The following is a 288358-nucleotide window of genomic DNA, read 5'->3' as shown; positions in this document are numbered from 1 at the left end:
GCAATATCTGATTAAATACAATACTCAAGATAGCATTTAGAATAGTACTTTAGCACTGTCATAGACAGAAGTAGCTTCCATGAAACCATACATAGGCATCCACCTTGCGCCATACAGCTCTCGTATTTCAATTTGTATTACACATTTAGACTTTTTGGGACATTAGAAAATGTCGCCCTGGAACTCGGCGCTTCCCCACAGCCGCTGTTGTACTTGTTGTGTCAATAAACGGTGCGGCTCATCAGCGGCACCTTCACGTTTATCATTTGTTTACAACTTGTAGAAAATACAAAGGCTGATGTGCCTGCCATTCGGGCAGCTCTCGCAGTCACACGTCGAAACATTTTGAACGATTCGAAACAATTTGAACTTGGAACGATTGAACCAAGCCACTACAAAACGAATGAGACTTCAAAAACATTTTTGCTTTGTTTTTTCAAGTCAACATTCGCTCAACCACCAGTTCTTTACTTTTCTGTTCTTGATGACTTTAACGTGGTGGTTGCCGACCATCCACGCAAGTGCCCACGTGGTACAAATGTCGCCATCACTTTTACCGCCGAACAAGAGCGATCAGTCAAACCACGGCAGGCAGATACAAATGAAACAAAAATTAACGGCAAAACAAACAAATACCCATAAATTTGGAAGCAAACAACGCGAGGTCCACGTACAGACGCCGTGTGATCGCCCGTAGCCAGATTACTTTTTTATTTTCTTTCAATTTCTTCAAATTTTAAACTTGTCCACAAAGACCAGATTGATGGCCGCGCGGCTCGCCTCAGTAAACGTTTAAAGCGGGGACGATTCGGCGACAATTTTTCTCGAGAACGCGAGCGCCAACGCTGTAATTCCGGAGAAGGCGGGAGGAGTGGGCAAAGCGGGGGATTGAAAGGGGAGGGGGGTGCAAGAGAGGTAACGGTTTGCTTGTGACCGTCATAAAGGAGGGGTATGAATGGACGTCACATCGGTTGGAGGATGCGCGGCCTTTTACTCGTCCCCCGCACATCGAGCGCGTGGAGATCTGAAGTCATTGCCGGTCGGTGGATCGCTGCTTTGGCGGTCAATCCGGGATCTATGAAGGCTTTCCTAAGGAGAGGCGTCATGCGCGTCGCGTCAGAGACGATTTCCATCTTCGGCGATAACAATTGTGAGTGGAGAAAGAGAACGCAATGCAAAAAAATCCTGAATCTACCAAAGATCAATGCTTCCATGCTGCGCTGTATACTGATCATTCGAAACACAAATATCTAAAGAAAAGGGGGGGAAATGGGAAAGCGGTGCCGGGGGCTTAGTTCTTCGACACTCTTGAACATGAAAATTTCGTAACCCGCCAAGAAAAGTATACTTTAGTTTGATCGGTTTCATCTCTTAAATGTACAAAGGGACACAGTTTTCAGTATGCAAACTCAACTTGACACACATTTACACAAAACGCTATTTCTGTTCCATTTCGCTATTATTCTTCCACGCCCCATTCTACACTCTGAGAGCAGGTGCTAGTAATCGAGGCATTGAACAAATTATTGTAAACCTGAATAACTCAATGTAAAGAGTTTCAAAGGCGCAGCTCTCACCTCGCAGCAAGAGCTCCATGGACACGAAAGCTCTGCACGCAGAAAGCGTGGTGCTGCCGCTCCGATCAGTGCATCGAAAGCTCGGCATAACGCGCACTTTACAACAGCAGAGAGCGGCTGAAGGGCGCGCGCACTTTTAGTGCCTGGCCGAACACACGCCGGCGGGCTCCTCTCATTGTGGCCAGCTGAATGAGTGATGGCGTCGGCGATTTGCGCGGCGCCGAAGACGTCCTTTTGAGCACCACTTGCGCCCATCCGCGCCTTCCGGAAAAAAGCACCTCCCAAGTAGCATTCCGCGTAGTCGCTGCTGCGCTATCCACACCGCAATCAGCTGCTTTTTACCCTGGCTTCTTTTATCCCCCAAGTATTTTGCTTATCTGTATTGGATGTATATACTTGTGTGGCGTTCCCTAGTCCACGCGGAGGCGAGAGCTGCGAAGGAAGTGAGTAGGAAGTGAAGAAAAGCTTACTTGGAGGGGGTTAAGACGTGGTAGCTCCGGCTAACACTGAATAGCGGCAGTACTTCGTCACTAAAACTGGCCTCAGGACAGTCAGACGGGCTAGAAAAGCCGTTGCGGTCCGAGTCGACCGATCGCATACATAAGGGCTGCGAGATGCGTTCGGCCGTAAAAGAGGGAGGCAGTCAAATATGGCTCTGCAAAGCGTGTCGTTGCCGGTACTTGACAAACGCGCCCGCAGATATATCGCTCAGTTTCGGCTGTTGCCCCTAAACCTATCCCCACGCACGCACACACAAACACACGTCCCCTTACTTCCTACTATCCGGGACGCTTGTTCATATCGGCACTCCACGCGCGCATACAGAGTCGACGTTCCTTTCAAAAGCTGCACTTTTCGTGCCGACCGATGTCGTCTCGATGCCTCGTTTGCCGGCGTACGTCTTTCCTGCCCGTCTAAACACCAGCCCCCATGCACAACCCCTCCACACAACATCTATGATCCTAAAAGACTTCCGTTCCTGGTATATACGTGGCTATTTGGCGCAGCCCCGTACATTTATGTGGTTCGTTGTGGTTGCTTACAGACGGATGAATTGATGCGTAAAGGTTCCGAGTAAGTGAGCCATATTCCCACCTCGAATCTCGAGTGGTGTGAATCACAGGTTGTAATGTGAGTGGAGGTTGGTTCGAACATGGTAGCAGAGAAATTTTCAAACACATGAAGGCGCATTAATAAATCATTGGTGGCTTCAGAAAGTGAATTACAGTAAATAATAGTTTACAACTACACCTAACCAGCAATATGTGCTATTAATAAAAAATTACATACATATCACCTTCAGTTTGTACAATGTTCTCCTTTGCGTTAACCTGTTCTCATTCATGACCAAAAATGTCAATTAGCATGTGTCAAAAAAGAAGGAATAATAATTGTAATCAGTGGTCCCGAGATTCCTTAAATCGGCACAAGATAGAGCAGGTTTGAAACTGTAATATTGAGCATCGTGTTGAATGTGCCTGAATGATTTGTACACAATCTTGTTCGACATATGAAAGCACCTTTCTGACAAAGCGAATACACCAAAGTTTGCTACATCGCAGAAAGTTTTGAATCAGCAAATAAATGGAGCTTGAAATAAGGTATCGTTCATTCGCTCGGACGCTTGATACGATCAGCGCAGTATTGAAAACCATTTGTTAGTTTTTTTTTCTCTTTAGTAAGCCGCGTAACATTTAAGTGAAAAGAACTGTAAGCATGATGTCCTTTTTCAATAAAGGACTAAAAAGCCACCTTATAAATGCGTTTTGGTTGCCACTCTTCCTAGCCGCAGAGTAAGAAGGTTGGGTCAATTGGTTATCTATTGTAAAATAGTTTTCAATGTATATTACTGTGTGTGTCAGCATCGATTGTCCGTCTAGTAAAGAGAAATCACAAAAGCAAAGTACCTCGCAATTTAAAGTGATAACGTCTCTGTCAGTCTGGACGCTAAAAGAGCGTTTAGGAAAGACTTCAGTAGGCCGTCCTAAAGCCGCCGCCTCGCCTCAAACCTACACAAGTGTCAAGAAGCGTGCAGTACGGAGAAGCGAATGCTGGCGCCATCCCAAGACAGCTGTTCCGGGCCGACCAGAGGCGATCAGCAAAGCGTCCCGTATGTAACGTCGGCAGCGGGAACCACAACATCTCACGCACAACAGCGGGCAACAGCCGCAGTCTCCGCATAAAACGCTCTGCTACGACGCAAAACGCCCGAGGAACAGCGGACAGCCCAAAGCGAACGATGGAGAGGGAATAAAAACGGAACGAAAACATGGCGGAAGGAGTGTGCAAACGCCGCGGGTGGCTCTACGGCATAAACAAACGGAGCACCAAGCGATGGTAGTGCACCCTGGCGTTTCGCCGCCGCTGCCTCCCCGTGGCGGCACTGATTTAATAACGACCCCGGCTGACAAACGCGAGGCAATTTGCGACCCCCTCCTCCCTCATCCACCACTCGGTCGCGGCCACTTTCAACGCCTCTCTCCCTTCATTCGTTCTCGCAAGTTCGCGTGCCAGACGAACGACCATCTCAGACCGCCCGCCCGCGTGCCCGGCTGTTTCCTGATGTTGCCGCCAGAGAGCGCGAAGTGAGCGTCTTTTTGGCGCTCCGTACCCTCTCCTCCCGTTCGAGCGCCGCAGCTAGATTTTTTTATTCTCGAGAGTCAGATTTGATGCGCGTTGATTTGTTTGGACTCCTCCACAGTTCTGCTTCCTCTGCTGCTTCCCTTTCCTTTTATTTGATCTCTTACCATTGCCCTCGCGACCCCTTGCACACTCCCTCTCTCACATACATCGGGACAAAGCATAAGCGTCGGTAATGCGGCCCCCATGCTATTTGCCACACTGCGGCGTGACCCGAATGCGACGGAGCCGTCTAGTGGTTTGCGGAGCCGCGCTCCTTGGTGAGCTTGCGTCATCGTGGCCTGTAGCAGTGGTGCGACGTTAAGCGAGAAGCAGCGGTGATTGTTTAAGAAACGCGCACGCAAAAGTTGACTTGGTTAATTTGTCAATATAGCGAAGCTTTGGTTTTAATACGTACGAGGACGATAAAGGACTTCATTGCTTATCCGTGTTCTTTCAACAGATGAGACTGTGATTGCCTAGACTGTAACAGTCACTGTTCGAGATCCGTGTGTTCGAAAATTTCAACGCGAATATCGCAAAAGGAACAACACTCCTAAAGACGCAAGAAAATCTAAACTTTGAATAAAATTCCGGCACCGTGGTACCGTGCTTAACATCTGAAGGCGAGACTTGCTCCACACGCGGTAATTACTTCAGTTATAGAAGCGTGATCAAAACTTGAGCAAGACGTTACGAGCCGCGCTGTGAGAGGCACGCAATACAACACCTTGACGTTCTCATTCCATTGCCTTGATCCTCCTCCCCTCCCAACCCCGCAACTATGTCTTGGCTTTCTGCACTCCACATACAGTAGCGCTGCGTCCGGCCGGGAGCGGCCCATATTTCACCAAGCGACAATGGCATGTGATGGCATCACTATGTTACGTTGCGATGACGTCACAGTTTTCAGCGATCTGAAACGTCATTAGTTGACATTACAGGGCCATGTTTTTTTTTTCCTTCCAGTTCACTATGACTTCCGAAACTACGACTTCCGCAATCTTGTCGCAACAGCGCAAGTATGTGAATTCAGCAAAAATGCGGCACCTATTTTTTTAACAATGAGGCAGCCTTTCAGAAATTTTGGCGAATTGTTCGCTCAACACGCTCGTTTGGGACGTTCGTGAGACCTGATGTTGTGCCGCTAACCAAAGTTAACGCGTGAAATTACATTAGATAAATTACGGTGTTCTACGTAGTTGTCTCTTCAGGATAGCAAGACCACGCACTTCCATTGCGACATTAGAACTAATCAGTGGATTCCCTTTTTTATACGAGACTGACGCTCAATTATTACTATGAAAAGGGACGTTTTGGTCTCGCTGCGTAGCTGTCTAATGAAAACAACCAGTCACGCGGCACTTCCATCTCGAAAGCCAGCGGAGATTTTGTTGTCCCTCGGAAGAAGTGGAACGCAGAACCGGCAACGTAAACGTGAGGCGGCGACTCCAGGGGGCGAGCCGCCGGACGACGCTGGATCGTGCGACGCGATGCGTAAGTGGACGGACGCGCTAAAGGGGGCCGAGTTGCATTATTCATGGAGAGACCAGCGACGGGAACCACGCCGCCCGCCAAACAAGATTTCTTATTCCTCTCTCTCCTCCCTCCTCTCTCCCTCAGGGACCTCGCGTCCCCTCTTCCCCACTCCTCGCTCTCTTCGCGAGCGTCTCGTTCCCTTCGACTCGGCGTCTTGAGGGGGAGGGCCCGTCGTCGACGGTGGCAGCGGTCAGCCGGCGACCGCGGCAATTGCGATGCCATCTCCCGTCACCAGAGAGCGCCTAATGGGCCGCGAACTCGATCTACTCCTTCTCTCCCTACGCTCCCTTCGCTCTCTCTATTGCAGTTGCGCCATTTTGTGCAATCGCGCACCGCAGACTTGGTACGAAGATGAGGCACACCTCTTCTCCCGACGTCTTCTTCGGTGCGCAGTTACTCCTAAGCTATAATGCTAATTGTATTGGTTTCTACTGGGGCTGTTTAACAGGTCGCCTGCGGATTTTTTAGCCCGAGACGAAGCCAAAAATTAAGACATACGACACTCCAGTGTTTCCCGCACGTAACACTTGACGCCGAAGCTCTGACGTTGCCAGATGAAGCCTGTCGCGGAACACCGGCCTTCGATAGGTGAAGGGCCGCCAGAAAGACGGGGCCCCCTTACAAGTAAACGAATGCCTTTAATGGCGACAGACAAATGCCACTGTCCATGATGATAATGATGGTTCAGCACGCCCTTCTTGGCGATATCTGTGGAGACAGCAGCCCACCATCACTGCTTCTTCGTTGTCTGCTGATCTTTGACACTGCCAAGCTAAGAAACGATAATGATTCCAAAAAGAAGCCCCCCCCCCCTCTTTAAAAAAACAAACAAAGCTGATTATATTTATGAAGAAGCCCGAAAGAAGCGGGAGTTCAATAAGTTTCCTTATTCTTGAAAATATTTTTTGTGTATGTGAAAGGGATGACAGAACACGTAAAGAAGGTAAAAGTAGCCTTAATTATTTTTTACAACAGAGATGCGTGCGTCAGTAGGGGCAACTGTGAACGAAATTACACACTTACTTTTCGACTTGGCCTCCAGGGTGGTGTCCGTTCTGTTCTGTCCACGTGTTTAGAATAAATTGCTTTAGAGCACAGTAGGCACTGTACTATGGGAGAGCCATAAGCTCTTTGCTATGGACAAATCGGAGTGGTTCCCTGTCAAGCGTCGTCGGGCAGTGCGTTTAGAAAAAAAGTTAAACAATTTCGAGTACTTCGTAATCAACTATGGGAGAGCAGTCAATCATTCCGGAATCATCAAATCATGACGAAGCAACACTACGTTAAGACTCGTTAAAAAAAGCTGATTCAGACTATGTACAAAAAACAAAGAATATCATAACCTTCTATTAATAAGGGCAAAATAGACATCGGCAGATCTATGTGTCACAACAAAAATAACCAAGTTGTTGTGAACAACACATCATTACTCGAATGTACAAGTCAGACGGGGAATGCAAGTACAATGTAACACAATGGATATCATGATGCAACGACCACAATAGCATAATAATACAATGGATGCAATTAAACAGATTTGGTTACAAAACTAAGCACAGATACTCTACGGGCGCTGCTTAGCACCACGTGTGTTTATAAAAAGTGTTTAGTGATGTTGAGTACTTGCATGGTAATGTCCTATGGGAGAGCAGAAAGCCGTCCCGCTGAACACACACTTGATGAGGCCGTGTTCACGAGAGTTCCCCCAAAGTGTTTGCCACAGACTAAAGCCTATGTGTTTAGAGAAAGTGTTTCACGATTTAGAGTACTTTTTAATCTACTATGGTAGAGCATAAAGCCATTCAGTGGGTAAGAAAAGGAAATTTCAGAAGCAACTTGGCTTAGAAAAAACTTGTTAACGATTCCAAGAACTAGATACTCTACTAAAGGAGAGCCTCAAACAGCAAAGAAAGTTTCACCGTGGGTACACGCCTATGTTTAGAAACAATGTTTAACAATTTAGAGTACTTGGTACTCTACTACGGCAGAGCTTAAAGCCGTCCCGTGGGCTTTCGAGATCGCTAACGTTAACCGAGATTTCACGTGAACAACTGTCGACGGAGCCTATAGCGATTAAAAAAGGGAAGTTTATTGTATACTTAACTTGTACGTACACAAAGGAAACATCAAAAACAAGTAAAGACAGTGTATACATTTCACAATTGAGCACCAAAATCTAATTAATCACTGGGTATCGAAATGTTACAAGTCAAAGGAAAATTAAAATGAATCAAGTTATTCACATTTCACAGGATAGCACTTATGCATGCGCACTAGAGTGGACGCATGGCTAGTACGGGACAACTGGAAGCCTCAGCTGCATGCACGTCCCTCTCTGACTTTGAGGAAACGTGTGTGCTATCGTCGAAGGAAGACCTCTTCGCCGTGCGTTTCCAGCTGCTGATCAAGGTAATCCCACACAATGAGCCGTATTTTCTGTAGTGCGGGATAGGCGCCTCTGTGGGGCCTGTGCCGTACTTCCGCTAAACAGCGTTGCCGTCACAGTACGTACAAGGTTACTGTAAAGACCAGTCTGGCACACAGCCCGTGCACGTTCTGTTCCCATGTTTAAGAGAATTTTACTTCTGAAAAAAATTATACATACACAGAAGACATCTATGTGTTTTGTTGTTGGTTCGCACGACACGCTAATATATCCTTATATACATTCAAATGCACAACAGGAATTGTTTCTACCTGTAAACAGAAATCCTTTCGTGCCTAAAGAAAACTATGCTCAGGGGTACGTACAATTCATGAAAAAGAACATTGCCGACGCACACGTTCAACGCACATCTACGAAATCAGTGCTAGCAAAGCAGCGTGCATTGAATCATGTATCGCGGCCCTTTACTTTGTCCTAATCAACATCTTAATATTTTGTTCTCATTAACATTTTGTCCTGTCATATTCTGTGATTGACGGGTAGTGGAATGCCACTGTCTTCCCGGCGTTATGGACTTTTATTCTGTTTGTTCTGGTTAACAGCCCTTCAATAATCTTTTTGTAGTTCATAGATATTTCAGCTTCTACATCTATTGCAGATGTCGAGCGACAGTTTATGAGCAAAGGGAGATTATGCGGTTTTAAGGAGCTTTGCCCCTAAACTGTAGACAAAAATAATCCGAGATGGCAGTAAACGACTTGTCTTCTAGCGCATGCATGCTCCGATAGAAGTTTGATAAACACCGTCCAGAAGGAGTAAAAAACTTACTCCCCAACAGGAGGGGTTTTTCGGATAGATTTAGGGGAGCTTTAATTGCGAAGCGTTTCTTGGCGAACTTCGGCGAGTTAAAGCATATCTATCTATCTATCTATCTATCTATCTATCTATCTATCTATCTATCTATCTATCTATCTATCTACGACTTTTATCTCTCCTGGCCGTTTCGATAATGGCATCAACACCAAACTTTGTATGGCATAACAGGATTGTATGAAGAACATATTTGACTAGTCATGACATGAAAATTATGACATGTTTGTCGTAAATGTCATGATTTACATATCCAGGTCCTGCAGCTCTTGCAGAAGTTTCGTTCACATGGCATGTTGCAAAACTGGTATGGTATAACATGATTGCACGGCGAACACAAGCGACAGACCCTAACATGAAATTCATGACATGCGTGTCATGACATGGGTGTCATGTAACAACATGACTACATGCCACGCTCATGATGCTCTTGCGGCCGTTTGGCCAGCGTCACATATACCAAATTTGGTAATGCGGTACAGGAATGGATGACGAAGGTATGTTCCTGGTGCAAGCATGATAATCACTATATGCGTGTCATGTAATATAATGACTACATGCTACGCTCATGATGCGCTCACGGCCGTTTCGCTAGTTTCACATGTACAAACTAGAAATTACGCGACGCGGATAGACGACATAGGTAAATGACACATCCAAACATGATAATCACGACATGCCTGTCATGTAACAACATGACAACATACCACACTCATGATGCGCTCGCGGCCGTTTCGCTAGCTTCACATAGGAAAAATTTGGTATTACGTGATGTCAATGGATGACGAAGGTATGTGACTGGTGCAAACAAGATAATCATGAGATGCGTGTCATGTGAGAACATGACTACATGCCACAGTCAAGGCGCCAATACGTTTCGACGTGACGTGGTGCGCGTGCTCGCCGGCGTTCATTTCGTCGCGTCACTCCCGCGTTGCGACGCCAGGCGCCGGTCTTACCAAATAGGCGTGCGCCGCGCTGCGTTCCTTTGATGCATGCGCGTTTCAGCGGGTCCGGCGTCCCTCCGTCACGAAAAGAGGGAGACACAGTGTTGTCTGGGTAACGAATCGGCGCGAATGTCGTGCTGGTCCGCCGGGCCGCGCCGACGGACGCTGGTCGCGTCGGTCGCGCCTGGCGTCAGGCTATAGAGTTCTCGCGTTTTTCTAACGTAGCGTCGCTGTGCCCTGCATGTGCGCGCGTCAACGCTACATCGGAGTACATTGGGCCATTCATGATGCGCTTGCCACCGTTTTCCTAGCTCCACATATACCAAATTTGATGTTACGTGACGTCAATGGATGACAAAATATATGACTGGTGCAAACATGATAATCCTGACTCGCGTGTCATGTAAGAACGTGACAAAATATTACGCTAATTGCGCGCTCGCGACCATTTCGCTGGCTCCACATATACTAAATTTGGTATCACGTGACGTGAATAGATGACGAAGGTAAACGACACATTCCGACATGATAATCATGACACGGAATTCATGTACGGCATCATTTATCTCTACCTCGTAACGTTGTGCTGATTTTAAAATGACATATCAACCTTTCTACTTCGTGCTTCACATATCATCGATTCCCACTGTACGTGGGATCTCAGCCAACATTCATTTTACAACCATCGGGGATTTTTTTCGGGTCAGTAGGGCGGTAAATGTTTACATCCGCTGAGAAAATAAAAAAAAAATGACAGAAATGATGGAGAGTGGGGCGAAGAATTCATCCGTCCATTCGTTCTTGTTTCCGTGGCACTGCGGCTCAACGCTCGCTAAACCTTTCTAAAGCTAAGGAGGTTCCACCCAGCAAGTATAACGTAGCAACCTTTTCTTGTCAGATAGTGCTCAATGTACATGCCAATGGCTGTCAATGGTGATCGCAGCCTGCGCGTTAACTAAAAGCCGAATGCTCCCTTCTCTCATTCCCCATTAGCAGCCATTGGCATGTACATTGAGCACTATTTTTTATTGTTCAACAACGCACAGAAGAAGTCTCTCACCGGCACCACCTTGGAGGTCAAAATATTATACTTGTTACATACTATGGGGGACGAAAGGGTGCCGCTATAAGGAGCTTCGCCCCTAAAAAAAATCCCGTCCGCAGCCGTATTATGCGCAATGTAACTTTAATTCCATTACCTTCGGAGCACACAATATTGATCACAGCACACAAACATGCACACAGTGTTCACGCAATATTAAAACACTTACACGCACCACAACTTCTCGCTCGCGCTTCACACCCCCGCTTCTGTTGCCGGGTATTTATAGGCACCACATTATGACTACCTTTATAGCTCTGGAGGGACCCTTCTTCTACTAATAATGAAGAAATAAACATGCGCAGCGTAGATATACAATTGCGATGGTCTGATGTGAGCACTTGAACACACACGCCTTTCATCCCAAACCTGCACAATATTCATTACTTTTTTAACTGTAGTGAAAGTATTTATCAGTTGGTGCTTCATAATGTGACTTATGGCGAATGAATAAATAAGCCTGATGACGTTAGCCTCTTTCATGCCTTGGTGTTTGTTGGTGACTCTGTTGATTAGCCGTATTGCATTGGTGACTTTGGTTTTATTCATTCGCCATAAGTCACATTATATACGTAGCGGCATATCTAAACTGGTATACAGGCGAAAAACTCAAAATCAACACACTCATACGAAAGGCGTACAAACAAGCTTTCGGCCTTCCAGATAGCACCAGCAACAAAAAACTGTTTCAACTGGGCTTACATAACACTTTAGAGGAGCTGATAGAAGCGCAACAGATTGCCCAGTTGGAGAGACTAGCCAGCACTCGCACAGGACGGAGTACCCTTTACAAGTTGGGGATAAATTACCATAGGAAACAAAGTGCCGGTTCTAAAGGTGATCAGGTAAAAGATCCAGGTCTCCAATCTGCCCAAAAACATGCACCCCGAATTTAATCAGGGCAGAAGAGAAAGCCGCGCTAGAACTCTACTTAATGCCTACGGCAGAAACAAGGAGGCGTTATTCGTAGACGCAGCGGAGTACCCTAGTCACAAATCCTACGTTGCGGCAGTAATAAACACCGACCGCAAATGCGTAAACGCGTGCTCCATACGTTCGAATAATTCAGAAATCACGGAAGAGGTGGCTATTGCACAGGCCATCATTTCCCCAAAATGTAGGTGTTTTTCTTTATTGATATCATATATAAGGAGATGTTGGCGCACCATTATGGCGCCGGCTACTCCGTAGCCGTTGATTGAAACTTGAACACGTGTCTTGAAGCAATACATACAAAGCAGTGCATGAAAAATAGAAAACTCGGGCACAGATATGAAAAGACACAGGTATGTCATCAGCGACTCGCAGTCGGCAATCCGTAACTATGCACAAGGAAGAATATCTCCCGAGGCAGCCAACATACTCCTCCGCAAGGCAAATCTCATATCATTCGAGGAATTCGAAGAAAGGTATATTATATGGTTCCCAGCCCAAACCCCGTGTGCGTCCCTCATTCCCAACCTCAACGAAGAGGCTCACCGCGTAGCGCGAGGTCTCACTTACCGCACTCGCAATGGAGCTTCACATGAGGTACTGGGAGGAGATAAGTGGTGGGAGAGGGACAGGATGTTTAGGTTCTGCGACATTATCCAATTCTACGAAAAGTCGAGGCACAGATTTCCACCACCTAGCTCCACATTAGACAGATCTCAGGAGGTTGACTGGAGGCGACTTCAAACTAGAACATTTCCCAATCCGAAGCACCTAAATCGCATCTACCCTGAACTATACCCAGATGAGTCGTGTAAACTATGTAGCATGAGACGCGCCTCCCTAGAGCATATGTTATGGGAATGCACACAGATACAGGGCGCCAATGCAGTCTCCCCAGTACAGCTTGGGGCGCTGATAAGCTCAGATCGGACAGATCAAATATGGGCCGTCCAGCGAGCACGGGAGGCGGCTGAGAGACAGGGTCTCTCCACCACCCCTGGCGCGGCTTAGGCCCACGCCTCAATCCGCTGGTTAAATAAAGTTTGCTCACTCACTTGGTGCTTTATCGCACGGGCTGCATTTGCATTAGCAGTACTCGGTGGGAATCCGTAAAATGCACTAAATCGAACGACAAAGCCCGAACGTCCGTGCATGAACACTTCAACGACGCACATTCAGCCGCTCCATTGATGAACCGAGAATGCGCGATACACCGCCGTTAGCGCGTTCCACGACTGGGCCTCACTTAGGAGTACGGCACGTTTACAGGATGAATGACAGCTGGCGATCACAAAATTCTTGCTGCTTAGCAGTTTTCGACTCGTAATTTTTACCATACACCAAAATAGGTGCACGACTATCGACGCAGTTTAAGCTACGGAGCGATGGATTTGAACAAACGAGCCAGTTGGCAGTCGTGGATCATGTTGCTCGCATGTATTACATGCGCATGGATGTGGTATATACGCCATTTCTGTGTGTCTCCGCCTCATTCGGTGCTCGACTTCATGTTAGTCCCTTGACAGCTGTGGTCACACGGCGCAGAAGACTGTTATTCATACCAGCAGCCTTTATTTTTTTGTGAAACATGATCTTTGCCTCACCGGTGGTCGGTGCTCGCTTGTAGAGCTCGCCACGGCGGCCGGCGCGCAGTGCGAGTTCGCTACGACGCTGGCTTGATACCGACAGCATAGCGAGGCCTTCTTACCGCTTAGATGCGGCAGCCGGCGAAATACCGGTGACACTCTGAGAAGCCATCATCGGCGGAGTCGGGGTGAGTGCGTCGCCGGAGCAACTCTCACACCGGTTGCCGGCCAGCCTGCCGTGGCCGAGCGAAGCCTACTTCGGACCGCTTCGAAGTCTTCGAGCTGTCGCTGACGATCGTAACAGCTTACTTTTGCTACCATTAAATTATTCTGCGAAATTTGTTTGTAACTCGGTCCTTTGAAGCGTGGCATTCGCGGCGTTTCTTTGAGGAATCGGACCGATGTCCAGCGTGGTTCAACGGTGCGAAATGTCTTAAAATGTTCGCACTTAACACCAACCGGTAGTTGCAAATATTCACTGCACTGATAATTTCGTTGCCTGTCGACAGATGCTCACACGGTCAGCACACAAAACGCTGGTGTTTCACACCGATGTGCAAACAGATGGCCACACACGCACACGTACATACGCACGTCACGACCAAAAAGGGTTTTTAAAACTCCCATAGGGTATTTTAAACATGTGACCTGAAACTCCGGGGGGGGGGGGGGTGTAACAAGGTCGTTTCGTTTATAAACTACTTCATTAAGCAGGGGGCGTTTTACGACGGCATTTGCCGTCTTCCCTCCGTACCAGGGAGTAAATAATTGGGGCAGGGGAGTTTTGGGGGCTCACATGGTGGAGAAACTCTCGTCTCGGCTAATTTTTGCTTACAGTGTAATGACATTACTTGTTGACTCTCCCAGCAAAGGTTTGATTTCAACGCTCAACTATACATGGTTTCCAGATTTCGAGCGTTGTGCCCGAAAAAAAGAAAATCTTCCGGTCACCTTACTTACGGGCTCACAACGTCGAAACTGAAAAGGCACTTTAACAGTTTTTTCGGGGTAATTAAAGTCTCCTATTAGCTCTTCAGATAAAAATAACGTGCGTGTTGCTCAAGAAAATATTTTCTAGTTTTTGTGTAGCTTAAAAGAACATTTGTTTGAATATTTTTTGCCAAATAAGGGAAGGAAAGTGTAGAAAATCAGCGGGCTATTTTCTAACGCTCTTCTTTCTCACCGATGCTACTGGGGAACGTCTGTGGACGAAATCTGAAGTCATCAAGGGCCTGTGTTTGTAAACAGTGAAAGGGTCCATAATCAGTCTACGAGAAGCATGCTTTGTGTTACGAGAACTAAAATCCTTCTTCTTGAAGGGAAAACGTGAGGAATTCACCGCGAAAAATTCATCATGTAATCAACAAATCCTACGTGCCAATCGGTGGAAACAAAAGCCGAAGTCCACTTATTATCAGCGGAACTGCAACCCTGCCCCCAGTAATGACGCTGTAGAAGACTGCCGATAGCTTCTTTCAATTGCATTTCATTCCCCGAGGAGTCAAGAACGCAGCAAAAAGCTACATAAACAGAGTTTTGATCAGTGAAGCGTTATCTAGATAACATATCATCATTCATTTATTAGACACAATATTGATGAGAACTAATGGACTCATTATTATTGTGTTCATAAAAAAACAGAACGCTTAATTTCCACTTTTTCCACATTCATTTAGAAATAATTAAAAATTAGTAATTTACTTATCGGAAAGGCAACATGACCTCGCACGTTTCAACGTCACGCCATAAAAGAAGGTAAATTTACCAGCGCAAAAAAACGGAACACTATGGTGTAAACAGGAACGTTGTGTGTGTTTTTCTTCTTAAGTGTTTCCTCTCTTTGCGCAGGTGAATCTATCTTAGTCATGAATCATCTCACTCAAGCGACAGAACTGGCATCGAAGAAGCTCCGGTAACGAGAGCATGATGTTTCTGGATATCACTTGTTGCATCGTTAAATACTGTTCAAATAAGGCGACGTTTAGGACGACCGCGGCTTAATGCACATTTCTTCTCGAGTGCTAGCTGCCTCACGTTTTTCCGATCTGCGTAATATGACGCGAAAAAAAATGATCAAAATTTACTAAATCGAATGGAAACCACGTGACAATCTGAAACCGTATACCTCCACCCATCTTCCGTTTTATGCCCCGGACCAGTTCCCTTCTCCTGAGGTGAGTTGACCATCACCGGATTCACCTGAGTCACCATATAGCTGCCGAGCATACAGCTGACAGCCCCATCAACGTAAATCAACATGACTATGGACTCCCAGCCTCAGACCGTCTTCTATAGCAGGGCGGACGAAAAGAGGTGTCACGGCTATTTTTGAAGCTTTCAAACGTTCCAGATATCGCGTGTGACTGGTGATCTGGGACATATGATTGATTAATATGTGAGGTTTAACGTCCCAAAACCACTGATGATTATGAGAGACGCCCTAGTGGAGGGCTCCGGAAATTTAGACCACCTGGGGTTCTTTACCGTGCACCCAAACCTGAGTACACGGGCCTACAACATTTCCACCTCCATCGGAAATGCAGCCGCCGCAGCCGGGATTTGAACCCGCGACCGGTGGGTCAGCAGCCGAGTACCTTAGCCACTAGACCACCGCTGCGGTGCATGATCTGGGACAGTTACTTCGGTGTGTGATGTGGTGTTGATACTAGACAGTTATAGTTTACGGTTAACGTGATAGCGGAGGTGAAGTAATTGGCGCTACCATGCAGCAAACGTGTGTTGTGGACAGCGTTTTATAGTTTAGCGGGATAGCGTTTACGTGGTTTACGTGCCCCAGGTGGGACGGTGGCACCACCTATCGAATGGTGATTACGTTAGAGACAGTGTAAAGGAAAAGAAAACGAGAATGTTTGCCTACGCAACCGCGCGAATCATTGTTACGAGTTTATATTACTACTAATAAAAGCAAATAAATATGAACCACGCACCAAACGCGAAAAAAAATTGTGTTGCCGATTTGTTTACATCGGTCTTGTAGTTAGGCTTAGACGCTTTCGAAATAGGAAGCTGTCTCAAAAATTACGCCAACTTATCCGTAATACTCGGTCACCGAAGCTAACTGAAGGCAAGCGAAGCCACTATGAACAGTTGTTTGCGGCGAACAAGGTGAATCGTTCAACAACTGCGCCAAAATCACTTCGAAGTGGGCGTCCGACATAGCGCCGCCATGTTTACGTACGCTACGTATACTTACACTACCACGGTTACCTTAAATCTGAAAAATACCGCGCCCAGAGGGGGTCTTAACATCGCTAGGGTTGGCCCAACGACAATCGCTGAAGCCATTTCGACTTCGGCAGGTATCAGCCCATCGGAACAGCAAGCAGACACGCTCTGCCCCAACATTAAACAGAATATCTTAGTAGCAAGCCCGCCGAAGAGAGAAAATGATAATCACTACGTGCGTGTTAAAGAAATCCGCATCGCTGACAAGACCTATGAAGTTAGTGCCTACGAAGCGGCACCACATTCTACATGCAAAGGTGTCATTCGAGAGATTCCCGTGCAAGACGGTTCGGCGGACATTGACACGAAGATTGTCAACGACCGAAATCCACTAACTTTGGCTGCCAAGCGCATCGAAAGTACCACTGCAGTGATCGTGGCCTTCGATGGACATCGTGTGCCCAATTTTGTGCGATACGGATCGGTGCTACTTCAATGCACACTATACCGTAGACAGATAGATATTTGCTACACCTGTGGTCGGCTAGGCCATCGAGCGGACGTGTGCCCGAACCCTGGAGACGTTATCTGCAGAGGCTGCAGCGTGCCGAACCCCGAAAAAGAACACCGCTGCACACCAACATGCAAGCTTTGCGGAGGAACCCACCTCACTGCCGACAGGGAATGTAAAGAACGCTACCACATTCCATACGTGGTGCGCCGACGACGATGGGAGCGAGCACATTCGACGCGACACAACAGTTACGATGCAATGAACGAGTTCAACGCAACCGCTGACGACGACCAGGCCTCGAAGCTTTCTACAGATGGTCGATCTGATGGCAGCCAATCCCGGTCCCGATCCCGCAGTCGTCCCAGGAACCGCACCATGCGTGTATCGAGGTCCCGGAGCCACCCTCGGACCCACTCCCGCCGCGCGCGAAGTGGGACCCCAACCAGATCTATATGGCGAGGCTACTCCAGGTCTCGTTCTGGTTCCCGTCACGGTTCCCGTTCAGGTTCCCGGCCCGGGTCACGCTCCGGCTCCCACTCTGGTTCCGGGCCTTATGCTGGTTCCAGGCCTCACCCCAGTCTCACCGGGGTCTCGCGTCAACGATCGTCTAGCCCATCGGCACCACCATCGCCAGGCAACGTCAGCAAGAATAAGCGGGGACCTCTCACTTGGGCGGACGCCGTCCGGAGAGAAGGAAACACTACATCACAGGTAGGGTCGGGTTCACTCCCAGAGCATGATACACACAACACCTCTGAGATAGCGATCTTAAAGCACGAAAATGCGATGGTGAAAGAAACAATACGCAAACTCACAGTCGCAATTGCCGAAGTAAAAACTGACAGACACGCAGGCGCTGCTATGCCCGCAACCGACAACGACGACAATGCAGTCACTCCGTTGCAGCCGCAACCCGTAGGCGCTGGTAACGACGACGGCGAGAGCGCACCCAAGAAATGCGCGGTCGCCCACGAGCAGCCAGCTTTAAAGACAGAGTTAGAAGACATTAAGAGCACGCTATCAGCGATTAAGGAAAGCCTTCGCTTTCTTGGCGAAAGCATGGCTCTCGTGAAGTGTACTCTCGCGGTACACGGTAATCGTTTGGGCCAAGTGGAGCAATATCTTGATCACGTCGTCGCCCCTGCCGTTGCCGCGGATAAGCCGTTGTCGCAACGTACAGCCGTGCCCAGTCCACCGCATCACGCGGCCCTTATGCACCCGCCGGGTGCTCAGGCCAACTCCTAAATGCTTCAAGATGGCCAGGCCAATTGACGAGTTGCGAATCTGGCAATGGAACTGCAGGAGCTTCCCCCACAAGAAAGCTTTCCTGCAGCAATACCTCCGTAGCCACGAAGCCAAACCTCACATAATGCTATTACAAGAGACTGTAGTACCAACCGCCACGTTTTCCGGATACCAGTGGTTGCCCGGCCCCTCGGGAAGACGCGGTATCGCCACCCTGGTCGCTAACAAGATTACCTGCACAGCGCACAGCCTAAATGTGCCCGAAATTGAGCACGTTATGGTCAAAATTCTCCCTGGCAACATATCACAACAAAGCGTATACATGCTCAATGTATACAGTAGTCCCAGCCACCATAGACAAAGATTCACACGCTTGTTCCAGAAAGCTGTCCGTCTCGCAGGGCCTAACCCGCTAGTGAGTGCAGGCGATTTTAACGCTGCGCATAGCGCCTGGGGCTACACGTACGATACACCCAAAGGTAACGAGCTTTGGAAAAGTGCGAATGACATGGGCCTTATTCTCATTACGGACAAAGCCTTCCCCACTCGCACTGGTACGTCCACGCAAAGAGATACTACACCGGATCTATGCTTCGTCAAGAATATCTCCGACGCCCGCTGGTCCAACCTCGCGGTAGATCTCGGTAGTGACCACTTCATATTGGCTGTACACCTCCCCACAGTAAGCAGGAAAACCAAGTCGTACACGTGGGTCGACTGGGACCTCCTTCGTAAGACCCGCGCAGAATGACCTCCTCCCGATACCCCACCGAGCCTCGAGACGTGGATGGCCCAGCTCAAAGCTGATGTAAACAAGGCAACAAAAACTATCAGCACAGACCTTCCAACCGAAAGGATGGACAGTCGTCTCTCCCACCTACTAGAGGCCAAACAGTCTCTATTGGCCTGGTGGAAGGGCCAGCGCCTTAATCGGAGGTTACGCAAACGCATATCTCAACTGAACAAGACAATGATGGATCACTGCCGTATCCTTTCAAAACAGCAGTGGGACGAAATTTGTAATTCGATTGATGGTCAGGTTCGAAATGGCAAAACGTGGAACTTACTCAAACACCTCCTCAATGAAACCAACACTCGCACAAATCAGCGTCATTCAATCGTGAATATACTTCATCAAGCTAAACGAACAGTGTCACCGGAAGATGTTGTCAAGAACCTCGTGGAAAAATATATCCCGCTCCCCACGGGCCCTGTGACCCCTCACCCTGATTACTCTGGCAGCGACAACACTAACTTAGACGCCGACTTCTCTATTGAAGATGTGCGCCGAGCTCTCCATGAGCTCAATGGCTGCTCAGCCCCTGGCCCCGATGGCATCACCAACAAGCTCCTACGCAACCTGGACGATTCTTCCGTCACTTACCTCACTGACACTATCAACGAGATATGGAAAAAGGGGGAGATACCCTATGCTTGGAAACTAGCTCACACGGTTCTCATACCCAAACCGGGAAAGGCGCTGAGCCTAGATAACCTACGCCCCATATCTCTCACGTCGTGCGTGGGCAAAGTGGCTGAGCACGTCGTCCTCAACAGGGTTGGTCGATACCTCGAAGATAACGACTACATCCCGCACCACATGATTGGCTTCCGACCAGGGTTATCCACTCAAGACGCCATGTTACTTCTAAAGCATCAAATTCTAGATGGCGGTAACACTCGGGACACTCGTGCAATACTCAGTCTCGATTTAGAAAAGGCATTCGATACAATAACGCACTCGTCAATCTTGAAAGCGATCGCAGCCCTCGGCCTAGGTCATCGATTTTACTACTTTATCCCCTCTTTTCTCACTCGACGCAGACCCGTCCTCCGCGTAGGAGACCTAGTGTCGGAAGAAGTGGAGGTCGGACAGCGGGGCACTCCTCAGGGATCCGTCCTCTCACCCGCGCTCTTCAACCTCGTGATGATCGGGCTTTCCGAACGACTTTCAAAAATAGACGGGCTAAATCACACTATCTATGCGGATGATGTAACCATATGGTGCTCCACAGGGTCGGATGGCTTCATTGAGTCCGCCCTGCAAGAGGCTATCGATATCACCGAGTCTTACCTCAACCACACCGGTCTCAGGTGCTCACCTGCGAAGTCGGAGCTGTTGATATATTTGCCCAAACGCCGGGGTGCCAAGCCCAAAGGGTGGAAACCTCCGGCGGAACGCAATATCACCCTCCACACCAGAGATGGTCGTACTATACCCAGGGTAGACACCATCAAGGTTCTCGGCATGATCATCGAGTCCCGCGGAACCAACACCCAAACAGTACACAAGCTCAGGACTAAGACTGAGAATGCCATACGACTCGTACGTAGAGTAGCCAACAGGCACCATGGCCTCAAAGAAGACAACGTGCTGCGTCTCGTACACGCGTTTGTTTTGTGCCATTTTACCTACGTTGCCGCTATACACAAGTGGCTACGTGCTGAGCGCGATCAACTCAATGCGCTTATTCGCAAGGTGGTCAAACGAGCCCTTGGCCTCCCTATCAGCACTCCAACGTACAAACTCCTCGAGCTTGGTGTACATAACACGCTAGAAGAGATCGCCGAAGCTCAGGAACGTGTGCAATTGACCCGACTCACTACCACCAAGGCGGGCCGCCATATTCTGCGCGAGCTCGGCTTCTTCTCCTCGAGGGCCAGGGACCCCCCAGAGTTGACTCTAATTCCTCGTGAAATCCGCGACCTTATCACGATCGCTCCCATACCACAAAATGTACACCCCGAATACAACAGAGGCAGGCGCCTTGCGCGGGCGACCGCCATTCTCAAGCGCATAGACATGGAAGCGGACAACGTCTCGTTCGTGGACGCCACTGCCTATCGCAACAACCAAGCCTTCGCCGCGGTCGCGGTATCATCCGCGCAGCAAACTGTTAACTCAGCCACAATCCTCACCCGAAACCCCGAAGTAGCGGAGCAAGTAGCTATAGCTATAGCTATGCTCGACAGCAAACGGGAATTCATCTACAGCGACTCCAGGCCGGCCAACAAAGCCTTCGAACGCGGAGTCATCTCCGACCAGGCGTTACGCATCCTGCGCACTGCGGACGCAAGTGCCCTTAAGCACCACACTGTCATCTGGTTCACCGCCCATCTCGGCCAGGTGCCGGGTGCCCTATCCAACCTCAAAGAGATCGCCCATGATGCAGCGCGCGCACTTACCGACCGCGCTGCCACAGGGCAACCTCATCTTGCTGGGTTGGATACCAATCGGGATGCACCAATCACGTACAATGAAATTACAAAGCACTTTTACTTGGAACGCCGCATTTTTCCACCCCCACATTCGAAACTTAACCGACCGCAGGCATTAACCCTACGCCTATTACAGACACACACGTACCCATACCTTGCCACGCTTCACATTTATTATCCCGATGCATACCCCAGCGACACATGCCCATCATGTGGACACACAGCGACACTCGAGCACATGCTCTGGGAGTGTAGAACAACTCCTCCCGACTCTACCTCAAGCAAGTGGGAGAGATCCCTCAGGAGCTCACTTCTCGCCGACCAGCAATGGGCTGTCCAGCAGGCCCACGAAGTGGGCGCCAGGTACTCCCTGTCGGTCCCTACGTGGGAGACGCCCGCTACGCGCTAAGCGCGTCCTGCGGGACCGAAATAAAGTTTTTTTCATTCCATTCCATTACTTTCAGCTTTAGGCACGTTCCTTTTATCAGAAAACAAAAAAAAACTTTACTTTCCCTTGAAAAAAAAAGAACTTCAGAACATGCCTTCAGTTTCGAACTTAAAAGCTGGTAAATGAGGTCACCGGATGTTTTGCGGTGTACAACGCTTGCATTCTTGAAACCGTCTATAGTTCAATGCAGAATTAAACAGTTGAAAGCAGTACAGCATATACAAGCACACTCCCGCCCCCCTTACATATACGCCCTTTTTTTCGACCATTTCCACTTCCACCTACCACGTCAACGGTGATCCTTGAGCGGAGAGATAGTTGCTCGATAAGGTGTGTACTCGTCACAGCACTTCGGAAGTGCTCATCTTTTTCAGATGACCAATTCGCTGGCGTTTCCGACGCTGTTGCCGAGAGAAGGCTGAGCACGAAGCATGAAAACAGACATTCGCCGTTCAAGAGTCGCAACCAACTTTGTGTATACAACCGGATGTCGTCCCCGAAGCTCCCTTTAAAAAAATAAGTAACGTCCCAGCGAGAGCAATGCTTCCACTTCTTGTCGCCATCGTTTGCAAGCAAGAGGGTCCGGCACTGCAGTGAAGCCTAACGCCGAAAATATCTACACGATCCGCCGCCTTATGCGGGGGGCCTCGTCTGGCGGACGAAAATTGGTCTCGGCATGCGCCCGATCGCGTTTCATTCGATGTCGACACAATTTCATCCAGTCTTTCTTTTAGGTACATTTTATTTTTTTCTTATGTGCGTAAGATAATAAAAGAAACGAAAATAATTGAAGATAGAGTAAACAAATCTGGAAAAAAAAAGAAATCGTTGTTTGTTTGCCCGGTAGGAGGGAGGCATTGTTTTTCTTGAGGATTTCGCTTCAAGCCGAGACCAGCAGAAACAGTGGAAGGAAGCGTCGCTGTTCGCAGAACAAACAGCCATGGATTTCAGGAAAGTGGTGCCCGAGCGACAGTCCCCGTATTCGAGTTTCCGAGCTCTGCGCGTGTTCTATTTATTTTTTTACCAGTTCAGCCATGGCTTAGAGTTTCCCCTTACGTCGTTTTAGGCTGCCCGCCACACGCTGCTTTTATTCTAACTGCCAACAGATAATGTGGCGCGCCTGAGCACGTTCGATGTTGCATTCAAGTCGAGTACGATGCCTGGCGACATACAGAAGCCGCAATGTTTTCATCCTATTTTCTTTTTTAGTTCTGTTCTTGAACGAACCATACATGTCACGGTGCGTGTACAACATTCAGATCCAAACTAGATGGGACGACTTCTGAAGACGGAATGGGGGAGAGGGGGAACACTTACACGTCAGCTGGTGGTGCATGCTGATGGCAGGAAAACCGGGGAATTTCGAAGGTTCTTTTTTTCTTTTTCGTTTTCGCATGGTCTCATTCTTTTCACGTAAACGTGAATCAAATGCATATTTATTTTTCTGAGTTACGTCACTGTTGCTTGGAAAACTGCCAAGATTGATAGGTGGCGCTTTAAAAGTACAACGTGCATGTGATCACACGCTTGTATACGGTATGCCGGGTATGCATGTCCTATGTCGCGACGATTCCGACTATGTTTTTTTTGTTTTCGATGTAGCAAATGAGCCCTCTACACCCAAAAATACCTCGTTCTACTGCATGGAAGTTGGTCAGGCACTTCATATTGTTACGTGGAAAATAACAGTGCTCAGTCCGCAGCCACAACGCAGCTCACCGACAACGTCCACTTCTTCACTCTAAGTCTGAGGCACCTTTCATGGGTATGCCCCACTATGCCCTCTTTCAGTCAGATGAAATCACGTAACACGACCCCCGGCGGCCAAAGCGCCGACCCGGCGAGTTTACTGGGCCACAGCAGAAGCAGTGCGGTAACGCTTGAGCCTTGATACGTGGACGATGTCCCTTGACAGCAGAGCGGAAGAGGTTGATGGATTATCAGGGACAATTTCATATGTATTGTCGGTCACTCGTCTAAGCACGCGGTATGGGCCCGTGAAACGACACAGAAGTTTTTCTGAAAGGCCTGCATGTCGCGTTGGGGACCACAGAAGAACGAGGGAACCTGTCGGAAAGTGTTCGTCGCGATGCCACTCGTCGTAACGATGCTTCTGCGAGGCTTGGGACGCCATTAATCTGCTGCGGGCAAGCTGACGAGCGTGGTCAGCTCGGGTAATAGCGTCGCGTGCATATTCAGAAGTAGACTGCGCAGCGGCTGGCAGGAAGGTATCCAACGGCAAGTTGGTTCGCGTCCAAACAGAAGGTAAAATGGCGAGTACCCAGCAGTGTCATGCCGGGAGGAATTGTATGCGAACGTCACGTAGGGTAGTGCAAGGTCCCAATCACGGTGGTCGGCCGAGACGTATTTCGATAGCATGTCTGTCAGGGTGCGGTTTAAACGTTCTGTAAGCCCGTTTGTCGGGGGGTGGTACGATGTCGTGAGCTTATGGTGGGTAGAGCAGGAACGCAGGATATCGTCAACCACTTTCGAAAGGAACGTACGGACTCGGTCTGTCAGCAGTTTACGAGGGGCTCCATGCACTAAAATCAGATCGCGTGGTAGAAAATCAGCGACGTCTGTAGCGCAGCTTGTTGGCATGGCTCGCGTAACTGCATAACGGGTCGCGTAATCCGTAGCCACCGCGACCCAGTTGTTTCTGAAGGCGGATGTTGGGAAGGGACCGAGAAGGTCCGAAACAACACGGAAGAATGGCTCCGATGGGATGTCGATGGGCTGAAGATATCTGGAAGGTAGTCCCGACGGCTTTTTGCGACGCTGGCAAATTTCACAAGCGTTGACATAGCGACGTACAGAGCGTGAAAGGTCAGGCCAGTAGAAGCGGCGGCGCACACGGTCATATGTGCGAGAGACACCAAGGTGACCCGCGGTTGGCGCATCGTGGAGCTAGAGTAGGACTGTGGAACGCAGGTGCTTTGGTATCACCAGAAGTAGGTCGTGACCATTGGGCGATGAATTACGCCGATATATTGTGCGGTCCTTTAAGGTAAACATGCGAACAGAAGCGTCTTGCGGTGATGATTCGAGCTGTTGTATTAGGCGGCTGATATCCGGATCGCGACGTTGCTCATCCCCGAGATGAAGCAGCTGGGAGATGGAAAGGACGGAGCCCACAGAGTCAGTGCTCGTAGGATCGCAGTCGGCCACAGGGTAGCGTGACAGACAATCCACATTTTTGTGCAGTTTTCTTGATTTATACACTACGGTGTAAGAATATATACTCCTGGACGCGGAGTGCCCAGCGGGCGAGACGACCTGTGGGATCTTTGAGGGAGGCGAGCCAGCAGAGAGCGTAGTGGTCGGTGAGAGCTATAAATGGTCGGCCGTATAAGTAAGGGCGAAATTTCGCGACTGCCCACACCAGCGCTAGACATTCGCGCTCTGTGATGGAATAATTACGCTCCGAGGTGGACAGCAGCCTGCTGGCCTAAGCTATCACGCGATGCTGCCCACGTTGTTACTGAGCCAACGCAGCGCCTATTCCGTAACCACTGGCATCGGTGTGCACTTCGGTCGGTGCCGTAGGGTCGAAGTGAGCCAGCACAGAGAAGAAGTGAGCAAAGTGGTCAGGTCGGAAAATGCTGCTGCTTGCGACGGACCCCAGGTAAACGTCTCGTCTGGTTTGAGTAAATCTGTTAGGGGCCGAGCGATTTCCGCGAAGTTCTTGATGAACCGCCGAAAATATGAGCAGAGCCCCACAAAGCTGCGGACATCTTTGGCGGTTTTTGGCACAGGAAAGTCCTTCACAGCTCGAACTTTTTCTGGGTCAGGCTGTACGCTGTAAGCGTCAAGAATATGTCCAAGTATTGTAATGCGACGGCGACCAAACCGGCACTTGGATGAATTCAGCTGAATGCCGGCGAGACAAAATACATCAAGAATTTTCGACAGTCTCTCAAGGTGCGCTTTAAAAGTGGGAGCAAACGCAATCACGTCATCCAGATAACAAAGACACGTAGACCACTTGAATCCACGGAGCAGGGAGTCCATCATTCGTTCAAAGGTGGCGGGGGCATTACATAAGCCGAAACGCATGACTTTGAATTCGTAGACGCCATCGGTTGTTACAAAAGCCGTCCTCTCGGTCCATGGGGTCCACGGCAATCTGCCAATAACCAGAACGAAGATCGATGGAAGAAAAGTAGGCGGCACCATGGAGGCAATCAAGGGCGTCGTCAATGCGGAGCAGAGAGTATGCGTCTTTCTTGGTGATGTTGTTAAGGTGGCGATAGTACACGCAAAATTGCCACGATCCGTCCTTCTTTTTAACTAATACCACCGAGGATGCCCAGGGACTGGAGGATAGTTCAATAATGTCCTTCGCTAGCATCTTGTTCACCTCCTTGTGAATTATGCTCCGCTCAAAAGCAGACACACTGTAGGGACAGCGGTGAACAGGGTTGGTATCACCTGTGTGTATGCGATGCTGGACAAAGGACGTCTGCCCAAGAGGTCAGTCGCCAAAATCGAAAATATCCTGGTAGGCCTCGAGGAGATGTTGTAGGGCTTCAACTTGCGGAGGCGGAAGATCAGTGGCGATCATGTCTACAATTTGACGGCTACCCGAATGTGTTGCGAGTGATGTGCGTTGCGGTGAAACAAGTGTGTCTAAGGCAAGCACTTAAATTTGTGAATCGAGCAACGGACACAGACGGGCCACAGAAATGCCTTGTGGAAGCACATGATTCATGTAGCCGAAGTTGACAAGAGGTAGACAAGTTTTGTTATCTGTGATGCTGAGCACCGTATAGGGCACTGCAACATTGTGCGCAAGGAGTACGTCGGTGAGAGGCGTAGCCTAATAGTCACCGTCGGGCACAACTGGTGAGCACAGAAAATCGACGTACGTCACAGTTTTTAAGGGCAGGCGAACAAAGTCGCTGCATTGTAATCGGCATGTAGGTTGGTACGGGGCGGCACTGATTTGTGGCAGTTCAAGGCAGAGCACACCAGCGGAGCAATCAATCAGAGCAGAATTGGCGGCAAGAAAATCGAGGCCGAGTATGAGGTCGTGGGGACATGTTGCAAGCACGGTAAAAAGGACGACCACTTGATGACCGGCTACGGTAAGTTGAGCTGTGCACATACCGACGACAGGGACTGGTGCACGATCTGCAACTTGGACGACACTGGTCAAGGGGGGCGTGAGGACCTTCTTCATGCGACGACGAAAACGCGAACTCATAATACAGATGTGAGCGCCCGTATCTATCAAAGCTTCAACAAGTGTGCCATTATCGGTTTCATGGGTATGCCCCATTATGCCCTCTTTCAGTGAGACGAAATCACGTAACAATATTACACAGAGCTGAATAGGGCAAAAAAAAAACTTTTCCGGTTCACAACATACGTTTTTTAACGTATGACAACGAATCACGAACATTTATTTCTTTTAAACGCAGTCTCTCAACTTCGTCAGTGCAGCTGTTCGGGCACCATGGAATCACCATAAGTGCAACTACTTTTTGTTGCACAAAAGTTGAGCGGGTATATCGAGCACTGGTCTTGCGGCAGCGTATACACTCCAACAAAGGTCCACGCTGGTTCTTCGACCGTTCCAATGCTTTCGTATACAGATGTCACGCATTTATATGAGCGTTCTATGAGACTGTGCATTGATTGTGTCGTCACCGCTCCACTCACAATAGAGTGCGCGGACATTTTCTGCTCGAAATGCGAAGCAGCATCGCTCTGCTTACGCGCATTGTCGAATCGACAGCTTTTGTGCCGGCGACGTCGAAAGTTACAAGGACTTTCAAAACCGTTTCTGTCGTTGAGTGCGCGGATATGCAGAGGCGCTCGGACAAGGCACAGAACGTGGTGTATGCGCTCGTTCCTAAAGCCAAATGCTTTCACGCTTCTCGTGTGTACAAAGGAGTGTGCTTTTCCGTTCCTTTCACGCGGCTGACGCCCAGCCCACACAGCGAGTGAGAGAGACAGAGAAAGAGCAGCACAAACCTTGGCATTGTTCAGCAACCTCTAAGCGCAACGCACTCCCGGTGTACCCGCGTATAACACTAAGGGCCAGCTTGTTCGGTTGAGCGGCTTGTGGCAAAGCACTCGTTTAACACTTGACTTCACCGCGTCAATCCCCCACTTGCGTTTCATACAAGACGGGGATCGACGAGAGAGACGCTTCTCCCTTGAGTCCCACGGTGGCGACCGCTCGTGAAGAGGCGTCTCTTCGCTTCTTTGCCGTCTTTGACACCGCGTGGCGCGTTTATGCTGTCGCATAAGCGGGCTCAAATAGAATTTCCACTACGACCTCCTCTACCCGCCCCTTTTGCTTAAGTGGACGTCCGATACGAGTAGAACAACTTCAGTCTAGGTGAGTGAAAGACTTCGCCAAGAGTAGCAACATTGTACACCAAGATACACGCGGGAAAGATGCACAAGATCTCACGGAAACCACATCACTACGGTCGGCACTGAATCGGGCAAACCTAATAATGTATAGAACTAATTAGTATCAATGTTGCTGGCAATCTTCCCACAGTTCCGAAAATACTGGCTGACATTATACGATGCACTTGTACACGGGTGTGGCCCGTGTATCACGAGTGTAGAATCGGGTTCACACGTGAATAATGATTGATACGAATCTGCAGCCGCTAATAGTCCCCCGAATGTATACATAGCGGTGCGAAGACAACAACAGAGACGATGAGAGTGCATAAACTGCTTGTCAATTGTCATTATGATTACTTCTGGACATGGTGTAAATATATATGCTTCACCAATGCTTCACCTTCACCAATGCCACCTGCACGCAAGGTGACATTGGTAAAAGTAAAAAGCCCGCGAGGCACTGCGCCGACTAAAGTGAGAACTAAAACACACAGAAAGAGGCGCTTCAACTCCCAAAGGGGCGCCTTGTTGTTCACAAGTGAACTGAAAACATGCGTCAAGCAGCTTGCCTTAAGTAAACACTTGAATGCATCACGCGGGCAGCGCTCATGCACAAACGGTAGATTACAATCACTCCTGTTGAGAGTGCGTGGAGTGGCCTGTATCTCGAGTGTCTCAAGATAAAGACGCCGTGACAGTCCTTCTTCTTTAGCGAGAACACGTGCCTTCATCCAGTCGATTGTGCGTCGACTCGAAGCAGGCTCAGTCAAAGCAGTGTATTTCTCATTTTCTACCTTCACGTCTTAATTGCGCTACTTGAGACGCCGTTCAAGGTCACCAGTTCCACCAATATACACGTCGTTACAATCCGCGCCTGAGACAGCGTACATCACACCGGGGAACTACAATTTATGTATGTCCTCCAAATCTTCGGGTGATTGTCGCAGTTTCTGGTATAGAACATGTTCCACTTGGGCATTGTAGGACACATATCATAGTATAAATTAAATCAAATCAATTCAAATCAAGTTTTATTTCAACATTTGTACAATGTTGAGGATCATGGACGAAAAGTCAGCAAGGCTTGACGAGGTTCATGGCCCCAATTTTCTAGGCAGAAACAAACAACTAATGAGAGAAACAATTCAACACTGAAACAAAACTTATAAATTATATACTAGTGACACAACTCATAATAACATGGCATAGCACGGGTTTCGATTATTAAGGAAGCAATATACGGCATCCTCGCCCACTCTTGACCAGAGGCCGCTGGGGGCCGTTGCGGACGGGCCATTGGCTGCTCGACGGCGTTCAAGAAAGAGTATATAGGTTGCCTCAGGCTAACGATTTCCGCCGCACCAAGCTTACTTCGGCTGTGTAGTTTTCGTGTCTTGTGCAGCTTTTCTGGGCGCGTCGAAGAAGCGTAAAAACAATGTCCCTTTTGTGACAACGCAGGTTGCATGCCATCAAAATGCATTTATAACGAACGCCCTGTGTGGGTCATCTTCCTGAACACGCCAATCGACAAAGGGCGCCCTTTCCTTTTAATGAGCATATCGAGGAATGGGAGCATGCCTTCGACACCTTCCCCCATCTGGTCGGAGTCCTGTTCAATTTAGTTCATACGTCGATTCTAGTTCACGCAGTTTTTTGTAGCTCGCATAAGATTTCGCGAAGAATCATTGATGCACGGTAACGCAGCCGTAATATAACCTTTCACGCCACGGCAAATACTTAAGAGGCGAGCACACAGCACATTCCGTGGTTTGCAAAAGTATCAGGAGCGAAGCGCCTCGATACGCCTGTCACACGGACACCCGCGAATTCCGTTTAACACCCTCGTCTTTATAGGTCAAGGGAGACGTCTCCGTTCATCAAGGAAGTTGAACAGATCGTTTCAGAAGGGGCGTTCGACAATATCCATTATATAGCGTCGGAGTCGAGTACTCTCGTTCCCGCTAATACGGAAAATATAAAGAAAACACAAAGCGACCGCAGTCAACATAAGAAGTTTTATCCACAGTAATTTTTTTTCATTTTGTAACCTATTCTCAAAGAACTTTTGCCGAGGAAAAAAAAACGAGTGTGTCTACACATATCCTCCGCACCATGCCTTGCGAAAATCAGTCGTGCCGCCATTTTGACAAGCGCATCCGAGTTCGTGTGCCCCACTGAGTTAACGTCTGTGCATCTCTTTTTGTTCTTGTTGCGGTGCTCGCCATTCTACTTCAACACTGCCACAAGTCATAGCAGCGGGTGATGGGGGTTCTCTCGCTTCTTCGTCGACCCCGGCAGTCGTATCGGCAATACATGTGAACAGAACAGTGGTGGAATCCATTCACAGCAAGGGTTTCCTGGAGCGCACATATATTACAACGTGTCAAATCGGAAAAAAAGCACTCGTATTTCTTATTCGAAACCAGAGACAGAAATGTGAATCTCTGCAGTAATGTCGTCTATTTTAAACGCTCTTTGTGACATAGCTGCAAAATAATTGTGCCTTATTCGCCGCCAGCCAGGGGCAAAACTTAGCCCAACAAGTACGAGACGAGCTTCGTGAAGCCAAAATACCTTGAATTACTTCCATACATACGTAACTGGGCTAGGCTTCATGGACAAAACCTATCACGAAACAATGCGACAAATTTCCTCGGTCCGGCCTTACTCCTCTCTCTCATAGCCCAATAGCAGCGATTTTGCTTTGGGAAACAACGCTTCACCCCACCTTCGTTTTTTTTTAGCACTACGCCAACTATTACTAGAGAATACTGCGCAGATAATGCTGCTGCAATAATAATATTAATGATAGTGGTCGAGGGCTATTATGGCCTCCCAAAAAGCGATATGAATGTGACAGCCTCAGCCGGGATTTCAATCCGCAACCTTCGGATCCGCAGTTTAGAGCCCCGTAACCGCTAGATCCCCGCGGCGGGTGAAGGACACTGTATTAGCCGCTGTCGTCGTCACAGTGATATTACAACACGTATTGAGGAACACGCGCCGCTAAAATGTCTCGCATCGTCAATCGCCAGTGCCGTATAGCGTGTGCTGCACGGTACAATTGGCACTAATACCAAAGACACTCTAATGAAGGTCGTGGTGGACGACAAACTGATAACATGATGCCACGAAACGTTTCACGGCACGTGTCATCCGCGTAGTATACGCTTTCTATCATGTGCCACCTAAAGTGCACCAAGAAACTAACCTCCTTTCGCCCGGTTTCCTGGCTATAGCCAGTACTTTACCCAGCATCTGATTGAGAGGGTGTGAGCGTCGTTGCTCACATTCAACTATATACGTGTAATCGCGCACCGTCAAATACGACCATGACCTGGCCATGGCCATTACCTGTGGGCTTACTGAAAAAAATATAGGCATCCCTTCCTCTCTGCCCTCTTTTTCGTAAAAGGGAGCTCAACGTCCTTCTCACCCTTCAAATCTTCATTGAGGTCGCTAATGGAGTTTTACATTGATTGAGTTCAACGGAGTTCGATGGCCGCTGTGTGACAGGGGTATTAGACCTTATAATGGAAGTTCTTCAACCACCGTTGTCCACAGTAGGTGTAGCGCAGGCACAGGCGAACAAACCGAAACATCTGTGAACAACAACAAAAAAATGGCAGCATATCCACGGGGTGAATGATGGAGAGGGGGGCGAAGCATACGTCCGTCCATTCATTCTTGCTTCCATACGTCTATACGTCCGTCTGTGTGACGGTCCGTGCGTCCATCCGCCCGTCTGTGCGTGCGTCTGTTCGCGCGTCTGCACGTCCATTCAGGTGTCCGTCCTTACGTTCGTCTAGGCATCCGCCCCTGCGTCCGCTCATGCGTTCATGCGTCCGTACAGCCATCCGTGCGTCCATCCATGCATCTGTCTGCGTGTCCGTTCGTCCATCTAGTCAACACTTCAAGTACCACCATCTCACATCTTGTCATCATATATTGCGCATATAGAAGCACCGCCATCCAGCGGACATTCCAAGGACTAAACGAGAAGTGGCACACGCACACCTTCTTACCGCTTGCGCTTCTTGTCTACTTCCCAACTTTAACCACCTCGAGTTCATGGCAGTACACTGTATTCATGACACTGCGGCCCAACGCTTGCTAAACCTTTCTAAAACCAAGGAGGTTACGCCCAGCGAGTATAACCAAGCAACGCTTGTCTGATAGTGCACAATGTACATGCCAATGGCTGCTAATTGGCAATAAGAAACAGGAGAATTTGGCTTTAAGCTAACGCGCACGCTGCGAATTTCTTATTGTTCAACAACGCACAGGAGAAATCTCCCACCGGCACCACTTTGCAGGTCAAAGCGTAAGACTAGTTATGCCCTACGACTACGACGAGGGACTAATGGCTGCCACTTTAAGGATCTTCGCCTCTAAAAGAATCCGATGGAAGTGGCATGGGCTGCATACGTCCGTGCGTTTTACCTGTTCCTGTGATAACAAACGGGTGGACCCCCCTCTGGGCGCCGCCTTGAGTCGCACCGCGCACCACCAAAAGTTCGCAGGCATTGCAGATATGGCTATACATTAGCCCATGTCGACTCGACTCAACAGATACGTAAAGCATGCACCTCTCTATACGCGAGAACACGTCACAAAATGCTGTCGTAAATGAATGTCTGCTTCCTGTAGGCATCACGACTTGTACGAAGTCTTAGCTGCTACTGTTATCTCGCTATTCTATGCAAAGTTGGCGACATAGGTGTCTTTTCGTACATACTGGGGATATCCAAAGCCTTAATACACACCCGAAGATAAAGAAATCTGCCGAGCTTAGCCTTTACTCACAGACGTCTACATTTCGTCCTTCTACAGTGGAATCCGACGGATGACCACAAACTCTCAGAAAAAGCAATGTCCTAGAGGTATTTTGCAATATTATTTTACATATTTTTTTCTTTTTTCATTTCTTTCCCTCGCCAAGTAACAAATGGGAAGTTGATATTGCTTCTTCTTGCAGAAGTTAACAGGCATTACTTCTTTCTCCTGTGACGAAGTTCATGCCTTGCGACGAGTAAGTCGAAATATACACGCAAAGCCAGCCCGCTCTCATGAACATCGCGGCGAGACTCTCAAACACCCGAAACGCTAGACAGCTCGGATCTCAATGGTCCATTCGATTCGGTACGAGGATCCAAGACGAGGTTATGCTGGCTAAGGACATCTGCTTCTGTCCATCTCTCTCATCTGTCTTTGTCATCTGTCTGTCATCTCTCTTTAGCGTACATGCCATGATTATAATTTCTAGTCACGCCGTAGCAGAGAGTTCTGGAAATATCAGCCATCTGTCTTGTTTTAGCTTTTTTAAGCATGCGCCTAAATCTAACTACTCGGGCCGCTAGCATTTCGTCATTATTGAAGAAATGCGACAGCAGCGGCCGGAAATCAAACCCGCGTCTTCCGGGAAAGCAGCCGAGAGCCGTAACCAGGGTTCCAGCGCGATTTTAAGCGTTCAAGCTGCGTATCCGTCACTCTTTCGTCGTGTGCCTCTTTGACGCGGTATTGGCGTACGCATCATCATCAATCCTCCGATTCGCTGAAGCCTACCTGCTGACAAGGTTGAGACTTCATTGGCTGTATATGCAAACCTGAAAAAATAAATAGCTAAACAGTGGAACCGGTCTATTAATCGATGCTTCCCATCTGCAAAAACGCGAAAAAAGAAATAAACAGGGTGGATCTACGTACGCACGTACAGAGATCGGTGCTGTTTTGATTCCCATCGTGGACGTCTTTTATTCTGTCACAAGAACAGCCGCACAAAGTGTCTCGACACAACATCGCGGGATGCCATTCACGAAACCGCGGTTCCGTACATTCTCTCCCTTTTTACCACAAGCATTTTTTTCTATACGGCGTATAGATACTCGTACTTGATAACGCCAGCGACTTTTCCTTCTCTCTCTCTTTTACAGCTATATAACCGTGTGGCCACGACGGCAGCAGCAGCTGTTGTGTTGCGGCGCGGTTCACGCCAAGGGTTCCGCCGCCGGTGGTGGTGGTGAAAAACATTTATTTACAAAAGAGAGGTGTAGGACCTCTGTAGAGGCCCCTACAGACTAGGTGGAGTCTCTATTCCGGGACCCCATTGGTTAAAGCCGCCGTCTTGGCTCTCTGGACCAAGGCCTGCTGGGCCTGAAGGTCTGAGCAGCCGAGCAGGGCCGCCTCCCAGTCCTCTCGCCTAGGGTTTGGGTTAGGAGTAATGGCTGCGTTAGCTTGGCAGGCCCACACCATGTGGTAGGTGTCTGCCACCTCCCCACAGTGCTGGCACTGTCCTGTGACCGTAGGGTCGAAATGTTTGACTATGGCAGGACATAGCAATGTATTCGTCTGGAGGCGAAGCAAAATGCGCTCCTCTGCTTTCTTCAACCCCCGTGCGGGGGGAGGGTAGCGGCGATGACTTTCCCGATAATAATAAAGAATTTCCTTATATCGGAGGAGAGGGTAACCCTCCTCATCGGTCTCCATCGGCATTGACGAAGGTAGCCCGGAAATGAGCGCTCGGGCAGCCGCATCTGCAGCCTCATTTCCCCGCAATCCCTGATGGCCCGGTGTCCATATAATGCGTTTCGGATGAGGGTCCGTGTCTCTTATGCAGTTGCGCAGTATTGTCTCGGCTAACGGTGATATGTACCCGGCTGTATAATTACGACACGCTCGGCGCGAATCCGTGATAATATACCGGGAATTACTGTGAGAGGCCGCAAGGGCAATGGCGACCTCCTCAGCCTGTGTTACAGAATACGCCCTAAAGGTTAGCCCATCCACCTGTGTGCCCTCGTGAATAGCAGCCGCCGTGTACCACCCCTTGGAGGTGGGGCCAGCAACGTCCACGTAGTACACACCTGGCTTCTGTCCAAATTGTCGTTCCAGCGCCCGAGCGCGTGCGTCACGTCGCGCTGTGTGTTCATCTCTGTCCATTTTAGTGGGTAGAGGTCGGACCAGAAGGGCTGTGCGCCACAGTTCTGGCACTTTGACCCGTTCCTGTTGTTCGAAATCATGTCTTATGTGCAGACGTGCAAGCAGGCGTTGGCCAGAGTTGGTTTGGGCTAGCCGTGTGTACTGGTTTAAAAGATGGGCTTCCTTCAGCTCTTGGTATGAATTAATCACACCCAATGCCTTGAGACGGCTGTTGGATGTAGAGATCGGAAGATCAAGAGCCCGCTTTATTGTCTTTTTAATGATTGCCTCGATTCGTTCTTCCTCATGTTTGCGGAGGGAGAGGTAAGGGACGGAGTACATGACCCTGCTGGTGACAAAAGCGTGCGCTAGCCGCAACGCATCTGTGCACCGAAGTCCCCCCCTCTTGTTGGAGACCCTGCGGATCATGCGACCCACCTGGTCTCCTATCTTCCTTAATTTCGTCAATGTTGTGTCAATCCGGAGCTGCTGGTGAATGTATAGGCCCAGGACCCTGATCTCCTCCGCTCGTCTGATTGGGCCCGCAGGAAGAGTGATGGAGATATCTGTGTTGTCTTTAGGCATGCCTCTAATGTGAAGGAATTCGGATTTGTTGGGTGCGCATTCGAGTCCGCAACGCGCCGCGTAGGTGTGTACAATTTCGGCAGCCTGTTGCAGACTGGTCTCAATGGCACCTAAGTTCCCTTGAGTTGCCCATACCGTAATGTCATCGGCATAGAGGGCATGATGAATGCCCTCTATGGCCGCCAGCTGACGTGGCAGGTGCATCATTGCGACGTTAAATAGAATGGGGGAGAGAACAGCCCCTTGCGGTGTCCCTCTGGTACCCATTTGATACGGCCCGAATTCGGAGTCTTCAATGCGGAGCAGGGCGGCTCTGTCCGATAAAAAGTCCTTGACGTAATTAAATGTGTTCTGACCACAGTTAGTGAGGCTTAGGTGTTCGAGTATGACGCTGTGTTTAACATTGTCAAAGGCCCCCTTCAGATCTAAGGCGAGGATGACCCTGTCGTTATGTTTCATCGCCACCGGTTGGATGACCTCTCGGTGTAGTTGCAGGAGTACATCCTGTGCCGATTTGTGAGGACGGAATCCGAACATGGTAGGGGCGAAAGCCCCTTTCTGTTCAAGATATTCCGAAAGTCTGTCCCGCACCATCGTCTCCATCAACTTGCCAACGCAAGACGTTAGAGAGATGGGGCGAAGGTTGTCTATGTTTACTGGCTTCCCCGGTTTGGGAATGAATGTGACCAGTGATGTCTTCCACTCTGAAGGGACCGATATCCGACCACTCCAGATGGCGTTGATGTATTCCAAGAGGTGTGCCAGCGCAGGATCGGCCAAATTTGCCAGCGTCTTGACCGTGATTTTATCCTTACCAGGGGCTGTTCCTCTACGCATTTTAGCCATTGCCGCCTTCATATCATGTAGAAGAAAAGGGGCATCTAGGGTCTCGTTTTCTTTTCCCGAATATATATACTCCGAACCTCTCGGATCGTGCACCTGGCAGAGATACCTGTCGCGAAGAGTTTCCGCGAGTTGCGTTGAAGTACCCTGAAATCCGTGAAGGGCTCTTCGCAGGTGTCGTTGTGTTTCTCCTCGCGTTTGCGTGGGGTCAATGAGGCTGCGAAACAGCCCCCATGTGCTTTTGCTTGACATCTGATGAGCGATATCATTACATTTGTCTGTCCAGTTTGCATCTGCTAAGTGCGTAGCGTATTCAGCTGCCTGTGTAGTTAGCTCCTGAATACGTTTTCGAAGGGGTCTATTATGCTTCTGACGTTTCCAGCGTCGCGTGAGGCTCCGACGGGCCTCCCACAAATGCAGAAGGTGGTTGTCAACGGCTGGGTGTTCATCCGATGTTCGCACTACGGTTTCGTATTTCTTCTGAGTAAGCATGATGTGTGCAGCCCAGTCTGCGTAATTGCCGGAACGGAGGATAGGCGGTATAGTTTCCGTGCGCATTTTGTCCCAGTTAACTAGTCGCGCTTGTGTGTCCTTCCGTTTGAAAGGATGTGTGGAGAGTGTGACGTTTAGGAGGCAGTGGTCACTGCCCAGGGTCTCCTCTAGGTTAGTCCATGTAACGTGTCGTGTGTTCTTAACCAAAGTGAGGTCAGGACAGGTGTCCCTGGTCACCGAGTTGCCAAGGCGCGTGGGGGTGGCCGGGTCGGTGAGAAGGGTGAGGCTTAAGGTGGAGATAAGCTCCGCAAGCCGCCTTCCCCTGGCCTCCTCGCGTGTGTACCCCCAGAGTCGGCAAGGGGCATTGAAGTCCCCAAGAATTATCAGAGGTGCTCTGTCGGCACATTTCAGTGCACGGCAGAAGATCTCTGCATAGGTGACGTGGAGTGTTTTAGGCGGAGTGTAAATGTTCAGTATATAAACCGCGTGATTTATCCTACGGAGAGGCAGTATCTGCACCATTGTGTAGGAATGCTCCGATTTAAGCTCGAGATCAATCTCCTGCGCAGTGTAAGATTTATGCACCAGAACACAGGTGGATGGGTCCCTTTGAAACGTGTTATAGCCTGAAAGTTTAGCCTGCAAACCTGGCTCTTGAAGGGCCAGCACTGCGGGCATCACGTCCAAATTTTGAATATAGAGGTGTAAATGAGACCTTTTGCGCCGGTCTCGGAAACCTCTGCAATTCCACTGTATTATCGAGAGCGATTCTCCTTTTATCCGTGCTCTGGAAGGAGTACCTGCCATATTTATTGTATTTGTTGAGGTGGGCTAGTGAGCGGTTCAGCGACGAGAGCTGCACCGCCACTTTGCGCATTCTCTATGGAGTCGGTAGATTCCTGCTGTTTTTCGCCCTCCGCTGCACGGAGGATTTTACTGGGGCGCCCTACCTCACGGATAGGCCCTGCACGCCGTGCAGATCTCGGGTTACTGCTGAGCCATGTCTGAATGGATTGCGTTACTTGCTGCGTTACGGTGGCTATAATGAGCTGCGTCTGCATCTGGATAGCCGTCTGCACAGCTTGACTAATCATATTCGGGAGCTGGGCCATCTGTTCAGGGAAATGTACTAGCTGTTCTTCGATATTAGAGACCCGGGACTCCAGATTTTCAATCAAGGCCGAGTGAGACGTTACTGTATTGCCCGAGCACACAGAGGCCGAGTCACACTCGTCATCCATGTGCGGTAGAGGTTTCTCCGCCCTAGCTTTTTCAAGTGCCTGAATTTTGGATGCAAGCTGCGCATTTTGCTTCTTTAAGGACTCCAACTGATTACTCATCTCGAGCGTGAGAGGGTTTGAGGAAGGAGATGACTGTGAGGCGGCCACTGCCCAGCCACTCACCTGTTGGTTTGGAGCACTGCTGAGTGGAGGGAAAACCCCGGCCGGGAGTGTCGGGGCCTGTTTCCCTATTCCTGGCTTGACTTCTTGAGACACGTGCTTGTTTCCGGCTTTCTGTTGCGGTGGTTGCCGCTGTTGCTGGCCTTGCTTCCCCTTCTTCGAAGGTCGGGGCGACCGCTTGTGCCGTGTTGTGGCGGGTCCTGCCTTGTTCGTTGCCTCCGGACGTTGCAGCTTACGGAACTTTCCAGTGCAGTCCGCGGACCCTGTGAGGTGGGCCCCATCGCAGATTATGCAGGAAGGCTGACACTCGTGTTCTCTTAGGCCGTCTGTAGTGGCCCCAACTTGTTTGCCGCAGTATCCGCAGCGCCCGTCTTCGGGGTGAGGGCAGTTGTCCACCCGGTGGCCAACCGTACCACATCTGTAGCACGCCGGGATTGTTTTCTTATAGGTGTGTACTGGGACACATTCATAGTTGTACTGAATGTAACGGGGAAGTCTTCGGCCCACGAAAGTCACCACCGCTATATTTGAGGAGCCAAGTTTTCGGATGAAAGCGATGTCGCCCTCCCTCCAGCGAAGTTTCGGCTTGAGTGAAGCAGAGGTTTCGTCCTCGCGGACACGGATGACCCCTTTGCAACAGTCGCCATTGAGTTTGAGATGGCCACGGAAGGGATATGTCTGTTCCCCAACCTTGAGGTCGAATTCCTTGATAAGCTTGTCCACCACGGATGGGGTCTGAGTGCCACAGACAATGACGTTCTGTTCCCAGACGGGCCAGACGCTGAGGTCGTCGGCTGCCAGGTCACCAACGTAGCGAGCTACTGCAGAACCCACTTCTCCGTGCTTGAAAACCATCTTCAAATCGAGGGTTCCTCGAGGTTTCAGGACCACGATGAGGTCTTCCGAGCGTAAGCGTGGCGTCTGTTTCGGGCGCCACTGCTGTGCTGTCTTCTTACTTCCTTTTGGCGAAGCAGCGCGAGCACCGCCGGGAGTCACTGAGCGGGGAATCCCCGCCTGGGTCAGCGACGCTGTGCTGGCGTCTCCCTTGGTTGTCGGATTTGCCTGTGTCCTGCGTTGCCGTAGACGCATCAGGGCTTGCAAACACTCATCTTCGGTGGGTGGAACATCTTCATCTTCATCTCGTTTTGTGGCGTCGATTTCAGTCCATTGCATGGTTACCGGGTCATACCCGGTGATCTTAGTTGCCGCCATACCCGGGAATCCGAGACGCCAGCTGCGTCGAGCCTAGCCCTTGAAAGGGCCAGCTCAACCGCGGCGTTGCAGGACGCGGTCGGCGTGAAAGTCTCGAAAATTGGCCCACCTGTGGAGAATCGGTGTCCACAGACTCCTTGTGGTGTTAGGCGTCCAATGGCATCAGTTTCGTTGAGGTTCAGCTTAGAAACCGACGGTTCCAGCCGAAAAACGACGGAGCCGATGCGCTGCACGTCCGATCACTTCGCGCGCTTGCAGCGCCCCCCCGCCGCCGGCGCGTGTTCGGTCGGGCGGACATCGGCAAAGGACTCATTTGGCGCTCCACTGAGCACGCGCAGGCAGCTCCCGCCGCCGTCAAAGGAGCGCCGACGCGCGTTTTGATACGAGCTCGTTGACGGCGACCCTTGAGGCAAAGCCACACGGCACCCTCCTTCCCTTTTTCCCGCAAGAAGGTGCGCCATTCCCGAGAGTGCGCGGGAACGCGGATTGATGGCACCATTGTGATTGCGTCCAAAAAGGAAGACGTGGCGAGGGAGAGGGAACAAACTCTAACTATACACCAGGGAGAACGCGCGAGAGAGAGAGTGGTGATGGCGGGGGAAAAGAGGGAGCGGAACGCCGGGGCGGCAAAGAGGCGCGCGGCCGCGGGCGAGGGAACAAAAGCGCGGGAAATCTAAGCGCACGCTCACCGGCCGCTTCGTGATGAGCAGTTCGCACGCGAGCGATTCAACGAACGCGGAGACGCTGCTCGCGTTCTCGTCAGCGACGCGCTGCGAACGTTATCATCACATGCACGCGCGACAGTCTCTTACAGCGAGAGGTGAGGCTGTGTGTCGGTAATGTTCTTGTTACCGCCACACTTTTTTTTGCACGGGTCTGGTTCATCGAGAAGCCAAGTGCGGAAAGGACCGAACGGGAAAGAAGTCGGTTTTGAGAATTCTATGCACCAAAGCACAGATGACTGCGCGAAAGGGAGGGGGGGGGGAGCTCGAGAGAGTGAAAAAGAACCCACACCTTTTGTAGAGGAATATGTCCATACATCTAGATCGGTGGTGCGGAAAAGTGGTTCATTGCCGCCATGGCGTTGCTGTCGATTCGCGGTTTCGGCGAGGAGATTTCGGCTGACTAATCGCTGGAGGGAATGAATGCGAGAGTCCACACAGAGAAACGAGTTCCGCTTACAGAGTCAACCAGTCCTCGGAAGTTTGTCAAGGCCTCAAAAGACTCGTACAGGAAACGCGTCATGAAGTATCCCGACGCTACCGCCACCTCCGAATTTTCGCTGGTTCCCTCTCCGCGTTCTTCACTAAGTGAAATAGGAAAAGTGCGCCACTACACCTGTCTAACTGCTGTTCATTCGCAAAAGCTTTCTCTCCCCGACTAGCCGTCTGGCGACAATGATTTCCAGCATCTTCAAGGGTGTCGCGTTGTCTTAAGACCTGTATACCCCTACTTATATGAAAGTTAAATACTTACAACATCGAGTGCAAAGTGCACAGGAGATTCGCAGAGGTTGCAAACTGTGAGTCAACTCTGACCATTTACGCGCGTTTTGTGACATCTGGCTCCAGAGGATTGACAGCGACAACAATGAAAGCTATTTCCGGACAGTTTCCTAAATATACACTAAGGGAAACAATGACACTAGTGCCAATGGAAGCTACAAAACACGGCGCTTCATTCAGCATGCGAATGATCAGTAGTACACGTATTTGCCTAATCTTTGCTATTTCGTATTTGTTTGGCTTGGTGGGGCCTGAATTCGCTTTCCCGCAAGACAAAGTCTACCAAATGTTCGGCAGTTACGCTTCCCCACATTAACATTTTAGGCTAACCTATTCTAATCGGCTCACGAAGTTCACAACAATGGGTTCTTATATTAAAAATAAGACCAAAACTCATCCATAAACAAACTTATAGGTATACGCTTGAAGTCCGCAAGCGGAAGGGCTAAGCAAATCCGTCATTCCCGTGGTGGCTGAGCGATCGCAGTGCTATAGCGTCCTTTCTCGATAATTTTATGAAACACTGTCATTACGGCTACAACCTGCAGTATTCATGAACTAAAGCGCGCAAATTCAGGGCTAAGTCATGGATGTACTTTTGTTTGCAGCATGAACAGTTGCTTCCATAGCATCGTTACCTTCCACAGGAACACTTACATCAGAGAAGCCGGATTTAGAGAGACGTGATTCGGTTAGCACGAGCAATTGCCGTCACGGTCATTATATCAGAAAACGAAACGTCACGTGTAAATCTGTGAGTACTGTTTCCTTTTTTGTAATGTCTCAAAAGATGAAAAGTTCGCTTGCCCTCATAAATACATTGATCGTATTTGTCTACGAATAAAGCTTGTTGCATAGGGCTGAATGAAACCAGATGCTCTGCCAACTGCAACTTCCTCGAAATACGTATTTTGTAATATTATGCGGAAAGTGTCAGCCCATAAAATGCGTAATTTACTGCATGTAAAAGATACCACAAGCTGTCTAGTTCCCCGTTGTTACGGCCATTTTTGGTGCCTTGGTTTTCAGGGCAACTACATGCCACAACAATCTGTCAAAGCATGATTGACGACGACACGTCGAGCACGAGGTGGCTACACTTGCGCCAACTCCCGTCTCATAGACCATTGCTTACCAAAAACAGGCATATTTAGTTGAGCGTCCACAACAGCTCTCCGTATACAGCCTACCAATAGAAATGGCTGGCAGGCTGCGTTCGCAGAGCTGTGGAGGACGCCCAACAAAATCCGTCTAATGAAACATGTGGACACCAGGCACCGTCGTTTACCAGCAGCCATGATGCTTCGCGTATAAGGGGCCACCAAGTCGATACCGTACGCATTCGGGGGAGCAGAGTTCAACCCAGTGAGCCTCTGCCAACCGTACTTTCTCGCGTGTAACCCTCATCTTAATAACCATGAATTCCGCTTTCTTGTATTTTCGTAAAGTAGTGCCCGGAAACCATTTTACGCACTGATAGTACGGCTTTGCGTTTCGAAGATAAAAACTAAATTCATTATGAATGGTTGATTGCTTGAAGATCGGCAAAGTCCGCTGAACCAGGCAGGGTCCCCGGCGTTGGCCAACGCGTTCATGGACGGAGAAAGCCGCCCATCTCGGTTGTAGAAGGAACACTTCCTCGTTGTTACGTACGACAAACCTTTATAACTCATCGTCCTCGTTGAATCCACGCGCCGTGCCTTTTCGGGCCATCTAGATTCGCGCGTGATTCACACGAGTATTGAGGACCTGGCGATCCTCAGGTACTCTGCGTGTTACACGGCAGCGCAACGCCCATTTACGGCGCTTATTTGCGTGCACCAAGAAAAACCTGTTGTTGGAGAACCCGAACTGCCAACGCTCCTTCCTCTAACGGGTCCCGCTTGCACTTTTCGGCAGACGCCGCCTCCTTTACTTCGAACTCTAACGCACAGCACTTTCTTATTCCGGTTACAATAGGCCCACCTCCGCGTGTCGTATATTACACGCTTTATGTCATAGAGCATCAAGCGCTCGCTAGAAAACACGTCCAACTACGAAAGAGAGACGGTGAGACTGCGTGGAGCACCAGAGATGCTATTCCGAGGATTAAAAGAAGAAAGAAAAACACGGTAAGTACCATTCTCCTCCGGCTTCCCCCTTTTTTTTAAACGTCGCAAAAAGGAGCGTTAAAACGAGAACGGCGGAGAAAAGGGCGACAGTCGACAACTGTCAACGCGCCGTGGCTAATCCCAACTTAACTCCTCGGGGATTTTCGAAGGCCGCCTCTTCTTCATAGATCCTTTCTCTTCCCTACACGTTGAACCTTTTTACTCTCCCCCCCCCCCCCCCTGCCCTCCCTCCCTGCTCTGTCCCCCGCACCCACACACACGCCATCGAAGTTAGCCCCCGCCGAACCACCACCCCACCTCGGGCTTTTTAAAAACGCCCCTGAGGGTCGGCCTGCTCTGTATATACCGTTCCGTTGTCGCTCTCAGTGGAGTCCTTCTGTGCGGCTAGTAGTTGCCCGGCCCGAACTTGCACGCCGTAGTTCTCGAACAGTGTGTGTCAAGCTTTTCTCGCTGCCATGAACACGCTGTGGCAAGAAGCGTGGTATAGACACACTCCCGAGCCTATTCCTTCCATTATTGCCCTCTCTCTCTCTTTTTTTTTCAACTTCACGCTCTTCAATGTGGCCGGCCGTGGCTCTGCCCCACCTGCTTTCTTTAGGGCGTCGCAATCTGGCCTTTTCAAAAGCCGGCGGCGGCTCGCTTTGCGAAAACTCCGCATCGAGAGAACAAAAAAAAAGAAACATGCGATGTTATTTTAGTTCAGTTTGCGATGTGTCGCCCGGACTCTGTATACTTCGTGTATATTTCTCTGGTTCTCTCTTTGACGGCGATATGCGGGGTCCCGTGCGAGGCAGCAGCCGTCGACTGTCGGTATACGGGGTGTACACGGACACATCGGCGTTTAGTGGTTGCTGAACGGAAAAATTGACCTTTTCAGCCGAACCCGAAAGAGGGGGAGTGGGTGAGGCCAGGTTTAAGCGCGCTTGGATGGTCACTAATGGCGAGCCACGGCGTTGAGCCCGCGGTTCAACGACAGATGCGAGTAGTCCAGCGGCCGTGTAATTTGTCGGCTCCGACCCACGTTGTGGAGAGAGTGAGGGAGCGAGTTGTAGCGGCTTTACGAGCGAGGGTTAGCGGTGAGCTTCGGCTAACTGGCGATATAGTTTAGTTACGAAATACCACTCGAATCGGAAGTCGCAAGACTGGGATAATGGGCAACAATAAAAGAGGTACTTCCAGAGTGCACACACAAGGAGACTGATGGGGACGACCACGACTGATTAGGGGGGGGGGGGGGGGTAAACAACAAGATGGAAGGCAGGGAGGTTATCCAGGCACATGCCCGGTTTGCTACCCTACGCTGTGGAAAAGGAAGGGGCATAAAGATGAGAGAGAGAGAGGAAAGAGAAGAAAGAGAGAGAGAGAGAAAAAAGGAGGATTGTCAGTCAATCGACTGGCGCGTATGCAGCAATGGCACTACACAAAAGTTAAAGGTGGTCACATAGGCCCGTTAGTCCTCAAAAAGCACAAGACAGCTTTGACTGCTTTTTGAGCCGACGAAAGGCGATGACGGTGTTCCAGTAGCATCTGCACAGAGAGTGGCCGATCGCCCAATTGTCGCAATGCGTCCGAAAGCTTCTGTCTTTCAGAGGCAAATCGAGGGCAATGGCATATCAAATGGTCGATGTCTTCTTTGGTGCAGCAGACGTCGCATTCCGCATTGTCGGTCAATCCGATGAGGGTTCTATATGCTTTTGTGAAGGCAACCCCCGAACAAAGGCGACAAAAAAAGTGAAGCTTCACGTCGACGAAGTCCGGTTGGAGGTCGAAGTTCCAGTCGAGGGTTTATTTGGTATAGTCTCGTATGTCTTATGCTTGGGGTGTTCCACTCCTGCAGACTCAGACTACGTGCCAGGTGACGAAGTTGATTTGCAGCGTCAGTCTTTGACAAAGGAATTGGAAGGGTGTGTTCTTCTTGGTGCGATGTGCGAGCCGCGTTGTCTGCGGAATCACTGCCCCTGATCCCACAATGGCCAGGAAGCCACTGAAACTTGATCTCGTGGCCTGTTTCTGTGACGTGGTGCACGAGCTTGACAACTTCGTAAGTTAATTGTTCATGGCAACCTCGTCGAAGGACTGACTGCATGCTCTGTAGGGCTGGTTTTGAGTCGAAAAACACAGCCCATTCACTAGGTCTTTATGATTTCATGTACTTTATGGCGCCACGCAAAGCCGCAAGTTCTGCCGCTGTGGACGTAGTGACATGTGACAGTCTGATTCACAGAGTGACTCCTCTAGCTGGAATCACCACCTCACCACCAGAACCAGACGCTGTGGTTGAACCTTCGGTGTATATGCGCACGTGGTTGTTGCACATTTCGTGCAGATGGCTCAAGCTCAATTGTTTTAGGGCTGATGAAGGCAAATTTGATTTTTTTCTGTATTCCTGGAATTGAAACACGTACTTGTGGAAGTGTCAGACACCACGGAGGATACACCAGTTTCTCAGCAGGCGTAAAAGCTGACGTAAACGACACACCATGAGCGCAGACAATTGCACTAAATTTCGTGTGGGGCCTCTCAACAGCGAGGTTCGCCAAGTGGTGGGAAGGATTCCTAGCATGTTGCCTGAGGTACGTACGCATCGTTTCAATGGTGATGTCCGTCATGATCGAGTAGTGCTGTGCAATGGCAATTGTTTCAGCTGTCGATGCGCAGCGGGGTAAACCAAGGCATATCCTAAGCGCTTGGGCTTGAATATTTTGGATTGTGCGCAGGTTCGTTTTGCACGTGTTAGATATAGCAGGTAGGCTATACCGCAGGAATCCAGTAAATAATACCTTGTACAGCTGTAACATAGACTCGACAGACATTTCCCAAGTTTTCCCAGCAAGAAACCTGAATAAGTGACAAATGGCAGTCAGCCGTTTTTTCACGTAGTTTACGTGGGGTGTCCAAGACAGGTTTCGGTCGATTACGACTCCCAAAAACCTGTCACTTCGGCTGCATGACACAAACTCCCCGTTCATTGATATGCCGTAAGCGGACATTGGTTTTCTGGTGAAGGCCATGACTGCTGTTGTGCCACAGACATGTTCCTCGTTCGGGAGCACGTCTCACAAGATCGAGCCCTGTTTCGACAAACTGTCTCCCCCCCCTCCCAGCGCCGCCTTCCGTGCAGAAGAACCATGCAGTTCCGGGGATAACGTCGCTTCCTCCGCCGAACCATTTTGCAGTTCTGGATATGGCTACGTCTCCCCCTCCGAGCCCGAGAACAGGTCTGAGAGAATGGACCAAAGACGCTATTTAAGGCCGAGCCGGCCCCATGTTAGAGGATTTTGCCCCAGCCGACGTTGTCGTGCTGGCCGGCTCTGTACAAACGACAGCCTGCTACAGTAAACGCTACTTTTGTTGCTGTTTTCAAAACGGATTGCCTCCGTGCTTCGCCTTCGGGCAACGGCTTCAGCGAAGTCCGCTCTACGGCTCACCGCTCTTCGCCACCGCTACCATCGCGACAGAGCAAAATTCATAACAGTGGTTGGCAGCTACGGGATACGATATCCTACGTTTGGCAAGTCTGATCGGATCTCTGAGCACGAGGACGACCGCCGTGATAGCGGTTGACAGCTTCGGGATACGATATCCTACGTTTGGCACGCCGGATCAGACCCCTGGAAGCTCGAGCTCGACCGACCTGATATCAGCGTTTGGATACGCTGTGATACGCTACCCTGTTTTCATCGTTCGGCAAACTGGGACAAGCAACCCCGGATCTCAACATTGGCAAGTTGGATCGGATCCCTGAAGGCCTGATACTGTTCGACAGCAGCCACGAGTTGGACCATCGTCGGCTACTTTGATTGGGTGAGAGCCTAACGTTTACTGTTCATTTCGCCAGACCTCTCTAGCACAGGCAGATGTTAGGAGAGCGTTTCGTGTTTTGTTAGTTGTAATTTATTATTCACGTGCGCTAGACCATGAGATTAGTTTTAGAGTACGGTGAATATCAGTAGCAGAGCATCATGAGGGACGAGATCGCGATGGAGCAGTACCTGGTGCAAGACCTCCTTGAAATTTGTGGAGCCATGGGGATTTCCGCCGGGTCCGCTAAAACAAAGGAAGCGATTCTCGAGGTGATGCGTGCAGAAAATGTGACTGCCGATGAGGCTGACGAGTTTTGGGAGCCCATTTGTGTGCAAAAGCAGAAGGCCGAGCAAAGCCGCGAAGAGCTCAAAGCTCAAAGGCACGAAAAATGGAAGGCCGAGGAAAGTCGCAAAAGGAGAGAGCATGCTCTCAAAATGACAGAGCTTGATCTTAAAATTCAAGCACTTAAGTGGGAGCGAGCGAAACACCAGCTCCACAACTTTCAGACAGGCGAAAACATCGCGCATTTTCTTGATGATTTTGTTTGCAGTAATGTGGGTGTTAACCGTGACCTTTTAGTGGAGGAGCTCGCCACGTTGTTGCCGCGCAAGATCGCGCATGTATTAAATTGTTTACCCTCCGAGGAAGCAGGAGATTTTAGTCAGGCTAGATATGCTTTGATAAAATACTTTTTCATATCAAGTCCTGCTGGAAGTCAGAGCGATAGCAACAACGCTGAAGCACGTGGTAAGGCGCTAAAGGTAGACGCCGACCGAAAAGGGCGAGAGGACGATGCGCGCAGTAAAGCGATGGGAGCCCGTCGCTCAGCGCTTCAGGAAGAGGAAAATCGCGAGGCATCTGACGTTGAGGCCCGTCACAAGGTGCAAGACACCGAAGTGCGTCGGAGAGAGCCAGACGGTGAGGTGCATCGCGAGGAGTTAGGAGCCGAGGCCCATCGCATAGCTAAGGACGTGGAGGTGCACCGTAAAGTGCGGGAGGCGGAGCCCCTTCGCGGCGCACATGATCATGATGAATCGCGTCAAATAGAGCAGGAGGCAAACTACGAAGGCCTGGGAGCATGGGTTATCCTGGAAAGGGAGAGAGAACCCTCACGAACTAAAGAGACACCTTCAGGCGAAGTGGTTAGCCTTAAAGGCATCGGGAATCCTGTTCTGTCGCAAGCAGAGACAGCTAGCAATGGGCCCGAGGAAAAACTAGCTAACCAGTCTGGAGTTTTGACTCCACAAAGTGAAGGCAGTGTACTTGCGAGTATGAATACCAGTGCTCTGAGCACGGCGATCAGTTTCATTAGGCAGAATCGCCGGCGAAAACATGAGGCAAAATCGAATAACGCCAAGCCTGTCAAAGCAGCTAAACGCGATGGCTCTCTAGAGGCCATACTCAATATCAGGGCTGGGGTTGGGACAAAGCTCAGTAAGAAACAGTTGAAATTGAGGTCACTGCTTAGATATAGATTAAACGCGAAGCGCGTCACGAAGAAAGGAACTTCAAGAAAAAGCCGACGCCGAAATCTTCGCTTGGTCTCATCCTTTTCACTGCCACGTAGATGCAAGCATGGGGGGAAACGTTGCAAGCGCTTGAGCTGTAATACAAGCGGTTGTTCCCCACCGTGGCGAATGGGTCGCTGGTCGAACGGGCGGGCTAAACGATGCAGTGCAGATGCCCTCTGGTTCGAGTTAAGCAGTTGTACGTCAAAAGTTGCTGCTACCGAGTTCGGCAAACAGCTTTGTTCGTTGTGCCTTTGTCGAAACCGGATCCCTCGAAAGCTATGGAATGCGCGACTCCCCAGAGTTCGTCTGAGAAGGGCCCTGTCTTGCCATTACTATGAATGGACAATGTAATTAGCTTTGGAAATTGTTTTTCTAGTTGTGTTGCTCGCCGATGAGGAAGTAATGCGTTTGAATTTTTGTAAGTTTTACTTTCCTTCTCATCGAAAAAAAAAACTGACATTGCTATGTTTGTTTCATTATTTTGTTTTCATAATATTTCAAAGGTAACAGTTGGTGTGCTTTATTTTAACTAAATTGTAGTTTCGGTGCTAAATTGAACAATCCTCAGAAGCTTCGATCATCCAGATTCTGCCTAAATTACAATTGAGAATCGCTTTAAAACAAAAAATTCTGTTTGGTTTAGCGGTGTCATGCACTGACACTTAGCTAAAGAAGTGTCGTGTATTCCTCCCGAGATTCGTTGCTCGTGATGCTACTTGTTAGCCCAGCGTAATCTCGAGGAAACATTTGGTTCCTGCTGGTCTGGCGATTTGATCAGCATTTGGAGGGTGCTTGCTTTGGCCGGAGTGGTTCGCCTTTGTGTTCGACTCCATCGTTCCAGTGAACCTCTGCAGGCCTATGGAAGTCTCAACGGGCGGAGAGAGCGGAACGGCTACCGATGGTCAACCAGCATCCCTCCTTCCGAGCCGCGCTGACGGCTCAAAGCTCTGGATGCATTGTCTGGTGGCGGGGGTGCTGTTGTGCCACAGACATGAGACATGTTCCTCGTTCGGGAGCACGTCTCACAAGATCGAGCCCTGTTTCGACGAACTGTCTCCCCCCCCCCTCCCAGCGCCGCCTTCCGTGCTGAAGAACCGTGCAGTTCCGGGGATAACGTCGCTTCCTCCGCCGAACCACTTTGCAGTTCTGGGTATGGCTACGTCTCCCCCTCCGAGCCTGAGAACTGGTCTGAGAGAATGGACCAAAGACGCTATTTAAGGCCGAGCCGGCCCCATGTTAGAGGATTTTGCCCCAGCCGATGTTGTCGTGCTGGCCGGCTCTGTACAAACGACAACCTGCTACAGTAAACGCTACTTTTGTTGCTGTTTTCAAAACGGATTGCCTCCCTGCTTCGCCTTCGGGCAACGGCTTCAGCGAAGTCCGCTCGACGGCTCACCGCTCTTCGCCACCGCTACCATCGCGACAGAGCAAAATTCATAACACTGCACACTTCTCACTTGCGATTTCAAGCCCTTGTTTGCGTAAGTGGTACGATGTCACTGATGCTGCCTTCTGAAGTCGAGCGCGAAGTTGAAGTCGAGTCACACCTGATGTCCACACACAGATGTCATCAGTATAAATGGAAAGTCGTACACTGCTTGGTTGCTTGCCAACTAGTTCAACGAGTGTTAGGTTGAACAGCGTCGAGCTTAGCACTCCGCCTCGCGGGACTCCTCGGCTGCAGTAATACTCGGGTGTCGGGCCATTCTCTGTCCGCACGTGAAATGATCTATTCTGTAGGTAGCTGTGAACCCACGTATATATCCTGCCACCGAGTCCCACTCCTTCTAGTGCGCGGAGAATGGCTTCGTGGGTGACATTGTCGTAGGCCCCTTTAACGTCAAGAAATATAGCAGCAGATAACCACTTGCAGGCCTTCTGGTGTTCTACATATGTCACCAAGTCAACTACATTGTCAATGGACGAGCGGCCTCGTCTGAAGCTGGACAAGGCATCTGGATATATTTCGTAGAACTCTAAGTACCATTCAAGACGCGTTAAAATCATCCTTTCCATAACTTTTTCCACACAGCTCGCGAGGGCAATCGGGCGGTAAGAGGAAATGTCCAAGGGTGACTTGCCGGCTTTGAGAAGTGCAATCAGGCGACTTGACTTCCATTCCTTCGGAACCATGCCAGTTTGGCAGGAGTCGTTGTACAGCTGCAAGAGTTCCTGCCAAGCTTGATCTCCTAGATGACACAGAGCGCGATAAGTAATGCCGTCAGGTCCTGGCGCTGAAGACCGTCTACACAAAGCAAGCGCAGCCTTTAGTTCGTCCATTGAAAACGAAATCTTCATTCGGGGATCACGTGAGGATACAGAAAAGTCTGGCGTCTTTGTCCCAGTTGAATTTGAGCCGCAGGCAATCCTTCGACAGAAGGAATCTGCGACATCAATCTCTTCGCAGCGTAAGTGAAGTGCCAGAGATTTTAATGGGAGCCCTGAGTAATTGTTGTACGAAGACCCCGGACAGCTCTCCAGATTAGTGACAGAGGCTTTCTGGGATCCAAAGACTCGCAAAAAGATACCCATCGTTGCTCGGCCAACTTGCCCATGTGACGCTGTATCATTTTTTGTGTGCGTCTGGCCACTCTCAGATCATCAAGTGACCTCGTGCGTCTATAACGTCATTCTGCACGACGACGAATCGCTCGGAGTTTCTCGAGATCAAGGCAAGCAGCCAACGACTTCGCTGCTGTGCGTTTGCTTTTTGCCGCTGCCCACGTCTCTGCAGCTCTGAAGCGGTTCCCAGGCAGCCGCCCCTGTTGGGGCCATAGCTGTCCAGGCGTGTTTTTCCTACCATGAGCCAAGAACGCCCATCCACCTGCTCGTCCAAGGTACGTTTTCTCAACCTGAGCGCCAAGGGCGTTCGGCCTATTACCCGCTCTGTTTCGATGAAGCATTTGACTGCCTCCACGACAGTTTCCAACGAACATGAAACGCCGTGGTCGACGGCGAACGCCGACGCGCGTCCCTCGGTAGCAGCGCAGACACCCGAGGCGAATACTGTGAGGCCGGCAACTGATCCTGCTGTCTCCAATTCTTTCTCCCAACAACCTGAAGTCGACACTCCACCCGGAGAAAGGATGGAGGAGGACACTACTCTTTGCGACAACACGGACAACGACGCGGGAGGTTGTTGGAAGACGGTCCAACACAGGCGACGCGCCCGCCATATGCACGCCGAGGCGCAACCCCGGGAAGATACATCGGGCATTCCTTATGCCCCTCAGTAAACCACATGCAAGCGGAGCCAGAATCAGAATCCGCCTCCGCTTCCTTTACACGATGAAAAGATAATTCTGCGACCCCACGGCGGACTTTGCCTCGATAGTTGGACGCGCCCAGAACTCGCCAATGCTTTATGAAGCGCGGCAGGCTTGAGCACCGAAGATCGTCAGAACATCATATTCCGCCTGCGGCCCCGGCAGAACTTGGCAGTCATAAGCACACCCAAGTCACATGTTGCCGACGCATTATACAAGGTGCGGGAACTGAGGCTTGGTCAGCGAGTGTATCCTATCACAACGTATTTTGCTGCCCCAGACAACTCATGCAAGGACATTGTTCCCGGTCTTGTACCTGGCACGCCGTCGTCCACGCTAGTAGACGAGATTTTGACACCGGGAACCCAGATTCTTCAAGCACGTATGATGGCGCAGACCAACGTTGCGTTAGTCACCTTTGAAGGATTGAAAGTGCCTCGCTATGTGCGATTCTACGGCGCCGAACTCCGCTGCTACCCTCATCACCCTCGCCAACTGGTTTGCAAGTAATGTCACCGGCTCGGTCATTGGGCTGACCACTGTCCCACGCCACACGTGCTTATTTGTGCAACATGCGGGACTGACAACCCAGCCCCGTCGCATCCGTGCACCCCTCACTGCAGGTCCTGTGACGGAAGCCATCCTACATCCGACCCAAACTGCCCACGGCGCGCTCACCAGACACCGAACAAGGCGTGGGTGCGTAAATCTCTGAAGAAAGAGCAGCGTGAACTGCAGCCCCCAAGCACATCTACTGCTTCCAAAGATATGGCAACGACTGGACACACACAAGTCTCGACTCAGGGGACACTGCGAGCGCGTTCGAAGTCTCGCTCGACATCCCGTCGCAATTCCCAGACCCGTTCCAAGTCTCGGTCCAGATCCCGCGAAGCATCAATGTGACCGCCCGAGAAACGCCCTCCTGACCAAACTGCACCACCCTCACAACACCCCTACAAGAAGGCCCTGCTTACCAACGCCCCTGCCAAGATGGGCCAGGCCCCCACGGAGACGCAGAGAATCTCGGCGCAAAAAACATCCACACAGGCACCTCGGGAGGTAAGTCGAGCAGCGGATCTCCCACAGCTCGTTATAGCCCATACTTCACTTTCTATTCTGTTTCCTCTCACTACCTCATCCTCTGCTCCCGATCCCCTGGTAGAAATCGCCCGTTTACGCCGTGACATGGAGGCACGCTGTGAGCACTTGCAAAAACAAATGGACGCGCTGGTGGCAGACATGGCTACAAGTATGCAGGCGGCCCTCGACTGAATTGAACGGCAGATGGAAGAACTTCGTATAGGAATTACGGAGCAAGTGAAATTATGTATAGAACGTACTCTCGCACGAGATAATAACATACAAACTCCTGAACCTAGCAGTTACAGCGCCAGCCTGCCACCCGACCACATCTCTCGGCCGCAACATTCAAACGTGGGTAACTCTAACGGGGGTAACCGACGCGCGCATCCCTATACACGCCCCTCTTCTTCCTCTCGTGATGATGATGGCGCCGCGTGACCCGCCACAGCTAGTGGTGTGGCAGTGGAATTGTAGGGGATTCCGTCAAAAACCAGGTTCCTTGCAACAGTACGTTGCCACATCCACAAACCCTCCGGATGTCATCCTCTTACAGAAACCCAATTGCACCCCTTCATTATCTGGTTACAGCCCGCTCTCGGGTGTCTCACCTCTTGTGGGAGCCCTAGTCTCGAAACGCGTTACATGTCGCATGCATACGACGTGTAGCGACATTCCTCATCAAATATTGGAAGTTATTACGCAGGGAAAACGTGGCGCCAGTTTGTTTATCCTCAATGTATACAGTTCCCCTCGTTCACGTACACACTGTTTTTACCGTCTTTTAAAAGAATTTGGCAGCCTTGGACGGGTTTGTGTGGTATGTGGTGACTTCAACGCTCCACATGTCGCATGGTGTTACGATAAATCGCAAGCCAAGGGAACCCGCTTACGGAATTCCATCTGTAACATGCGATACACACTGCTCACCGACCCAGAGCACGCCACTCGTATAGGCAATAGTGTTTCTCGCGACACCTGTCTTGCCCTTACGTTTGTCCGCAATACTGGCCCAGTCGTAGCGCACGGGCCTTTAGAAGAGCACCTTGGCAGTGATCACTATATTGTCGCAACCATCCTGTCATTACGAGGCGCTCGCAGGCCAGAGCGAAATGTGCGCATTACAGACTGGACAAAATTCAGGGAATGCCGCCAAGACCCGCCTGAGGGCCAGGGCTACTAACGATGGCTTGAGTCTCTCGCTGATGATCTTGAGGCCACCACGCGTACAGTGCGTACCACAACTGAGACACCAGACATAGATCCGCATTTACTTCATCTTTGGAACGCGCGGAGAGGGTTGACGCGGCGATGGAAGCGACAACGTCTCAACAGAAAACTTCGGAAACGTATAGAAGAAACTACACGGGAATCCGAGGAGTACGCAGCGTCCCTCACCAGTAATAACTGGCGACAATTTTGCAACCGCCTCTCAGGCACATCAAGCACAGCTAAAACGTGGTCGATTCTACGTTCGCTCACAGACCCCAACACATAAAAGAGAAAAACATTTCAGCAGCTGCACATCTTAATGCACGAGTACCGGGATGATCCTGACTTGCTTCTCACGGAACTAGAACATCAATTCAATCCCATAGGTACGCCACCACAATACCCTGATTACCCGTATGTGGGTGAGAAGAATGAATTGCCAGATGCCGACATAACCCAAGACGAGGTGCGGGTGGTCCTACAAGACCTACGACGAAACACGGCTCCAGGAGCGGATCAAATCCGATTTTCCACCCTTCGTAACTTGAGCGACGCGGATATCAACCACATTACCCATATCTTTAATGAATACTGGCGCGAAGGCACACTTCCCCAAGCATGGCGACATGCTGACATTACACTTATCCCTAAACCGGGTAAACCTATAAAAGTTGAAAATTTACGGCCCATCTCTCTAACATCATGCATTGGTAAGCTAATGGAGCACGTACTCTTGCGGCGCCTGCAACCTTTCCTGGAAGAACACTCTTTCTTTGCTAACACTCAATTCGGATATCGAGCTCATCTGTCTGCCCAAGATGTCCTTTTACAATTACGGGAGGAAGTCTTAAGACCACCGTCGCGCGCCCAAACGAGAGCACTTGTCACCTTAGATCTCAAAGGGGCGTTCGATAATGTTGCACATGAACTTATCCTTCGCAATGTTGCAGAGTAACATTGTGGGGCTCGTATGTACAACTATATCCGCGCATTTCTTCGAGATCGCACAGCTACCATCGGAATCGGGCCGCATCGATCAGGTACAATCCGCCTTGTAGGGCGCGGGACACCACAGGGCTCTGTTCTTTCCCCCAGCCTATTCAATATCGCGCTTGCAGGGCTCCCCCGGCTTCTCGATCAGATCCCCGATGTCGCTCACGCTATTTATGCGGACGACATCACTATCTGGTGTACACGCGGTTGCGACGGTGCTATCCAAGAGCGACTGCAGCAAGCAGTCGACACTGTCCCTGAGTATGCGAGAAAAGGGGGCTTAAATTGTGCTCCGCAAAAGTCGGAGCTCATAATCATTCGTTCCCGCAGCCCCTCACCTATGCCGCCCATCACTGTACACGTGGATGGTATACCTATACCACAGGTCAGCCGTGCTCGCATCCTAGGCCTACACGTCCAGGCGGATGGCAGGTCTAACTATACTGTTTCCCTTCTATCCCGACAAACTGAGCAAATTCTGGCCATGATCAGGCGGGTCTCTAACAGGCGCTCGGGTCTTCGAGAAGAGGACCTGCTGCGCTTGGTGGAGGCATGCATCATCAGCCTTCTTACATACCATCTTCCCTTTCAGCGGTTGACCCAAGCGCAACAACTTCGCGTTGATGCCCTCGTTCGTAAAGCGACGAAGCTAGCCCATGGCCTACCGCACTATACTTCCACATACCGTCTCCTTAATTTAGGAACGAATAACACACTAGGAGAACTACTAGAGGCGCATTGGGTCAGTCACCGCCAGCGCCTCTTGCTCACACGTACTGGCCGCTATCTCCTTGCACGGTTAGGGCACTCTGTCCCACCACTTGAACCTGAAGCCCGCCCAACGACCTTATCACCCGCCCTACGTAAGGTACTGAATATTCATCCCTTGCCGCGTAATATGCACCCAGTGCATGACACAGGACGGCGTAAAGCTCGTGTGCGATACCTTAAGCGCATGCTTGAAAACATCCCACAATCCCTGGCTCTATACACAGACACGGCGCGCACTCAAGAGGGCTATACATCCGTAGTGTTGGATGGCACTGAATCCCCGAAGGACTCTGCTGCAATGCGCGGCACTAATGTCACGTACGGAGAAATTCTCGGCGTTGCTCTCGCCATTCGACACGCCGTTCGTGTCCCAGGGGAAGTGTATATACTGACGGACTCGCAACAACCATGCCGGGCCTTCCTATCAGGACATGGCATTCCGAGAGCGGCACAACAAATTCTCAAACAGATCCCTAAAAATGATTCAGTCACACCTTCCCGCATCCACTTAATGTGGACCCTGGTCATGCCTCGCTGCTGGGCAATGAACGCGCACATGCAGTAGCCCATGTATTTCCCTCCGGGCGGCCCGGCGTAGTGAAATGACCAGTTCAGGGTGGGGGGATGCCTTGCTGCGTTACGGAGAGATTCTCCGTCATTATAGAAGCGTTCGCTGCACTCACCGTGCGCCACCACCATCCTTCTCGAGAGAGGAAGTAGTGGCACTACGCCAGTTGCAAACCGACACTTTTCCTAATCTTGTCTCCCTGAACAAATTCTGGCCACACTGTTATACCGACAATTGCCCGGGCTGCGGCGGGTCACCCTCTATCTTCCACATCACTATCGAGTGCAGGCAAACCTTTTCCCTCTATTACCACCCCTCCTCCGCCCGCTGCGCAAAAAAGAGCTGTGGGACGACGCCCTCCGCGACGGACCTCCTGAGGTTCTGCGAGCCATCATACAACGGGATCGACACGTCGCCGGAGTCGTCCTAGGGACCCCGGACTAGGGGTCCCTCCCATGCTTTTTGTTTTACCTACATAATAAAGATGTTTTGTCTCTCTCGAGATCAATGTCCATATCAGTGCGAGATGAGCTCACCGGAAGCGAACGCGTCGTTGACTGTAGGGCACTCTTTATTGTGTCCTCTAGGTTGAAAGGTGAGGCGCCAACATAGTCTTCCATGATTAACTTGTGTTTTTGCCAATCGGTGCACTGGACGGCTCTGGAGGACTTGAGACTTGGAAAGCCGTCAATCTTCAGGTATATTGGGATGTGGTCACTATCCCTTGTTTCCAAATCCGAAACCAGTGCACTCTGCGTGTGAACGAGCGTGAGACGAAAGTGAGGTCCAGGCAACTGCTATAGGCCGATCCGCACAGATAAGTAGGGCTGCCATCATTCACGAGGATAAGTTCACATTCAGAAGCGAAAGACACTAACTGTCTACCTCTAGTGTTGACCCTGGAGCTTCGCCATAAGTAGTGGTAGGCATTGAAGTCACCAGTTATCACCCATAGCTGGAGAGTTGAATTCAAAATTCCGCGCAAGCGCTCTCGGTCTAGACGACTTGATGGATGTAAGTAGGCTCCGATGATGGTGAATGTGGTCTTCTTGTTTTTTACTGTTAGGCAAACGTACTGGTTTTCTTCTTCAGGGGGTACATGGTGATGAACATAAGTTAAGCCGCGCCGTATGAACACAACGACCTTGTTGCGCTCTCCATGGGTAGAAGACATAAAGCACTCATATCTAGACAGTCTCATCTGGGCTGACAAGTTCGGTTCACAAATCACAATTATCGAGAACTGGTTCGTGAATAAATATTGCCGGAACTCGGACATACGCGCCCTAAGTCCTCTGGCATTCCACTGAAGGACAGATGCGTTCTTGACCTCCTCGCGAAAGGATAACATGTTGCGGGCCATCGTTTTACCTTAGAGCTGCAAGCACTGGACTCAAAGTGTCCAGCATTTGGAGTGCGCTCTGTGCTGATGGGGTGTTCATGTTGCTTAGGAGCATGCGCATTGCGCTCATAAGGGTCTGCAACATGTTCATGACCTGGCGATCCTCAGTTGTCTTTTCATCAGTGGTTCGTGATGGCATTGAGGTTGGCGGGGATCGATGCACCTCTGAAACAGGCTGTGTTCGTGGAAGTGATGACCACTCTTCACGATGTGGGAGTCTTCACCCTGATTCTGTTTTCGGTGTATCCGTCTTCGCAGAGCATGACGATGGGGGGCGAGTTCTTCTTGCTTGAGATAACAGGTCTCTATGGGCAGATGCCACGTTGCGTGATGATCTTCTGTGGTGATGCCGACGTTGCCTGGCAGTAGCAGCGGCTTCCCTGTGCGTTGAATTGTCGCGCACCATGCGTTTCAGCACCGCGCGTTCATTTCTCACTCGTGGGCAATCTTTAGACGACGCCTTATGAGCGCCGTGGCAATTGGAGCATTTGAACGCAGTTGCGTGGCAGGTGTCTTCTGAATGAGGTTCGGCACACCGCGGGCACACGACATTGCTGGTACATACTCCTTTAACATGTCCCATCTTGAAGCATCTGAAGCATTGTAGGGGCGTCGGTATGTATGGACAGACCTGATGGCGAACGTGGCCAACTTTGACGTGTAGGGCAAGACTGTCTCCCTCAAAAACAATCTTCAGGCATCGTGACTGACCAAGCCGTGTGATGTGCTTGTTGAGGATGTCGTCTGTAGTTGGCTTTATCAATATTGGGAAATCGTCAGCGGGAATGGAAATCTCCACGTCATAAATGACGCCAACACTGCCCTTACAGTCAATGGGGATCACTGATTTAACTGTGACTCTGTCGATTTCCGAGATGTTCTGTAGGCTTTGCAGCGCACTATGGTGTAGAACATCAACTGCCAGAATATTCTTCCGTGAGTTGATCCTGACGTCTTTAATTTCGTTTGGAGCGAGTCCATCGAGGTATGCAGAGAGGACTTGCCTGTTAAGCCGCCGTAGGTTGGCTGAAGGGTCCACAGCCATGAAGAGTATAGTGTGTGGCCAACGCTGCGCGGTAGCCTGCACGGTGGATATACTCGTCGTCGACGATGTTCGTAGCAGTCTTCTTTTTGCATTGCGGCTCATGACGACTGTGTAGTCGTCATCCGATGACTCGAAACCGTCGGAATAGAGCTCCGTTGCCTCGCTGTCTGTGCCACTTGAGGTGGTCCCACGTTTTCTAGCCGCTGCCAGACGTAGCGGTTGACCAGCTCGAAAATCCTGAGAGGCTTCTTCATCCATTCTCGCAAGGAGGAAGCAGCAGCTCCCAGAATTTGCGGTAAAACAAACAGAAAATTTGACACAAGAGTAGAAGCGTTCTATGAAAAAGACACTTCGTCGTCGTCGTCCACGACTGATTAAGATAACAAAGACAATGTATCATAACAGTATACCGGAACCTATATCATTCCTAACACAAATTTAAATTTGCTGGCAGGTTGATTCATAATGTGCCGTTCATAAGTATCCCACCACTTGCACGCAAAAGGGAAAGCGTACAAGTACTGGTTTCTATCTCTTTTCTCTGCTGTTTGAAGCTGTCCCTATCACGTTTTGAACCCTTTTACTTAAGAGGTAATGAAGTAAGCCTATTCTTTTTTATAGCCCGCTTTTAGCGACAACAAAATACACGCAGTAAGAAGGCTCCCGAGTTTAACCCTTGCAGTGTCTAAATTCTGTAATGGTCCAGCCAGTATAAGCCATCGAGCAATTTTCTCAGCAGAAAAAAAACGTGTTGGAGCACATTAGAAGCAGAAGGAAGAATGTTTCTGAGCTTCTTTGGAGCAGACGAAAGCGAGCTTGCTTTCACATAGTATAAAAATGGCAGGAATACGCGAAAGGCACGGCACGGTCACAGCGAAAGCTAGAAGAGTGGCCTATCAGAGCCTTTTCTGAACAATCGTTAGGTAACTGCTGCAAGCACACTTGCTTGATACCCACTACGGCACTGATAATAAAAAAAATTTTGGGTTGTAGGTTGGCATTCGCTGTGCTATTTTTTGTCCTTCTTCTGAGAAGCGTGGTATCCGCTAAACACATGCGAGGAATTTTTTGCCAGTTGTTCATGCAGTGGCTCATGACAATGAGGAATTATGCCAGGAGTGGCTATGTGCCACAGTTAATAGGGAAACAATATCAAGCTTCTGTAATGGGTTGGAGCATTGGACGACCCACTCGTTACGCTATTCACATAGTGCGACGACTGGTTTTCTTTCAGTGTTTTAAAACGCTTTATAAGTCGTATTAACGCGACTGCTTTCCCGACACCAAGCATGCCTAAGGCACGTTTGCCAAAAAGTCCCAAGCACCGGCGTAGCTCAGTGGTCGAATGCTGCGCTGGCACTCGGCGGACCCAGGCTCGAGCCCCACGGTGTTATTGTTACCAGGCTTTCTTTTTTTGTATTTCGCGCGCTGGGGTTACAGACACCAGCGACGGCGGTGGACAAGTAAACTACAGCGCGGCGCGTGACCTGAGTTTTGATCTCATAACAGCTTTCGCTATAAAATTACGTCTGGAACATTTTGGTGCGTATTCTATAGTGTCTACGCAAACAGGAAATGCTGCTCGAATGACGAGACAATATAAACACTCTAAGTGTAGCCATCAGTCAGGCTGTTTATACGGACCAACGTCATGCGGAGACCACAGGAACACGGGGGTGCATTGTGGGGAAGCACTAGCAACAAAGTCAGCATGACAGGTGACAGGCTTGGCATCCGACTTTTGATTTAACGAAGGCCGTGCAAGCCGCATCCGCAGATCCATTAGAATTTGAGCAGCGAGAAACTCACGCGGCAGCAGCGCTCCAGATTTGTCGTTGCGCGATTAGTGGATACACAGTGGCCATGCAAAGCATATTTTCTAGCGTAGTTCATAACTGCGTGTCTGAGAATAGGGAGTTCGTGAATAGTAGCCCCCAAAACTTAGCGTCAAGGCCATTACGTATGCGCAAAACCCAAACCGTGTTTAGGTTTTGGGTTGGAGACGCTATTTCTCGAATTTAGCGGGAGCACCCAAAGCCTGCCCCAAAGATTTTAGGTCAGACAAACGTAACAGCACCCACTGAATTGACATGACCGAGAATAGAAGAAGTAAAAAAAAAGCGCCGCAGACCCTTTTCGAAAACTCTTCGCGCCAGCTTGACCCAAACCATTCATACGGAAAGAACTTTGGGGCCCCTATTCGAGAACTCCCTGATAAGTTGGGAGGTTCTGCGGACTGAGAGTGACTTGATTGACCGGCTTTGTTCGGCAATCGACAGCATACTACGTCCAACAGCGCTTTATAACGCACACATCAGTGCCGTGAGTGACAGCTTGCCGCTACGGTTTCCTTCCATGCTAGTTTGCCACCAAATTATGCCAGTTTCACAGTAAAGAAACACAGCGCGCTTTCTTATGCGCCGAGTGGCACCGATACCAGTACGTGCTTGGTAAGTTCTCGCACATTCGAGCTTTGTGTTACGATTGGTATAGAACACTTCTTATTTGCCAAATATAAAGCTATCAAAGATGTCGTGTGGTTCTGGCACGTAACATCCCACAAATCATTAGTATACGTGCAGACAAGTGCTGTTTATACAACACGAGGTCCCTCAAGCGGCCGTGGTCAGGAGTTCTCGCAACCACAGATGCATATGGCCAGGCGCTTCGGTTAGCCGGTGGGGACCCGGCGATGGGCTTCGAACCAACCAACCCGCAGCATAGCCGGACGCCTCCGTCAACACCACCACCACCTCTCTGCTTTCTTTGCCAACCCCTTCCTTTACCTAACACTGAACAGCTGGTCAGAAAGTTGATTCAGGCCGACCTGCCAGCTTTTCGCTCATAATAGACATCTTGCTCTCTCTCAAGTGAAAGCTGCATGGCCGTCGTGTGCTAAATTACGATAAGGTTGAAATTTCTCTGTAAAAAAAAAAATACTTTACACCTTACTGCCAGTTTCTTCTAAAGAGCGATCAGCTTCAAGACTGAATACAACGTGCCTCACCGTCGATGACGGAGTTCGCACGCAGCGATTACAAAAAATAATGCATTGGTGCAAAGTAGGGCAATTGGTTGCGCGGTAATATGAAAGAGGCGTGTGTATCAGGTGACATATCCAACAATATTTCATGCCATCAATACGGGGAAGCAGTGACCTTTGGCGCAGTTGGCGCAAGACGCACTTGAATGAGCGCAGTTTGGCGCACAGACGTCGAAACGCAGAAAAACAGCGCGAATTGCGTAGTTGGACCTCCACTGAACGTTCTGGCCAATGGTGATATCTAAACACACGCACCTCAGGGAAAAGTTAAAGGCTGCGCTAGTTTCCAATGATGCATTGGTGAAAACCTAAGCAACTTTCGCGGACACAGTAAGTCGTTTCGTTGAGTGCAATATAATTCAGGGCAAGTAGATTCGTTACGGTATCTTCGATGTCAGGAGGCCAATACATGCCTGCCACAGCCACTCTTCCCTTAATGTCTTTGAAAGTAAACGCGTGCATTCTATAGAGAGTTACTTTATCCCTTTCGCATGCTTGTATCCTTATCATGAGCCGTAATAGTAACACGACCCACTTCGCAAATACGCTATTGCCAACGGATAGTACTTCGCTATAGCGGAAAATATCTGCGTTCGGCTTCCAGGGCAAAAACAAATGGCAGATCCCACGTACAGTGGGAATTGATGACATGCGAAGCACAAATGACAAAAGTTTATATGTTTTTTAATCAGCACAACGTTACGAAGTGGAGCAAAATGATGCCGTACATGACTTCTGTGTCATGATTATCATGTTTGGATATGTCGTTTGGATATGCCGTTACGTGATACCAAATTTAGTATATGTGGAGCTAGCGAATCAGCCGTGAGCACTCTATGAGCGCGGTATTCTGTCATATCCTTAGATGATACGCGTGTCAGGATTATCATGTGTCAGCAGTCATATATTTCGTCGTTCATTGACGTCCCTTAATACCAAATTCGGTATATGTGGAGCTAGCAAGATGGCCGCTAGCACATCATGAAAGGCCCAATATACTCCAATGTAGCGTTGACGCGCGCCCACGCAGGGCACAGTGACGCTACGTTAGCAAAACGTGAGCACTCTACAGTCTGCACGCCAGGCACGACCGGCGCGACCGGCGTACAGCGTACGTCGGCGTGGCCCGACGGCAACCATCGCAAAAGGCGACATGCTGCATTTCGTGCCGATGTGTTACCCAGACAACACTGCGTCTCCCTCTTTTTGTGACGGAAGGAAGCCGGACGCACTGAAACACGCATGCGTCAAAGCAACGCCGCACGGCGCGCCCCTGCGAGTATATGACTGGACCGGCGCCTGGCGTGGCAACGGCGGCGTGAAGCAACGAAATGAACGCCGGCAAGCACGCGCACCGCGTCACGTCGAAACGTATTGGCGCCTTGACCGTGGCATGTAGTCATGTTCTCTCATGACACGCATCTCCTGATTATCATGTTTGCGCCAATCACATGCCTTCGTCATCCATTGACGTCACGTAATACAAAATTTGCCATATGTGAAGCTAGCGAAACGGCCGCGAGCGCATCATTAGTGTGGCATGGTCATGTTGTTACATGATACGCATGCCGTGAATATCATGTTTGGGCGTGTCATTTACCTATGTCGTCCGTTCGCGTCACGTACTACTGAGTTTGGCACATGCGAAGCTAGCGGAATGGCCACAAGCGCGCCATGAGTGTCATGTAGTCAAGGTGTTACATGACACGCATTTCATCATTATTATGTTTGCACCAAACACATACCTTCACCCTCTATTCACTAAAGTCACACCAAGTTTGGTATAAGTGAAGCTATAGCGAAACTGCCACAAGCGCATCATGAGCATGGCATGTAGTCATGTTGTTACATGCACGCATATCATGATTTTCATGCTAGGGTCTGTCGCTTGTTATCGCCATGCAATCATGTCGTAGCATACCAGTTTTGCAACATGCCAAGTGAACAAAACCACCGCGAGAGGTGCAGTACCATGAAATGTAAATTATAAAATTCATGACATACACGTCATGATTTCTATGTCATGACTAGTCAAATATGTTCTTCATACAATTACGTTATGCCATACCAAGTTTAGTATTGATGCCATTATTGAATCGGCCAGGAGAGCTATAAGTCGTAGGCGGCTAGATAGATAGATACGCTCAAAGTCGCTGAAGTTCACTAAGAAATGCTTCGCATAAAAAAAAAAAAAACACGGAAGATCCCACGTACCTGGAAATCGACGTTATGCGAAGCATGCGGAGGGAAGGCCACCATGCTGCGTTTTTTTTATTGAGCAACACGTCATAAAATGACGCTAAATATATGCAAAAATGTTGCACGTGCAGAAATATGTCGAAGAGTTGCAGGCGTTTTTATAACCAGTTGTTTGCACTTGCGCAACGATGCCAACTGAAACATGCGTATTAGCAACACCAGAAGCTGATATGAAGCGCTGATGCTCGCGAGTATGCTCGCCCAGGACACTGCTACATAAATCAACTTCAACGGATGACAACTAACTACAATAGACGTTAACCGGACGTGACGGCTGTATCAAAGGAGTACATATGTAATGTTTATAAAATTGGGTAGGCAGCACTGCAACCATGCACTAGTGACGATTCACGAAAATTATCATCTATTTGAAAAGTAGTTACGAGACCTGGCGTAGCTCTGTGGTACAATGCTTAATTGCCATGCAGAATGCTTGGATTCGATTTCAGCTTAGATTCTGACATTTATTATCTGCATTCGTCGGGTCGACGCTACGATGTCGGGCATTTCTTAACGCTAGCGCGTTAAAATTGCCCATGCGTGTTCTATGTGTCAATCACCTGTGGCACATACCCGCATACCAGCGGCACATACCCGCCCCTGGGTATGTGCCACTGTCGGGCGGGAAGTGTTTGACGACGTACGCAACGGTATTGGGACATTAATGATGTCTTGACCAGCGCGTCATAGTCGTCAAACCATATTACGCTCCCATGCTAATTTTGGTTCACGCCAAGGTAAGGGGGTGCCCATGAGAGCACCCAAACGTAAGCGGCTAAATAGATAGATAGATAGATAGATAGATAGATAGATAGATAGATAGATAGATAGATAGATAGATAGATAGATAGATAGATAGATAGATAGATAGATAGATAGATAGATAGATAGATAGATAGATAGATAGAACCGCTCAAAGTCGCCGAAGTTCGCAAAGAAATGCTTATTCTCGACTAAGCATATCAAACTTATCTCAAACACGGAAGACGCATCACATCATTACTAAGGTGTTCTATACAAATTCAAGTGGGTATCTCAGATGCAGGAAATTGTTAATATCTCAAACACTTCACCTAACCCTCAGTTGTGCTTTATCCTATATGAGTGAGTCATATTCTGGCAGCGCTCACGTTAACACGAATGGTTACTACATTTTCAAAAGCTTTACCTTACACTCTTTAAAACAAGGCGTGTTTAGATAAAGCGGGTAACGATTTAGAGTACTCTACTATGGGAGGGTTTATAACCATCCCGTTCTGCGAGCTTCTACACTCTTTAAAGGTACACTCTTTAAAACACTTGCTAGATTTGGAGTAGTAATGGCCTGCCACATATGTTACAACCCTGGTAGTAAGTGCAGTTAGTAACAGCGAAGAAGGTGAGAGTTGCTACCTATGCTGTTACTACCAGTACTTATAACTGCTACTACCCTAGCGTTACCAACCATGGATAGTACTTTTTAAAGGTTTCAAAAAAAGTACTAACCGATACTGTCTTGTTTATTTTGCCACATTATTTCTCCAATTCTAATGTTTGTCAATAATGCCTCATTATTACACAAATTCGGGTGAATAATGCTTGGTTAGTCTAGAAAATTTGAATGATTTAGATTTGGTATACTCTACTATGAGAGAGCAAACAGCCGTCCCTGCACACACAGTGAAATACTCATGACAAGAACACGGAGAATAAATCGACCCAACAAGTTTACAATAAGCGTGGAGTATATGTTTTGAAGATGCGTGTCTGGCACAGGGGAGCACTTGTGTTTCAAGATGAATTATAACAAATGCGAGCCTAGAGAACTATATCATACTACCTGATTAAGTGCGTTAGGGGATGCAGCTCGAGATTTCTAAGTAGCCTTACTTACAAAACATTATGTGTCAAAGAGGCTTCGACGAATTCCCGTCTGGTCGGAAAAAAAATCATTGAATAGAAAGGCAAAAATGCCGAACTCAACTAAATAAGAAATCTAATGACGTTCCGGCGCTCAGAGCGGGAGTCTTGTTGACAATAGTGAACAAGACTCCCGTTCTCATTTCTCATTTCTCGAATCTTCGATTGTGTAACACAGCTGAGTTATGCCCTCTACACAGACGACATTACTCTGTAGGCCACACGGGGGTCCCTGGCCAGCAAAGAGCAGACTCTGCAAGAGGCGGAACTAGCCATATAAAACTTTGTCAGAACAAGTGGTCTCAGCTGTGCACACGAAAAATCAGAGGCGATCGGAATACACAGCAAACACTACAAAAGTAACGGAAGAGTAGAAATCTAAATCAAGAAGCAGAAACCTAAAGAAATCACCGTTGCCCAGATCTTAGGCTTCTGGGTTCAAAGCAATGGTAGGGCAAATCACACTATCGTTCTCTTTCAAACGTCAACCAAACAAGTGACTATATAGGATGATTCGGAGTATCACCTTCCACAAAAAGGGCATCAAGGAAAATGATACTGTGCGTTTATTGCAGGCGCTCGTGATGAGCAAATGGACATACAGCTTGCCTTTCCACACAGTCAACAAGAGAGAGGAAGAGCCAGTAGATCTTACTATCACAAGGGTTTACAGGGCAGCATTAGGCTTACAGATACACAGAGGCTTCTCGAGATCGGCGTGCATAACACGTATACGCCGCGCTGAAAGCAGCAACGTTGATCTCTCAGCGCAACTGCCTCAGCCAGACGAAGTCGGGAAGGGAGATATTGATAAGTGCGGGTATATCACCATGATCCCAAAACTTGAACGAGGAGCTGGTAGACTTACCGAACCCAGTCCGACGGCATATTTCAAGCGCCCCTATTCGTAGAAACATGAGCAAAAAGCCGCATAACGAAAGGCGAGAGGAGCGCGTAAAATGGATCAAAAAAGTTGTCAGAGGCAATGAGAACATGCTATACGTTGACGCTTCCAGGTATACAATCGGAAGTGCTGCGTCGTCACAATAGCAAGCAGCGACACGAAAAGCATGGTGTTCAGTGCATCACTTTACACTACATTGATCACCATGCAAGGCCAAGTGTTTCACCATCAAGGCCAAGTGCTTCACCATCGCATTGGCGATTAAAAGAGGAGAGCGCAACGACGTCAGGTGTACTGTACTGTCAGATCCGCAAGAGGCGAGCCGGCTATTTACGAAAGGCCACCTGCCATTAAACATTGATTGATTGATTGATTGATTCATTGATTGATTGATATGTGGGGTTTAACGTCCCAAAACCACTATATGATTATGAGAGACGCCACCTGTCATTAAACATATGCAATCTTTTAGGCAGCGAATGTAGCAACACTTATAAGTTGGTCCAGGACATGCAGGCCTGGAGGGAGAGAGCGGACGCTCTAGCTCGAGCGCTCACGAACCGAGTGCAGCCGCAGCCTTTCTCACTGTTACCACCGCCCATCAGTACACGCAGGGTGCCTTTCGCGAGAAAGAAGACAACAACCCTGCGCAGATGGTTCCGCGAGAGATTCTTGCTCACCAGCGATGCACGCGGCAGAAATATGGCGCCCCCGACCAATCTTTGCCGAAACGGCATTATATATGTTTTATTCCTTAGGGATCTGCGTTTTTGCCTTTTTTATTCAGCACCGTTATATGTCATATCTATTTATTACAGAAGAACCACAAAGAGGCATTATGTAGAGTAGCGATAACAAGACACCGAACTCATTAACATAGGCTCACTGCATTTGAATATTTCACACTGCTAATATATCAGCGGGTAAAAGGTAATAATCATTTTTGACGTTTTACGCGCTAAAACAACGACATTTTTGGAAGACACACCGTAGTCAGAGACTCTGGAATAATTGTGACCGTCTTGTTTATCTTGATTCTCTTGTCTTGTTAATTTGCTGTAATTTACTGAGTTAGCTGTAATTGGCTATTACAACTCATGCAGCACTTGCTTATGGTTCGGTCACTTGTACTTCTTCGTTTCGACAATATCCAAACGACGCTTACTATCTCGGTTGCAGAATTAAAAAAAAATTCTTGATTCATGGATATCTTCTGCGTCCTTTTTTCTATTTAAAAACAATAAGCCACGACGATTCTCCTCATAAATTATCTCCGTAGGTATCACTTACATTTTTTTTTAGATTAAACAGTCATCAGCCGGGCGGCAAAAAGGTAGCTATGGTGCATGCAAGAATGTTAGTAATGGCTGCAGTCTCTATACCTCTTTCTGTCTACTAACTGTTTACTAACGTAGGTTGTAAACAAGTAGCAAAAAGTTAGTAACAGTGGCAGCTAGTAAATATTTACAAACGTAGATAGTAAACAGGTAGCAGACGGTTAGTAATGGTCAAGACAGGTAGTAAGCACTGCAGTTACAACCTTGCAGTTGCTACCTTTTTACAAACTTTTTTAAGAGTGCAGTTGTTTCATTCAACGTGGTGCGATGTCTATGCTACGCCTGCTAGATGAATAGCAAAATCATGGCTCTTGCAAAGAATTGCGGGCTACGACGCCCACCTGCATCGACTTCTGGTTCGAGGTTCCATGCCACCGTACGGCGATCCAGTGCCGTCGATTTCTGCGTGTTCCGCCCAGCACTCACAATGCCGTTTTTTCACAAATTGCTGCACAGTATTTTGGAGTGCAATGCAGCTTAGTCCAATAACAAATCCCGTCACTCTAAGATAGTTAGGGCCAAACCTCATAAGCGCGAAAATGCACGCGACAGCGACGAGTGACGCTATGAGCGACGAAACAGGGCATTCGCGCGACGAGTCACGTGCTCATTTTCGCGCGATCGCTCGGTTCTCCAGATTTGGAAACCGTCGCTCATCGCCCGGAAGTGGTGGGCTCAAGCACCCAATAGCGAAAAACCGGAAAAGACAAAGACTACATAGGTGCACGTGATCCTGCCTTAGTCACGTATGCGCAACAAGAAATAACGCAATGTTTGCACGTGTGCATATAAAAAAAGTGCTGAAAGTCATTCATAAACACTTTCCCTTCCATTACACAACAATATATCTTATTTTTAAATTGCATACCGCTCGCTACGCGGTTTTCCTGGTGCGAGTAGACGGCCTCATGCCAGCAACAGTGGGATTCGCTCGCCGAAGCCGTCGCGTGAATGAGGTTTGCCTGCGCTAGCAACTGATCGCGCGAAGACGATCTACGTCGCATCGCATCGTCGCTGTCGCGTGCATTTTCGCGCTTATGGAGTTTGGCCCTTATAATTGTGCGAGCGGTCTTTTTTTTTTTTTTCATTCAAGAGGCAGGGCCCTCCAGACAATTGCATGCTTGTCGTTTTGCAGCAAGAAGTGTTACAGCGCTTGTTTTGGAGGGCGAAGCTCCCTATGCCGCGGGTCGTGTGTTCGCGATGTATGTGAGGAGGAGGAGGGATACACAACAAAAGAGAAGGCAGGGAGGTTAACCAGACACATGCCCGGTTCGCTACCCTACGCTGGGGGAATGGGAAGGGGGTAGAATAGTCGTCGTAGTAGTACAGGTAGCCACCTTTACAGCCGGACTAGAGGAGCAGCACGCATGCACCCTTTTCAATTGAGGAAACCCGCACTCATTAATCATAAATAAAAAGATAGTTGTTTCAGATGAAATAGCATACAGAGGCGGGGTATTGTTGACTTAATCTCCAATAAAATTTGCCTTGAGGTTGATGCTTACTGAAAAAAAAACGAGTATCAGAAGGACGCACTTTGATCCCCATCTGACCAGAAAGAATTGCCACGCTAAATCATGGGTGTAACCTCCTTGATTTTAGCAAGGTTCAGCGAGGAATTGGGCCGTGGTGCCATGAACTATATAGGCGGTGAAAAGTGGGAAGTGGACACGAAGCGCAGGCCGCAAGAAAGTGTGCGAGCGCCACCTATCGTTTGGTTCTTAGAATGTCTGCTGGACGGCGGTACTTCTATATGCTATGTATATGATGAAAAATGCGAGATGGTGGTACTTGGAGTGGTGACTAGATGGACGCACACATAGACGGATTGACAGACAGACAGATGCACGAACGGACGCACGGATGAATGCACGGACGGATGGATGGACACATGGACGGTCGCACAGGCGGACGCATGGACGGATGGAAGCAAGAACGAACGGACGGAAGGACACTTCGCCCCACTTATTCTCGTGCACTCCGTGGATATGATGAGGTTATTTTACGTACAGGTATTTTTGTGCACATCAAAGCATCAGAAATATCCGCCTATTTGTATTCACGTTGCTCGCGTTTAAAGTTGTTTGACTTTTATTTCGTTAAGATACCATCTCGTGTTCAATATAGTGAGTGGCAACTCTAACCTGTTTCTTACTCTAAAAATAAAATGCGTGCTTGTATTTTCTAGTTTATTCTACGCCTTTTTATCTATACTTTACGTGAGATGTTCCCTCACGCACTCGAAAATTCCGTTTTAATGCATGCGAAATTCTCCGCACTCAACACACATAACACAGCCTATCAGCACTTCATGCTTCCAAACTTGACCAAGAGACGCCAACGCCATACAGCGCTACTCGATGCTTCGAAAGTGACTTCGATAGTTACTTGAGCGGCCTTTTACACGCTCAGCTGCTTGCATAAATTGGAGAGGCAGTTGGCGATTCAGGATGTGCAATGAAAATACACTATATCGTCGTACTTGATCGGACAGAGTACGCTTATTTTGTAATCATCATACATGCGTTGACATTCGACAGCTTGTGCCCATGTGTGTGAGTGATTTTGAAGTTGTCACCACCAAAATCGAGGTATAGTTTTGCAAAAGATTGCCACCTGTTTCAAAGCATAATCGTATGCTGCACTCAAAACCTGCCTCTTACCGTTCTTCCGTGTTTGCATGCACTTCTATTTCTCGCTTCGTTCTCAGATATGCGTGAAATGTCGTTTATTCATTCACAAAAACAATGAAAAAACACAAAAATGGAACAAGCGGCTACAAATGTGTCAGAAAATTGCACTTGTTTTCTCCCCCATTACCCCGTGCAGCAGCAGGCACTGTGAAGCAGCGAAGCGGTAGTCTTCGAACCGGAAGTAGCATAGCAGACGACGCGTCGTTTTGCTATCCATCTAATACTTTTTAGAGAGCAGCAGAAGTTACGACTTTTCTAGGTGCCGCCAACTACGTGCTCCAGAAGTCACACAATCTTTAGGCTTTCATTTATTTGTTTGTTTCACATGAGCAGTTATCGCATACGAAGTGGGCACCATTAGACTGATCATGATAATTATATAACGATATCATAATTATTATAATGATTCCTTGTCTTCTCCCTGATCTTGGTGCAAAACTTCGGGCATGTTGAAATGTCATAATAGGTCTCACTGGTCTTTTTCTGTGTGCACACTACAAAGCAACTTGGTCGTAATGAGGGCGTATTCCTCCGCATTAGCATCCTTAAGTTAACTGCGTTATGTGATCTCACTCGCGATTTTACCAACTACCTGGACTTTCTCAGCATGAAACAACTTTAATGAACAAATTTTATAAGATCTACCCCGCTGAGGAAAGAAGGTGCTACACAAGTACTATAAGTCAACACACCAGAATAAAAATCGAGTGCGAAATGTGGATTACGTTAGCACGGGAGTGTATAGTAGTCAAACATGTATATACAAGAGAGGTAGCAACGTATGCCTATCGAAAAACCGAACTCACGTGCTCTATACGCAAACGAAAGTTGCCCGGCGCAGGTACATCCCAAGACCTGGCTTAAGTCACTCCGTAACCAATACAATGCATCGGCCAGCGAGAACACGCCCGGCCGGCCAAAGCGTGTCGTTGAGCGTGACGAAAAGAACGAGCGATCCTCCTGGCACAAGACTGCGGCAACCACCCAGGGCAGTTCACTACAAGTCCTGCCATGGGCGCTCGAACCCAGGACGGTCTATACCGGTCGGCTCATTCGCTCGGGTCTCTAATCCGGGCTTTGTCGACTCTTACCTCGACGCGTCGACGGGCCCAGTATACTTTGGCAGCGACAAATAATGGTTCAGCCCCGCAGACCTCCCTGACGGCCTAAGCCGGCATGTGGTCCAAAGTGTCGCGCCCGGTTTAGACTTCTTTTCATCATCGTTATCCCGCGTTTCTTTTTTTTTTTTGCTCTTTAACGCATCAGATCCGCTTGATCCCCGTTGATCCGGTAGGCCATGGAGCAGCGTGACGCGAGCGGAGGTTCAGAGTCCGAGAAAAAGAAACCACGCGTAATAAAGAGAAGTGATGGCCCGAAATGTCCTTCCTTTCTTCTTTGGGAACTAAACAATGCCCCCCCCCCTTCCTTTCTCAACCTCAGCCTGACACTCAGTGAGGCCACTCCCCTTTTACTCAATCTTATATGTCTGGTGAAGATCTTCCGTATACCAGGCTTTTTCAGTTTTTTTTTTTCATTGAAAAACACAGCTCCCCACTTGCGCACGGCAGACAGATTTTCGAGTCTTGGGCCACATCGTCTTTTATTTTCCTAGCCCCTGTCCTCCACTGCTGCCCCTCTCATTTCTCTGATCTCTTATATTCGATCAATGTTTGCGTTATCTGCTCTCAGTACTGAACAAACAAGGCGCGGCCTGCCACTCGAAGGCCGCCAGGAAATTCTTTTCGTTTCCTTTTTCTTCCATGGGTTCGGGAGGAGCGTGTCGTCTAGCTCCCTCTTTGTCTTTATCGCACCCTCTCTCTCTCTCTCTCTTACACACACGCAAGCACGCACGCGCGCTTCACCATCGACGATGTGGTAAGTGAGAAAAAGAGCACAGATCACAGACGAAGCCCCGGAGTAGCGGACGGATTTGGAGGGGAAAAGAGGGGCGTTAGAATTAACACGTTAATTGCTGACGCGCGTGGCCAGCTAGGGGCGCTCGGGAAACAAAAGCCAGATAAATAACCGGAACAAGTACGGCATCAGCCTCGGAAGAAAAACAGCTGAAAGCGCGCTCAATGTTTCGCTTGCGCACCCATTAAGAAAGAGCGCTGCCTGACGGGCCAGAAGCGAAACAGCTTGACTCTGTAGGGCGGATTAGAACAATAGAGGGACGACGACGGACGGCTACCGGAACGTCTCCCCTTGCGCTCCGCTTTCGAGAAAGAAACAGCGGACACGCAAGACAGAATGATTTCAGAAGTGGTAGCACGGAGAGAGAGAGAGAGAGCAGGGGCAAAGAGCCAGCTCGTAATCGGATGATGCCCGCCAATTAGGGATCCTCCCTAAAGCAGAGATGACTCCTCGTGCGGCTTCGGCTGGCCCGTCGGCAGTCTGCTCCCCATTTCGGCTCCCTTCCCGAAATCTCCGCCGTCGAGCTGTGTACGTACTCGCTCGGTGCCGCGAATGGCCGAAAGGAGAAGTGAGGAGGAAGGGGTGTTGCAGATTACGCAAATGAGCCGCACCGCTGGCCTTTCCGCTTATCGCCTTGCGGGAGCGCGCGCCCAATTAAGACGCTTACGGGCCTCCCTGTAGCCGTGTTGCGCTGTTGCCTCTGGCTCCCTGTGTTTCTTTTCCCCGACGCGTCCCTATTATCCCTCTCTCTATCCCTCGCTCGCTTTAGGAGGGAAGGGAAGAAAGTGCCCCCCTCTCCCGCAGTGGGTACCTCCTATACAGTGTAAGAGACGTGACAGCGAGCTCACATTGTAGAGAAAGAGAGAAAACGGGAACGGGTGAGTTGTATTGCTGAAGTCACGCACCCTCCCTTCGGGGAATCAAGTGGAATAGATAGATGACAGGAGTTAAGGATGGGCATACGACGCTTCGTTAGGGGAGATCACTGCCACGCCACAGTGGCTGCACGTGTGTACCCTATTATATGAGTGCTTCGTTGAATCTGCTCCCCGAACTCTGGACATGCTGAACGGGCGTGCGGACACGTATACATAAGCATGTCGGTGCGTGCGCACCTCTGCGTGCAGTAGAACCTACACGAAGCCGGAACCGGCCAAACTTCGACTAACTGCAGACGTTACACCAAAAGATGAACGGTTGGTCCAATGGGGAGCAAATATGTAGCGAAGTGCCTTTGCAAAGGAAAAGGAAGAGAAAACGCAGCGCCGTAACTGTCTGCAGTACATGCCGTGTATAAACGGCAAGCAAGAAAGAGACCAACGGGGAAGGGAAACGCGCGCCTATCGTACTCTGCCTCGCTGCCAAGATACTCAGTACTGGCCCTAAATCCGCCTTGCAACTGATACACGTGGCTAAACTCCTGGATGCCTTACAGAACTGGAAGGCGGTGCCAGTTTGCGATTCGTCATGTCCAAAAACCCGAACAACTGCCACGGGAGCTTCGGTCGGTCAGGAAACAAAAGAAAAAGAGAACGAGGCAGCGGAGCCATTAGGGTATAGTCAGGCGATTAGGCGTCCCGAAAGAAAGCCGCGGATTTCCCCTCCGATGGTTTTGTAGAACGAAAGGGGTTTCCGAGCGACGTATGTCAGCCTCGTTAGATAATGCCCCTCTGTCTGCCAGGCGCTAAATAGGATCCACGTTGATGGGCTCTTCGTGAGGAGCAGGCGGCAAACGACCGACAGACTCGTATAGAGCGGCGCTGTTTTTAGACCACATATGCACGAGAGCGAAACGATTTAATCGCCTCCGTCGGACCCGTCTCCATTGTTTGAAGCCTGCCCTGTTCCATCGGAGCTTAAAGGGTTGACGCGTGCCTCGACTCTGCGAATTAGAGCGGCCTTTCGCGGCCCTTCCCGTCTTCAATGGGTAGTCCGTCGGGCGGCACAGCTGATCGTTGTCTGTCGCATCGTTAGCCGATCTCCATTCAGATCCCAGTCGATTGCCGGATTTTCACACGAAGTTTGCTGCGCTGGCCATGAAGTGAGCAGGGGGACGTAACGAGTGAGTGATTGCAAGAAAGGCGATCGCGCGAAAGTATTTGCATGACTGCAAAAGGAACGCATGGGATGACGATTGTGTGTGTGTGTGTGTGTGTGTGTGTGTGTGTGTGTGTGTGTGTGTGTGTGTGTGTGTGTGTGTGTGTGTGTGGCAATTGAAGGACGTGCCTGGCAATCATAGAAAAGCAATTAAGAAAAAAAATCATAGAAAACAAGCCAAACAAGTCACAAATGTTCAATAAATCGTGTGCCGCAGCGACCATGGGCACGCAGAAACTCATAGGCCGAAAATGCATACAAGAACTGCAGTCTAAATTCACGAAGAGCACATTGCTTAGTTTCGAAGGACGGTCAGTGTCACAGGTGATTAACTGCATCACCAAAACAGCAGTGATTTCTGCAAAGGAGCAAGTAAATCAGGGAATATAGGCTGGACAAAAATTTTACGTTCAGTGTACAGATTTCTGTCTTTCTTTCAAAACAGGAAAACTTGCAAGGGGTATTTGGGTAGCCCGAGGCGTTTATGGGCCAAATACAGTCACGGTTTTTGCGTGGGTCTATTATTCTGCTACAAACGTCGAGGCAATACAATCATGTGGCATTGTGGGTATATAATAAGTTATCATTGCGTTTGTGATAAGAGTCAACAGTAGGAGATACTTTTATAATAATTAAGTCAATGGATTTCAGGTAGTTCAACCAATAACTGCACTGTTCATTAGCGGATGAAAAACTTGAAGGGAGTTTCAGCTTTACCTTTGAAAGCAGAACGCGATAGCGTAATCGTTCCTCGTGCGCATCGTCTTCTCAACTGCTGAGCGTGGCTTCGATTCGGGATAGATGCCTCAACCGCGCTGCAAGAAAACCCAAGTCTGTGGGCACAGCGTTGGCCGTTTCAAATGATCCTCGATCGCCTAATACAAGTACAGTCATGAGGTACCTGCTAGGCCATCATTCCCTCTTTTTTTTCACAAATCAGTGAAGGCTTGTGTTTGTGGATGTCCAGAAGTTTACATGCGAACCTTCGCAGCTGCTCGCTTTTCCAGTGCTGTAGGGCTGGTGATGTTTAAATACGTGTGATAACTTTGTCACTAGTGGCCCTTTAAAACACCTAGACGTTGAGCGATGCGCGTGTATTGACTCCTGGCGCGATTATATATTTTGCCGTGCAATAATACTTGTGTTAAGAGAACTCCTTTTATGATAGGATACATTTATGTAGTATTTTTTTTCAATGCTGCTTCAAGCAACGTTGTCGCTCTGTGATGAAACACATGTTTGCCACGCGAAATGACTGGATGGAACTCCCACTCGAACAAATTCTTTTATTATTCATTTTATTTTCATCTTTCTCGATTTTTTTTTTGTCACAGACAACGCTGATTTTTTCTTCATGACTGACCACGGCAACACCGACGTCTACACCCACATTTCTGCGAAACAAGCTCTTTAACACTATCGCATTCAAACAACATTTCGTTTACCATGCATAGTTAAACAGAACAGCTCGGTAACAGTACAGGTCATCTTGCAATACATAAAACTGATCGAGGAGTGCCAATTATGCAACACGTAAATGAATTAGAGCCCGATAAGTCGCGGTGGTAACGTAGTGTATTTGCGTCTAGTTGCTTCCGACAGGCTTCATAATCAAATTTTTACTGAACGCATGTGGTGTATGTGTACGTTATAATTTTAGGCGTCATCTTTTTTTTTTCTTGAAAACGGGCAGAGTGCAGAGGTCAACGCACTTGTCTGTATAGAACACTAGAACAACGCGCTTCGGACTGCACTGACGGCATTTGCCGATTCCGATTGGTTTAAAATGGCCCACGCTTCTTCGTCTTACGTTATCATTTTTTTGCGTACCACCTTTTTAGGCTTAATTATTAACTCGCCCAGCAGTCCGTCCTTCCAAACTTGTAGAATAGCACGCATGGTCACAGCGCCCGTACTGTCATGTTCTTCTCAGTCTTCTACCCGTCAAATGTATACCGCCACGATATTTTAGGTAAGAATGGGTATATTGATATGCACGCACACACGCAAACATGTACATTAGCACACACAAAAATGGCCTAACGCCCCCTCTCCCAATTCGCAAAAATTTCTTGCCACGTCCCTGATTGTTTTATTTACCATAACTGTAATTTCGATAGGTTGTGTTTTGATAATTGCATTTTCATCGCGCAAACGATTCTTCCGTTGTTCGATGTGCTATAGTTATCAATTCACGGATGAACAGGCACCTCGCACACTTCGCCCAACCTAATTTTTCATGCCGGTCATGGCCACTCAAAGTTGCAGAAGTGCACCCTGCAAACGGAAGCCCGATACAGGTACCTATTAAAAAGAGCTTTACTGACACGACACGGGGGCCAATAAATATACGGCCGCTATGTGAAACCCAGCGCAGCCGATTTAGCACGAGACGAAGAATGGCACTGCGACAAGTCGGAGACAGCCGAGACTGCACCGGCTTCTCGCATATCCATTCGTTCAACGCCATTACGCCTGCGGTTCTATTTCCTGGTTACATATATTTCTTTGCTTGTTTTCAAATTCTCACAGTAACGCTCTCCCATCGCAAGTATACGGCTCTTTGTCCATCTCTCTCAAAGAGGCAGCTAATAAATCGCACAGGATCACGAGCGCTCGTTTAATTAAATTTTATGGCCCGCATTCTTGGCCGGAGTAAAGTGCGGCGACCGTGCGTGCGGCCCCAGTCGGCACGCAGGGAGGGACTCGCCGTGGGCGCGCGTACGCGAGCGTTTTAGAAACGTGCCTATCCCGAGGTACACGTGCTTGAAAAAGTAATGAAGGGTTTCTCGCCGAGAGCGTTATGCAGTCAGTTTTCACGTGATGCGTTATCCAATTCGTCATTACACTTTGCGCTATTGTTCTAAATGATATACAGTGTAGGCTTGGGCATATCGATAATACACTGCACTATTTTAGCACGTCGACCTCATCATCATCTCGCCTTCATCATTTCGCATAATGATATGAGTTATGCAAAATCAAGTGTCATCATTCTGTACACCAGTTTGTATACGTGTTTTCGAAAAAAAAAACACGTATGTTTTCCTTTTTTGTTACTTACAAATTCGCCTGCGCGCGCTTGTTTACCACCTATTTATTGGCGTGAAAGCTAGTGAAATAAACCACACGTCAGACGTTAGCACTGTATCCGAGTTGTTATTTTGTCTACCATCTTGTTCCTACAGTGCGCTAAAAAAGTAAAATCCTACAGGGGCTGTGACATCCTAGTTTAAATCATAAGCTGTGTTTAGTCTGGTAAGCAGCCTTCTGCCTTCACAAAGGTGTCAGCGAAATTTTGGCACATTTTGTCAAGCCCTTAGTTTATGATTGAATCATTTTTTTACAAACATGTAAGCGGACTATGTAAATCGGGCTGCACTGGCGCATTCGCGAGCCGTGAGGTAACAAGCGGCCAACTGTGCGAGCGTCAGCGTCACGATGAAGGATTTTGCGTCATGCACCACCATGCCATCGAGGCATCCGATATTCGTTCAGCTTCAGATTGATATTGAAGGATTTGCAATGGCTGAAGCTTTGATTGTAGGAGGAGGAGGTAAGTTTATTTACAGAAAGGCAGAGAGGTCGGCCTGAGCCATAGCTTGCTCTAGCCTGCTACCCTACACTGGGGGAAGAGAAAGGGGAAAAGAAAGATTAATGGATGACGATGGTGAGATAGAGAGTTGAGTATGTAGTGTTCTTTCTAGCTGAGACACATTTTATAGCCGCGCACATAGTCCAGTTGTTTCTAAAAAGGTAATAACTGCTCTTGTGACCACAGTTGCACTGTTGGTGTCTGGCCAAGGGCCCAACATGTTCTCATCAGTTAATGACCTACTGTGATATAGTTCAGTAGAATAAATCAGTGTTTGTCGTTCACGTGCGTATGCTGGGCAGACTCAAAATATGTGCTCAAGTGTTTCTGGCACATCACAATGTTCACAATTAGGACCGGTGTCACTGCGACCGATGATATGTGCGTAACGTCTGGTGTACGCTACACCAAGACGAATGCAGTGGATCATACTTGTGAGTCGCTATTTTAATTTAGGAGGCTTGGGGAACCTCATTTCCGGGTCCCATTTGTGAAGTCGCTGGTGTCGCCGTTCTGGTTTGGTCCAGTGCTGAAGTGTGTAGCTGCGCATCACGCAGCGAAGCAGGACGTTCGTGTCAGCTCGTGAAAACGCAATACGTACTTCAGGGGCACTGCTTAAGGCATTTTTAGCTTCAGCGTCTGCCTCTTCGTTTCCCATCACGCCCCAATGAGCGGGAATTCATTGGAAAGTTATATGATGACTATTTGTTGAAGCAACCTGAATAAGTTCTGTGATTTCTATTGCCAAGCTGTAATACGGACCTTGCTTCATGATGTAATTAATGGTTTGCAAAGCGGGTTTTGCATCACAGAAAATCATCCAGGCTCGAGGTCGCTCTTGTTATGCCTGCGAGTCCACAGCGGACGTCCGTGCCTCTGAAAAAGGCAATCTGTGTCAAGGCCAGCCCGCCTGACGCGAGCAACTCAACGGCGTAAACACGCGCGGCGCCTTTCTGTCGCCCACGTGGAGTGAGTCAGCGCCGCCAGCGAGCCCGTCGAGTAAACAACCGGCGTCTTCCTGTCTGGGGGGGGGGGGGGGGGTGACGCAATGCGCGGCGACGTCACTCGTCCTTGGGTGCAGCCACCTGCAGCGCAGCCTCTCCAGATTCGATGAGAAAGAAGGACGCGGCCCAGCGGTGACCTCATTGGAGGATTCTGACCTCGCGACCAGCGGCGCTTCGTGTAGGACATTTGGCTTGGACCCGGGGCATATAAAAGAAGCCCTGCGGCGCGTCGAGAGAGACCTCGGAAACTCTCAAGTTCAAGTGCTCACCTGTAGGGGGCGAAAAAATCAACCGCGGCGCGTTTCTGCTTCAAACACCCAGAGTGGATCTACTAACCTCTCTCCCCACTCGCGCTATTGCACTTTCTTGTAGAGGCGCCTTCGTCGGGGCCAAGTTTTATTTTAAAATGATCAAATACTACATGTTTGCGTACCGCTACACATGAAAAACATTTTAACCTTCTAGCAAAGGGTTTTTCTTAAACATGTGCTGCATCATCAACTTTCTGTAATAGTTTTTGCTCCAGCTGACTCGATGTCAGTGGCAGCCTATCGACATCATTATCCTCATTTTAAAGTTTGCGGCGGCCAACGGTTGCGACGGCAGGTGACGGCTCGCGGTACGCTCGCAGGTGTCTCAAACTGTTTCGTTTCGCTGTAAATACATCGATATTCTGCCGACCGACACATTCTTTCTCATTCTGTTTATTTTGACTCGTTCAAATGCTTTCGCGAAGAAAATTCGAGTGACTTTCGGGGAACGAAGCGACCGTTGAAGCTTTCATCGGATGAACACCCGTTGCAAGCCCGGGCCGATGAGTAGAAACCCACTTCAGTTTTTTAAGGATGGCTGCTTGTGGGGCTAGTTGGTTCATTTCAACATATGTAGTTTTTTTTGCCAATGACTGCGTAGGCGTCACATGGTGACAGCGCATTGCAGTATTAAATTTTAAAATTGTTGAACGTCTCAATCTGTAACAGGAAAAACGTGCGTTACTTGCGGCGAGCATGGCTTCACGTGGCAACGAGTCGCTGACTCAATAGCTAATTCTGAAATTCTATCACCAGGTCACACCAACCAGGCCGTTGCGGTAAAAGAAGGCAAATAAATCACTGTCGCCTCGCATGTGTCTTCTTAACCAGCCCATATAATAGTGCAAAAAACCTACTAGGTAAAGTATAGTTTACTGCAGTCGCGTTTGAAAAACATCACATAGTTATTGGTCTGGTTTTGCTATAGTGTGACAAAGGAAGCGTCACATAAATGAGAAATACTTCTTTTTCTGCCACAGCCTCCTGGCCCACCTGACATGGAAGCAAATGTGTGCAATGGGCAAGGAACCTGCTACATGACATGCCTTGTGAAGAAGCAGCCCTGAGTGATATACGTGTTATGAGGTACCACTACATATATGTATAAAATACTGCTGTTTACTAATTAACTGAGTTTATTTGTTTACTTTGGAAAATTTCTTGCATTGATATCTGGAGATGTTACTTGTTTTTCCAGACTGCCATGCAGAGACAGGATGACTACCCCCGAATGTCCACTCTGCAAGCACGTTGAAACATCTGAATGTCCACTACAACAGGTCATCTCTAACCTCACACATGTAATGCTGTTTTTGTGAATGTTTTACCGCGCATATCGTGGAGAAGTGCTCTAGATTGACTACAAGCATTGCCTGCCTACCGTGGCACGGAATCTACACTTCAATAATGTTGAAACTGTAACACTATTAGTTAGATTGTGTGACAATGCTGAGCTCAACAACACACTGTTTGATCCCAGCCACTGTAGCCATATTTCGATGGGGGTGAAACGCTAAGACGTTTGTGTGCTTAAGGGTTTGTTCGATTCGCCTGCACCACATAATCCAATTTACCAAGTGCTGCACCTCGCCATTCGTTTCAGTGGCGCAGCAGTGGCATCTTCTAAATCTTGCCATTCATTTCAAAAAGCGCAGGAGAAGTAAAGCACTAAAACTATTTCATGACTTTCCTGTACCTTCTGCTCTGACGGCGCTGGTTAGGTGCAGCCGCTCGCACAGCCAAACAACATAGCATTAGACGTAGGTGCTGTACCCACCTCTATAAATGCGGCGTGTTTTGCCAAGATATTTGCACCTCATTAAATTAAGCGAACAAAAAATTAGGGATTCCACCTTGTCAGCACCTTGTCATTCACTTGTGATGCCGCACCGCTGAACTCCTGCCGCACAAGTTCTAAATTTTTTGTGCACAGCTGTGAACCAGTTCGGATTGGTGCAGGGGAACTAAACTGACCCTTAAAAGATGGAAGCTTGAAAATATGAAAAATATGTTAACATAAGGGGTCAAATCAAATGTTTCGACAAGCAATCTTGTCTCCTGTGAGGCTACAATGTCATTTGTTTGAACCCCTGGAAGCCAGAATCAATCTAAATTTGCCCACTACTGTACGACTCACGATCACTTCATAGTTGGCATGTGAATCGTCGGAAGTTATTATTTGCACTACATAATGAACACACCCACAGTGATGGGCATAAACAAGCTTTCCGACATTTAGTTGCGCCGTGTGACAGTTTACCAACAACACCCAGAACTGTTTTGTCTTAATTAACTGTGTTTAGCTCATACAAGTTTACAAAAAGATGCACCAAAGCTCATAAGACTGCATTCAATTGCTTTAGCTCTGCACATCTGTTCAATGGGCTCCTAAAATAATAAATCATAAAGGTGATGAGCAGTTGCAGCACAGCTTCTTGAAAGACGTGAATGCTGTCATGAAGAGCAAGATTGTGTTCATTGCATGTGTTACTGTTTTTTTTTTTTGGCAGAAAAACGTTCCAGATTTCTTTGTGCACATCTGCTTCTGTTTAAATTAAGTTGTCATAACTATAGTGTCTACCACTACGAAGTGAAATTCTGTGCACTACGGTCATGAAAAAAAAATCTTGGAAATCGCACAGGTTGTTGAAACATACATGATCTTCACTTATCTACAGCCACACTGCAAGATAGTTCGTATTTCAAGTCCTAACCTCTAAAAGTAGCAGGGAGAAAACAACTTCATTTTCAAGCACAAGTATACTGAAAAAGTAAACATAATAACAAGTGTGTAATAAATGTGACCTTTATTGAACCAGTATTCGGACAGATTCACATCATGTACCACCAATTGATTTCAGGAGTGCTTGCTTGCAAGAGAGTACTCAAGTTCTATGGATATGTCTATGCAAAAAAAGAGCTTGTGCTCGGGGCTGAGCAGATAGTGTGATGTAAGAGTACCAACAAAGATGTACAGACAACAAAATTGTACAATGCATACCTGAAGCTTATTTTTTTAGAATCGGGCCTTTTCGATCTGTAAGCACACACCTCATAAGTGTCCCTTTAGCATGCATGTTCGCTGCATACTCAGCAGACTGGTCATTACCTGCGACGAGAAATTCTAGCTGTGGTAACTGTGTAACTTAACTCTAACAATAAATGTAGCAAGCCTGAAATATTTTTAAGCCCAGCCCCTAAATACATACTACCTATGATATGGGCTCACGGCTGAGTATTAAAACTAGTGCCTACTCTCTCGACACGACGCAACATTACAGAATTATGAAGTACTCATTGTAGCATTGCAGAGCGAGAATGATTCGGAAATGCACGCATACGCAATTGCTTATTTAACAAATTTAGCAAAGCTACCTTGCTCTAACTGCGCGAGCTATCTATCGGCAATGTACAAGTTTCCTTCCCGATTCCACATCATGCATTCGGTCTAAGATCAACCCTACGGGGCAAGCGCAGCATCTGACGGCAGAATCGGACCCTTGCCCTAAAGCCACGCTATTAAACTCGAGCGCCATAACACAATGAGAGCGACGTTCATTCAGCGATTTAGATGTTCAGTTATATGCATATGCTTGTTAACTTTCAAGAGTCTTTACACATGGGTTGAAAGCTTTCGATATGTATGAGTGACTTGTTTTGTTCCGACCAGACCGTATACATTGATTGTACCGGCTTGCACACTCGTAATAAACGATGCAAACCTTACTTGATTTACGTTGTTTTTGCCAGTCGAGGCCAGCTAGGTCCCCTGGCGATAATTACAGACGCGAAACGCGATTTGGCAACGAAAAAAAACCCAGAGGAAGGGAGCAGCGCGAACCAGCCGCGAGCCTCCTCCCTCTCCACCTGCAACAAAAAAATGCGTCTGTTTATTGATGATGATAGAACTACTAGCGCCACCTCGCCTCGCGGTATTGCAGTTCAGCACGCCGCCGCTACGAATTTGCATGTTATTTTGATACAACAGCCCAAAGGTACAGTTTCCGTTCTCTAAACTGGTAGGTGGAGAGACCCCTTGGACTGCAGACCCATTTTAGAGCAGACCTATGTGTTAGAGAGGAGAGCTCGGCTCTTCGAGTCTCTGTCGGCCCCAGTGCCGAATTTGTAACGCCTCTGTATATATGCTGTACATAAACCTTGTTTAACTCACCGTCGTCTCGTCCGCTCGTCTATCAGCTCTGCGCAGAAGCAGTCGCGAGCTGAGAAACCTACGCTACCAAACGGCTGGTGACCTTCCCCCGGCGGAGTTCGAAGCAGTGGCGCCTTCGGGACCGTGTTGGCGTCGCCGTCTTTCGAAACAGTGGTTGCAGCGGTGAGATTCGTAGCGCCCTTCGTAACGTCGTCGGAGGTGCGCGTCGCAACAGTGGTGGCAGCGTCGTAACAGTGGTGGCAGCGGTGGGTTCGGCCGGCGTCAGCTACATCGATGCGGTGAGTGCCTGATGTTTTCCCCTCAGTTCACCAGACTACTCTAGCTCGGGTTGTAGTAGTTTAGAGAAGGGCTGTGTGAAGCATTGAAGTGAGCTTTGATTGTTTCAAGCCAAGTCGAAGCGCTTTGAAACCAAAGTTAATGCGCAGGGTGTAAACGGGAGTGTTTAAAATTGCTTGCGCGTATTGCTAGTAGGCTTATAGTGGGTACGGCAAGTAGATTCTTAACAGGGGCAAACAGCAAGAGGCTAGTGTGTACGATGGAGAACCTTAAAGTGAAGGAACTCATTGAAATTTGTGAGGAACTCGGCATTACTTTGGGCCGTGCGAAACGAATGCAAGCGATCCTTGAGATCATGAAGGATGAGGGAGTCTCAGCTGAGGAAGTCGATGAGGCCTGGGTGGATATCAAAGCACGCCGCGAGGAGGCTGAAAGGCGAGAAGCTCGCGAACGTGAAGAAGCTGAAAGGCGAGAACGTCGCGAGCGCGAGGAGGCCGAGAGACAGGAGCGCCTCGAGTTGAAACGAATAGAATTGGCAATCTTACAGTGTTCGCAGGCACCTAGCGTAGCTTCTCTGACGATTCAGGTCAGCGGTTTTAGAATTCGGGACCAACTGCCACCGTTCGTAATAGGCGAGGACATGGCGAAGTATCCGTCAAGTTTGAACACGTCTGTGAGCGAAACGCTTTGGAGCGGTCTCTTTGGGCGCATAACCTGTTAGCTCTTCTTCCCGGCGAAGTGTCCGACGTGATAACTTGCTTGTCGAGGGAAGCGTTTGAGAGCTATGAAGAGGTTAAGGAAGTGCTCTTGAGACGTTATAAGTTGTCACCCGAGGCTTTCAGGCAAAGGTTTCGGTATGCTAAAAAGGGGAATGAGTCACACGTTGACTTCGCGTTTCGTCTTAAAGCCGATTTAATTGAATGGCTCAAGGGCGAAGGTGTTTAAGACGACCGCGATAAAGTGGTGGAATGCGTTGCATTTAAGCAATTCTACCGCTGCATCGAGGAGGATGTCAAACTTTGGCTGCAGGACAGACTTGGTGAAGTACAGCTAAACAAGGCAGCAGAGTTAGCTGAGGAGTATTATACTCGCCGAAAGTTGCATAGCAGGGCAGTGCGCGTTGAAAATGATGAAAGGAAAGAGGGCTTTTCAAGGAAACATGATCAACGAAAACCCGTTCCGCACCGTAATTTCAAGAAGGACCCGTCTCTTACGAAGGACACTGTAGGGGAAGGGCAAACGGAAGCGAAGAAATCGAGTGAGGTTTCTACCACACGGGCGTTTGAATCACGGAAGCCACTAATCTGCTACAACTGCAAAAAGGAAGGGCACATCGCGATAAACTGTAAGCAAAAGTTTGCTTTCGCAACAATTCGAGAATCGAAAAAGTACATGCGGTTGTTAGAGCCGTATATCCAAGAATTTAGTTTGAATGGGAAAACGTGCCGAGCACTTAGAGACTCAGCGGCACCCATGGACGTTGTCCATCCTTCATTGGTGTCTCCGGATGACTTTACGGGAGAATGCGCGTGGATCAGGCAAGTCGCCGAGGAGCAGAGTGCTTGCTTACCGATCGCTACGGTTGTCATTGAAGGCCCGTTCGGTAAGCTTCGCACCGAAGCGGCTGTGTCTGCCGCGCTTCCCGATCGTTTTCCTTATCTTTTCTCTAACAACTCAGAGCAGCTTCTCAAAGAACAGGGTAAATCATTTTTTCCCAACTTAGCGTACATGGCCCTCACGCGATCGCAAGCGCGGAAGCTTTCGCGGGAGCTTGATCTTGTTCTGTGTGGTAAAACAAGTTCAAAAGTAGCAGATCTGTGTGACCTTGGCGGTGAGTCGACGGAACCTTAGACACATTCTCTGTGTGAGTCGTTTGAGCAGTCACTCAAGCGGCCCGTCGCCGAAGCGACCGGCGCGGTATGCGTAGGGGGAGACGACATGGCGCCATTGAGTCAGAGCGAGAGGGGCGCAACGCTCTCGCCTGTAGCGGAAAGTTGGAGTGAGCTGTCGAGGGTGTATCGGGAGACGCTCATTCGAGAGCAGCGTGAGGACCTCTCGATGAAAGCGCTAGAGGAAAGCCACATGAAAGCTTCACAAATGTTGTCAAAGGATTACTACGACAAATCGGCGAAGAAGCGTGCTTTTGAGGTAGGAAGTCAGGTAATGCTGCTGCAGCCGTCCAAAAGGAAAAAGCTTGAGGTGGATTGGGAAATGCCTGCCAATGTAATATCGAAGCTTCCCGGTACGAATTATAAAGTGAAATTAGGAAGGCGGCAGAACAAAATTTACAACTTGATGAAACCCTACGTTCAACATCAAGCGGTCGTAAATCTCCTTTTGAATGCTGAAGAGGAAGAGGGAGCAGAAATTTTTAGTTCTAGTGAGGTAATCGAAAGGAAATCGGAGGTAATCTTGGAGCAGTTGAACCTAGAGACTTGGTTAAGTGAAGTCCAGAAGGAGTACCTGAAAAGGATTGTTTCCGAGTTCGGATACGCGTTTTCGGACCGTCCCGGAGACACGACGGTGATCGAACACGATATCGAGCTAACTTGTGAGGAGCCAATCCCTAGCAAACAGTATCGTTGTTCCCCTCTGCAACGTCACAAGTATGATCAGCTCTTGGTACCGCATAGGTATCGTCGCCTAAAAGTGGCCGGTTATTGAGATGGAGCATGATGCTCCAACAGCACAACTTTGACGTTCGCTCCAAAAAAAAAAAAGGAGAGCGATACGCTAATGCAGGTACATTGAGCAGTGCGTTCTAGCTAGTACCTTCTCAACCTTTCGGTTTCTCGCTGGCAATTCGGGGCAAAATTTTGACCTCATCACGACCTGGGCTGAGCGCTCTCGTTCAGAGTGATCTCAAGGGGCCAACTATATGTGGTATTCTAATTCGTTACACTGTTGTACGTGTAAAAAAATGAGCTCTCATTTTAGGAGTCTTGTGTCCCACATGTGCCTCTTGATGCAGAGGGAACGAAATTCCGATAGACACGTAGCTAGGTATATGTTGAACTATACGTTGTCTGGTGTTCTGTCGGGTGACCGAGGGCACTTGCTTGTGTCGTGTGTTGTCTGTTGTCGAACCGTTCTTGACAAGTTGCAGAACCATCGACAAGTGCTGAAACCAAGGATCGTCAGAGACGAGTGAAGCTGGCCGGCAAGTTGTGGCGACAAGCCAGTGGAGCTGGGATCCGTCCTCAAGAATGGGATGTGTTCCCGGAACAGAGTCTGGAGCTGCATTCTCCCCATGGCTTGGAGACGAACCTGGTGGGACCTGGCGAACGAGCGTGCCTGTCATGCGAGCCACGTGGAAGCAGCTTGTCTTTTTGGCGCATTGTCTGGCGGCAGGGGTGCTGTTATGCCTGCGAGTCCACAGCAGACGTTCGTGCCTCTGAAAAAGGCAATCTGTGTCAAGGCCAGCCCGCCTGACGCGAACAACTCAACGGCGTAAACACGCGCGGCGCCTTTCTGTCGCCCACGTGCAGTGAGTCAGCGCAGCCGCGAGCCCGTCGAGTAAACAACCGGCGTCTTCCTGTCTGGCGGCTGACGCAATGCGCGGCGACGTCACTCGTCCTTGGGTGCAGCCACCTGCAGCGCAGCCTCTCCAGATTCGATGAGAAAGAAGGACGCAGCCCAGCGGCGCCCTCATTGGAGGATTCTGACCTTGCGACCAGTGGCGCTTCGGGTTGGACATTTAGGTTGGACCCGGGGCATATAAAAGAAGCCCTGCGGCGCGTCGAGAGAGACCCCTTGGACAGCAGACCCATTTTAGAGCAGACCTATGTGTTAGAGAGGAGAGCTCGGCTCTTCGAATCTCTGTCAGCCCCAGTGCCGAATTTGTAACGCCTCTGTATATATGCTGTACATAAACCTTGTTTAACTCACCGTCATCTCGTTCGCTCGTCTATCAGCTCTGCGCAGAAGCAGTGGCGAGCTGAGAAACCTACGCTACCAAACGGCTGGTGACCTTCCCGGCGGAGTTCGAAGCAGCGGCGCCTTCGGGACCATGTTGGCGTCGCCGTCTTTCGAAACAGTGGTTGCAGCGGTGAGATTCGTAGCGCCCTTCGTAACGTCGTCGGAGGTGCGCGTCGCAACAGTGGTGGCAGCGTCGCAACACTCTCCGGAAATAAACCTTATTGTCTCCCGGACAGCGACAAGCTCTGCGGCAGTTGATGTGGTTTTATGGTCCACTTTGAATCATCGAGCGATATCCATGTCTTGGATGACAAAGGCTGCGGCGGAGGTGATTAGCGTGGTGGATCCGTCAGTGTACACCTGCATAGAATCACTGTACGTTGTATAAATGTGATGTAGGGTCAGTTGTCCGAGGCCAACAGAATAAATGAGCAACTTCTTCGTAATTCCAGGTATCGTAAAAGAGGCAGGTGGTTTAGGCAGGACCCATGGTGGCACTGCAGGGGCATTTGGCGGAGAAAACCTTGATGGTGTATTATTTTCATGCCACAATATTATTCTTGAGAAACTGCAATCTGGGTGAGTGGCGGGTAGTACTGACAGTGGGTGCTGTCTGTGTCTGCTCAGTAGTCGGAGGTGAACTCTTAGTGACTCGCAGAGCATGTATACACTGATCGGACAAGCCCGAGCCTCTGCGATTGTCCCATTTGTTGAAGTACAGCGCGGTAGGCCCAAGCATCTTCGTAAGCATTGAGCTTGAACACTCTCTAGTGTCTTCACACAAATAGGTCTCATATTGGAGAGCACTGGCATGCTGTATCGATTGTATCCCACAGATAGAGCATTGTACAATTAAAGTAGCGATGATTCTGATGGGCCCCATCTTGCTCCTGCTACGTGGCGAAGAATGAGAGAAAAGCTCTTCAATTTAGATTTAAGTACTGCGACATGCCTCGTCCGCGATACATCTATGCGTACGACAACCCCAAGGAACTTGTGGTGCGTTACAGCAGGTATCGCTGTCCCATTAATAAATATCGGGTATTGTGACATATGCTTGCGCGTGAACGCAAGCACTGCGCGTTTGTCGATTGAAAGAGTGAGCCCCTGACGTCGTAGATATTTGTATGTGATCGTCACTGCACGCTGTAGTCGAGCTCGCAATCGCGGACCAGTAGTTCCGGATGCCCATATGCATATGTCATCAGCGTATGCAGTGATCTTCACCGTGCTGGGAAGTTCTGCTGCTAGGCCGATCATTGGGACATTGAATAGGATCGGGCTGAGAACTCCTCCTTGGGGAACACCACGATGAACCTAATATCGATCGGTGTCTCCGTTACTTGTCGTCATGTAAATGGTGTGGTTCCTAAGGTAGCTAAAAATCCAAGCGTACAGTCGTCCACCGATGTCGAAATCTTCCAGTTCGTCAAGGATCACATAATGCAGCACATTATCGTAGGCACCCTTAATGTCTAAGAAGACCGCTGCCACTAGTCTGCGTCGACTTCTTTCCCCTTCAGCGCTGTTGATCAAGTCGACCACACCATCAATGGCAGATCGGCCTCTTCTGAAGCCGTTCATAAATGCAGGAAAGGAGTTGTGGCTCTCTAGAAGCCACTCTAATCCTGCCAGTACCATTCTTTCCATCACTTTTCCGACGCAGCTGGCTAACGCGATTGGTCTGTAGGAGAAAAGTGCATAAGGACACTTCCCCGGCTTAAGCAATACAATAATGCGACTGCATTTCAATTAGCTGGGACTTCTCCTCACTCCCATGAGGTGTTATAATGAGATAACAGAATACGTCGTGCTTCTGTATCAAGATGGTTGAGTGCAGCATACGTTATTCTGTCAGGTCCTAGTGCCGATGATCGGCGGGAGGCAGAAATCGCAGCGTCAAACTCATGTATTGTAAAACGTACATCAAGGCGCTCGTCAGACGATGGAGGCGCAATGGTAGTAAGAGGCTCATTAGTAGCAAGACCATCAGTGGTGTCCACGATGAGGCTACAGTAGTCACTGGCTATCTCAACTTCTGTCCGTCCGTGATGTAGAGCAACAGCTTGAAATGGTTGACGTTGTTGGGGAGTTGTCTGCAAACTTCGTACCACCCGCCATATCTTAGATAGAGGTTGCCTGGGGTCCAGAGATTCACATAAATTTCTTCAACGTTGCCTGTCAATCTTGTTAAGATGCCGAAGAACATGTCGTTGAGCTAGATGACAGGCGGAAAGGTCTGAAGGCGACTTCGTTCGTCTGTATCGGCGTTTGGCATGGCGACAGATTGCACGAAGGGCCTCGTATTGTTAGTCAACTGCTGATCTCTGCATCGGTAGGTTAACCTGTTTGATTGTGTCACGCAGTGAAGAAGCAATGATGTTCTCTACCTCGGATGGATCAGTCGTGTGCTCACAGCCAGACTTGACAGATGCCTTGAACAGTGTCCAGTCGGTTTGACGGATGTAGCGTGTGTGCGTGCGGTGAAACCACCTGAAATGAACATAGGTTGGAAGGTGGTCACTGCCGCGAGTGTCCAAATCTGTGCATCAACATGCGGAAGACAGGAGGCTTCTGGAAACCAAACAGAGGTCGAGGCAGCTGCTGTAGGACGTGCCACGAACAAATGTAGGTGATCCGTCGTTGAGTACGCTTAGTTCATAGTTGTATATAAAATTGGCTAAATCCTTTCCGCGATAATTTGTTGTAGTGCTACACCAGAGAGGATGATGTGCATTAAAATCGCCGATCACAATGTGTGGCCTTTGTGCTGCTTGAAGAATGGTCCCCAGGTGGAAGCAGTCCATCTGTGCGCTTGGGTGTATGTATCCTCCTATTACGGAGAATGTCCGCTTTTTATGTGTTATAGTCAGGCTCACGTAATCATTGCTGGTATGCGACGCGACTTCATGTCTCAAGAACGTCAAATCACGGCGTATACAAACAAGAACTTTGCTCGTACGTTGGTCACTGCGGGACCAAATCTGGATATATCCAGATATACGAAAAGTTGAAACCATATTCGGTTCACATATAACGATAACAGGAAATCGATATTTAAAAACCCACTGTCTGAAGTCTGACAGGCGGCACGTAGGCCACGAGCATTCCATTGCATAACAAGCCACTGTCGCATGCGTTCTTCGAACATCAGTGCCATGTTCACTTACTGAAGAACCAATAGAAGGGGCTCCAAAACCTCAAGTAGCTGCACAGCCGCCTTAGCAGCGGGAGTGTTTAGGCTGCTGAGAATCTTAGGCATCGAACCCATCAAATTTTTAAGCATAGCCTTGGCATCTGCGTTGTCCATCTTCTTGTTTTCTTAATTGGGGGTAGGGGCACTGTGATGTGATGATGGCGCTACCGTAGCTCTTGACGGTTGATTTGTGGGGTTTAACGTCCCAAAACCACCATTTGATTATGAGAGACGCCGTAGTGGAGGGCTACGGAAATTTTGACCACCTGGGGTTCTTTAACGTGCACCCAAATCTGAGTACACGGGCCTACAACATTTTCGCCTCTATCGGAAATGCAGCCGCTACAGCCGGGATTTGATCCCGCGACTTGCGGGTCAGCAGCCGAGTACCTTAGCCACTAGACCACCGTGGCGGGGCAGCTCTTGACGGTAGTGAAGGCCACTGAGTCTCCGACGTGGGGAGAGCCAATGACTGGTTACATTGTACTTGCGTGGACTGTATTGGCATTTGAGCGTCTGTATTCTCCTTTCTGGCCGACAAAAGTAGGCTAGGAGGTAGTGAGGGCACTGTTTTGTGTGTCGAATTCGATAAGCTATGAGTACTGCTGCTTCGTTTGCGTCGGTGTCGCGAACGATGATTACGGCGCCGTACAGCCCTTGCAGCTTCTCTGTGAGTGGAGTGGTCTCGAACCATCTTCTTCAGGATACTAATTTCATTCCTAATTTTGGGACATTCCTTTGATGTTGCGTCGTGGGCGCCTGAGCAGTTTGGGCATTTGGCCGCAGCATTGCTGTTATCACCATCATGAAGGCCACCGCAATGCTTGCAGGTTACTGCACCCTTGCAAACTGCACTAACGTGCCCAAATTTCATGCATTTATGACATTGCAGAGGTTTTGGTACGTAAGGACGTACCGAGTGCCTCACGTACCCAACTTTTACATGTGTGGGTAACGTCTTCGACTGAAACACTACTTTAACACATCGCGTGCGTCCAAAGCAGTGGAAGCCAAGCCCGGGAGCCGACGATGACAACAGTTTCTAGAGACTTGAGTCTATTATCTCCTCATCCACATCGTATATAACTCCTGTTGTCGTTTCTTCGTCGTACGCGGAGAATTAATGCGCGAACCGGAATGTTTCCTAATCGAACCATCACTTTCAGCGTGTATAATAAGGCCTTCGTAATGACCTCCACGGACAGTATGTTCTTTCGGGTATTTATGCGTATTTCTACGACTTTCCCTGGAGCGATGAGCTCAAAGTACTCTGACAGCCTCTGCCTATTTAGAAAGTTCAAGATGTCTGCCGTCGATGTCGGCACATACGAAGTGGTGTACGACCGCATGCTACTCGCCTTTGTCTGTGCTTGCCGGCCAGTCGGCGATGTCCGGCTGATTTTCCTCTTCAGGCGTTGGCTTTGTACGACAACGTAGTCACTGTCCGAAGCCATATCTTCAACGGAGGAGTCATCAGAATTGTCAACGAGGGCCACGCTTGGGCCGGGGTGAGAACTTGCGTCAGGCGCAATATGATGTGGTCGGCCTGGTCCCAGTTGCTGGATGGGGTTTTGATCCCCCATTCTAAGAGGGAACGCCCCTTCGAGGTGTGTCGATTATTGAAAAATCTTGGCAAAAGAATTAGAAAACTCACAGAGCTCGAAGAGAGGCTGTTCTCTGTGACAACTTCTTTAAAAAAAGAAAAATGGAAGACAAGCGCTATGCCCCATGCAGTGCATGACGTCATGCACGCAATGGCAAAATGCGGTAACCGGTGGCAGGAAGGGTTTGTGCATAGCCGGCTACTTCTAGGACTTATTTTGCACTGTTTGTGCAACGTTTCTCATATATGTATCAATAGACCTATCACTTCTATTTTCCGCTGAAAACCGGCAATTATCATGTCATGGTCATTTTAAGGCGTGCCATTACCCGCACGATGAGCATTGTCTACGAACTTCAACAACCATCTCCATCAGCCGGACTGCGTCCACAGCAGGGCAAAGACCTCTCGCATGATCTGCCAGTCAACCCAGTCCTGTATTTTCCACTGCCACGTTACACCTGCAAACTTTTTAATCTAATCGATTCACTTAACTTTCTGTCTCCCCTTCGTGCGTTTGCCTTCTCCGGGGATCCAGTCAGTTACCCTTAATGACCAGCGGCTATCCTGCATACGATCTACGTGCCCGGCCTATGTAAGGGAGGGGGTGGGGTAAAAGAAAAGAAGAGAAAAGTGAGCCCCGTAACTGTCTCTCAGGAGAAGGACACCTCAACAGTAGCTCACGAGGGATAGGGGTAGAGAAGGGATTAAAAGGATAGGATTCAAAGGTAGAGAGAGAGAGAGAGAGAGAGAGGAGAGAGAGCAAGGGGAAGTAAGGAGAAGACAGGAAAGATGGACACGGTTGCACGAGTCCGAGGCCGGGTACCACTGGCGAGAGCTTTTGTCGGCGACAGGAGATGGCGTAGGGCTAATCCAGTCGGCCAAAGCTACGCTGTCGTCGTCGTCGGGAACCGGCGTCAGTAGGTGACGTAGGACCAACCCAGTCGGCCAAAGCTGCACTGTCATCGGAGATCGCGAGGGCACAACCGGTCGGCATGGAATCCAGCAAGACATTTCTTCTTCTTGGTTTCAACTACGATATCCTTAACCACGGTTTGTTTCTTGGCCCACTCTGCTCTCTTCTTGTCCCTTAAGGTTACGCCTATATGACTCTACTTCCGTCGCTCGTTCCATCGCTCGCTGCGACGACGCAGCAAACTTTAACAATAAACGTATGCAACTTTACTCGTGCAATCTTGGGTTACTATAGATAAGGCATCTACGAGCTTCCAAATCAACAACATCGACAAATGCGTTAATGTTTTAGTGAAGAAGGCGGAATGCCGGAGGCCTGTGTACTGTGTGATGTGAGTGACAGTTGAAGAACATCGGATGGTCGGAATTCCCTTAGCCCTCCCCTACGTCATAATCACATCAAGGTTTTGGGACGTCAAACTCCAGATAGTACTAATAATTCAACAACAACCATTATATTTATTAATTATTGTGAGACACCGCTCCTGCCACGAGACTCTTATTTATTGTCCATCGAGCATGCACCCCGCTTCTCAGACTCAAGCCGTCGTTTTGAGTAACTACAGGTGAGTAGATGAAGCGTTTGAAAAAAAAATTGGGGGATCCTTAAGCTCCGTCTTCAAGAGTTGAACGCGATAGCGATATCTCGTCGCGTACTTCAAGCACTTAGTGCATGAATTATTGTAGAACTTGCTTTGCAACCACTATGTGGCTTTAAGGGGAAAGGCGCAGCAACGTAAGTGTCTTATGTAATGGGTGACCTGCTTTACAATAGAACTACTACCGCCTGAAAATTTAACGAAGAGTGTTTAATAAACAGCAGTGACACAACGTATCCGAAAGACTTGCACAACATAGAAATGTGTTAGCCTAACGAAAGAAACGGCCCAGTTTTGCTGTTTCATCCGTGTGCCCTAAGTGGAGCTGGTTGATTTTTTTTTTTGGGCCGAAGCTCCTTGTCCTCCGTGCGGCGTAACCGAGAGAGAGAAAAAAATTCGAGGGACTGAGAGAAGAAGAAGCGAGAAAAAAATGAAGGCAGTGTCTCTCGATTAGTATTATGACGACGTTTTCACATAGAAGTAAACACAAACTGCAGTTGAGTGAGGATACTATAAGTTGCGCTGTACCGCTACTCTCCGATTGGCTGCTGAGAGGGTTGTGTCTGGGTGCACTAGGAAGGAGTGCCCCTCTCAGTCTCCCGGATAGTCGCCGTACGTGGCGGATCTTTGGTGGGGCATGGACGAAGCAGAGCGGCAGGCACGTTGAAGACGCTTGCGCTCGGCTTCCTTGACTCGCGTCTCGTCGGTTTTACCCACGCACCGTCTGCAGTCTCGAAGGCGATCGGACGCATGGACGCATGGACGCACGCACAGACAGACAGAAAGGCACACAGACGGATAGACATATCGACAAGCAGACGGGCGCACAGACAGACAGACAGACGGACGGACGGACAGACGCACAGGCCAACACATGGACGGATGCACGGATGGATGGAACCACGACGGACAGACAGAAGCACGGATGGACGTATGGACGCTTCGCCCCACTAATCAACATTCACTTCATGGGTATGCTGCGATTTTTTCAGGGGCGCAGCTCCTTGTGGCGTGGCTTGTGCGCGTCCCATTGCCGTATGTAACCACCGGTGGCCCGAGAGAGTGGTCCTTGAAATGTTCGCTGGGTGGCAGTACTTGTATATGATGAATACATGATGAAAAGATGTGAGATAGCGGTACTAGGAGTGTTCACAAGATAGACGGATGGACATACCTAAAAGAGCGGTCCTTAGTATGTCTGCTGGATGGCGGTACTTGTATACGATGAATGCACGATGAAAAGATGTGAGATATCGGCATTTCGAGTGTTCACTATATTGTCGCGGGTTATTTATATTACAGGGGGTTTATTTAAAAACACGGACAGTGGAACTTGTAGAGACGCTCTCAGAGAAGGCCGCTAAGATTGTCTTCTTCACTCGCCTGCGCTGCGCCTCTCGAGCAAATCCGCGTTCTTCGTTGTCGTTGCTATCTCTCCGCTAAATGCAGCTATGCACGCGGCAATATGGACAGACAGACAGACAGACAGACAGACAGACAGACAGACAGACAGACAGACAGACAGACAGACAGACAAACGAACGAACGGACGCGTGGACGGACGCAACGACAGTCACACGAATGGACGGACCCACGGACGGACAGAAGCACGGACAGACTGACGAACGCTTCGGCCCACCAATCATCATTCACACCGTGAATATGCGGTGATCTTTTTGTTTTTCATTTTAAACTCATGTATGCAATGTACAGAAGTGCTTGTTGTAAAATCCAGCAGATAAGCGAAACTAATCGCCAGGCAATGAACAAGACAAACATAACCGTCGGGCGATATCCTCCCTTCCAACATTTCTCGGACTGCTCGCCTGTTGGCGCACATGAGCGCGCACACTTTTCCATTTAGAGCATACGCGCGTATACAACACGACGAGCCGGCGTCTCCTGACGTTTCCTGTCTGAGGCACTCGATTCGACCCGAGCGCTCTCCTCTGTAACCCGCCACTCATGCGAATTAATGCTACGCCCGCATGCAAGCCTCGAAAGCCCTGCATTACAGCGCGTGGCGTTAGAGAAGCTCACCACGTATACCTATACAAACCGACAGGGCAAAGGTTCCCGAAAATTTGCATGTGCACTCCTCCGTCGACGACGTCCTGACCGTGACGTTTTGATTTGGGCGAACGTGAAAGAAATACAAGAAAAAAAATACTTCGAGTTATAATTCTCCCGTATTGAAGTGGTCGCGTAGTTGTAATCACAGTGCGAATGCACGAAGATAAAGCTTCAAACGTCGAAATTCAAAGCAGTGATAAAAAATCTAAATTTCGAAATCAGACCGGTGGTTGTGGGAGCTTTCCAGTATGCATAGCTGCAGTCTCGAGTATGCAGCGACAACGGGGAATAAAAAAAAGCCAAGTGGTGCATGAAATGGCGTTACCTCAACTCCGGGTTCGCGGTCCGTCGTTTTCTCGCAAAGAATTCTTTCTTCTTTTTTTTTGGACCTATTGTTCTCGAATTCAGAGTGTAGAGACGAAATTACTATACGCGTGTTTCTAGAAGCATGAAATTGGCAAAAATATAAATTTTTCAAAAGGCGGTGCGGGAGATTTCTTCGTACACGCGTTGGTATACCTCGGAAAGCTGCACGGAGAACAGGTTCGGCGGAAATGGCGGGTTTTTATTTTTTCGCGCTCAATGTCAGGTTCGTGGCTAATGCATGTGGCGTATTCACGGCTTTCTTTTCTGTTTATTTTTTTTTTGCTTCTTCTTCTGCTTTCTTCTCTACGCACGACTTTCTGAGGCTTTGAGTATAGCATTTCCCTTTCATACAAACATAAAAAAGACAAAAGTATTTTCGGCCTGACTTGGGCAATCATTGCGGCAGCATAGCGATTCCATGTCTTGTACGACAATTTGGCTGTCACTTCCTTTCCGCGTAAAAACGATGGAATTAGCCGAGGACGATGTAACGCAGACACTCCCCATAGAATAAGTAATACGCGCGTGCATTTGTGCGTTCCCTTTCCCTTCTTTTGCGTCCAATCATAGAATTAGCCGAGCCACGCATATTTATAAGAGCTTCACCTGAAAATCTACGTATGACTATGTCTTACTTTTTTTCGTTTATTCTATAGCACCAAATGAAAACTTCACTCGTCTTCCAGTTTTCCCATTTTGCATTCTAAACCTTGCATGCTGCTCACTGAGCTACTCTTAATGGGGCAGTGCTATCGATTATCGCTTTGCTAAAATTATTTCTTAAAGCACTGATTTTCTGAGCCACGCGTTGTTATTGATGAGCCGAGAGCGATATCAAGGATTTTATTTCCGCCTGCAGCGGCTCGCTGTGTTGCCAGTGTGGCGGCGTGCAAAAATCAGTGACGGGCCGTGGTTCCGAAACCCGGTCAACGTACTGCCAGAAAGTGTCATGGAATCTGACATCTCGCGTCGCACGTGACACAGTGAACAGCTCAGTCAGAGAAGGAACAACATCAGCAGTAAGCAACACGCACAGACGCAGCGCTATGCACATGTGACGTATGACGTTGCGGAGTATATATACTAGGAGATTTGCGTGTAATAAACTGTTGTTGAAAGTTAGCGCTGTGTTGTCTCTAATGTGCCTTTTCTTGTCCATGTCCTTTGTGTGCGCCACCATATATTATCGTGCTACACATCGTGTCATGAACGATGCTCATCAGTCCGTGTTATCCATGGTGTTATCCGATATCCATGGTTATTGTATGACGCAATTAGCGCTGAAGGCACAACACGGGGAAGAAACGCGTTGCACGTGGACAGAATTACGTTTCTCTCTTACGCGGAGATTAAAATAGAGAAGGCGAATAAATCAAGAGTCCGCTTCTCATCGATAGACACAACGTAATTAAATGAACAGACATTTGATTTGACTTGATTGAGTGGTTTATTAACAACAAATATGTTGTGGGAGACCAGGGGAACAGCTGATCAAACAGCTTGAGGGTGTCCTAGCCACCCTACACGAATGTCAGCGTACACGATGGCCACAAGGGACGACCAAAAATGCACACGTAATATATTGCACACATATAATCTGTGCGTCTGAAAAAGTGCCGCCATATCCGCGAAGTGAATGAGGATGAGTGGGCGAAGCTCCGGAGGTAAACCTGGTAAACCATGAATCCTCCGTACATTTTGCCCACTCGATTTTATTACAACGCTCCCCCTAGCGTACGTCGCCGCACTACATCGAACGATTGCCTTCCACCAATGACACGTGCCATAGGTGACATCATTCCTATTTTATAACATTTCGCATCTTTCATCATCCGCACCATCGCATCTTTCAACAAGTACCGCCGTCTAGTTTATAACATCTTGCATCTTTTCATCGATGATGATGATGATGATGACGGGTTGTGGGCCTGGCCTTCGTAACGGTAGGCAGCTCTCAACTGCCTTAACCAGAAAAAAGAGAGGAAAGACAGAAAAGGAGGGAGACGTAGAGTAAAGAGAGAGACAGAGAAAAACAAAACGTGACACGCACACACATACACGCACAAACACGCACACAAAACGAGTTATCACATTTTCAACAGCCAGCTGGTCTCCTTGCAGACCAGCTGCATCATCAGCTACAAGTACCACCATCCAGTGAACACTGCAAGAACTAAACGAGAGGTGGCTACATACAGGGTACGCACAGCCCACGCCTTAAGGATCTCCCGCAAAAGGGAACCTTGTGTAGGCGCAACGCAGCGGGCGCCAACGCTTACACTGGCGGTGAGGTTGACGCTAGCGCTCATCATGGCGTTGCGCAGGTGTGATATCTGAGGAGGTGCAAAGCACGCAGTGATGAACCAGTGTTTTCTACTGGAACATGCCAGTCGCTGCTAATTGGCAATGAGAGTGAGAAGACGCCAATTGGACATGCAGACCCACAGCCCCGTCTTAGTTAATGCACACGTTGTAAATTTTCATTGTTCAACAACGCACAGAAGTCTCCCACTGGCACAACCTTAGAGCTCAAAATCCAGTGCCTATTTATACGGGGTGGCCAGTGAATGGTTGTGCGCAGCGTGAGCTGTCGGTGTTTTCAATCAAGAAACTCGCTAGCAGACACTGCCTGAGTCGGCGTTGTGATGCAAGATATCAGTGGAGTGAGGGAGAGAACGGGGAGGAGCGCGCTTGCGCAATGGGTGTGTAAACTCCGCGGGAAGGGGTGCTTAGAGGAGAGCGAGTAGAAGGAAGGCACATGAGTAGTAAGGGTTAGAGATGCGAAAAGAGGGAAAATTCTGCAGAATACCTTTTTTTTTACGCAGTTGGAGAAACTGGCCAAAATTTCGATGTAGAGAACGTATATAAATAAAGCTTAGGAAACACCCATCTTTGAAAGTTAAGTCAAAACATTGCACTTGATACCAAAACATCAAGCGATGGCTGACGACTCGCCATCGACATCACTTAAAGTCAGCCCCATCGTCAGCTTTACTTGAGTCTGTGGCGTAGCTTCGTCGTTCGGGTGTGGTCATGTTGGGAGTGATTTCTGATATTTTGGTACCACTTATTGTTCAGTTTCGTCTTTTCCTCGTGCACTTCTGTGACCTGTTGTGGAAGTCTGCTTACAAAGCCGTGTGCAATCGAATTCTGCAATGGTTGGGCTGATTTCTGACGTGTGGATGCACTTCATGGTCGAGGAGATAGGTGGCGGGAAACGGTGACTTACTGTCTATAAGCACTGCAACAGCATCTACACAGTTTTCAATGCGACATTTTAACATGATGAAGAAAGCTGCGGATGAAACCAGTGATACTCACTCTAAATAAGCGTTACTTCTGTACACGCAAACATGGCAGTACTCATCGACGCTGCTTGTAGCCATGACGGCGAGAATGAAACACCCTCTTTTAAGTGTGAATACACTCTATAAGCGACCCCAAACCATCCACCACCGTCGGCGGCGTCCGCAGTCTTCTCTATATTTTTAAAAGAAAGAGGACTTGGCGGGCCGCAGCGCGACGCTCTACCGAATAAGCCACGGAAGCGACGCTGATATCGGTGTCAGTAACGCGCCTTATACCCCCTCCCCCTTCGCTCGCTCCTCCGCTCTCGCGCTCGCTGCAGCTGCGCGCGCACCCCTCTCTCTCGTGCGCCCGCCTTCTCTCTCAGTCTCCCGTCGAGAGCGGGTCGTGCGATGGATGTCCCTGAGGCAACGCTACCATCAACAACGAATGCAGTACAACCGAATGCCAGCACTGCACCCGTCGTTAGAGGTGACGGCACCGCGGTGGTTTCGCCGATGTTGGAAGACAAGGCGGCGCTGCGAAGGGCTCGTGAGACCGAACTTAAGCGGGCGAAGCGTGCAGCGGATGCCGAACTGCGTGCTCGCGAGGCCGAGTGAAAGCGGGCGAAGCGTGCAGCGGATGCCGAACTGCGCGCTCGCGAGGCCGAGGACAAGCGGGCGAAGCGTGCAGAGGATGGTGAACTGCGCGCTCGCGAGGCCGAGATGAGGCGTCAGCATCGAGCCGCGAACGTGGCCCAAGAAGCGGAATGACAACGCAAGCGTCAGGCGGAGAAGGGCGATGAAGGCCGGCGTCAAGACGCCGCTCGCAATCGTCAACGGCGAGTGGACGTTCCCGCATTCGCCAGTGAGTTAACGTAAACTCCCCCGTGTGATCAAATTGCCATTCCCAGGAACCATTACACCATAAAGGCACCATAGTGAGATTAATAAATATAATAGTGCGAATTAATAAATACCCCTCAAAGCATCACCCCGTGCATTTGCACTTAACCATGTTCACACTAGGGGAAATGCTTGGTTTTTTCCACCTGACGTCACACGGCACGACATAATTTGGCATGTCATACAGCAAGTATACCAACTTTACGCCACTGTAAAGAGGGTGAACCAAATGGGCAGGTGGAAGATTCGAGATAGCGACAGCACGAGGAAGATGGAGCAGCTCGAGCACCGATCTCGTGGTGCCTTACTCTGCGATGATGCTTGTTGTTCCCTGGTGTTGCCATCATTCCTTCATTATAATTGCCCACATCGAGAAAGATTAAGCCATCCTGGCAATCTAACAGGTGGGAATGAGCGGGTCGAAGTACGGCTTCAAGTAGTCCACGTGAACAATATCGTGTCCACGCCGACGATGGTCACCGAGCGGCATAAGCGGTTCAATGGCATAATTGACGGCGATGTGCGCTCTACCACGCGGTAAGGACCGTGGTAATTTGAAAGTAGCTTGGTAGACAAACCATGTGCACGGGGTGGTACATACAGCCATACAAGGGTTCCAGGGGCGAACTTTGCGGCAAGAGGGTGGTTGTCATCACGGGCCTTTTTCTGGCGTTGCTGTTCGGCCATGGTAAACTGCTTCGCTAGTTGGCGGCATTCTTTGGCGTGACGGGCGGCTTCGGACACAGTAGTGCACTCAGATACATCTGGTGCGTATGGCAGTAAAGTGTCAATTGTGTGCACATGGTTGACGTTCGTATAGAAGCAAGAATGGGGAATAGCCGGTGGTGACTTGGGTAACGGTGTTGTACACGTAGGTCGCAAACGAAAGAACCACGTCCCAGTTCGTTTGGTCAGATGCCACAAGCGCCACGGGCATGTCACCCAGTGTCCGATTAAACCGCTAAGTCAGGCCATTCGTCTGAGGGTGGTAAGCAGTACTCATCCGGCGTGCAATATGGCACTGACGGAGAAGTGCTTGGATTACGTCGGATAGAAATACACGGCTCCGGTCACTGAGGAGCTCGCGAGAAGGGCCGTGACGCAACACAAACCGATGGAGGATGAAAGATGCGACGTCCTGAGTGGTCGCCGTAGGAAGAGAAGCGGTTTCGGCTTATCGTGTCAGGGGACCTACAGCAACGATAGCCCACCGTTTACCTGCTGTGGCCAATGGCAGTGGTCCATAAAGGTCGATTCCGACGTGATCGAATGGGTGGTCGGGGCACGCAAGCGGCCGTAGTGGAGCTGCTCCTGGATTCGATGGCTGTTTTCGTCGCTGACACTCGTGGCAGCCACGAATAAACTGTCGAACAAAAGTAAACATCCCACGCCAGTAGCACCGCTTCCGTAAACGTTCGTAGGCCTTGAAGCCACCGGTGTGAGTGCATTGCTGGTCGGGGTGAAATGAGACACAGATTGTAGAGCGCAGCTTTCGGGGAATAACGAACAGCCACTTCTTGCCGTCTGGTGAGTAATTGCCCGGGTACAAAAGGTCACTTCGAATGGTGAAGTGCAAAGCCTGGCATCGCATTGCTCGAGTGGTTGCAAGTTTTGGTACCCCAGATAAAACGTCCAGAAGCAAAGTTCTCCATGGATCGTCACGCTGTGCGGAGGACATTGTGTCGATGTCAAGAGCTGACAGCACGTGTATAGAGACAGCCTTAATGGACAGTGGTGATCGCGAGAGCGCATCCGCATCGGCATGTTGGCGGCCGTAATGGTACATGACGCGGATGTCATACTCTTGAAGTCGCAGAGCCCAACGAGCAAGGCGACCTGATAAATCCTTCAGCGACGACAACCACCATAAGGCATGATGGTCTGTAAATACCGCAAAGGTGCAGCCTTCTATGTATGGGCGAAACCTCACAATCGCATAAAGTATGGCTAAGCACTCTTTTTCGGTGACGCTGTAGTTTACCTCAGCCTTGTTGAGCGTTCTGCTGGCGCAGGCGACGACATACTCAGTTGCTCCAGCTTTCCGTTGAGCGAGAACTGCACCGAGACCGATACCGCTGGCGTCTGTATGGATCTCAGTTGCAGCCGTGGCATTATAGTGGCGCAAAATAGGCGGTTATGTCTGGAGACGGCGAAGAGTGGTAAATGCGTGATCACTCTCGGAAGACCATGACGAGATGTGATTGACACTGCTTAAAAGTTCGGTCAAAGGGGCAATTATGGAGGCAAAGTTGCGCACGAACCGACGAAAGTAGGAGCACTATCTTACGAAGCTGCGTAACTGTTTTACAGTAGTTGGTTTGGGGAATTCAGTGACAGCGCGTAGTTTAGCTGGGTTGGGAAGAACGTCATCCTTTGATACGACGTGACCGAGAATGGTGAGCTTCCGAGCAGCGAAGTGGTATTTGTTGAGATTCAGTTGGAGCAGCGCATTCTTCAGACACGTGAGTACATGTTTCAAGCGTACAAGATGTGTTGCCAAATCGGGTGCAAAGGCGATTATATCGTCGATGTAGCAGAGGCATGTCTTCCATTTCAAACCCCGCAGAACCGAGTCCATCATGCGCTCGAATGTGACCAGCGCATCGCAGAGGCCGAAGGGCATGACATTAAACTCATATAGCCCGTCCGGTGTCACGAAGGCTGTTTTCGAACGATCGGCATCTTCTAAGGGCACCTGTCAATACCCCGAACGCAAATCTAACGAGGAAAAAAACTCGGCACCTTGTAATCAATCAAGGGCGTCATCAATTCTGGGCAAAGGGTATACATCTTTGCGAGTGATCTTATTTAAGCGCCTGTAATCAACGCAGAAGCGAATTGTACCATCTTTCTTCTTAACAAGAATGACAGGTGATGCCCAAGGACTTTGGGAAGGTCGGATAACGTCGCACTTGAGCATATCGTCAACCTGTTCGGTGATAACCTGACGTTCCGTAGCGGAAACACGGTATGGTCGCTGTCGTACTGGTGCGTTGGAACCTGTGTCGATGCAGTGAAAAAACTGGGAGCCTGGGAGCTCAGACAATGGTAGGTTGAGCAACGTCAAAGGATTCATGAAGCTGGTAGAGCAGCTGAAGAAGCTCAGAGCGTTCAGATGGCGATAGTTCGTCGGCGATCGATGAATCAAAAAGCTCGGAAGGTGGTACATTGGAAGGGTTGAGGGCACTGATGGCGTCGTAGTCACCGGAACAATCTGGCGGCATGGTAAAAATGTTCTTTATCAATGGCATGCACGTGTCCAAGAGATTCACCTTGAATCAGTTCGACGGGATACGGAAGGGGATTGATGAGGCAAAGAGAACTGTTTCCTTCAGAAATGGAGAGGGTTGAATAAGGCAGAAGGAGTGATCTTCGACTAAGGAGGAGGCTTTAAGGTTCAAAGAATGCAGCTTCGTTTCTATTGCCGTCATAAAACACAGGGAGCAACACAGCTGCTGTCGGAGGAATTTCAGTGCCTTCTTTGACGACGAGTTTGTGTATGGTGGGCTGAATGCGGCTGGATGGTTGGTCGTAAAACGGGAAGAGTCAAGTTCTAATCTTGCACAACCAATAACGGCATGGTTACGCGATAAAAAATCTCATCCAAGTGTGAGGTCGTGTGAGCATGACGAAAGAACAATAAACTCAACAGTGTAGTGGTCCTTCGCGATCATCAGTCGGACAGTACAGGTGGCTACAGGCTTAACCGGGTCCCCATTCGCTGTTTGCAAAGGCATCATGTCAAAAGGCGTCGTCACTTTTCGAAGCTTGCGGCAAAGGTTAGCGTATATTACGGAAACGGCAGCACTGGTATCCACTAGAGCATATGCTCGAGTACCTTCTACAAAAACTTCGACAATATTTGACGGCAATGTCCGAGGACTTGAGCATTTTGACAGCGCAATTCTTGCCTCCTGAACTGCGGCGGTTAGTTTCCCTCGTGTTCAAGAGCTGGCCGTTGACGCACGGGTGAAGGGGAGCGACGACGGGGTGAAGGTGAGCGACCAGACATAGTACGTGAACATTCCCGTGAAGACGAGTTTGACTGAGGATCCGAATTTTCCAGACGAGATGGAGGAAGGTTCATGAAGCTGTTCTGTGTCCGGGCGTCTGTGTATCCCGGCACGCGACGACGGCAGTATCGGGCGATATGGCAGCCGCACGTAAAACAGATGGGCCTGTTATCACGTGCTCTTCAAGTATTGGCGACGAGGGGAGCAGCCCATGCGGCAGACGGGTGAGTTGAGGCTGTGGTAGCAATGGGAGGAACCCAGGCGGTGGACGGCTGAGTCGGGGATGAGGTATACCGCAGTCACTGGAACGGCGGGGGGTGATGTAGCTGCTGCCGCTTTAGTGCCTCAGCGTAAGTAAGAGGCGCGGTGACGGGGGCGTGCTGCAAGGGCACCGGCATAGCCTCGGAAAACTGCTCCTGGACCACATGTCGGAGCATGGGAGCCAATGGTGGTGGGTGTCACTGTGGCTGTTGCTGCGAGAGATCTTGGCGTTGAGCAATAGGCAGTAGAGAAAGCTGCCGAGCCACTTCCTCTCACACGAAATCTTTCATATGTGCGAGAAGGTTTGTCTGGTCAGTAATGACGTCCAGTGCGGTCACTTTTTGGATCGTCTGGGATGAACATCGTGTCTGAGCTCGTTGCCTCCACAATTCATTATAGCTTTGACACAAAGTCACTACTTCTGCCACAGTGCTAAGAGGCTTCGCGAGAAGCATCTGGAAAACGTCATCGTCGACGCCCTTCATAATGTGCTGTATCTTCGCACTCTGGCTCATGGAAGCATCGACGCACCGGCAGAGATCGATCACATTTTCTATATGTGAAGTGAAAGTTTCATCTGGCTCCTGTGCACGTGTGCGGAGATGTTGTTCGGCGCATAGCTTCCGTAAGGCAGGGCGACCAAAAACGGCACATATCGCCTCCTTGAAGGCGGACCAATTCGCGAACTCGGTTTTGTGGTTCACATACCACAGCTTGGTAACGTCGGTGAGATAAAAATTGACAGTGCCCAACTTAGCAGCGTCTTCCCACCTGTTGGGTCCACTGACTTTCTCCTATGACAATAGCCAGTCCTCCACGTCCTTGTCTTCAGTGCCTGCAAATATCGGAGGGTCTCGCTGGTGAACCGGGCCGGGGCAAGTAGCGGCCGCGAGAGATAATGTTTGTTGGGCAGCGTCAACTCGCATGGTCGACGGCAGGGTGGGGGGTTGGAGTTCCAGGGTGTAGGCGATGGGGTTACCCAGCGCGATTCACCAAATGTAAAGAGGTTTATTGGGCGAACCAAACGGGAAGGTGGAAGATTCGAGATAGCGACAGGACGAGGAGGATGGACGAGCTCGAGCGCCGATCACGTGGTGCCTTACTAAGCGATGATGCTTGTTGTTCCCTGCTGTTGTCATCATTCCTTCATTATACCACGAACGAACTCTCTTGGCGCATACCTTCGATAAACCCCGCGTACACGATGTGCGATACCAGTTTATGCTCCAAAAAGAGCCTTATTGTAAAATTGATATTAAATGCTGGATTACCACGCGTCCAAATCCATACACCATTATGATTGATTGATTGATTGATTGATTGATTGATTGATTGATTGATTGATGAATGAATGAAATAATGAAGGAATGTTATGTGGGGTTTAACATCTCGAAATCACCATATGATTATGCGAGACGCCGTAGCGGAGACCACCTGGAGTTCTTTAACGTGCACCCAAATCTGAGCGCACAGGCCTACATCATTTTCGCCTCAATCGAAGATATTTACGTGATTATGAGACATGCTGAAGCAGAAGATTGTGGATTAATTTTTATCAGTTCTGGTTATCTAGTGTGCGCGTAAATCGATATATGCTTGTGTTCGTGCATCTGGTCATCAATCGATATGCGGCCACCACGGCAAGGGACCGAATTCACATCCTCAAGCTCACTGAAGCAATGCTTCACCTGCAAAACTAACAAATAAAGTTTGAAATGAAGGTGGGGAATGAGCAATATAGGAGAGGCAGTGAAATAATAGTTATGGCCCGTCACACTGATAGTCACAGTCCGTCTTAACGATAGTCATGGCCCATCGCAATGACAGCATGGCCCATCGCAATGGCAGTCATGGCCAGTCGCAATATTAGTCACGGCTCGTCGCGATAATAGTCATGGCCCATCGCAATAATAGTCATGACCAGTCACAATGATAGCCAAGGCTCATTGCAATGATAGTCATGGCCCCCTGCATTGATAGTCACGGCTCTTCGCAATGAGAGTCACGGCACATCGCAACGATAGTCACGGCTCGTCGCGATAATAGTCATGGCCAATCGCAATAGTAGTCACGACCGGTCGCACTGATTGCCACGGCTCATTGAAATGATAGTCATGGCCCCTTGCAATGATAGTCACGGCTCTTCGCCATGAAAGTCAAGGCCCATCGCAATGATAGTCACGGCGATCGCAACGATATTCACGGCCAGTCGCAATAATAGTCACGGCTCGTCGCGATAATAGCCACGGCCCATCGCATATAATAGTCATAACCGGTCGCAATGATAGCCATCGCTCATTGTAATGATAGTCATGGCCCCTTGCAATGATAGTCACGGCTCTTCGCAATGAGAGTCAAGGCCCATCGCAATGATAGTCACGGCAATCGCAACGATAGTCACGGCCAGTCGCAATAATAGTCACAGCTCATCGCGATAATAGTCACGGCCCATCGCAATAATAGTCATGACCAGTCGCAATGATAGCCATGGCTCATTGTAATGATAGTCATGGCTCCTTGCAATGATAGTCTCGGCTCTTCGCAATGAGAGTCATGACTCATCGCTATGATTGTCACGGCCAGTCGCAATAATGGTCACGGCTCGTCGCGGTAATAGTCACGGCCCATCGCATTAATAGTCACGACAGGTCGCAATGATAGCCACGACTCATCGCAATGATAGTCACGGCCCGTCGCAACGAGAGTTACGGTCGATCGCAATGACAGTCATAGGCCGTTGGTTTTCACAGTGTAGCCTCGCCAGAGTCAACCTTTATGTGGCTGTCATACGTTAGTGTTCGTCAAGTTTAGAGTCGTGCTGGGCTATCTCAGCAGGTTCTTAGAGCACGTGGGAGCGACACATATGAGAGGCACAGTGTGTCAAGCAACTGCTTCTGCAGCGCAGCAGAAAATGGCGTCGTGACAGCTGCCGGCGAGGTGAGGTGCTTTGACTTTCGGAGACCTGTTCAAGAAATGCAAGCTAAGGAAGCACAAATGATGAGTTAACGTTTGGTGTACAACGCTTTTTTCATACGTGAATTGAGAGAGTGTGTTGTGGTATCTGTTATTATGTGTGAATGAGCGTTATGACCTGGTGGTGTTTGTGTTTGATGCGGTAAGCAAAAAATAAGAACCTTGCTAACTAATGGCGTATTCGGTTGGCCGCTCTGGTACTGTGGCCCGGAATCGCCAGATGAGAGGCAGCTCGCAGTCGAAGCGCGAGAGGCAGTGTACCAACCGAATACATCGGTGATCTCAAAGCATTTATAGCAGAGCAGCGCGCCAGTAGCGCCACCGTGCAGCCTTCGCGGGAAGCTGCCGGGTAAACATTGCTGCACCGCGTCGATAAATGGTACCGATCACTTCAGTGGACTTCTCTGACATGTCTGACCTTTGTTATGTTCCTTCTCTCTGACTTGTCTGGGTGTAGCGAAAGCCTCCTGGGCTCAGCACATAAATCTGGCGATCGTCCTCATCCGAAATGCTATCTTCAAGGTGAATCACGAAGCTGTCTGCGAGCTGCTTTAGTGGCAACATTGACGTTTATTCCACCTTAGCTAGCCGCCTCGTTTTTTTACATGGGGTGTATTCATGGCTTCGTAGATGTGAACTCACCCACACAGGTGCAAAAACGCCATTAACAATGCACGTGCACAAAATATTGAACGCCCGGCGATACCCCCATCCGCACCCCTCACCTCGTTCTCCTGCCAGCAGCCACCTAATTGGCTGGCTTTTGTCACGTGATCCATCCTGCAGGTCATATCGCGCCACGCTTTCACTTCGAAGTCAGAGCGATCGGGAGCGTTCTGAGTCAGAGGTTAACGCTTTAAAAGAACCTACCAAAAGCAGTCCAAGCGCTTGAATTCTACCAACCGAAGGCGCGGCCACTTTTCAGAGCGCTCCAGAGGGCTCGAAAACGGCCAACCGAATACGCCATAAGGCGCTGTGCGGTAAGTCTCTCACAAACGAGCAATAAATGACGTGGTGAAAACTTTTCGTTACTCTTTATATTGAATCCCCCATTTCGTTCGCAGGAAACGCACTTTGGCGCAGCTCGTGCGAACGCCAATGGTATACGCGGTGCCGACAACAGCAAGAAGTATGCGTTGTGTCACAACGTAGACGAGTTTCAGACACAGAAAGTGGCGTATATAGTCCGGCGAAAATGTTTAAACTGGGTACACAGTAAACGCCGGACACAATGTAAGGAAGATGTCAGTATGGTATGCCGAAGACCATTCATCTGCCTTTTCAGTGGTCAACGCGGGCTGCAACGTCGTACATCTTCCTTTAACACCAAGCGCGCACAGAGACGATCCGATCTGTCGACTGTGCCGACCATGCCTTGCGACGACACTGGCACGCGTGGCTACAACCCTTCCCCTTCCCTCCAAAAGGCGTCCCACAGCGATTCCACAGCCGCCTGCATCCAACCGAAGAGGAACGCTAACAGACATACGCGCACGGCTAGCTGCAGAGACAAGAGGCCCCTTTTAAACCTCGGCCCCGCACTGTCCCCTTTGAACCCGCGGCTGCAACGGGGTCGCGATAGGGAATCGTTCCACACTTTGGGCACTGGTTGACCGGGCCGCTTCATCCATCTCCGTGACCGCGCGTCGGGACCTTTCACCCTCCCCAGCTGCGACTAATCGAATTGGCGTTTTAAAGCGCACGCCGACGCCGGGGCGCCAAGATCCCTACTCCCTACGAAACTCTATACCTTCTTCCTCCCCAACGTTCGGGAGAGCGCATTTGTCGCCGCCTGCGTTGAGACATCTATCGTCGCCCTGCTAGATCAGGGCGGCCGCGGCGTGCACTCGGAGCCGACGACACCGCTAACTGCGTTAGCACCCCTTTTCTTCGACGCGGCTCTGCGCTCCTTCACCCTCCGTTTTCTTCGATGCAGTCACGGAGCTTCTCCACTTTATCCCTACACTTCCCGCAACCCATCCCTCCTTCCAGCGTTCAGAAACTTAAACGCTGTATCCTCGGGGCATAGTGTTAATGGCGGTTCTCCTTTGACGGAGAATGGGGAAGAGGAGCGTTAAGCGAATCAATGCTTCCGCCGACGACCCAGTGTCGTCACTGTGTATAGACAAAAGGCCGATGAGGGCCGCAGCGTTCCGCTGTGCGAGCCGCAAGTAGCGGCTCTTTCGCAAAATGCGCCGCCACTGTCATATCTACTTTGGCGGCGGCCTTAGAAAAATGGGGGTCGCGGGAAGCGGCCCGTAGAAGAGAAGCTAAACTTCGGGAAGATGTCGGGTCGCCGTGGCAGAGAGTGTTTCTTAATCGACGCTGCTTGCGGGAGGCATTGGAAAAAGGCCACTGGACTGAGTTGAGGGTGAAGGGGGGATAGAATCGACTTGCAATGGAAGTGGTGCTGATGGTGGTGTTGGCAGTGGTGGTGACAGTCTTGCGTATAAACCATGACCCTCCGCAAGAGATTTCAAACATGCAGTACCCTTCCCGGGCGCCCTCTGTAGAGGTCCCGACCCGCGGCACGACAAACCCACTCCCACGAAAATGCGAGGTTGGAAATCCCTTTCCCCCTTTGGCGGGTTCGAAACCCCGCTGCTCCGACCCACTTTACGTGTGCAGAGAAGCGTGTCCTCGCGACGACAGGCGTTTTCATCATCCCCCTTTCGACTACTTCACTTGTATCCGTTCCTATACCGAGTCATGTTGGTACGCACAGAATCATTACACACACACACACACACACACACACACACACACACACACACACACACACACACACACACACACACACACACACACACACACACGCGCGCGCGCGCGCGCGCGTAGTTTTAAAGGTCGCAGCAGCCGTTCCGGAACTAAGCACAACAAGACGGGGTTTAGAAAAAAAAACAAGGAAAGGTGGTAAAAGCACTTCGAACGAACGCACTGCGCGTGGTGATATCGTTGGCCAGGGTTGAAATGGAATCCTTTGGGTCGAGCACACGCGGGTACACTATACACAGCAAGTGACGCGTGCACGGGTGAATTATTCATTGTTTGTTTGCACCCGAACGGCGACGAAAACGATTTGTTGTTTCCCTCATTTCTCTTTGCATGACTTAAACTCATGTATCGACTCGTATTCAACGAATGCAAGCGCTGAATGCAACAAAACAGAAATCAGAACAGAAATCGCAGAGAACACGGGGTGAGACCAAGATTTATAAATGTTGTCCGCGATTATGCTGAAAGCAGTCATTCATTGCTTGTCTCTTTCTTTTTTATGAATCGGAGGTTGTGAATTGAATTTAGTGCACCATCACGATGCAAAAACCATTCGACGCGTTCAGATCGGGTGCCCAGCCTCGTCTACGGGACAAACTACAAGCATCTATCGTAAATCGAATGGTGTAGCCTACATTCTCCTGGTCTTTCAGGGGAAGCGAGATTGTCATTTATAAAGCTATAGATGCGCTACGTATCAGTCTGGATGTCCTTTTAAGTAGTGCATATCCTTGTAGTGTTGCGTCTGTTGTTCCCGGCACTCACAGCTTTCCTTGTGAATCAACTCGCAAATCTCTTTGAAAGTCATTCTTTCATTTACGATTTCCAATCACTGTGGTTGCTACAAGAACGTCACAGCCGCTTCAGAAATCACATTTCTTTGAATATTTACCTCAGGGAAACTCTCTTGGACGTCGCCCAGGCATCCAAAAACAAATATTTACCAAAAAGAAAAAAAACTGGTCATAGTCTGCTTAATTTTCCTACCTTTCTTGTATTCCTTCTATGTCCCTCTACTAACAAAAAAGGGGACGGGGCCCTTGTGTATTCGTGCGAGGCAAGTTACCATGCAAGGTGTGCCAGAAAATTCGCAAGGAAAAATTTCAACGCTTCATGCAAACACCTGACCGCCTATACCCGTCATGTGATGCTGCATGAACACTGCGAACGCACGAATATTTTGAGGAAGTATACAATGATGAAAGTGTGAGCCAATTGGAAGCAACTAAGACCGTTTTGTCTGCAGTGACTGGTCCTTTGCGAAAATTTCGGATCTTCACTGTGCCACGACAAAAAAAGGCAGAAAATGGCAAATGCGATGCAAAAGTCCTGAATGGCAGCCCACGGCTACCAGACCCATGATGGCGTCATACTCGACAACTCACATAAAGATGCATATAAACCCTGAGCATTGGCTGTGGCTCCTTAAAGAGGACGCATACACCGCAAAGCAACCGCCACTTCACGGTGTCGCGAGAACGCCAATGTGCTGAACACTCGGCGCAACAATTTCCCGTCTTGTCTGTGCAGTCGCCAAATGAACCCCGCCTTCTTGTTCCAATATCACTCACTTAATCACCACAGCCCCCGAGGCCAGACTTGAGTCGCCCTATTCACGGTCGTGTACACATAATGGAAATGCCGCTTTGTTTTCCGACGTGTTCGTACACCTCCCGTTTCTATGATTTCCTTGTGCTTCCTTTCAACACGCGCCCCACAATATCCGCTCGCTTTCACTCTTTCTCCCGCTAATGGTATATTTAATAAACGCTCTCCACCCGCGAAAAAGCGCTCCCGCAATGAGCAAAAAACAGCGCAGTGCAGAGAACACAAGAAGACAGGCAACAGTGGCACAAGTCGGGGAAGCCCAACAAAATGTGGTTTGCGCCGCGGAAAGAACCATTCATCACGGCGTGATGATTAAAACGAGCCGGCAATTAGCCCATCGCCGCGCGTCGACCCGCTAATGATGCCTCCCACACCGAGCCACAACCAACGTGTACTAGCGCCCGTAATGCTCACACACAAACACAAGTCGCTGTGTTCTTCGCTCGTCTAGTTCAATGGCGGATGGAGCGATTAATCTTTGTTTGCGTTGGCGCCGATCCCCGCCGCTTCGGGGCGGAGCGGCGCTGCTCGCGTTGGTTACGTCGTTTTGCGATGCTCCTCGACCTTTTGATGGTGCTTTTGTTTTGGTATCGCGTTAATCTTACGCGTTTAGCTGTGCTTTTAGGCAAGTGTATGCTTGACGGCGACAGACCTTAAAGATTAGAGAGGGTGCTGCGGTCGGTTCTTGTATATTATTTTTTTTAGAAGGCAGGAAACTGGAAAACACTTAAAGACGTTTAAACGAGGAACCACGCAGCTCGCGCTTTTTCTTGCTTTTCAGAGCATGAGCTTGAAAGATTTGAGCGTAATGTGCCTCTCCGCTGTCTCGGTGAGAAATGACTGGAACAGCGTTTGACTGTCGGATTACAGAAGGCGCTCAAGCGGGCGAGGGGTAATTAAGTGGGTAAACACGGGTCGCGGGCCAATTACTTGTAAGGAATATTTACGTGCTGTAGGCGCAAGCAAGAGTTCAAGCGCGCCTCAACGTATAAGCTGCTTCGCCGCAAGACAGTCCCTGCATAATTAAGGACTCGAGCTGCCGTATCAGACTTGGCGCCCAACCTATACACGCATCAGAATCGAAAGTTGGGCTAGCTGGATATGCTTGGTATATCTATCAGTTCAAGTGCACGAATAAACATAAAGAAACTGAATAAACTAAAATGGTTTTTTGATCTAAGAATCAATTAATACGTAACTTCACGGAAGATTTTCTCAAAAGAAAAAGAGGAGAAAAATACGACAGCCAGCCTTTGCTTTCGCTGCACGATAAAAAGTTTGCTTTTTTAGATTATGTTTTGAGATAATCTTTCTTCTTTTACTCTGTGTTCTCGAGGTGCCACGGGTGTAATTGTTGCCTGAACACGCATGCGTTGTTTTTGATTGCCTCATTATATATTTTTTTCTTTTCTAATGAATCGTTTAGTTGCGAGAAAGCACTTGTCCTCTCTTCCTTTTTGTTTATTCATGCGCTTGAACTGACAGTTATACTATACATGCACACTGCTCGTTCTGGCTACAGCTTATGGATAACTGCAAGGAACCATTAAAATAATTAAGACGTTTATGCGTACGCAAAGAAACACTAGTTTCATATGGTTAACTGATAATTATGGATAACATGTTTTTATTCTTTCTGGGCTGAGGAGGAATGTATGAAATCACTCCTTCTAAAAATGTTGTATAAAATAAAAACGAAGCAACACGTTCAAGTCAAATTTGATGCCACCAGATAGAGCATCGACATAACGAGACGCGAACTGCCGAGGTTATTTTAGAGCTTCTGCGACAACCTTCCGCGGCTGGAAAATTCGGTGGTGCACGTATTAATGCCGACGCGTTGTCCCTTGGTGGTTTTTGTTTGTTGGTGGTTGTAGTGAACACTCGTTCACTACAACCACCTGTCAGTGTTATTGACGGACGCTGCATTCTTTGTTGGCAACTAACAGTGCACAGTGTGCATCGCTTGCACGGAAACTTCGCTTTTCGCAAACACAAGTTCGGCCAAACAAAGGGTTGCGCCTGCTGCTGTCTCCGTCCGTGTCACAATTATGTGAAAGTAGGCAACGCTGATTGAGCGCAAACATCAGTTCCCACAGAGGTATACGAGACGCGGGCTAAATCGGACTACTTCGCGTACGAGCAGACGTTAGGAACCTCCACGCCCACCTCATTTTTTGTTTTGTTTTAGGGGCGCACCTCTTTAAGGCCGAGCCCTGTTCGCGTCAGCCACGCTCCACAAAACCGAAACTGAACATCTACACAACGAAAAAAAAAAACTTCATGACATATACACGGAGTGAGTGATGATGAGTGGGGCAAAGCTTCCGATGGTTTTATCGGTAAACGTGAATCGCCCGTCCGTCCACTGGCTCTGTCTGTCTGTCTGTCTGTCTGTCTGTCTGTCTGTCTGTCTGTCTGTCTGTCTGTCTGTCTGTCTGTCTGTCTGTCTGTCCATCAGTTCGTCCATCTGTCCGTTCATCTTGTTAACACTCCAAGTACTGCCATTTCGCATCTTTTTCTTCATATATTCATCATATAAAAGTGCCGCCATCTAGCGGGCATTCCAATAACTAAACGAGAGCTGGCTACCTACAGCTATACTCGGCGACAACTCTTCTTCGCATCGAAGCGAAGGCTACAGAGCCAAATCACGGGCATCCTACCACGAGTGATTGTAGTTCCTTAACAGTGCCCGTATTTTCACCGTGAAATATACAAGTTCCCCCTCTATTTTCCACGTGGAGCTGTTTGAGACAGGACGCAGCCGCCACCATTAAGAAAATCATATTTACGTTAATTTATTCATTGTTACTTCCTGTTCTCGAACGCGCGAGAAAGTCCCGCCTTTTTACGTGCCCTCAAACGCTAAGTGGCCCCTGCGTCTCCACGAAACGCTGATGGTGCACCCCCCGTCACTTTCTAAAGCGTTACGAGACGCGCGCCGAAACGGACTACTTCGCGCAGTGCTACATGTGCAGAAGCTCCGCCTCCGCACCTTTCGCTTCAGTGCCAAGAATAGTTGTCTCCGAGTATACATACATCGAGGACACACGAACCATGGCTTAAGGAGCTTCGCACCTAAAACGAAAACATCTGAGTAGGAAACATCAATCAAATTGTGACAGTATAATACATGAACTGCCGCGCCACTTGTCAGTCTGTTCGTCCGTGCATCCATTCATCCGACCATCCATCCATCTGTCCGTTCGTCCTTGCATCCGTCCAACCAGTCCGTGCGTCCGTCCATATTTCCGTTCTTTATACTATAGTCGGCGACTTCAGCGTAAACACTATGTACTTTAGGACCTAGAATCGCCTACTCGTCGTCATTCATTTCGTGAAGGCGCGTGGATGTTTTCGTTTGTTTGTTTGCTGTTGTTGTTCTTATTGTTGTTGTTGTTGTTGTTCACTACAAGTCCGCGAATGTCCACGAGTGTCCACGAGTAAACTTCTTGAACAGAATAAGAGTCACAGTGGAGCACAAAAAAAATTTTAAAAAGCAACAGTTATGGAGCATACTGAAATAACCGCCAAGAGTGGTCACTCGCTACACCAAACCTATACCGCTATCATGCGCAGGCCCGACGTACAGCAGAAAGCGTTGACGAAACAAAATATAAGATCTTGGTACTGTTTATTGAAACAACATAGTGTAAGAATAAGGACATGCGCAGAGGTTAGTTTCTATTAGTTTTGTATTATCCACCTTGACTTTTGCTTTGAAATCTCAAAAAAAATTGCGAGAAGCCCATATTGCGCTTGCAGGGCATTTATGGTGGTCGTAAGAAATGTCGATTGACGGGCAGCAAAGCTTAAGGTAGTATTCTTTGCGTATGCCATGTATTCTCTCTGCAACTTATCACGCATTTATTTCTGCACTACACGGGACGGCTTTCTGCTCTCTCATAGTTGAGTACATCGTACTCTAAATCGTTAACAACTTTTTTAAACACACAATACCCATAGTTGAGTGCTAAGTACTCAAAATCGTTATCATTTTTTTTCTAAACACAATTTCTGTAGAGTGATGGTTCTTGAGCGCGAGAGCAAACTGTCCTCACAGGTGAATGCATAAACATCACCCTACACTGTGAATGACCCCCCTCCTTGTTGGTTCATATAGCCTTACTTTTTATTACAGTGTAGTCATCTCGATGGTCATGAATGTCCTGTCTTTGTTGTACAATTTTTGCATTGTACATCACTGCATACGCAAATAGGTTCTTTTCGCTGTATATACTTGCATTTTTACATATGCATTGATCACCACTGTCCATTTTTCAGTGGGCACTTAAGCTATGTAGGATATATCCGGAAATAAAATTCTCTTAAACTAGTGATGGATTTTGCAGCGCCACCACCACCCAAACCCACTGCTTTAACTTCAGCGCTCTAGAGGGGAGCACCGTCGACGATATCATCGATGCCCTTGAAGCGGTAACCGGCACAGCTGGTATCAAGTCCCTCCAACACATGGAAGGCACAAAGTTCGGCGCCGCAGCCGCAAACGTCCATGCAGCCACCAAGCTGAAGAGCCGGGGCACCATTCTCTTCAACGGCGTATTAGTTCCACTCGTCAGCGTCGGTCCTGAAATAGTCCAAGTCACAGTCTACCGGGTACCGCTGTGGGATGGTGATGCAGCCCTGATGACTCTTCTCTCCGCCTATGGCAACGTGCAACATATCCACGAGCCAGTGTTCAAGGGCCGCCCTGGGGTTGGCACAGGTGTCCGTGTGGCACGAGTGGAAATGAAAAGCCAAATACCAAACTTTCTGACAGTTCAAGGCTACAACGTCATGTGTGACTACCGGGGAGTCAAGGAAGTGTGTGCTCTAAATGCCGGAATGCCGGTCACATCGCCAAAGATTGTGCCACGCCCCGTTGTACGCGCTGCAACGTCCTTCGACATGCTAAGGAGGGATGCGCAGAACCATGCCACAAGTGCTCGGGCAGTCATGCAATAGCTGACTGCGTACGTCCGAAGTCCTTCGCAGCTGCTGCAACATCACGAAACGAAGAACAAGTGTGTACCGATTTCACGCCCGCATTGCAAGATGATTATCTGGTGCTCGAGCCTGAGAGCGACACCGACACAAGCGATACCGACGCCCATGCTGAACCACAAGACGCAGGATACCTGTCTCCTCCGTCTGAGAAAGTCTCGTCAACCCTTCACGCCCCGTCCGAGACCAGCGACTTTTCGCCGGACGCCTATGAAGACCACAGCTCATCCAAAACCGAAGCCCAAGCGCCCGTACCTAGCAGAGACCACGAGGGCTACAGCTCTGACACAGTTGGTAGCACCAGCAGCTCCGAGGCACCAAGAGCTTCGATGGGTCGTGGCACCCGAGCAACGGGGCGTGCAGACGCTCCGGTCATCGGCCCAGACAAGACCACGACGGTGATTATGCCACTGAGGATGACGAGCGCCCGAGCCAGCAAATACTCTGCTCAGACCCGTAAAATGAGCCTGTCTAACCCCATTTACCAGATTATAGGTGCGGCAGCTGGTGGGAGTGTCGGTGCCAGCGCCATGGAAATAGACCGTCCAGCCACCAAACGTGTCAACCCACCGACCACGGACTCTGAGGGCGGCCCTACGGACAGTAGTAAGCCCCAAAATCTCGCTAATGCTCTAACGACGTCAGAGCATTTCTCTCTTTAGTCATGTTCACTCGTTGAGCGCTCGCCCCAACTTCTGCAAGGGGTTTATCTGAAGTTTGCGCACACACTGCTTTTTTTTTCGAAATCGCTACGGTGAATTTTCTCTCCTTAAATGTCAGAGGTTTCAGACACCAAGATGAGCAGAGAGAAGTCATGCACTTCGCAAGGTCACGTCATGTCGACATCCTCTTCTTACAGGAACGTAACTTTAGAAACCCTTTTGATGTCCAATTCTTTTGTTCACATTTTGGAGTCGAAGCCTTTTTTTCGCTAACCGATTCAAACATGTGCGGAGTTGGAGTTGTTTTTTTGACACACATCTCAAACACACGTCTCTAAACACACATATCTGACACACACGTCTCTAAACACAAATATGACCCATACTCGGCGACAACTTTCTCTGACAGCACAGCCAAGACTACGAAGCCGAAGCACGTTCTTTCTTACTACGCTTCTGCATGGAGTCCACGAACGCTTACTTTGGTATGCTGCGTAGCATAATGCAAAATATAAAAAATGGCAGCATATCTACGGAGTGAATGATGGATAGTAGGGCGAAGCATCCGTCCGTCCATTTGTTCTTGCTTCCGTCCTTCCATGCGTGCGTCTGTGTGGCCACCCGTGCGTCCATCCGTTCGTCCGTGCGTGCGTCTTTTCGTGCGTCCCCACGTTCATCTGTGCGTCCGTTCCTGCTTTCGTCCAAGCGTCCATCCGTCCGTGCTGCCATCCGTGCATCCGTTCATGCATCTATCTGTGTGTCCGTTCGTCCACCTATTCAACACTCCAAGTACCTCTATCTCGCATTTTTTCATCATATTCATCGTCATCGAACAAATACAGCGCCGGAAGTTAAAACAGCTATTTATTATTGGTAAACTTGTGCCCGTCAACTAAATACACAGAGGTTGTCAGCTCGCTAGTCAAAACCTCGTCAACTTCTTCTCTTGCGTCTCGCCTCGTGCTGCCCCTCCGAAAAACCACCAGCCTTCTTTTTCCAGCGCGTGATGTGGCGACACGTGCAGCCAGCGTTGCATGGCGCGTTTAACTGGGCGCGTTTGGCTTGTAAGTTGGTGTGGCAGAATTCATAAGAGGAGGAAGTGGCGCAAGACTACGGTAGGTGCCTAACAAAATGTGGCATTAGTCCCCCTCCCGAAACGCATCGTCCCAATGCGTACGCTGACGTCGAACAGTTTTGTAAAGGAGTATTTATCTGATGTTTGAGCACATTTATCAGTTGTCTCGTTCAGTGCCTTTCGTAGTACGGTTTCATTCGTACTACATGCACGACTTCCGGGCGATTCCTGCGTCGGGTTGAGCACACTTGCCCTTCAGGAATTACTTCGTAGTTTAGCGTGCCTGGCGAAGTACTTTGTAAGGGCCGAAATAGTAGCGCCGCATCAGTTTTTCCGATAGTCCAGGTGCGCGTATAGGCGTCCACACCCACACTTTGTCTCCGGGGTTGTAATGTACGTCTCTGCGCTTCAGATTATAGCGACTTGCGTCGGAGCCTTGTTGCAAAATGATACGATGTCTTGCCGATTGCCGTGCCTCTTCTGCCCTTTCTATGTAGTCGCTGATGTGTGGGTCACTCTCATTCGAATCGTTGACAGGTAACATCGCGTCTAGGGTCGTTGTGACCGTCCTACCATAAACAAGTTGAAATGGCGTGAAGTGTGTCGTTTCTTGTACTGCGGTATTGTACGCAAATGTAGCATAAGGCAAAATACTGTCCCAAGTCTGGTGCTCAACGTGCACATACATCGAGATCATGTCGGCGAGAGTTCTATTGAGCCTTTCGGTGTATCCGTTTGTTTGCGGATAGTATGCTGTAGTCCTTCTATGGTCGGTGTGGGTGAGCTTCATAACAGACTGCATCAAACGGGCAGTAAATGCTGTTTCTTTGTCTGTAATGACAACCTGCGGTGTGCCATATCGTACTACAATCTGAGTGACGGAAAACTGGGCTACTTCGTTCGCCGTTCCTTTCGCGAGAGGTGATGTCTCAGCATATCGAGTCATGTAGTCTGTTGCTACAACAATCCAGCGCTTTCCCGATGAAGAGAGAGGAAATGGATCAAGCAAATCCATTCCCACTTGCTGAAATGGCCCTTTTGGTGGCTCTATTGGTTGCAACAGACCCACTGGTTTTGATGGTAGTGTTTTGCTTCTTTGGCGATCCCGGCAACACTTAACATAATGGTGCACCGAATCCCTTAATTTCGACCAATAATACTTCCGGCGAATTCTGGCCAAAGTGCCGCTACTACCCATATGGCCAGCCGATGGGTCGTCATGACACGCTTCTAAGGTTTCTGCTCGCAGTAATGATGGTGTAAGAAGCAGAAACGTCTCACCACTGTTTCCGAAGTTGCGCTTGTATAGGAAGTCGTTCCGGAGGACATAGGATGTCAAACCACGGACGAAAACTCGTGGTACCTTAATTTGGTGACCCTCCAAGCACTGGATAAGCAGGCGTATTTCCGGGTCCATTCGCTGAAGACGAGCCATCTCCGACGCATTCAGAACTCCAAGAAATGGGATGTCTTGTTCTTGGTCAGACGATGCAGACTCAACAGGTGCGCGAGACAGGCAATCCGCGTCATTGTGCTTGAGGCCGGACTTGTAGACCACAGTGATGTCATGTTCCTGCAGATTCAGGCTCCATCTAGCAAGTCTTCCTGAAGGGTCCTTAATATTTGCCAGGCAACACAATGAATGATGATCACTGACTGCTCGAAACGGTCTGCCATAGAGGTATGTGCGAAACTTGCTGATGGCCCATATAACTGCGAGACACTCTTTCTCTGTCACTGAGTAATTGGACTCAGCATTCGATAGAGTGCGGCTCGCGTAAGCAATGACCTTTTCTTCTTCGTTCTGCCACTGAACAAGGATGGCACCGAGACCAACGTTACTCGCGTCGGTATGTAGGTCTGTATCGGCCTCTTCGTGAAAATGGGCAAGTATTGGAGGAGACTGCAAACGGCGTCGCAACTCTGAGAAAGCTGCTTCTCATTCTTCCCGCCGACAAAATGGTACACTTTCTTTCGTTAGCCGTGTCAAAGGCTCAGCGACCTTAGCAAAGTTTTCAACAAAGCGTCTGAGTAGGGACATAGTCCCAGGAATCGTCTGACGGCCTTTTTGTCTTGCGGTTTCGGAAAATTATCAACTGCTGCAATCTTTTCCGGGTCTGGGTGGACGCCTTCCGCACTATGTGCCCGAGCAAATGAAGCTGATGAAATCCAAAGTGACTTTTCCGGCTCGATGGTCAGTGCTGCCACGCGAATGGCATCCAGTACCATACTCAGTCGGTGTATGTGCCGCTCGAAGGTAGAAGAAAAAACCACTACATCGTCGAAGTAGAAGAGGCACAATTGCCACTTGAGTCCGGAGAGCACAGTGTCCATCATCCTTTGGAAGGTAGCGGGAGCAGAGCACAAACCGAAAGGGAACACTTTGAACTCGTATAGTCCATCTGGGGTCACAAACGCCGTCTTCTCGCGATCTCGTTCGTCCACCTCGATCTGCCAATATCCACTTTTTAAGTCCAATGATGAAAAGAAGCGAGCATTGCGTAACTTATTCAAAGCATCAATGATCCCTGCAAGTGGGTAAACATCACGCTTTGTGACTTGGTTCAGCTTTCTGTAGTCAACGCAAAATCGCAGAGTGTTGTCCTTCTTTTTGACTAGCACTACCGGTGATGTCCACAGACTGTTGGATGGCTGGATTACCTCATCGTTGAGCATTTCCTGCACTTGGTTCTTGATGGCTTCCCTTTCTCTTGGTGCTACTCGGTATGGGCGCTGATGCACAGGTCTCACGTGTTCTTGGACCACGATACGGTGCTTTCCGACGGGAGTACGTCCGACTTTCGACGAGGTGGAGAAGCACTCGGCGAACTCTCTGATGAGGTCAGCAATCTGTTGCTTCTGAAGTGACGAGACCTCCCTGTCAATGTCTACTGATTGGAGTACGTTATCTACTGTCTATGAAGCTTTATCAAGAGTGCAAACATCTGAGACTTGCCCGCACTTATGCAGCGATGCTAGGGATGTTCCCTTCGCAACATGCTGCAGCTCATTTCGAAAGTTGGTTAATAGGACATGCACGCATCCATCACGAAGGCTTACCAGGCCTCTTGCCACGCATATTCCTTTTTCTAGTAGCAGTCCAATGTTTCCGTCCGCTAATCCGTCACAATCACGGAGAACTTCACTCCTCACAAGAATGGTCACACTGGAACGTGGCGGCACGATTACATCTTCGTCCACAATGCGGAGAGGTAGAACGATTGGTTTTTCCGCATGACAGAAGGCGACGGCATTCTCCGTAGAAAACGAAACCTGGGACTCTTGCAAGTCGATGACTGCATTGTTTGTTTGCAAAAAGTCCATGCCTATAATCAGTTCCCGGGAGCACTCAGGAAGCACAATAAAGCTGCCGGCATACGCTAATCCTCTTCTTCCTATCCTTGCGGTGCATAACCCCACGGGACTAACTAAGTGCCCTCCAGCGGTACGTATCTGAGGTCCGATCCATTCAGTCATCACCTTCTTAAGCTTCTTTGCGAGAGCATTACTGACAACAGAATAGTCTGCACCAGTGTCAATTAGCGCAATGGCCTCGACGTCGTCGATCGTGACTAATATCTCGGAGGTAACGTTGCTACTATATACTTCACTTGTCTGTAGTTGCGTAACTGCCACCGTCCTGTCGGGCTAACAATGGAGGGTCTTCAGTTGTCAGTATATCAGCGGCCTCCCTCCAGAGGTCGCTGGCTCTAGTTTTCCCGCCGCAGGCTAGGTGTACGTGGTCTTCGGAGATTTGATGACGGACGAGGACTCGGCGACCGATAGCTCATCGGTGCTGTCGAACGCGACTCCCGTTGTTGCGTGTCTTGAGGTGAACAGCGGGAAGACAAGTATTCTTAGATTTCGTAGGGCCGTTCACCATTCCGTGGGCATGGTGCATTGACTGGAAAACCACGCAGTCCCACTCGACGATACTGGCACGCCCGGTAAAGATGACCTGCTTCTCCGCAGTGGTAGCAAAAAGGCCGCCAGTCTACAGTGCGCCATACATCGCTCTTACGTGATCTTGCTTCCGGCATTGGTAGTGGCATACTCAGAGAAAACGTCGGAGGCATCACCGCAGTCGCAGCCGTCCGATTTATGCGTCCGAGGTCCTGTCGTACAACTTGCCACACCTGTCGTACAACCGCTTGCCGCACTTCTTCGCGCACAACGCCGGCAAGTGAGGACATCGCTGTATGAGCTTGAGTCATTTGTATTTTCTGAAGTTCTTCTCTTACGACAGCCCTGAGCATTTCACGCAAGAGGTCAATGTTACTCGAGAGGGTTGTCGATTCCGCGCTAACAGATGAGACGCTTACGTCCCTGTTGTATTGGCGCGCGCGCTGCTGCAGGGTCTTTTCAATCATTGTCGCCTCTGATTTGAACTCGGCAAGAGAGCGGGGTGAATTACGCACCAGGCCTGCAAAAAGCTCCTCCTTAACTCCACGCATCAGGTGCCGCAACTTCTTTTCCTCAGCCATGTTCGGGTCGGCCCGGCGGAACAGTCGCGACATGTCTTCAATGTACATGGTGACGCTCTCGTTGTTCCGTTAATTTCGCGTCTGAAGAGCGGCGTCTGCCTTTTCTTTGCGGTCCGTGTTTAGGTACGTAGCATGAAACTCTCTTTTAAAGTCGTACCACGAAAATAAGGACGCTTCGAGGTTTACGAACCACGTACGCGCAGAATCTTGAAGTGCCACGTAGACGTAGCGAAGTTTCCTGTCTTCGCTCCAACCGTTCAGTCTGGCAAAGCGTTCGAAACCGTCGAGCCAGTCCTCGGAATCCTCGAAAATATCACCTTGAAATACCTCTGGTATGTGGGGCGGGTCCATGACGATATGAGATGGAAATGAATTCACTTGGGTGGCCATTGCAGGAGCTCCGAAACTTACGTCCTCCACTGGTCTCGAAGAATCGAAAAGGGCACCAAACTCGGGCTGCTCACCTCGTAGGCGACGACTCGTGCGTTGGTGTACGGGAGTCAACTGCGCTGGCTCCAACCTTCGGGGTTCTGGGCTATGTTTCCTATCCTGAGATGGGCAATCATACCCAGCACATCCACCAGTTTTTAACGAACAAATACAGCGCCGGAAGCTAAAACAGCTATTTATTAATGGTGAACTTGTGCCCGTCAACTAAATACACAAAGGTTGTCAGCTCGCTAGTCAAAACCTCGTCAACTTCTTCTCTTGCGTCTCGCCTCGTGCTGCTTCTTCTAAAAACCGCGAGCCTACCTTTTCCAGCGCGTGGTTGGGTGACACGTGCAGCCAGCGTTGCATGGCGCGTTTAGCTTGGCGCGTTTGGCTTGTCAGTTGGTGTGGCAGAATTCATAAGAGCAGGAAGCGGCGCAAGACTTCGGTAGGTGCCTAACAACATGTGGCAATATATTCCTCATATAGAAGCACCGTCATCCAGCGGACATTCCAAGGACTGAACGAGAGGAGGCACACGCACACTTTCATGCGGTTTGCACTTCGTGTCTACTTCCCACCTTCAACCACTTCGAGTTCACGGTACATACTAGTTCACTGTATTCATGGCACTGCGGCCCGACGCTCGCTAAACCTTCCTAAAACCTAGGAGGTTACGCCCAGCGAGTATAACGTAGCAACCCTTTCTTGTCTTCTGTGCGCTGTTGAACAATGAAAAATTCACAGCGTGCGCGTTAACTAGAAGCCGGATTCTCCTGTCTCTCATTCCCCCTTAGCAGCCATTGGCATGTACATTGAGCACTATCTTTTATTGTTCAACAATGCACAGAAGAAATCTCTCACCGGCACCACCTTGAAGGTCAAAATGTTATACTCGTTACACAGTATACTACAACGGCAACGAGGGACGAATGGGTGTCGCTATAAGAAACTTCGCCCCTAAAAGAAGAGATGGAAATATTGTGTTCAAGATTGTTCGCATTATTATTAAGAAGCATCACCCGTGTAGGTTCTTCGTTTATTGCTGTTTCTAGTTTTCTAACTTTCTGGTGCTATTTCACCTTTTTCCTGTCCCGGTAAGCAACGTTGGCGTCGATTGGTTCCAGGAAGTTAAAATCGAAGCTTATAAGCGAGTATGAGTGCGTGTTCGTCAGGTGATGTGCATTCATCGAGCAGGTAGAAACAAAGGCAGTGTTGTGTCGTGAAATATTTTGTTTCCCGCGCATGCAATCACCGAGTATTTGTGTGCAAGTGATGTCATCAGCTGAAGTGGGGCTCTAATCGCTATAGCCGCCTTGAAAGTGACACCGCAGATCTGTCAGTATTCAGCAACACTAAGCTGCTTGGAAGAAAGAGAGCGATTTGAAACTACACGTAAAACCAATGAACTCTTTTTCTAAACTGCGTCGCATACGTGGTCAGTGTTTCAGCTGGCTAATAGTCTTCATACGATAATGCTGAAGATTGTGTAACTTAACACCTCTACCGTCGGCGTCTACGGAGATAGTCATTCCTTGCGCTTTGCCTGGGTAACTAACGCGTTAATGTATATCACGCTGTTTGCTGTGAAAAACAAACAGCGTTCTTGGCCGAGATTTCTGCTTCTCGTTGCTGCCTTCACGTCCCTTTAAAAAAACAACGTGAGCGTCTCCAGCATGTTCTTGCGTCTCTAGAAAATGAAAAACAATGATGCCAACCAAGTATGCACTGCAATCGGAGAAACGATTTTTTGGCTTTGCGTTGTTCCAATAGCCCAGTACCATTCGGCCGTATACCATTCTTTTTTCTGAAATGAATCGCAATGCTCAAAGAGGCTTTTTGTTTGTTTTTTTTGCTTTAAAAATGAACATTTACATTTTGTTTATTTACTCCCAAATAAATGTAAGATTTATTTTATGGTGGTCGTGCGAAGTACACGTTGGATGCGCTTGCAAAACCGAAACCGAAATCGCACGAAAACGGGCTACTTGGGGCGGACCTTCTACAGATGTAGAAGCTCCATCCCCATAGCTTCGGCTGTGTTGACACAGAAAGTTGTTGCCGAGTACAGTTTCACTATACTGACATGCTCAGTAGTCGCACTCTTTCAACAAGAAATGCTATCAGAAACAATTTTTAAACTTGAATATTTCGTGTGTTTTTTTTTTTGTTCATTAAAAGAGATTCGGTGTCCTACTGGGGCGAATAAAGGCAATAGGAGTTCTGTAACGAGACATGCCGAATGCTGGGGGAACGGGAACTTGGTCGCCATACTCGGTCCTTCTCCGGACCACCAATGTGTCTGCTTTGGCTACGAGACCACTCCAGGCCACGTACTCCGGCTGAGTGTTTAACATGCACGCGCATCATCGTCGTAAGCGTTTGCTCTTGGAAGCAAAGATATACTTTCTTTAGGGGTGAAGCTACCAAAGACGTGGGTCTGTCCCACCTCTAAATGAAGAAATAAGGGCGTGGTTCACACTCACTGCGTGTCTTCGCTGTGCAATGCCTCCACATTATATAACTACACAACTAAGAGGCTTAGAGAGAAACAGAGGGAGCGCGTATATATAGGACCGAAAATTGGGTGAGATCGTACGTTTTCAAATATTTAAATAATGCGTAATTAACAGAGGCTAGAAGACTATTTGGGTGTTTTCAGTTATCAACTTCGTGCCGCTTTAAATAGGGTGAGAAAAGACACGCAAATATCTAGCCTAGCGGGAAGCCTATTGAAAGCACACAGGGAAATAGTCCCTTAGAGCCACCAACGGGAGCCACGCATATCTACTGCAAATGATTAAACACTGATTGTTAATGCAGAAAATTAAATATTGACCGCTAGCTCACTAACGGCTAGTACAGGAAAGGCGCTGCAGACTTGCAGGTCATCTTATCACATCGATTTGCCTCTGTGAGGAAACAATCCGTAAACAGAGGTTGTGTCGAGCCCACGTTTGGACAAGCGGACTTGTCTTTTTCACCGTTTAGAACAGATCTCAGCAGTTCTTGATAAAACAAGTGCAAAAAAGTACTAACACCAAGAAAGGACACAGGACAAGCGCTTACTAGCAACTGATTTTTTTTTGTATTTCGAAACGCACAGTTATATACGCATAACACGCATGTACGTCACCTCAAATCACCCCTAATATTGTCAACAACGTGAAATAAGGAGAAAAAACAACACGCATAATATGGCATACAACCGAAAAAAAAACGAGAGAAACAGATGGAAGTAACATAAAGCATGCATGGTAGGAGGCAAGTTGAGTACGAAAAAGATGTTGTGTATACGGAACTCTTTTCACATGCGGAAAGGAATACGTTCGTCAAACAGGTCGTTGTCTGAATGTGCGCCTTCGTGAACATGAGAGTTCACTAAATGGTGCCCCGTACTCGCACTTAGCGATGCACTGCAAGGAGTGCACTTGCCAGCCGAAATTTTAAGACACACGAATAATTGACAGGTACAAGTAGCGGACGACGAGAGAGATAATTGAAGCATATCGAATTAAGAAACGAGGTGACGATTGCATCAGCTAGGTGACTGTTCAACTAATTCGTAATTTGCTTTTTGGACGTAACATGACTCAGTGCATTTCTTTTTCTTTTCTCTGTTCTGTTTTTCTTCTTGATTTTTTTCTTGTGTTTTAGTGGGGGGGGGGGGGGCTCAACACGTTTAGTTTCGTTCTGATTGTATGCCATCGTTTATGGTGGTATTTTTTTGTTATTTCACATTGTTGACAATAATAGGGGGGGGGGGGGGTTGAGGTGACGTACATGCATGTTATGCATATATAAGCGTTCTTTTTGAAAAAAAAAAAACTTTTCGCTTGCAAGTAAGCGCTCATTCCGTGTCCTTTCTGAGCATTCGTACTTTTTGGCGCTTGTTTCATTATGACCTTATGACAACATGTCCAACTGGCAGTGATCAGTTCTGTTCTAGCCTAGATGAAGACGATATAGCTGGTCGCAACGACGGGTCGACACAACCCCCTGTTTACGGATTTTTTATCGCAAGCTTCTATCTTTCCTTCCAATTGTATTTTCCTTGAGAGAACTAGGCACACAAATCCACCTCTGTAGCAACTGGCGCCGCCATGAAGCTAGTGTATGCAACTCCACAGAACATATAGACAAAAGACATCAAGTGGTTGTTAATATGGCGCTATTTACTTTTTAAAAAAAATCCAGAAGAATTGGCACACAGGGAAGACTATTTCTATACTTCGTGAAAGGGCTTAGCCTGAAGAGCGACATTAAAATGATAATCTAGAGATTTTTTTTTTGTACCCTCTAGCATATTTTCGATGGTCAGCGTAGGGATAAAGCGTGCATCACTGCCGCACTTCGGTGGACGAAACCGGCTGCCGTGGGGGCCTGTATTTGTAAACAGTGAAAAGGTCATATCTGTGAGGCTTCGGCTAATAAGCGGATGCTACTTCGCCATTTCACAGTGTCTAATACAAAAGTTTTATGAGTGCATCTCATTAGAGCGTGTTACAATCTATAAAAGAAAAAGTCCAGTCACCTGTACGGCCTATAACCGGACAGCGAAACAAAGAAACAGACGACAAGTAGTCACTGAGGGAGCGGTGGCCTTGTCGTCGACCTTCCAAGTGTATACAGGTCGTTCGTTACTTTTTGCGCTTCGTAAGAGTCTACATCGAAGCGAAAGCTTGCAAAGTATAATAAAGAAAAACTTGTTTTTTTTTTTTGTTTCTGGGCAATGATGAAAAAGAAATTGCATGCTACGGGCTCATTCAGCACTGAATCAACCGTTTTGAAGCAGAAAATGCGATGAAGCCAAACGCGTCATTGTGATCTCTGCAGACTCTTCATGGAAGATGCCAATCCGAACGAAGTATGAATCTGGCATATCGCAGCAATCCCACGCGTACAAACGCTCGCAGCACCAGTTTTGTTTTTTTTTCTGGGTGATTGTAAAAAAAAAACTGCTGTTTTTGCAAAACCAATGTTTGGCCAGCGATTGAGAAGGCGATGCAAACAGTCTCCGATTACGCTTCCACGGTGAGCTCTTGAGGGCGAACCAAGTGGATTTTATCTTCTTTTTTTGGTCTGGCTACAACGCTGCACGCAGTATGGAACAGCGCCAAGTACTGAAATTATCAACCCATGTGAACTAAGTATGTATTCAAAGCAAACAGAAATGACTCATGATACTTTGTACACTCAGCTCATCGGGAGCGGCAAGGTTTCCGTCTGCATTATCTCGAAAATTACGACGTTGTAGCGTCGTACCAAAACGGCGCCCGAAAATCGACAATTCGCTGCAGAAGCTTTGCCTGATATGGCGTGGATGTTGTCGGAAGCGACATACACCGTCGTGTAGGCTATTTTTATTCAGGCTAAATTTTTTTTAGATGCCTCACTCAACGCGGAAATGGACCGTAGCGGAGTCGGCGCCCCGTGGCGTCAACGCGAGTGATTGCAAAAACAATCATCACCGCGTCATGACGCACCAACGTGACTTCATCATTACGTAAAAGATAACCAAAATTTGTGACCTCAATGATATGATGGCCCATCATGACGTCATCACAAGACGCGATGGATTCGCCAAACGTGTGAACATTGCAAAGGTAGCGCAAACCAAGGGACGTGCAGAGTGTTCTCGCGGAGACGTCGTCGAGGCAAGATATAGATAGATTGACTGAGAAGGAAAAACAGGCTGCCTGTCTTCTTTGAGTCGTTTATTTATGTATTACGCTTCCACAACAATAGGTTTCATTTCTTTCGCTTCTTTGTGTGTGTGTGTGTGTGTGTGTGTGTGTGTGCGTGTGTGTGTGTGTGTGTGTGTGTGTGTGTGTGTGTGTGTGTGTGTGTGTGTGTGTGTGTGTGTGTGTGTGTGTGTGTGTGTGTGTGTGTGTGTGTGTGTGTGTGTGTGTGTGTGTGTGTGTGTGTGTGTGTGTGTGTGTGTGTGTGTGTGTTATTTAATCGTTTATTCGCATGACGCACTGGCAAGTAGTAGATTGGAGAGGAGATTGGGATCGTTCGCACCCGCCGATAGAGACGATCACGTGAGTGACAATGTCACTGATCGCAACTGACCGCTTTGCTTGCAATTCCACCGCTTCGGTTCACTCGCTTACCGATCGATTCTTCAGTCGCTCAGCGTCTCCCATATTCTAGCCCGCTTGCGGCGTCAATGTTCGACGCTCTTCTCTGTCAGAAATCTCTTTTAGGGGTGGAGCTCCTTGTTGGCTAGCCTTGTCCGGTGGTGCGCCTTGTCCGGCGTCCACAGTCGTACCACAGCAGCTGCGAGAAACCACCTGCGTCGTCCGTCCATCTGTCCACGCGTCCGTGTTTTATACCAGTCTCCGACATGATCATATAGACATTGTGGACCATATAAGGACTATAGTGCCGTCAACTACGTCGTTATTCACTTCGTGGAGGTGCGCGCATCTATATATATACGATCAGCCATATAGACGCTTGCATGCCACTCACTCTCTCTTGTCTCTCGCTCACATCGTGGGTAAAATCAACGGAAAGCTAAAGGGGGCGTGTATCAAGGCCGATAGGCAAAGTTTTTGGGTTCCCGGATTTGTTTTGTGTCTGACCCCGCATCTGGATCCTTTGCATTTCATGCTGACGCACTCACCGCAAACCGCTGAGCGTGAAGTCTTCTGTGCGAGAACCAGCGGCTCCACACGAGGCCGTTTGACGTTTCGTCTCTACAGACAGCGGCAGAGATGAAAAGCAAGGGCAATGAGAAAGTTCGCGAACGTTTCTGTAACAGAACCGTGTCCCATACAGCATATGCATGCAGAAATCGGCACCGAAAGCCAGTAACACCGAGCAGAACATGAAGGAATGTTCCGGGATGCCCCCATGACCGATTCTCTCGGTGACGTTTCTCAAGGAATCAACAAGTGCAGGCCTCTGCTATTGCGAGTCGCACCAGGCGACACAATGGGTAAGATGGAATAGTGGACGCAGGAGAAACTGTAACGCTTTCGGTCTTCAGACAAAAAAACGGTTGCGCCGGCTGTTCATTCGTATCACAATGAACTGAGCGTTTCAGAAAAACGCTCGCAATGCTGGCCGACGAATAAGAGAGAGTCCTGCATTCTCCACGACGATGCGAGGTGTCGGGGACCATTTTGTTGCTGCTACTTGCAGCACTGAAATGTTGGGGTTTTCAACGACGTTCCCTGGGCGACACCTTCGTTTCGTCGTTGTACCTCGGAGACACGTTCCACCACCGTCGACGACGTCGGCTGAGGTGACCCGTCGCCACAAAATGAAGACATCCGTCACCGCGACGCCTTCCATTCCCCCCCCCCCCCCTTTTCAAGTCACGCTGACACTCGCCGGTGATCCATCAGTAAACCCACCGCGAAGAATCCTTGCGCTAACGCTGGTAGCGAGATTTTTTCGTTGCTGGCTTCTTTTTCACCGGCGCAAAAGTGCGAAACCTTGTGGTATACTTCTTATTATTGCGATTTTCTCCGTTTCAGTAACAAGGCAGGCGGGGAATGGGAGGGACCGTGGGAAGACTATGTGCCTAAACAGTTCATGGTTCTGTTTATTTTTTTTTTGTTCTCGTTCTCACATCTACGCATGAAAAAAAAAGGTAAAATCATGTGTTTGTTTAACGGTGTAGTACTGGTCTTTTTAATTCCTTCCTTTACTTTTTTTTCTTCAGCTGTCGTGTCACGAACCTGTCGCGCTTCCTGAGCGAACAGGTATGACCTGGAATAAAAGCAAACGCCGGTAACGTTTCGCGGGCGACCGGTGTTTCTGATGAAGCCATCTGCCACCCGTATTGCATGTCAGCGTGTGATGCGGAAGAAAAAAAGCCGAGGTCAAAGATCAACAGACGCGCTCGCCCTTTCGTGTTTGAGCGAAACCTACGGTCTTGCCTGATTGTAGCGAAGGTCAAAACAGGGTCGTCATTCAACACTGCATGCATATGACCAGCATCGTTCGGTGTCACCTCTACCGGTTAGTAAGAACACTCTCGGCTCCGTTCCGTTTTCACTGTCTTACTGTGGGGAGTTTGATGTTCATGTTACCTCAGCTGCTCCATTTGTAGAAGTTCTGCAGCAGAAAAAAAATAATAAGTGGTCAAATCAATTTCAAATGCACAATGAAGAAAACATATGGCCCACTGAAACTATTGAAAATCAAATGATTATCTAGAGTTAAATTGCAGAGTCCACAATGCATTAAAGCGTTAATACGCACACATTTCTAATACCGCCCGTAGATTAGGGGCAACACATTCTTCATTAAATGGCAACACATAGCTGCTCACAAGCGCTTATGAAGTCCAGTGTCAACTAGAAGTCTTTCAGGAAGGTGTTAACTTTCATCTGAAGATGCATTTCCGGCCACGGTATAAGTACACTTTCTGTAGAATACATAAGCCACACCACTTCGAAGTAAGTTGGCGATTACCATTTTTTGCGCATGTTACTGATTGACAGGTAAGGTTTGAGGCAACTTGACATGCGATACTAAGTATCGCATTTCTTGTTATATTATAATTAGATATAAGCTACTAGCCTGAATGTTTGGGGTAGTTGACACTCCATCACGCAGGATAGGAATCAGAACCCTAAAAAACAACAAATGACAAGGGAGTGTAATTTATATATATATATATATATATATATATATATATATATATATATATATATATATATATATATATATATATATTTCGCGCTATATATATATATATATATATATATATATATATATATATTGTACCGAAGCATAGTGGCGCCAGCTCTGTGCCAGCGCGAAAGAAGACGTTGACGTCCGTGTGTGGCTCGTGCTTGCCGCGTTCCTGCCTGTACCAGCTTGTTGCGGCTAACGTTTCTGGAATAATAACCTGTGTTTTTACGCAGCCTTGCTCGTTGCATTTGGTGGAAACGTGCTGGGTAACGTCCTGGAGCTCCGCAGCCGTAAGCTACCATCTCAGTCCGTGATGACCGAGTGCGTCGATCCCCCACAAGGCTCTTCCACGCTGCCACCTGTCATGTGTTCTGGTGTACTTCGTCTGCGTGACCCACCAGTATACAACGGCACTGAAGATCAAGATGTCGAGGACTGGCTGGCAGAGTACGAGCATGCCAGCGCGATTAACAAGTGGGATGATCCTGCGAAGCTGACTCACGTCATCTTCTACTTGACGGATTTGGCCAACCTATGGTTCACCAACCACCAAGCCGACATCCCCACCTGGTCGGTTTTCAAAGAGGCCGTCACCTCGTTTTTCGGTCGTCCAGCCATGCGTAAGCTTCGTGCTGAACTGGGACTGCGGGGACGATTTCAGCGAAATGGTGAGAGCTTCACGAGCTACATTGAGGATGTGATCAGCCTCTGTAGGCGAGTTGATGCCAGGATGACGGAGGCTGACAGAATTAAGAATATAATGAAAGGCATTGATGACGACGCTTTTTATGTGCTTGTGGCCAAAGACCCACAGACCGTCACGGCCGTGATTCAGTTATGTCCAAGTTTCGATGAGCTGCGCAAGCAATGAGTTTCTACACGTCGCGCTAAAACGCAAACAGCTGATATTTCGGCCTTGGAGTGCAAAAGTAGTGGCCCCGACTACAGCGTGCTAATGCCTCAAATTCAACAGTACATCCGGGAGGAAGTTGCTCGACAGCTCTCTCTTGTCGCCACCATCAACGAGACCCCCACAACACTGGACCACTCACTTCGCCGTGCTATTCAGACGCAAGTTGCCGAGGCTCTACCTTCGCCCGCATCCCCAATATCAGTGGCGGCACCGCTGACTTATGCAGAAGCCGTCCACTGACCTCCTGCCCAACCGCCGCTCCCTTCATACAGTCCAGCCACCAACTACTACAGGTCACCAGTTTCAGTTTATCCGGTAAATCGGCCCTTTCCACCACCTCGAGCACCTGTAAACTCTTGGCGTACTCCCGATAACCGGCCCGTCTGCTACAACTGTGGTATTCCAGGACATGTCGCGCGCTACTGTCGTCGCCGTGGATTCTATTTTAATGATGTGCAGCATTCCGGCAACATACCTCGGCAATCAGAATCGCATGTGACACCTGATTCACATGACCCCCGCTCACGTCGACCAGACTTCAGCCGACGTCGATCTCCTTCACCCCGTCTTCGGTCTCCTTCCCCCATGCTTCGCCGTTCCAACCACGCCCAGGAGGAAAACTAACAGTCGCAGTTCCTGAGGCAAGAGCTGCGCCACTGTCGAAATTTCCAAGGCCTCCTCTTTCGCCCCCTAACGAGATTGCCGTGTTTGTGAACGGTTTCTCCACAACTGCTCTTGTCGACACAGGTGCCGCTATTTGTATAATCAGTGAAGTGTTATGCCGCAAACTGAACAAAGTGACGACTCCACTGGTTGAAATTTCTTTACGCACAGCGAGTTCGCAACACGTCCAACCTTCTGCCACATGCGCTGCTCGTGTTGTTATTCAAGGAGTGCTTTACATCGTTGAATTTGTCGTCCTTCCGCATGCGTCTCATGAAATCATCCTGGGATGGAACTTTCTTCCCGCTAATCATGCGGTTGTTGACTGCGCTCGTGTTCAACTCCTTTTGTTTCCATTCAGCACGACATTCATAGATCTCCCTCGCTCACCCAAAAAGGTGATCGTCACCGCTGACGTCGTCATTTCTGCTTTTTCGGTCGCCGCAGTATCTCTTTTGTGCAACTCCGTTTCCGACTCAACTGCCCTATTTATGCCGTCACAAGAATGCGCTCGTCGCCGGAACCTTGTCGTCCCGTTTGCCGTCATAACACTTGCCGATGGCTCCAGTGCCGTATACGTGTGCAATCCTTTACCTTGTCCCGCTACCTTATTGCATGGCGAATGCATTGGGAGTCTTGACACTAATGATGGCATCTTTCCTTTCGATGCCTGTTCTGATACGACACCGATGTCCATGGATGCTGTCACAGCTGGCACCGCGCCTCACTACCTGACGAAGACGTTCTGCTGCGCAGCGTAGACACCGGCCTTACCAGCGCAATCAGCTCATTCAACTACTTGACCGTTTCCACGCCTCCTTCGACCACGGACAACCTCCCTTGGGACGCAGGTCAGTTTTCGCTCACCATATCGACACCGGTCATCATACTCCACTTCGTCAGCACCCCTACCGCGTCTCGCAGGCTGAGCGTGACGTCATCACTCAACACGCCGACGAGATGCTGCAACGTGGTGTTATTCAGCACTCACACAGTCCTTGGGCTTCGCCAGTGGTCTTCGTGCGAAAAAAAAATGGCTCCATCAGGTTTTGCATGGATTATCGGCGACTAAACAACATCACACGCAAGGATGTTTATCCCCTGCCACGCATTGATGACGCCTTGGATTGCCTTCAAGGTGCGGAGTTTTTCTCTTCACTGGATCTGCGCTCTGGATATTGGCAAGTGCCAATGGCTGAACCAGACCGTCCAAAAACGGCGTTTGGGACCCCTGACGGCTCATATGAATTTAATGTAATGCCCTTCGGTCTTTCCACTGCGTCTGCGACTTTTGAAAGAATGATGGACAGTGTCCTCAGGGGACTTAAATGGCACATCTGTCTTTGCTATTTAGACGACATAGTTGTATTCTCGGCGAATTTCGAAACTCATCTTTCCCGTCTGGAACAAGTTCTCCAGTGCCTTACGGCAGCCGGGTTGCAACTAAACTTCAAGAAATGTCGTTTTGGCGCCCGCAAACTCAATTTTCTCGGCTACGTCGTTTCAAAAGAAGGAATATCGCCAGACCCTGCCAAACTGCGTGCCGTTGCCGAGTACCCCAAGCCTACTACCCTAAAGGAGCTTCGTAGTTTCGTAGGCTTGTGTTCCTATTTTCGGCGTTTCATTCGCAATTTTGCCTCTATAATTGCCCCTCTGACTCAGCTTCTCTCCCGTAGCGCGGACCTCTCTGGCTGGAATTCCCACTGCGATGAGGCATTCACGGCGCTACGCCGGCTACTCACGTCTCCGCCAGTTCTCCGCCACTTCGATCCCAATGCGCACCCTGAAATTCACACGGATGCAAGCGGTGTCGGCCTCGGTGCCATTCTCGCTCAACGCAAGGATGGCTGCGACGAGTACGTTGTCGCCTATGCCAGCCGTACACTAACGAAGGCAGAGTCCCACTATTCCGTCACGGAAAATGAGTGCTTGGCTATCATTTGGGCTATAGGAAAATTTCGCACCTACCTTTACGGACGCCAGTTTGATGTTGTCACAGATCACCATGCCTTATGCTGGTTAGCGTCCATGAAAGATCCTACTGGCCGCCTCGCTCGTTGGGCTTTACGCCTTCAGGAATACGATATCCGTGTTGTTTCTCGCTCAGGACGCAGACATTCAGACGCCGATGCACTATCCCGTTCTCCACTACCTCCTGACCTTGCCTGCTTATCAACTGCCATTTGCGATTCGTCATCGTTGAGCATCACTGACTTGCCATCCGAACAGCGCAAGGATCCCTGGATCAATTCTTTGCTCGACGTCCTCTCTCACAGTTCGTCAGAAACGACTTCACGCTCCCTCTCTCGTCAAGCAAGACACTTTGCTGTCCGTGAAGGCTTGTTGTATCGCCGCAATTACGTGACGGACGGCCGTAGGTGGCTCCTTGTCATCCCTCGTCATTTGCGTTCGGACATCTGCGCTGCCTTTCACGATGACCCCCAGTGTAGCCACGCTGGAGTATTTAAGACTTACTCTCGCCTTCGTCTAAGATACTACTGGCGCGGCATGTATCGGCACGTTCGCCTGTACGTTCGGTTATGCACCACGTGTCAACGACGCAAGACGCCTTCTCACAGCACTGCTGGCCCTTTTCAACCCTTAACCTGCCCAGCGAGACCATTCGGCCGCGTCGGAATTGATATTTATGGTCCTCTACCCAACTCTCTTCGAGGCAACCGGTGGATTATCGTCGCCGTGGATCATTTGACACGCTACGCTGAAACATCTGCGCTGCCTGCTACCACTGCGAAAGACGTTGCGTCCTTTCTTCTTCACCATCTCATTTTGCGACACGGTGCACTTCGTGAATTACTGAGTGACCGTGGACGCGTGTTTCTCTCGAACGCCATCGACGAGCTACTCAAGGCATGTCGCACTGTCCATCGGAAATTCTCGGCATACCATCCTCAAACCAATGGCATGACGGAACGTTTTAACCGTACCCTTGGAGATATGCTTGCCATGTACGCCTCTGACGACCACACTAATTGGGACCAAGTGCTCCCTTTTGTCACGTACGCGTACAACTCTGCGCCACAAACAACCACTGGCTTTTCTCCTTTCTTCCTCCTGTACGGACGTGAACCATCATGCTCCATGGACACCATTCTCCCTTACAGGCCTGATGTTTTCGAAGCGACGCCTGCTTCCGAAGCAGCTGCTTATGCCGAAGAGTGTCGTCAACTCGCTCGCTCATTTACCGCACAAGACCAATGGCGCCAGAAAACTGACCACGATTCCTCTGCGTCTACTGTACACTATAACCCAGGAATGCTGGTTTGGCTCTGGGTCCCGTCTACCCCTCCCGGTCTTTCCCCGAAGCTTTCGTCGAAATACCATGGCCCCTACCGTGTGGTGCGGCAAACATCTCCTGTCAACTATGAAGTTGAGCCCATTCATCCACCTTCGGACCAACGCTGCCGTGGGCGTGAAACAGTACACGTATCACGCCTCAAACCGTGCTATGACCCCCTTGTCGTGTCCTTTCCCTAGGTCGGCAGGTTGGCTCCTTTCTGCGCGGGGAGTAATTGTACCGAAGTATAGTGGCGCCAGCTCTGTGCCAGCGTGAAAGAAGACGTTGACGTCCATGTGTGGCTTGTGCTTGCCGGGTTCCTGCCTGTACCAGCTTGTTGTGGCTAATGTTTCTGGAATAATAACCTGTGTTTTTACGCAACCTTGCTCGTTGCAATATATATATATTGTGAAGAAGAAGATGTGTCTGCAGCAAGCAGCATCGCCAACGCTCGGCTCTCTCGGCTCGTGCTTCGGTTCATTGCTGTGCCGATCGCTGGACGGTTCTTCACGCTGTCTCGTCGCTGTCTTTAATGATTATTAAACCTCCTCACATTTGGTGGAAGGTGCTGTTAATCCCCGTTGCTACAACCTGGAGCTGCGAAGCCGCACGCTACCGCCTGTCATGACTGACAACGCCACTACCCCAGTTCAACTGCCCTGGCCATCCTAGGCTACGGGACTCGAAGGTCTTCAGCGGTGCGGATGGGACCGACATCGAAGACTGGCTCGAGCACTACGAACTGGTGAGCGCCAACAATAAGTGGGATGAAGCCGAAAAGCTGGGCCACGTCATATTTTATCTCACTGGCGTCGCCAAATTGTGGTTTAACAACCACAAACACAACATCCCCACATGGAGCGTCTTCAAGACGTCATGTGCTGAAGTGTTCGGTCGGCCGGCTGTCCGCAAGCAGCGGGCTGAACAGCGTTCGCGCGTCCACCCTCAGCAGACTGGCGAGGCCTTTACCAGCTATATTGTGGACGTTGTCGACCTTTGTCGACGTGCGAATGACACCATGCCCGAATCTGACAAGGTCAAACACATCCTGAAGTGCATCGACGACGGCGAATCTCAAATGCGCTTGGCAAGAAATTCGAGCACAGTTTCCGAAGTCGTCAGCTTGTGTCAGAGCTACGACGAGTTGAAGAAGCAACGCACTCTAACTCGGCAGCCTCAGCATGGTGGTCAGTCTCTGTCAAGTTTCGACACCCTGCCTGACAATTCACCGTTGCTTCAGCAAGTTCGAGCCTTCGTCCGTGAGGAAGTCGCCCGCCAACTTTTCCTAGTGACCTTCACTCACGAGACCACCACCCGTCTACCTGCCCAACTTCGCACTGCTATTTCGGAAGAGGCTGCCCAAGCTGTTCCTCTTGCGCACCACTAGCCACCTCTATCCAGCCGTGTTCACTGCCAGCGTGTCGCGCAGCCGGTAGCCCCCCTTGTCGCCTATCCGCCAGCCGTGCAGCCTGTCGCCGCACCCCTAACGTATGCAGCGCAGCCTGTGGCTCCTCCTGTCACCTGTTCGCAAGTGATGCAGCCTGTAGCAGTGCCGTTCACATATGCAGACGCTCTGCGTAGGCTTCCGCAACCACCCTACACCTCGCGCTCACAGCCCGCACACCCGGCTGCTTATATTGCACCTTGGGCGGCACCACCTGTCGCCAATCCTTGGAGAACGCCCAATAACCGACCGATATGCTACGCCTGCTTCACTTCCAGACACGTTGCTCGCTACTGCCACCGTCGACCTCAGACGTTCTGCTACTATGTCCGATCGTTGCAACCCGGCAGCCAACCCTTCACGCAATACGGGCCGGTCTGGTCACCTCGCTATGCCCCTCCCAACGACCCCGACTTCGTGACGCCGCGCGCACCCTCTCCTCGTCGGCGATCTCCCTCCCCCGTGCGTCGTTGGCCCAGACCTTTTGACCAGGAAAACTAAGCACCGCAGTTCAAGAGGCAAGAACTGTGCCATTTTCTAACTGTCTAAAAGCCCTCACCCCTCTCCTGCTAACGTGGTCGCAGTAACTGTTGAAGGTTATTGTACTTTAGCCCTTGTAGACACCGGCGCCGCTGTTTCTGTGATTGCCGCTAATGTCTGCCGTGTATTGCGTAAAGTCACGACGCCGCTTTCGGGACTGTCACTCCACACCGCAAGTGCACAGCAAGTAACGCCTCTCGCAGCCTGCACTGCAAGAGTGTCCATCGAAGGCATTGTTTACATTGTAGAGTTTATTGTCCTCGCTGTCTGTTCGTATGATGTCATCCTCGGATGGGACTTCCTATCCCGCCATAATGCCGTCATCGACTGCGCACGCGCTGAAGTTGAGTTTTCACCCTTTTGTGATGTCCCATTACTCGACGCTCTTCAGCCGCCCAAGTCGTTCGTGCATGAAGATACCGATATTCCACCTGAAAATTTCGCACTTGTTCCAGTTTAATGCAACGCCTACACTGACGCTACAGTCTTTTTTATGCCTTCCGATATCTTCACGAGTCGTCGAGCTCTGCCACTGCCTTTCGCAACGATTGACCTTGCCGCCGGAAGAAACAATATGTTCATACTCAACCTGCTTTCCACACCTGTCACTTTGCTTGCGGGGGAATGTCTCGGCCGCGTGCAGGATCTCGACCCTTCGTCTTTGGTTGATGTCCCGGATGACTACTGCGACCACCCAAAATCACTGTCGGCCCTCGAGGAGTCGTCCAAGGATACGTTTTCCAGCGCCATCGCCGACACCCTCACTCCCACCGAACATGCCGACCTGCTTGATCTTCTGCATGAGTTCCGGAATTCTTTTGATGTGTCGCAACCTCAACTAGGCCGCACGTCGCAAGTCAAGCATCACGTTGACACCGGCCTACACCAGCCCTGCGTCAAATACCATACCGTGTCTCCACTGAAGAGCGCCGCGTCATCAACGATCAAGTCGAAGATATGCTTCGTAGAGACGTCATTTAACCATCTCACAGTCCCTGGGCGTCTCCTGTCGTCCTGGTGCGTAAGAAAGACGAATCTATCCGATTTTGCGTGGACTATTGTCATTTGAATAAGATAACCCGCAAGGACGTATATCCTTTGCCGCGCATTGATGACGCCATTGACACCCTTCACGGAACGGAATTTTTCTCGTCGCTAGATTTGCGGTCTGGCTACTGGCAAGTTCCAATGGCTGAAGCCGATCGCCAAAAAACTTCATTTATTACACCTGACGGACTATACGAGTTTAACGTCATGCCCTTTGGGCCTTGTAACGCGCCCACCACGTTTGAACAACTTATGGATAATACGCTACGTGGCCTCAAGTGGAATATGTGCCTCTGCTACCTCGACGATGTCGTGGTTTTCTCGCACGACTTTCCTACGCACCTCCTTCACGTCAGGCACGTTTTGATTTGTCTGACCAACGCTGGCCTGCAGCTTAACCTGAAAAAATGCCACTTCGCTGCACGCGAGCTCGTCATCCTAGGCCACATCGTGTCGAAGCACGGCGTATTACCTGACCCAGCAAAACTTAGAGCAGTCGCAGAATTTCCCAAGCCGACGACCATGAAGGAACTTCGCAGTTTTGTAGGCCTACGCTCATGTTTCCGGCGCTTTGATCGCTATTTTTCATCCATCATTTTGCACCCAGCTTCTTCGCGGTGACGTAAACCTCTCCTCCTGGTCCCCTGCATGTGACGTTGCCTTCACTACTATGCGCCGTCTGCTCACCTCCCCACCTATTCTTCGCCACTTCGACCCCACGGCTCCTACCGAAGTGCACACCGACGCCAGCGGCGTCGGGCTAGGCGCTGTCCTCACTCAACGAAAGCCCGGCTATTCAGAATACGTTGTAGCCTACGCTAGCCGCACTCTGACGAAAGCCGAAACTAATTACAGCGTGACGGAAAAAGAGTGTTTGGCTCTGGTGTGGGCGCTTGGAAAGTTCCGGCCGTACTTATACGGCCGCCCGTTCGATCTAGTAACAGATCACCACGCGCTTTGCTGGCTCTCCACGCTGAAACACCCTTCTGGCCGCCTTTCGCGATGGGCACTCCGCATCCAGGAGTACGACATTCGTGTCGTATACCACTGTGGACGCAAACACTTTGACGCTGACGCCCTGTCCCGCTCACCTTTGCCACCAGATCCGACGTGCGGAAACACGTGTCTCCAGTACTTGTCATCGTTAAATCTTGACTCATTGCCACCGAACAACGTCGTGACCCGTGGATCACATCTCTTCTCGAATATCTATCCGGTACGCCCAACCTTCCGGTATCTCGATCCCTCCGCCGTCAAGCTTTCCATTTTGCCATCCGCGATCAACTTCTCCATCGACGCAACTACTCTCCTGATGGCCGCCGGGGGCTACTGGTCATTCCACGCACTTTACGATCGCAGGTATGCGCTTCTCTTCACGACGATCCACAATGTGGCCACGCCGGGGTGTTCAAAACATATGAGCGCCTTCGCCATCGCTATTACTGGCGCGGCATGTACAATTTTGTACGCAAATTTGTGCAGTGCTGTCCTGACTGCCAGTGACGCAAATCAACACCGCTACGTGTGACTGGCGAATTTCAGTCATTTCCGTGCCCTGCCAAGCCATTTGATCGCGTTGGCGTTCACCTCTATGGCCCCCTTCCTTTGACACCAGATGGTGCACTATTACCTATCTCGAAGCGCTGCTCTTTTCCGAGGTTGTTGTACATTACTTTCGTTTTCTGCAGATTAATTTTAAGACCCACCTTTCTGCTTTCCTTGTCTAACTCCGTAATCATGAGTTGCAATTCGTCCTCTGAGTTACTCAGCAATGCAATGTCATCGGCATTGCATCGCCGAGAGACAAGCCCCCAGCAAAAGGAGCAAGCTCCTGAAAGGGTTAAACGATTTGGAATACTTGGTACTCTACTATATATGGGAGAGCAGGACGCCGTCCGAGTCACAGATATAATAAATCATGACGTTTGTTTACAGAAAAGGCTTCATAATTTACAGTACAATGCACTCTACTATTACGCTGTTCCGCTTATTTCATCAGCAGAGCGATGCGATGGCGTATTTAGAAAAAATGGTTTACGATTTCGAGTACTTCGACCTCTACTATGGGAGAGGTGAAAGCCATTCTGCGGTGTGTTTATAAAAAATGGGAGATCCCACGTACAGCGGAAAATGCGAAGCCCGAATGAGCAAGGTTGATATGTAACTTTAAAATCAGCACAACGTTACGGAGTGAGGGTAAATTATGCCGTACATGACTTCCATATCATGATTATCATGTTTGGACGTTTCATTTACCTTCACCATCCATTCACACCACGTGATACTAAATTTGGTATACGTGGAGCTAGCGAAAGGGCCGTGCACGTATCATGAGCGTGGTATGTTGTCATGTTTTTACATGACACGCGTGTCATGGTTATCGTGTTCGCACCAGTCATATACCTTGGTCATTCATTGACGTCCCGCAACACCAAAATTGGCATTTGTGAAGCTAGCGAAACGGCGGCGAGCGCATCTTGAACAGCCCAATATACGACGTAACGTTGACGCACGCTGGGCGCAGTAACGCCACGCTAGCGAAACCCAGGCGCAGCCACGCAACCAGCGTCTGTCGGCGCAGCCCGGCGGCAGCCGGCGCGAAATGCGACATCTGGCATTTCGCACCGACGGCGTTACCCAGACAGCACCGCGTCTGCCTCTCTCCGTGACGGAGGCACTCTAACGGAGGGACGCATGGCGCGCTCAAACACGCATGCGTCAGAGCAATGCAGCGTGGCTCGCGCCTTCGAGTATATTGCAGGCCAGCGGCGCCTGGCGTCGCGTCGACGGCTTGAAGCGACCAAACGAACACGATAAAGTGTATTGGCGCCTTGAGTGTGGCAGTGTCATGTTCTTAAATGACACACAACTCGTAATTATCAAGTTTGCACCTGTCGCATACCTTCGTCATTCATTCGCGAGACGTAATACCAAATTTGGCAGATGTGAAAGTAGCGAAACAGCCGCGAGCGCGTCATGAGTGTGGCATGTAGTCATGTTGTTACATGACACTCATGTCATGATCATCATGTTTGGACGTGTCATTTACCTATGTCGTCCGTTCGCGTCACGTAATACCGAATTCGATACATGTGAAGCTAGCGAAACAGCCGTGAGAGCATCATGAGCGTAACATGTAGTCATGTTCTTACATGACACGCATATCTCATTATTATCATGTTTGCTCCAGTCACATACCTCCTTCATGCATTCACGTCCCGTAATACCAAATTTAATATTTGCAAAACTAGTGAGACGGCCGCGAGCGCATCATAAGTGTGGGATGTAGTCATGTTGTTACATGACACGCGTCATGATTTTCATGTTAGGGTCTGTCATTTGTGTTCGCTATGCAGTCATGTCATAGCATACAGTTTTGCAACATTTCATGTGAACTAAAAAAGCACCGCAAGAGCAGCAACGTTATAAAATGTAAATCATGACATTCATGACACACATGTCATGATTTTCACGTTATGACTAGTCACTTATGCTCGTCATACAGTCATAATATATCATACCAACGTTCGTATTGATACCATTATCGGAACTTGGGACGTTAAACCCCAGAAATCAATTATCGGAACGGCCAGGTGAGTTAAAAGTCGTAGGCGGCTAAATATATAGGTAGATAGATACGCTCAATGTCGCCGAAGTTCCCCAAGAAATGCTTCGCATTTAAAAGGGTGTAGCGATTTGGGGTACTTGATACTCTACTATAGGACTAGGCGGGCGCCAAGCCGCCCCGCGGGCCTGACATTTGAAGGGGTGTTTAGAAAAAATGCTTAACGATATTGAGTACTTGGTACTCAACTGTGGGAGAGCAGGAAGCCGTCCCTAATAATATAGTGTGTTTAGAAAAAAAAATGCTTAACGATTTTGAGTACTTGGTAGTCAACTATGGGAGAGCAGTAAGCCGTCCCTAGTCCAGAGTTGGCAAAGCGAATTGTTGTATGAATGCATTTGAACGATATTGTACGCACATTAGTCCCACAATAACCGACCTCCACAAATGGTCTGGCGCCGTTGCTAGCTTTCTTTAATAGTTCCCCAAGTTGTCGGGTGTTTGAAACAAATTATTAAAGTGAATTGTGGGAAACCACCGCAGGCTCAAACTTTTTAACCTAACGGACAGACAGACGGACGGATGATTCACGGTTTACCATTAAAACCCTTCGAAGCTTCACCCCTCTCACCATCATTCGCTCCGTGGATATGCTGACATTTTTTTTTTTTATTTCTTCGTTTAAAACCGCTACCCCGTTCCAGTATCAGGCCGTTTCCCACTCCCGGTTTTAACTCAAACTTCTAATTTCGGAGCACATAAAAGGCACACGTTGTGCATCCATAAGTCTCATGTGACGTGATCGTGCTGTAAAGCACTCACTAGAGGCCATAACAGGGCTAGCAGTGCTCAAACCCGGTTTAAAATGAACGAAGGTCTAAAATAATATACTTAACAGAAAAGGCCATGAACTAGTAGCATTATTTAACTTAAAGGGACACAAAAGAGAAAGGAAGACCTTGTTTAGATTAATAAACTGCAATCGGAGAACTCTAATGCCTTAAGGAGCCGGTGAAACTGCGTTGCAACAGAGCAAGAGCCGGCTTGGTGGCATTCGTCAGCAGATATGCAAAGTGGGTATGAGGTATTGAATGAAGCCAGGCATCATCATCGGAATTAAACCAAGAGGAGGCAGTGGGCCGAATTACATGGTCCGTCACACGGCAAGCCTTCACGTCGTTCAGATGCGTCGTATTGGCGGCTAGGCGCACAGCTCTACGGGCTGCATCACTCTGCCATCTCTGTATGATACGCCGAGCAATGCACCTCTCGCTATGCTCACCCAGGCATAACTGAGTTAAGCCACAGCCATTTTTTTTTTTCAAGGGTGAAGCTCCTCTTAGTCTAACCTTGTCCTGCGTGAGGCGTAACCAGCCAGGCAGAAGAGTACGCAGACAGACGGACGATCAGACAGACAGACAAGCGGACGGACGCTTCACCCCACTCATTATCATTCATTCCGTGGATATGCTGCGATTTTTCATTTTTTTTAAAGATACAAAGCAGCTTTTGCTCGGGCCTATGTCCGTCCCTCAGTGACCATCCGCTCTCCCACTGCACATGCGCCAACTCTCCGCCTTTCCTTCCGTGAGTGCAAAGAGATGGCAGACGCTGCCTCCGCTTCGTTTCTACTCTCCCGTTTACCTCTCTGCCACAGCTGTACGCCCGTATACAGGGCGTCCCAGGTGACTTCAGCCAGAGTTTAAAAATATGCCGGAACACGTAATTACGACGCGACCAAATTCATGTTGCTCATTGTTGCCTGGAGACTATTTTTTTTTTGTTCTCAAATATTGTTTATTAGATCTGTTTAGTTAACTAATAGTTTTGAAGGAACAAAGATGGAATTTCAATGAGAAAGTTGCAGATTGGTTTGCAAAACGTCCAAATAGATAGTTTTGACCTTTACATCTGTTAATTATTAGTGTTTTAAATACGAAGCATTTCGTAGCGAACTTCCGCGAATTTGAGCGTATCTATCTGTCCGTCCGTCCGTCCGTCCGTCCGTCCGTCCGTCTATCTATCTATCTATCTATCTATCTATCTATCTATCTATCTATCTATCTATCTATCTATCTATCTATCTATCTATCTATCTATCTATCTATCTATCTATCTATCTAGATAGATCTATCTAGATAGATAGATAGATAGATAGCTAGCTAGCTGCCAACGATTTTTAGCTCTCCTGGCGGTTTCGATAATGGTATCAATACCAAACTAGGTATGGCATCCGATGACTGTATGAAGAACATATATGACTATACATAACACGAAAATCATGACATGTAAGTCATGAATGTCGTGATTTAAATTTCATCGTTTTGCAGCTTTTGCGGTGGTTTAGTTCACATAGCATGTTGCAAAACTGGTATGGTATGATTGCAAGGCGAACACAAGCGACAGACCCTAACATGAAAATCATGACATGCGTGTCATGTAGCACAACATGACTACATGCCACGCTCATGATGCTCTTGCGGCCGTTTCGCAAGTGTCACATAAACCGAATTTGGTATTACGGTACATGAATGAATGACGAAAGTATGTGACTGGTGCAAACATGATAATCATGTAACAACATGACTACATGCCACACTCATGATGCGCAGGTGGCCGTTTCGCTAGCTTCACTTGGATACCAAGTTTGGTATTACGGACATGAATGGATGACGAAGGTATGATACTGGTGCAAACATGATAAACATGAGATGCGTGTCATGTGATAACATGACTACATGCTACACTCATGATGCGCTCGCGGCCCTTTCGCTAGCTTGACATGTACCAAACTCCGTATTTTTACGCAACGCGAACGAACGACATAGGTAAATGACACATCCAAACATGACAACCACGACATGCGTGTCAAGTAAAAATTTGACTACATGCCATACTGATGATGGACTCGCGGCCGTTTCGCTAGCTTCACGCATAGAAAATTTGGTATTACGTGCCGCCAATAAATGACAAAGGTATGTGACTGGTGCAAACATAATCATGAGAAGCGTGGCATGTGAAAACATGACTACATGCCACAATCAAGGCGTAAATACTTTACGACGTGATGCGGTGCGCGTGCTCGCCGGCGTTCATTTCGTCGCGTCACGCAGGCGTTGCCATGCCAGGCGTTTGTTCTGCCATATACGCGCGCTGCACTGTGTTGCTTTGACACATGCTCGTTACAGCACATCCGGTATTTCTCCGTCGCGACAAGAGGGAGACGCAGTGTTGTCTGGGTAACGCATTGGGGCGAAATACAGCATGTCGCATTTCGTGCCGGTTGCCGTCTGGCCGTGCCGATGAACGCTGGTCGCACCTGGCGTGAGACTATAGAGTGCTCCCGTTCTGTTAACGTAGCGTCGCTGTGCCCAGCGTGCACATGCGTCAACGCTGCATTGGAGTATATTGGGCCCTTAAGGATGCGCTCGGGGCCGTATTGATAGCACCACATATACCAAATTTAGTGTTACATGACGTCTATGGATGACGAAATATATGATTGGTGCAAACATGATAATCCTGACACGTGTATCATGTATGAACATGACAACATACCACGCTCATAGCGTGCTCGCGGCCGTTTCGCTAGCTCCATATATACTAATTTTGGTATCATGTGACGTGAATAGATGACGAAGGTAAACGACACATCCAAACATGATCATCCTGACACTGAAGTCATATACGACATCATTTACCGCCACCGCGTAACGTTGTGCTGATTTTAAAGTGACATATCAACATTTCTCATTCGTGCTTCGCATTCGTGCTTCGCCTCTGTACGTGGGATCTGGAAATTTTTTTTTTCTGCCAATTACAAACGCCCGCGAAATACAAAAAAATACCACGAGACAAACCCACTTGCGCGTCAGTGCGCACAACTATTTTAGTGCTCCCTAATGTTCCGCGTGCGAACGACACGCTTCCCTCACACCGGTTCACGACTGAGATGAGCAGTCACAGCGGTTATCGTTCTTGTGGCCGATAGCGAGACGTGTTCATCGTAAAGCCACCACTATCGTTGCGCCCCTGCCGAGACAGCACAATAGGGCAAATGCTATGGTAGTTCATATGCAGAACATTAGGGAGCACTAGAATCACTGTGCGCAATGGTGCACGAGTGGGTTTGTCACGTGGTATTTTTTTGGTATTTCGTGGGGATTGTAATTAGCAGGAAAAACACTATAATTAACAGATATAAAATTAAAAACTATTTATTTGGACGATTTGCGAACCGATCTACGACTTTCTCATTGAAACTTTTTATGCATCTTCGTTCCTTTAGAATTTAGTTATTTAAACAGAACAAATTAAACAATATTTGAGAACACAAAAAATAGCCTAACTCCAGGCAACGGTGAGCACTATGTATTTGGTCCAATCGTAATTATATGTTCCGGCATATTTTTAAACCCTGGCTAATGTTTCGTGGGACACCCTGTATAACGCTGCACCCACTCGCTTCGTCGCACTGTCCTAGTAGCGCTGGGTGTTCACTTTGCAGCACGCACATGGTAATACACATAAATGTAAGGGTGGTAACTTGAGCGGAACATAACATAAACACAACTCTACACACGAATGAAAAACACAAGGAAACATACAAATAGAAACATACAAATGGAAACACAAGTGAACGCCAGCGCTGCTTCGCATACCCCCCCTTCCCTTTAGTGGGAGATGGTGTAATTTTTAATTTTTTTGTCGTATGGAAGCACAGAGTATATGACGCTATCTGGCTCATGACGAATGTTTTATGTCTGCTGTCATGCGTACAAAAGAACGGCAATAGATTAATGGCCCATTAGACACAACCCAACGAATCAACAGATGAAGAAGCAAAGTATGGGGGAAAAAAGAGCAACTTTATCACTGATTCGGACATGTTGAACCAATAACCTTCAAGAAATGCATTGGATACCCCACCAATTGGACTACGATGGCTCTCCAATCGACTTTGCTGGGTATTTCCGTGCGTGTGAACATCTACTAATTAGCCAGCACTACTCAAAACCACAAGAGCAAGTGTGGAACACTCTTCTTGCAAAGATTTATTGCCAGTTTACCAATAAACTCTCACATCCCGCATGGATACGTCACGTCCACAAAAGGCACTGGCCGACACTCCCAGTATTACATGTATGAGTATGGCCACCACAGAACAGCTGGCAGAACGTTGCATGTGTAGCGAAGGTTGCAGGTGTAGCCCCCACTGGTGGCACTTTTTTCTATTCATCCACTTAAATACTTACCCTTTTAACACGTAAGTTCTGCCACCACCCTGCTCTTGGATTCATCACCTGTTAACTTCATATAGTCATATATACTGGCACTTTCCAGAACCGCAAAGATGCAAAAACATTTTTGCCTTCTATGGAAATTCCCACACACACAAAAAAAAACGTTTTAAAATGGGTAAACACCAACAAGCATGTAACCATCTGATTATAGCTGCAGTTGAGAGTTGTAAGGTGATTGCATCAATAAAGCCTTTTTTTCTCTTCTAGTCATACCCAAAGCAACGAAGTGCAATATGAATGTCCGTAACTAGGCCTCCAATAACCTGAGATTCTGCAAATGTTCGGAAGGAACAATTTGTAGATACGATACAAATTTTCTGATGAGAAGTAACACAGGAGCACGTGCACGCACATGATCACATCCCTGATTGGTAGAAATTAGTAGCAATATACAATACATTTCTGTAAAGCCAATCAAACCTAGTAGAGTACCTTTGCACCGAGCAAGTGCAATAACACACAGCTCAACATGGTATGCACTAACGGGCACATTTGTGCAGGACTTGTGAGTTCTAGAGTTCCATTGACAAATGGAGCTATACCCATGGCAATCATAAAGAAACCATCACACACAAGCCAGAAGCCATGATGTTCTCAAAATTTGAATGAATTTTTACTTTCGAGATTTCTTTTTATGTTTTGTTTTCGGTGGCTTTGTTTCCACGCTGTCTCCCGCATCGTGACCTTCGGCAGTGGCATCTTGACTTTCGGCATCTTGACCTTTGACTTCTTCATGCTGAGCTGCTGTGCCAGCAAACTGTGTCTCCTCCTCCTGCATTGCCTCCTTGAGGAACTGCACGTTTTCCTTGTGCTTCTTAGACTTCTCGTGGTTGGCAAATCTGCAACAGAGAGTTCACACAAATTGAGTGTTTTCTTACGCACATTATTTTCCTTTGATCCTTTTGCAACTCTCGAGTCCTCGTTTGAATACCCCATTGACTTTTGCTATTTCTGTGCACTATCAACAAGAGAGAGGCCACAAACACTGGGCTAATGGTAAAGTAAGCATTGCTATTACATAAGCTATCTTGATATCACTTCTGGTTGAAATATCTTGCTACACACAACCATTTTGGTGAAAGCAGTCCTATGTTTAACAGGACCTTAGATGTGGGGCATTTCTACAAAATTTTCAATATATTGTCACCTTTTTATTTATGACCTTTTTAGGAATGCTCGCTGCTAGCAGATACTTAGTAACTTTGAGTGGCTCATTGCAATCGGCTTATGAAGAAGCACATTAGCAGCATTACTGACTGTAATGCAATAAGTCAAATTAATGCATGACTATTTCCTCCAACACTTCCACTTGCTTTAAGTTAAGTCTCACGAACCTTGGCATCAAATCACGTAAACTTCATAATTTCATAGACCGCTGACCATAATTTGTGTTGCGAACGGTTGCGAGACCCCTTTCTGTATATCTTGCGCCATGTGGAACCCTACACGATAATGTTCAATATGCTCAAACTCGGCGTTTAAATGGCTTCCTTACTTTGTTTCATATACAGGGTGTTTCGAGAAATGTGCCCTAAATTGTCATAAAACAAAGAAATGAGATATTTCGTCTACACCTATAGAATTACTACTTCTGTAGCTTGTAAGATGGCTAAAAAATCATTTGGGACAGTAATCAATGAAATTTGATTGTTTTTTAATTGGTGGAATTAGGCAGTAGTGCCAAATAGGAGAATTGAAGTTCTTCATGTGAAGAAACCGTTCTAGCTTTGAGATATAAAAAAAACGGCCTCCAGTAATGTAATGAACTACAACGAAATTCAATGGTGAAACTAGAATCGAAGTACTCATCAGCAAACTAGAAGACGGTGAGAGTAATATCACTTTTCAAGATAGCGATCAACAGATGTGTAGTTCTTTCACAGTCATTAACATACACACATGATGCGTGCTATAGTGCTTGCAAGCACATCCCACCCATCCACATAAGGAAGTTGCTCGATGGCTGGAATAATAATAATTACTAATTATAGATATCTTAGAAGAATATAGCAGTAAGGCTCTTCCACATTTAGGTTTCAGTTTAGCCAAATAAATGATGTAAACTTCATTACTTTGCAGTTATTACTATAGGCCACTTTTTTTTTATCTTAAAGCTGCAATCGGTTCTCCCCATGAAGAACTTCAATGTTCCCATTTGCCATAACTGCCAAACTACACTAAGTTCCTTATTTAAGTCCCAAATGATGCCTTTACCAATCTTGAGATGCCCGTTGCATACAAAAAAGATATTTGTCAAGGTGTCGAGAAAATTGCATTTTCCCTGAATTTTGAAAATCTTGGTCACATTTTTTGAGACAGCCGGTATAGCAGGAAAGGCTACAAAATATGAGAAAAATTTGCATTGCTTGCGTTTGCTTCTAAAAGTTGTACTGCATATATGAAAGAAGGATACGAATGTGTTTTTTTAACTGAATGTACCATCCCTCAATGCTTTTTTTTTCTTTGCCGCTGTAGTGCTGGACAAGCCACTGAAGCAGTTATTCAACACGCAAGTTGTACAGGTCGACTGAATAAAGGCATATGGTACTCGAAAATAAATAGCTGGCAGATATTAATGGGTCCTGAAACTTTTGTGTGGTGCTTCTCAAAACTCAGAAAACTGTATTCCTTGTCGTACGAGCTATCTGAAGAAATGCATGCAGTAACTTCCACTGATAACCCTTCGATTCAGTAACATTATGAGTGTAAGGACATGTGTACCATTGATAAACAAGGAGAACGGTAATTTTTTTGGCGACTCACAGCTCCTTAAGCTGTGGGTTGTGCGTCGTTGATGTATGTACAGTCAAATTGAACACAATTAATTCGAATTTCCAGTTAATTTGAACTCACAATGAGATCCCGTCAAAGCTATGTGTATTCCAATGGGCGAAAACGCCCGGTAATTCGAACGTGCAAGCATTTGCGACGGCTAATTCGAACATACCGCGGTCCGAAAATGCTCTCAGCACCCCGAACAATTCGACGGCGGAATCTGCGACACCTCAACGCTGCGCGCGAAAGCAATGAAAAGGAAAGACAAGGCTGCAATCGAATGTTTGCTCTCTCTCAAATGCCGATCTGCGACACGCCCGTGTCACGCTTCTCCTGCCACGTAAAGACCCTTCTCCTTCCAACGCCGCACAAGAAGAGATAGAGGAAAAGAAAAAAAGAAAGCTGTTACTGGGTTGAATGAATGTATGGTTGAAGGAAAGGAAAAAAGCACGGCTATGCGGGAGCACGGCCTGCGCCTTGAGGTGGGAGGGGGGTTTCTCAAGCACAGGTGCCAGGCTTTCCCCTTTCCCGTCCCTGCCGCGTAACCCTTCTCCTTTCGACACCCACGAAGAGAGCAAAAAAAAAACTGCCGTGGAGTGTTGGTTTTTTTCTCAAATGGTGGTGGTTGTGATTAGAGGAAAGAAAAGACGCCGAATTTCCGCAGCCCGTAAGGGAGCACGACGCTCAACTTCTCTCCGCGTGGAGACACTCCTCCTTTCTCGTCACCTGCTGGCCATGCTGGGGCCGCTACGCAGTCGTTGTTGTCGTCGTTTTTAAAAAGTGTCGGCGCTGGACACTTCCACCCGCAACTTCTCTTGCCTCAGGAGAATGCTGAAGCCGAAGTAGAAATGCTTTGCAAGCTGCATGCGAAATTGATTGACTCACTGCAAGGCAAACGTGTGCAGATGCGCATCACCGATTACTTCAATTAATAACGGATGCCCTGTGCTTTGTGAATAAATGTAAGTTTTCTGAAACTTCCCCCTCGTGGGTTAGCTCAATGCACAGCGCCACTGCATGGAGAGCCCTCTGTTTATTTAGCTTTCATTAATTCGAACTTCTTTTAATTCGAACAAATCTTTGGGCCCCTTCGAGTTCAAATTATCGAGATTCGACTGTAGTAGGTAGCCACCTCTCGCTAAGTTCTTGGAATGTCCGCTAGATGGCAGAACTAGTACATGATGAATATATGATGAAAAGATGCGAGATGGCAGTACTTGGGGTGTTCACTAGTAAGACAAATGGACAGACAGACAAACGGACACGCAAACAGACGGACGGACAGACAGACAGGTGGACGGACACAGCCAGCGGACGGACGATTCACGGCTTACCGATAGAAACCTCCGAAGCTTCGCCCCACTCATCATCCTTCACTCCATGGGTATGCTGCGATTTTTTCTTAATATCTGGGGTCTAGCATCCCAAAGCCACGATATAATTATGAAAGATGCCGTAGTGGACGGCACAAGAAATTTCAACTACCCGGCGTTCTTTAACGTGCGCACAAAGTACACAGGCCTAAAAAATTTTTGCACCCATTGAAAATGCAGCCACTGCAGCCCGGATTTGATCCCATGACCTTTGGGTTAACAGTCGAGTGCCACAGCCACTAAATTACGACAGCAGGGCAGCAGGAAGAATTTTGAGTGAGACCGTGTTGAAGTCATGTCCACATATCTTCGAGGTGAATAGCATTCAGCAGGTCCGTGTGTTATAGACATGAAGGAATTCCAGAGACCATTTTAGTCTATGAAAATGTTATTAAAATGAAAAGTGCTTTTGCAGGTGCCCTTTGAAATGATGGTGCGTTCACAGACTATATACAAAAGTACAGCACAACAGTTGTGATAAATGTTAGAATATCCTGACAACATTGCATTGCTTCCCTTCTAATTATAATTAGCAAAATAGTAGTCACAGAGCTCATAGAATCATGACAGTATGAAGAAAACCTGAATGAATCCGTGTGAACTAAGTGAAGAAAACTACTCGGCTTAGCAAAGAGTTATCCCAAATGAAATGAATCGATTTAGTCTTCAAGTAAATCTGCATAGAGATGAAAGGGAAAGAAGTTGCACTTACATCAGTGGTACCTGGACTGAGTCCTACCACGTTTTCACGTGACAGAAAACAGCTGTCACATCACCACGACTCTTAATGAAAACATGCCACCTATTTTAACCTAATGCACCTGCCCTCAAGAAGGCAAAAATTTTCAGCCTTTGTTTATGAAAATAACCAGTCAGATGCAGCAAGAAATATGGGATACCTAAAAATCCTGTAGACCATGAGTCGACAGTGTGCGACCTGCCCGTGGGACACATGCGCCCTTTTGCATGATGCCAGAAACCCTCCCCTTTTCTTTGCTACTCTTTTTCCGAAGGTCCACATGGCAGTTTTCACCTTCAATGGGTTTAATGCTGGTAACTTATGGCTGTAAATTGCAACTTTGTGACATTAGGGCTGAAAATAAACAAACATAATTTCTATTCACTAACACTAGTTTCTGACATTTGTGTCAATTCCCTCTTTTCCAGCAAAGCTACCCCCCCTCCCCAGCTTTACCTTGTAGCCCCCGCAGTAACAGCTTCATACAAATTAATGCTCTGCCAGAAAAGGTAACCCACCCCAGCTGTGGACAAACCAACTGGGGTAAAGCACTACAAGCATGTTTAAATTTGGGAGCTGAAAAATAAGTCCAAAGGATGGCACGGAGCACATTCCGCAATATTATGTGATGCCATAGAAAGAACTAAATGCAGTGCTCACGCTTTGTCAGATTTGAAGCACTTGTCACAGGCCACGCAGTACAGTTCGTCTGGGTCTTCATCCTCCGAGTCATCAGTTGCAGAGTCAACTCCATTCTCTGAACAAAGGAAAAGTTCATACGTTCAGAGGCAAATCTATTTGCATTGATGGAGTACTTTCAATTAAAGAATGAAAAAAAAAGTGCATATATGAGGTACAAAGCAAAAGCAGCACACGAGGACGTGCACTGACAGTGATCTGAATGGTTATTGAAAGGAACCAGAATATATACATGAGAAAAACCTTCTATGGCAACCCAAACGCAGAAGAAGTAAAGGGCAACTGGAAACACAAACCCAACAGTGATACATTTCCCTCTGATCTATAATGTAAAAAATTCTATGCCTTAAAGCTGATTGATTGTCATCCCTTCGTCGTTGCTTTTCGAAGTTGTGCTCACCTGCTGGTTGCTCCGTGGCACCACTAGTTTGTGCATTGTTTTCCTCGCCAAACTGTGAGTCCAGCTGTGCCTCGATGTCCTTGAGCTGGACTTCGAGCTCTGCCATGGAACACCACTCGGACTCCTCGTAATTCTCCCTAGCTCTGCACGGAGAAAGTGAACCGAGGACAGATATGAAGCAGCAGTTCTCATAAAACAACAAGAGTGATAGATCATTTATGACAGACGTATGCAGTAGGCTCTCCGTAAACGGAAGTCTCCGAAATGGAACTTCGGCTTAAATAAAACTACCGAGTCCTTTCATTCCCCACGCCTGTTCATCTCTTGGTAAGCAACGGAAGCTCTGTTAAACGAAGCACGTTTTTCTGGTTTCTTCAAGTTCAGTTTAACGAAAACTTGCTGCACTTAAAGACCACGCTTGGAATCGACAACATACCGCCAAAGCCCTTTGAAGTTTCAGCACCCATAAGATGGCATACATAGGTGGAGTGATAACTAGGCTTGTGAGAATAGTGCATTTTAGGCCGAAAGCGAAAAGTGATTTGGTTAGAGTAATTTCGAATGGAATTTGAACAGTACACTATAAAGAAAAATGAGAATATTTGTCATGAGCTAACTAACCTACACAGTTTTTTTTTGTTGTTGTTGAAACAATCCCTTGAGCAAATATCATTCTCCTGGTATTACCATAAAAACTGAAATAAAGATTGACCCCGCAACTTTTATTCTCTGAAAAAGAAATTTTTTTTAATTGCAAAGTATCGCGGCTCACCCTCACCTTGATAAATACACGACACAACCAGCTGCCCTGCAAGGCCACAAAGTGCTGTCACTCAGGCTTGTCCGAACTTGAGTCCAATGACTTCTATTTCTCACTATAGTTACGTCCCAGAGTGCGTTGCCCTCCATTCCATCCAATGCGTTGCTGATGCAGCATTTATCATTTGCGGAAGGACTTGCACACAATCTCTTTTGGGAAAGATTTCCAAGCTGACAACACCCAGCCACAAATGGTCGCGAGCAGTGGACGTCGTAGGTGGCCAGCGGGGATCTCGGGATTGTCACCCAGCATCTTGAGCTCGCGCATGCGATCTTGTTTATTGAGCACTACGCTTACTGGCTGGAGTATTGATGTTAGTCCACCAAAGATCATGCCAAGGTTTGTCTTGCCATCGAACAAAACTTCCTTTACACCGGCCGTGAGGTGGCCTCCACATGAGTAGATCACCAACATCCTCAGTTGCTGAATAAAGGCACCGAGTCACCGATTCCACACGAGCCGGATCCACTCAAAAACAAAAATTTTTTTAAGGGCAGGCAGCGTTGAAATAACTTGTTCCTCAAAACCAGCATGTCTTATTTAATTTACCCAGCTATGTACAGTGTAAAATATTGAATATTTATTTATTGGGAGGTAAACTTTGTCAAAAATTGCATTAAATGTTCTAGCTACGCCAGGTGCGATAAGTGACTAATGGATAGCTTTATTCAGTAAAGCTTTGACATTTGTATAACTAATGACTGGAGCTATGCAGTGAACTAGAATAAATATTATGCAGTGAATATAAAGGAAGTTATGCTAAAGAAACAAAAAAACGGGGAAAAAGAGCCAATTTAGACTGAACCTGTTGGAGAATTCAGCTGTGAACTGAAAAATATTCGATGGATTTCTTTTATTCTAGTTCACTGCCCAGATATACAGTCGAACCTCGATATATCGAACGGCGCGGCGATCGCGAAATAGTTCGATATATCCAGAATTCAATATAAAAAATCGCGAAAAAAATGCGTCAACAGCTTGCTGGAAACAACCAACGAACCGTTCAAACGTGGTGCAGTAAATACTCACTTGAAGATTCAAACATTGTATTTATTGTGTTGGTTTAAAATATTGAAAAAGAGTAGCCTGCTTTTTGTTGGCCATGGCGTGTTTGACGACTGCGTCCTCAGTATAGTCCAGGCGATCCGTAAGTGATAGGCCGGTGCCTTCAATCGCGCCGCAGTGGCGGCGCACAAGGGCCAAGGCAGCTATGACCTCAGCTGATGTCGAGAGCGGGGCACCATCAGAGCTTGCGGGATCCACCTCGGCAGTCTTCATTTGGCTGCTCAGCAGTAGCTTCGGCGACAATCTCCACATCCGTGAGCTCCGCCGTGAGCTCCGCCGCTCGGAGTTAGGCACCACAGCGCGCGACAGGCCTAACTCCGAACGCACGAACACTGTGAGCACAACGACCGATGCCTGCCGATGCTACGGGGTGGAGCTTGCAACAAGTGCGCAGTGTGCCGTTGACACCATAGAAACTGCAACGACTGCAATCTGCAAGGCTGGGGCGTGAGTCCGGGTGTAAAGCGCGCACATGGCGCACCCATGCCAGCTCGCCTGACTGCTTTCCCTTTCCCGGCGGTAGCGCGGGCCGCGTCCGAGACAGTCGTTTGCGTCCTTTCCCTCCTATACTTTCCTCCTCAATCTTTACCTCCCATTCCCCCTTCCCCCGCGCGAAGCCGTGTCGGTGCCTTCGTATTGAAAGACAATAACAGCTCCACGCTTTTCTCTTCACTTTCCTCATTCAAGAACCTCTACCACAAGGCTGCGGCGCGCGAACGCCGCTACGTTAAAGTGGTGCTCTCGGCGCCATCTATGTGTGCAGCATTCGTAAACGCCTGCCGCTCTACCGCTACTTTCGAGAGTTGCGGAAAAGCTCGCCGCCTGTCAATGGAGCGCGGGCAGTTTGGGGTGGCTGAGTTCGATATATCCATTATATGTCAAACTTTGTTCGAAATAAAAAATCAATAATGCATGCAATTTCCCGCGTGATATAGGAACCGTTCGATATAGGCAATAATTCGATATATCCGTGTTCGATATATTGAGGTTTGACTGTATATGTTGTAAATCATTGTGCAAAATTTCAGTTCAAAGTATATGCTGAGATATACGATATGAAAGTTTGCAGGGCAACATTTGGAGCAAATCTTTATTTTCAGAAAAACGTAAACAAAGATTTCTGAGCTTGTCACAATCTTTGCATGCAGGCCTAAAATGCACCAGATTCAAGCTGGGCCCTTCTGCGGAAGCATTATTGTCTCCTTTTGTTCGGGTAACTGCTCGTCTTTTTTTCCTGGCCTGTTTTGTCCCATCCGGTGACTTGCGTTTAGCATTCTGCATGCGCAAGTGATCCCTGGCGATGCAAGCTTTCGTTGTGTGGTACCCTGGTTCTATGCCAGCTTGCCTCAAGATATCTAGGGTGCTTACACTGCCATTATTAAAGTGTGCCACAGCATCATGCAAGGCAAACATTACCGTAGGCAAGCTTACATAGACCTCATTGGGTGCCCGCTGCCATATTAGACCATAGAAACACTCATCAGCATTTTGAGTCTTTCCATCAAGGCACTTGATTAGAAGTTCATCAGAGCACAGATCACTGTAGGCAGTTTTAACTTTGTTGAGCACATCATTTGGAAGTCCACCTTTGAGTACATATTTCCCTTGGCCGAGTGCTTCGAGCCTTTGGTATCCGCACCAGCTTTTCGGTCCAACTGGACACAGGCCGTGTCTCGGCTGCTTGTCGGTAGAGCTGCAATGAAAAAGACTGGCAAGGGTAGCCTTTTTCATTGCAGAAAGGTTGCCCTCATTAGCCCTTATGGCGATGCCATAGTAGTTTTGCAGGCGGTTAATGAGGGCATCAGTGAGATTTCCCTTACCACCGAGTCCACACACTGTCTTCTTCAGTTTTTTGAGGCAGCAGCCAACACGCTCTTGCTGGGGAGTGCCGTAGTACTGCAGGTACTTCAAATATCTTTTGCCTTTCGACGTTTCAAATATTCGGTATAGACCAACCGTCTCCATACTGCCAGCACTTCCCTCATGGTTTCCTTGACAGGAAGTGCGGTTTGCCTTCCATTCCTGGTACGAAGCACTATCTTGCCTCAACTTGCTTTTGGTTTTACAAGACTAACACGAACTAGAAAGGGCCTCAACATGAATAACCTTTCTCGTGTCAACAGAAATCACAGACACACAACCGTTCAAAGATGAATGGCCACGCTTCTGCTACGTGCCATCACCTGAAACACCACACTCGGCACTCCCCACAACACGACTAACTTCCACAGCAGCATCAGTGATCGACTTCGACGCCACTTCTCCTGCCGCTGCAGAAAGCCGTGATGACAATTTGTCGTAGGCGAAGTGACGTGGAGGAGCAGGCATGTTCATCACTTTGGAAAAAGTTTTCGCACCAGCGTGCCCTTTTCCTAACTGGCGCATCGCATAAACCAGACGTAAATTGTTCTCACTGGCACAACCCACCTTTCTCGACGTATGAAATGGGCACTTGAACCCACAGTCTGTACACACGACCGCACAAGCTGAGCCCTTGGTGCGAGCGTTCCTCGAGCTTCAGTGTTGTGTTCACGCATTCGGAACATGCCAGCGATGAAAACACTGAAGAAAGAATACCAATATCCATTATCCTGTTCCCTTGGAGCGCAGAATTCTCTAGTGGAGCCTGGTACGCCTTGTTTATGTCCCCAAGGCCACCCCAGGCAGGCTACAGTCTGGCGATTCCCAAAGGGGACGCAGACGAAGAAAAACACAAGCTTACCCGGCGCGGACCACGGAGGAGAGAAAGCCAGCTCCCTCGGCGCGCACGCAACACGTGCCGCGCCCGCACGTCGCGCCATCTATTGCCGCGTGCCGTTACCAGAGCAGAAAGAGCAAAAAGGTGTGGCCGTGCAGTGGAATGCCCGCGAAATGGTCGCGGGCACGCCTCAGATCCCCACAATCATAAATGCCTGTTGCTCGTTGACAAGAGCTTCACTTGCTTGGATCCTTTAGTGGTCACAGTCCTGTTTGAAGGCATATAAAACGGCACGGACCTATTGAACCAGATCGGAGTTTCGGAAGCGTTACCCATGTGTCCCCTCATGTAGCAATGCTGTCGATGAAGACCAATGACATAGCGCTGATAGTCCACCAGCTTGTTATCGAAATCGTTGGGCAGTTTTTCACACATGAAGGTACGCCACCTCAGCGCAAAGCCCTTCCGTTTCATAAATCAGCACACCCACAATGAAGAGCCCTTGAATTGTGCCCTCGTGAGCCCAGAGTCGCGCGCTACTTCGATAGACCCGTAGCAACCTTGCACACAGCTACCGAACGAATTTGGCGAATAGCGTTTCCAGTTTGGGGTGCACTGCAGTCTGTCCACGAAACGAAAAATTTTTGTTTGGTTGCTGCAGGTTGTTGTAGGGGGTCCGTCCTATGTACGGCTGACGCAGAAGCTTATAGCTAATGCTGCAGCCCCATACAGTCGTACTGTGCACGATTAACGTCCCCTATATCCGTAGCTTGTCTCATTGAAACTACACGGGTTCAAGCGAATAAGATAACAGGCTAGGACAACACACTTTATTGCTATACGTTAGCCACAATGCATAAATGTCGCGAAGAGATACAACAGAAAACAAAGGTAGACGCTTACTCCTTGGTCGTTGTCGTCCTCGGCTTGCAGGGGGTTGCGGGTTCGACTTCCCTCTCCCTAGGCCGGTGTCAGAGAGAGCGGGCGGTTTTCCTCTCCCTGACGAGGGTTTATTCCTTCGCTGAGGGAGTGAAACCCGTTCTGTGTGCCGAGAAAGGGGGAATCGCGAGCGCTGGCCGTGGGGGCATTCCATCCCTTGCAGGAGGCTTTATTGACTCGTACCTAAGAGACCTAAGAGGGAAAGGGAGGCAGGGCGCACGTACTCTCCCACAATGTGATGTGTTGCTTTTGGCTTCTCCAGTATCGGATGCTTTTCTTCGATGCAGCGAATTCGCGTTGTGCGGCCAGGTTGCCATGCACTTCAGCATACTCAACTTTTTTTTCTTAAAGCCTATCATAAACAAGCCTATCATAAACTGCCATCGAGTACCACCACTTTCTGAAGAAAATAGAAAAAAAAGCAGACTGATATAGTTAACCAAAGCAAAATGGCATTGCTAGTACATTGTAGGTCTTGCCTAGCCTTTGCCAACGATGCCGCTGGGCAGTCCGGGAAAATGAATGCACGTGAAAACACACCTTTTTTTGTAGGTATTTTTCGCTGACGAAGAGGGTAACAGCCACAGTACAAGATTCCCGTTGCAATTCAGCCAATGCATTCTTTAGGTGGCATTGAAAAGGGCCGTCTATAGAAAAATATTTGAAGATCCGACGTGGCCAGTGCTACTTTATAGGTCAGCACTTGGGCCCAAAGAAGTCACCAATTTTGTTTTGCACGGCGTTCCGCTTGCCTGTGATCATGTCTGCCTCAATTTCAGTCGACCTGATTTTGCCGCAGTACACCGATGACAGTGTAATCCGTGCTCGCGTGAACTCCAAGCTCGTTGGCTGTGTAGGAGATGGCTCTTCGTTCTCGGTGTCGGAGTCGTCAGAATTCTCCGTAACTTGAATTATTTCGTCATCGATCAAGTCCGCACATAACTCTAGGTTTTTGTTAGTGTCGGCGAAGCCCTCGAAGGTTATCCCGGCTGGAATCGACACGCTGTCAGCGTGCAGATTGTCAAAGGCAACATCCGCTGATGGCAGGTCGTCACACACGCTGTCCACTTGGGGCGAGACGGCTGTCTCCGCGTCGAGTGTGAAGCCCGCGTGGCAAAAACAGTTCCGCGGAGTCTCTTGCGTAACCGCCCTTCCACGATTCTACTAACATGCCAAGGGCAGACCTGAAGTCAACTGCGTAGCTTTTCCGATTGTCGGAGCAGAGCACCATGTGGCTGAGCACGCGTGATTTGTAATGATGCTTCAAGTTCCGAATCACGCCTTGGTCCATCGGCTGCAGGATTGTTGTGGTGTTTGGCGGCAGAAATTCTATCTGTATAGCCTTTAGATCTTCGATGTGGCAATGCCCAGCGCAGTTATCCACAAACAGCAGAACTCTTCGATTTTTCTGCTCGAACCTTCTGTCCAGCTTGCGCAGGTACTCTTTGAATAACTGCTGCGTTACCCACGCCTTCTTGCTAGCTTCATAGAGAACAGGCAGAGTCGCTGCCCCCTTGAAACATCTTGGATGCTTCGACTTGCTTATTACTAGTAACAAAAGCTTCTCACTGCCTGACATGTTGCTGTCAACGAGGACAGTGAGCCGCTCCTTGCTGTGCTTGCCGCTGTGGCAAGGGTCACCAGCAAATGCAAGCGTTTTCTCTAGCAGCAGCTTGTAAAACAGTCCAGTTTCGTCGCAGTTTAAAATATCATTAGGTGGAAACTGCTGAAGCAGAAACTGCGGCTCTTTATCACGATATTCAGCGACAACAGAATCGTCAACGGTGCCACTTTCCCCGCACATCTTTTTGAACTTCACGTCATTGCGGCTCTTGAAATTGCGAAGCCATCCATCGCTGAACTTGAAGTCCTTCATGCCCAGCTGAAGCGCAAAAACCTTCGCCTTCTGCTTCAGGATGTCGCCACACAACGAGTGCTTCCTCGAGCTTCAGGCTCGCATTCTTCTTTCCAGCCCCGGTTAATTTGGCCACTTCCAAGATCTTCGCCTTGTTTATGATGAAATCCGAAGCAGTTTGCTTCGAAATACCCGACTCCCTCCCCACCTCTGCCTGCGACCTACAGCATTGGACCTGTTCAATGATGGCGACTTTCTTCTCCATCGTGAGCCTACGAGGGGGCTTTGTGCGCTTCGAAGGTGCGGACAAAGACGCTCCAAATGACGAATCACTGTAAATGACAAATACAGTCGACCAAAAGCGCAGCATGAAACAGCTAGGAACACTGTGGATGATGAAGGTCGGGAAAAGTGATCACTGAAGATTGCGCGCAGCAGCAAACTACCGTATTTACTCGCATAATCGGCACACTCGCATAATAGGCACACCCCTAGTTTGGTCGCGGAAAATTCGATTTTTTTTTAATTCCGCGCATAATAGGCGCACCCCGAACTTGGCCGTGATCAAAAACCATTCTACCCCCCAGCGGTACAGTTGGAACGCGGTCCCCGTACCCTGAAGAAAAAAAGACGGCAAATCGACGAGCAAATAAAAAAAATTCGAAGTGCAACGACCTAACCAACGTGTTTGTCGAAATAAAGCTTGAAAAAAAAAAGCGTCCATGAGCGAAAAAAAAACCGGCTGTTCCATCAATTACTGATACCCCCCAAATCGCCGCGCTTTTTGGAGGTCACGTGTACAACGCCGGGGGCTCGATCGCCATCACCACCATCAGAGAAAAAGAAAGAAACGCCATTTTGCAAGCGGTGTGCGTATGTTGTGGTCGTGTATTGAACTTTGGTTCCACCATGGGAAAGTACGCGAGGAAAAGTACGCGAGGAAGTCGTCAGGAAAAGCTTCAAGAAGAAGGGTATCTCGAACGCACTGGATGCGAGTGAGGATGACATGTTGTGGGGTGCGGATGATTCGGACACCGAAAACAAATCCCCGCTCGGCGAGGATGAATGTGTGATCTCCGACTCGGACTCCGAATAGGGAAAAGGAGGAACAGCTATGACTTTTGTGTAAATAAATTTTACGTGTGTGTGTGCAGTTGACGGCTCTCGCTTGTTTATCAAAAGGTACGTAGGTATGTTTGTTTTATGCTGAATTAATTGGTAAACGATAACGTCGCCTTTTACTTGACAAGTGTGCAGATTTAAAGCGCGAGAACCGAGTTGAAAAAATTTTCGAAAATTTTACCCCGCGTAATTGGCGCACCCCTAACTTCGAGCCGGATTTTCTGAAAAAAAAGTGCGCCTGTTATGCGAGTAAATACGGTATCTACTGTAGACACGACCGCAGAGCTGACAAAACAACACGTGAACGAACACAGTGAGGTTAGGCTTGGCTAAGCTGCTAAGCTACGGCTGGCAACGGATTGACATGTGCAGTTTCGAAGTTACGGCAGCTGCGGCACAATGCCGCAGTTGGCGGCGGTGCTGCTGGCCATACCTGCGATGCGAGTATGACTGGTTCGAGGATATGAAAACAACTAAAATGACGGCGGTAGTGGTGACTTTGGGTCAGCATTGGGAAAAAGTCCGGGAAATTGGATGCCGAAGGCTATAGGCGTCCGGAATTTTGAACTTTTTAATACATTGACTTTATGGGGAACTTGAGGGTGCAACAGACGAATCCAAGAAATCGGGCATGTCGAATTTCGGGTGTCCGGGAAGTCGGAAGTCAACTCTATTCGAAGCCTTCAAATATTTGCATAAGCCTAGTGTCGGCAACAATTCCACACTCCTTTTATCATGAAAGCTCACTGAAAAGAGAAATTACTTGATGTACTAGAGGCGAACATAACATTTGTAGCTTGTGGGATAAGCTGGTGGAGTTAATAGTCATGAATTGGGCTGTTATAGTGAATGAAAGTCACTTTAAACAAGTGTTGGTCTAACGAGCCATGCTGCTGTTTCGTAGACAGTGGTCATCATAGGCATCATAGTAACAATAAGACATTAACTACGAATTACACGACACAGTTCACTGTTTGAAATGGTAAACTCCACAGATTTAACCTCTCTCTCTTTTTTATTGGTAATAACTCAAAGCACGCAACACTTTTTTTCTATTATGAAATTGCTGATTGCATGCTACAGTAAAAGATCAACCTTCAGGGGTCCTAAATTTTTCATGTGCAATTAACATCCTTTGAGCTAACGTCACCAAATGCAAAGTTTCAGACACAGATTTGTGTGTCTGAAATGCGGTGATAGAGAAATCAAAAGTTACAACAGGAATAACTCAAACAAATTGTTGCTCATGATAAACACCACTGCCGCATCATTGAGCTTTGCTGGGTTAGGTGTCTGCAAGAAGTGTTACCTGATCTTTATTAACTTAATTTTCTATTTGCTATTTGCAGAATTTTATTGCGATAGCAATTATATGGACACTCTCGGCTGGATTTTGCCGTCGGCGTCGGCATCGATGTCATGCACCGTATATGTATATTTCTATATATATGAAAACGCAAGAAAAAAAATCCAGAAAAAAACACTCCGGCACGCAGAATTGAACGTGGGACCTCTGCATCATGAAAGCGAGGCGTTAACCATTGAGCCACCCCGGAGCACATCCTTCACCGTTCAAACAGCAAGCTACTTATATTAGAGAAGGGTAGCGAGGCTCCCTCATGCACCCTTATCTCGCGGGGGCGAGGCGGGGAAGGTTGTATGCCTTGGCTGGCCTCGGGCTTCACCTGGAACGATTCTGCTGTAGTTACCGGGTGCACAAAGGTCACTTTAATCACTGCAGTCTCCGTTTGTGCGCTTTTTAGACACATCATAGTAACAAATGAGACGCTTATTCGAATGCATCCGTACTTGCGAGTACGTTTTGTGCGTGAGGAACGCGGGGCATGTCTCAATCTGCTTTCCATTCTGCGCGTGACCTTTCAATTTGTTGCTATGGCGTTCATTGCTTCGCCTTTCCGGCAAAGCTGTGACTTTTTTGTTTTTTTTCTCAAATATTCTATATTATCAGGATGTTTTACTACTTCAGCACTCATAACGACACTCCACCTCCACAGCGTGTGTACGTCACATTCACACAATTGCAATGCTGTTGCTGAACATGTCGACAAGGATCCAATGAAATACCCAAGAAGAGCAAAAAGTTTGAAGCTTGCTAATCGATGACGTCAGCTTACTTTTTTTGTTCTAAAATCCTCTGCACTCGCTTCGCCTCCGATTTCCGAGCACTCTCAGCAGCCTTTTCCTCGAGCTCTTTCTGTAAACAGAGCCCCATGAAAGTGCACGTAAGCCACATGTAAAATTTTACTAAATAAAAGAACAGAACAGCAATAAAGCAATTTTAAATGGTGCACCACAGACATGGCATTTCACTTTAATCATCAGAAGCTGTGTTGAGCGACTTCAAAACTGAGAGATAAAGGCCTAGGTGCCGTTTCATGCAAAACTAGCCACCATGGTGCAAATCTCTATACTATACGTAATAACACATTCGCATACCACGATCTGGCAGCTACAGAAGTAGTGAAGCCATGAAAGTCTCACAGTACAGCACATGTTTGTCTCAAGAACTTGAAGTTTTTCGTGATGTAATTTGTGATACAGAGGGAATAAATGTTCATACAGCATCACAAATGCAAATTGGCACACAGAGTATTAATTGAATTGTGTTAATGAGTAACACACAACACTTCCAGCATAATGACGTACCGCTTTCTTTATTTCAGAATTGCTAGCATCCCGTTGTCAGTGCTGGCCAAAGATATGCTCGTTCACTGTGCTCGTTCAATGACAACTAGGTTCAGACCAACAGACCAACAACAACTTTAAACTACACATAACTGCATGATGTGCACCCACGGCAGACTCTCATTAAACAGAACCTGAAGGGACCAGTAAAATAAATAGCTTTTAACAGGACTTCCGTTTACTACTTGGTGAAGAGGGGTGCAGAATTCAAGCACAAAACCAATACACTCCAACCTCGACATAACAAGATAACAGTTATAACGAAGTTAATGAAAAATAGTCTTGCAATAGCGTCAGTGTTAGGAACAAACATTTATAACGAATTTTCGGATATAACAAACTTATTTTCATGTCAAATGCAACGTTATTATAATGGTGTTTGAGTGTAGTATTAGAGGTGGTTCCGTTAAGGCAGGGACTCTGTCTTAGGATATTTTGGTTTATTAGGAGCCTGTTGTACGTTTTTTGTTTTTTTCTTACATGTGATGCACTATTCTTGGTCACTAGTAAGTGCAGTGAGAAAGTTTTGGTAATCACTGCAGCACCGCCCGCTGCATTTCCAATTACTGTGAAAGAAGAACTATTTCTTCCCTACTGCTGAAAACAAGAAACGTGTTCTACAATGGCATGTCATTGGTACTTATTTTACAGAAAAAGCTGTAATAAGATCACAAGAAGGGTCGCGTGCACTGTAATTGCCCGCTGCCGCCAGTGTCCATAACCACTATCGCGTAAATTAAGAAAACGCCAGCTGAATAGAAATACCGAGGACAGAATGGGATTCAAACCCAGCTACCCTGCGTGCCAGTTCAGTATTCTACCACAAAGCCACACTGGTGCTTGAAATTCTGTTGCAAACTGGCCTGAGGCTGGTTTGGTGTCAGGCGTTGCACAATGCCAATCCCGTAACGAGTGGGTCTTCAAATACTCCAACCCATTACTGGAGCTTCAGCCATAATTCTCCATCGTTCTCAGTCACAGGATCGAAAACTTGTATAAAATTTCTTACAAGTGCATAGTAGGTACAACGCTTTTCCTAAGAATGATGAAAGATGGCATAGTTAAGGCCTCCCTACTACACAGAAATTATGATGATTTATGGCATAGTGGGCACCTGACAAGTGTGCTTGTAGCAGTTACCGAAAGAGTGTTTAAAAAAGGCAGTGAAATGCCGCTTTTTCAGCTTTCGCCGCGACTGAGCGGTGCGTTCCACACGGGCCTGGTGGTTTTTGGCTTCAACAAAGTGAAATGTCTTCCTTAGCACTCTTTTTCTCAGAACGCAATTTCCCAGACTCATTAGGATGTGCAAGCACATGGTTCACTAAGGCATTCACATGCGCTGCTTAATTACCTTTTGAGATTGGACAGCACTGTTGATTCAGTAGACTATTTCGACTGAACAGGCACTGAGGATACCCACGTTCCGGTGCATGCTTCGCCACTGACATCACAGACTAATGGTTCAAAAGTCGTTGACAAATTTGTAAGACATCAGAATTTTGAGATGATGGCAAAGCAAGGACAAACTCACCTTCCTTCTTTGAACCCTCCGGTCTCGCTTCCGGACAAACTGAACCAATTGCTGCATCATAGTAAGAAAGAAAATAAAGTAATATATTTTACACTTAGAAAATCCTTACATTGGTCGCAGGCTGAATATGGCTAAAAAATTGTGGAATTAACTCACACTCGCTCAAGAAATATACCTTGCGCTTTTGACTCACTTGGACTAGCACTCACCAAAATTTTCTTCAATCTGATTCACTAAGACTTGACTCGGCATAATCTGAGTCTGAGTGAGTCCGAGTGAGTTGACACATGAGTGAGTTCACCGACCTATGCTCGTCGAGTCGATAACAACTATGGATGCATGAAATGAATTCAGATTCCAATGAATGTTGGTAAAAAAAAAACTACCTCACTTGCATAATATTATGATTACTATTGCAACGGATAAAGGGCATGAAAGGTTTCTAACACAGACATAATACTGCTAAAACGTTAGCACCACATATAAATTATCATTTACTGAGAGTCTAGTGTATGTTACAAAGTAGAGCAGCTGGAGGCAGCAGTGAGACCACTTCTGTCAGAGAAATGCTACGACTCACCCTGACTTCCTCGTTGCGCTGCCTCCGGGCAGCATCTCGAAGCTTGCGATTCTCCCGTTCCATGAGCCGTACCACTCGCCTGTTCGGCGCCGTCCGAATGTCGTACTGGTCGAGCCAAGCAAACGTCCGTGCCGTGCAATAGCTTTGCCAGTAACCGTAAAACGGACCAACAACCTGACGAGAATTCGAAGAAAGGACTTGGTCACAAACTTCTTGAAGTTCTCCAAATAAACGGGAACAGGGCAAAACTGAGGGGCATCACTTTTGCTAGTCAAAATCTTTTCAAGAAAACAGACAATGAAACCAATGAATGCAAGGCAAAAACTAACAGCGGTTCTTAATTGAAATGTAGACCAAACAGTATACAGTATAAAGAAAAGAAAAAAAATTGGCCCCGTATCTGCATGTTAATCTGCAAATGTTGCCGGAAGACGATAATCTTGCGTGTGGAGAGAGTGAACAAAACATTTATTTGATGTTCTGCGCAAGAAAATCGGTGAATGGTATTCTGGAGGCGCTGCGTTAGAGTGCCTCGAGCGTGCAGCGGAGGCAAACGAGTGCATCAAGTCACGTCACACGTGAGACATGAGTGCTATCTGGCAGTTTTCTTGGAAAACGAAACGCGCGGCTCTGAGACGAGCGAGCGCACCCGTCTCAGAGTTGATAAGGTGTAGAACGCAAGGCGATGGGTAGGTGCCACCACTGTGTCGTCTCAGCAAAGCGTTTGAAACACTCGCCTTTTCGTGCAAGCGTTACATGGCCAGCGCAATGTGATAAACACTACGGACCTTAGAATTACTTATGTATGCCTTTTCTAGTAAAAGACACACATACAGAATATATACGTGTTCTTATGGTGCCTCAGACATGCGCAATAATTGCTTTTTAATTGACAATCACACAGGTATGAATGCTAAATCTTGAGCAACATTGGTGGGCGCTGCGGATGGGGTCGGCCGTTTGGCGTATAAACTGTTGCCATTCAAAGTACCCGGTACCGTTGAGTGTTGACAAATAGACAAATGTACACACAGACAGACAAACAGACCAAAATTTTTGCGTCGAAGGTCCCAAAGAAAGACTATCGTCTTTAAAAGACAACCTGTCATTGATGGCAGTTAGACAGATATCTATTGCATTACATATGTGGTACCGTGCTAATTGAGCCTATGATGGCATGCCTTTTTCCCGTACACAATGCTCAATACTTGCGCATGTGTGTACTAAATCAGGCCTTGAAAATGTAATCCAGAGTCACTGATGGCAATGGCTTAAATAAATTATTGGTTGCTAACACACACTAGCAGATTTGTTTCACGCAGCTTGTACAACTGCAAACAGTAGTATAACATATATACAATCCCTTTTCTATGTTAGCATGGATGTTTAAAAGATAGAATTGATGATCTCCAGGGCAATTTCACGATTTGTAAAAGCGCTGGTCTGAAATCTGGTAAACATAACTAACAATTGAAGTTACCAACATTTTAGTCACATGGATAAGTTCAGCTGACATGTAACTTGATACGCCAAACTTCTCATCTGCTGAACAAGTCGAGTGACCGGAAGTAAGAGTGGCAGCATCACAAGATAAGCATAAGCAAGCCATAAGTACACTATCCTCTTATTCCAAGACATTCCTTTCCTCAACACTTCACCTTGACATGAAATGAAGTTGATACCATGCTTGCCCATTGACAAAAGTCTTTAATGCAATTTCCCGGTGCATTCCTTCAATTCTTTAAAACTGTAGCTTCAAGGGGTACTGACACAACGTTTTGGCCTCACATTTTTTGCTGCAATGTGTTGCTGGGGGCATGTTTGTCATAACCTGGCACATTGTTTGTTGCAGCACGTGACAAATAATTAGTTACAGGCTCCTCATTACTGAACAGTTTCAGTTTCGGTTTGAAGGAGCTCCAAAAACAAGCCGCCAGGTGCAACTATCACCCCCTCGCATGTACAGCGCTCTACCACGTCAGCACACAGAACTGCGATGCACTTCTGTACGATACGCATCAAGAGGTTCTTTCGAGCAGGAAACGGCACAGCAGTGTCCCAAAACGCAAAGTTTTCAACGCCTGTGCCCCGGCCATGGACTTGTGGGCAGCCGCTGAGAAGTATAGACTGCTGCAACAAACGCGGAAAATGAAAAATGGCGGCTATGATTTGATCATAACTTGTTTTATTGACTGAAACGTGGTGAAGTGAGGGAAGTAAGGTGGTTACCATGGGGTTACCGTTGATGACGTCAATACCTTCGAAGTTAGAACTTCAACATTTATGTAAAATGCCTTTCTAGCTATATTTGCTGTTGGTATTTTGAAGATGGTATATGCATGTTTATGGGAATTGATCCCGTAAGTTATCTTGAGAGCGAAATTGTCCCCCCTATTTTTTTACTGTTCAGTCAAAAGGCACTGCCATGCTCAACTCAGTCAAGTGAAGGAAGAAATTCGAGTCAGGGAATATTTGAGAGTTGAGGGGTAATGTGCAGGGAGTGAAGGCGAAGACGTACCTCATCGTACGGGCTGGTGCTGTTCCCGAAACCCGGCACCACCACAGGGTCATCGTGGTAGGGTTCATCTTCCGCAGCGATTCTTTGAAAGGCATCCCGAAACACTGCGTAAAAACCCTGGCACGAAAAAGAACAACAAAACACCAAAAATTAACAACACAGACTCATTGACAAAGGTGCCCGTGCATCACACAAAGAAAATATTGTACGTAACAAATTTTACTATGATGCAGAGCAGAAAGATGTAGTAAACTTCACCTCTGAGCACGTCTTCACAACAGTGACATTACTATACCCATGTCATTTTGAAGAGTTGGGAATCCTATTCGGTGCATGAATATGAGCTTTTGGAGGAAGTTTGAAAAGGAAATTTCACATTATACTGTATGAAGTTCTTGCAACGAAAAGGCCATGTGAAGGCGATAATCAAGCAAGGGTTCCTTCGACGTAAATAAGTCTGCACTTGCACATAAAACATAATTGCATCAGGGAACGTGACTAATATGATTTCATTTAAGAGGTCTATAAGTGTAATGAAAAGATTTTAAGCACAAATCATCACTCTTCGGAATCCCCTTTTACAATTTCCTGTGCTGCCCTTTGATTTTTCCGTAGGAGCCGGGACAACCAGTAGAGCCACAACGAAAGTCTCCGAGATGAAAAGATCTTTTACAACTTTTCCAAGGAAGGAAAAGCGCATGCACCATGGCATATAATGCAAGGCAGATTGCTCTATATGTGTAAATAAGAAGCCAGGTATATCTGAATTTTGCAGCTAAGCACAAAGAGTCTCTCAAGACTCGAATTTGAAGCAAGACCTGAAGTTGTTGCGCATTTTTTTTTATAACATTCCATCTTAACACTGCAACATTTTCTGGAGATATTCTGCAGTAATCGCTTCCAAAACACAATTTATTGAAAAATAAATTTGTCATCAACTAACAATTAGGTTTTGCAACCGTCTATACATTACTATCTATAGTCTCACCTAATATGAGTTACAAGCTTTCCGTGCTATTAGTGGCACCAGTGCTGCACAATGGCGGAGCATATGAAAAATTAGTTATGTAAACACTATTTCATTAATGTGTATTATATAACTCAATTTAATGTTTTCCAGTGTCGCTGTTCAGGCTTTGGGCCCCTTCAATGAAGGCCAGCATGCTGCAACTCACACTCAGTGCGACTGTACATTTGTATGAATGCTCATGACCGGCCGAGTTGTTGGCACTGGATGAAGCTAATAAACGTCGCACACATTTCAATAGATGTAGCACTTCCAGAGAGCACGCAAGTTTGCTAACTTTCTCACAATCGCTCATAAACAGCCACAACTCTTTATGCCAGTCATTACACTTTCTATAGTTAGCCACAAAATCTCACAGGACACATGATAAGTGCAATGCCTGACGTGAATCAGAGGCCAATAGCCTCAAATTCGCAGGTTTCACACAACAGTAGCTTTTGCAAACTACACGGTTGCCTCTTAGATTAAACGTGCTATGCCTCAACATGAAAAGAAGGAAAACAATAGAGACAGGAAAGGCAATGATGTCAACGAGTTTGGCATAGCTGTTACACTACCCTGCACAGGGAAGAGGGATAGTGAGATTGAAAGAAGAGCAAAGAAATTAAGAAAGAGGAAGCACACATACACACTTATGTATAACATCACAGAACAGAGCGGCAGCCTTGTATGGTAAACGGCATCACCACGAGACTACAGTCGTACAGGTTTGTTGTCCTTAAGAATTTTAGCGATGCCCTGGCTGCTTGAATGCTCAAAGACATGTCAGAATTACACTAAAGAAGAATTTCTTGCAACATCAACAGAGTTGGAATTAACATTTGCCATGTCCCATGAGCTTTTGTCAATGACTGCACGATCGACTTCAGCTCGCACAGGCCAATGACTTCAGAGATGCCTTTCAAGCCCACACAATAAAGGCAGTGTAAGAAAAAACATTCAGCCACCTTCTCGTCATCCCCGTAACCACTGAAACAGGAGGAGTTGAAGTAGCAGTAAACGTCCAGCCTGTCATCCTTGTAGTCACTGCCAAGACCTGCAACCAATGTTGCATCAAATTACAAAAGAGATGCAAAATTTCTAAGGCACACATACATACACACGCAAGGTTACAGAAATTGGTTGCAGCTTCGCAATAGTAAAAACGAAATAAATGAGTGCTCCTTTGCCAAAAAGGCAGCACTTGAAAAGTTGGTCGCCCAAGCAAAGAAGGCTTACATTCGTAAAGAAAAATCAACTCGTGAATCTTTCTCACCAAGAACAAATGATATAAACAAGATGTAAGGAGATGGATGCAACATTAATTTATAGTTCCATTTTTCGCGCTGTTCTTTTACACAATCGCCCACCAATCCAACTTTGTTTAATTGATCTTAGGTACCTTTGTAGCTTAGCATAAACGCAACACTTAATTTAGTGCAACGCAAGCCCGATCAACGTGTGGTCACTGTAGCTGGAATCGCAGCTGTGCGTCCAAGTCTCAACAGATGAACATATTTGACAGAGACCCACCTGGATGGGTAAAAATTTGTTAAAAAGATTATTTTATTCGCACAGATTCTCAACAACCACACCTCGATAACTATTATGCCAAAGTCTCACACCTATTTCATAACTGCAGATAGCATAGACTCATTTTGAATGCTCCACCCAATGGTGTAGCTCCAGATAGTGCGAATGAATTTGGAATTCCCTGCCGGACGGTGCAACTCTAGACAGTGCATAAATGAACATGGTATGCCCAACCCAATAGAGCAATGCTCAATAGTGTAAATAAGATTGATATTCTCTCAAATGAGTTGCCCCTTCTTTTTAGTTTTGCATAGATACAGAGCTGACAAATAGACAAAAAAAAAGGAAGATAAAGTGCTCACCTCCTTTGAGTATAGCGTCGCGGTGCTTGTCGTACCAGGCCCGTTCCTGGGGATCACTCAAGACGTCGTACGCCTGCTGGATAAGCTTGAACTGCTCGGTCGCCTCTTGAAGATTGTCTGGGTTTTTGTCTGAAAGAGAAAGCCCATGAATTGTACTCAGTGTTACTATCGAGAGGAAAAGCAACTGGTGCTTCTGGTGCTACGCAGACGGACTATGAAAAGCCGGCCTCTATAGAGGCCTCCTCTTCATTGCCAAGAGTACAGTACTCACGAATTGAAATGTGACAATGAAAGCACTGGGCCCTGTTATGCCTGCGAGTCCACAGCGAACGGCCGTGCCTCTGAAAAAGGCAATCTGTGTCAAGGCCAGTCCGCCTGACGCGATCAACAACTCAACGGCGCCTCTCTGGCGTGCACGTGCAGTGAGTCAGCCTCGGCAAGCGACCCGTCGAGTAAACAACTGGCGTCTTCATGTCTGGGGGTCTGACGCATTGCGCGGCGACCCCATTGGAGGAGTCTGCCCTGACGACCAGCGGCGCTTCTGGTTGGACATTTGAGTTGGACCCGGTGCATATAAAAGAAGCCCTGCGGCGCGTCGCGATCGGCGGTCCTAGGCGATCGGCGGTCCTAGGTGAAAGCTGACATGTGTGTCAGAGCGGACCCGTTTGAGAGCAGACCTATGTGTTAAAGAGGAGAGCTCGGCTCTTCGAGTCTCTGTCGGCCCCAGAGCCGAATTTGTAACGCCTCTGTATATATGCTGTACATAAACCTTGTTTAACTCACCGTCGTCTCGTCGGCTCGTCTTATCAGCTCTGCGCAGAAGCAGTCGCGAGCTGAGAAACATACGCTACCAAACGGCTGGTGACCTTCCCGGCGGAGTTGGAAGCAGTGGCGCCTTCGGGACCGTGTTGGCGTCGCAGTCTTTCGCAACAGTGGAGGTCAGCGGTAGGATTTCGGTGGCAGCGTTCGCAACAGTGGTTGCAGCGGTGATATTTCGAGGCGCCCTTCGTAACGTCGTCGGAGGCGCGCTTCGCAACAGCCCTTCGCACAAGTAGCATTACCCGTGAGTGCCCATGGAAGCCATCTGTTACTTTGTGCTCTAGCGCGAAGACGACAGTGTTCCTCACCCACCTACTGCTTACAGTTGTAAATGTGCTGTTCTTTACTTCACATAGCTCCAGCAGTCTGCTGCAAATGACAGTGCACACAGCTGAGTCACTTTGATCAGCACATGAAAATGTGCCCAGATAGTAGTGCCCCCGATGGCCCTACAGTGAACCACAGGACAGCCTTCTAGTGACCAAAAGCTGTAATCACACATAGAATGATTTCGTCCTAATGATATGCAATAATACAAAGACTTGCTTTCAACCGTACCTAAAGGCAACGATTGTTGTACCAGCAACCACGAGATCCAACTATTGCACTTCAATTTACGAGTGCTGCACATTGCAGCATGATCTAATGCTCAGCTAGTTGGTATATTAACATGTTTAGTGTAGCGCAAAAAGACCATGTAGGGAAGCACGACGTGACGGCGACTGACGAGGCCGTGCCGCCGTCGCTTCTTTGTTGATACGCAGGCGAAGAGAGAAACCAAAGCGGTTGCAGCTGACGCGTCTAGTAGAGCCAAGAATCGGAGCGTTCCAATCTCCTCGTGGCCCGCGCATCACAAGTCACGCAGCTCTCTTCTTTTTGCCGTGCCTGCCATGGCGCTACAACATGAAGATAGAGAAACAGAATGCACATCGTGCTTGTGCTACGACTTCTGTTTATTTGTTTCAGCCTATTTGAACTGCACTAAATATGCTATAAATATGGTATTTAGCTGCTCTCCAGATTTGAATACCAGGCTTGTTCTTTACTAGCACAAAGTAAACATGCCGGTAGTATAATTGGCAACATTGTGAACACGTGTTCGAGCAAACTCAAAGGATCTGTCACTACCCCAAGACAACAAATGCACCTAAACTGAGCACAAGCTCAGTTTGATCACCTGAGTTTGAATGCACAGGGAATATTCATTTTGTCATGCACCTTAATATGTTTCTCTCCTCTCTATAACAGTACCGATTCGAAGGAAAATTTACAGCTGTTAGTCAACGCCCATACTGTGCAATTTTCTCATTCTTTCCATGCAAGTTTCACGCAGCTACGCCGATCAATCAATTAATAGCTGGTATAGCTATTGATTGTATAGCTAAAGTGACAGAAATGAGAAATCGACAATACACAATCTCACCATGCCCTAGCAATCATAGTAACGCATTTTCGCCAGGATCGTAGCCGTGCTCGCACTCAGACTCGCCAGTTCTATCCTGCTATGTATGCACCGATCCGGGAAACAGCGCGGTTTGATCGCCCGGCTGTGTTGGCACGGCAAACTGGGAAACAGCCAGTTTTACGCGTGTACAATTAAAAAAGTAATAATAATCAAAGTCAAGCGCTTAAGATCACACGCGTCTGAGCACGTGCCAAGAGAAAGTCGAGAAACGCGGCAAAACAGTTGAAATAGCAGACAAACGCCATAACCTTGCCGAAAAGCGAAACTATAATCCGCGCGCACGCAGGCGAATTTACGTGCAGTGTGCGATAGGTTTACTGCTTCAAAACGTGCCGTAGGCGTTCCCCTTACGTTCTCTGCACTTCGTGCACATATTTGGGATGCTTGTGGCAAGGTATCGCCGACATGCGACGTTGACCTAGAAAAAAGAAAGCGCGCGAACACACTGTGAGAGAGTTCGCGTCTAATAGTTTCGCTTTAGGCATGACTCATCACGCAAAACCGTTTACGGCAAGCCGTAGTCAAAGCTTGCGTGCTTACCTGGATGCCAGAGAAGCGCGAGCTTTCTGTAGGACAGTTTCAGTTCCTCAGGAGTCGCGCTTCTGGACACACCGAGAACTTCGTAGTGACACTTCATGTCGATAAAACAGAGCCAAGAAGGCAGATATAGACGAATAAATAAATATAAACGGGGACTCTAGGAGCGAATCTCAGGGTATAAAAACCGCGCGACACAATTCATAATTCGCCGAGAACGGACACTCGCTCGATTTCCGTAATTTGAGGCAACGGCATGGCAACAGGCGCTTCTTCATGCAACGTTTGCCCACGGTGGATTGTCCTGGATTGTCTCGACTTTGTTTTGTCTAGTAAAATGTATATGGCAGCCGTGACGTAGTTTGCATTCATTTTTAATTTCATGCTTGTGCCAAAAAAAATATGGGCTTCGAGAATTACAATAGACCTGCAATATAAATATACGCAATTATTCACTAAAACCCAATTGGTATTTTGACACTTTTATTAAAACGCTAAACTAAATACACAAAAAAACTTGCAAAGGGTATTGAAATGAATAAAAATATTTTTGTGCTATGATATCCATAAGTTTATGGCAACTATGGCTTGTTTGTGGTCCGCTTGGCCGAATTTGCAATGTGCTTTTTTACATTTTCAATCAGTTGCCAAGCCGCCCAAATAAAACTTGATTGACTCCGCAAACGTTGCTGTTGTCGATCGTCTCGAGAAAATGTGCCGCTCGATAGTGTGATAAGAAGAGGAAGAAGAAGTGTAGCAGGTGAAGGATAGCGAAGACTCCAAAGCGCGTACACACACACGAAAACAAGGGGCCTCGTCGTCGTGAAAGTGCCGTTGTCCAGTTCGACGTCGTCTGCAAGACCACATCATGGCGTGGTTGAGGAAGCCCATACGCGGCATACTGATGGACATCACCGGCGTTCTGTACGAGAGCGGCGAACGAAAAGCCATCGAAGGCTCCATCGACGCCCTCAGAATGTACGCCTTCCTTTCGTTTTAACACGACACGCTGGTACGCGGACGCCACGCTTGATCGCGAGTTGGAGAACAATAGGGATGGATCACGATGCATTTACCGCTTCAGTTTGCAAACGTCTCGGGTCATCGTTTGCTCGCGACTCAGTAACTGCACGCAGCGCCAGAAACGGCGCTAGTTTCCTTACTCAGCAGCTAGCATAACGCGAATCGCATTCTTTTTAACGTTGCTTAAACTCTATCGCAGAGCAAGTGGAGGAGGCGGCAATCAAATCTGATTGCCATCACAACAGTCGTGCGAAATGTGTATCCAAGAAATATTTTTTTTTAAATTAATTCCCACACGTGAGATAAAGTGAAAGGGAAAAATGTACACACTGAAAATTGATCAGTTTTCTAGTAACTGCTTTTGTGCAGGATCAGCGAAGCTAACTCTGTTGTAGATTGCAAAAATACAAAAATGAATGCACATGTGCACGTACAGTTTACAAAGCACGTTTGAACCTGGGAAGCTGTCTTGATGCCCCCGTTTTGCTGCGCTATATCAGGAATAAAGTATTTGTGGTGCGTGTAGTACAAGAAAACTCTCTACTGCACCTGTCAAGCGTATCATGTTTGGTAATGTGTCATGAAGCGAATGACATCATCTATGAACAAAGAAATCAATGAAGTTCATAAGGGTATGGGCTGATCGCTATTCCTTGTTGTACAGCCGGCAGTGTGAAAATCTGTGAATCATGCCACAAAAAGACATATTTATATCGCGTAATATCACTCAACGTTCAAGAGTAAACTTCACAAATAATTTCAGGAACCACATACAGCACAATTCAAATTAGGACGAAGAACGCAATAGTACGAGCATTAAACCATAAAGTATTTTTATTCTGAAGAAGGGAACGCTTTTTTAAAGCCCAGCCAATGGGTACGATCACGCTGAACACACCACTGAAGTGAAGCAGTCACCAGAGTTTAACCTAGTATGATTGAGTACAGACAGTGCTTGTACGTGCACACAGGCTTCGCACGGCCGACATACCATTCCGCTTCATCACAAACGAGACGCAGAAGACGAAGGAGCAGCTGGACTCGGTCCTGCATCGGCTGGGTTTCGACATCTACGAGAGGGAGATGTTCATGTGTGTGCCCGCAGCCAAGAAGTTCATCCACGACCTGAACTACAGGCCATTCCTGCTTGTCCATCCCAGTAAGAGCCTCTCCAGAGACCTATGGAGGTTTTTGAGCGGGTATTCACTCGAAAGACAAACACACCACTTTACTCAGCACAGTGCACATTGCCCGGACATATCTTGGCACACTCGAACCTTATATATCATTGCCTCGCCGCGGAGGTCTAGTGGCTAAGGTCTAGCGGCTGCTGACCCGCAGGTCGCCAGATCAAATCCCTGCTGAGGCAGCTGCATTTCCGATGGAGGCAGAAATGTTGTAGGCCTGTGTGCTCAAATTTAAGTGCACGTTGAAGAACATTAGGTGGCCGAAATTTCCAAAACCTTCCCCTACAGCATCTCATAATCATATGGTGGTTTGGGGATGTTAAACCCCACATATCTATCAATCAGCTTCACTTCAACAAAGTTTCATTTTACTCAAAAAGAAGTTCATATTCATAAATTTGTTAGAAAGGTATATTTACAGTACTGTATCTACATAAAGACAATTTTTCATTTACTGCACTAATCAATATTTTGTAATATCTGTGTTCGTTGTATCGAGATTTGAGAGTCTACCAATTATTACGTGTCAAGTTATAGCAAAAAACAAGGCCTTCTTAATAAAAAGAGCAGACTTTACTGTAGGCAACAGACATATTTAAAATTTTCTTTGTGCAAGGAAGGGCACTCCAAGCCAATATACATGCACATCTTGTATCTGTTATTTCAGGAGGTAGAATTCAAATGTGCTAGTATTGCATATCACTAGGCACTAGTGGGTCAAAGATCACTATCTGGGGCAGAGGTTAGTTAGGCTCAAGTTTATAGATTGTAATTGAAGGGCTTGGCACTGCAGTGCAACAGAGTAGACACACAAGAGTTGGAAGTTTGGTTTAACAGAGTAAACATAAATGTGTCAGAGTGGTCGCTACTAACGTAGCCCTATGTAAATCTGTCATCAGTTTTCTTGTCCATTCTTTCTGCAAGTGGCTGCGCATAAGCTTCGGTTGAAGATTATTAACATTCCTTGTGGAGTCGTTGAGCGAAAAACAGTACGGGACAAAAACGTGGACAGGACAGGCACTCTGTCCTCTATTTCACTTACCAACTTCACAATGATGCAATAACTGGCTTAACAGTACACACTTCCGAAATAACATCCACCAAGGTTTTTTTTTTTTTTTTTGGCTTCACTCTGTGTTGACTCGTTATCATTTTGGCTGAACACACTTACTCTGTCACTGGCTCATTTGCATGGCCTGAAGATGTCGAAGCCGAGTTCGCCGAGTGCAACCAAAACGAGCCAAACTCTGTCGTCGTAGGCGACGCGGCCAGCAACTTCTCGTACGAGAACATGAACCGGGCGTTCCACGTTCTTGTCGACAATGACGACTCAGTCCTCATCACGCTTGGCAAAGGGTGTGTAGGTCTCAACAACACTCCCATCGGTATTGTAAAATTCGGCTTCTTTTCTCGTAGAGTAGTCCGTACAATGTTTCAGTTGCTTGTGAAGTTTCTTAGGCTTATTCACCTTTTTCAAGATAATGTGATCGCTTTGGTGCTACTAACATTCACTAACAGAAGGCACTATGTTGATGACTGTGTAGATAAACGTTGAAATGAAACAAACATATTTATTTATTTATTAGAATACCCTCAGGGCCCGTAGGGCATTACAATGTTGACACAATCAACAAGTGATGTTGTTCAAGCGCTGGCAAACGTGCAATGAACATAGTGGAGACTATCCTGGAGACTGCGCTTGTCCTATGTGTTTCAATCTTATAGCCGTGTTTTTTTTTTTGCGCTGTTAATTTTAATTATCCTGGATACTGTGTCAGAAAGTAAATACACTCAAACCTCAATATAACAAACACGAATATAACGAAATCTCATTTATAACGAAGTAAATGAAGATTAGTCTTACAGTGAATACAGTGTTAGAAATGACCTTTATTACAAATTTTCAAACATAACAAACTTATTTTCTTCCAAGATTTAACTTTGTTATAATGAGCTTTGAGTGTATGTGCTTGTGATCATAGTTGTCGATATTGTTCCGTACAAAAATAATTAGTAACTTCTACTTTTGCTCCATATTTTAGCGTAATTTTTATGACTAAATATTTTTAATAATAAAGAAGTTTATTAACTACAGCCTGCAAAAGTAGCACCGCTACTTCTAGCCTTCTTTTCGTATGATTGTTCGCTTTTTGGCTCGGCAGTATCTGGCAGCTGCGACTCTGATTTAACAACATGTATCACCCACTTTCATAATCAGCGTGTCCAAACAAATTTTGATAAAAGCGCCGCGATGTAAGGCATTTCAAAATCTGATTGGGACAAAATGCCGAAGCCGCTGCTCAAGTGAACAAGCACATGGGATTAAAATTATTTTGGGTGCCTCCACTATTGCCCAGTTGTTGCTTTTTAATTTCAAGTGTAATCAGTAAGTGAGTCACTAACAGAAGTTTTCAAGTGTTATATTAAAAGTGCCCGAGTATTAAAGAAATTGTCTGCAAACCATTGCATCTAGAAATTCTAATTACTTAGTTTATCATGGCTCTTAGAAATGTAAATGTGCCGTGTACTGTAACATATAAGCTGTTTTTCAACACACTATGCATTCACCACCTTTATTAAGGTACCAATAGGATTACACGCCTGAACTTCTAGATCACTTCGAAAAGTAAAAAGGTGGCGTACAGTGTACAGTGCTTTGACAGCAATGACAGAGAACATGCTGTCTGTGAACTGCTGTCAAAATGGGCTAGTATAGTTCACATACCTTGTCACCATTACACATCATTTGTCAGCATTAACACAATGTTTATTATTGCAAATGCTGTTTAGGTACAATGAAACCATTAATGACTTAGCTTCATCAGTTATGTCGGTTACAACAATCAGCACACATTCAGTTAGGATTAAGCCAAGCAGCCAGTTTCAAAGCCATAACACCAACAGCGAGTGATGAAGACTGCACTCAAAAGACCCTCGAAGCTCTATACAAGCATATAAATCTTGAGTGTCAAGCTATCATTTAATAAAAAATGCACAAGCTGTAACCTCTGTACACTCTCCCAACTCTCTTTTTTTGCCAATGCCACGACCTCTCTTTCATGCGCTCTTTTTGTCAATAAGTGGCACGCGAGACAAACACGTGTGGCCCAACAAACAGAAATGGCCCGTCCTTTGTCGTTTGCTGCGGCATCCACATTGCGAAGAACAACCTACTAGCTTGATATCGCACCTTGCATAGACACTCTTCGCATTCTGGCAGTGTCAATAGGTTACATGAGAGAGAAAGCCGGGCACAGTACAGTGATAACCAGAGTTCGTAGGGTGAGCTAGTTGGTACGTGAACGTTGTGGCGAAGAGTCTACAGGACGCAGCGCTGCGTCCCGTACATTCTTCATCCAGTTGTCTGCGCTGTTTCGCCACAGTGATAACCATAATTTCTCCGAGTTGCCTTATGCATCAAACAGGCTTAGTTCCCACCCTACTTGTTTTATGTTGCTGCTGGAGCACTCTTGTCTGGCATTTTTTTTTACCACGCAGTAAGTACTACAAAGAAGACGGCAAAATGACCATGGATGTTGGCCCTTTCACGGCTGCTTTAGAGGCAAGTGCACTTCAAGGGCCAGTCATTCATTGTGTGTTGGTGTATCATCAAAACCACCAATAAGAGGATGAGCTACTACGTTCCAATGAAACTAAGCTGCCGAATGGCTAGTACCTGCAGTTATGTTTCCTAGTGACATGCGAAGACCGACTTCAATGGCTGCGCAGGTGTTCTGGTACTGGGTGTGAGATAACATACTAACTGTGCCACATAGAGTGTCGATAAGAGATACACTTATACCTGCAGCAATCATATTAGAAGGCACAATGTTCTGTATACATGGTCAGCTAATTTACCAAAAGCAAGGTATTGGTTTTCAGGAACTTACACAGCTCACATATGGTATAGCACTCAGAAAACTACACCTTTGTTTCTTCACATTATTACGTTTTTTAAAGTCATTAGATAACCTTTGCATGTAAAATAAATTTACTTACATCAGCTTACATGCTAGCGAGGCGTTTTTCTTAAACGTGGTTGACCTTGTGGTCACCTTTCCTATCTTGCTATTATTTATTTATTTATTTATTTTTTGCAACGTCTCTTTTCTCTTGCTTGATATCCTCCTTAACTATTTCCTGAGCACAGGGTATCAAACCAGTTTAAGAGCTGGCCAGCCTTCCCATCTTTTCGCTTGTTTTTTTTGCTTTCTTTTCTTTAGGAGCACAATATGGAAATGCGAATAGCTAATCGTAAATAAATAATATCTAAATAAACAAAATAAATAAAATCTGTAGCCCATCATGGTTGCCTCATAGCTCACACTGCAGTATTTTGATGCAGCGATTACCTATATCACACAGTTATCCATATGAAACATTTGTACATTTCTTGTCTTGTATTACATATATGAAGGCACCGCTAGGAGTTGCAAGCCTAGAAATTGCATGCAACAATTGCTGTAATCGTCACGGCTTCCTGCCTCCCTGCATGCAGATTACAACACACCTAGGAGTGCTCCTAGTGCCTTTTCCGAAATTTCCTCTTATTTCCTCGCAGTATGCAACTGATCGACATGCCATCGTGATTGGCAAGCCTGGGGAAGAGTTCTTCAGGCTGGCGCTAGAAGACATGAAACTGCGGCCCGAGGACGTCGTCATGATTGGCGACGACCTCGTCTGCGACGTCGGTGGCGCCCAGAGCGCGGGAATGCGCGGCGTGCTCGTGCGCACCGGCAAGTTCCGGTAGGTTTCGCAGTTTCAAAAATCGAAATGACGCTGTTCAGCGATCACCAAGTTGGTTGCTTACAAGGGCTAGCCTTAGATGTAAAGAACACGGCGTCGAAATTCTGTAATGTGCTGTGTAGGACAGAACAAGCGCAAGATATTGCACAGATCTCACAAGAGCTTGCATTCTGACCAGTGAGCAAAATTTCTGTTAAACAATGCAAAACAAAAAAATCTTCATGCTCTTTTATGGTAACAGTGTTACTTCTTTCGTGCATATTTTATCCAACACCCTTCATATCTCGCATTCTCTAGGACACGTTATTAGTGTATAGAAATCAGTGAAACTGAAAGTTGCATGCTGTTGAATGGCACTATAACTAATGCATTAATCCAGGAGCAATCTCTGGAACAAAAGGGACAATATGAAATTACTACCTTCTCATATTCGAGCTATTGCAAGCTCTTATATGTAAAACAGTGAAAAACTTTGTTAACATGTAAGTTGAACAATTTGTCTCTGTGTCTAATCGCATTTTGATAAAGCGGATTTCCATGGAAGCAGAGAATCTGTGAACAATTAGGGTAAGACCTGCCCTGCAATGTTATTGATTTCCTTACCAAGTGGGACCCACAATCGGGGACAACGTTCAGTAGCAATGAACGAAAAGTGGCAGAGGGAAAGTGTGTGCAAGCAGTGTACAGTGTGTGTATTTAAAGCTGAAAATTAGATAGCACCTTATTTGTGAAGTCATTCAGTCCTTTCAGGCACAAATTAATCCTGTTTATTGTAGGCAGCTGGTTTTTACAACTAGAGATGTAAGAGATGTAATGGTAAAAATAATAAAAAATTGGAATCTTTATTCCCACTTTCTAGTCGAAATAAGCAGCAATTGAATTAATGCATTGCTACATAGTAATATCTGTAAATAATTTATTACTCAAAAATTACTTCCATGGTATAAAATATTACCCCCATTACCAAAATTCAGAATTTATGCACAAAACGCAAACAAATGCCCTACCTCTGCAGGACAAGATGAAACTGCCTCAGCGGAGTGCGGGAACAGCCCGAGCACTTTTGTAGTTCCTCCATTCACACATGATCCTACACTCCTCGAGTCTGCCTAATTGGCAGCTTGTGTAAAGCTGATGCAAAATATAGTTGTGGCAAAGAAAAAAAAAAACACTTTTTTTCACAGGTGGTTGTTAAATGACCTACAATATTCACGAGTCCTCTACAAACCACTGAGTCTCAAAGGGTTAAGCACACCCATATAAACACTGCTTTGTAGCTTAACGATTCTTGCTTAGCTCTCTTGTGCACTCGAAATCTAGTTTTCTGCGGCACTTGGAGTGATCGCTACAACCCGTGCTCGAGTTACCACGTTTGTTTTCATTGCAGGCCCGAGGATGAAAATCACCCCACCATCAAGCCAGACGCTATCGTCAAAAACCTGTTGGAAGCTATCGAGCGAGTTCTCTCGACAGAAAGGCCAACCAAGGAAGTTCGACCAGAGTGACTCTACGAACATGCATGGAAATTGCGTGGATTTTCTTCGGCACTATTTCTTGGTACATAACAATTAAATACCAATCGTACCAACTTTCACAACACAGAAGATGCACACTCAAACCTCATTATATCAAAGTAGCAACTTACACGAAAATGAATTCGTTATATCCGAAAATTCGTTATAAAGGTATATTTCTAACACTGTATTAATTGCAAAACTAATCTTCATTTACTTTGTTATAACTTATATTTCGTTATATCTGGGTACCCTATATCAATGCTAGAGCGTAAGCGTAGTTAAACCACTGTGTTTTCAAACCAACAATGCAACAGGTTAACCCACGTTTGTTTATTGAAATGTGGCCAGCAAGCAACAGTTGTACATATTAGTTGGACAATTTTATAACAGCCATGCACCGGGGAGCAATTCTCATGTTTTATATGAGGAGTCTCTTATAAACAGGGTACTATGTATGTATTTTCTTATCAACACCTACTTCGATGTAGGCCCTCTGGTGCCCCTTATATCCATTGGTCTCTTACATCAGTGTCCCTTATGAAGGGTTTCAGCAGTATTAGCATTTGAGTGTGGAATAGTGACTGCTTTTTATAAAATCTATGTTGAAAGGCATAAAGTGCCAAAAGGCCTGTAATTGTAATTTGTTCAGAATGTTCTGCACATCAGAGCCAAACTACCAAACAATCTTGCCGAAGTTGACGATTCCACAGTTTTAAGATTAATGTGAATAAAGATTAATCCACAGACACACGATTAATATGAGTATATTCACAAACTGATGCCAAAAATATGCACAAAGAGAATTTATGTGACGTATCCTTTACACACACTAAAAGCCTAGTTTTGCTGTTAAACAAGCAAGAAAAAAGAAAAATCGTCTGCATTGACACAAAGAGTCTGGTGTGAACCAGACTTTTTTGTGTAAGCTTGAAAGCCTGACGGTCTGACACAAAAGGATGGAGGCATTATAGAACAAGTTCACCTTGTTTCCATGTAGCCTTCAGCTACCCCATCTTGGGCACTTCATTACAAAAAACTCGTTAGAATTATCTCGCATTCCTGAAAGCCTGCATACTGTATGCAACTCCTCCCACTCTGAATACTGTCCCCATTTCTGTGACAAATGCTTAATAGCGTTTAATAAGATCTAACAGATGATCATGGCAAGGAAAGTATAGGGGATGTTATTAAAAGTAATAGTAATGTAAATGTGAAGAAAGAAAAGTCTACGAAGAGATAACTTGCAATGAAAAGTGACTGAACCTCTGACCTTCGAATAACGCACCCAATGCTCTACCAAATGAGCTACTATGGCGGCTATCTCCCTGTGTATATGCGCATTAAATGTGAGATAGTCAGTCAACGCTGCCAGTAGCCATGACAGTGAGTGTGGAGCGCTCTTTTTCTGCCTGTTTGGTGTCACGCAGTAAGTGGTCTTATTACGAGCTAGCATCTGACTAATAATCTCTCGTGTTCTACCTGAAGGCACTAAGTCTGCCAAAAGGTGGTCCTCGTTATGAATGCCGGACAGAACGGTAATGAGCCCTTATATGTACCCATCGTTCCTTCAATAATGTTCAAATGATTCCAAGAATGTCATCTTTGGCGGTTTTACCACTTCTATTCTTTACCCTACAATTCCTATCTCTGTTTTTTTTTAATTCTCTAAATAAGGAGTCTGGCAGACGGCAGTTGCGAAAGTTAGCCCCACAATGGCTGCGACAGTTAAGATCGTGAGGGTAGGGAGTGACATTGAAACACAATGTCACCTAACATCGCCGTTTGAAAGAACACCTTGCCCATGCATATGCCATATGTGGTCATTTCTGAAGGAAATTCGACGTCAAGTTAGGAAAAACATACCCATGTTGATTTCCACAATGACTGAAATTTGTATGCAGATTCAAAAGTACAGTATACCCTGTAAACGGAAATCTGTTCAACAGAACTGCTACTTAAACAGATCAACTGCCTCTAGCACGATTGGTTCCCTACTGGTATTTTTCAGCCTTACTTGTCTCTCAGTAAATGGGACTTGTGTAAAAGAGAACATATTTTCATGGTTCCTTCAGGTTCCATTTAATGAGAGACTACTGTATTGAGTTTTCTTTCCAACTCTGAATGACTGAATGGGATATTTAACAGAAAAAACAAAAAATGCTCGAAACCAGTCTCATGTCTGTGTAACTTATTACCAATAGAGCACTATTAATTGCAAGAGAAGCCACAAAACTTCACTTCGTGTGAACCCGTGGGCCAATTGATCGGCAGGCCGCGTGTTTGAGACACCTGCTATAAATGTTCGAAAGGCCAGAATAGGAGCTAGTTCATAGTACGTAGTTTACATTTGCGATGTGCTGTTTGAACACCAAGAAAGACACAAAGACCACAAGTAGAACACAGCACGTGTTGTGTTCTGCCTCGTGTTGTGTTCTACCTGTGGTTATCGTGTGTTTTCCTTCATGTTCAATTAAGGTGTCGCAAGTGTCACCAAAAAGTTCTATTTTCTAAAAGAATGAAGCATGTTACCTACGAGGCAAACTATATTTCCCAAATTTCAGACCCACAGATACTTCCTGCAGAATTAGCGAATTCACGGAAAGTTTCCCCTCCACTGACTAAACATTCAGTGAGCCTTTGCTCTACTGAATAAATTGAGTAAGCAAAGCTTCAGGACTGGTTGCTTCACATACTTCTAATATTTTTTTTTTATTTCTAACACACTGCTTTATGCTCCAATGTTTCTTTCTTCTATACCATGATTAGAACCTTTATCGAGGTGCTTCACACAACACAACACTTCGGTTGCTATAGGCAACAACAATCGTTTCATTGGTATCCAGGCAACAATGAAATGTGGCAACGCGAAGTGCCAAGCGAGTTCGATCAGAAACTGTTGATCGCTGACGATCCCCGATCGAGAGAGCATCAATTAGTGCAAAACACCCCACAGGTCTGCGCGGAATGCGCAGCACAGTCACAGTGAAAGCTGGAAGAGCAATTTTTCTAGAGGCTTTTACAGCGAAAGCTGTTATGAGATCACAACTCGAGTCTCATGCAGCGCCGCAGTTATCCGGCCCCACAACCACATCGCGCGAAATTAGCAAAAAAAAAAAAAAAAAAAGCTGCTACTACCAATGACACAGTGGGGCTCAAACCCGGGTGCACCAAGTATTCTACCACTGAGTCATGCCGGTACTTGGTACTTGTTGGCAAACTTGCCTCAGGCAGGCCTAATATCGGGTAAAGAATCGCATTATTACGACTTACAGAGCAAGTGTAAGGAGTGGGTCGTCCAATGCTCCAACCCATTACAAAAGCTTGTGTTTGTTCAGCTATCAACTGTGGTGCATACCCACTTGAGGCATGCATAATTGCTCATCGTCACCAGCCACTGCATGAACAATTAGCACAAAATTCCTTGCAATAGTTTAATGGGTACCACGCTTCTCAGAAGAATGACGAAAAATAGCATAGCGAATGCCGGCCTACTACCATAAAATTTTTATTATTAAAGCCCTAGTGGGCATCAAGCAAGTGTGCTTGCAACAGTTACCCAATGAGAGTTCAGAAAAGGTTCTGAAAGGCTGCTCTTCTAGCTTTCGCTGTGACGGTGCTGCACCTTCCGCGAAGGCCTGGCATTTTATTAAACACTTGTTTGTCACCTAAAGGATTTTGGTTTAGGGGCAACTAATACAAGCACAGCTGCATGGTACCCATTATGGCATAAATCATCATACTTTTTGTGTAGTGGCAAAGCTTCCACTGTGCCATTATTAGTCATTATTTGGAAAAGCATAATGTCCGCTACACACTCGTAAGGCATTATGTGCACTTCATTGATGATGTGGCTGATGATGAAGAATCATGACTGAGGCTTTTTTTTAATGGGTTGGAGCATTCAACGACCCACTTGTTACATGATTCACATCGCGACGCCTGGTTGGTACTTCACTGTTTCAAAAGGATTTGTTACACAGGTTGATGCAATTCCTTACCTGGCATGAAGCCTGTGTAGGGTCAGTTTGCAACGTGATTTCGAGAACCACTACAGCTCAGTGGTACAGTACTGGGCTGCCACCAGTGAGCCCGAGTTGGATTCCTATTGTGCCCTCAGTATTTTTTTTTTCTTATTGCACACGATATTGGCTATGAATTGGTAATGGTGGACAGCTACGAGGTCAAGATCTCATCATAGGTGTGTTCAGAAGGGGGGGGGGATGGTGTAGCCATCACCTATAGTCACCTAAAAGTGGGGGGTAGGCACAAAGTCAGCCCTATACATTGATATAATAGGGAGCTGGTGCTGCGAGGAACCTTTGCTTCACCCCTACCACGGGGTACCTTGTGAGCGCCTATGTATCTCGTAACAACTTTCGCTGTAAAATTGCGCATACGGGTGGGGCACCTTTAAGGGCCAGATTTTTGCAAGCTCGCTGGTGCTAGGTCTAACCAAAGCTGCCGCCAATGAAATCTGTGAGCTTTAAAAGCTCCACTTGAAAACAAAAGTGCTCATTTGCAACTTGAGTTCTCACCACTGCAGCATAATGGTTGAAACAAATCGCCCATCAATGCCACTGGGCCAAGAGCCTCCTACGTGACAAATTTATCCGGGAACGTATAACAAGACAAATAAACACGTGATTTATATACGTGAACTTTTATTTACACTCCCTCGTACCCGAGAGCTTCACGAAATTGACAATAGACCTACTTGACATTTGCAGATATCGCGCTTTTAACGCGACGTGCGAGATACAATAGTCATTCGGAGCAAAGTTTGCAATGATGACTCTGACAGCCCTGCTTTCTTCACACACTTCAGACAGCACTGCCACTTTAAACTATCATTAAGTGACCCAACAGACATGATGAAGATACAACAAATGACGTAATACAAACATGAATTGTATAACTGCCAAAACGGTGGCATCAGGGTTTGTTCTTTCCCCTTACTCGCAATGTATTTACATACATAAACATGAGTGAAAACACAGTAGTTCTTTCCTGCTAAAACGTTTTAAAAAAGGATAATAAAAATTAAACCACTAGTAATCAAGCTTTTTCGATTCACAGAGTTGTGCCTTACACAGCGAGAAAGTGGCACCAGCATTTTGAATAAAAATCCCCCTTCTCACAAATGCACAAGTCAATCATTTTCTTGAACGAACATCAACAAGAAGGTGCCAACAGTCTCATCAAAAGCCAGGCAGACGTAGGTAGAATGAAAAAGTTAATAAGCCACAAACATTCTTTATCACAGGTAGATTCTTCGCAGGTCGCTGGCGCTGGTGATTGAATTGCACTGTGGGCAGAGCTTCTTTGCACCCTGCAATTGGAGGTCAAGCATTCGTAAGAGTCAAAAAAAAAAAAGTTAAGTAGAAATACAGATTCATGAAGGTACAATCGCAGCATGACTGTTAATGGTAGTAACACTTATAACTAGATGCTATGCAGAAAAAATGCTTCTTGTTATGCATGATGACCCCGATGAAAGTCACGCTCTGATGGTTCCTTTTAACTAAATGCACTTTGAAGAACAGTTGTTAGAAATGCATAGGCGATCCTGTATGACAGCCAGCACTGCAAGGGGTGGAGTAATGTTCCTCATTCACATTCACAATCATAGATAGTATGCTGAATATGAAAGAAAGATACAAGTGCAAATCGTGTGGCTGAATGTAACATTAGGTTTCGTATCCTGGTGGCGCAAAAGATGAAGCGATTACTGCACAGTAAACTTTGCTGACTGAATTAAATAGAGGAGCAGATTAGTTGAGCGGAGAATTTGTAGGACTAGGTGCCAATAGCACACTTTCTCTTTACACCCCTTCCATAACGTTACACGACAAGAAATATGACATCAAGCCAAAGCTGATGGCAGCAAAAATAAAGTGTAACATTTTGAGATAAGATTTAGTATAGCATTATGAAAATCTTGTTGAAAAACTACTGTGTTGTAAAAAGAGGCAGCTATTTCTACACCGAAAAATCTGTGGACCGGTTTGACGGCTTACCAAGGTCTTGAGCCAGCATTCCTGGCAGTGAACGTGCCAACAGACGATGGACACCACAGGATTTTCGTAAGGATCCTGGGAACGTGCAAATGGTTTCAGTAGGCATTAGCACATCCAGTAGTCTTCTAGCATGCTTCACGAATCATCAACCCCCCCCCCCCCCCCCCCGAAAAAAAAAATAACATGTTTAGTGGGCTAACAGGATAACTACAACGCCTCCCTAATAACTATACTTCCTAATGTTAATTTCGGTATCGCAACTTTTACAGGAAAGCTTTCACAACAGTACTTGATGCGCAGAAAAGTACCACCATGGAATCAAACAAACTCGTGCAAGTTTCATTTATTCAGAGCACTCAGATGAGCCTGTTAATGATCATAGATTTTTATGTACCCAACACAATGGGTTTGCAAAAAGAATGATTAAAAGAGTTCTGAAATCAGATTTGAAGCAAATGTTAACAAAGAGTAAACGGTAACAGGAAATAACTCGGCCACTGATATTTCAGATAACAGAACGGACAGCCGGACCAGTTGATGTTGGTTCAGCTGGAACAGACTTATACGGCCTTAAGTACAACATAGACAGCAAAAGCTCCAAAAAAAAAAGGCAGAGATAATTAGTACTGTTCATATGAGCTTCTTTGTCGGCAGCATTTTATTTAGCGTTGTACAAGTGAGCCAATTAGCAATACACTCTTCTTTCAATGACGATGGTGTTTTGAAACACACTCAAACATCATTCCAACAGTCACATCTGCCATTAATATATTTAGATATATCCGAAAATTCGTTATAAGCGATTATTTGTAACACTGTATCTATGACAAGCTACTGTTCACTTACTTTCTTATAACCGCTAATTTGTTCTACTCTAATTTGTTATATCGAGGTTAGAGTTGCATCCATCATGCAAGCAATCTGGGACATATTTTTGCAAGAAAAAAAAATGGAGGACGTGTAGAGACGGAAAGGTGTTTGAAGCAACAATAATTTGATCAGACTTCGCTGGTGAGACTCACCATGCAAATGAGGCACTTGGACACAGCTTGGTTTTCACTCTCCAGCTCTCGCAGTCGTTCCCGTAGCGACTGCACCACTTGAGACATCGCCCCCTCGGGGAGGTCCAGTTCGGCACTGCATTACAGATGGGAAACCAGCTTACTACAGCGAGTTTAGCATGCATGCAAAAAATGCTGTGAGTTACTGCACTAAAACCTCGTTATAAAACAGTTGCACATTACAGAAAGTTAGCTTGTTATACCCGAAAATTCGTTACAAGGTATATTTCTAACAACATGTCTATTGCAAGAGTATGCTTAATTTACTATATAACCAATACTTATAACCAATATTTTGTTATATCCCGGTTAGCTTATTGAGGTTTCAGTGTACTTACAGAAACGATTACTATGGGACACGATACCTTCTCAAGCTGTCTTTTTTTCTCATGAGAAAATGCTGGTGTGGTCGATCAATCTCTCACAAACTGTCAAGGGCTTTAATACATGCAATGCTAGAGAGATACCATCAAGACCCAGTCAAGCACCCCCTCTGCCGTGAAGGATAATTGCTCAAGATTTGCGGGAGGAAGGGGGGGGGGGGGGAGGGTCTTGTTCGGTCATGGATCGAAATTGAGATGGCGAGGACGAACCGCTAAGGGCAAAATGCACACCTGTGCTTCTAAAAAAATGCGTAATTCAATATGCATGCATTGACTGTATTCATTTGCCCTCGTAGAGCGAATTAAAGCCGTGAACAAAACAGTAAAAATGGAACAAAACAGTAAAAATGAGAGATGGGGGCACTTGCTCAGAATTTATGATAATATCGTGTGAAAATATACTTTACAGCTTTCTGTGACAATATACCAACACAACCAGTCCTTCCTAATGCTTGCAGCTACTGTACATGAAGGAAGTTGAGTTGTGTGACTGTTTTCAATACTCAACATATGCTTCTATAACATATGAACAGATCAAATATAGCAGTCAGTGTATTGTAGCTTTTCCCATGCTGCTCATTTCTGCTCAACATTTTTTTTACAATTTGTACCTATAATTATTATTTCACTGAGTGCATTACCAATGCTAGTATCATGGGTATGGAAAGGCCCCTCTGGCACGAGCACCGAAACGACTCCAAACGAATGCAGTCGACTGAATTTGAGCTTCCCTGTTGACTTGCATTCTTTTGCACGGTCTGCCATGTAAACCCAGTGAGTGTTAACTCATAAATACTCACCATAACACTATGTTTATTCGCTCGTTGATCGTCCTGATTACCTTTACCTCACAATTTCCAAAATCATGCAGTGCTCCAAAAGTGCATGACAATAAGCGACGAAGACAAAAAGACAAACAACTCTTCTAAACTATTAGCCAGGGTAAAGATACCACAGCTGCAAGTTAGTTAATCAGCAATTAAAAGTCAGAAAACCATAGCTCATTAACAATAAATTAACACCTTACTATATTGCATTTTTATTACTGAATAATGGCCCACTCACCCATATGATGCAGGCTTGTCTTCTGTTAGTCAGCCATGAAAAATAAAGGATAAAAGCAAGATTAATGCAAGGCAATAAGTAGTGAAGCCATGACAGAAGCAGTTGGTTTCACGGAACAATTAGCTTTCATGAAAATAACTGACCACAGTACAGTCTACAATAAAAAAATGCCAATCAAAGGGCCCCTGACAGCGAAAGTTTCGCTTGAGAGCCTTTAACAATAACTTGTAGCTTTGTGTATGGTAGTGTCGAAATTGAATCGGAAATACTCTAATGCTTCATATATTAAATGCTGCTGTTGCTAATTAAGAACGATTTTGCGTCATTTCGAAATGCGTGCCTACATACTATAAGAAACTAGCGCCCCACAGCGGGGCAGCGCCTGAGACTGTGTGTGCTCAAACTTCGGGGACGCTGAACGCCCTGTTTCCGAATAAGGGGAACCCGAGGGAGGTGAGGAATAAAACAATGTGAATGTATTGAGAGTGCCCCCTGTAGGAAAAAAAAAAAGAAGAAAGCATTCCTGGTGTAAGCAGCCAATGTCATCTTGGAGGGGAGCAGGTTAACAACAGAGCTAGAAAGGTGACGAACAATAGTCCACGCTCAGAGCCAGTCAGGGTATTGTGCGAGCCACGCAAATATTCTCCCACACCGATAATACTTGCTTGACTTCTGCAACACCACAAGAAGGCCTCTGTCTACGTCGAACAGCAGAAAACATCAACTGCACCTGAATACCCCGATGAGCACTCACCGCTACCTTAAAAACCAAATTAAAATATCTTATAGGCAACACTCATCACTTATAATTGGTCAGAAGTGCACCTACATGCGAGACTCTTCAACAACACAAGCATATCGAGCTTTCAAATTTGGTGTCAAGGGTCTTTTAGGAAAGCTGGAAAGGTGGTCACACTTCTGTGTTACGTTCATCCCAAGCACCACGTCTTAATAAATATATTGCATGTGCTTCAAAGCTCCGTAATCTAGCTGTACTACCTACTTAGAAGTTGGTCACATTAAACATATAAGGTAGATTTTGAATTTACAAGACAGATGACCCAAGAAGCCTCACCAAATGTCACTGATGTTCCTACTACCAGTTGTCAACATGGCAAGCTTTTTTTAACATTACCAACACTTCAACGCCTCAGAGGGAATGGAGAAATGTTATTGTGCGAGAAGTTTCAAGTTTTGAGGTGCCTGCAATAAACTACAACAGAAACGGTGTCATGTTGCACAGTAAACACTAATTACCCAAATTAATAACACAAATTATCCAAATTCAGCTTTAGAGTAAATCATGGTAGCTGATTGATCATGACTATACTCGGTGACAATTTTCCTATCTTGACAGTGAAATGAAGGCTACTGAAGCGCGGCTTTTGCACATTTGTTTCTGTTCACAAGTAGTACGGCAGCTTGCAGCTGATATCGGTTTCGCTCGCTCGCACCGTTAATGTGTTCACAAAAACAGACTACACCGAAAAGTGTGAATTGGAAAAGCGATTGTGCCAATTTATTAGTATTCATATTTTTCTTAGAGAAGTAAACAGCGTGTTTCACACACTGCACCACTACTTCAGGGACGCCATTGAAAAATGGGCGGCATGCTCAAGAGGTGTTGCTGTCTAAGAAATAGATAGAAAAGAAAGCATTCTTGTCATGCGCTTCGGCGCTGTAGCTTCCACAGTTCTGTCAAGAAAAGTGGTCACTAAACATGGCAAGCTCTGACCACGCATGGAAGCTGGTGTAGCTGCCTCGCACTACCAACTTTGTCTCAGATGTGTATGTGAATGCTAAAATGGGCCCGCAATGCTTTCATTTTCTGAAGTCACAACTAAATAATACCATAAGATACCGAGGAAGCGGCCCCCCTCCCCCGCTCACGCTTACGATGAAATATAATTCGACAAGATTTAGAGTGGGGGCTTTTACTCTACTACGATTTAGGTTCCGACACATCTTCGGGCCAAGTGACAGATCTGCCGAAAATCTCGTACGCTACGACATTCAACGCACATCAGCACGAAATCCGGCGTCAAAAGTGAGTGACACCATTCTAAGGCATCTATGCACGATCGTGGAAAAAAATAGGAATAAGAAATGAAGTAGGAATTATTAAAACGAAATGAAATAGCGCCAAACATCGTCGAGGCTTCTTGAAAGCTCGCTTTACAGCATGCATCCTAGCTATGCGGCAAAGCGACATTAATGGTCTTTCGGGCACAAATGAACCCGCACTAAAATTAAGAAAAAGGAATGTAAGTGGCTAACACACCAATGTTATCAAAATTCCGCTTAACGCGTATATTTGATTAAAGTTGCCATACTACACATCGCTTTTAAATATATACCTATAATTTGTGCGCAGTTTTGGCAAGTGCAGCAAAGAATTGGGGATTGGTAAGATTATAGGTAGTGAATCGAACAAATGCTTGCTACAGTACTTAAATTTTTGCTTCCACTCCAAAATTCGAAAATATTAATTCAAATTGGTCCAAAGGTTCTGAAATCGTGCTTTGCGTGCCAGAACCCTACGGAGGGGTAGTCGGCCTTCCTCCTCCAAAGTAAGCGAACTTTTTCTCAGCGATCCTATTTAATAATAAAATATTCGAGAAAAGCAGTCTTCCGGTTAAACGTAGTTAATACGTCGTTAGCCACGTGCTTACCCCGGACGTGCGCTACTTCTTTTGGGATGACGCAATCTTCTTCCCGCCTCGGCGAGGCATTCGACCGGTCGACGGGGCCAGCAGAGCTGAAGGTAGATAAGAACATGTATGTTTATTCACACACATACACACACACATTGCATATATACCCCCCCCCCACACACACAGACACGCGGTGTCCCAATTATCGTTTTATCACGCACCGCGATTTAAAAAAACAAGCAAGAACGGAGCTACGCGAAGCAAACCTAGCGCATATTGTTCCCAGCATACAGTAGTAGCAGCTACTATTTTCGTTAATGTCCATTAGTTCATTAGTCGTCATTATAATTGAAACTCAAAAAAGTACTCACCTAATTATCAAAATGTCAATGAGGCAGATGTGCGCATGTTTAAACGACATATGGTTGTGCTACTTTCAGCAATGTACAAATTGCACGCTTATTTTTTTTTTCTTGTTAATAAAGAAAGCCCGCGAAATATGAAAAATAACACGTGCCTACACCACTAGGCGCATGAGGATGCGGCGCCTTCAAACAAGCTCGCTTTGAGATCGTCAGTATCACCGAAATAAATGAAGAACGAAAGAATACGCATCGCACTTGTTCCGTACCTCCCTCCCGCGGCATCCATCGGGACCCCACTGAGCATGCGCGTCCTCTCTCTCTCTCTCTGCTCTCCTACGCTCCCCCCCCCCCTCTCTTCCGAGTCGGCGGCGAAGGAAACGAAACGCTTGCTCGGTACACGCGATCACTTCGTAGCCGTTGATCGTGGGTGTTAAGGCGTTCTAAGCTTCCGTAAGACAGAACGCGTCTGCCTTGGTTAGCACGGGATCACGTTCAATGTCTCAAGGCGTGTGCGCTGAGGGACTGGCTATTCAGCAGTCATGGTCGCCTGCAGCGTTAGTCACCGACAGCGCAAGTCAGGTAAAGGTTCTGAATGGTGGTGCACCTGCTTAAGGCGGCGCAGACGACTTTCTGGGTGTGCCGTTCACCATCGCCATGCTGCTTCGCATCCACATATGGTTCCCTTTAGCGGGAGATGGTGTGATATTTTTCCTAAGCACTTCATATATTCTTTTCAACACTTACGTCCGGATACTGTGTTAGCTCGTCATTCTTGAATGTGTGTGTGTATATATATATATATATATATATATATATGCACAGCAGAAAAGTTCAGAAAGTCCGGAGCGTATTATTATTATTATTATTATTATTATTATTATTATTATTCGTGCTACAGTGAGCCCCGCCGCAGTTGTCTAGTGGCTAAGGTACTCGGCTGCTGACCCGCAGGTCGCAGGATCGAATCCTGGCTGCGACGGCTGCATTTTCAATGGAGCCGCAAATGCTCTAGGTCCGTGTGCTCAGATTTGGGTGCAAGATAAAGAACCCCAGGCGGTCGAAATTTTCGGAGCCCCTGACTACGGCGTCTTTCGTATTCATATAGTGGTTTCGGGACGATAAATCCCGCACATCAACCAATCAGTGCTACAGCGAGGTGGATGCCACTTTTGCATTTCCTTTCGCTGTTATGAAGGCGCTTAGAGCTTACACAACAGCCAGTACTAGCGTAAAAGGTACTTCAGCGAGTGCAGGACAGCGGCAGTTTGGCATACCACACCCTCGAAAATGCTACTCTCTGCGCGCGCCCGTTCACACAAATGCACGTTGGAAGCACAAATGAAAAAAAGAAAAAGAAAAAAATGCCGACCGCATCGTCACACAGGGGCAACTCGAGTAAATGCATCGCAGAGCGGTGGGGCCGTGAATGTTGCGTATTTGGGCATGGTTTGGAAATGCTTAATCGTTATTTTGTCTTTTAATCTTATTTGTTGAATGAATGAGAACGCCCCGCCGCGGTGGTCTAGTGGCTAAGGTACTCGGCTGCTGACCCGCAGGTCGCGGGTTCGAATCCCGGCTGCGGCGGCTGCATTTCCGATGGAGGCAGAAATGTTGTAGGCCTGTGTGCTCAGATTTGGGTGCACGTTAAAGAACCCCAGGTGTTCGAAATTTCCGGAGCCCTCCACTACGGCGTCTCTAATAATCATATGGTGGTTTTGGGACGTTAAACCCCACATATCAATCAATGAATGAGAAGAGTCGCCTTAAACTTCAAGCGAAAGCCAAGTAAATACGCCCTTGACTGAATTCCTAACGCGCGATCCAGTACCTACATATACGGGGCGGCCAGTGAACGCTTCTGCAGCGCAAGCGGTCGTTTGTTTTTGTTTGTTGTTGTTTTTACTAGCATGCGCTGTCTGCGTCGGGCTAGCGAGGCGAGAGAGAGGGGGGGGGGGGCGAAGACAGTTTTGCGGGTGTCTTCCTGGGCCGGCACAAGACGCGATCATGCACAGTGTGGGTACAGACGGCGCCACCATCGACCCCGAAAAAAGAGCGATATCGCACGACTAAGAAATGCTCCACATTAAAAAAAAAAAAAACACGGACGCTTGACGCTTTAAAAAAAAAAACACGCACGCTTGACGACAGCGGCCGCCCAGAACGCGTCAGAGGTAAAATGGAAAGGCGGTATGAAGATACAAAAAAAAAACGATTGCCCCACCCCCCTAAAAAATTCTTTATATTAAAGACCATACTTCGATGCCGGAACACACCGGAACCGGAAGTATCGATCAGCGTCCCGCGACCGGCCACTCTACCTTCAAGGTGAGCGGCCGAAGTGGACAGCGAATACGCCGTTGGCTGTTCCTTGCCTTCACGCCCATTCATCCTCTCATCGAAAAACAAACACAGCGGCACTCCACAGCGACGCAGAACACTCTGCCAGCACTGCACTTGACCCAGAATGAAATGTGAAATCTGCCCTAGCGGCTATGGCGTTGCAATGTTTAAAAGGTCGCTCATGTAAAACGATAGATTTTTACAGAAAGAAGTACCATTCAAAAACTCCAACGTATTTATTTCCACTATCGTACGATTAAGAAGACGAATTTCAGATCAATGTGGCTCTTTGAAATTCCGCGTCAGAATCTCTACACACGATCGTCAGCGCAAGTTCGCGGATTTTAAGGTGTTTTTTTTTAATACTTCGGCCACACTGGCTGGACGAAACTTCGTGAAACTCGGTATGTTAACTTTCCGGCGCCAAGGAGGACCTCGTACTTAATTTTTACCGATAAAATACACAACCCCTAGCAGACACCTCCGCAATCTACGACATCACGGCCTAATCTTCAAGGTCGCGTCGCCGTTTGGGCACGAAACTCTCTCAGCGCGTTTTGTTGTTCAGAGAGAGTGTTTTCGCGGCAAGGGCTATGCTTTTGTAACGTAACCAGAAATTTCCACCAGATCGGGGGGGGGGGGGGGAAGTAAATCATGCTTTATGCAAGTTCGTGTGTGCGTTCCTAAATTAGGGTGTATGCAAAATAGAAAATTTTCTGGTCACGCCAGTGGCCTTTTTGTTGAAAGGGCAGATAAATTACTAGTACACACAACAAAATCAATGTTCTCGTTAGTGACTTGGTTGCTACGGTGACACACTGCCATATTTCCGTTCAAAACCACGGCGTTCATTGGATGGGACCCTTTCGGTTGAATTGTCGAGGATCGATTCGTTCATCAAGGGCGCAACCAGTCCACGACATTGTCATCGTTCACGGCGAAAGCTCTCGGCGAGTGTCGAGTGTGCTCGCTGCGCAGAGGACAGACACCCGTTACCGTGCTGCCATCTTTCTCTCTTTCTTCCAATCGGCCATTTTCTCTACAATCTCGCCCTTTCGCTTTTTGTGTGTCCTTTTTAACTTACATCCTTTTCAGGCGCGAATCATGACGCACTGTCTTTGAATGCGTCAGAGAATAATCCCAAAGGCACTAACTAAGTCGTACGTTATCCGTAATTATTTGTAATTAGTACGAAAATCCACGTTTAATAATTCTGCAGTCAGTCATGTTCCATTTTGACATTAGAAGGATGAAGTAATTGGTATCTAATGCGCGTACAATCAGCTTTAGGGGCGAAGCTCCTAAAGCTGTGGGTCTGTCCACGCATGTCTCATGTGACCGGTTCGTAACCACACCTAGTTGTACGACTCACTCAGCAGGTGGCGCTAGTGTGAGTGACAGACAGATGGACGAACAGAGGCACGGATGGACGGACGGAAGCACGGACGAACGCTTTGCCCCACTCATCATCATTCACCCCGTCGGTATGCTGTGATTTTTTAGTTGTATTCAATCCCGCTCCAACTGGTGTATTTGACAAGTACTGCTCCAAGCGCTGTATTTTTCATCGCTCGTTAATTTGTTGGCTTAACGAGTTAGCCTTCACATAAAAGTTCCGGAGAGTACAACACAAGAAAGAAGGCCCTGTTCCCTGTATAGCACTTGCATATATCCACTTATCTAGAGAAAGAAAACAAAAATAAAAATAATAAAGCTTGGCGGCATGTCAAGACCCCTATAATAGTCGAAGGTGAAAGCCTGCATTACTAAATGTGTCTGAATGATATAATTTAAGAAGCCCTAACTGTTGGGGATGTTGTCTTCTGGAACCACTTTGACCACTGTATCGCTACAGTTTTTCTTATTTTTTGTACTTTTTTTGCTACCGTTCATTATCGTATTTGCTATTTCAGACTAGTTTTCTGCCACTGCTAATTAGCTTACGCATAGGTGGACAGGTCTTAGTCCGGCAGAGATTAATCTGCCCGTAGTCAATTCAACCCCGTAAGTGGGTGTATAATCTCTGTTACTGTTACAAAAAAAAAAAAAACCATCGCGTAAGATGGGCCTCATATAAGCTGTCGTCCACGGCTGTCTTCTCCGGATGCCATGGTTTTGTCACCACTGCCCCCCCACCCCACTCCGTCAAAACAACAAGTATGAAAGGCGAGGAGAGGCAAACGGGGACGCGACCCGGAGTACACAACGAGTTTCACTGGCAGTCGGGCGACAGATTTGCCAAACATTTGCCCAATCTGCGAGATGGGTGCCGCCGCCGGAAGCAGGCGCGCACTTCAGTCGGTTGCCCGCGGCCACTTCCTTCCGGATGTCGCGCTCGACGCATCGAGAGTTACACGCAACACTGCCCCCACTTAACGAAAGAGAAGGAAAGAGAGCAAGAGGACGCGCGACGCTTTTAAGTGTGTATTTGCAGCGTATACAGGGAAGACGCCGAGGGGGAGAGAGAATCCCCTATAGCCAATATTCAAACAGCGACGGACTCTGTAGCGGTCCAAATTGCAATGCCAGTATTTATTTATTTTTATTAAGCGAAAAAAAAAGGAGAGAATAAGAATGATAAAGTTTGGCGACATGTTACATTCTTCGAAGGTGACAGACTGTAGCGTAATTGCTAAGTTTATTATGATATGCAGACGTAATTAGATTCAGGTGCACGTCAAAGAACCCATGGTGGTCGAATTTTCGGAGCCCTGCACGACGGCGTCTCTCGTAATCACATCATGGTTTTGGGACGTTAAACTCGTGATATTAATATTATTATTATTATTATATTATGCTGTACAGTCAGAAACCGGAATTCATTGCAAGACATAATGGGCGGTAATGTGGAAGACACAAATTTACACTTCCTTAATAATCTCAGTCAACTCCACTGAACCCTACCCCCTTCCCCAACTTTTTGCGGCTTTCTGATCCTCACTGCGATTGGCCCAACTTTGACCCGGCAACCACGTGTTGTGATGACATAATCTGACGTCATGCGATGACGTCACGATGACGGAAGAGATCGTCGGTATACGTCGCGATGATGTCACACCAAGCCTCCATACACCACTCGGTCAGAGGATGTGGCGCGGACCTTGTGCCAGTTCATTCGCCTGCCGTGCTTTCCTCGAAGTCACCCCACTACGAGACACTGAAGGCTTTCGCCTTGAAAAGGAAAAGTAAGAAGTGGCGGTACTCACGAGACTACAGCCTGCCGTAGCCTTCTCTCGTGCTCTTCGCTGGGCTCGCTGCTCGCCAGGGGAATGAGGTCTGCCTCCGAAAACCTTGGCCAAAGTCAAGGGGTCGATCGAGATAAAAGCACAACGATAAAAAGGAAGGCTCTCGAAGCGGTAACGAACGTGCGGTAACGAGAGAACAACCCATTTTTCAACGAGGTAAAACGAGACGCCTCTTTCAGAGACACTGCGCAAGGAAATTATAGGTTGCTGCGACAGACTCATCTGCGAGCATGACCTATAAGCTCTAAACCCTTCTCTAGTCGCCAATAATTAACACATATATCGGGAGCTGCCAACCAAAACCTTTTACAACGCGTTGCTCGCCTTCTTCTCAACCCTTCCCTAGGAAGAAAAAATTGCACTCTCAATGACAAGACTTATTCTGCATTATTTTGTTTCCCCTTGTGTCGGCTTGGTATTATCACTGTACTGTGTAAACGTCCTTCGTTCCTGACGCCTTTTCTTCTGTTGGTATTCCCTTCTCAACAGAAAGAGGTTTGTTTACCTCTAATTCATCAGATTTTACGTAGCCATCTGATTTTCATACAACAGCCTCGACGCTAGAGAGCCGAACAAAGACCACAGACAATGATGCCAAAGCAAGCATAGTTGTCATCGTTTGTAGTTTTGAACTGAAGTGTAGTAATAATTGCATAAATTGAAATGAATGAAAGTGGACGAAGAAAACTTCGGCGCCGACTAGCACATAAAGCAACCCTCTTTCAGTGTCAGACAGTCACTGTCAGGGATTTCCTATAACTTCCTCAGGGTCACCGTTCATTGGTTTGATTAGGTTGTCTCTAGCCAAAAGCAACGAGCCCTCGATAAAGCCCCCAATATCGTTCAAGGGGGAGAAAGCTTCCTCACGGCTGAAAAGCCACTCTCTTGTAGGCCATGCTGCTACTTCTAACACCAAGATTGACCCTTTCGTTCACGACAAGGATACTGCGCTCTGCCATAGGCGTCTCCGTCCACATCCAGGTCGACGTCTTCGTCGTCGTTCGGCGCGCGGCCGGCGGCGGTCGCGGCGCCACTGCTGCCGACGCCGCTGCTGGTGCTCGCCGTGTTCCAGCCGGCGGCCCGGAAGCCTCCCTGCAGGAGCGACGTCGCCCTGACGCGACTCTGGCCGGCCCACTCGTACTCGTCGAACGACTCGCCCACGCTGTCAACGTCGACGTCCTCGTCCGTCAGGTCGTCGTCCTCCGGTTGTTGCTATAGCCGGTGACGGCGAGCACAAGCGCACAATCGGCAACACACACTCGTACAACAAGAGATCTAAACGACACCGAAAGCCGTTTCCTGTCAAAGCCATCGCAGAGGTCTGTCTAGTGGTTACGGCGGTCCACTGCCCGCCCGAAGGTCGCCGGGTCGAACCCCGGCCGCGGCGTGTGAATTTCGATGCAAGTGAAAAAATGCTCGAGGCCCGTATACCCTTAGATTTAGGGTGCACGTTAAAGGAACCCCTCAAATGGCCTAAATTTCCGGACTCTACGCGTCATTCATAATCATATCGTGGTTACGAGACGTGAAACCCTAACAATTATTACTATTTTGCTGTCAATCAGTGAATACAAAAGGCAAGTACAAGGTTCTCTCTCACACTGCAGCATCACCCCTCCCCCCCTCGTAGTGATCAGTTTCTGGAGAGAGCAAGCTTCGCAGCGGACTCAAAAATTAAATTAAAACGACGACGTGTTTAACACAACTCTACCTGTATATGGTAACTTAAAATTGTGGCAGCTTGGGCTAGTTGGTATGGCATGACGATAGTTATAGCGCGAGAACAAAACGACGACACAGAGACAAGAAAGTGTCTTTCGTGTCCTTCTTGTCTCTGTGTCGTCGTTCTGTTCTCGCGCTATAACTATCGTCATGTTTATGGTACCCAGGTTTCCGGGGATAAGGGTTGGATGTAAAAGATTATCTAAAAGTCAAAACCCTGCACTGTCTGGCAGGCTCAAATGCGCAGAGATGTGAGGCAGGCCTGGCACCCCTTTTAGATGACTACGGGGGGGGGGGGGGGGGGGCAGCCGTTCCCCTACCCCCTTCCCCCACAACTTCCTCTATATGCACGACTGCAGTCATACCTGTTTCTAGTATCTATAGATAAATTCGTCCGTATCGGCAACCGGAAAACGTTTGCGGGTATCAGGTACAGGAAACGCGAGTTTTGGGGTGCGCAACCCCAGCTTTGGGCATACAAGTTTCTTGGGTGCTGATTGTGGTTATCTTGGGTGCCGATAACCAAGTTACGGTTGCGCGTAAGCCCGTTCTCAAGTGCGTCGTCGCAATCCTAAGCGAGACAGATGCGCGCAGTAGGGACACACTTACCATGGCCAGGCATTCGTTGACGTGCTCGGCGAGAAGTTCGGGAGGACCTCGGAGGGCGATTTGGCACACGGGACAATAAACCTGGGTGCCTTGGCGCCTCTGGCCGCGGTTGGAGCGCACTCGCTCGAAGGACTGCCTCGCGATCGGCATCGAACCGGAAGGAGGAAAAATAATACAACACAAACCACTTGAGACCTGCAGGCTGTATCAGGCATTTCCGTGCTTTTCACGTTTTTTTTTTCGTACTTGCTGCCGATAACTGCTTCATGGTTTCCAATTTACCCATGCTTGTGAGTCTTGACACAACGCAGTAAAAAAATAAATCAAACACAGAAAAGCTACAAGGCACGCCTGCAATGGTAATGAAGTGTGCAGATCAATCAAGGTGACACGTTGTCAGCCGTATATAGAAACGGAATGTGTGCAGAAGCAAGAAAAGCACATTGAGAATTACGGCGAAAATTCGGAAGGCGGGAGTGACGGTATTAGAGTCCTTCATGGTCGAAGATAACGCGGCCATCGAATTCGCGGAATAAAGGCTGCAATAAAGGTTGCCGTTCTATATTAAAAAAAACACACAGGAGCAGTCTGTATTCGCTAGCATGCAGATACATAGAGAGAGCGAAATATCGAAGACACGCTCACAGCAGGCGGGAAAACACAGTGCTGCATTCAAAGGAAGAGTTCCGACGCGTCGTGTTTCATACACACGCGGTGATGCATACCCGCCGACGAGGGTTCATCCAGCTGAAGCGGCCTGCTGACGTCGATTCAGACCGGTACCTTCTCGCCACGTTCCTGCAGAAACGAGAAAAAACACCGCCACGTTCCTCGTGTTTGAATTTACCGCCTTGGTTGGCTGTTCCGATGTATGTACGTGTCACGAACTAATCGTCTATAACAAGATCATAATTCGTGCCCACATGCAGGGAAGGAGGGGGTCACCCTCCTCTATCACGTGATCACGCCGCCATGATGCCACGAAAACCACCATAATAATAATAATAGGCACAGAAGCTGCCTGGAGGACGGCAATTACCAGCTCGGACCGAGAGGTCCAAATCCGGGCTGTCCAGAGGGCCCGCAATTTGGCGGAGGGGCTCGCTCTTCCTGTCCCCACGTGGGTGCGGCCCGCAGCCGACCCTCCCTCTTGAGGGGAATCGGCTCCTCAGGACAATTGGTAAATAAAGTTCATTGACTGACTGACTGACCATAATGAAGTACACGTATTAAAGTACCCGTATTAAAGTACCCGTATGTACTGGTACATGGCGGTTTTGATGACGTTAAGGCAGCCTAATTAGAGAGCGGTTAACTCGCCTAAACGCGATAACGACACCGCTGAAACGTTTTTCCCATCCCTGCATGAATAACAGTAGGACCTGCGTGCAATCTCTCGTGGTTCTACATCCGTTTCAGCGACAGGGCTATAGACGCCAACGCGAAATGTCCGTCGGTGCAGACCAGCATGAGTGGTATACCTGGCGATTCCTTGCAGCCTGTCCACCTCCACCTGCCAGTGCTGCTGCAGCTCTTGCTGCCGGAGCGTCACGCCGCACACCGGACAGCCGAAGGTGGTCGTGGGGAAGCTGCGACGCTTGGGCCCTGCGCATTCGTGGACAAGCCACCGCAGAAAAAAAAAAGTTGTAGATCACCCTAATGCTTCACTTCAGTGTCTGGTAGTGGCATTAACATCTACAAATTCGTTCTGCTCCTGTGTATTCTTGGTGTTAACTTAAAGGGACCCTGCAACAATTTTTGCAGCATGATTTAGAAAACACTGCCTACCCGTCTAGGCTGCCAAGAACACTCAAAGCCAAATATAGCGCAGCACGCGGCCTGCTGATATTTACATCAAAATCCTCAAAGTCGGCTCATCTCGACAAATGACGTCACATCTCTCTCATCTCGAGAAATGACGCCACAGGTGCGAAATCCCTACGTCCCACGCCAAGTATCAGCCATTGGCTGATTTGAGCATGGTGCGCTCAGTCGTTACTTGGGCCGCCGCGAGGGGCCGCGACTGGTCCGCGCGTGCGCGCTAAAAAGCCGCTAATTCGAACTAAGAGAGAGAAAAAAAGATGCTGAAGGTCACGAGGCGCGCGTGACGTATTTTCTTTCACCGTGCGGTCACTTTCTGCTTAGCTCCCAGCGCTTTCGTCGGAACGAGAAAAGAAAGAATGCAATCGCAGCGTGCGACAAATCTTTGCAACACCGCTCGTACTGGACATATGCTGAAAATTCTAACGGCGGCAAATTCGCGGGGCAATAAGGTCCCTTAGCGAATCCATTTTATGGCTACTTGGTAGGGTGTCGATGGGCCCCTTAAAGCGTTTCGTAGCGCTGCCGAAGCGGATCTCAAAGGCTACGTAGAAAGAGGCACGAGAATGAGATCTGCTCCGCCACATGTGCTCCAACGATTCAAGGCGTTCACAAGAGGTCCATCTGCTCTTTCAATGAGTTAACTCAGCTAATTGCGATCAATTACCCTGACAGTTATTCGACTTTTACCTTCAGTAAACTTACGCTACGCTGACATGTGTATTAAATGTAACTTTTACCTTGAACAAAAGCTACCGATTTCCTAGACGCGTTTTAATTCTGAATATCAGGAAAACTGCAAGGAAATGCCCGACCGAAAGTTCTTGGCATAGAAACAAGGGCGCGACTCGGCGCTTGTGTCGATAAAAAACAACGAAAAAACATCACCTGTACGTCACTGCCGCGTGATTGTAGAGAGGAAGAGTACACGCACCCACGTGGCCGACGTCATTGTTACAACCTTTTCCCAAACGCCTCCATGGGCGCCGCCATAGCCCTCCTTGGGCTGTGATAATCGGCGCGTCCCCTCGAAAATGCACTGGCAACGCTGCGTCCTTAGCCTTTGTACTCCCGCGCACAGCTCATCAAGGCGGTGTTTTTTTTTTTTTTCCTCCTGTGAAAAGGTGTATGGGCTTTCAACTTTTGCTTGGTGCGGTTGCGGTCAAAACGAGAAACCGATAACCTCGGATCCCGCACATGATGATGGTGACGAAATCAGTACCCGTCATCCGATTAAAATTTCGTGGTTTGACGTACGCGCCAAAACCACGATGCGATTTACGAGGCACGACGAAACCGGGGACTGACCGCTTATTTTAACCAGGTGGGGGCTCACTCCCCGTGCACGTTATATACTAAGGCCCACGACGCGTTAAAGTACATACGCCAGGCTGCCCACTGCGCGTACACACTACGCCCTGCGGGCTGGAATTCCCACGTGGCACGTGCTTTAGCGCCGGAAAAACGATCGCCTAGTCTTGTCCATATGCCTGCATACACATTCCATATGCCTGCATACACGTCCATTTTCCTCGACCACCCACTTGCCCCGCCGCGGTGGTCTAGTGGCTAAGGTACTCGGCTGCGGACCCGCAGGTCGCGGGTTCGAATCCCCGCTGCGGCGGCTGCATTTTCGATGGAGGCGGAAATGTTGTAGGCCCGTGTGCTCAGACTTGGGTGCACGTTAAAGAACCCCAGCTGGTCGAAATTTCCAGAGCCCTCCAACACGGCGTCTCTCATAATCATACGGTGGTTTTGGGACGTTAAACCCCACATGTCAATCAATAAATCGACCACCCACTTGCTGATAGTCCAATAAGAGTTAAACAGGCTAGACACGCTCTCCAGGCCGACGACCACTCCTCTTCTCTTTAATAAACACCGCCTTCTCGTCGTTCGAGCACCCCGGTGTCTTTACGTTTTAGCTGTATACGACGAAATCTGCTCGTTTGTTCGTTTTAGCAAGGCGATGCGCTTATGCTGTGTGTTGCCTTGACGTAGGCGCATCGCCGAGACAAAATTTTTCAACGCCGAATATGTTCGAGGTCGACGTGATATGTGTGGAAGCGTGGCCGAAAACTGTCATCATTGTAACCAACGGGTACGTGTCAGAGAATTAAGCGAGTCCCACTGCTCAGCCCATACGGCGTGGCCTGTAATAACCCAGAGAACGAGCACTAAGAAAGAAAAAAGAAAGAAAGAAAGCAAGATCGGGCGTAGGGCCGCAGTGCCATGAATACAGAGAACGAGTATATACCATGAACTCGAGGTGGTTAAAGGTAGGAAGTAGACCTGAAGCGCAAGCCGTAAGAAAGTGTGCGTGTGCCTCCTCTCGTTCAGTCCTTGGAATATCCGCTTGATGGCGGTGCTTCTATGTGAGGAATATATGATGAAAAGATGAGAGATGGTGGTACTTGGGGTGTTGAATACGTGGACGAACGGACATACAGACAGATGCATGGACGGACGCACGGATGGCTGCACGGACGCATGGACGGACGCAGGAGCGGATGCATGGACGAACGCAGGGACAGACGCACAGATGGTCGTGCGGACGCACGAACAGACGCACGCACGGACGGGCGGATGGACGCACGGGCGGCCACACGGAAGCAAGAACGAATGGACGGACGGATGCTTCGCCCCACTATCCATCATTCACTCCGTGGATATGCTGTCATTTTTTTTTCAATTTTGTTTCTACACAAGCCTTTGTTTCTACAGACTATTTCACGGATCAGTTTCTGTGCCACCATACTAGGCTGTAGCCCTGCCGTTTTGTATTTTTTGACAGCTTTAAACGAACAGTGCTACGGTAGAAACGCGTACGCATGGAAAAATGTTGGGTTGGTACATTGGACCGTTCCACGATGCGATAAATTCACGTCACGATATACAGATAACTTTAAAACATTCGCCCAAGGTATACTGTCGCCCATGCGTTTTATACAACACCACCTAATAAGTCTGCAATGACTACGGTTTGAATATAGCCCCCCCCCTCCCCCATGCATTCACTCCTCCTTTTGTCTTCGCCCTAAACCACTGACAAGTTGTAGTACTTCCATCCACTTTTAAAGAGCCCCTAAAAAAACTAAAAACTAAAAAAAACAAAAACTAAAAAACATAAAAAAACTCTGAAAGCAGGAGGATTGCACGCGCTATTCTTCCCGTGGCATTTCCCGTCTTTTCGGCCCGATTCGTGACTCCAGCAGTCTGTTCTCACGACGCATCGTGAGGGAATAAACCGTCGATCGGCCAATGTGCGAGACATGTGCGTTTTGAATATCTTCCTTACCTCTTCCTGCCTCTTACCACTTCTGCAGTCTTCTCCGATGCTACAACTGCTTCCCTCAGCGCGATGTGCCCTCTCCTCTCCTCCACGGTACGACGCTTACCGCATTTACTCGAATAAAACACAAGTTTTTTTTTTCCCATATTTTTTTTGCTACCTAAAGTCCAATCTTGTGTTACAATCCAAAAACGCTATTCTTATTTTTTTTTTCAGACTGGACGTAATGAAACGTTATCCCTAGCGTTACAAAAGTGTAAATACGGCACACCCATGCACGCGCTAAGGAAAGCAGTTGCAGCGTTGTAGACTAGTCCGCGTGCCGAAACGTCAGCTCTAGCGACACTCTATGGTCACGTATTTTTCATCTTTTTAAGCTTCGATGTTCCCCTGAACGTTTGCCTTATATATTTTTATTAATGTAGCAGTAACCGAGGCACTTATGAGAACGACATTTTGCTATTATACGTTCTCAACAACCCGCCACGGTGGTCCAATGGCTTAGGCACTCAGCTGCTGACCCACAGTTCGTGGGATCAAATCACGGCCGTGGCGGCCACACTTTCGATGGAGGTGAAAATGCTTGAGGCCTGCGTGCCTATATAGTGCACGTTAAAAAAAAAACACCCCAGGGGGGCCGAAATTTCCGGAGCCCTCCACTACGAAGTCTCTCATAATCATGTGGAGGCCTTGGGACGTTAAACCACAATTATTATCATTACGTTCGTATGTATTGATTAACGTTATATGGTTCTTCTAGGCAAAAATGGGAGATAAAAGATCTTGAAAAAGTTCGGTAGCCTCCAGGAATAGTATGCCAAGGCCGAAGCCAGTAACACCAGCAGCGGCCGGCAATGTGTACAAGGTCGCGCATTGCATTTCGATGCAATGCGCGGCTGCACGGCGTTTAGCTTTGTTTGTCAGTCACGTATATAGATATGCTCTCTGCAACTACAGTGTGAGCAGAACGGCAATAAGGAGTGTTTTTTTTTGTTTTTGCGCACACTCTCTTTTGTGTAAACGTGGAACGCCGATGTGCATGTGTTTATTGGGCGAAGGCCACCAGGGCCACTTTTTGGTGGAATGGCAGAGTTTGAAATAAAAACAGATGATGATGTGTGGGGTTTAACGTCCCAAAACCACCATATGGTTATGAGAGACGCCGTAGTGGAAGGCTCCGGAAATTTCGAACACCCGTGGTTCTTTACCGTGCACCCAAATCTGAGCACACAGGCCTACAACATTTTCGCCCAATTAAAAACAGAATAAAACTGGGATGCCCAATAAGGAATCCAGCATTACCAGTTTTTTTTGTTTTTTTTTTTTCGAAGGCATATAAAAATTCTCAATCTGCGAAAGAAAACTACAAAATTTCGGGCCATTTAAAAACTGCATAAAAAAAGAAGGAACGAATTTAAGGCGCCCGTTAAAAATCTTACGATTCTTAAAAGAGAAAAGACGATAAAAGTGAGCCCCGTAGCTATCTGCATCGGAGTGCGACACCTCAACAGTAGCTCACAAGGAACGGGGGGGGGGGGGGGGGGCTAAGGAGGGATTAAAAGGATAGGAGTAAAGGTATATATATAGAGAGGAAAAGGAGAAAGCGTGGCGCAGGGACAGCGACACCCAGAAGCAAGAAGAAGATAGGAAAAATGGACACGGTCGCAGGAGTCCGAGGACGGGGCACCACTTAGCGAGAGCTCTTGTCGGCGTCAGGAGATGGCGTAGGGCGAGCCCAGTCGGCCAGAGCTGCGCTGTCATCGGAGATCGCGGGGGCACAACCGGTCGGCACGAAATCTACTACTACTACTACTACTACTACTACTACTACTACTACTACTACTACTACTACTACTACTGCTGCTACTACTACTACTACTACTACTACTACTACTACTACTACTACCACAACAACAACAACAACAACAACACAGAAAGCCGAGAAGCTCGTTTTCCATAAGTAGTCTTTAGGTGTGTGTTTTTAGAAATATATTCTTCAAGGAGGGACACTACGAGTACTCGACATTACTGAATATCGAATCTAATAATTGCTGCTCGTAAATGAGATACTTTCGGAATAGTTCATAAATATTTCGAAATGTGAATTGCACCCGAATAACCCTCGATTTGTGCGACACTGCGACAACCTTAATCCCCTCGGGCATGCTGTCAGTATAAACCACGCGATATTTACGTTACAGCTGGCCTAACGCGCTTAGTGCTGTAAATAAAGTACACAACCACAAGTGCGCGTCGGAAAGCGTCATCGTCAAGCGAGGAGGCAGGGCCGATTACGAACACTTTACTCGGTTCGCATCAATAAAAAAAAATGTCAGTTCCACTCACAGTCGTTCCTATCCCTCCCACGGAGGTTTTGCATAAACAATCCATCCAATAGCACTAACTCATTCCTGTGACGTCAAACAACCCTCGTGTGTTTCTGATAGCCTACTTTCCCATACAGAACCACGCTTAATTGTGTCACTCCTTTAAGGTCCGAACTCTGAACGTCCAGACAAATGTCACCCACGATTTTGACATCGATCTGTGCGAATTGCATTGTTCTAGGTATAGTAGCGAGGAACCTTTAGTTCTGAATGCGCGTATTATGTATTTACATTAGCCGAGAAAAAAGTATTTAAAAGGGCCCCTCACCGGGTTTGATAATTTTGAGCTGACGAGCGCAATGCATACACTGGGCGTTCATGACGACTTCTGCCGAAATTCGCAACGATGCGCGCAGCGGATACGGGTCAAACTTCAGGCTGAACGCCGCTTGCCCTTCTCGCGTGCTCGCACCCAGAGAATTATGGGATGACGTAGGCGGTGGAATTGTTCTACGCAGACGATGACGGTTCGGTACTCTACGTAGACGACTTCTGACCTCGCCAACAGTAGCAGGCCACACCACGAAAATGATTTGACACGTGTTTAGTTTGTGCAATTTGTTGCTTAAATAGATGAATAAAACTCGACAAAAATAATGCTACAGACGAAGAGAATATGTGCGTCTTTTTCATTTTATTTTTCTTCATGAATTGCAGCGATATGCGGGGCTAATATGCGTGCGTTCCCCATGCGCTCGTGTCCCCCACGGTAATCGCATCGAGCAGACGCCAGCCCAGACCAGAAAGCAATGTTCAGCCACGTTCGAGCACTCATTATGCTCAATTACTCTAACGCGTCCAAGTAAACGTTAGTGCGGCCCTTGCTCATGATGCCGCCACTCTCTTCCGAGCGAAATGTCGCAGTTTTCGCGCTCGATCAAAAGGTTGCTATCTGATGATCGGAGAGGCATATACTGCAAGATAACGCTTGTCAGCTAAACAACGCCCCACAAATGCTCGCGGGTTTGGGCATGCTCGGGCTCGCAAAGTGCCCCCCCCCCCCCCCCCGATCTGCGCATGACGTGTTCTTCTCTCTCCGATATCGGAGAGGGCGGGGAAGGGATTTGGCTAGCAAAGGCTATGCGGGGCGGGCGGCAAGTTTCGAGCTTGCCTCCTCACATCAGTTTTTCGCGTCGCTCAAAACTACCGGTTTTCTCAGCTTATCATGTAGCTATCTGAAAAATTCTGTGGCCTCATTGCCTTGTTGAAGAATATGAGGAACGGAATCGTCTTACGGGATACAATGAACTGACCACTTGGCCCACCGATTCTGTCCTCCGCCTCGTGGAATTTAATGCAGAGCCCAAGCAGTTACCTGGCGACAGCTGCCAGCGAGTACTTATCCTAATCCTCCGCTATATCACCGAATATATCCCAAGATCTAATATATCCCAAGATCTACAGCACCAACATCTGTAAGGTCTGCCAGGTAAACGCCATACTCTGGAGTTTAGCAGACACATAGCGCTCCTGTCGGCGCAGTTTTGGGTAGTTCAAAGTGACGAGCTCCATAAATTTACAGCGCACGGGGTTCTTCAACGCGCAACTTAATCGAAGTACGCGGCACTCAAGGATTTCCGCCTGCATGAAAAAGGCGGCCGCCGAGGCCGCCATTCGATCTAACGACCTGGTGGTCAGCATGCTGTAGAGCACCGCAGCGGATGGTTTTCGCGACTTTCAACCGCTATTTAAAGGGACCTTGAAACGATTTTGACGATTTTGCTTAAACCCATTGGGCCGGTAGACCAAGTGCCAAGGGTCATTTACAAACTAATTTGAGTAATCTGCCTAAACAGTGTAATTCATTAAAACGCTTTAAAGCGTTGAAGCACTGCTGATTGCCGCGACTCGGCCAGACGCGTTTTCAACCACCTATTCACAAAGCGACATGCTCTGCTCACTTGATGCCACCGTGGCTGCTGGTATGATTGGTTGTGGCACGCGCGGCACAGGCCCCGTGAAGGCGGAGATTAGCCTTGAGCACTCGAAGGAACAGTTGAGGTAGTTGAGGGTGAAAGACGGGGCAGAGGAGGTGGGTACCTATTTTTTGTTTACTCGTAGCTCCGTTAATAAGGGGCGTTTCGATTGAATTATGGTGCCAAGGATTTGCTCCAATAGCGATCTAATCAAAAACGGAATGTCAAAAAAAATCGTTTCAGGGATTTTTAATACTGATGGCACACACACACACAAAAAAGATCGATTCTGTTGATCACCAAAATCCACATACTTGGCACTTACACGGGTGTTTTGTGACAGGCTCAGGCTGGTTCTCAGTCCCTTGAAAGGTCAAAGTGCTGTAGCAATAGGACAGGTCACATTTAAACGCACACTGTGTTTTCTCCTGAATTGTCTGTTTGACTCCCTGTGTCATAATCCACCACGCGACGTATACAAGACCTATACACACCAAGAGTTTTACTCATTCTTCAACAATAAAAAATCGCAACGTGCGCATTAACTGAAAGCGGACTGCGGGTCTCTGTGTCCAATCAGATTCTTCCGTCTCTCATTGCCCATTACCAGCGATTGGCATGCTCCAGTAGGTAAACACCGGTCCATCACTGCGTGGTTTGGGCCTCCCCGGGTTTCTCTTCTACGAAACGCCAGGATGAATGCCAGCGTCAACGCCGCCTCCAATGTAAGGGTTAGCGTCCGCTGATTCGAATCTATACGTGGTTCCCTTAATCGGGAGATGGCGTAACTTTTTTTAAGTGTGAATACACTTTATAAGCGACCCCAAACCATCCACCGCCGTCGGCGGCGTCCGCAGTCTTCTCTCTATCTTTAAAAGAAAGAGGACTTGGCGGGCCGCAGCGCGACGCTCTACCGAATAAGCCACGGACGCGACGCTGATATCGGTGTCAGTAACGCGCCTTATACCTCCTCCCTCCCCCTTCGCTCGCTCCTCCGCTCTCCTCGCTCGTTGCAGCTGCGCGCGCACCCCTCTCTCTCGCGCGCCCGCCTTCTCTCTCAGTCTCCCGTCGAGAGCGGGTCGTGAGGGGGAGTAAAGTTAAAATCCGTTGGCATTCGCCAGTGAGTTAACGTAAACTCCCCCGTGTGATCAAATTGCGATTCCCAGGAACCATTACACCATAAAGGCACCATAGTGTGATTAATAAATATAATAGTGCGAATTAATAAATACCCCTCATAGCATCACCCCGTGTATTCGCACTTCACCATGTTCACCCTCGGGGAAATGCTTGGGAGTTTTTTCTTACTCCGGCTCACCAAGTGTACAAGTGCGTGCGTTCTTTGGTCTTTAAGCAGAACCATAATACCTGGGGTTCAGAATCCCAAAACACCGATACCACTATGAACATCGCCGAAGTGGAGTGCTCAGGAAATTTCGACTACATAGATGTTCTTCAACATGCATCGAAATCTAAGTAGCAGGATCTCCGCATTTAACCTCTATCTAAATGCAGCCCGCGCGAACCGGAATCAGTTGCGGTCAGCAGTAGGACACGACAGGCCACCGTGAAGGGTCACATCATTTTATAAAGTATAGTTAGCACTTAAAAGAAATGAAGCGAAATAAACGACACGACGCGCTTGTAACAACTCTGAACTGAAACTCTGAACACTCACTGAAAGGTATCGCCGCAGCCATACATTATCCGCATGGCCACAGGACTATTTAAAAATAAAAAACAAAACTAGGCGTAAAAAACCGTCGCAACAATATATCATGCAGCGAACTATGCGCAAGAATCTTAGACTGAAATGTGGTGCGTAGGTACGCAGATGACTACAACAGGGACAAAATACAAAGAAGGTAAACATGCAAGCTAAAATAAAACAGACAGACAGACACAGAACTTTATTGAGGTCCTGAGGACCACAAACACAAACAAAATAGAAATAATCCCGCTCAGATGCGGCTACTCAAGACACTCAATTCCTAGATTAAGAGATTAACTAAAATGTGCCACTATATAGGCTCAAGGATGCGGGCTCGATTCCCATGTCATGGTGGCCGCATTTTGAATAGCGGCGAAAATACAGGAACTTTGATTCGTTGTCAAAATCAGGAGTCCCTCGCTATCACGTGCCTCATGAGTCACAGCCATATTGTAATTTACCTTACTTCCAGAAGCTAAATCACCGAATGGAATTCTCCAACCGAGTACGCCATCTAATCCTCGTCAATGATCCACCCATCACGTGAGCCTTCAGGTGGTACGCGAGGGCTTATCGGTCAGCTGCCCTCTCGTTAAACGATCGCGTGGTACGTGACGCCATCTGGCTGAAAAGAATAGTGCTCCACACTCGCCGCCATGGCTAAGGGCGACTAGGACTGCCAGGTTTCATCAACGACCCGATAATGAGGACGAGCGGACGACCACCGCCATAGTTGATTTGATAAGAGCATCGGTCGCATTACTCAAAGGTCGCAGTTATCTTATCGCCCACGTTTGCTGCCTTAACATCTATATCCCAATTACTACAATACCCTTCAATGAGTACAATAAAAGCCCCCACCCCACATTTTTCCATGGCTTCATTATCCGCCGGTTTTCTTCATTAAGGTTGTGTCAAACAAAGAAAGAAGCATACATTAATTCATGAAATATGTAACATTTGTAACCGCTAATAGGATGAATGTAGAGGACCTGAAGAACTGTGGCAACCAGAACGAAAATTTAAAATAGTACACAAACAACAGCAAAAAAGGCCCAACGGAAGCCCGTCCCGACCAGAAAGGCTTCCGTCGAACCTTAAAATTCATCAACCGCTAATAGGTATTTTGCCCATTATGTGACGAGGTACATTCATTTTCTTGTCACACGCTTATACAGCTGAACTTTGTTAAGCTATATCAGTGTTCCTGACAAACATTGATTAGCGAATCATACAACTAAGTGGGAAATTTAGTTGGCCCGGCTTTATTTCAGTGACAATTACTGTTTCTATAACCAAAGCGAAAACGCGACAAACGTCGCAATATCGGCTCTAACGAACAAGTGCTTGGTTTGTACGAGGCTAAACGTTCCGAAGGTGGTGGCTTAAAAATCAGAATAAATATTGAAAGACAATCGAAGCCGACCTTTTTCATCACATATACAGCAAAATCCTTGTTCTGGATAATATCAAAGCAGGCCTCTCTTGTCATCAACGAGCTTCCTTCTAGGTAATTTATTCTCGTGTCTCGGTCTATATAGTCTGAATTAACATAAGAAGACAATAGAGGATAACCTAGTTTATACGGGACTCGCAACCTAGAATACAAGCTTCTGTATAGGATAAGTGCGCTGGCCAAATTGCGGGTTAGTGAGAGTAGATGTACTTATACTGTTACCACGAATATCGCAGATAACGAACTACTTTATGGTCATTGTGTTACTTTGTTATGATGAGGTTTCGCCGTAAACAATTTGGTGAGCGAAAGTAACAGGCCTTGTGACAGGATGCAAAAGATGAAAGCGCCGCGCGTGCCATCACGCATCCTCGGCTCATTATGATCCCGGATGAGCCTCATACCGAGCCGAGGATTACGGAGGCCACTCACTCAGGGGTCGCGCACGGCCGTCGTCCACATCGATGTCCACGTCGGCTCTCTCGTCTGTGGCGGACACGACCTGGCAAAGAGAGAATAACAGAGAGAATGAGTTTTGCGACGTCATCATCATCATCATCAGCCTGACTATACGTCCACTGGAGGACAAAGGCCTCTCTCCCCTGTTCCGCCAGTTAACCCGGTCCTGTGCTTGCTGCTGCCAATTTATACCCGCAAACTTCTTAATCTCGTCTGCCCACCTAACCTTCTGTCTCACCCCTAACTCGCCTGCCTTCTCTGGGAATCCCGTCAGTTACCCTTAATGACCAGCGGTTATCCTGTCTACGCGCTACATGCCCGGCCCATGTCCATTTCCTTTTCTTGATTTCAACTATGATATCCTTAACCCCCGTTTGTTACCTAACACACTCTGCTCTCTTCTTGTCTCTTAAGGTTACACCTACCATTTTTCTTTCCATTGCTCGCTGCGTCGTCCTCAATTTAAGCTGAGCCCTCTTTGTAAGTCTCCAGGTTTCTCCTCCGTAGCTAAGTACCGGCAAGATACAGCTGTTATATACCTCGCTCTTGAGGGATAGTGGCAATCTACCTGTCATAATCTGAGAGTGCTTGCGAAATGTGGTCTACTCCATTCTTATTCTTCTAGTTACTTCAATCTCGTGGTTTGGCTCCGCGGTTATCACGTGCCCTAAGTATTTTACAACGTGAAGTGGACTATTACCTGTCTCGAAGCGCTGCTCTTTTCCGAGGTTGTTGTACATTACTTTCGTTTTCTGCAGATTAATTTTAAGACCCAACTTTCTTCTCTCCATGTCTAACTCCGTAATCATGAATTGCAGTTCGTCCCCTGAGTTACTCAGCAATGCAATGTCATCGGCGAAGCGCAGGTTACTAAGGTACTCTCCATTAACTCTTATCCCTAACTGTTCCCATTCTAAGCTTCTGAAAACCTCCTGTAAGCACGCGGTAAACGGCATTGGGGAGATATCTGCCAGCTAATTACTGTGAGGAGATGGGGTTGAAACGACAATACGCAGCTGTGCTTGGATATCTATAGCCCGGTAAAACACCAAATAGGCGAGGTAAAAATGGATACAGATTATAGCAAATAGCCTTGGATGCCTCATTTATATACCCGCCCCGGTGCATGGTCCAGCGGTTAAGGTACACGACAGCTGACCCGAAGGTCGCGGGATCGAATCCCGGCCCCGTCGGCTGTTTTTTTCGATGGAGGCGGAAATGTTCGAGGCTCCTGCATTCCGATTTGGGCGCACGTTAAACAGTCCCAAGTGGTCGAAATTCCGGGGCCCTCCAGTAAGGCGTCTCTCAGGGTGAATTCGGTTACGGCGTCTCTCATATAATCAAATGGTGGTTTTGGGACGTTAAACCCCAGAAATCAATCAATCATGGTGGTTTCGGAACGTTAAAACCCGATAATTATTAGAGATATCGAATACCTCATAAGGCGCGAATCTTGACAATCCAGTGAACGCGGGCGTTGCGAGAAATCATCACGAGATGATGTAACCGCAGCGTGTTCAATTATACGACTTCATCACGACGTCGCTCTGATGTCGATAACCTGTCGCCACGTGATGACGCGATGACGTGCCGTCACATGATGACGTAGTCGCTTGGTCAAACGTGGGCCGGTCGCGGAGGCAGTGAAGAACAACGTCAAGTGCAGAAAGCTTTCGGTGGGGAGGACCAACACATCGACTGAGAAGACTAACTAAGACGGCTTTCGTGTTCGTGTCGTAATAGGCGAATGCGTAAGGGCGACTCTGCAAGCTATTTAGCTTCAGTTTCTCCGTAAACTAGTGATTTGCGAATCACAGTGTATCACCAGAGCCGCCAATGTGAGCGGCCGGATCTGCGGATGCATCTGCCGGCGGCGATGTCAAGTATAGAGAGACGCAGAACTTTCATTGCAACAATCAAGCGTGTGCTATTTCATTGCCGACTTAGATTACTATAGCACCTCAACCATTCAGAAACGCTTTGTCTTTCTGAACTCTCTTTCCCAGTACGATGGGAGACAGGAAAAACAAAATCGCAGGATATCCAGGAAGAGAATGATGATGAGTGGGCGAAGCAGAGGGGCCATTCGGTGTCCCCGTAAATCATCCATGCCACTCACGCATCGAAGTGGTGAAGAGTTATATACACTATTTACTAGTCCCAACTGGTATGTTGTGCTGAGTTGTGAATTTCGTTTCGCCTTCATTGCAATACTGTTTTGTGGTATATCGCATCTAGCCTGAAGTTAGCGAAGACGAGGTCCGTGCACGCTGAACCCCTGGACCTGAGCTTTGTCCTTCTGCACTTGTAGCACGTGCTGGCCAGCGCGTGGATCTGCGTATGCGGACGCCTCGGTAGATCCAAAATCAGCAGGCTCTCGACCTATAGTTCGTGGTATGCCGGCACACAACTCTTCTGTGATCATCATAGTCATAACGCTCATCGTCATCAGCGCGCTCATCATCGTAATGGCGTGTAGTGGCTACCTTGCATGCACCCCTAGAAGAAGACGGCTTTCGCTTTCGAGCGCATTTCGGGTATTGAATACTAAAGTTACCGAAAACGAGCCTATTTTTTTAAAGAAACATTACTTTGTTTGTTTCGATCAACGGCACGTTTCCACATTGGGGGAATGGCCAAAAATGCGTCGTTGAGACTATTAAATGTTATTTTAGGTAAGGTATGTATCAAAAAAAACAAAAAATAAAGAAATGAAATGGCAAAAGTGCGTAAAATATTGCATTTACACTAGAGGTGTTATGCTTTCAGCTTGTATATCAGGCTGCCGTATTAACCTGCAGGGCACAATTATGAAAACTTAGATGGGTTTTCACTTGTTGAAATCACTGACGAATAACTTTACTAAAATTATACTCGTTGAGTAGCTATAATGAAATCACACACGGCATCAAAGGCATCCCTGTGGCAATATCCCAAGCCTGCGGCACCACAGCTTAAAATATTTTGATGCGATAAGGTCAAGCCTATTTTTGCAAGAGGACTGATTAGAAGTCAAGCTCTAATACGAGAATATCTTGAACATGACAGAAAGTAGTGTGCAATATTTTAGTCAATTTCTCTCTTTTTTTTTCTTCGTTTTTCTCGTGAATTATTCTAACGCGTTATTTAAAACTATCTATTGCTTATGATTACGATATTACGAACAAGATAGACAGGTTAGAACGGCAGAGAGGTTGGCCTGAACAATAGCCTGCTCTAGCCTGCTACTCTACATTGGGGGAGGGGAAAGGGGAGAAGAAAGAGTTATAGAAGAGAATGGTGAGATAGAGAGGTGAGTACATACAAAGCTGAGAAAAATGTTATAGGCGCGCATATAGTCCAGTTGCTTCCAAAAAGACTATTACCCCTCTTATGACCACAGTTGCAAGTTCATTTATATAACAAAGCACCACCCGTTTCATGGCCGATCCCCCAAGGTGCTTCGATGCGATACGTATCGACAGGGACAGGAAAGACAGGGACAAAGCGCTTCTCCGTGTCTTTCCCGTCTACGTATCGCGCTCGTATTTCAAACTACCATGAATAACACTCGCCCAATCAACCACTCAAGGTGATCTGCGCCAAGTTGAAAGAAGGCAATCAATCGATCAAGCAATTGGCGACCGCATACGGGACCATGTCACTTTAGGTCGTTATGACGCCATTGCAACGCTCAGTACGCATTTAAGGGAAGCAGGTAGACATCGCATTGCTTGGATGATCTTGATTCGACGGACTGCTGCGGCGTGGTTTTTCGCCGAAAGACAACCTTCGCGAGCAGCAGCGATCACAGGGTGACGCCAGAGAACGGCTACAGCGTCCACGTGACAAGAACCGCAACGGCAACACACCCTTTAGACGTAAACCTCCCGGGACGTCGTAATCAAGTCAAGGCAGGTCTATACGTCTCTGCATCGTGAAAATGGAGTAGTCCATATGCTTGAAATGAATCTTGCGCGTCTTTTCCGTACTGCAACTGGATCTACGCAAACACAAAATTAAATAGCACGCGCGAAACCAATGTACAGCCGGGAGGAATGAGTCGAATGGCCGTCATAGTCAATCAAATAAATGAATGAACTAATTAATAAATTAATTTATAAAAGCGGTCAACTCAACCTTGAAGCTTGGCACGGAAATAAACCCAGAAACAAACAACCAAGCAAAGAAAGAAAGAAAGAAAGAAAGAAAGAAAGAAAGAAAGAAAGAAAGAAAGAAAGAAAGAAAGAAAGAAAGGTGCAACATGACATCATTTTTGCAATGGATTGTAGGGAAGACTTGAAACAGCCACTCCATGCGTGCAGCTTCCTACAAAACCCTGCTTCAAACGAATCCGTTTCGTTCGAATACTTTCAATGCGTTAGCCGCACGACCGGCAAGCGTTCCGGGCTGTCGAGATAGGCAGTCGGAACTCGCGATCGACTTTTTCTGTCCACGCGCACGAAGTTGATCAGCTCGAGAGAATGAACGATCTTCTTTTCAGACGTCCACGGAACTATAGTTCGCTCAATATCTTGCCGGGCTTACAAGTGGTCAGCCATGGGGGGCAAGGGGGGGGGGGGGGAGACTACTGCGTATGCCGATGGCGAGTTGTGAAGTTTAATATACGATATAGAAGGGATAAGACGGAGAGGGCTACAGTCGGTGTCCTAATGAGCAGCAAAACCTGCTCCACCCCACCCAACGAGATAAGTTAAGGCCAGCCTTGTCCGATTGCTAGAAGTGTCGACATGGGAGGTAACCGTAGCTGCATGAAACCCGCCGTTCCTCACAGAAGCGTATGGCTATAGGCATCGGCGTGAAATACCGTCCGCGTACAAATGAGCGGGGGCCAAGCCGCATCCGGCGTGGATTTCTTTATCTCTCTCTCTCTCTCTCTCTCTTTGCGTAGTCACGTCTTCCCACATGCACACCTTGTCCTAGACTTCGAGCATACACTATATCTGGCCACACTGACGCTCTGGAGCTATGCACGCCGGCCCAGTTTTTTAATATGTGCAGTTACCGCATTTTCTCGACCACAATCATCACTTCGTAGAGTTTTAGAGGCTGCAGTTGTCTGATTTTATTTTTTCTCTCAAAGACAGCTGTATTCTCTGTCTGTAAAGAAAAAAAAATACACATAAATGTCAATGCTGCCTGTAAGAAGCCCACCAAAGTTAATGGCAAATAATGGCAACTTAGTTACGCGGAATTCCGCAAGGCGGTCGAAGGGTTATGAAATGGAAGATTTCCATCCACTAGCTTACAACACAAAACCACGTGGCAATTCATACGTATTTCCCAGAAGGAAATAAAAGATTTCTAGCTGACAGTAAAATTCTTCTGGGCCCGGGGCACGAACCTTGGACCAGCGCCGTTTCCGGCGCGGTCGATCGCACTGCCTGTAAACTTCTGCAACCACACATGACTCCGCCTTCCAAATTCCAAAGTGATAACGCTTCCATACAAGTCCGTAACCGAGTTTCCAGTGCGCATGCCCGTCAGAAGGGACGGGAGTTTTGGCCCATGAACAAGTCAAAGGCGAAGCTGAAACTGATACGAGCGCACCGGGTAGGCCAGCGGCAGGCTTGGTCCGAACTTTTCGGAAGCTGAGCCACCTCACTTCGGGGAGATTCTCTAAACATTCAGCGAGATCAATAACCACAACCAGATGAATCGCAGGGCTTTCCGCTTGCCACATCGAAATCTCGCGAGGGCCCAGGCCCCGACACTTAGGCCCCAGCAGACAAGGTCATCTCCCACACTTTCCGTCTTCAGCAGGTACAAGAAGACGGAGGTCTCGCCTCAATGTCCCGACAGGAGGCTGGGTGTGGTGTTCGCGATTTGAGGCACATTCTCTGGTAATGCCCCTTTTTTACAGCACTACGCGAACCAAAGATTGACGGAAGAAAATTTCAATGCACTTCTCAAAGCCACCACTGCTTTGACAACCTCCGGGCCGTCCAGAAGGATGCGGCGGTGGGCCTTGGCCTTCCGGTTCCAACTTCGTAGCTACCTGCATTCTTGGCTCTATAAAACGGGGTGAAGAGTTTTCCGGACAAGAATAAATGTTCCTGTCACCATGCAGGGCACGAAGACGACAGGCACCCGTCCCGTAGTCTTCGTGTCCTGTATTCGTTTCTGCGATACGTTTTCCGCTTAGCCCGCGACCCAGCCTGTCCATTGTGACGCAAGTCTCTAGCGCATGCCGTCATCGCAGTCGTCCAATCGTCATTACCATCCTATCCGTCAATTCTAAGCCGAGAAAACAAGAAACCACCAATGGCGAGCCACTTTGAACAATATATCGAAGCACCTATACAGAATGACAGGTCATTAATCAATTCAACTGTAATCCTTTCGATCGAAGAATGGCTAAAATACAGCGAAGAATATTAAGATTGCCTTCACGCATGCTCCGAGTCTGAAGTGCGGCGGACGCGCGTCAGGGTGTTGTGACGAACACATACCATTTCTCTTCTAAGGTAGGATAAGATCTGAAAGCTTTCCCAAGATATTCGTCATAAGTGCTTCACGAGGCCATGGCACTGCGCCAACTACAGACATCGTTCGAAATAAGAGTCGTTATTACCCGATACACGTCTTACCACGCTCATTTTCAATACAGTAAGCATCACTATCACCCTCCGCGGATGTCCATTACCTCTTCCTCACAAATTTACATCGCACATAAAAAAAAATTCGGAGGCAGTAATGTCCGGCTGGGATCCGAGGCATACCGAGACCGGCAGCCGGTCAGAGCCACAGAAGTCTAGAACAGTAGGCCCTCGGGTACAGACAGGGATACTCATGAATTTTTGAAATAAAGGTTACTATAGCGTGTTCTTCTGCTTGTACACTTAGAAAGCAATTTAGTATAACTTTAGCGATGAATATCCCTTAACTGAAGAGCAAATGACATCCTAAATGTTCTAATCTTAAGTTAGAGTACAATTTTAGAGTAGGAAAATATTTCTTAGATTTGTTTTTTTTTTTTCGCCTGTAAGTCGTCTGGACTCTGGACCCCCGGCCATGAACATCTGGCAGGACACGAACCAGCCTATGGGCTGGCGCCCGAAATCTCAGGGACCGGGATTTCTTATCGCGAATGATTCGGAAAGCGACAAGGGTGGTAGACTTTCTAATAAACTGAGCTGCAGTAAAGCATTAGCACTACCGGGTGGGAAAAAAATATATCTACTTTTACGTCCACACATGGGCAAGCAACAAGCCACCACCCTCCATAGGCTATACAAAGTGAACACATATGTACACGGAATTCCTATGCACCTAATGAATTCCACAAACTTGTGACACCTGTGCCGATATTGTCATGCTCCGTATTCAAACACATGGTGCTCGGACGCCCACAGTCGCGAGAAAAACCGAAAACGAAGATTCAAGACCCCACGGAAGCCACCGAAGAAACGTGGGAGGCAATGTTGACGACGGCGTCCACGGTGGTTTAACGGTCATGGAGTTCAAATATTGCCTCCGAAGGTCGCGGCATCGAATCCCAACCGCGGCGGCCGCACTTGAATGGTAACGATATGCTAGAGGTATACTTCGATATAGGTCCCCGTTAGAGGAAAACTAGGTAGTTTAAATATTCGAAGCCCTCCATAGCGGCAACTATCACAATGACATCGTGACTTTGGGACTTAATCGTACAATTATTACTGCTACTAATGTTGACGGCAAGAAGCTTGGAAGAACAGCAATATCTGGCGGACTAGGCCCAGGCCACGGCTACAGCCAACGACGTTTTGGAAAGAGAAATCTCGCGCAAAATTAGAATACGTTCTCGACGTCTCCTGCACTAAACGTTCATTTCTTGTCTTCTACCTCTTCTGCCAGAAAATCGACATTGCGGAAAATTTAACAATAATTGTTGGGGTTTAACGTTTCAGACCCACCATATGATTATGAGAGACGCCAATGTGGGGGGCTATCGAACTTTCGGCCACCTGGGGTTCTCTAACGTGTACCTAAATCTAAGCACACGGCACTATAGAGCATTTTCGCCTCCATCGAAAATGCGGCCGCCGCGGCCGGGATTCGATCCCGCGACCTGCGGATGAGCAGCCGAGTACATTGGCCACTTGACAACCGTGTCAGGTTTGGGGCAAATTTCCAACGATACCTTTTCAAGCGAATAAAGCGGCTGATGATCCATCAGTGAGAAAACTACACTGCAGCCCGTCGATGACCGTCACGAAACAATAAGATGGTAGAGTGGGCAAATGGTCGAGCGCTAATGTTCCCCCGACAGACGAGGCTCGACAGATTCGAGAAAATACGGTACTACCATCTGCGGCCGCTGTATCGCAGGCACGTCCCTTATCTGCTTCTTTTATCTTGCACGGCACGATTCACGTCGTTCACCTCATTGGCGCACTCATTATTCCATCGGCACGGCCAGACCACTGTTACGCTATAAGCGTGGTGCCATGTTCTCAGGATCTGTCCGCCTTTCTCCTTATTATTTCTCATCGTATTCTTCTCCCTTTGCGACTTTCGCCTCAACTCGTCGACGGAATCCTTCACGGGCGTCCTCCTCAAGGTTACGCAGCACGGAGCGCTCTAACTTCGTAGAACATGAGAGTCACACAATGATCCCGTTTTTCTTTTCTTAACGTTTTCTTTGGTCACTCATTTTACTGGAGAGAGGTCCGGAATAACAAAATCACTGAAGATCTCGCGATACGCTCTCGATTCTTTTTGTCTCGTTGAAATTTTTTACTGTCGACCGTACCACGTGTTCGCGCCGTGAAGGACGCATTTTTTCGTATAAAAGGAGCCCAGCGATCCGAGATCCATCAGCAGTTGGCTCAACAGCAGCTCTGAAGACCACCATGGTAAGCAATATGCGACATCTCTTCGGTACAGTGGCCGTTTCGAATGAAAGGTTTATGTCGTACGGTTTCAAGAAAATGTGCCACACTTGAGACGAAAGTAATGCAATGCAGCATACAATGGTGTAACTTTTTGATTACCTGCAGCAGAATCAGTTTTCTTTTTTTTTTAGTAAAGCAGCAACTCTAAAGTCCTAAGGGCGCGTTCAGAAGAACAGTCGTGAAACCGCTCTATGGTCCGAGGACACGAAGGGAAATACAGCTTTCTTAACATCAAAGCTGACGATAAGTTCGTACTCGTCCTAGATTCGAACACATGACCTGTGTGTCCCTCTGTACCACTTGATCTAACCAGGAGGCTAGGAGATGATCGCAACACAAGAACGGATCAGACAACTCAAGCCTGGGTAGCTCAAAGGGCTTAATCAGTCCTCTTAAACGGACCAAGTAAAGAAACCTTCGTGAGGTAAGAGTATTGTTCTCCGAAGAACCGACAGAAGAAAACAAAGGATAGTTTGCCGTCTTGGACTACTCGAATACCAGGGCGATGTAGACTTCTGGCAGGAGAGCTATCAGCGGCTAAAAACAGGTGGAAGCTATTGTCGGCTGTAGGGCTAACCCCTTCATTGCACAAAAAGCTTCAGCCAACACATTAAACAAATTGATCTTAACTTGCATATCAAACAAAGGGCATGAATGGATAAAGGATGCGCGGCGGTGGTTTAAGAACGAGCACACCATGTTGTTTAGGGCTTAGAAAGCCGGTAGAGAGGCAAGCGTTTGAGACCAACGTAGGCGATAGTGTGGTTGTGCTGCTGCGTTATACATGCGGGTTAAAACATCAGAGAACAAAGGTGGAAGTCGTGGAACTAGCAAGCTTATGAAAAGTCAGTGAAAAATAATTATAGCCACGAAGCTCACAGCGACAGCACACAATCACAGTTCACGCAATAATTAAAGCTTCGTAAAGCTCCGATTGATAAAGACCCGGTTAATCGCTAGTATTCGTAGTTTGAGTAAAAAGGAGAGCGAGGACGAACACACGTATATTTAACCACACAGATCCGTGCCTGCGTCCTCCTGGCTCTCGCCACCAGCGCCTTCGCTGGCCACATTGGTTATGGCAGCGGCTACGGCTTTGGCCTCGGTCTGAGCTACGGCTTCGGTAACGGAATCGGTTACGCCGGCTACGCTCCAGCCGTCTCCACCGTTCAAAGCGCCCCAGCTGTCGCCACCATTTCCCACGCTGCCCCAGCCGTCACCTACGCCGCTGCTCCAGCTGTGGCCAAGGTTGCCACCTACCACGCTGCCCCAGTCGCTACCTACGCTGCTGCCCCAGTGGCCACTTACGCCGCTGCTCCAGCCGTGACCAAGGTTGCCACCACCTACCACGCCCCAGCTGTCGCTGCCCCAGTCGCCACCTACGCTGCTGCTCCAGTCGCCACCTACGCTGCTGCCCCAGCTGTGACCAAGGTTGCCACTACCTACCAGGCCCCAGCTGTCACCACCGCTGTCGCTGCCCCAGTCGCCACCTACGCTGCTGCCCCAGCTGTGACCAAGGTTGCCACCTACCAGGTTCCAGCTGTCGCCACCGCTGTCGCTGCCCCAGTCGCCACCTACGCTGCTGCCCCAGCTGTGACCAAGGTTGCCACCACCTACCAGGCCCCAGCTGTCACCACCGCTGTCGCTGCCCCAGTCGCCACCTACGCTGCTGCCCCTGCAGTGACCAAGGTTGCCACCACCTACCACGCCCCAGCTGTCGCCACCGTTGCCCACGCTCCAGTGGCCACCGCTGTCGCAGCCCCAGTCGCCACCTACGCTGCTGCTCCAGTCGCCACCTACGCTGCTGCCCCAGCTGTGACCAAGGTTGCCACCACCTACCAGGCCCCAGCTGTCGCCACCGTTGCCGCTCCAGTCGCCACCTACGCTGCTGCTCCAGCTGTGACCAAGGTTGCCACCACCTACCACGCCCCAGCTGTCGCCACCGTTGCCGCTCCAGTCACCACCTACGCTGCTGCCCCAGCTGTGACCAAGGTTGCCACCACCTACCACGCCCCAGCTGTCGCCACCGTTGCCGCTCCAGTCACCACTTACGCTGCTGCCCCAGCTGTCACCAAGGTTGCCACCACCTATCACGCCCCAGCTGTCGCTACCGTTGCCCACGCTCCAGTGGCCACCTACGCCGCTGCCCCAGCCTTCGCCACTTTTGCCCAGGCCGCCCCAGTCTACAGCCACGGTATCGGCTCTCTCGGCTACGGTTCTGGCGACTACACCTACGGCCACGGTCTCATCGGTTACGGTCTGAACTACGCCTACGGTCTTGGCTCCCCCGTCCACTACGGCGGTCTCCTCCGCAAGAGGAAGTGTGAGTATGCATTTTGTTCCACCAGGCGACCTTGCAACATTGATGCAACGTGGCTAATTTAGTCCGGTAGCTCCAAAGAGCACAGCATGCCGGCTACATTAAACAACAAGCCCGCTTAATGGCATGACCCTTTAGCCGGCCAAGAGAACATGCGCGGGAAATGGCCGCTGGTCGAAGAAAAAACAAATTCACCTCACCAAGTTGAAGAAAAGACCGCGGTGACCGCTAGACGTCTGTTCATATTATAAACAGAGGAAGTGGTCATTTTTAATGAGCACGTTATACGTTAAATACCGGCGTTAATTTTCTTTTGGCTACTAGCTCATTTTTATACATCTTCGTGAAATGTACGAACAAACGTGCAACCAGTTGCCGTTCCCTGTGCACACGATACCAATCCACCTACTTTTCGCTTCGTTTTGCGAATGCGGAGGTCCCAAAATACAATCCCGTCGCTTGTCCAGTGCCTGTGCCTAACGTCACATTCTTTTTTTTTCTGCCTTTTCCAGAAACCATTCCAGCGTAACTTATTTCAAGAAACACAAGCAGGCAAGTTATCGTCAGCCACCTTTGTATCGCGCCAGCTCTAAGCATGGAAAAATAACGTGGACGAATAAAACTGATTTTTCCAACATTACGTCTGTGACTCCCACGTGCCCGTTACATGCTCGCCTACGTGTTGCTGGAGGCAGCAGAAACTGGCGGTACAAGGCGCACGTACAGGCCTCAGCATGTGTATCTTTCGCGCTTGAAGAAGAACAAAACCCTACTTTGTGCAGAAAAGTTCGTTGCCTTTAAGAACAGGGAAACTTCGTGTGGTCAGGCCCTCATTCCAGGGCACCGCCAGCCCTCGCCATCCTTTCGGCCCTCCGGAACAGCCAGAGCTGGTCCCCGAGAGCCGAGCTGGACAGGCTAGAATTGGGATTTCATCGCCTCTTGTCCGTGACGCCAGCAGCCCCCGAGTCAACCTCACGGTTCCTTTACGCGTAGAGTTTCCAAAAATTAACTTGAAGGGACTGTTGCACTGCGATTATTCAGCGTTTGGTTGGTTGGTATGTGGGGTTTAACATTTGAAAACCACCATGCGATTATAAGAGACGCCGTAGTGGAGGGCTCCGAAAATTTCGACCAGCTGGGGTTCTTTAACGTGCACCCAAATCTGAGCACAAGGGCCTACAACATTTCCGCATCCATCAAAAATGCAGCCGCCGACGCCGGGATTTGATCCCGCGACCTGCGGGTCAGCAGCCGAATACCTTAGCCATTAGACCACCACGGCGGGGGATCATTCGGCGACCATGCGAATGACGGGTATAGTACACAGGTTTGCCTAATCTTCGTATACTTGCGGGCGGCGAACCACATTTGTGGCTTCGTTTATATATCTGTGTTTCGGTTTTGTTTCGAAGGAAAAAAAACGAACCCTTTTGAACTTCGTGACGTGACTTGAAATAGCAAATCTAAAATTAAATAAGGTGGTGAAGCGCAACTGCTTAACAATGGCCAATTTTCATTTCGTAACAAACCAGCGTGAAGCCATGCGAAGCCAAAAGGAGCGTAAAGTACGAAGACTAGGCAAATCCGTACATACTACCCATAATTCCCACGCTCACCGAAGCTCCACACGTTGCAGCTCTCATAGAACTAGCACTAGAGTTCCCTCCAGTGTATATATAGAAAGCTCTGTACCGTTGTATACCAGCTGAAAACTAGTGTCGAGAACAAGTGTCTCGTTCTAAAGCAAGGCGACCTTTAAGAAATCTTCGCACCTGTGGTGCCAATCGTGAGCGGACCTGGGCGGCCTTCCCAGTTTCTAATCAGTTTTCTATTTCTTGCTATTGTTCCATCTCTCTGTTCTTGACCTATCTATTGTTTCTATCAGTTTCTTCATATTTCTTTACTTTCCTCTCCGTATACATTTTTTTCTTTCCAATTTCTCTATTTGTCACGTCCTCTTTTTGCTAGCTTTTCTTTTTCTTTCTTTGTTGCTGTCTCGTTCTGTCTCTTTTCTGTCTTGCTCTCTTTTTTTCTATCGTTTTTGTGTCAGTAGCTTCTTATTTCTTTCCCTCTGTCATTTTTTTCGGTCTTTTTCATGTCCTCATTTTCTTCATTCCCTCTATTATCTATATCTCCCTTTCTATAGAAATACAGGTATATCTGTATTTCTTCCATTTCCTCTTTGCTCGCCCCATCCGAGTTATTAATGTATCCCACACCGGGCAGAAGGAACGCTCGCCCCGATAGCAAGGTTGCGAATTAATCAGAGGACAGAGAGGGGCGACGCGTGCCGGACATGTCAGTGCGTTCACTAAGATGACCACTTTTAACAATTCAATTCAATTCAATTCAATTTTATTTCATCCCAAGGATGAGGGCAGGCTCGGGAGAAAAGTGACGTTTTGTCACTTGAGGAGAACAAGACGACCGACTGCGTTACTCCTCGCGAAGAAATTCGATTTCGTTTTTGGTCACCAATGGCGCACGCCCGACAGCGCTTTTTTAGTTCACCACACTGTTAAAGATTTGCTAAACGGATAAGTTGTTAGAAAAAAAAAACAAATCTGGTCTGTAAGCAATTGCGCATCGCCTTTCCGGCTTCAGTAAAACAAACTCTTGCTCATCCTTCATCTCGGAAAGGCGTGCTTCTCGGGCGATGCTCACTCTGGGGTGGCTTATTTCACTCTGTTGATGTGAACCGGCGAAAGCTGAAACGTGCGGCCCCGATGTTTGGCAGTTGGTTCAAACCGACGTGGCACTGAAGTTTCCCGCAGTTATTGGTTCCACGTTCGTGCTTCACAATGAGGTTAGACACACGTTTGGCTCGGGTTTACCACAGCGTTTATTTCACATGCCACACATTGCGCCTCACACGTTTCCACTGTTGGCGCTCTTTTATAGTTGTCCGTGGCACACCCATGTGGAAGGTTTCGAAAGAAACTCACGCGCGCATGCTCAAGGCCACGGTTGCGACGGGATGAATGACGTCACTCGGCACACCGCCAATGGTGCACGTGCTTGGGTACGAGCATGCGAACGACGTAGCCGATAACACTGCCAATGGAGACCGTTCGTGACACCGCCGCCGGACGGTTTTTCGTTTCTCCTAACCATATAAAAACTTTCGCTGTAGCAGAAAAGAAATGAAGAAGGGCTAGGCCAAAACTCCGAAGTACGAAACTCTCATGCGATATAGTACCTGGCTGCGATGTCTCCATAGCTGGAACATGCCATGTCGCAACGCAGAACCTTCCAGAATTTGTGCACAACGCAAAATTAGCGCTCGAATTTGTTACACTATTGTTTGGCGCACACTGAGGCGCTCTCGCTCAGCACACCTCCTTTGTGGTGCATACTTCGATTGTGGAAAGAAAGGAAGGAATTCGCCTAGTACATAGAATATGCATGACTGAAGGATGTAATCTGTATTCCAGCGCCACATGTCCTTGCTCATAAGTACCGATATCACACCTATGCTTTTTCTCTTGGCAAAGACGCCCCTTGAAATAATTGGTTTCATGCGTGACCTGCCGTTTTCTCGCACGTCCCTTGCGACAGCTAGCGGTCTGAGATGCCGTTTCAGGGCGCAATGTCTTAGGCATAGGCTTAATTTCAATGCAAATAATTTTTGACGAGTACTACCTAGTTTTCTTCATCTAGTATTCGGATTTTTGTCGTCGGATTATTCTTAAGAGAGAGAACTATATTAGCTGAATAAGCTTCTTCGACTTCAGTCCCAACGTGGGCAACCTCCTTAGTTCAGTCCAGGTAGCCATGGCCCGTTGCGGCCGCTTGAGCCCTTTTTTGATCAAAGTGCCTGGTATCCATGGTCTCGCTCAACATCTCCCTGTACTACGAATTCGTCCTCTTGTTCCAGTTCTTCGTCACTGGTGTTGATGACAACGTCCGGCTTCACCCTGCACCAGGCGGTGCAAGGTGTCGTTAATGTCCGGTGGGCGTAACAATATAGTTGTTGGGTTTATGCGTCCACGAAACCCCTTATGATTATGACGTAGTGAACGGCTCCGAAAGTTGCGGTCACCTCGGCTTCTTCAAAGGGACGTCACTAAGGTGAAAAAATACTAGGGTCAATATCATCAACACAAGCTATTAATAGAAAAAATCGATGTCAAACTATCAATTTCAAATTTCGCGCCGAAATCAGCGTGCTTGACGCCACGGATTTCGTAATGTATTTGTCGTATTTTTGGCGACAGTGGTCCACGTAAATTTCTTCAAACTTGGTATGTTAGGAGTATGGCCCGCTCGGAGGTAAATCTAATCAATTTTACTCATTGGCAGCTAGGTAGGTCTTACAGTAAGCATCTATAAATTATATGACATTGCTGCGTTCGGTGCGGGAACTCAAAGTTGGCGTCGCTACCCACGTTTTTTTTTTTTTTTCGCGTGTCTTCTCGCTTACGCCTTCTCGCGGAAAGTGTGGTAATCATTGATATGTGGGGTTTAACGTACCAAAACCACCATATGATTATGAGAGACGCCGTATAGTGGAGGGCTCTGGGAATTTCGACCACGCTGGGTTCTTCTACGCGTACCCGAATCCATCGAAAATGCAGCCGCCGTAGCCGGGACTCGATCCCGAGAACTGCGGGTCAGCAGCAGAGTACCTTAGCCACTTGACCACCGCTGCTGGGCGAGGAAAGTGTGGTGATTTTTTTATTTGTGATAGAGTAATGTGCTAATAATACCGATATCAATTTTCTCTTCAGTGTCCCTCTATAGCGCACTTCAATCTAAGCACGCGGGCCTCTAACAGTTCGTATCGATATAATTGCGGCAGCGTCCGGGGGAAGAACTTGGCAGTCACTTCTGTAGGCGCTTTAAAACATTGCGTGCATCAGTGCTTTGAGCGAGTAGGTTCCGGCTGCAGAAACTGCAGACCAACTGCAGTTTATTCATTCTTTGTCGGCCGCAATCGACACATGTTCGGCAAAAATCATACGGCTTACTGCAACATGGTTACCGGCGCATGTCACCGACGCTGGAGTGTTCAACAATGCCGTGCATCTGCGCGTTTATCGCTGTGATCGTACTTTGCGTGGAGGAGGCGGCGTCCTTTTGGCCATTTCGAATGACAGTCCCATCTTCTATTATCTGTACTAACGACGACATATAGAGATCGTATAGGCCTCAATAACACTTGACCACAAACAAATGTGTCCTAGGCGTATGCTATCACTCCCCTTCTGCATCACCTACGTTTATTACTGAGCTGTACGATAGTGGTGCGATATCGCTATCTGACACCGGTATATCTGACATCGGTATAAAGGAGAGAAAAAACAGTCCGCAGTTTAACCTATGACACGCTAAATTGTTCGACAACGGCACTCATCCAAGCACCAGCCAGTACACTCTGCGCACGCTCCAGAAAGGAGGAAAGCGCTGGTTGGCAGTCCGGCCCTCCTTGCCTGATGGATCGGTCTATGTATACAGAAGGGGCGAGGTCTGTTCAAGAGTGATACATGCTTAAGTACAACTGAACAACCGCATATGGCGTTTATTTCTACCACAGCAGCTTATATGCAGACACTACAATGCAGACGAAAGGTGTCTCGTTTAATTTTCTTCCATAAGTTATATCAAACCTTTCACCTTTTGCTACATCATTGATAACGACGCCAAATGCAAACTTTCCACGCTTGGACCGTTTCTTCTAAGTTCGTCAACCATTTGCCCGTACTGATCTACTTCGTTTTTCCTATCTTCATTTGGCTATCCAGGAGTGGAATCAATTGCCGAGATCTATTGCTGAAGAACTAAAAGCTGACAAATATTCAGAAATGCTTAAACAGTTCTTATTGCCACACACAATTCATAGAGAAGATCAACCACACTCTTACAAATTCTGGGACATTTTAACTTCGTCAAAGGGTATTCCAGTCCATAACAGAAATCATCTAACGTATTAGTACATATATGTACTACATATATGTACTGTCTACTACATATATGTACTGTACTACATATATGTACTGTATATGTACTACATATATGTGTACTACATATATGTACTGTCGACTGCGCCACGGCGCATGCGTCATTGTAAAACTTTCCTTCTTTCTCTCCTCTTGCTTTCCTATATATATTTCCGAGCTCGAAATAAAGTTTCGTTGGTTTGCACTGCCACATCGACTGATTTCCTTGTCACCGCGGCCGGCCTATGGCCGGTAGAACGTAACAGTGGCGACGAGAATTCTACAGCAGCAAGAAGGCCAGCCTATGCCCACAAGCGACGGCCTGCAGAACGAACCCACCAGCCATGGCACACCAGCTACCGGAATTCGAAGACGCAAAAGATAAGTGGCAGGCGTACTTGGTAAAGGTGGAGGCTTACTTTGAAGCTAATGATGTGAAGGACGATGCTAAGAAGAGGGCCCTGCTGGTAGCCGCGCTTGGAACAAAGACAATTGAAATCTTGAACGGGAAAGTAGCGCCGAAGAAACCTAATGCTCTGACCTACGCGGAAGTTGTGCAGACGTTAAACAGCTACTACGACCCAGTGCCGAATGAAATTTCAGAAAGTTTCAAATTCTTCCATCGCTGCCAGCAAGAAGGGGAGTCTGTGCATGCATTTATTGTGGCAATTCGACAGATGGCCCAGAATTGCAACTTTTCGACGATGCTGGACAGAATGATAAGGGACCGTATTGTGTGTGGAGTCAGGTCCAAGAATTTGCAAAAGCAGCTGCTAGCAAAGAAAGACCTTAATCTTCAAGAAGCCGAGGCCCTTGCCCTGGCCGCAGAAAGCGCCGAACGCGATTCGCAAGGTATTACTTCGGACAAAGAGCAAGCGAGTTTGCTCAAGTTGAGTGCTCAATATGAGTCGCGCGCGAAGACGGCGGGCGTACAACAATGCAATTGTTGTGGAAAGCAGGGTCACAGAACCAATGCTTGTCGCCTAATCCAGCGCAGATGCTTCAAATGTACACGGCGAGGGCATTTAGCCAGAATGTGCGCGGTGAACGACAAAACAAGCAGAATGCTAGCAGTGACAGCACAGGCGACAGAAACGGAAGACAGTGATAACAGTGCGTCGCAGATTTGGTCGTTGACCACTAAGCGCTCGCTCATACCCCCTATAAGAAAGGAATTCGCGTGGAACGGCATTCAAGTAACGATGGACATCGATACGGGCTCGCCTGTTTGCGTCATTCCTAAGAGCATCTACGAGACGTACTGTCATCAGTGGCCGCAGCTACAGAAGTCAGAACTACAGCTTTCATGCTATCTGGGCAGACTTCCGCTTCTCGGCGCAATAACAATGCCGGTTTCCTACGAAGGTACAACAGTGCAATGTACTTTGACTGTTTTAGACTGCGAGGGGCCCAGTCTTTGCGGTCGGGATCTGCTGAAAAAATTAACCGACGAATGTATCCAGGTTCTCAACGTGTATCCGCAGCCTTCAAGGTCAAGCCAAGCCCAGGAGGTCATTCCGAAGCTGCTCCAGAAAAACGCTGACCTTTTCACTGAGGGCACTGGTCTCATGAAAGGTCCGCCGGCCCGACTGCATATCAAGACCGGATCAACCCCCAAGTTTTTCAAGGCAAGAAAAATTCCTTTTGCACTTCGCGATAAAGTGTCAAAGGAGCTTGACAGATTAGTATCCGCTGGCATAATCTCTCCAGTTCCTCATTCCGAATGGGCGACGCCCATTGTTCCAGTTTTGAAGAAGGACGGAACGGTGCGCATATGCGGTGATTTCAAGGTGACTTTAAACCCAGTGTGCGAGGTTGAGCAGTACCCATTGCCTGTCATAGACGACATATTTGCATATTTACGTGGAGGGAAGAAATTCAGTATATTGGACCTTCGCGATGCATACAACCAGGTCGAGCTAGATGAAGACTCGCGGAAACTAGCAGTGATAAATACACCGAAGGGGCTGTTCTGCTACAATAGATTGCCGTTTGGCATCGCGTCAGCTCCTGCGATATTCCAACGGAAGATTGAATCGGTGCTACAAGGGCTGCCAGGGACACAGGCATATCTGGATGATGTGCTGATAGCCGAGAGCAACAACAATGAAAATGCTAATCTGGAAGCAGTGTTGCAGCGATTCCGCGAGTACGGCATCAAGCTTCGTGCAGAAAAGTGCAGGTTTTGTGAATCGTCGGTGACGTATCTGGGACATCGTATTGATACCGAGGGGCGTCATTTGGCCGGACTTGTTATCTGCAGCAATGTCCAAAGCACTGTATTGCTTTTTTGTAAATACTTCTACTTTCTGCCTGCCTTGTCCACATTTGTATGTAAATAGTGTATGATCTTTGTTCCGCAAGTGCTCTTTGTAAACTTTTTCTTTTATTGATTTTTTCCGTGTTTATGAATAAATTGTACATATGTTGTTTTGCAGTTCTTTTTTTTTCGTGAGTTTTTTTTTGTTCTCTTGCATATTCTTGACGAACTGAACATGCATGTCTATTTGCAACAATGATTGAACACCGCTCTTTTTCTTGTTTTTATGTGAAATGTTCTGCAAAAACCTACCTCGCCCCCCCCCCCCTAAATAATGCCTTCGGGCCTTAAGGGTAAATAAAATAAAAAAAATATGCCTTTATAATAGGAACTCGTAGCTCACGGATGCTATCGGCAAGGCATGCAACAACAACAACAACAACAACAACAACAATAATAACAACAACAATAATAACAACAACAATAATAATAATAATAACAATAATAATATTATTATTATTAATGATAACAATATAAATTCGGAGGGGCAAACAATAAAGATTTCTTTGATGAGGAAAGAGTGGTGGCAAGCCTGACAGTGGGTCTATAGTGATGGGCGTTTCCGCTTCCCGAACGACGTCGAAAAACTGCGTCTGAGTGCACTTCCCTAAGGTTCTTCTACTTCTTTTAACATGCCCGGTGTGTTCCCTACAGCATGTAGGGAAGGCTCTTTTTGGCACATAAGAGTTTCCTGAAATTAACTGGAGGGGACTCAGGCACACCGTTCGTTCAGCGACCATGGTAATGATGGGTAGTACATGAATTTGTCTAGCCTTCATGCTTAAATCGGTAAGCCTAGAAGGTTAGTCGCGTAAAGTGCAACTGTTGAACATTTGCCGCGACGTGACGAAGCAACTCCGAGCCACGCGATGCCAAATGGAGCCGAGAGTACAAATATTAGGCAAATCCATGTAATGCCCATCATTCCCAGGCTCGATTAAGAGCCATGCTTTGCAGCTTCCATAGACACTATAGCACCAGAGTTCCCTCTAGTGTATTTATACGAAACTCTATGATTTGTTGGGGTAACTTTAGCCTTGTTCATTTCAGGTGGACCGGTTGCAAGTAGTTGAATTCATATATTGAGGCACATACCTGTTTTAGGCACGAAGCTCGTTATGGTCTAGCTAGGGCAATCCATCGTCTAACCGGCGTACCCGGTAGCGTCTCCCTTATCATACAATTGATGGCGCTGTCACAGACAGACAGACAGACAGACAGACAGACAGACAGACAGACAGACAGACAGAGACAGACAGAGACAGACAGACAGACAGAGACAGACAGACAGACAGACAGACAGACAGACAGACAGAGACAGACAGACAGACAGACAAACAGAGACGGACGGACAGACAAACAGAGACGGACGGACAGACAAACAGAGACGGACGGACGGACGGGCGGACGGACGGACGGACAGACAAACAGAGACGGACGGACGGACGGGCGGACGGACACTTCGCTCAACTCATCATCATTCGATCCGAGGACGTGCTGTGATGTCCTTATTATGGACCGTGACTATCGACATGACACACCATGACGACAGGAGGCGCCGACAAGCGTTACGCCTTTAGGGTTCCTCGATGCGCGCGCCCCCTTGGGCGGCGGAGGGGAGAGCGCGCATCGAGGAACCCTATTACGCCTAAGATACTTCGAATCTAAAAAAAAGCAAGACATGCCGAAAAAAGTTCGGCGCTTCGTGTGCGTAAAACCAGTCCGGAGTTACTGCTCCAAAAAGCTCCGTAATAAGCATGCATGGTTTGCGGAGCAGCAACTCTCACTTTACAAAGTTACAGGAGTACAGCAGAACTGTAGCTTCACTACTGCTTCGATCGACAATGCTGGCGACCCGTTACGCTGCTCAGTGAATCAGGCACGACCAGACGCATCTCTTCCTGCACTGGTCAGGTCCTTTGGACGGCAGGAACTCCGGAAAGACCTCATCCCACCCAACTCATGTCATAGGACGATACAGCACACCTCTCATGGTATAAAGCGTTTTACGTGACGTGCGTGTAGTACCATGAAGCCGCACAAGCTTCATAAGGGAGCTCATGTGGCTTGGTGCGCTGCATGTCTTTTATTGACATAGCAAAATACAGGCCGGTATAGCCAAGATTTTTTTTTTTTTTGAATTTCCTGGAGGGAGGCGAGGGCTAAAGCAGCCCCCCCCCCCCCTCTTGACTACGGGCCTGGCAAGATACCATAGAATGTAAGAAACGCTTCCGTTAAGAGACGGCCTTTGTCACTTGAAGCCGATACGGTTCACCGTGTAAGGACTGACAGACGTCCATCTTTTCGTCTGTTTGTGTCTGCCCAAATTTCGTAAGTTCACGTTTCCAATCGCCAGCGACAAATCCTGTTTACCGCTGGCATAAAATATGCGTGCTGCGGAGCGGTCGATTCGACGAAGGAACGTGCTGAGCTTATCGAACTACTCGGGTTCTTGAGAATCTTCTTTCGGCTAAATATACTACGCGGGCGCACGGCACGCTTTTGCCGTTATCGGCCGCTCGAAACGGAATACGATTACGACGCGCTTCTCTTCTCTAATATATGGCGACGGCAACCGGCACAGACGCAAGTGGCCTAATTTCCATTATATACTGTAAACGCCTCTTGTCTCCGAAGTACCGGTTCTGAAAGCAGTTATGTGCGCACTCTTTGGGCGGAGTAGCACGTTGGCATGCATTGGCGCTTACATTATTAAAAACTTGGTCTATGTATGGGAATCGCATCGAAAGTCTTTGTATGGGTGGCAAGTCTTCCCATAGTAGGGGACCACCGCTTGAAAGGAAATTCTAGTGCTTGTCCCCAACGCGGTGAGCAGACTTGCCATTCAACACTGAACTTGGGGACCATCACCTGAATTTTCCATCTCTTCGTCACCTTGTGCCCATCCTCGCGTTGAAAATTGCTCTCACCATTTCCGCCATTAAAACAGCAAGTTATAATTACAGGATGTATATTAAGCTGGAGGCTTACAAGACCTGAAATTAAATGACGGTAATTATTTCTTTTCATGAGGTCTCGTGACCAGTCATTAGCAAAGTGCGCTCGCAAGCATAACGCTTTGCGAACTTGTGAACGCGGCTTCATACATTTTTATCCTGTGTTCAGCAGTATCGCGTCGCGCGCGCACGCACGCACACACACACACACACACACACACACACGCATCCACACGCACACACACACACGCACCCACACGCACACACACGCGCTTTTTTTTACGACGGACAAAAACTGATGCAGAGCACGCAGCATATACGCCATGCACCCCGGCATTCCGAGATTTTGCATATTACGTGCGTGCACTATCAGTAGGCGAGTGCTAAGCTCGTAGTATTTCCGTGCAGTATTACCGTATTAGCTGTATATAACTACAGTACGTTTTTTTTTTTTTTCAGTTACAGCCAGCGCATACCGATGCCACCAATCATATGCATGCCACTGAAGGGTCGACGCCTTTAGTTATGTATACGCGAATGAGGGTTTATCGGTTAGTTACCAGCTCTTGACTCGTTATGTTTTTATGCCTGCGGCACCATCACAGGAAATAAAAGAAAGAAGGGAGGCGCTCTATTTGCTGCCACGGTCACGAATAGCTCTGGCGAACACTTCCAGGGTGATACGTACAAAAATGACTAAGAAAATGGACGGGAGAAAAGCTGCTCACCGCACACGTATACAGTTATGCGGAGGTTCACAATTCAACAACGTTGATGTTAGGTAAGTTGGAACAAGTTTTTCATGAATGTGTTTAGCGCCAACACTAGAAAAGGGATAAACGGGATTATGACCCAAGAATAAATACACGCTCCGCCCCCAGTACTGCAGCACGCCCGTCGTTCATCGGTGCAACAGAGCAACGATTGGCGATTTCCGTTCTAACCATAAGTACATTTTAGCTGCTAATGCAAATACTACGCGTATTATAAACTAAATTTCGTAGCGCAGCGAAGTCAAAATTTTTGATGAAATTTGACAAGAAGTGCCAAGTAAAATGCCTTAAAATTTTTCGACCGAAAACTTGCGAAATTGAACACGAGCCTGTACAGGCAAAAGATATGGCCCAAAACTGTGAAATCTGCCTGACGTCACTTAATTAGCCAACTAAATTCTACCTGGGTTCCCACGGGACGGTGACCGCCGTAGGCGGTGATTATACATTTATTCATAAACTGTAACCGACTTTACAGTTAGTCTCTTGTCTAGCGTTTGCGTTAAACACAATTCAGAAGTCGGCTCTCTGCGGCTTGTTCGCACTATCCCGCTTACACATGCCCTGATTGGCACATTTCAATTAAAAAGCTATAACGATTAACGTCTCGGGCTACATTTCCACAAGCTTGATATATAGTTAGCAAAACCGAGCCCTCCGATCAGTTGCGGTTGCCTTAAATCATTACGTCAAGGCATAACACTAGTTAATAATTTGACTTGAAGTACTCTTTGTTGGGCTAGTCGGTTCATGTTTCCGCACAGGCGACCAAAAATATAGCTGTCTTGGTCGCTGTAAAAGAAAAAAACGTCCCCTTTGAACCCTTCCCTCGTTATTTCACCGTGCAAACCAGCCATATTTTCGTGTCTTGTACATTATAATTAAAAATTCGGTGCTAAATAAAGTTGTGTCCAGCAAACAAAACAAGGAGTTTCGCTTTAGTAGCTAAGTACAAGATACTAATCAATTAATAAGGTACTCTTTTGAAGCTCTGATTTAGCTAATTTTGGAGCAATAAGCCGGTCGTTAAAAATGAAATTAAAGCTAAAGTTTTACGGGGCATGTTTCCAAACACTTGGAGGAGGTACCTACTGGTGCTTCGGACGCTGAGGTTTAGTAAACGTCCTCCAAACGTGTCCTCGTTGGAGAGACGGTGTCTCGACGTGCTCAAGCAATGCTGACTAAATTTCAAGGCCGAAAGGCTGCCGCAGTGACGTCAGAGGGTGGGGGCCCAGTTACGCCGCGAACACGGCGAAAAGCCTGTGTTTCGTTCACGTTTTAGGAGAACCAGCGCTCCCGCTCTCGCAGCTGCTGCAGCTTGATTGGGCCGAATAAAAGATGTGGAAAAAAAAGCCTTACTGAGCATGCTCAGTTGGGCATAATAACTATATTCGTTCTGAGAATAATTGCTTTACGATTTCAACCATATTTAATAATCACCAAGTACTTCCATATCACTAATTCTTTTCTCCTTTTTTTTTTGCTGTGGTGAGCTGAGTTACCGAAGAATTGAATTTTATCCGTTGATGTCACCGACCCCTAAGCGGAACAAAATTTAAAGACGCTATAGAGAGCTTGATTTGTAAGGCCAGCAGGCGGCTAATACGTACCCAAGCACCTGCGTTCTTTGTATCTTCCATCCATGGGCATGGCTGGCGGGAGTTAATTGATTGATATGTGCGGTTTAACGTCCCAAAACCACCATATGATTATGAGAGACGCCGTAGTGGAGGGCTCCGGAAATTTCGACCACCTGGGGTTTTTTAACGTGCACCCAAATCTGAGCACACAGGCCTACAACATTTCCGCCTCCATCGGAAATGCAGCCGCCGCAGCCGGGATTCCATCCCGCGACCAGCGGGTCAGCAGCCGAGTACCTTATATCCACTAGACCACCGCGGCGGGGCTGGCTGGCGGGAGTTCAAAAGTATGCAATAGCTTAGGGACTCGGTGCATAAAACTGACGCATCCCAGCATGTGTTCAAATATTCCGCCATTCGGCAACGCTGATTCGCCCAGATGGCGGCTTGATGATTGGCTTTAAAATGACCCCACCACGAAATTCGACAATATGGCGGAATTTGACAGTTCAGTAACATCGGAAAGATGACTTCGAAAAACATCCCGCCTCATATATCGGGCACAGTCGCTTCCCCGCAACTGCCCTCGCTGCATGCAAATTCAGTGAGAAAGCATCCCTTGCGACAAAAGTTCCTCTAGGAGCGTTGCTGCGCACTATAGCACGACACGCACAACAGCTCTAACCACGATCGAGACGGGGCGTTTTACTACGTATACGCACCCGCTCCGTTATCCCGACCCAACCCAGCGGGCTCTCGCCGAAGCTCGTTCTATGAAACGCGCACTATACCACACGTGAGTGTATGCAAGAACGTAAAGGAGACTTCCGAAGCCGACGTCGTTCCAAAATCTACAGTTGCCTAGCCTTTTCCGCGACACAGCGTCAAACTAGTGGTCTTACTCGACCGTAATGCACGCAATTCGCCAGTCCACGCGTACTCGTCAAAAAAGAGAATAACGGTGTGCGACGAAACGACGCGACATGCTCCGGTCGGATTTGCGTCGCTCGTTTCGAGAGCCCACTTCTGTTTCTTTCTTTTTTTGTTTCGGATATAACAATAAACGCCAGCACTCCAGCGACGTGCGCAATTTTGACGTTCACCCATTGCCAGTTTTGCGTTTCCATCCGTATACCCGCCATCGCTTCTCTTTACTGTCAAGCAGTTCAGCCCCCCCCCCCCTCACCCTCACCCTTTAAACACGTCGTCGTGTCGCACGGGCGCGAGGACGGGTCTTAGCCCGCGACAAGAGACGCAATATCACGCGATCAGCCGAAACCGCCGGCTTGTCATGCAAATGCCTTGCGCGCCAGCACAAGCAGCCATCATTTGGAACGCGGCAGAGCCTGAAAGAGGTGGGGGGTTTGCGGATGGAAGGCTCAAGTTGCGCGGTATGCAGCGACTCGGTTTGACGGCATGCAACGACTCGGTTTCGCTATAAGTGCCGACGTGAAGTGAAACGGCAAGCGCGTCACGAGAAAGCGCCGGAGCAGCAGGCTTTGAATAAGGCCGACATGCCCGCCTGCAAACTATATATAAACAGGACGTGAAACGAAGCTGTATAGCTTTGCAGTGTGCATGGTATACGACAGTTATTTGCGACGATAGTCGGCCGGTATAATCGCGACTCCCGGTGCGTGGTTTTCCGCACCGCTTTTGAAAACGGTGTTCGTTAGCTTGCATCGCTATTTCAACGCTTACGGCGTTATACACCGGCTCGAACTTGGCATTGCGGACTCAGATTCTGAACATGCATTTATTCCAATGGTGGTGGCTCTGATGACGTCATGGCAACATAAGCGACGTGGTAGGAACGTAATTATTTACAAACGTACGAAATCTGAAAAACATTTTGTTCATGTTATTGTTGACCAGTATGCTCGGCCATGAATCTTGTATTATTCTTCTAGCAGGAAGTTTTTTTTGGGGGGGGGGAGGGGAAAAGGTGGGGCACAATAGTTGCAGATAAAGTGCGGCACTTATATAGGGACACTAAACAGAAACAATGACTTGCCTTAAATTGATAAACTGCTCTCTGAGAACTCTAATGCCAACAGTTTCTGTCCATTACTAACGTAGAAAATCAACGTTGAAGCGTCATTTTCAAATCTCGCGCCGAAATCTCTAAGCATAACGTAGCGAATATAAAAATGCACTTTTTCGTATTTTTGGCGAAAATGGCGCAACGAAATTTTCCCAACTTCATGTGCTAGGTCACCCCCAGAAGACAATATACTTCATTTTCTATCCAGTAGGAGCTATGTAGAATCTAGTAGACACTTTCAAAATTTACTGTCACGGTGTTCGGTGCGGGAACCTCACAGCGGCGTCTTCACCCCCATTTTCTCCTCGCGCGTTTTCTCGGTTATACCAAGCGGTCGTGTCGCGGCAAAAGTGGTGTGTTTTCCGGATTGTGAAATAGTACGTTACTGATACGCGAAAAATCGTTCTACCCTTTAGCGACTTCATTGATTTGTGGGGTTTAACGTCCCAAAACCACCACATGATTATGAGAGACGCCGTAGTGGAGGGCTCCGGAAATTTCGACCACCTGGGGTTCTTTAGCGTGCACCCAAATCTGAGTACACGGGCCTACAACATTTCTGCCTCCATCGAAAATGTACTCCTTAGCGACTAAAGATAGGCTGTGACATCTTGGCGAAAGACGATGTCGAGTGGGGACATTTCGTTCCTGTTAACATTAGTGTTTTGTGAACGTTCGTGTTCAGTATAGGCCCATTTTTGTTGTTGAAGAGCTTGGAATGAATGCGCGAGTGTTGTAGAATGTGCATTCGCACAACCTTGCGTTTGTTTTCTACTCTACGACAACAACTATACTGCGCAAAAAAAAAAAAAAACTAGCCGGCGAAACGCATTTGCATCGACTTCGCCTTATAGACATATATTTAAAAAACGCGATAGCGCTAAAGACATCGTTTTGCTAAAACTCCCGGTGCCGACATTGATGGTTACGAGTCAAAAAACGGCATTGTTTGTGAGCGAGAATTCGAGATATATGTAAATAAATAGCTGAATTAACATATAAATAAACAAATAATAAATAAGCGAAAATAATTAATTAATTATTGATGTTCAGCCCAAGCAAGAACACAACCCAGGCCTACCGTGTAGTAGGGCTGGCACTCTACGACGAAGCCAGGCCAGTGCTTGAACTGCTTCGTATAAAAAACACCCAAGAATATCTCTCACTAGGAGGAGTGTCCTTAAGGCATGTAATATTGCATGACAAACGCATAGAATCGCGCCCGGCTTCAAAACATGTTAATTGCGCAACCAGTGGCTGTTTTATAGGGACACTGAAGAGAAAAAGTACTTTTCGCGTATTGGGTAAATTTCGATTTTTCAATGCCGAGAAACGCCACACCACTAGAAGGCGCTTGGAAAGCGTGAAAACGCGCGAAAAAGAATTATGCGTGGCGAACGTCCCCTTGAAATTCAAGCAACGGACGCCACGAAGTCACAGACTCTGACGGCGTCTGTTACAGCCTATACGTAGTTCCTAATAGTTAAAAAAAAGTACATCACCTAATGAGCGAGTCGTAGACTTGACGCATCGAGTTTCAAATATTTTCGTTGAGCGAGCATCGCCAAAATACCAAAAATAAACTTAGAAATCTGCGGCACCCCACGCGGAGACTGAGGCGCTGAAATTTAGGACTGGAACTTTAACCTTCATTTTTTCGTCTATTTTCAACATACCACGGTGAAATTAGCGACATTAGAGTTCTCAGAGTACAGCCTTTCAATCTAAACTGACTCGTTGTTTTTCACTTTAGAGGACCGCCCATTAGAAAGTGTGCAGCTGAGCGTGGCCCCTTACGGACGCGTGGAGGGTACATCATCATCATCACCATCATCGTGACTACGCCCACTGCAGGGCAAAGGCCTTTCCCCTGTTCCGCCAGACAACTCGGTCCTGTGCTTGCCGCTGCCACTTTATACCTGCAAAACTTCCTAATCTCACTTGCCCCCCTAACTTTCCGCCTCAACCTCATCCGCTCGAATTCTCTGGGTGGGTATACTTCGCCGACTTGTAAAAAAAAAAAAAAAACTCCCAAGCATTTCCCCGAGGGTGAACATGGTTAAGTGCGAATACACGGGGTGATGTTATGAGGGGTATTTATTAATTCGCACTATTACATTTATTAATCACACTATGGTGCCTTTATGGTGCAATGGTTCCTGGGAATCACAATTTGATCACACAGGGGAGTTTACGTTAAGGAGGAGGAAGAAACTTTATTCAGAGAGAAAAAAAATTGAAATGCAGGCAGTTTGGTCGGGCCCTCAGTCCAGGGCTCCGCTGGCACGAGCGGCTCGCTGGACCTGGTCAAGCAAAGCTATTTGGCTCTGCTTGACGTTAACTCACTGGCGAATGCCAGCGGATTTCAACTTTGCTCCCCCTCACGACCCGCTCACGACGGGAGACTGAGAGAGAAGGCGGGCGCGCGCAGCTGCAGCGAGCGAGGAGAGCGGAGGAGCGAGCGAAGGGGGAGGGGGTATAAGGCGCGTTACTGACACCGATATCAGCGTCGCGTCCGTGGCTTATTCGGTACAGCGTCGCGCTGCGGCCCGCCAAGTCCCCTTTCTTTTAAAGATAGAGAGAAGACTGCGGACGCCGCCGACGGCGGTGGATGGTTTGGGGTCGCTTATAAAGTGTATTCACACTTAGAATATTTAAGGCTTAGAGGGTATTCGCCACTACATCGGCTGCAGGTATGCGAATATTCGCTTGAGACGACCTATTTCACGTGCGCAACCGTTCCCTTCCTTCCGGCACGGTTGCACACGAGGCACACCGGGTCCGATTACGCCATCACCTTACATGCACCTTGTCAACAGACGCTCTATACGAGTCCCGCCGTATATAGTCTTCTCCGGGCTGTATTTGATAAGCGTCACCTTCCAAACAAAAAAATGCACTGCCGAGGCTGTGACGTCAGATTTTGCGCTCCCGTACAACAGCCCAGAAAGGATGGGACCCTCCTCTCCGCCGAAAAGGTCGATACTCTTGAAGCAACGCCGACTAAATTTCAAGGCCGAAGGGCTGCCGCAGTGACGTCAGAGGTTGGGGGCCCAGTTGCCCAACTGAGCATGCTCAGTAAGACTTTTTTTTTCACATCTTTTATTCGGCCCAATCAAGCCGCAGCAGCTGCGAGAGCGGAAGCGTTGGTTCTCCTAAAACGTGATCGAAACGCAGGCTTTCCGCCGCGTTCGCGGCGTAACTGGGCCCCCACCCTCTGACGTCACTGCGGCAGCCTTTCGGCCTTGAAATTTAGTCGGCGTTGCTTGAAGGCGAACCTCAAGCGCCCTCTCCTCGTAGTCTCTTCGCCTTTGTGCATAAACAACGAAATAGCCTGCGCGTTGCGCTAAGACAACATGTGACATCCAGGACTTCGCGTTCCAGCATGCTGGTGCTCCAAAAACGACTGTTTCAGTGACGTCATTCTAAGCGAGGTATGCACTGCACAGCGAAGTCGGGGATTTTTCTTATTCGATTGTCTTGTTTCTCCTCGCGGCGGGTGAACGCCGGCGTGCCAAGTTGAGTTAGCAACATGCGAGATGTCAAATGCAACACAACATGTGGCAGTGCCTGTCGGGTATCAAAACTGTTGCATTCGGGGAAGTTCTGTTTTCAATGTCTTCGCTCTCACAGGGGAATGTAGGGTTGTCAGGTTCGGTTACATTGCGCCAATTCGGCTACTTGATATGTGGGGTTTAACGTTCCAAAAACCACCTTGTGATTACGAGAGACGCCGTAGTGGAGGGCTCCGGAAATTTCGACCGCCTGCAGTTCTTTAACGTGCACCCAAATCTGAGCACACGGGCCTACAACATTTCCGCCTCCATCGAAAATGCAGCCACCGCAGCCGGGATTCGATCCCGCGGGTCAGCAGCCGAGTACCTTAGCCACTAGACCACCGCGGCGAGTCCCAATTCGGCTACTTTTCTGGGTCACGTGCGGCATAAAAAATATACCTCTTATACATGGCTACAATCGGGGCTACTTGCTATGTAGCTTTTAACCAAGTTATCAACATCGAATGATGCCGACGCCCTCCGTTCGAGTACGTCGGGTCAAAAGATGGCGGCCAATCAAGGCGCGTTTCCTGCTCTTAGAATCTACTTTGGTGAGAAATAACAGACAATTAAGCCATTGAAAGTATCGGGCATGTCATAATATTAATTGTAATGAAGTTGCCTCTGCAGCTCAATGGTGGAGCATCGGACGCCTTTTTCGAACGGTTCGGTCCCTGCCAGTGCAAACTTATCTTTTCGTCCCCTTTACATCCTTCACATTTGGACTATAGGATGACTTCGAATAACATCCCATATACTTTTCTCAGCATCCTTGTCTGTTAGTTAACATCAGTATTGTGTCTAACAAAGAGAAAATGGCCCTTCAATTTCCCATTCATTGCTATAATTTAATGTGATATTTGCATTTTACAAAAGAAAAGACTTTTGGATATGTGACAGGGTTTCAGAAATAACTGTTGCACGGAACCTCAATTCGCGGACCACCCATATTAGTGAACGAAACTTTAAACATTAATTAGATGTGAAAAGGACAACAGAAATCACTTCGCATAGGTCACTATGCACACCTTGACATTTGACAGAAATCGGATATCCGGCAAACTGACTCCGGATATCCGGCACTGTGACACCATGCGAAAATGACGATTCATACCTCGAAACCCACACCCGTGGTTCTGCGAAAACTCATGCCGTGCCAACGCCTCCTAGAAAAACTGCCTGGAACGTCGCTCTCTTTTCAATTGGGAGCCTCCTGCCAGCACGCAATCTCGAAGGCCATGCGTCCTGCCTTGTGTTGCGACCGGCCGCCGCGCGAGACCGCTCGCCTCCGTACCACTGAGTCACGTGACATAACAGATTGATTGATATGTGGGGTTTAACGTCTCAAAACCACCATATGCTTATGAGAGACGCCGTAGTGGAGGGCTCCGTAAATTTAGACCACCTGGGGTTCTTTAACGTGCACCCAAATCTGAGCACACGGGCCTGCAACATTTCCGCCTCCATCGCAAATGCAGCCGCCGCAGCCGGCATTCGATCCCGCGACCTGCGGGTCAGCAGCCGAGTACCTTAGCCACTAGACCACCACGCGACATAACAGTACACGGAGGAAAGAAAGGTAGGAGAGGGCATGCCCAGCCGTCGCGCGGCGTGAAAAGTGTGGAGGGAAGTGACATCATGGCGGCCATATTCACTGGGCACAATGACGGCGTTGCTATGGTTACGTGTTACGCATTGGAGTTGGTCTAGCAGTGAGCGGCCGCGGCTGGCGGTGGCATGCGTGCCTCCGGTGCTGAGCCGTGGCGGACAATATCCGTGCTCTGCGCCACGCTATTGTTTACGCAGTGTTCTCCTGGGAGTTACTGTATACTGTTAGCAACGTTTACTAATCTTTTGTCCATCACGAGGTTTCAACTGTGCGTATAACGAGTGCATATCCATATGTCGTGCGGCGGATGAAGCAATTAGTGTTCAGCGAAATTGCGTTGGGCACCATGACGAAGCGGAACCACGACGAACGCCTTGCAGGTCAGTGATGGTTGGGTAGTGCTCCTGCTTGTGACAACGGACGACGCTGTTAAGCCCAGCAAGACGCAATGGGGACCATGTGCACATACGTAGTTTCATGTTGTGAGTGTACAGTAACAACTTGCATGTGCTTAATAAAACACCTTTTCTCTTCCGCTTCGTATACTCTCCCCGAGCATTGCATGTAATCTCAACGTAACAGCAACCACGTTCAAGTGTCACTTGCCCCGTGCTCAAAGTCACCACGGTCGCAGAATGCTGACGCCGGTGAGTTTCACGCGGAACACGGACACAGTGGCCGGACGTTGCATCGGCCGCGTGGCGGAATGCAACCGTAGAAGGCGCACGACCGATCGTGTTGTCTGTACAGTTGCTGAATTAACGACGTTAAAACACTCGCCGTTGTCAGTGCATCTAGCGCGCGTTATCTTGTACTTGCTTCGTTGTCGGTGAGCTGTCACTCACTGTTAATACTGGGACGAAATGATTTCGCTGAAGGTGTCCCGCAGGCTCAGAGTGATGAGCCCCGTTCCATTAGTTTCGGATCGTCACGACACACGCGCTGCGCAGCCCACGTGCTTTCCGAGCCGGAGAGAAGGTCGTGCCTTCTGCTTTACATTCGGATGTGAACAAGAGAGGAGAATTTGCCCAGTCAATATGGCCGACTTCCGGCTTCGTCGCGGCTTCACAACGAGTCACGTCAGGGCCTCTCCTACCTTTCCTTCCTCCGTGTAACAGTATACCTCCACAGAACACCTACATCGCAGCTGCTAAGAGGCAACTGTGAGAGCATTGCTGTGTTCGCAGGGGGCGGCCGTCGGAGACGGCCGCCTTCGTACCAAAGGAGGAGGGTAAAATGAGAGTGTAGGGCAGCACGTTCCCTGCTCACGTTCCACGCATAGTTTTTTTTTTAAAGGCCTAGGCCGTACTCATTTTTATTGCAGCCACGTGGCTGTTTCTTCTAGCGCTTAAAGGGATCGTGAAATGGTCGCTTTACAACGACAATGCGGCACCATCGGCAGCCACATGCGCTAACTGTATCATCAGCTCGAGTGGACCTGCATAGAAACTTTGCCTATCGAGGAAACGCGGAACTCTATGTCATATCGAGCACGCGCAAGAGGCGCTGATCGGCGTCTGCCATACACGATCCGCGTCCCACAAGGACGCTGCTTAATATGACGTCTGAGTTCAAGTTAGCGCCGATTGCGTATGACAAAGACGCTGATGAGCGTCCCAGTTGCAGGCACTCGCAAGTACCGAAAAGTTCCGCGTTCCTCGATAGGCAAAGAATTACTTATGATGACGTCACCTAGTTAGTGCATGTAGACGCCGGTGGCTTCGCATTGTCGCTTTAGAGCGAGCGTTTCACGACCCTTTTAAAAAAAAGAAAGATGTAACGCAAGACGCATTCAGAATGTCAATTTCAGAACAGCACGCGAAAAGTCGTCATTTGCATAAAATGATCACCATAGGCAGCTATGGATGCTGCTCCAACCTAAGCAATTCTGATTGCGAAAGGTTCAGGCTAGCTGAATTTTTCTACATTTTTCACTTGTACTTCTAACATTTATTCGTGTGTAAAAAAACGCCGCGGTCCGTTTTCGCACACGCGTGGTAATTTCTAAAGCCAGCTTTGCTAAAGCCCTTTGCTAAAGTTACCTGCTTTTTTTTTTACAAGTTTCCCGAAAATTTGCCATTTGTCGTCTTTTCGACATGAGAACCTAGGGGGGGGGGGGGGGGGAGGAAGAGGTGCGACTAGTCACTTCCGGGCGGCCTTTGGTTGGATAACTTTAATGCCCAGAATGAAGCTTCACTTCAAAGAAATCACTCTTAAGTTAATTACCATACTTAATTGCTGCATGCAAATAGCACTTTCTTGCTTTCCTCGTACGATTATTCTATCCCGGGACATAGGCATGGGTGGGAAGTTTCTATTTTTCTTCGAAGCGTAATAGTCATTGGGCTTTCTGAACGTAGTTTGAACGATCCTCTCAAATTTCGCTTTTATTGTTCTTGATTTGTTTTTCGGGTGAGTCGTCATCGCAAGTTTGAGCACAGTAGATATTAAAAACCACCACTAAACTTGTTTGTCAGTATTGCGACACACTATAAATGCCTACGTAGCCAAAACTCACCATTGGCGTGCCAAGTAATGTAGCCACCTCACCCCCCCCCCCCCCCCCGAAAAGCTTCTTTTCAATTTTGCACACGCATGAAAACATGCACACATAAGGGCACGCTCATTAACATAAATAGACGTTCGGTGAACACTGCCTGATAAAATAAACAAAAAAATTGCAACTCAACGCCTCTGGTCCTTCCCTTAAGCGAAGTACTACCACGTAAACCTCTATTCACACGACTGACGAAATCGTCATTCGATCCTAGGGATAGCGTACTAAGTCACCCGTACCTCGGCCGTTCCCGATTGGGTTTTCGTGGAGCGATTCATGAGACGACGGAAGCCGGAATCACAGTTGGGATCTTCGGGATGGAATGCCGAAATCCTCGCTTGTAAGGTTAATTCATCCTTGGCGTGTGAATACTGGTTGTGGAGGGATCCGAATTAGGTGGCATGTCACGTGGCTGATCCGCCCGCGATCTTATCCGTCGTGCGAATGCAGTTTACGCTGCGCGCGACGCACGAGCCAACGCACCCCCCTCCCTCCACGTCCAGTTATCCCCTCCACGTCCAGTTATCCCCCCCATTCAAACGGCACGAACCACACATAAAACGCTACCTGGTCCACGGCCCTTCCGCAATCATCCACTCAAATCTGAAGTTGTCGATGGCTCGCGTTTCGAGTGACCGAAAGCAAGCAGAACACCGCGCCATCATTTCGAATAACCGCGCGGCAAATGTTAGGTTTACATTTTGTCAGTTGCGTCCGCGATTACCGCGACATCCCGCGGAAGCAGCATTCAATGCGGAAATAGGTGTCAGCTGATGAGTGCGGTAGTGGTGCTCTATTCAAATGCGTTTTATATTTATTTGCGGCAAGATACGAAGTTAAAAAGAATAATGACGATAATACAAGACGACAGCAGCAAAACATAGCCCGCGGCTTTCAGACTGCAGTTGACTTACGCGCGGAAGTAAAATGAAGACAGCTCGTTCAGCAGCTGACGCCTCTAAGAGCACTCGAGCACATAAAAGAACGACAGCAACAGGCTTTGGAGCAATTTGAAACAAGAAACCTGCACTTACCGTGGCAACGGCACTGGGACTGGCATCGCCAGCCGCACAGTCTTCCGCGGGTTTCGGAGACAGCGTAACATCGGCGGCCGTCGTATCGCTCTCTTCACTCATCGCCTCTTCTGTACACTGTCACTGCGATGAAAGCACAATATCACGTCGGCACGGATTGCCGCTAATGTCCGGATCGGCGAACGATGGACCCGACGGATCTGAAGCGATAATCAGTGCGATTAGAAGTGATTTAAGTAAACAATCGCCGCCGGAGTCCCCTATGGAGGCTGCCATTTGTAAACATGGCTGCATCGCGCGCGGGGCACACTGGGTAGGACGTCTGCCACGGCTGGTGCCGCCGACTGGTGAACACTTTCTGAAGCCTAAACGCCGAGCGCGAAACTTGAAACGTCTCGTTTGCTTGTTGCCGTGTGTACAGTTAACTTTTTCAATAGGTCGTGCCACCTTGGTTTCGATTTATACTTATATGCTCGTCAACTATTGTTTGTGGTGTGTTTGTGCATGTTGATGCTAGTGCATCTGTTATGTGATTGGGTTGTATGATTGAGTGCATGTTTTCATACGTGTAAAGGAGTCCAATAACTCGACATCTCAGCTTGTTCTTAGAGGAGAAGCACTGCATAAGAAAGGCTGAAATACAGCAGGGATGGCAGCACAAGAGCAAGTAATTCCGTTCTTTAAAATGCGAAGCATTTCTTAGCAAACTTCGGCGACTTTGAGCGTATCTATCTATCTATCTATCTATCTATCTATCTATCTATCTATCTATCTATCTATCTATCTATCTATCTATCTATCTATCTATCTATCTATCTATCTATCTATCTATCTATCTATCTATCTATCTATCTATCTATCTATCTAGCCACCTACGACTTTTAGCTTTCCTGGCCGTTTCGATAATGGTATCGATACCAAATTTGGTATGGCATAACATGACTGTATGAAGAACACATATGACTAGTGATAAAATGAAAATTATGACATCTATGTCATAAATGTCATGATTATCATGTCACGGTCTTGCTGCTCTTGCATTGGTTTCATTCCCATGATACGTTGCAAAACTGGTATTGTATGACATGACGGCATGGTGAACACAAGCGACAGACCCTAACATCAAAAAATTCAGCAGATCCCACGCACCTGGAAATCAACGTTGTGTGAAGCATGCGGAGCGAAGGTGACCATGTTGCAATTTTTTTATTGAGCGACACGCCATGAAATGACGCCTAATATATGTACAAATGTTGCACGCACAGACATAAGTTGAATAATTGCAGATGTTTACATAACCAGTTGTTTGCACTTGCGCAACGATGCCACTGGAACATGCGTATTAAGGGGGGGGGGGGTGAAAACCAAGAGAGAAGGCAGGGAGGTTAACCAGGCACATGCCCGGTTTGCTACCCTACGCTGGGGGAATGGGAAGAGGGCATAAAGACACCAGAAGCTGATATGAAGCACCGATGCTCGCGAGGATGCTGGCCGTGGACACTACATAAAAAAACTTCAGCGCATGGCAACTAACCACAATTGACGTTAACCCGACCTGACGGCTGTATCAAAGGGGTACATATGTAATGTTTATAAAATTGAGTATAGGCAGCACTGCAACCACTATTGACGTTTCACGACGATTGGCGTCTATTTGAAAAGTAGTTCCGAGGCCTGGCGTATAGCTCTGTGGTAAAATGCTTCATTGCCATGCAGCAGACTTGGGCTCGATTCCAGCTGGGACACTGACATTTATTCTTTGCAAACGTCGGGTCGACGCTACCGATGTCGGGTATTTCTTGACGTTCGCGCGTCATAATTGCCCATGTGTGTTCTCGTCGTTTCTGGGTATATACCCAGTGTCAGTTACCTGTGGCACATACCAGCGACACATACCCGCCCCTCGGTATGTGCCACTGTCTGGCGGTAAATGTTTGACGACGTACGCAACGGTATTGTGATATTATTCATGTCTTGGCCAGCGCATCATATTCGTAAAACCATCTTACCCTCCAATGCTAATTTTGGTTCACGTCACATTTAGGGGGTGACCACGAGAGCACCCAAACGTAAGCGGCTAGATAGATAGATAGATAGATAGATAGATAGATAGACACGCTCAAAGCCGCCGAAGTTCGCTAAGAAATCCTTTGCATTTAAAATTATGACATGCGTGTCATGTAACGACATGTTTACATGCCACGCTCATGGTGTGCTCGCGGCCGTCTCGCTAGCTTCCCTTATACCGAATTTGGTACGTGAATGGATGACGAAGGTATGTGGCTAATTCAACCATGATAATTATGAGATGCGGGTCATGTAACAACATGACTACATGCTACGCTCTCGACGCACTGGCGGCAGTTTCGCCAGCTTCACTTATACTAAATTTGGTATTACGATACGTGAACGAACGACGAAGGTATGATACTGGTGCAAACATGATAAACATGAGATGCGTGTCATGTAACAACATGACTACATGCTAAGCTCATGATGCGCTCGTGGCTGTTTCGCTAGCTTCACATGTACCAAACTCGGTATTACGCGACGCGAACGGACGACGTAAGTAAATAACACATTCAAACATGATAATCACGACACGCGTGTCATGTAGCAACATGACTACACGCCACACTGATGATGTGCTCGCGGCTGTTTCGCTAGCTTCACATATGCCAAATTTGGTATTACGTGATGTCAATGGACGACGAAGGTATGTGACTGGCGCAAACATGATGATCAAGAGATGCGTGTCATGTGAGAACATGGCTACATGCCACAGTCAAGGCGCCTATAAATTTCAACGTGACGCGGTGCGCGTGCTCGCCGGCGTTCATTTCGTCGTGTCACGCTGGCGGTGCCACGCCAGGCGCCGGTCTTGCCATATACTCGCAGGCGCATGCCGAGCTCAGTTGCTTTGACGCATGCACGTCACAGCGCGCCCGGCGTCCCTTCTTGGCGAAAAGAGGGAGGCGCAGTGTTTTGGTTGATATGTAGAGTTTAACTTCCCAAAACCACCATATGATAAGACAGACGCCGCAGTGGAAGGCTCCGAAAATTTCGACCACCTGGGGTTCTTTAACGTGCACCCAAATCTGTAGCGCGTAGAGAGGATGGCCGCTGATCATTAAGGGTAACTAACTGGATTCCCAGAGAAGGCAAGCGGGTTAGGGGGAGACAGAAGGTTAGGTGGGCAGATGAGATTAAGAAGTTTGCGGGTATAAATTGGCAGCAGCAAGCACAGGACCGGGTTAACTGGCGGCACATGGGAGAGGCCTTTGTCCTGCAGTGGACGTAGTCAGGCTGATGATGATGATGATGATGATGATGATGATGATGATGATGATGATGATAATGATGATGATGAAATCTGAGCACACGGGCCTACAACATTTCCGTCTCCATCGGAAATGCAGCCGCTGTGCCCAGCGTGCGCGCGCGTCAGCGCTACATTAGAGTATAGTATATTGCATCCGCGAGCGCATTATGAAGGGCCCATGGACCCTTCATAATGCGCTCGCGGCTGTTTTGTTAGCTCCACGCATACCCAACTCGGTGTTACGTGACGTCGATGGATGACAAAATATATGACTGCTGCAAACATGATAATCCTGACACGCGTCTCATGTAAGAACATGACAACATACCACGCTCATAGTGTGCAAACGACCATTTTGCAAGCTTCATGTATACTGAATTTGGTATCACGTGACATGAATAGATGACGAAGGTAACCGCACATCCCCACATAATATATAGCCATGACATGGAAGTCATGTACGGCATCATTTACCTCCGCTTCGTAACGTTGTGCTGATTTTAAAGTGAGATATCAACATTTTTTTTCCATTTTATTGAGGTTGTTATGACGACATTTCAAGAAATTCACAACACTGATTAGACCCATAGCCATAGGATGGTAGGGGGTCTAACGGGAGAAAGTATACAAGCAGAATAAAATTCGTATATAGAAAAAAAAAATCAGAACATCAAAAAACGTCGATTTTTAAAAAAAAAACGAACAAAAATACAAGAAGATATTGGAATTTAAGGTGAAGTAAATGCTCAGAAATGCATATAGAACACATTGTTGCAATTTGTTCATAAGTGATGAAATAATCAAGAACAGGCAAAACATCAAACTATGTGTAAGGCTTAGTACATGGTCATTACTATTGATTTACATGTAGCAAATATTTTTTGAGTGCGCTCGAGAAAACCTTATAATCTTTAATCTGAAGTGGTATGTTATTCCACACTTTAGCTCCTAAGAACTGTAGTAAGCGTTCACCATACACGTTTTTAGTAGGTGGAATATCCAATTCAATTCAATTCAATTCAATACGTCGCCTCCTGTGTCCATTGCCAACGGCGAAAATGACCGACAACTGCTCCGGTTGGCTTAATGCAACCTCTTCCTTGTCCCGCCTCGCCTTTTGAAGTCGTTGGAATCGACGTGTATGGCCCTCTTCCTATATCTGCCAATGGGAATCGCTGGATTGTCACGGCCATCTACCACCTTACCCGCTACGCAGAAACAGCTTCTATACCATCTGAGACTTCCACTGAGATCGCCGATTTCTTTCTTCGCCACATCTTTTTGCGTCATGGAGCTCCACGCATTCTCCTGAGTGATCGTGGCAAAGTCTTCCTCTCTTCCATTGTCGAGCAAGTTTTGCGTGCCTCGAACACTGTTCACAAGACCGCTTCTAGCTACCACCCGCAGACCAACGGATTCACTGAACGGTTTCATCGGACCCTATCGGACATGATCGCCATGTACATTCACCCCAACCACACGAACTGGGATGCAATTCTACCCTTCGTGACATTCGCCTATAATATGGCTGCTCAACGCACTACCGGCTTTTCTCCATTTTTTCTCGTCCATGGTCGCTCGCCGAGTTTCGCTCTGGATGTCTCTTTCCTTTCGGCCCCTGCACCCTCGACGGCTCCTTTCTCTGAAGAATTCCTATCTCGTCTCGCACACTGCCGTCACCAGGCCCGTATTAACACCGGCCTCTCTCAAGACACTCGAAAATCTCGCTACGACTCGTCTCGCGCCGTGTTGTGTGTTTTTCCCCTGGTGACGAAGTTCTTCTATGGACTCCACTACGCGTCCCCGGCCTATGCGACAAATTCATCAGTCGCTTGATGGGGCCGTACACGGTGGTCGAACAGACATCTCCTGTGAATTACCGCGTTTCTCCTCTTAGCGCTAATCCTGATCATCGTTGCCGAGGAACTGAGATAGTGCACGTATCTCGTTTAAAGCCTTATGCGCGACGCATTTCATAATACTGTCAAGCGACCAGGCGGCCGCTTTCACCGCGCGGGGGAATTAGTGTGAGTGCGACAAGCGAATGATTCTTTATTCTCTTTGATAACATCATCACCTGTACATCTTCTTCATCTGTAAATATCATCACCAGCGTGATTTAGCTCGAGGCTGGCCGAATAAACCGGTTCCTCACAACACACACACACACACACACACACACACACACATATATATATATATATATATATATATATATATATATATATATATATATATATATATATATATATATATATATATATATATATATATATATATATATATATCATTTACATTTTGCGTTGGTCGTCAAGGTCAAGCATGAAAAAGCTGCAGCGTCAAAGTACCCCACTAGATGCCAAGTGTAAATTGGGCATTGAAACCAGATTATCTTCTTAGTGTGGTTATACTATACGTCAGCGTATTCTCTGAATTTCTTTGTTGGCATGTGCAGTACGTGTTTTTTTTTGTGTGTGTGTGTGCTTGCTATAGAGGTAACACGACTTATGGCTCTTCAACACGGGGCCGATTGGCCTTATATGTATTTACTGTATTTTGTGCGCTTATTTTCCTGTTTCATTCTTATATTGAACATTTCTAACACATCTACTTGCATCAAGATAATTGTGATTGTACCTCAAGAAGAATTTCAAATTTATGCACCTGCTTAATTTCCCTTTAAAGGCGCAAGAAATAATTCCCTTCTGTATTGCTGCATAAGCAGCAAAAGGTTTCATTACTCCCAATAGCTTAGTTGCTTGCGATGTCCATTTTTTTGAAGAATGGAAAATAACATACATTTGACATATATATTTGTAATGCATGTCTTTGATGTTCCGGCACTTGCTTTTGTTACACGTAGTGCTCGATATCTTTCGTATGTGGAGCCTTCCATAGAATTAGTGGTGGTCTGAACATTACGTTGCTTTAACTTCATTATCACCAGCCTTACAACACCCACTGCGGCATGGTCAAAGACAAATGACATAGCTACGGATTGGAACACCGTGCCCTCAACTCCCCCCCCCCCCCCCCAACACCCCGAAGTTTTTTTGTTTTTTTTTTTGCCATGGCATACAGAGTATATGACTGGTGGAACTGGAACATGGGAGAGGTCTTTGTTCTGCAGTGGACGTATTCAGGCTGCTGCTGCTGCTGCTGCTGCTGCTGCTGCTGCTGCTGCTGCTGCTGATGATGATGATGATGATGATGATGACGACGACGACGACGACGACGACGACGAAAAAAAAAGGACATACGCGCATGTGTTCGAAATTGCCGGATCTTTCCGCTGCGGCATCTTTCAATATCTTACCGTGGTTTAGAGACGTAAAGCCTCATTAATTGTTATTCTCTGGCTGCTCCATACGTTTTCCTCACATTTCTGACTTTAGGGAGTTGGAATAGCGTAAGATAAATTAGCGTTCACAACAGTCGCCCACAGTTAGAGAGTTCTAAAATACTTTGTGCAAAGCTACCCGGCGTCACTTAGCGGGGGCCCGCAACTATAGTTAGCGTAGGACGCATGCGCAGCGTCACGTAGACCTAAAATATCTTTCATGTAGACGACCGTATACGTCTTTCACGTACGTCAAGGCTAACAGTTAAGTAATTTTATCTCAGCTTTGTGCAAGTTAATCGACCGATTGGCATGTGCTACCGCTATTGCGTATCTCACAGGCTAAAGAAAGTAGGAAGCAGATACGGCGTTGTGGTTCTTTCTATACGTCCGCCAATAAGCTAGGTAAATTTTGTGCCTCTGTGCAGAGAAAGAATGAGCCAGTAAAATAAAAGAAGTGGAATGATATTTTTTTTAATATACACAACAAAGTTCACTGATTTCCGTAGAAGTGTATTGTATACGGTCTTTTCAGCTGTGGTGGCGTCTACGTAGACAGATGGGCCGCTGAATTGACCAGAGATTAGTAGAACATAAACAGGTATACCTAACCGGAGGCTCAACTTCTAATCTTATCCCCGTGCTCTAGAACGCCCCTTCACTCGAAGCTCCACCTTCCTTTGAGAAAGCCGATGAGAACGCCATCTCTAGGCAGGGCAAGTCACTGCACATCAGCGATAATCTGTTGTGATTCTTGAGTAGCGCATCGTCATTTTCATCCGAGCAACGGCACAGTGCTCAACTCTGTCAAGTGAAGGGTGAAAGTCGAGTCGAGGAGCGTTTGTGAATGCGGGGGTTAGTTTACATTGTCGAGAGTGTAAGTGCACGCGACAAATTCGACGAATGCACAGTTTAGTGCCGGCGTAGGAACGAAGAAACACATCTGCTGATAGAGGCATGGCATATAGCGGTAGCGAATGCTTGATCCAACCATCGATTAACTCTCACAAAAGTTAAATCAAATCCTTTAACAGTTATCTTTCGCGAAGGTCATCACGCGGGCCAGATTGATAGGTTCGCAGATTGTATGGGCATGGACAGATAAGTTTTCGCGTTTTCTTTCTTTCCGGCCGTTTTGTGCACCTTCAGTTGTTAGTAGGCGTTTGGTGGTGTCCTGACTTTCTTCTTGCGGCTGTGTTTGCACGCCCTTTCTCTTGGTAGTCTGTACGTGATTAGTACCAACTAGGCTGAGCTCTCTGTTATAAAGTCTAGCATCCTGGCTCTTCACCTATTTTTGTTTTGCCCACGCGAGTTTCGCTTTGTACAACGCGCAGCTATGACATATGCTCTATGGAATCAGCGTTTGCAACATGACGGTAATGCTATCGAAAAGTAAATTATCACATTCAACTGCTCGCATGACGAAAAGAAAGGTGCGAAAGACCGTGCTCTTACTACATACTAACTCCATGACCACACACAAAGGACCGCCGCGCATACCATGACGAGCCTAACAAGTCTGCGAGCGGTCACCCGTTTTCCCGCAACCGTCTGCTTCCCTTGCGTCCTCCGCCCACATCCTTAGAGGTCCGGTTCCACTCTACCTTCCGAGTCCAGCACCCCCTACAGAGACCCGACTCGCCACGTGTGTCGCATTCACATTTTTACTCCCGCGAGCTGCCCCCGTGTTGTTCACACCCCCTTGTCCGTTCTTCCCAATAGTTCCCTTCATTCCCGCTGACCACTGTGTCGCTGCCTTCTTTTATTCGGGAGTGCCCCACTGAGCTGTTGGCGAGCACACCCCGTCGTCGCAGACGGCAGCAGCGTTTCGGCATGCGAGTGGATTTAGTAGGAAGATCTTCCCAGCGTTCAGTGTGCCTCGCCTCTTACCTTCTCTTCTCCGCGCCATCCGAGGTATTCCCTCTCATCCGTGTACAGTCGACTTGCCTCCTCTTGTCTGTCAACGCCTTAGTAGCAGCAGGGGTTTGTGTGAGAAGTCAACGACGGGATTTGGTTGCTCCTGTCTGTCGCCCGCGTTGCGGGGCTTGTATGTTTGTGAGGGGGAGGAGAGAATGGCCCCCCGCACACCCCTCTGAGAAGTCAACGAGCCGTGCCCCCTTCACACCATGCACTCACTTGATGCGAGAGTCATCGGAACAGAAGAAACCAGGTGGCAGGAGGAACCTCGCGGTCTTCTCGTCTTTCACTCGACTCCTTCCGTTTCCTATCAGTCTTTCTTTTTATTGCCCGTGCTTCATTCCAGCCTGCTTGACTGCAAGCTCCGGGCTGGCCTCCTTTTTTGGTGCACCGCCAGTGAAACGTAAACTGCAGGAGAATGCGGAAAGCACATTTTTTTCTGCATTCCTCGGGACACGTTGTCCCTCTCGAACGCCTTCGCTTTCGTTTTACGTATATATATCTTCCTCAATCTCTTCGCAGGTGTTGTGGCGTCCATAGTGGTGACCGCAGCCGACGTAGATGGAGAAGAGAACGCGCAGTTCAGTTCAGTTCGTAAGCTGCTGTCTCGACCAGGCAGTCGTACGTCTTAAATTATGGCGTAAACATAGGCTGCCTCATTCTACGTTGTTTTCAGGTTTAGCGACGGCGCTTTAGAAGCACGTACACAAGCGTTAGGCGTGGGATTTAAGGCTACCTAAGCTCCTTGTTCATTTTGTGTTGTTGTGTCATTCGCCTTTGTTCGTCTATCCAGTGCAATGTTCCACTTTCCTCTCCTCTTGTGAATTTAACTACGAGCAACCCTCCTGCTCCTCGACCCCGCATAACACTAGCTGCCCTAATTACTCCCAGCATTCCCGCAGGTAGCGGGTTCGAATCCCAGCTGTGGCGGCTGCATTTCCGATGGAGGCGGAAATGTTGTAGGCCCGTGTGCTCAGGTTTGGGTGCACGTTAAAGAACCCCGGGTGGTCGAAATTTCCGGAGCCCTCCACTACGGCGTCTCTCATGATCATATGGTGGTTTTGGGACGTTAAACCCCACATATCAATCAATTAGTCCCAGCATTCGATCTAAGCATAAGAAGGATGAGAGGTTTGAAAAGTAAAATGTTGTAATGGATCATTCACTAATGAAACTACCGAATTGTGGCCATGGTCATGATATTCAGACTTTTTTTGCACCTGCTTCTCTAGATCATAGCATTTCCTGAAATTACTCTAGCACTGCGATCGTTCAGCGATCATGGGAATGATGGGTAGTGAACAAATTTGCCTATAGTCTTATGCTTGCTGGCTTTAAAAGCACGTCTGATTTTGTTTGTTGCTATATTTTGGTTTTGTTTCGAATAAAAGAACAAACATTTGTGAACTTCATGACTCGATTTCAATTTGTGAGCCTAAAAGGTTAAGGTGGTGAAATGAACATGTTTTGATTGTTGTCTCGTGACAAAGTGGCTTCAAGCCACGCGAGGCCAAACAGAGCCGAGAATACACCCCCCCCCCCCCCCCCCCAAGGAGTAATCGTATTCAAAACACAGCGCCGCCTAAGTTCCCAGTCTCCATATCCTACTGCTGTGCTCATATATTTCCTGCTCTTCCTAGAATACTCCTCCCTCGCGGCCTGAGATTCATAATTACAGCCCAGCAAAATGAAACTTGATCAGTAATTTAGGGGTCTACATGATTCGAATTGACGAGAGATTAAGTTGAACATTGGACAGACTGGGCGCTGCTTGAATGTTCGCCTGCGAGAACACTACAATGCGCTGAATTCAGCCCCGGGTTTACATTTGTCCGGCCATTGCAAAAAGTGTGGCTGCGTACCTGAATTTTCGCGCACATTTGTCTTATACAGCCATCATGACACGAACACTAGAGATATTGCGGAAGCCTTTTTTATTTAAAAGAATATTGATAGTTGTGTTAGTTCACCGTCTATAGCACTGTTAGATTGTGAAATCTCATTTCTGGACGACACCTGATCATGGTGGAACCTTCTCTCCGATTTTTTTCCTTTCTCATCTTTCTGGTATATAATTTCTTCTCTGAATAATCTGAGTTTCAGTCTGCGCTTGTTTGTCTCTTCTCTTGTGTCCCGTTGGTTTGCGCTTCCAATTTTTTCATTAAGAATTTGTACCAACTAGCCCGCCTGTCAACCCTTCTGTAAGTTGGACAACTTGAGCTAGGGGGACCACGCACTTGATACTAGCAGTTCCCTCCTTAATGTGTTTCTCGCGCATTTAAACCTAATCGCGTAGCACTGAATGTGCAGTACAGTCAACTGTTAGAGGCAACACTCGAATGATCGCCATTCCTATTGCTGGCTCTTTAGAGCAAGATGAAGACACGTCTTCATGCCCTTCACAAATCTGTCAAGGGGAGTCAGAACTCTCAACCACCAGTATTCCTATACATAGCGAAATCTAAAGATAGCGAAATCTAAGTATGCTTAGCACGCAGCTGTCCCTTTTAACAGCGGACTCGTCTGTGCAAAGATTCCCACTGACGCGCAGTGTCGTACGTTTAAACACTAGATGCATACATTTCCCAAACAATAAAAAGAAAACAGTCTTCGCGGGAAACGCACCGAGAACGACGCCCAAGAGCCCACAATATCGAAACCGAAACATGCATAACCGAAAGCTGGAACAAATGTGTGGTTGCGTTGGTACTCAGTAGGGGTCAGAAACATCGTAGGCGCCTAAACATTAATTGTCCTTCTAACAAAAGTATTCTCAATGTTCTTAGACTTTCACGCCTCCCAGTGGAATTCAGGAGCGTCCTCTCAAGGATGATCAGTAGACACACGCTTTCAATGATCCTTTGTTCGGCTAGCCGCAGTGTTAACGCGTTAGCGAGAAACAAGCACAAACCACTTTGTATGTTTTGTGCATCAGTGAATATACCGGACCGACCGTCACACGATAAATCTGATTCCTTCTCGGGAGATGCGAAATTTTCGAGAAGGTACGTCGCAACTCTCGCTTTCGAATACTGCCCGCATAGCACACATATCAGCTTCGCGAGATTTCCTGTAGCCACTTCGGATAGTTAAATGGCATCGTTTGACCTTTTCAGTTAAAACTCGCCTTGTTTTACGTCCGTTTAGCATTCGTCAGTGATTTTGTAGTGCATGAATCTCATAACATTCATCGTACGCGGAAAATAGCGCAGACGCGTGATTTGCGTTTCCAAACCATGGTCTACGCTGCGCCATCTGTTTTTTACGTTCGTTGATAGATGGCAGCACACTGCAAGCGATTCCTTTTTTATCGTGTATCAGAGCGAAATGATCTTCTCACCCTCAGATAAACGTGGTCAGTGACACCGTATAGGAGGGTTGCACAGGGGCGTGGCCCACGAGATGGCGCCAGCGTCGAAGAGGCAGCGCATCCATCTTTGTGGACTCCCTCCCTGCCGCCGCGGGCAAGCAGTCGCAGAACATACGTGGTACACTCACGGCTGCGCGCCTGTGCAAGATTCCTGGGCTCATAATGGTGAACTGTGCCTTATTTGGTTGCCACAATCAGTCGAGTGAGAAGGCTGGTCATGAGAATGCGTCCGAAAGAATTATTCGTCCGACCACTGAGCAAGGAAAAGCAGTCACGTTTCCGACGACGACGCGGCGGCCGTCTCCGAGGTCTCTAACTCGATGCTGTTGGACCCATCCGCTAGTGACATAGTTTTGGGCGTCCATCAATTTACAGGCCTTAAGCTCGTCCCTTGTTGCAAAGCTTGTGCCGCCAACAAGGTGGTCCTTAATGTCCGTGAGCGTGATGCGGAAATAACACTTCACATCCCACACAGCTTCATCGCTGCTGAAGTCGAACGGGTCGATATCCGCCGCAAATGTGAACCTTATGTTCGTAGCGAAGTTTCGCCGGACTTCGGAAGTCACGCGCGTAAGCACTCAGTCGAATTTCACCACGTTGGTACCGTACGTAGCGGCACGCACACAACCTCTCACTGCCGCTCACCGCTTCAAAAAGGGCGCGCTTAGACCACTGACATGGCGGTAGAGGCAAACGCCGCTAGCGCCTCAAGCGGATGACGTCATGTGCAACCCTCCTATTTGTGTACTGCGTGATGAATGACGCGTTATTGGTGCTATAAAAGTCGTTTGGTGGAGATAATTCCCCAGATTACTTTCAGCAGTGATGTTAAAAGAAACCGTCTTGATGTCGAGGATTTTTGACTGGACGTAGATGGTTGTCAACGCGCTGAGCATGGCAGCGACGATGAACGATCAGCTGTTAGCTCACAAGCAGAGAGTTGCACTTCACGTCCCGTCATGCGTTAATGTGTATTCACGCTCGTAAGTCTCTTTGATTGTGTTTATTGTGTAATATTCTTCAGAGAGCTCCAAATAAAAGCATGCGTTTTTGTGCATTGAATGTATCGCAATTACAGTGGATATTACAAAGCACCGCATGCCGCCAACACGCTCGAGCTCGACCAGCGAAGCGAAATGGTTAGAGCCATGAAATATGCAGTTACGACTACAGCCCACGCTAACTTCTCCCGAACTTCACTGGTGCCATCCGAATGACGTTGTTGTTCGACAATTTTTTTTTTTGCAATTTTGACGTTGCGAAATGCGTACGCGTGCCTATCCTTGTTCCGATCGTCCTGATGCGACCTGCAACATCTGAGTGCAGACAATTGCGTACAGTTAGTCTGATCATGACTGTGACACAAGCGCTACTTAATGGGAAGTTAAAAGCTTGTGTTCCGTTGAAGAAGCAGCGGCATGATGCTTACAGCTCAAGTAATGACGACGGCGTAATATGTTCGCAAATGATCGCTACTTTAAACATTCAGTCCTGTGCAGCCGCGACGGCGCGCTATATTCGCTAGTGGATCACCACTGCGGCAAATCCGTCGGGCAGGCTCGCCACCAATTATCTCGGAGTGCCGTTCAGTTTATACGGGAATGCTAGTTCGCGCAGTTTTCTGTGCCACGCACTGGATTACGCCAAGCATCGTTGATACACGGTCGATCAGCTGACACCGCCACCCTTTGCACCGCGGCAAGAAATGAGGTAGAGAGTATTTCGCAGTTCCTATCGGTTGGGAAAGTACTTTGTTCCGATATACACTCATTTGACGATCAACAGTTCATCCGGTTAAAGCGGCACGGGGAGTACGTCTGTGCGTCCTATCTTTTCTTATGCGAGTTCACGGGTTGATCATTCCTCCGCAGCCATCTTGGAGTGCACGGCGCGCCGCCTATAGGCCGTGAGCATTGCGATATTCTCTGGAAGTATTCCACTGCTTGTACTCTCTGTTAACTGTTTGTGCGTCGGACTCTGTCATCGGATTCTGTGTCCATGTGTCGGCCTCTTCGCCTTGAAGGGGTCGTGCAACGCGTGTTGACACCACGAGATTGCGCAGGCATTCTGTACCTGTTTAAAACGTGAGTACCGCTTGGTTTTTTTTTTTTTTCGTTCACGGTTTCAGAGAAGGCCCGGTGATTACGAACTGTTTCCCGCGTGCTGTCTTGACGAGGCCACAGATAAAATGGTGCAGCTCATCGCGTTCTATGGGTAGCAGTAAATTTCGCTTCGAAGCGTGGCTGCTTCGTGAGGCCGTATACGTAGCATTATTGAGCACTTCAGGGGGCCGGGTTGTCCTATTTTGTCGTATACTGTCGTCGTCGCTTGCCGCAACGCTTCTTACGAGTGAGCGCCCGCCCGCGCCAAGAAGTTTCCTTCCTCTCGTTCGTCTGGCACATTGATGGTAATCTGTTATTATTAGCAGCGAAAAAAAAGTTAGTGCGCTTCGCGTAACGCAGACAAAACTACCTTTAAGAATAAGGAAAAAAAGAGAAAGAAAGTGCGAAATAGAAAGCCAAATAGAAAAGAAAAACAAGAAGGACTATAGAGACAACAAGAAAGAGAAAGAAATTGATAAAGAATGAGGAAGAAATAATTAGAAATAAAATGAGAAAGAGACAGAAAAAATAGAAAATGAGAAAAAGTAAGGAGGATGAAAGATGAAGAAAATCAGGGGGGGTGGGGGGTGCCCGGCTGTGCACTTGCGTCAGGCTTGGACCTACTAGTGCGCCTTCTGTAGACCCTGTTCTGTACTGCGCCCCACCTTTTGCATTTAAAATGTGCCCTCGTTGTGTTCACTTTAACGTGCATGTGTTCACTTTACGTACATTACATTGTAATCAGATGGTAATTTTATGTATACCGTACGTCGGCGATACTGCAGTTAAAAACGATTTGCTTCGAAAACAGAAAAAAGAAGACAGGCTTTTACTTAAAGTTTAATGCACAATCCTTGAGGTCAACGTATATAAACTGTCCCCTCATGAAATCCGCTTTGAAGTGGGCCAAAAGTTCGATTTGGTACCGTCATCACTGTGCCCGGCCATGTAGCGCGCTGAACGTATACTCCCGACCATCTAATACTACAGGCTCGATATTCAGACAGTTAACAGTGCTTTATTAAATACACCAAAAAACAGTCAATATTTTTAACCTATATCTTAGCTTCATTCTCAACGATAACAGGCTTACATATAACTCGATGACCAACTTGTACCTTTTTCTCGTTGTGAGCCAGTTATTTAAACGTAATATTTGCCAACGCAATACCTAAAAAATGCCGGTAACGTGTGCACACCCTCACACACTCGTCTCGCATTTTTTAGGGGCGAACCTCCTTAAGGCGTGAGTCGTGCGTCTCCTGTATGTAGTAGCCACCTCTCGGTTTAGTTCATGTTATGTCCGCTGGATGGCTGTACTTCTATATGATGAATATATGATGAAAAAGTGCGAGATGGCGGTACTTGGAGTGTTCACTAGATGGACGGGTGGACATGTAGACAGATATTCGGAGAGACGGACGGACAGATGGATGAACAGAAAGACGGACGGACGCGGCCAGCGGATGATTCACGGTTTGTCGATAAAACCCTTCGAAGCTTCGCCCCACTCATTATCATTCACTCTGTGCATATGCTATGATTTTTACTTTCATCACTACCAAAGTGTTACCGATATGAAAGCAAGTGCAACCAAGAAATTGAAGCACTGACAACTATACGAATCGCATACCACAGCTATGTACCAAAGCCTCTAATATTGCGGCTAATCGGTAGCTTCGTCAAACCTCCGACATATGGTAGCAGTATTGCGTAAGGTCCACACCAGGGGTGGACAACATGCGGTGCCAGCAAATTACCGCCTGCTGAATGGAAAACGATGTTTATGTTTTCGAGTAATGATATGGACCTTATTCGCGACTCCAGGATATCATGCGGCACCTAGCGGCAATATAGGGAAGCTGCGTACTGCATGAGGTCGTATGTGGTAGGAGCATGGTAGGATGATGCCAACGGTTAAAAAAAAAAAACGAATGGCCAAGCAGATTTCTTTTTTCCAGGTAAGGCACCAGAGTTATCTTGTTAACTCGAGCCTATTAAATGACCATTGTATCCAGTGACTACATGTCGGTGCTGCGCCCGAAGTATGTAAACAAATTTCACAGAGACGCGGTGCGCCATGTGCATTACACACACAACGCGACCACTTCAAGAACGTCGCTCACGCTTGCAGGACCACTGGTGCCGACTAAAATAAGATGCTCGGCGTCAACAACCCGCTCCCCTTCTACAAAGTAGCGCGAACTGCAATCACTCTGTAGAAAACTTAATATTTGTGTTAGCGACAGCGGATGCCGTGACCTCCGTGAAGCCGCCATGCTGCAACTCCGCAGCGCCCTCTCATGTTCATTTAGTTGCGAATTTCCATGACTCATCCCTACCTAAAGAATATTTTTCAAAATAGTGATTTGTTGGGCTAGTTGGTTTGACATTTGGCATAGAAGAGTGAAGGCTTGGAAGCAAAAGTAGACTACATTGAAGAAAGCGTATTTCTTCAAAGTATAGTCTTCCTTTCCATCTAAGCCTTCGCTCTTCTATATCAAACAAGCTATTCCGTCTCCAACGCGTTTGAAAGTGTGAACGCCATCAACAAAGCAAACCACTGCAAAAGCAGAAAAAGCTCTTTCTTTTTTTTTTTTGTATGTGGTGATATGAGTAAGAGTATTATGCTGCTATCCACCTAAAAAAGAAGGGAGAAATAAAAAAAAATACAGCAAGGCACCGGTGAGATTCGAACTCACGATCTCCTGTTTACTAGACAGGCGCTTTAACCAACTAAGCCACGGCGCCGGTGGCTTAGTTGGTCTTCGTATCAATTGCCGGCAGTGTCCCGTGATGCGTGCCTTGCGACACCTCCGCTACTTACTTGTCGAGGTACATTCTGAAGCGAATACATAATTTCAGTCACGTACGGACGGGTAATATTATGCGGCCTCCGGCGCGACGTCTAACTGTGCTCCCCCCACCCCTCCTACCTTATCACTTCCGCTCCGAAGGTGTCGACATGCCATTTTTTGACCGCAAATGAGATTTTTCCTCGTAACCTATGTTTGATTCCAACCTGTGCAACTTGCGGTAAGAAAAAAAAACATGATTTCTAAACCAGTTTTCTAAATTATTGTTCACTTACCGAATTCGCTATCTTGCATGTATATGCGTCACCTACATTTGTAATAAATACTATGTAAGAAAAAAAGGATGTTTATCTTTACCAAACTTTTGAAGAACTTTTCCCTCTTTTTCTGGACTTGCTAAGTGTGTATGTATGTTATGCAAGCCTATAAATATTTGTGCAGTGGTTGTGCAGTGGTTACTCTCGTGAATGCATCGCCATACGCCAAAGCAAATGTTATAATTTCGAATACGTATTACAATAACTGCCATGAAAGAAAAAAAAAAAAAACGAGGCGTGGCAGTGCGCCCATGCGCCCGCTTGCCACGCAAACGACCTGTGTTCAATCACCGCTCAGATACAGAATTTTTCATTATTTATTTTATTCGCATATTTCATGATTTTGCGTTCACGCAAAGATGCTCGATTTGTTCGGTCACAACCAACGACGCCGACGCCGACGCCGGGGATTTATGCGAAACGAGCTCTTTAACACCACCACGTCAAAACTACGATATTATTGTGAGAGACACCATATAGTGGAAGGCTCCGAAAAGATTGACCATCTGGCGCTAAACGGGCCCCTACCATTTCGCCTTGAACGAAATGCAACCGCCTCGGTCGGGACCTAAAGCGTGACCCTCGAGTCAAAATCCGAGGACCCTACAGCCATTGATCCCCCGAGGCGGGTTGAGGCACAAATGAACTCTGCCGTGCCAATAGTATTAGAGTAAACACGGTAAATAATATCTATCGTGCACTGGTCGCAAATAGAAGAGCATTGGGGTGGACTCAGGGGGGGGAGGGGGGATGAAAGGGTACGCGATCTGTTCGCATGTAGAAACGAGTATTGTGATGAAGTGAAGACTGCAGCAACACACTCGAGTTCGCCTTTATTTTAGTCAATTGCCGAAGTATGTGTCGCCCATAGTTTAGTGCAGGAGATATAGTAGGTTTTCCTGGTCCTTTCCGAAAATGGAAAGGGTTTGAAGAGTTGAAGAGTAAAAGGTTCTCGCCACTGCATATTACGGGCCTTACGCGTATCATTTTTTTTTTCATGTATTTCTCAATCACGCTTTGGAAAGGAAGTGAGAAATGTTCATGCTATGTGCAAGCGTAAGCTCCTATAGAGCCTTTTAAAAGTTGCAGGCGGACATTCTTTCACGAAAATCCTTTCCATCTGTGTTGTTCCCACGCATTATGAAACGCCGAGATATGTGCGAGCAAAGGCTACGCAGCCGCGTCACTTGTTAAAAAAAATTTAATGCGTCTATGTATTGCTTCTAGGTGGAACAAGGATTTCCCGGTAAAGAAGGGGTTTTATGGGAAAGTTGAATTCACTAACGAAAAAAAAGGGGAAGGAAATCAAACAGCAATAAAAGATAGGCAACGCTTTATATATATATATATATATATATATATATATATATATATATATATATATATATATATATATATATATATATATATATATATATATATATATATATATATCCTGCTCACGGCTGGTTATTTTTTCATCCACTTTTCTTTCTTCTATTTTCATTCCGTTGGTTCTAATAACTTCCCCTGTACATTCTTTGGCATTACTGTCTGTTATATCTCATTAATATTGTGTTAAAACACGGAAAAACGAGCCCTTAGGTATACACTTCTTTCCCTTATTTCATTGAACGAGGGTCTCGTACTGGCAGACTTGGTGTGTTTAGGTTGTATAAGAGGGACAATTAATCAGCTGCCCGCTCATAATAAGTTCACGTGCTACGTGACGCCAAGCATGCGCATAAGAGTGTTTTCACACTCATCGCTCGGCTTATAGAAGGCGCTGACTGTCACTCCTACTTCTATATTCACATATAGACCCAAAAAAGTGGATGGAGGGAAGGCCGCTGTGGTAGCTCAGTGGTTAGAGCATCGAATGCGTTATTCGAAGGTCGTAGGTTCGTTTCCTGCTCACGGCTGGTTATTTTTTCATCCACTTTTCTTTCTTCTATTTTCATTCCGTTGGTTCTAATAACTTCCCCTGTACATTCTTTGGCATTACTGTCTGTTAGATCTCATTAATATTGTGTTAAAGCACGGAAAAACGAGCCCTTAGGTATACACTTCTTTCTTTTATATATATATATATATATATATATATATATATATAGGGCACAATTCAGAGTATCACGCACTTGTATCCTGTACTGAGGTGGAAGAAGCTGCAGTGCATGAGTGTGCAGGTAATAAGGTCTTCAGAATACATGTTCGACAATTTAGAGTACAATGTGCTATCTACTGTGGTAGAGCATCAAGTTGTCCCAGTTTCAAGAAGCTACAAGGTCCTCGAGGGACGCAAATGATGTGTATAGCAAAAAAAGTGTTAACAATTGAAAGTATACTTTGTACTCTACTATGGGAGAGCAGAAAGCCGTCCCTGTGATGGTAAACGGGCACCGGGAACATGGAAATGACGGGCTTAGAAAAAATGTTGGACGATCGAGAGCATGATGTACATTACCGGGATTCGGGGACACTAGAGTAAGTGTATAAGCCACATTTAGGTAGCAGAGTGCCACATTTGTTTTCCAACGCCACTATCAACCACGCACTGCGGAGAAGCTGGTGCACAGGCCACACTGCCTAAAGCGGTCACCGTCTGCCTGGGATCTACCAAGTGACCGTCGTGCGCTCTGTAGCTCGTTAGCTACGAATTGGTGCTTTTATTTGGTTTATATTCATGTCCTTAAGCTTCGACAGCAAGATATTTGGGTGGATTTGGCACCATTTTTGAAAAAAACACACTGAAATAATCAATGTTGTAGGCTTACTGGGGCGCTTCCTAAATATAGAAGGACCTATATTTTGCGTTTGCGAGTTGTTGCTTATATTCCATAGCTGGCGCCACTTGACCATGCGGTAGCGGTGGTGCTTGTTATTCGGCATTACACTACGCCTTTGCGCTTTGCGTTACCGGACAGACTAAAAAAAAATGATTTTGAACTCCCGTCGCACAGTCTCGAAAGCATGAGTTTCTTCCTTCTTCGCCAGGCACTTCGAAAGGCGATCGGCGACGCGCTTCGTCGATCGGCGACAGGCTTGAGCAAGTCGCCTGCAAAAACAGAGCATGGCTTCACCGCGTAACCATGGCTGCTAACCGGGCAAGATGGCGGGCATATGCACTGCTCTGCGCCCGTAGGGTGCATATACAGTCACTTCAGGAGATGCGCACGTGTCGCCATCTCTCGTCGACCACAGCGGTGGCCTACCTTAACTGAACGGAAGATAGGCGAAAAAAAGTCATATCTGACGCGAAAAACTAGTTAACAAACATGGCTCCCGGTTCTGTACAGCAGAGACTTACTTGAACAATCTGGCGAAGTTGCAGTGCCGCAACACAAACCACCTGGCTTCCCGCAGCGTTTATCATTTAACAATGACATCCCATGTCTCTCGGTGGGTGGTATTTAGTAGTCCTGAGGAGCCACACGCTTTGCAGTGCAATGCTGCAATTTTGCCGCAATGCACCAGTTGACACCTGCTACATGTAACCCGGAGTCGTTTCCGATGGCTAGCATTTTTTTTTTCGAAAGATATGATTTTTCTCACCTATTTCCCATTCAGGTATGGCAGGCCACCGTTCTTGCTGCCGAGCGATGGTGCCACGTCTAGATGTCCCCAATTCCTGATAATAGGTTCTATACTATGGGAGAGCGAGCTGTTCCAGATTTAAAAAAAAACATGATAAGGTCCTAGGATGCATTTAGAACAACGTGTGAACGCTTCAAAGCATGATACACCGAGCCATAAGCCGTGCTGATTGGACGGAGAAATGCATGTAGTTATATGTGTTTTTTTTTTTTGGGGGGGGGGAGGTGCAAATGTTTGGCGACTTAAAATACTATGTACTCTACTATGGGAGAACAAGGAAGCTGTCCCGAGATGCATGCGTAACCTTAGTTTCGTGCGGAAGTTTACGGTTGCTAATTCCGGGTGAAACCGGTCGGACAGAGAAATGCATGCATGTATATAGTATGCTTTTTTTTCTCAACAAATGTTCCACGATTTAGAGTACGGTGTTCTCTACTATGGGAGAGCAGAAAGCCGACCCGTGGGCCTCACATTTCATAAGGCCGCGTCGACAAAAGCTTAACACGGCAAACGAGTAACCTATGCTGGTGACTATAAAAAGCGAGTAACGATATAGAGTATTATAAATACTCTACTATGGGAGAGCATAAAGCCGTCCCATAGGCCTCGCAAATCACAACAAGGCCCAGTCATAACAGCGTGTGTTTAGAAGAAGTGGTTAACGATTTACAGTACTTTGGGAGAGCTGAAAACAGTCCCACTGAAATTGACGATGTGATTAGAAAAAAAAAAATGTTCAACGATTTCGAGTACTTGGTACTCAGCTATGCGAGAGCAGTATACGATGTGGTTTAAGAGAATATTATTTCCAGATATGTCTTACATGGCTTATGTGTACACAGAAAGATGGACAATGATGATCATGTGTATGTAAAGTTCAAGCTGTTATATACAGCGAAAATAACTCATTTGTGTATGCAGCGGTGCACAATGCAAAAATTGTACAAGGACAGAACATTCATGAACATCGAGATGAGTAAACTTATTAACCAGTAAGGCTGTATGCACAAACAAGGAGGGTCATCCGCAGTGCAAGGTGACGTTTTTACATTCACCTGCGAGGACAATTTGCTCTCGTGCTCAAGAACAATATTGCACAAAAAAAAAAGACATGTTTCTAAAGAAGAAAAGAAAAAAAAAACGCACTGCAATTTCACAGTGGTACAAGCCCTAGCCCACCTCCTCAGTAGGGAAGGAAAGGCATGTACACTGTTGTTCTTTACAATAATGAATCGCGTAGACCATCGTCGGAGAAAGGCCTCCTCTCCCAGCATGACTAGTTCTTCATTAAGATGCATAAGCATTACGTTTCTTAACCGATATAGCAGTGGAAACATGGCTCTCTGAGGGCGTCCCCTCAGGTGGGCCAGTCCCCTCCGCTTTCATAAAACGAAGGCTCCGATAGCCATTAAGAGTTCGACGAAGTTATCCCTGTGGCTAGACTACCTCTGCATACTTATTTGGAACATACTGGTAACCATGCGCCAAAAGGTGCGTGCTACTATACATTCATGAAAGACATGGTTCAGCGTTTCGACGCGGCCGCATTGCGGACATGCGGCGGAGGGCGCCACGCCCCACGCCGCAAGGTGGTCGGCCGGTGGTAAAGCTTCCCATTCCCTAATGGTGCATTCAGACGACGGACCGAATCCGGATTTGTCGTGGACGCAGACGGCTAATTCGCGGATGATCCGCCTGCAGGCGCATCCACACGACGGACGGTGTCCTAGGAGAAAACAGCCGTATTACCCTCGACAGCAGATTTGGAGCTCACCTGCGCCCACTGGCAGCAGACCGGTTTGAGAGTATTCAACATGGATGCCCGCAAGAAGCGACGCTTGGCTATGGTGGCTAGAAGGAGACAAATGAACGAGGAGTGATATTCTTTGAGGAGAAAAGGGAGTTGCTGGCAGAATGTTCTTTCAACTACATTGTTCCCCACTTGTAAAACTTCTGAACGCGTCTCCCATCCTTTTTTAGAAGCGGCACGTCGCACTGGTTGCAGAAGTTAGAATATTTCACCACGATGATGGCTAAGAATTTCGCGTGTCAAACAACGGCGGCAACATTTCCCGAACCATCGAAAGTGATTTCTGCGTATTTAATCACCAGAGAACAAAGCCCCCGGAAACTAAGTAAATCACAGACAAGCGTAGATGATGGCGACCAGTTATGCAGCTGTCCGCGAGCCATGGAGGACATGCCGCTAGCAGACAAAAGTGTACTGGTTGCCAGAAACCCCGAGCTAATCCGCTGAAGTATCGGCTTTCTCCCGCCAAAATCCCGATGTGAGAAACAGGTTGGGGTCATCCGTCCGCGAGCCACGCGGACGAGTCGCGGACGATGGAAATCGCTGATGTGAGGTCACGTGACGCGCCATCCGTCCCGCCACATCCAGATTCGGTCTGTCGTCTGAATGCACCATAAGCCAGTTTAGATCACGGACTCGGAGGGCAGGGACGTGTTTGTAAGAGTCCAACGTCTTTTCACGCGGCATTTCCGGCACTGTTCCTCAGTTAGGCTTTTGAAAGCTATTTGTTCACTCATGTCGGTGGGAGACATTTCCATCAGTTCTTGAACTGAGAAATCGTTTCGCCATTGTTGCAAAGATTTTATCACATGTGCTTAATACATGTGTTTAGAAAAAAATTTATTTACAGCATGTACAGAACACAAAGGCTTCATACCATTGCAGTAACAGGGCACATACACTTCGGCACATCTATGTTTCACGACTAACATCACTACGTTACAGTGAAGACATTTGCTCTAGTGTACATGACAATGTTGGCATATATGTACACAAGAATTCAATGTGATATCACGATACAAGGGTATAACGATACAATAGATCCAAATGAAACACAATTTGTAACAAATGAAATCATATATAACAACTCAACGGGCGCTGCTTAGCACCAAGTCGGTCGAAAAATGAGTTGTATCCTTTCGTGTTCGTGTGGGGGGGGGGGGGGTTAGAAAAAGGGGGTAACGATTTAGAGCACAGGGTACTCTACTATGGGAGAGCTTAAAGCCGTCCCGAGCTTGGTGACGGTGTGCGCAATGCAAGGAGTTCACGTTTGTGAATGTCGGCTGCATAAAGCCGGGAGATGGTATTCTGTTGTGACTCTATACACACTGCAAAATAGTGCAGGCCACAAGTACGCTGAAGAGGCGCACAAAATCGCAAGCGAGGTAGTATTTTGCGCCGTTTACATCTAAAGTGATTTTATGTACGTAGGATCAACGAACTTTTATTACGCAAACAGCCTGCAGCATTCGCGTGAGCAGAGCAAAATAAGAAAGGTGATCTAAATGCCCAGCTTACAGCTAAGCTCATAGTACATCTTCAACCATTGCAGTTGGGCCGCCGATTGGTGCTTCGGGCTCGCCGTTGTCAACGGTTAGAGTTCCGTACGACGCATCGGCGGTGTCGTTAATTAAGCTGAATTCACACAAGCGGACGGAGGATGAATTTTCGCAGCGGATGGCGCATCACGTGACACTCACGTTATGAGAACTCCCCGCCGTCGCGCCTTCTCCGCTCGCGCCACGGATCGAAACGCCTCGCGCACAAACGTCGTTTTAAACAGCGTTCCATCTTTGAATGCACTCTTGTACCTGGTGCTGTAGCAGGAGAAGTGAGTACTCCGAGATACGAGCCTAGAAGTACAGCTCCGGGCCACACAGCGAGCTGAGGAGGTGACGGTCAGGCACAGCCTGATCGCCATTCCTCTGTGAATTTTTTTTTTCACTTAAAGTTGTTTCTCTCTCTCTCTCTCTCTCTCTTTCTCTTGCGTAAGTGAAGCGCGTGACTGGAGAGTACACACACGAGTATTCCGCGAGCCGCGTTCCGGCTGTTTGCATGCAACGCCTCCGTGGTTTCATCGGATGGAACTTATCACGTGACTTATATCAAAACATATATAAATGAAAACGTCATTGTTGCCCCAATACCCCGCAACATTCACCCTGTACACAATGAGGGACGTCGTCGGGCAACGGCGACGGCTCTACTGAAACAACTGGGAAAGGGTGGCGTAAATGCAAGTTTCGTTCACGCTGCTGCATATCGAGACGGCAAGAAGTTCGCAGCGGTGCAGGGTAGTGGACCAGACGGGCTCGCGACCAGACGAGACCGCCGAAGAAAACGCGGTGGTCTCTTTCTCCTTCCGTACGTGTGACGTCGATACTTCTTTTCTACAAGTAACGCCATCTACTGCCATACCACTTGCATTTTTTCAGCGTATAGTACAAGTACCGCCCTCTATGGACGGGTCAAGAATTAGCGAGGGGTGGTTATCCACAACGGGGACGCACAAGCCACGCCATAAGGAGCTTCGCGCCTAAAAAGAAGGTCGTGAAACGCTTTTATGGCTTTCTCGTGCCTCACAAGACAGTATCAAATTTGGCATGTTCTCGTCGACCTACTTTAATCTTCTTTTCGCAGTTTGTGGGCATGCATGCGCGCGATAGTTTTCAATCCAGCAAACACGACCCGTTGTCGCTGACATGTGGGTGCAGCCGTCGCGACGTGACGGAGCGAGTTTGTCGCTGTCGCTATCGCACGAAAATCGCGTGCACGTGGTTGGGCCTTTATTCGTTTTGTTTAGAGCTAACTGTGAACGCCTTATAGCACTGCACGTGCCCTGATAGGGAAGAACCATAAGCTGTGTTTAGAAAGAGTTGTTAACGATTTGGAATACGAGGTGCTCTTATATGGGAGAGCATAAAGCCGGCCCGTGGGCATTAAGCTGTGTTTAGAAAAAAAAAGTTTTAATAATTTCGAGTACTTCGTATTCAACTATGAGAGAGCACTAAGCTGTCCCGCTAAAAAAATACTGCACTTTTATGGCAGGACCTACGGATAGCGTGTGAACTGTGTGTTTAGAAAAAGTGGTTAACGATTTTGAGTACTTCGTACTCAACTTGAACCATATTAAAGAGACACATACCACTTGTGTTTAGAAAAAAGTAGTAAACGATTTGTAGTACTTGGTACTCTACTATGGAAGAGCATAAAGCCGTCCCGTGAACCTCAAAAACTCGGGAAACGGAGGACCACTTGTGTTTAGAAAAATATTTTAACTATTTAGAGTACTTCGTACTCGACCATGGAAGAGCATTAAGCCGTCCCTTTATATGTGAAAGAAATAGGCAGTTCACCGAACAAGCATTTTTAATCGGTTTTACGTCACCCACAGGAAAAGGTAACGCATTACCGTTACTTAAAAGTAAGCAACGCACATTACTTCTCCCGTTACTCCTGGGTCAGAAATGTGAATATTCAGTGAACTCTTGCTGCGAAAACCACAATAACAATTTATTAAACTTCATATTTGAATTTCGCTTAAGTCCTCTAACCGAAACTTTGGTTTCAGTTAAATTACGTACTGAAATAGACCATCTTTTTGCACAAGTTTGTCGGAATTTAGCAACATTTTTGTGGCCTAATATGTACAGTATATAGCCTCATGCGAGGGCTTTTAATTAGTGTCATGTAAAAATACATTTTTAGCTTAAACTAACAGTAAACAGAAAATGATACTTCATCAGCAGTGCTCTCCGAAAAGGGAAGCGTTACTGATCTCTTAATAACCATGCTGTAGTTCTGAAAATGTGCTTGCACTAGCGTGACGAAACATATGCGTATAGCTCCCCCCTCCCAAAAAAAAATTTTTGCAGCATAACTCATTTTTGACCATTTACCTTGCATTATTGCTGCGAGAATCACTAGCGTTTATAGAAAGGTGTTTAAGACCATCTTTGTACGCTCAAGAATTCAAGAAATTGTCAATAGAAACGCATAATCAAAGTTAAACGCAGATAAATGCAAATTTTATTTTGAGAACAGAACTGAGGAAAAGTGTTATGGTATTGCAGGAACAAATTGCTGACCAATAATACTTGTAGAATTTATGTAACAGATTCGTAAGCTGTTGCATCACAGCATGCCTCGCTTTCTAGTGGTATTGGCCCGCCGCGGTGGTCTATTGTGACTAAGGTACTCGACTGCTGACCAGTCCCGGCTGCGGCGGCTGCATTTTCGATGGAGGCGAAAATGTTGTAGGCCCGTGTGCTCAGATTTGGGTGCACGTTAAAGAACCCCACGGTGGTCGAAATTTCTGGAGCCTTCCACTCCGGTGTCTCTCATAATAATATGCTGGTTGTTGGACGTTAAACCCCACATATCAATCAATTCCGAGTGGTATTGTCCGCAGATGCGGTAACCAAGCTCTGGACTGACGCGTTAGGTGATACTCCTATCGCCAAAATCTGGCAAGCCGACCGCAGTCCGCTGCTGCGATAAGTGCAATAAAACATAACTAGTAACGTGACTCTTCGCGTTACCACAAAGTGCTAACGTAACCATTACGATACCAAAGTAACAAATAATACGTTAATAAATTATTCAAAAACGTATCGCGTTACTGTTAACGGCGTTGCTTGTAACTTATTATACTGCCAACGCTGCTATGGACACATACACAACGTTGTGTGTGTGTCGGTTTACTTTCCTCGCCGTCGTGAAGCGGCGCTGTATTCATTCTGTCAATGAAAAGTCGCTTTGTTGTAGTCTCTTTGTTCTACGGATGACACAGCGATGATGACATCAGTGAGGGACAACGGACGGGCAATCCGGCTTGTTTATGAGAGCTGTTTTTCTCGGCGGCCACGAACCCTGAATCTGTCGCGCCGATCCCCACACAGCAACGACAGCAAACAGTATACACTGCGTCTTTCTTCGGGCTGTGTGCGAGCGGGGCTACAAAGCTTGACCGGCAGCTGTGGGCAGCTGGTTTCAAAGGAAACGCCGATGTTGATGGCGGGAACGGCAGGAAACATTATTGTTACAGCTGCTGCGTGGCTCTCTGCTGTTTACAACAATGACATAAATTAAACGGTGCTTTCGCGAGAGTGAGGAAGAAGGCTGGTCGGTCATAGGGAAGAGTTGGTGTGGCATGTCTTTGAAGCGAGAAGTGTGAAACCAAAAACCATGCGTCTGTACGCTGTTCAGAGTTTGCTATAGCGGGATAGGTGAATAGATAGATGTATCATTGTTGAATTAGCGGTGGATGAGAAATAGAGATATATGCCTTAACATGGCCTTTTTGGCGGTGCCAACCTATCATGCGGTAAATATTGAAATACTGTACTGTGGTCGTTGCTTCGCGGTTCTACAGTATAGGGGCTCACTCTGATCACATTTACCGTATGCGTACAGCAACTCGCCCAGCTGCAATGTTTTCGTATCGTGTTACGCTTAAACGAACACTAAAGAGAAGAAATGTTATTCGCACTTTAGCGAACTACTTTTTCATACATTATTCCCAAACTGCCGAGCTTACCACAAAATGACGCTTTGCAAGTGAGAAAACGTAAAAATTAAAATTTCGGGGGTGACGACACCTTGAAGTTCCTGCACCAAATGCCGTGACGTCGTAAAGTAGAACGGCGTCTGCCAAGTCGTATGCATAACACTTCACAACGAAGAATGAAGTAAATGGTCCTCCAAGTGAGGCTGTATTCATGCCGATTTCGTGGAAATTTTCTTGAGATAAGGTTGCCAGAATACGAAAGGTGGTACACTTTGAAATCTGTTTTATCACGCGCGGTGATTTTGGCGGGAAACGTTGAAAATGAGGCTTTCACCTGATTTTAAAGAAAGCTAATATTATGGTGAAGTGAACATTTCCATTCTCTCAGAGCAATCAGTTTGATCTAAACCAATACATTGCTTCACTTCAGGACACCTTTAAGATGGAACGCCTACGTCGTAGTGCTAACGGTATACGGTGTTACCTTCACCGCTTTTCTTTTGGAGTCGTTGTTGTGCAGAAGTAGTCAACCTTATTCGTTATGTGTTAATCACAATTGTGTACATATCTTGTTTCATATGATGGTTTGATTTCCGAAGAAATATCAATGTTTTATTCTAATGTGCTCATTCATATTTGTTCTACTATGTGTAACCGGGTATTCACGTTTGTACACGGGGGATGGGCGCTTTGTCAGGCTCTCCTTGCCGTCACGCCGGTCCCCTAGCCAACTATGCATACTGGTTGTCTGAAATAAATATGAAACTAAATGAAGTGCTTCTGCGGTCGTTCGCAATATTCCATGCTCTCCTCCAGCCGATCATCCCTATGATCATCTCAAGGAGGCGCTCATTAAACCCACTATGGACTCCGAAAAAAAAAAATCAAGTGCAGCAGCTCCTTACATGAGGTGAGGTCGGCGACCGGAAGAAAAGCAAAATTACGAAAACATCTCTGACTGCTTACAGTGTGCACTAGAAATTTGCACACGTGACCAAAGCAGGCCAATTTCAAAACATTCATGTATCACGAACTCGCCCAATCAACCATATTGCCAAAAATAACGTGGTGTTGTTACGACAGCCGATCAGAGTGTCGAAAGAGAGAGAGGCGGAGAGAATTATTGCCGGTAACTAACTTCCTCAGCAATCCGGTGTGTCGCAAAAGCGGTGGGTGGGGGACAGCTGAATTGGGGCGAGGGTAATTTAGCGGTAGGAGGATATGGGAGGGCATTGTACGTTCAAGGACACGCAGTCGTAGTGAAAACGAAGCCGGGAGGAAGTCAATGTTGCCGAGTTGGCAGCTGTGGCGGCGGGGAAACCGTATAACTGTAACGCTACAATCCGCACGGGTGGTTTTAACGGCAGAAATGGAGAGAACCTCCCGTAGTTCTCGGTCTGGTTTCGGGTTTCAAAGGCGGCGAGGAGAAGCATCGAGTGTTACAAAACAAAAAGGAAAAAAAGGAAAAGAAAAGGAAGGTCGGGAAGTGCCTGTACCAAACGAAAGAAAAACGTAAACGCTGCTGAAGAGAGCAACGCTTGCTCGACACCGATCGGGCCTTTTCCAGAGTACCGCGTCGTATAATGCGTTCACCTCGCATGTGCCAGAGTGTGTCTCTGGACAACTCCGCCAGCTTCTGCAGCCGCGGCAGTTCGATCACAGGACTCTCGAGTGACTCTCGCTCCGCGGGGGGTGACAACGGGGGTGACAAAAAAAGTGTGGAACGCTCGCGCACCATGGTCACAGCAGCATCTTTTTGTTGGTCACTTTTTTTTTCTGCCACCGCGAGAAGTGACTCCTCCACTTCCCGCCGAAGGGGAAAAAAAGGGAGCCCCCGCGCGGCTTCGGCCCTCACAAAGGACTTGACTTCCCCAGCTTGATACCCCCTGCCCCTTTCCCTTCTTTCACAGGGGACGATAAAATAGAAAAATGGCAGCAGCCCGATAACTGGGATTCCGAACATTTTCAGAGCGAGCTCGTAGCGCACTGTGTAACTAAAGAGAGCAAGCGTGTGTTCCTATTTAGTGGCGGGAGTGTCGCGACGGTCGGGGGTGCTGGGGGCGTAGAGGGGGGTAGGCGTTCCGCACTGCTTTCGGGGCCGACGCGACTGGACTTCGGCGCAGGTGTCGCATTCGGGACGCGCGGATACTCGCCTTCATCCGCTTATGTCTGCCCTCCTTCTCTAAACATCACTCTCTCCCTCCCACACCCAGCCGTTTCTTTTCTTCTCTCCCCCATCCTTTTCTTCTCCGGGGCTCAATTTTCTACTCGAACAACTCTCCACGTTCCCCCCCCCCCCCCCCTTTTTTTTTCCCCTTCGTCATCGGGAACGTGGGGGACGCTGAAAGGGACCCGAGCTTCTAGCTCAATGTTGCCAAGCGGCGGCAGGGCACGACAGAGCTCGCGCTATCTAGTTCGCACCGTGGACTGTTGTTGTTTGGCGCGGCGTGCGCGTCTGCTTGTCACCGGTAGCTCGCGGAAAATCGCTCTAGAGGAGGAAGGGAAAAGAAGAGAGGGCATAGCGAGGCTAGGAGAAAGGGAGATAGATCGAGGGAAACGCGTCACTCCCCGAAAAGAGGTTACACAGGCCAGTGGATCCCTTCTTTGCGGCGTTCTTTGCGAGCGTACGTCTGGCAGGGCATGCTGCCTATCGTGTGCATATGGACGACGCCATCTTTGTGACTCGCCGAAGAAAAAAAAAGGGAGAATGGAGGAGAGAAACTAGCTTGCCGAAACAGGACCAGCTTTGAAGAAAGCGTTCGTTTCATCGTCATAACCGGAACTCATAACCCAGATTTTGCTGCCTGTGAGCACGTGTCGGGAAGGGAGACGTTTAGGTTGTCTTGATCATGACCGATAAGGTTCGTCCCACATAATCGCATGCGCGAGTGATTTCATGAAACGAGATGCAGCTCATGGCAAGCAAGGCATCTAAGATTTCACGTGCCCTTCGGCCCTTCAACCACCCCAACACATCCTTGCTAGTAAAAAGAGGCTTGCGCTACTAGCGAATGAGTTCTCTTTGGTAAATATTATAGGACACTCTATTATCCTAAACGTAGTTTAGGTTTATGCAATAAGTCTTGTCAAGTAGCTCCAAAAACAATCTCATAGGGTTCACTAATGGAGTTTGCACTGGTCGGTCCAAACAGGATTTCTTGCTTCACGGTGGTGAATCCGTATTTCACTAGTCGATTCAGAGCAGGCTCCTGTTTTCCACTGGTCGTTTAAGAGCAATTCGTTCTAAGCCAGATCGCTCTCACTCGCTCCGCTGCCAAGTCACGGATTCGGCCAGAAGTGGGACGAGTGCTGTGCGTCACTGCCATCATTTTGCCAGCAACCATGCTTGCGCTATTCAGTGACGACTAAGGTGGCGACGGGAACGTGCAGAGCCTAAACAGAAATAGTTTTTTGGAACGAGTTAGCGTAAGGTGTGCATAAATAATTTTTGATGTGATCTAACATGGACTACAGGCGGTGTTCCAATTATAGACATCATCGTAGACACTGTACGCTGACAGCTAGACGACAGCCTCGAGTCTATGTTGTCTGAAAAGTGGAACGCGTATGGATTGCTGGATGGATGGATGGGTGGATGGATGTACCGGCTGTGCCCTTTAGATCGGGCGGTGGCTCGCGCCACCTAACCATGAAGTTAAGTACTATCACTATGTGTTGAAGATTTAAATTTCACTCGCGTCTTGATTGTAGCCACCAGTCACTTAGCCTCCTCCTAGCTGTTTCTACCCATTTGAAGTCTATTTCGCCTTCACGGTCCCTTAACCCCAATGCTTTGAAAAATTCGGTGCCATTATCTTGGGCTACAGGGTGGAGCCCTGTAGACCTGGCGTCTACCCGACGTTACGGCACCTTGCGTCGAGGAGAGAAAGCTAAGCAAACAAACGTGACTGTTACCTCTTTGGCTTCTTTCATGTTCAAAGCTGTAAAACATGGAAAGTAACTCAAATTGAGCGCCTGAAAAAACGTCCGTTTGTGTTTAGTTTACCACACAGGCGAGATCCGAGATATCCGAGCATTTAACTGAGCCGCCATGTTATTTAGACGGCGAAGTAGCCCGAATAGTTTCTGTACACTGTAGTTTCTGGCTCGGATGCCGCCTACTTGAAGCGGTCTATGTTGCCGGCTACGTAATAATTGGAACGAGACTTAGGATGACCGCTGTGCCCATAGCTGCCTATCTCGCCGTCTACGGTGAGTGTTGAAACACACTAACAGCCACGTTATATACTCGCAAATTTGGCTTGGTGAAATGAGAGTGCTCGCTCCAAGATTTAGGTGGCCTTTCGAATATCTCAGTGAGAAAAATCATATTAATAAGGTCGTACGGTCTCTAATGATTTCGCCGCGGCGATGACTTGAAGCGAGAAACTATCTTGTTTCTCCTCAGTCGATTGTTCGTTCGTGTCCGTTAGTCTTCATGTACGGTTTTTTGTGCAGATGGAGGGAGATGATGATTTGATTTGATTGATTTGTGGGGTTTAACGTCCCAAAACCACCATTTGATTACGAGAGACGCCGTAGTGGAGGGCTCCGGAAATTTTGACCACCTGGGGTTCTTTAACGTGCACCCAAATCTGAGTACACGGGCCTCTAACATTTCCGCCTCCATCGGAAATGCAGCCGCCGCAGCCGGGAATCGAACCCGCGACCTGCGGGTCAGCATCCGAGTACCTTAGCCACTAGACCACCACGGCGGGGCGATGGAGGGAGATGAGTCTCTGAATGAGCAGGGGGACAACTTATCTTGGTGACACACCTAGCATGCCGGTAGGACGTGTCGCGATCGCCAGTCACATGTGCTAATATATTTTTTATTTGAGGCTCTACATTCGTAATACTTGAAATATGATCCATTACCTGCAAAGGGACGAACACAAGAAGATATGGTAATTATAATAATTGATAGGGTTTAATGTCCGATGACCACTATCAAAGACGCCGTATGTGGAGGGCTCCGGAGCTTTCCCCTTTCTGGTGGTCTTCAACGTGCACCTAAATACACGTTAAGGATAACTGATTGGATTTCCAAAGCAGGCAAGTGAGTAAGGGAAAACAAAGGTAGGTGGACAGAGGAGATTGGGAACTTTGCGGGTATAAAGTTGCAGCAGCAAGCACAGGACCGAGTTGACTGGCGGAACATGGAAGAAGCCTTTGTCCTGCAGTGGGCGTAGACAGACTGATGGTGATGATGATGATGATGATGATGATGAAATTTAAGTACACTTGGCTCAAGCATTTTCGCCTCCATCGAAAATGGTGCTGCCACAGCCTGGATTTCATCCAGTGACCTGCGGGTCAGCAGTTGATTACCATGACCACTGGACCACCGTGCACAGTGGTCTAGTGGTCATGGGGCTTGTTTGTTCATGGTGGTCATGGTACTTCTTGTGTTAACCATGACCACCATGGTTCATGGTGGTCATGCTGCTTCTTGTGTTTACCAGCCATGGCTGGTAAACAAAAGAAGATAGTGAATGCACTCATAGGCGTGCGCATGGAGAGAGCAAGAGGGGGGTGGAAGTCAGCCCCAAATATTGACGTAATAGGGGGGGGGGGCACGGCGAAGAACCTCCGCCCCCCCCATGAAGGGGAATCCTGCGTGTGCTTATGAATGCGCTTGTCCTTCTCTTCTTGTGTCTCTGTGCAGTTACGCACTCGTATTTGAAGTACCACGGATCACCAACTCACCCAATCGGCCATGCTGCGCATTCAATAATTCCAGCCCGATGACATCAAACTATAGCTGCACTGTATAGACAACAACATTGTTAATAATATTTT

The 288358-nt window shown here is 47.6% G+C and overlaps 4 protein-coding genes and 1 non-coding gene across 6 annotated transcripts; 2 read left to right on the top strand and 3 right to left on the bottom strand.

Annotated features, from left to right (window-relative positions):
* Positions 1-150984: 150984 nt before the first annotated feature.
* On the bottom strand, positions 150985-178205 carry LOC119180798 (dnaJ homolog subfamily C member 21). 2 transcript variants are annotated; one of them, XM_075875771.1, is made up of 11 exons: positions 177939-178063; positions 177750-177816; positions 175115-175243; positions 174188-174276; positions 172214-172330; positions 169696-169869; positions 169116-169166; positions 167014-167093; positions 156380-156522; positions 155941-156037; positions 150985-151232 (listed from the first exon to the last, which is right to left on the bottom strand). In XM_075875771.1, exons 2-11 carry the CDS (start codon positions 177769-177771, stop codon positions 151007-151009), a joined length of 1128 nt encoding a protein of 375 aa, XP_075731886.1. In that variant the 5' UTR covers positions 177772-177816; positions 177939-178063; the 3' UTR covers positions 150985-151006. The 2 variants fall into 2 exon arrangements, with proteins under 2 accessions (XP_075731886.1, XP_037287831.2); XM_037431934.2 differs by lacking the exon at positions 177750-177816 and having other exon boundaries at positions 177939-178205.
* Positions 178206-178597: 392 nt separating this feature from the next.
* LOC119180896 (phospholysine phosphohistidine inorganic pyrophosphate phosphatase) lies at positions 178598-186595 on the top strand. Its single transcript, XM_037432033.2, has 6 exons — positions 178598-178913; positions 179930-180117; positions 181348-181501; positions 183644-183707; positions 184707-184891; positions 186279-186595. The coding sequence occupies exons 1-6, from the start codon at positions 178804-178806 to the stop codon at positions 186394-186396; spliced, it is 819 nt and encodes a 272-aa protein (XP_037287930.2). The 5' UTR covers positions 178598-178803; the 3' UTR covers positions 186397-186595.
* Positions 186596-191122: 4527 nt separating this feature from the next.
* On the bottom strand, positions 191123-254721 carry LOC119180631 (E3 ubiquitin-protein ligase RNF220-like). Its single transcript, XM_037431743.2, has 12 exons — positions 254481-254721; positions 218885-218954; positions 207351-207474; positions 206595-206667; positions 205870-206001; positions 204485-204750; positions 203500-203583; positions 197607-197692; positions 194935-194956; positions 193448-193562; positions 192426-192500; positions 191123-191737 (listed from the first exon to the last, which is right to left on the bottom strand). The coding sequence occupies exons 1-12, from the start codon at positions 254580-254582 to the stop codon at positions 191666-191668; spliced, it is 1221 nt and encodes a 406-aa protein (XP_037287640.2). The 5' UTR covers positions 254583-254721; the 3' UTR covers positions 191123-191665.
* LOC142774757 (uncharacterized) lies at positions 227710-230750 on the top strand. Its single transcript, XM_075875770.1, has 3 exons — positions 227710-227751; positions 228811-230113; positions 230623-230750. Coding segments are annotated over exons 1-3 (1308 nt in total). The 5' UTR covers positions 227710-227748; the 3' UTR covers positions 230625-230750.
* A 16487-nt stretch (positions 254722-271208) lies between the features above and the next one.
* Positions 271209-271282, bottom strand: TRNAT-AGU (transfer RNA threonine (anticodon AGU)). Its single transcript has one exon. It is a non-coding gene; the product is annotated as a tRNA-Thr (tRNA).
* Positions 271283-288358: the final 17076 nt, after the last annotated feature.

This window comes from Rhipicephalus microplus, chromosome 10, assembly GCF_043290135.1.
Source record: "Rhipicephalus microplus isolate Deutch F79 chromosome 10, USDA_Rmic, whole genome shotgun sequence".
Taxonomy (NCBI): domain Eukaryota; kingdom Metazoa; phylum Arthropoda; class Arachnida; order Ixodida; family Ixodidae; genus Rhipicephalus; species Rhipicephalus microplus.
Note: the sequence above shows the minus strand (reverse complement) of the source record. Positions and strands in the feature narration are given on the sequence as shown.

What these genes read in the sequence shown, in the direction of transcription:
- LOC119180798 (XM_037431934.2), bottom strand. Translation starts at nt 178,035, where the DNA reads ATGAAGTGTCACTACGAAGTTCTCGGTGTGTCCAGAAGCGCGACTCCT. An exon ending in GGAGGGTTCAAAGAAGGAAG is followed by an intron (nt 167,094 to 169,115) that starts GTGAGTTTGTCC and finishes CTCTGTTTACAG; the next exon opens with AAAGAGCTCGAGGAAAAGGC. An exon ending in TGCCACGGAGCAACCAGCAG is followed by an intron (nt 156,038 to 156,379) that starts GTGAGCACAACT and finishes TCCTTTGTTCAG; the next exon opens with AGAATGGAGTTGACTCTGCA.
- LOC119180896 (XM_037432033.2), top strand. Translation starts at nt 178,804, where the DNA reads ATGGCGTGGTTGAGGAAGCCCATACGCGGCATACTGATGGACATCACC. An exon ending in TCCATCGACGCCCTCAGAAT is followed by an intron (nt 178,914 to 179,929) that starts GTACGCCTTCCT and finishes ACGTGCACACAG; the next exon opens with GCTTCGCACGGCCGACATAC. An exon ending in CTCATCACGCTTGGCAAAGG is followed by an intron (nt 181,502 to 183,643) that starts GTGTGTAGGTCT and finishes TTTACCACGCAG; the next exon opens with TAAGTACTACAAAGAAGACG.
- LOC119180631 (XM_037431743.2), bottom strand. Translation starts at nt 254,582, where the DNA reads ATGAGTGAAGAGAGCGATACGACGGCCGCCGATGTTACGCTGTCTCCG. An exon ending in AGAAGTAGCGCACGTCCGGG is followed by an intron (nt 194,957 to 197,606) that starts GTAAGCACGTGG and finishes GCTGACTAACAG; the next exon opens with AAGACAAGCCTGCATCATAT. An exon ending in GACAAGCCTGCATCATATGG is followed by an intron (nt 193,563 to 194,934) that starts GTGAGTGGGCCA and finishes TCTGTAATGCAG; the next exon opens with TGCCGAACTGGACCTCCCCG.